General features: G+C 42.6%; 2 protein-coding genes across 4 annotated transcripts; both read right to left on the bottom strand.

Annotated features, from left to right (window-relative positions):
- Positions 1–109,263: 109,263 nt before the first annotated feature.
- On the bottom strand, positions 109,264–132,773 carry LOC132395065 (achaete-scute homolog 5-like). Of its 3 annotated transcripts, none has more exons than XM_059971379.1 (2): positions 132,696–132,773; positions 109,264–110,248 (listed from the first exon to the last, which is right to left on the bottom strand). In XM_059971379.1, the coding sequence occupies exon 2, from the start codon at positions 109,883–109,885 to the stop codon at positions 109,283–109,285; it is 603 nt and encodes a 200-aa protein (XP_059827362.1). In that variant the 5' UTR covers positions 109,886–110,248; positions 132,696–132,773; the 3' UTR covers positions 109,264–109,282. The 3 variants fall into 3 exon arrangements, with proteins under 3 accessions (XP_059827362.1, XP_059827361.1, XP_059827363.1); XM_059971378.1 differs by lacking the exon at positions 132,696–132,773 and adding an exon at positions 131,170–131,282; XM_059971380.1 differs by lacking the exon at positions 132,696–132,773 and adding an exon at positions 118,162–118,191.
- A 24,930-nt stretch (positions 132,774–157,703) lies between these two features.
- Positions 157,704–286,012, bottom strand: tmem9 (transmembrane protein 9). The gene is made up of 5 exons (XM_059972772.1): positions 285,870–286,012; positions 262,419–262,510; positions 213,411–213,519; positions 204,966–205,097; positions 157,704–158,149 (listed from the first exon to the last, which is right to left on the bottom strand). The coding sequence occupies exons 1-5, from the start codon at positions 285,936–285,938 to the stop codon at positions 158,006–158,008; spliced, it is 546 nt and encodes a 181-aa protein (XP_059828755.1). The 5' UTR covers positions 285,939–286,012; the 3' UTR covers positions 157,704–158,005.
- Positions 286,013–288,358: the final 2,346 nt, after the last annotated feature.

The raw sequence follows: 288,358 nt of genomic DNA, 5'->3' as shown, positions 1-288,358 counted from the left end.
GTAGACATGGGATCAGTTGTAACGTTTAATAGTGATGCAGGTGTTGATTGGAAGTGGTGGACATGCGTTCAGTTGTAACGTTTAATAGTGATGCAGATGTTGATGGAAAGTGGTAGACATGGGTTCAGTTGTAACCTTTAATAGTGATGCAGGTGTTGATTGAAAGTCGTTGATATAGGTTCAGTTGTAACGTTTAACAGTGATGCAGGTGTTGATTGAAAGTGGTGTCCATGTGTTCAGTTGTAACGTTTAATAGTGATGCAGGTGTTGATTGAAAGTGGTGTCTATGTGTTCAGTTGTAACGTTTAATAGTGATGCAGGTGTTGATTGAAAGTGGTGGACATGGGTTCAGTTGTAACATTTAATAGTGATGCATGTGTTGATTGAACGTGGTGTCTATGTGTTCAGTTGTAACGTTTAATAGTGATGCAGGTGTTGATTGAAAGTGGTGGACATGCGTTCAGTTGTAATGTTTGTTAGTTTAGCAGGTGTTGATTGAAAGTGGTGGATATGGGTTCAGATGTAACGTTTAATGGTGATGCAGGTGTTGATTTAAATTGGTGGACATGGGTTCAGTTGTAACATTTAATAGTGGTGCAGGTGTTGATTGGATGTGGTGGACATGGGTTCAGTTGTAACGTTTAATAGTGATGCAGGTGTTGACTTAAAGTGGTGGGCATGGGTTCATTTGTAACGTTTAATAGTGGTGCAGGTGTTGATTGAAAGTGGTGGACATGGGTTCAGTTGTAACATTTGATAGTGTAGCAGGTGTTGATTGAAAGTGGTGGACATAGGTTCAGTTGTAATGTTTATTAGTGATGTAGGTGTTGATTGAAAGTGGTGGACATGGGTTCAGTTGTAACGTTTAATAGTGATGCAGGAGTTGATTGAAAATGGTGGACATGAGTTCAGTTGTAACGTTTGATTGTGTTGCAGGTGTTGATTGATAGTGGTGGACATGGGTTCTGATGTAAAGTTAAATCGTGATGCAGGTGTTGATTTAAAGCGGTGGACGGGTTTAGTTATAGCATTTAATAGTGCTGCAGGTGTTGACTTAAAGTGGTGGACATGGGTTCAGTTGTAACTGTTAATAGTGATGCAGGTGTTGATTGAAAATGGTAGACATGGGTTCAGTTGTAATGTTTAATAGTGATACAGGTGTTGATTGAATGTCGTGGACATAGGTTCAGTTGTAACGTTTAATAGTGTAGCAGGTGTTGATTGAAAGTGGTGGACATAGGTTCAGTTGTAACGTTTAATAGTGATGCAGGTGTTGATTGAACGTGGCGTCCATGTGTTCAGTTGTAACGTTTAATAGTGATGCAGATGTTGATAGAGCGTTGTAGACATGGGATCAGTTGTAACGTTTAATAGTGATGCAGGTGTTGATTGAAAGTCGTTGACATAGGTTCAGTTGTAACGTTTAATAGTGATGCAGGTGTTGATTGAAAGTGGTGTCCATGTGTTCAGTTGTAACATTTAATAGTGATGCAGGAGTTGATTGAAAATGGTGGACATGAGTTCAGTTGTAACGTTTGATTGTGTAGCAGGTGTTGATTGATAGTGGTGGACATGGGTTCAGATGTAAAGTTTAATCGTGATGCAGGTGTTGATTTAAAGCGGTGGACGGGTTTAGTTATAGCATTTGATAGTGCTGCAGGTGTTGACTTAAAGTGGTGGACATGGGTTCAGTTGTAACTGTTAATAGTGATGCAGGTATTGATTGAAAATGGTAGACATGTGTTCAGTTGTAACGTTTGATAGTGTAGCAGGTGTTGATTGAAAGTGGTGTCCATGTGTTCAGTTGTAACATTTAATAGTGATGCAGGTGTTGATTGAAAGTGGTGGACATGGGTTCAGTTGTAACATTTAATAGTGATGCATGTGTTGATTGAACGTGGTGTCTATGTGTTCAGTTGTAACGTTTAATAGTGATGCAGATGTTGATTGAAAGTGGTGGACATGCGTTCAGTTGTAATGTTTAATGGTGATGCAGGTGTTGATTTAAAGTGGTGGACATGGGTTCAGTTATAACATTTAATAGTGATGCAGGTGTTGATTGAAAGTGGTGGACATGGGTTCAGTTGTAACGTTTAATAGTGATGCAGGTGTTGACTTAAAGTGGTGGACATGGGTTCAGTTGTAACATTTAATAGTGATGCAGGTGTTGATTGAATGTGGTAGAAATAGGTTCAGTTGTAACGTTTAATAGTGATACAGGTGTTGATTGAATGTGGTAGAAATAGGTTCAGTTGTAACGTTTAATAGTGATGCAGGTGTTGATTGAAAGTGGTGGACATGCGTTCAGTTGTAATGTTTAATGGTGATGCAGGTGTTGATTTAAAGTGGTGGACATGGGTTCAGTTATAACATTTAATAGTGATGCAGGTGTTGATTGAAAGTGGTGGACATGGGTTCAGTTGTAACGTTTAATAGTGATGCAGGTGTTGACTTAAAGTGGTGGACATGGGTTCAGTTGTAACGTTTAATAGTGGTGCAGGTGTTGATTGAAAGTGGTGGACATGGGTTCAGTTGTAACATTTGATAGTGTGGCCGGTGTTGATTGAAAGTGGTGGACATGGGTTCAGATGTAACGTTTAATAGTGATGCAGGTGTTGATTTAAAGTGGTGGACATGGGTTCAGGTGTAACTGTTAATAGTGATACAGGTGTTGATTGAAAATGGTAGACATGTGTTCAGTTGTGACGTTTGATAGTGTAGCAGGTGTTGATTGAAAGTGGTGGACATGGGTTCAGTTGTAATGTTGAATAGTGATGCAAGTATTGATTTAAAGTGTTCTACATGGGTTCAGTTCTAACGTTTAATAGTGATACTGGTGTTGATTGAAAGTGGTAGACATGGGTTCAGTTGTAACGTTTAATAGTGATACAGGTGTTGATTGAATGTGGTAGAAATAGGTTCAGTTGTAACGTTTAATAGTGATGCAGGTGTTGATTGAAAGTGGTGGACGTAGGTTCAGTTGTAACGTTTAATAGTGATGCAGGTGTTGATTGAACGTGGTGTCCATGTGTTCAGTTGTAACTTTTAATAGTGATGCAGATGTTGATTGAAAGTCGTGTACATAGGTTCAGTTGTAACGTTTAATAGTGATGCAGATGTTGATTGAAAGTCGTGTACATAGGTTCAGTTGTAACGTTTAATAGTGATGCAGATGTTGATAGAAAGTGGTGGACATGGGTTCAGTTGTACCGTTTAATAGTGATGCAGGTGTTGATTGAAAGTCGTGGACATGGGTTCAGTTGTAACATTTAATAGTGATGCAGGTGTTGATTGAAAGTCGTTGACATAGGTTCAGTTGTAATGTTTAATAATGATGCAGGTGTTGATTGAAAGTGGTGTCCATGTGTTCAGTTGTAACGATTAATAGTGATGCAGGTGTTGACTTAAAGTGGTGGACATAGGTTCAGTTGTAACGTTTAATAGTGGTGCAGGTGTTGATTGAAAGTGGTGGACATGGGTTCAGTTGTAACGTTTAATAGTGATGCAGGTGTTGATTGAAAGTGGTGGACATGGGTTCAATTGTAACGTTTCATAGTGATGCAGGTGCTGTCTTCAAGTGGTGGAGATATGTTCAAGTGTAACGTTTAATAGTGATGCAGGTGTTGATTGAAAGTGGTAGACATGGGTTCAGTTGTAACGTTTAATAGTGGAGCAGGTGTTGATTGAAAGTGGTGGAGATAGGTTCAGTTGTAATGTTTATTAGTGATGCAGGTGTTGATTGAAAGTGGTGGACATGGGTTCAATTGTAACGTTTAATAGTGATGCAGGTGTTGACTTTAAGTGGTGGACATAGGTTCTGTTGTAACGTTTAATAGTGATGCAGGTGTTGATTGAAAGTGGTAGACATGGGTTCAGTTGTAACGTTTAATAGTGATGCAGGTGTTGATTGAAAGTCGTGGACATAGGTTCAGTTGGAACGTTTAATAGTGATGCAGGTGTTGATTGAATGTGGTGGACATAGGTTCAGTTGTAACGTTTAATAGTGATGTAGGTGTTGATTGCACGTGGTGTCCATCTGTTCAGTTGTAACGTTTAATAGTGATGCAGATGTTGATAGAAAGTGGTAGACATAGGATCAGTTGTAACGTTTATTAGTGATGCAAGTGTTGATTGAAAGTGGTGGACATGGGTTCAGTTGTAACATTTGATAGTGTAGCAGGTGTTGATTGAAAGTGGTGTCTATGTGTTCAGTTGTAACGTTTAATAGTGATGCAGGTGTTGACTTAAAGTGGTGGACATGGTTTCAGATGTAACGTTTAATAGTGAAGCAGGTGTTGATTGAACGTAGTGGGGATGGGTTCAGTTGTAACATTTAATAGTGGAGCAGGTGTTGACTTAAAGTGGTGGACATGGGTTCAGTTGTAATGTTTAATAGTGATGCAGGTATTGATTTAAAGTGTTCTACATGGGTTCAGTTGTAACTTTTAATAGTGATGCAGGTGTTGACTTTAAGTTGTGGACATAGGTTCTGTTGTAACGTTTAATAGTGATGCAGGTGTTGATTGAAAGTGGTAGACATGGGTTCAGTTGTAACGTTTAATAGTGATGCAGGTGTTGATTGAAAGTCGTGGACATAGGTTCAGTTGGAACGTTTAATAGTGATGCAGGTGTTGATTGAAAGTGGTGGACATAGGTTCAGTTGTAATGTTTAATAGTGATGCAGGTATTGATTTAACGTGGTGGACATGGGTTCAGTTGTAACGTTTGATAGTGTAGTAGGTGTTGATTGAAAGTGATGGACATACGTTCAGTTTTAATGTTTATTAGTGATGCAGGTGTTGATTGAAAGTGGTGGACATGGGTTCAGTTGTAACGTTTAATAGTGATGCAGGTGTTGACTTAAAGTGGTGGACATAGGTTCATTTGTAACGTTTAATAGTGGTGCAGGTGTTGATTGAAAGTGGTGGACATGGGTTCAGTTGTAACATTTGATAGTGTAGCAGGTGTTGATTGAAAGTGGTGGACATGGGTTCAGATGTAACGTTTAATGTTGATGCAGGTGTTGATTTAAAGTGGTGGACATGGGTTTAGTTATAACATTTAATAGTGATGCAGGTGTTGACTTAAAGTGGTGGACATGGTTTCAGATGTAACGTTTAATAGTGAAGATGGTGTTGATTGAACGTAGTGGGGATGGGTTCAGTTGTAACAGTTAATAGTGATGCAGGTGTTGACTTAAAGTGGTGGACATGGGTTCAGTTGTAATGTTTAATAGTGATGCAGGTATTGATTTAAAGTGTTCTACATGGGTTCAGTTGCAACGTTTAATAGTGATACAGGTGTTGATTGAAAGTGGTAGACATGGGTTCAGTTGTAATGTTTAATAGTGATACAGGTGTTGATTGAAAGTGGTGGACATGGGTTCAGTTGTAACGTTTAATAGTGATGCAGGTGTTGATTGAACGTGGCGTCCATGTGTTCAGTTGTAACGTTTAATAGTGATGCAGATGTTGATAGAACGTTGTAGACATGGGATCAGTTGTAACGTTTAATAGTGATGCAGGTGTTGATTGAAAGTCGTTGACATAGGTTCAGTTGTAACGTTTAATAGTGATGCAGGTGTTGATTGAAAGTGGTGTCCATGTGTTCAGTTGTAACATTTAATAGTGATGCAGGTGTTGATTGAAAGTGGTGTCTATGTGTTCAGTTGTAACGTTTAATAGTGATGCAGGTGTTGATTGAAAGTGGTGGACATGGGTTCAGTTGTAACATTTAATTGTGATGCATGTGTTGATTGAACGTGGTGTCTATGTGTTCAGTTGTAACGTTTAATAGTGATGCAGGTGTTGATTGAAAGTGGTGGACATGCGTTCAGTTGTAATGTTTGTTAGTTTAGCAGGTGTTGATTGAAAGTGGTGGACATGGGTTCAGATGTAACGTTTAATGGTGATGCAGGTGTTGATTTAAAGTGGTGGACATGGGTTCAGTTGTAACTATTAATAGTGATGCAGGTGTTGATTGAAAATGGTAGATATGTGTTCAGTTGTAACGTTTGATAGTGTAGCAGGTGTTGATTGAAAGTGGTGGACATGGGTTCAGTTGTAATGTTGAATAGTGATGCAGGTATTGATTTAAAGTGTTCTACATGGGTTCAGTTGTAACGTTTAATAGTGATACAGGTGTTGATTGAAAGTGGTAGACATGGGTTCAGTTCTAACGTTTAATAGTGATACTGGTGTTGATTGAACGTTGTGGACATAGGTTCAGTTGTAACGTTTAATAGTGATGCAGGTGTTGATTGAAAGTGGTGGACATAGGTTCAGTTGTAACGTTTAATAGTGATGCAGGTGTTGATTGAACGTGGTGTCCATGTGTTCAGTTGTAACTTTTAATAGTGATGCAGATGTTGATAGAAAGTGGTAGACATGGGATCAGTTGTAACGTTTATTAGGGATGCAAGTGTTGATTGAAAGTGGTGGACATGGGTTCAGTTATAACATTTAATAGTGATGCATGTGTTGATTGAAAGTGGTGGACATGCGTTCAGATGTAACGTTTAATAGTGATGCAGGTGTTGATTTAAAGTGGTGGACATGGGTTCAGTTATAACATTTAATAGTGATGCATGTGTTGATTGAAAGTGGTGGACATGCGTTCAGATGTAACGTTTAATAGTGATGCAGGTGTTGATTGAAAGTCGTGGACATAGGTTCAGTTGTAACGTTTAATAGTGGTGCAGGTGTTGATTGAAAGTGGTGGACATGGGTTCAGTTGTAACGTTTAATAGTGATGCAGGTGTTGATTGAAAGTGGTGGACATGGGTTCAATTGTAACGTTTCATAGTGATGCAGGTGCTGTCTTCAAGTGGTGGAGATATGTTCAAGTGTAACGTTTAATAGTGATGCAGGTGTTGATTGAAAGTGGTGGACATGGGTTCAGTTGTAACGTTTGATAGTGATGCAGATGTTGATTGAAGGTGGTAGACATGGGTTCAGTTGTAACGTTTAATAGTGGAGCAGGTGTTGATTGAAAGTGGTGGAGATAGGTTCAGTTGTAATGTTTATTAGTGATGCAGGTGTTGATTGAAAGTGGTGGACATGGGTTCAATTGTAACGTTTAATAGTGATGCAGGTGTTGACTTTAAGTGGTGGACCTAGGTTCTGTTGTAACGTTTAATAGTGATGCAGGTGTTGATTGAAAGTGGTAGACATGGGTTCAGTTGTAACGTTTAATAGTGATGCAGGTGTTGATTGTACGTGGTGTCCATGTGTTCAGTTGTAACGTTTATTAGTGATGCAAGTGTTGATTGAAAGTGGTGGAGATAGGTTCAGTTGTAATGTTTATTAGTGTAGCAGGTGTTGATTGAAAGTGGTGGACATGGGTTCAGATGTAACGTTTAATGTTGATGCAGGTGTTGATTTAAAGTGGTGGACATGGGTTTAGTTATAACATTTAATATGATGCAGGTGTTGACTTAAAGTGGTGGACATGGTTTCAGATGGAACGTTTAATAGTGAAGCAGGTGTTGATTGAACGTAGTGGGGATGGGTTCAGTTGTAACATTTAATAGTGATGCAGGTGTTGACTTAAAGTGGTGGACATGGGTTCAGTTGTAATGTTTAATAGTGATGCAGGTATTGATTTAAAGTGTTCTACATGGGTTCAGTTGTAATGTTTAATAGTGATACAGGTGTTGATTGAAAGTGGTAGACATGGGTTCAGTTGTAATGTTTAATAGTGATACAGGTGTTGATTGAAAGTCGTGGACATAGGTTCAGTTGTAACGTTTAATAGTGATGCAGGTGTTGATTGAACGTGGCGTCCATGTGTTCAGTTGTAACGTTTAATAGTGATGCAGATATTGATAGAACGTTGTAGACATGGGTTCAGTTGTAACGTTTAATAGTGATGCAGGTGTTGATAGAAAGTCGTTGACATAGGTTCAGTTGTAACGTTTAATAGTGATGCAGGTGTTGACTTAAAGTGGTGGACATGTGTTCAGTTGTAACATTTAATAGTGATGCAGGTGATGATTGAAAGTGGTGTCTATGTGTTCAGTTGTAACGTTTAATAGTGATGCAGGTGTTGATTGAAAGTGGTGGACATGGGTTCAGTTGTAACATTTAATAGTGATGCATGTGTTGATTGAACGTGGTGTCCATGTGTTCAGTTGTAACGTTTAATAGTGATGCAGGTGTTGATTGAAAGTGGTGGACATGGGTTCAGTTGTAACATTTAATAGTGATGCATGTGTTGATTGAACGTGGTGTCTATGTGTTCAGTTGTAACGTTTAATAGTGATGCAGGTGTTGATTGAAAGTGGTGGACATGGGTTCAGTTGTAACGTTTGATAGTGATGCAGATGTTGATTGAAGGTGGTAGACATGGGTTCAGTTGTAACGTTTAATAGTGGAGCAGGTGTTGATTGAAAGTGGTGGAGATAGGTTCAGTTGTAATGTTTATTAGTGATGCAGGTGTTGATTGAAAGTGGTGGACATGGGTTCAATTGTAACGTTTAATAGTGATGCAGGTGTTGACTTTAAGTGGTGGACATAGGTTCTGTTGTAACGTTTAATAGTGATGCAGGTGTTGATTGAAAGTGGTAGACATGGGTTCAGTTGTAACGTTTAATAGTGATGCAGGTGTTGATTGTACGTGGTGTCCATGTGTTCAGTTGTAACGTTTATTAGTGATGCAAGTGTTGATTGAAAGTGGTGGAGATAGGTTCAGTTGTAATGTTTATTAGTGTAGCAGGTGTTGATTGAAAGTGGTGGACATGGGTTCAGATGTAACGTTTAATGTTGATGCAGGTGTTGATTTAAAGTGGTGGACATGGGTTTAGTTATAACATTTAATATGATGCAGGTGTTGACTTAAAGTGGTGGACATGGTTTCAGATGTAACGTTTAATAGTGAAGCAGGTGTTGATTGAACGTAGTGGGGATGGGTTCAGTTGTAACATTTAATAGTGATGCAGGTGTTGACTTAAAGTGGTGGACATGGGTTCAGTTGTAATGTTTAATAGTGATGCAGGTATTGATTTAAAGTGTTCTACATGGGTTCAGTTGTAATGTTTAATAGTGATACAGGTGTTGATTGAAAGTGGTAGACATGGGTTCAGTTGTAATGTTTAATAGTGATACAGGTGTTGATTGAAAGTCGTGGACATAGGTTCAGTTGTAACGTTTAATAGTGATGCAGGTGTTGATTGAACGTGGCGTCCATGTGTTCAGTTGTAACGTTTAATAGTGATGCAGATGTTGATAGAACGTTGTAGACATGGGTTCAGTTGTAACATTTGATAGTGTAGCAGGTGTTGATTGAAAGTGGTGTCTATGTGTTCAGTTGTAACGTTTAATAGTGATGCAGGTGTTGACTTAAAGTGGTGGACATGGTTTCAGATGTAACGTTTAATAGTGAAGCAGGTGTTGATTGAACGTAGTGGGGATGGGTTCAGTTGTAACATTTAATAGTGATGCAGGTGTTGACTTAAAGTGGTGGACATGGGTTCAGTTGTAATGTTTAATAGTGATGCAGGTATTGATTTAAAGTGTTCTACATGGGTTCAGTTGTAACGTTTAATAGTGATACAGGTGTTGATTGAAAGTGGTGGACATGGGTTCAGTTGTAAAGTTTGATAGTGATGCAGATGTTGATTGAACGTGGTAGACATGGGTTCAGTTGTAACGTTTAATAGTGGAGCAGGTGTTGATTGAAAGTGGTGGAGATGGGTTCAGTTGTAATGTTTATTAGTGATGCAGGTGTTGATTGAAAGTGGTGGACATGGGTTCAATTGTAACTTTTAATAGTGATGCAGGTGTTGACTTTAAGTTGTGGACATAGGTTCTGTTGTAACGTTTAATAGTGATGCAGGTGTTGATTGAAAGTGGTAGACATGGGTTCAGTTGTAACGTTTAATAGTGATGCAGGTGTTGATTGAAAGTCGTGGACATAGGTTCAGTTGGAACGTTTAATAGTGATGCAGGTGTTGATTGAAAGTGGTGGACATAGGTTCAGTTGTAATGTTTAATAGTGATGCAGGTATTGATTTAACGTGGTGGACATGGGTTCAGTTGTAACGTTTGATAGTGTAGTAGGTGTTGATTGAAAGTGATGGACATACGTTCAGTTTTAATGTTTATTAGTGATGCAGGTGTTGATTGAAAGTGGTGGACATGGGTTCAGTTGTAACGTTTAATAGTGATGCAGGTGTTGACTTAAAGTGGTGGACATAGGTTCATTTGTAACGTTTAATAGTGGTGCAGGTGTTGATTGAAAGTGGTGGACATGGGTTCAGTTGTAACATTTGATAGTGTAGCAGGTGTTGATTGAAAGTGGTGGACATGGGTTCAGATGTAACGTTTAATGTTGATGCAGGTGTTGATTTAAAGTGGTGGACATGGGTTTAGTTATAACATTTAATAGTGATGCAGGTGTTGACTTAAAGTGGTGGACATGGTTTCAGATGTAACGTTTAATAGTGAAGATGGTGTTGATTGAACGTAGTGGGGATGGGTTCAGTTGTAACAGTTAATAGTGATGCAGGTGTTGACTTAAAGTGGTGGACATGGGTTCAGTTGTAATGTTTAATAGTGATGCAGGTATTGATTTAAAGTGTTCTACATGGGTTCAGTTGCAACGTTTAATAGTGATACAGGTGTTGATTGAAAGTGGTAGACATGGGTTCAGTTGTAATGTTTAATAGTGATACAGGTGTTGATTGAAAGTGGTGGACATGGGTTCAGTTGTAACGTTTAATAGTGATGCAGGTGTTGATTGAAAGTGGTGGACATAGGTTCAGTTGTAACGTTTAATAGTGATGCAGGTGTTGATTGAACGTGGTGTCCATGTGTTCAGTTGTAACTTTTAATAGTGATGCAGATGTTGATAGAAAGTGGTAGACATGGGATCAGTTGTAACGTTTATTAGGGATGCAAGTGTTGATTGAAAGTGGTGGACATGGGTTCAGTTATAACATTTAATAGTGATGCATGTGTTGATTGAAAGTGGTGGACATGGGTTCAGTTGTAACATTTAATAGTGATGCAGGTGTTGATTGAAAGTGGTGGACATGCGTTCAGATGTAACGTTTAATAGTGATGCAGGTGTTGATTTAAAGTGGTGGACATGGGTTCAGTTATAACATTTAATAGTGATGCATGTGTTGATTGAAAGTGGTGGACATGCGTTCAGATGTAACGTTTAATAGTGATGCAGGTGTTGATTGAAAGTCGTGGACATAGGTTCAGTTGTAACGTTTAATAGTGGTGCAGGTGTTGATTGAAAGTGGTGGACATGGTTTCAGATGTAACGTTTAATAGTGAAGCAGGTGTTGATTGAACGTAGTGGGGATGGGTTCAGTTGTAACATTTAATAGTGATGCAGGTGTTGACTTAAAGTGGTGGACATGGGTTCAGTTGTAATGTTTAATAGTGATGCAGGTATTGATTTAAAGTGTTCTACATGGGTTCAGTTGTAATGTTTAATAGTGATACAGGTGTTGATTGAAAGTGGTAGACATGGGTTCAGTTGTAATGTTTAATAGTGATACAGGTGTTGATTGAAAGTCGTGGACATAGGTTCAGTTGTAACGTTTAATAGTGATGCAGGTGTTGATTGAACGTGGCGTCCATGTGTTCAGTTGTAACGTTTAATAGTGATGCAGATGTTGATAGAACGTTGTAGACATGGGTTCAGTTGTAACGTTTAATAGTGATGCAGGTGTTGATTGCACGTGGTGTCCATCTGTTCAGTTGTAACGTTTAATAGTGATGCAGATGTTGATAGAAAGTGGTAGACATAGGATCAGTTGTAACGTTTATTAGTGATGCAAGTGTTGATTGAAAGTGGTGGACATGGGTTCAGTTGTAACATTTGATAGTGTAGCAGGTGTTGATTGAAAGTGGTGTCTATGTGTTCAGTTGTAACGTTTAATAGTGATGCAGGTGTTGACTTAAAGTGGTGGACATGGTTTCAGATGTAACGTTTAATAGTGAAGCAGGTGTTGATTGAACGTAGTGGGGATGGGTTCAGTTGTAACATTTAATAGTGATGCAGGTGTTGACTTAAAGTGGTGGACATGGGTTCAGTTGTAATGTTTAATAGTGATGCAGGTATTGATTTAAAGTGTTCTACATGGGTTCAGTTGTAACGTTTAATAGTGATACAGGTGTTGATTGAAAGTGGTGGACATGGGTTCAGTTGTAAAGTTTGATAGTGATGCAGATGTTGATTGAACGTGGTAGACATGGGTTCAGTTGTAACGTTTAATAGTGGAGCAGGTGTTGATTGAAAGTGGTGGAGATGGGTTCAGTTGTAATGTTTATTAGTGATGCAGGTGTTGATTGAAAGTGGTGGACATGGGTTCAATTGTAACTTTTAATAGTGATGCAGGTGTTGACTTTAAGTTGTGGACATAGGTTCTGTTGTAACGTTTAATAGTGATGCAGGTGTTGATTGAAAGTGGTAGACATGGGTTCAGTTGTAACGTTTAATAGTGATGCAGGTGTTGATTGAAAGTCGTGGACATAGGTTCAGTTGGAACGTTTAATAGTGATGCAGGTGTTGATTGAAAGTGGTGGACATAGGTTCAGTTGTAATGTTTAATAGTGATGCAGGTATTGATTTAACGTGGTGGACATGGGTTCAGTTGTAACGTTTGATAGTGTAGTAGGTGTTGATTGAAAGTGATGGACATACGTTCAGTTTTAATGTTTATTAGTGATGCAGGTGTTGATTGAAAGTGGTGGACATGGGTTCAGTTGTAACGTTTAATAGTGATGCAGGTGTTGACTTAAAGTGGTGGACATAGGTTCATTTGTAACGTTTAATAGTGGTGCAGGTGTTGATTGAAAGTGGTGGACATGGGTTCAGTTGTAACATTTGATAGTGTAGCAGGTGTTGATTGAAAGTGGTGGACATGGGTTCAGATGTAACGTTTAATGTTGATGCAGGTGTTGATTTAAAGTGGTGGACATGGGTTTAGTTATAACATTTAATAGTGATGCAGGTGTTGACTTAAAGTGGTGGACATGGTTTCAGATGTAACGTTTAATAGTGAAGATGGTGTTGATTGAACGTAGTGGGGATGGGTTCAGTTGTAACAGTTAATAGTGATGCAGGTGTTGACTTAAAGTGGTGGACATGGGTTCAGTTGTAATGTTTAATAGTGATGCAGGTATTGATTTAAAGTGTTCTACATGGGTTCAGTTGCAACGTTTAATAGTGATACAGGTGTTGATTGAAAGTGGTAGACATGGGTTCAGTTGTAATGTTTAATAGTGATACAGGTGTTGATTGAAAGTGGTGGACATGGGTTCAGTTGTAACGTTTAATAGTGATGCAGGTGTTGATTGAACGTGGCGTCCATGTGTTCAGTTGTAACGTTTAATAGTGATGCAGATGTTGATAGAACGTTGTAGACATGGGATCAGTTGTAACGTTTAATAGTGATGCAGGTGTTGATTGAAAGTCGTTGACATAGGTTCAGTTGTAACGTTTAATAGTGATGCAGGTGTTGATTGAAAGTGGTGTCCATGTGTTCAGTTGTAACATTTAATAGTGATGCAGGTGTTGATTGAAAGTGGTGTCTATGTGTTCAGTTGTAACGTGTAATAGTGATGCAGGTGTTGATTGAAAGTGGTGGACATGGGTTCAGTTGTAACATTTAATTGTGATGCATGTGTTGATTGAACGTGGTGTCTATGTGTTCAGTTGTAACGTTTAATAGTGATGCAGGTGTTGATTGAAAGTGGTGGACATGCGTTCAGTTGTAATGTTTGTTAGTTTAGCAGGTGTTGATTGAAAGTGGTGGACATGGGTTCAGATGTAACGTTTAATGGTGATGCAGGTGTTGATTTAAAGTGGTGGACATGGGTTCAGTTGTAACTATTAATAGTGATGCAGGTGTTGATTGAAAATGGTAGACATGTGTTCAGTTGTAACGTTTGATAGTGTAGCAGGTGTTGATTGAAAGTGGTGGACATGGGTTCAGTTGTAATGTTGAATAGTGATGCAGGTATTGATTTAAAGTGTTCTACATGGGTTCAGTTGTAACGTTTAATAGTGATACAGGTGTTGATTGAAAGTGGTAGACATTGGTTCAGTTCTAACGTTTAATAGTGATACTGGTGTTGATTGAACGTTGTGGACATAGGTTCAGTTGTAACGTTTAATAGTGATGCAGGTGTTGATTGAAAGTGGTGGACATAGGTTCAGTTGTAACGTTTAATAGTGATGCAGGTGTTGATTGAACGTGGTGTCCATGTGTTCAGTTGTAACTTTTAATAGTGATGCAGATGTTGATAGAAAGTGGTAGACATGGGATCAGTTGTAACGTTTATTAGGGATGCAAGTGTTGATTGAAAGTGGTGGACATGGGTTCAGTTATAACATTTAATAGTGATGCATGTGTTGATTGAAAGTGGTGGACATGGGTTCAGTTGTAACATTTAATAGTGATGCAGGTGTTGATTGAAAGTGGTGGACATGCGTTCAGATGTAACGTTTAATAGTGATGCAGGTGTTGATTTAAAGTGGTGGACATGGGTTCAGTTATAACATTTAATAGTGATGCATGTGTTGATTGAAAGTGGTGGACATGCGTTCAGATGTAACGTTTAATAGTGATGCAGGTGTTGATTGAAAGTCGTGGACATAGGTTCAGTTGTAACGTTTAATAGTGGTGCAGGTGTTGATTGAAAGTGGTGGACATGGGTTCAGTTGTAACGTTTAATAGTGATGCAGGTGTTGATTGAAAGTGGTGGACATGGGTTCAATTGTAACGTTTCATAGTGATGCAGGTGCTGTCTTCAAGTGGTGGAGATATGTTCAAGTGTAACGTTTAATAGTGATGCAGGTGTTGATTGAAAGTGGTGGACATGGGTTCAGTTGTAACGTTTGATAGTGATGCAGATGTTGATTGAAGGTGGTAGACATGGGTTCAGTTGTAACGTTTAATAGTGGAGCAGGTGTTGATTGAAAGTGGTGGAGATAGGTTCAGTTGTAATGTTTATTAGTGATGCAGGTGTTGATTGAAAGTGGTGGACATGGGTTCAATTGTAACGTTTAATAGTGATGCAGGTGTTGACTTTAAGTGGTAGACCTAGGTTCTGTTGTAACGTTTAATAGTGATGCAGGTGTTGATTGAAAGTGGTAGACATGGGTTCAGTTGTAACGTTTAATAGTGATGCAGGTGTTGATTGTACGTGGTGTCCATGTGTTCAGTTGTAACGTTTATTAGTGATGCAAGTGTTGATTGAAAGTGGTGGAGATAGGTTCAGTTGTAATGTTTATTAGTGTAGCAGGTGTTGATTGAAAGTGGTGGACATGGGTTCAGATGTAACGTTTAATGTTGATGCAGGTGTTGATTTAAAGTGGTGGACATGGGTTTAGTTATAACATTTAATATGATGCAGGTGTTGACTTAAAGTGGTGGACATGGTTTCAGATGGAACGTTTAATAGTGAAGCAGGTGTTGATTGAACGTAGTGGGGATGGGTTCAGTTGTAACATTTAATAGTGATGCAGGTGTTGACTTAAAGTGGTGGACATGGGTTCAGTTGTAATGTTTAATAGTGATGCAGGTATTGATTTAAAGTGTTCTACATGGGTTCAGTTGTAATGTTTAATAGTGATACAGGTGTTGATTGAAAGTGGTAGACATGGGTTCAGTTGTAATGTTTAATAGTGATACAGGTGTTGATTGAAAGTCGTGGACATAGGTTCAGTTGTAACGTTTAATAGTGATGCAGGTGTTGATTGAACGTGGCGTCCATGTGTTCAGTTGTAACGTTTAATAGTGATGCAGGTGTTGACTTAAAGTGGTGGACATGTGTTCAGTTGTAACATTTAATAGTGATGCAGGTGATGATTGAAAGTGGTGTCTATGTGTTCAGTTGTAACGTTTAATAGTGATGCAGGTGTTGATTGAAAGTGGTGGACATGGGTTCAGTTGTAACATTTAATAGTGATGCATGTGTTGATTGAACGTGGTGTCCATGTGTTCAGTTGTAACGTTTAATAGTGATGCAGGTGTTGATTGAAAGTGGTGGACATGGGTTCAGTTGTAACATTTAATAGTGATGCATGTGTTGATTGAACGTGGTGTCTATGTGTTCAGTTGTAACGTTTAATAGTGATGCAGGTGTTGATTGAAAGTGGTGGACATGGGTTCAGTTGTAACGTTTGATAGTGATGCAGATGTTGATTGAAGGTGGTAGACATGGGTTCAGTTGTAACGTTTAATAGTGGAGCAGGTGTTGATTGAAAGTGGTGGAGATAGGTTCAGTTGTAATGTTTATTAGTGATGCAGGTGTTGATTGAAAGTGGTGGACATGGGTTCAATTGTAACGTTTAATAGTGATGCAGGTGTTGACTTTAAGTGGTGGACATAGGTTCTGTTGTAACGTTTAATAGTGATGCAGGTGTTGATTGAAAGTGGTAGACATGGGTTCAGTTGTAACGTTTAATAGTGATGCAGGTGTTGATTGTACGTGGTGTCCATGTGTTCAGTTGTAACGTTTATTAGTGATGCAAGTGTTGATTGAAAGTGGTGGAGATAGGTTCAGTTGTAATGTTTATTAGTGTAGCAGGTGTTGATTGAAAGTGGTGGACATGGGTTCAGATGTAACGTTTAATGTTGATGCAGGTGTTGATTTAAAGTGGTGGACATGGGTTTAGTTATAACATTTAATATGATGCAGGTGTTGACTTAAAGTGGTGGACATGGTTTCAGATGTAACGTTTAATAGTGAAGCAGGTGTTGATTGAACGTAGTGGGGATGGGTTCAGTTGTAACATTTAATAGTGATGCAGGTGTTGACTTAAAGTGGTGGACATGGGTTCAGTTGTAATGTTTAATAGTGATGCAGGTATTGATTTAAAGTGTTCTACATGGGTTCAGTTGTAATGTTTAATAGTGATACAGGTGTTGATTGAAAGTGGTAGACATGGGTTCAGTTGTAATGTTTAATAGTGATACAGGTGTTGATTGAAAGTCGTGGACATAGGTTCAGTTGTAACGTTTAATAGTGATGCAGGTGTTGATTGAACGTGGCGTCCATGTGTTCAGTTGTAACGTTTAATAGTGATGCAGATGTTGATAGAACGTTGTAGACATGGGTTCAGTTGTAACGTTTAATAGTGATGCAGGTGTTGATTGAAAGTCGTTGACATAGGTTCAGTTGTAACGTTTAATAGTGATGCAGGTGTTGATTGAAAGTGGTGTCCATGTGTTCAGTTGTAACATTTAATAGTGATGCAGGTGATGATTGAAAGTGGTGTCTATGTGTTCAGTTGTAACGTTTAATAGTGATGCAGGTGTTGATTGAAAGTGGTGGACATGGGTTCAGTTGTAACATTTAATAGTGATGCATGTGTTGATTGAACGTGGTGTCCATGTGTTCAGTTGTAACGTTTAATAGTGATGCAGGTGTTGATTGAAAGTGGTGGACATGGGTTCAGTTGTAACATTTAATAGTGATGCATGTGTTGATTGAACGTGGTGTCTATGTGTTCAGTTGTAACGTTTAATAGTGATACAGGTGTTGATTGAAAGTGGTAGACATGGGTTCAGTTGTAATGTTTAATAGTGATACAGGTGTTGATTGAAAGTCGTGGACATAGGTTCAGTTGTAACGTTTAATAGTGTAGCAGGTGTTGACTTTAAGTGGTGGACATAGGTTCTGTTGTAACGTTTAATAGTGATGCAGGTGTTGATTGAAAGTGGTAGACATGGGTTCAGTTGTAACGTTTAATAGTGATGCAGGTGTTGATTGAAAGTCGTGGACATAGGTTCAGTTGGGACGTTTAATAGTGATGCAGGTGTTGATTGAAAGTGGTGGACATAGGTTCAGTTGTAACGTTTAATAGTGATGCAGGTGTTGATTGTACGTGGTGTCCATGTGTTCAGTTATAACGTTTAATAGTGATGCAGATGTTGATAGAAAGTGGTAGACATGGGATCAGTTGTAACGTTTATTAGTGATGCAAGTGTTGATTGAAAGTGGTGGACATGGGTTCTGTTGTAACATTTGATAGTGTAGCAGGTGTTGATTGAAAGTGGTGTCCATGTGTTCAGTTGTAACATTTAATAGTGATGCAGGTGTTGATTGAAAGTGGTGTCTATGTGTTCAGTTGTAACGTTTAATAGTGATGCAGGTGTTGATTGAAAGTGGTGGACATGGGTTCAGTTGTAACGTTTGATAGTGATGCAGATGTTGATTGAAGGTGGTAGACATGGGTTCAGTTGTAACGTTTAATAGTGGAGCAGGTGTTGATTGAAAGTGGTGGAGATAGGTTCAGTTGTAATGTTTATTAGTGATGCAGGTGTTGATTGAAAGTGGTGGACATGGGTTCAATTGTAACGTTTAATAGTGATGCAGGTGTTGACTTTAAGTGGTGGACATAGGTTCTGTTGTAACGTTTAATAGTGATGCAGGTGTTGATTGAAAGTGGTAGACATGGGTTCAGTTGTAACGTTTAATAGTGATGCAGGTGTTGATTGTACGTGGTGTCCATGTGTTCAGTTGTAACGTTTATTAGTGATGCAAGTGTTGATTGAAAGTGGTGGAGATAGGTTCAGTTGTAATGTTTATTAGTGTAGCAGGTGTTGATTGAAAGTGGTGGACATGGGTTCAGATGTAACGTTTAATGTTGATGCAGGTGTTGATTTAAAGTGGTGGACATGGGTTTAGTTATAACATTTAATATGATGCAGGTGTTGACTTAAAGTGGTGGACATGGTTTCAGATGTAACGTTTAATAGTGAAGCAGGTGTTGATTGAACGTAGTGGGGATGGGTTCAGTTGTAACATTTAATAGTGATGCAGGTGTTGACTTAAAGTGGTGGACATGGGTTCAGTTGTAATGTTTAATAGTGATGCAGGTATTGATTTAAAGTGTTCTACATGGGTTCAGTTGTAATGTTTAATAGTGATACAGGTGTTGATTGAAAGTGGTAGACATGGGTTCAGTTGTAATGTTTAATAGTGATACAGGTGTTGATTGAAAGTCGTGGACATAGGTTCAGTTGTAACGTTTAATAGTGATGCAGGTGTTGATTGAACGTGGCGTCCATGTGTTCAGTTGTAACGTTTAATAGTGATGCAGATGTTGATAGAACGTTGTAGACATGGGTTCAGTTGTAACGTTTAATAGTGATGCAGGTGTTGATTGAAAGTCGTTGACATAGGTTCAGTTGTAACGTTTAATAGTGATGCAGGTGTTGATTGAAAGTGGTGTCCATGTGTTCAGTTGTAACATTTAATAGTGATGCAGGTGATGATTGAAAGTGGTGTCTATGTGTTCAGTTGTAACGTTTAATAGTGATGCAGGTGTTGATTGAAAGTGGTGGACATGGGTTCAGTTGTAACATTTAATAGTGATGCATGTGTTGATTGAACGTGGTGTCCATGTGTTCAGTTGTAACGTTTAATAGTGATGCAGGTGTTGATTGAAAGTGGTGGACATGGGTTCAGTTGTAACATTTAATAGTGATGCATGTGTTGATTGAACGTGGTGTCTATGTGTTCAGTTGTAACGTTTAATAGTGATACAGGTGTTGATTGAAAGTGGTAGACATGGGTTCAGTTGTAATGTTTAATAGTGATACAGGTGTTGATTGAAAGTCGTGGACATAGGTTCAGTTGTAACGTTTAATAGTGTAGCAGGTGTTGACTTTAAGTGGTGGACATAGGTTCTGTTGTAACGTTTAATAGTGATGCAGGTGTTGATTGAAAGTGGTAGACATGGGTTCAGTTGTAACGTTTAATAGTGATGCAGGTGTTGATTGAAAGTCGTGGACATAGGTTCAGTTGGGACGTTTAATAGTGATGCAGGTGTTGATTGAAAGTGGTGGACATAGGTTCAGTTGTAACGTTTAATAGTGATGCAGGTGTTGATTGTACGTGGTGTCCATGTGTTCAGTTATAACGTTTAATAGTGATGCAGATGTTGATAGAAAGTGGTAGACATGGGATCAGTTGTAACGTTTATTAGTGATGCAAGTGTTGATTGAAAGTGGTGGACATGGGTTCTGTTGTAACATTTGATAGTGTAGCAGGTGTTGATTGAAAGTGGTGTCCATGTGTTCAGTTGTAACATTTAATAGTGATGCAGGTGTTGATTGAAAGTGGTGTCTATGTGTTCAGTTGTAACGTTTAATAGTGATGCAGGTGTTGATTGAAAGTGGTGGACATGGGTTCAGTTGTAACATTTAATAGTGATGCATGTGTTGATTGAACGTGGTGTCTATGTGTTCAGTTGTAACGTTTAATAGTGATGCAGGTGTTGATTGAAAGTCGTGGACATAGGTTCAGTTGGGACGTTTAATAGTGATGCAGGTGTTGATTGAAAGTGGTGGACATAGGTTCAGTTGTAACGTTTAATAGTGATGCAGGTGTTGATTGTACGTGGTGTCCATGTGTTCAGTTATAACGTTTAATAGTGATGCAGATGTTGATAGAAAGTGGTAGACATGGGATCAGTTGTAACGTTTATTAGTGATGCATGTGTTGATTGAAAGTGGTGGACATGCGTTCAGATGTAACGTTTAATAGTGATGCAGGTGTTGATTGAAAGTCGTGGACATAGGTTCAGTTGTAACGTTTAATAGTGGTGCAGGTGTTGATTGAAAGTGGTGGACATGGGTTCAGTTGTAACGTTTAATAGTGATGCAGGTGTTGATTGAAAGTGGTGGACATGGGTTCAATTGTAACGTTTCATAGTGATGCAGGTGCTGTCTTCAAGTGGTGGAGATATGTACAAGTGTAACGTTTAATAGTGATGCAGGTGTTGATTGAAAGTGGTGGACATGGGTTCAGTTGTAACGTTTGATAGTGATGCAGATGTTGATTGAAGGTGGTAGACATGGGTTCAGTTGTAACGTTTAATTGTGGAGCAGGTGTTGATTGAAAGTGGTGGAGATAGGTTCAGTTGTAATGTTTATTAGTGATGCAGGTGTTGATTGAAAGTGGTGGACATGGGTTCAATTGTAACGTTTAATAGTGATGCAGGTGTTGACTTTAAGTGGTGGACCTAGGTTCTGTTGTAACGTTTAATAGTGATGCAGGTGTTGATTGAAAGTGGTAGACATGGGTTCAGTTGTAACGTTTAATAGTGATGCAGGTGTTGATTGTACGTGGTGTCCATGTGTTCAGTTGTAACGTTTATTAGTGATGCAAGTGTTGATTGAAAGTGGTGGAGATAGGTTCAGTTGTAATGTTTATTAGTGTAGCAGGTGTTGATTGAAAGTGGTGGACATGGGTTCAGATGTAACGTTTAATGTTGATGCAGGTGTTGATTTAAAGTGGTGGACATGGGTTTAGTTATAACATTTAATATGATGCAGGTGTTGACTTAAAGTGGTGGACATGGTTTCAGATGGAACGTTTAATAGTGAAGCAGGTGTTGATTGAACGTAGTGGGGATGGGTTCAGTTGTAACATTTAATAGTGATGCAGGTGTTGACTTAAAGTGGTGGACATGGGTTCAGTTGTAATGTTTAATAGTGATGCAGGTATTGATTTAAAGTGTTCTACATGGGTTCAGTTGTAATGTTTAATAGTGATACAGGTGTTGATTGAAAGTGGTAGACATGGGTTCAGTTGTAATGTTTAATAGTGATACAGGTGTTGATTGAAAGTCGTGGACATAGGTTCAGTTGTAACGTTTAATAGTGATGCAGGTGTTGATTGAACGTGGCGTCCATGTGTTCAGTTGTAACGTTTAATAGTGATGCAGATATTGATAGAACGTTGTAGACATGGGTTCAGTTGTAACGTTTAATAGTGATGCAGGTGTTGATAGAAAGTCGTTGACATAGGTTCAGTTGTAACGTTTAATAGTGTAGCAGGTGTTGACTTTAAGTGGTGGACATAGGTTCTGTTGTAACGTTTAATAGTGATGCAGGTGTTGATTGAAAGTGGTAGACATGGGTTCAGTTGTAACGTTTAATAGTGATGCAGGTGTTGATTGAAAGTCGTGGACATAGGTTCAGTTGGGACGTTTAATAGTGATGCAGGTGTTGATTGAAAGTGGTGGACATAGGTTCAGTTGTAACGTTTAATAGTGATGCAGGTGTTGATTGTACGTGGTGTCCATGTGTTCAGTTATAACGTTTAATAGTGATGCAGATGTTGATAGAAAGTGGTAGACATGGGATCAGTTGTAACGTTTATTAGTGATGCAAGTGTTGATTGAAAGTGGTGGACATGGGTTCTGTTGTAACATTTGATAGTGTAGCAGGTGTTGATTGAAAGTGGTGTCCATGTGTTCAGTTGTAACATTTAATAGTGATGCAGGTGTTGATTGAAAGTGGTGTCTATGTGTTCAGTTGTAACGTTTAATAGTGATGCAGGTGTTGATTGAAAGTGGTGGACATGGGTTCAGTTGTAACATTTAATAGTGATGCATGTGTTGATTGAACGTGGTGTCTATGTGTTCAGTTGTAACGTTTAATAGTGATGCAGGTGTTGATTGAAAGTCGTGGACATAGGTTCAGTTGGGACGTTTAATAGTGATGCAGGTGTTGATTGAAAGTGGTGGACATAGGTTCAGTTGTAACGTTTAATAGTGATGCAGGTGTTGATTGTACGTGGTGTCCATGTGTTCAGTTATAACGTTTAATAGTGATGCAGATGTTGATAGAAAGTGGTAGACATGGGATCAGTTGTAACGTTTATTAGTGATGCATGTGTTGATTGAAAGTGGTGGACATGCGTTCAGATGTAACGTTTAATAGTGATGCAGGTGTTGATTGAAAGTCGTGGACATAGGTTCAGTTGTAACGTTTAATAGTGGTGCAGGTGTTGATTGAAAGTGGTGGACATGGGTTCAGTTGTAACGTTTAATAGTGATGCAGGTGTTGATTGAAAGTGGTGGACATGGGTTCAATTGTAACGTTTCATAGTGATGCAGGTGCTGTCTTCAAGTGGTGGAGATATGTTCAAGTGTAACGTTTAATAGTGATGCAGGTGTTGATTGAAAGTGGTGGACATGGGTTCAGTTGTAACGTTTGATAGTGATGCAGATGTTGATTGAAGGTGGTAGACATGGGTTCAGTTGTAACGTTTAATAGTGGAGCAGGTGTTGATTGAAAGTGGTGGAGATAGGTTCAGTTGTAATGTTTATTAGTGATGCAGGTGTTGATTGAAAGTGGTGGACATGGGTTCAATTGTAACGTTTAATAGTGATGCAGGTGTTGACTTTAAGTGGTGGACCTAGGTTCTGTTGTAACGTTTAATAGTGATGCAGGTGTTGATTGAAAGTGGTAGACATGGGTTCAGTTGTAACGTTTAATAGTGATGCAGGTGTTGATTGTACGTGGTGTCCATGTGTTCAGTTGTAACGTTTATTAGTGATGCAAGTGTTGATTGAAAGTGGTGGAGATAGGTTCAGTTGTAATGTTTATTAGTGTAGCAGGTGTTGATTGAAAGTGGTGGACATGGGTTCAGATGTAACGTTTAATGTTGATGCAGGTGTTGATTTAAAGTGGTGGACATGGGTTTAGTTATAACATTTAATATGATGCAGGTGTTGACTTAAAGTGGTGGACATGGTTTCAGATGGAACGTTTAATAGTGAAGCAGGTGTTGATTGAACGTAGTGGGGATGGGTTCAGTTGTAACATTTAATAGTGATGCAGGTGTTGACTTAAAGTAGTGGACATGGGTTCAGTTGTAATGTTTAATAGTGATGCAGGTATTGATTTAAAGTGTTCTACATGGGTTCAGTTGTAATGTTTAATAGTGATACAGGTGTTGATTGAAAGTGGTAGACATGGGTTCAGTTGTAATGTTTAATAGTGATACAGGTGTTGATTGAAAGTCGTGGACATAGGTTCAGTTGTAACGTTTAATAGTGATGCAGGTGTTGATTGAACGTGGCGTCCATGTGTTCAGTTGTAACGTTTAATAGTGATGCAGATATTGATAGAACGTTGTAGACATGGGTTCAGTTGTAACGTTTAATAGTGATGCAGGTGTTGATAGAAAGTCGTTGACATAGGTTCAGTTGTAACGTTTAATAGTGATGCAGGTGTTGACTTAAAGTGGTGGACATGTGTTCAGTTGTAACATTTAATAGTGATGCAGGTGATGATTGAAAGTGGTGTCTATGTGTTCAGTTGTAACGTTTAATAGTGATGCAGGTGTTGATTGAAAGTGGTGGACATGGGTTCAGTTGTAACATTTAATAGTGATGCATGTGTTGATTGAACGTGGTGTCCATGTGTTCAGTTGTAACGTTTAATAGTGATGCAGGTGTTGATTGAAAGTGGTGGACATGGGTTCAGTTGTAACATTTAATAGTGATGCATGTGTTGATTGAACGTGGTGTCTATGTGTTCAGTTGTAACGTTTAATAGTGATGCAGGTGTTGATTGAAAGTGGTGGACATGGGTTCAGTTGTAACGTTTGATAGTGATGCAGATGTTGATTGAAGGTGGTAGACATGGGTTCAGTTGTAACGTTTAATAGTGGAGCAGGTGTTGATTGAAAGTGGTGGAGATAGGTTCAGTTGTAATGTTTATTAGTGATGCAGGTGTTGATTGAAAGTGGTGGACATGGGTTCAATTGTAACGTTTAATAGTGATGCAGGTGTTGACTTTAAGTGGTGGACATAGGTTCTGTTGTAACGTTTAATAGTGATGCAGGTGTTGATTGAAAGTGGTAGACATGGGTTCAGTTGTAACGTTTAATAGTGATGCAGGTGTTGATTGTACGTGGTGTCCATGTGTTCAGTTGTAACGTTTATTAGTGATGCAAGTGTTGATTGAAAGTGGTGGAGATAGGTTCAGTTGTAATGTTTATTAGTGTAGCAGGTGTTGATTGAAAGTGGTGGACATGGGTTCAGATGTAACGTTTAATGTTGATGCAGGTGTTGATTTAAAGTGGTGGACATGGGTTTAGTTATAACATTTAATATGATGCAGGTGTTGACTTAAAGTGGTGGACATGGTTTCAGATGTAACGTTTAATAGTGAAGCAGGTGTTGATTGAACGTAGTGGGGATGGGTTCAGTTGTAACATTTAATAGTGATGCAGGTGTTGACTTAAAGTGGTGGACATGGGTTCAGTTGTAATGTTTAATAGTGATGCAGGTATTGATTTAAAGTGTTCTACATGGGTTCAGTTGTAATGTTTAATAGTGATACAGGTGTTGATTGAAAGTGGTAGACATGGGTTCAGTTGTACTGTTTAATAGTGATACAGGTGTTGATTGAAAGTCGTGGACATAGGTTCAGTTGTAACGTTTAATAGTGATGCAGGTGTTGATTGAACGTGGCGTCCATGTGTTCAGTTGTAACGTTTAATAGTGATGCAGATGTTGATAGAACGTTGTAGACATGGGTTCAGTTGTAACGTTTAATAGTGATGCAGGTGTTGATTGAAAGTCGTTGACATAGGTTCAGTTGTAACGTTTAATAGTGATGCAGGTGTTGATTGAAAGTGGTGTCCATGTGTTCAGTTGTAACATTTAATAGTGATGCAGGTGATGATTGAAAGTGGTGTCTATGTGTTCAGTTGTAACGTTTAATAGTGATGCAGGTGTTGATTGAAAGTGGTGGACATGGGTTCAGTTGTAACATTTAATAGTGATGCATGTGTTGATTGAACGTGGTGTCCATGTGTTCAGTTGTAACGTTTAATAGTGATGCAGGTGTTGATTGAAAGTGGTGGACATGGGTTCAGTTGTAACATTTAATAGTGATGCATGTGTTGATTGAACGTGGTGTCTATGTGTTCAGTTGTAACGTTTAATAGTGATACAGGTGTTGATTGAAAGTCGTGGACATAGGTTCAGTTGTAACGTTTAATAGTGTAGCAGGTGTTGACTTTAAGTGGTGGACATAGGTTCTGTTGTAACGTTTAATAGTGATGCAGGTGTTGATTGAAAGTGGTAGACATGGGTTCAGTTGTAACGTTTAATAGTGATGCAGGTGTTGATTGAAAGTCGTGGACATAGGTTCAGTTGGGACGTTTAATAGTGATGCAGGTGTTGATTGAAAGTGGTGGACATAGGTTCAGTTGTAACGTTTAATAGTGATGCAGGTGTTGATTGTACGTGGTGTCCATGTGTTCAGTTATAACGTTTAATAGTGATGCAGATGTTGATAGAAAGTGGTAGACATGGGATCAGTTGTAACGTTTATTAGTGATGCAAGTGTTGATTGAAAGTGGTGGACATGGGTTCTGTTGTAACATTTGATAGTGTAGCAGGTGTTGATTGAAAGTGGTGTCCATGTGTTCAGTTGTAACATTTAATAGTGATGCAGGTGTTGATTGAAAGTGGTGTCTATGTGTTCAGTTGTAACGTTTAATAGTGATGCAGGTGTTGATTGAAAGTGGTGGACATGGGTTCAGTTGTAACATTTAATAGTGATGCATGTGTTGATTGAACGTGGTGTCTATGTGTTCAGTTGTAACGTTTAATAGTGATGCAGGTGTTGATTGAAAGTGGTGGACATGGGTTCAGTTGTAACATTTAATAGTGATGCATGTGTTGATTGAACGTGGTGTCTATGTGTTCAGTTGTAACGTTTAATAGTGATGCAGGTGTTGATTGAAAGTGGTGGACATGCGTTCAGTTGTAATGTTTGTTAGTTTAGCAGGTGTTGATTGAAAGTGGTGGACATGGGTTCAGATGTAACGTTTAATGGTGATGCAGGTGTTGACTTAAAGTGGTGGACATGGGTTCAGATGTAACGTTTAATAGTGATGCAGGTGTTGACTTAAAGTGGTGGACATGGGTTCAGATGTAACATTTAATGGTGATGCAGGTGTTGACTTAAAGTGGTGGACATGGGTTCAGATGTAACGTTTAATAGTGATGCAGGTGTTGACTTAAAGTGGTGGACATAGGTTCATTTGTAACGTTTAATAGTGGTGCAGGTGTTGATTGAAAGTGTTGGACATAGGTTCATTTGTAACGTTTAATAGTGATGCAGGTGTTGATTGAACGTGGCGTCCATGTGTTCAGTTGTAACGTTTAATAGTGATGCAGATGTTGATAGAACGTTGTAGACATGGGTTCAGTTGTAACGTTTAATAGTGATGCAGGTGTTGATTGAAAGTCGTTGACATAGGTTCAGTTGTAACGTTTAATAGTGATGCAGGTGTTGATTGAAAGTGGTGTCCATGTGTTCAGTTGTAACATTTAATAGTGATGCAGGTGATGATTGAAAGTGGTGTCTATGTGTTCAGTTGTAACGTTTAATAGTGATGCAGGTGTTGATTGAAAGTGGTGGACATGGGTTCAGTTGTAACATTTAATAGTGATGCATGTGTTGATTGAACGTGGTGTCCATGTGTTCAGTTGTAACGTTTAATAGTGATGCAGGTGTTGATTGAAAGTGGTGGACATGGGTTCAGTTGTAACATTTAATAGTGATGCATGTGTTGATTGAACGTGGTGTCTATGTGTTCAGTTGTAACGTTTAATAGTGATACAGGTGTTGATTGAAAGTCGTGGACATAGGTTCAGTTGTAACGTTTAATAGTGTAGCAGGTGTTGACTTTAAGTGGTGGACATAGGTTCTGTTGTAACGTTTAATAGTGATGCAGGTGTTGATTGAAAGTGGTAGACATGGGTTCAGTTGTAACGTTTAATAGTGATGCAGGTGTTGATTGAAAGTCGTGGACATAGGTTCAGTTGGGACGTTTAATAGTGATGCAGGTGTTGATTGAAAGTGGTGGACATAGGTTCAGTTGTAACGTTTAATAGTGATGCAGGTGTTGATTGTACGTGGTGTCCATGTGTTCAGTTATAACGTTTAATAGTGATGCAGATGTTGATAGAAAGTGGTAGACATGGGATCAGTTGTAACGTTTATTAGTGATGCAAGTGTTGATTGAAAGTGGTGGACATGGGTTCTGTTGTAACATTTGATAGTGTAGCAGGTGTTGATTGAAAGTGGTGTCCATGTGTTCAGTTGTAACATTTAATAGTGATGCAGGTGTTGATTGAAAGTGGTGTCTATGTGTTCAGTTGTAACGTTTAATAGTGATGCAGGTGTTGATTGAAAGTGGTGGACATGGGTTCAGTTGTAACATTTAATAGTGATGCATGTGTTGATTGAACGTGGTGTCTATGTGTTCAGTTGTAACGTTTAATAGTGATGCAGGTGTTGATTGAAAGTGGTGGACATGGGTTCAGTTGTAACATTTAATAGTGATGCATGTGTTGATTGAACGTGGTGTCTATGTGTTCAGTTGTAACGTTTAATAGTGATGCAGGTGTTGATTGAAAGTGGTGGACATGCGTTCAGTTGTAATGTTTGTTAGTTTAGCAGGTGTTGATTGAAAGTGGTGGACATGGGTTCAGATGTAACGTTTAATGGTGATGCAGGTGTTGACTTAAAGTGGTGGACATGGGTTCAGATGTAACGTTTAATAGTGATGCAGGTGTTGACTTAAAGTGGTGGACATGGGTTCAGATGTAACATTTAATGGTGATGCAGGTGTTGACTTAAAGTGGTGGACATGGGTTCAGATGTAACGTTTAATAGTGATGCAGGTGTTGACTTAAAGTGGTGGACATAGGTTCATTTGTAACGTTTAATAGTGGTGCAGGTGTTGATTGAAAGTGTTGGACATAGGTTCAGTTGTAACGTTTAATAGTGATGCAGGTGTTGATTGAACGTGGTAGACATGGGATCAGTTGTAACGTTTATTAGGGATGCAAGTGTTGATTGAGAGTGGTGGACATGGGTTCAGTTGTAACGTTTAATAGTGATGCAGGTGTTGATTGAAAGTCGTTGACATAGGTTCAGTTGTAACGTTTAATAGTGATGCAGGTGTTGATTGAAAGTCGTTGACATAGGTTCAGTTGTAACGTTTAATAGTGATGCAGGTGTTGATTGAAAGTGGTGTCCACGTGTTCAGTTGTAACATTTAATAGTGATGCAGGTGTTGATTGAAAGTGGTGTCCATGTGTTCAGTTTTAACGTTTATTAGTGATGCAAGTGTTCATTGAAAGTGGTGGACATGGGTTCAGTTGTAACATTTAATAGTGATGCAGGTGTTGATTGAAAGTGGTGGACATGGGATCAGTTGTAACGTTTATTAGTGATGCAGGTGTTGATTGAAAGTGGCGGACATAGGTTCAGTTGTAACGTTTAATGGTGATGCAGGTGTTGATTGAACATGGTGTCCAGGTGTTCAGTTGTAACATTTAATAGTGATGCAGGTGTTGATTGAAAGTCGGGAATTGTCATTTTTGCTGTTTTTTCCTGTGGGGGCACGGTGATTGTCATTGTTGCTGTTTTTTTCATGGGGGACGTGGATTGTCATTGTTGCCTTTTTTTTTCTGTGAGGGCACGGGGATTGTCATTGTTGCTGTTTTTTCCTGTGGGGGTCAGAAATTGTCATTGTTGCTGTTTTTTCCTGTGGGGGCACGGGGATTGTAATACTTGCTGTATTCTCCTGTGGGGGCACAGGGATTGTAATTGCTGCTGTTTTATCCTGTGGGGGTCGGCAATTGTCATTGTTGCTCTTTTTTCCTGTGGGGGTCGGGGATTGTAATTGTTGCTGTTTTTTCCTGTGGGGGAACGAGGATTGTAATTGTTGCTGTTGTTTCCTGTGGGGGTAGGGAATTGTCATTGTTGCTGTTTTATCCTGTGGGGGTCGGGAATTGTAATTGATGCTGTTTTTTCCTGTGGGGGTCGGGAATTGCCATTGTTGTTGTTTTTTCCTGTGGGGGCACGGGGATTGTAATTGTTGCTGTTTTCTCCAGTGGGGGCACAGCGATTGTAATTGTTGTTGCTTTTTCCTGTGCGGGTCGGGGATTGTAATTGTTGCTGTTTTCTCCTATTGGTGACGGGAATTGTCATTGTTGCTGATTTTTACTGTGGGGGTCGGGAATTGTCATTGTTGCTGTTGTTTTCTGTGGGGTTCGGGAATTGTCATTGTTGCTGTTTTTTCCTGTGTGGGACAGGGATTGTCATTGTTGCTGTTTATTCCTGTTGGGGTCGGGAATTGTAATTGTTGCTGTTTTTTCCTGTGGGGGACGGGGATTGTAATTGTTGCTGTTTTTTCCTGTGGGGGGCACGGGGATTGTAATTGTTGCTGTTTTTTCCTGTGGGGGGCACGGGGATTGTAATTGTTGCTGTTTTTTCCTGTGGGGGCACGGTGATTGTAATTGTTGCTGTTGTTTTCTGTGGTGTTCGGGAATTGTCATTGTTGCTGTTGTTTTCTGTGGGGGGATGGAGAATGTAATTGTTGCTGTTTTTTTCCTGTGGGGGTCAGGAATTGTCATTGCTGCTGTTTTTTCCTGTGGGGGTCAGGAATTGTCATTGTTGCTGCTTTTTTCCTGTGGGGGACGGGGATTGTAATTGTTGATGTTTCTTCCTGTGGGGGCACAGGGATTGTAATTGTTGCTGTTTTTTTCTTGTGGGGGTCGGGGATTGTAATTGTTGCTGTTTTTTCCTGTGGGGATCGGGGATTGTGATTGTTGTTGTTTTTTCCTGTGGGGGGCACGGGGATTGTAATAATTGCTGTTTTTGCCTGTTGGGGTCGGGAATTGTCATTGTTGCTGTTGTTTTCTGTGGGGGGCACGGGGATTGTAATTGTTGCTGTTTTTTCCTGTGGTGGTCGGGAATTGTCATTGTTGCTGTTTTTTCCTGAGGGGGTCGGGAATTGTAATTGTTGCTGTTTTTTCCTCTGGGGGTCGGGAATTGACATTATTGCTGTTGTTTTCTGTGGGGTTCGGAAATTGTAATTCTTGCTGTTTTTTCCTGTGGGGGCATGGCAATTTTCATTGTTGCTGTTTTTTTCTGTGGGGGACGGGGATTTTCATTGTTGCTGTTTTTTCCTGAGGGGGACGGGGATTGTAATTGTTGCTGTTTTTTCCTGTGGGGGTCACGGGGATTGTAATTGCTGCTGTTTTTTCCTGTGGGGGGCACGGGGATTGTAATTGTTGCTGTTTTTTCCTGTGGGGGGCACGGTGATTGTCATTGTTGCTGTTATTTGCTGTGGGGGTACGGGAATTGTAATTGTCGCTGATTTTTACTGTAGGGGTCGGGAATTGTCATTGTTGCTGTTGTTTTCTGTGGGGTTCGGGAATTGTCATTGTTGCTGTTTTTTCCTGTGGGGGCACGGGGATTGTAATAATTGCTGTTTTTGCCTGTGGGGGTCGGGAATTGTCATTGTTGCTGTTGTTTTCTGTGGGGGGCACGGGGATTGTATTTGTTGCTGTTTTTTCCTGTGGTGGTCGGGAATTGTCATTGTTGCTGTTTTTTCCTGAGGGGGTCGGGAATTGTAATTGTTGCTGTTTTTTCCTCTGGGGGTCGGGAATTGACATTATTGCTGTTGTTTTCTGTGGGGTTCGGAAATTGTAATTCTTGCTGTTTTTTCCTGTGGGGGCATGGCAATTCTCATTGTTGCTGTTTTTTTCTGTGGGGGACGGGGATTTTCATTGTTGCTGTTTTTTCCTGAGGGGGACGGGGATTGTAATTTTGCTGTTTTTTCCTGTGGGGGTCGGGAATTGACATTATTGCTGTTGTTTTCTGTGGGGTTTGGAAATTGTAATTCTTGCTGTTTTTTCCTGTGGGGGTCGGGAATTGTGATCGTTGCTGTTTTTTCCTTTGGGGGGCACGGGGTTTGTAATTGTTGCTGTTTTTTCCTGTAGGGGTTGGGAATTGTCATTGTTGCAGTTTTTTCCTGTGGGTGTCGGGAATTGTAATTCTTGCTGTTTTTTCCTGTGGGGGCATGGCAATTCTCATTGTTGCTGTTTTTTTCTGTGGGGGACGGGGATTTTCATTGTTGCTGTTTTTTCCTGAGGGGGACGGGGATTGTAATTGTTGCTGTTTTTTCCTGTGGGGGTCACGGGGATTGTAATTGCTGCTGTTTTTTCCTGTGGTGGGCACGGGGATTGTAATTGTTGCTGTTTTTTCCTGTGGGGGCACGGTGATTGTCATTGTTGCTGTTATTTGCTGTGGGGGTACGGGAATTGTAATTGTCGCTGATTTTTACTGTAGGGGTCGGGAATTGTCATTGTTGCTGTTGTTTTCTGTGGGGTTCGGGAATTGTCATTGTTGCTGTTTTTTCCTGAGGGGGACGGGGATTGTAATTGTTGCTGTTTTTTCCTGTGGGGGTCACGGGGATTGTAATTGCTGCTGTTTTTTCCTGTGGGGGGCACGGGGATTGTAATTGTTGCTGTTTTTTCCTGTGGGGGCACGGTGATTGTCATTGTTGCTGTTATTTGCTGTGGGGGTACGGGAATTGTCATTGTTGCTGTTATTTGCTGTGGGGGTACGGGAATTGTAATTGTCGCTGATTTTTACTGTAGGGGTCGGGAATTGTCATTGTTGCTGTTGTTTTCTGTGGGGTTCGGGAATTGTCATTGTTGCTGTTTTTTCCTGTGGGGGCACGGGGATTGTAATTGTTGTTGTTTTTTCCTGTGGGGGTCGGGGATTCTAATTGTTGCTGTTATTACCTGTGGGGGACGGGGATTGTAATTCTTGCTGTTTTTTCCTGTGCGGGCATGGCAATTCTCATTGTTGCTGTTTTTTTTCTGTGGGGGACGGGGATTTTCATTGATGCTGTTTTTTCCTGTGGGGGCACGGGAATTGTAATTGCTGCTGCTTTTTCCTGTGGGGGTCGGGAATTGTCATTGTTGCTGTTGTTTTCTGTGGGGGGATGGAGAATGTAATTGTTGCTGTTTTTTTCCTGTGGGGGTCAGGAATTGTCATTGCTGCTGTTTTTTACTGTGGGGGCACGGTGATTGTCATTGTTGCTGTTTTTTTTCTGTGGGGGACGGGGATTTTCATTGATGCTGTTTTTTCCTGTGGGGGCACGGGAATTGTAATTGCTGCTGCTTTTTCCTGTGGGGGTCGGGAATTGTCATTGTTGCTGTTGTTTTCTGTGGGGGGATGGAGAATGTAATTGTTGCTGTTTTTTTCCTGTGGGGGTCAGGAATTGTCATTGCTGCTGTTTTTTACTGTGGGGGCACGGTGATTGTCATTGTTGCTGTTTTTTCCTGTGGGGGTCGGGAATTGTAATTGTTGCTGTTTTTTCCTGAGGGGGACGGGGATTGTAATTGTTCCTGTTGTTTTCTGTGGGGGCACGGGGATTGTAATTGTTGCTGTTTTTTCCTATTGGGGTCTGGAATTGTCATTGTTGCTGTCTTTTCCTGTGGGGGTCGGGAATTGTCATTTTTGCTGATTTTTTCCTGTGGGGGCACGGGGAATGTAATTGTTGCTCTTTTTTCCTGTGGGGGCACGAGGATTGTAATTGTTGCTGTTTAATCCTCTGGGGCACAGGGATTGTCATTGTTGCTGTTTTTTCCAGTGGGGGCACGGGGATTGTCATTGTTGCTTTTTTTTCTGTGGGGGCACGGGGATTGTCATTGTTGCTGTTTTTTCCTGTGGGGGTCAGAAATTGTCATTGTTGCTGTTTTTTCCTGTGGGGTTCGGGAATTGTCATTGTTGCTGTTTTTTCCTGTGGGTGCACGGGGATTGTAATTGTTGCTGTTTTTTCCTGTGTGGGACAGGGATTGTCATTGTTGCTGTTTTTTCCTGTGGTGGACGGGGATTGTCATTGTTGCTTTTTTTTCTGTGGGGGGGCACGGGGATTGTAATTGTTGTTGTTTTTTCCTGTGGGGGTCGGGGATTCTAATTGTTGCTGTTATTACCTGTGGGGGTACGGGGATTGTAATTGTTGCTGTTATTTGCTGTGGGGGTACGGGAATTGTAACTGTCGCTGATTTTTACTGTAGGGGTCGGGAATTGTCATTGTTGCTGTTGTTTTCTGTGGGGTTCGGGAATTGTCATTGTTGCTGTTTTTTCCTGTGGGGGCACGGGGATTGCAATTGCTGCTGTTTTTTCCTGTGGTGGGCACGGGGATTGTAATTGTTGCTGTTTTTTCCTGTGGGGCACAGCGATTGTCATTGTTGCTGTTTTTTCCTGGCGGGGCACGGTGATTGTCATTGTTGCTGTTTTTTCCTGTGGGGGTCAGGAATTGTCATTGCTGCTGTTTTTTACTGTGGGGGCACGGTGATTGTCATTGTTGCTGTTTTTTCCTGTGGGGGTCGGGAATTGTAATTGTTGCTGTTTTTTCCTGAGGGGGACGGGGATTGTAATTGTTCCTGTTGTTTTCTGTGGGGGCACGGGGATTGTAATTGTTGCTGTTTTTTCCTATTGGGGTCTGGAATTGTCATTGTTGCTGTCTTTTCCTGTGGGGGTCGGGAATTGTAATTTTTGCTGATTTTTTCCTGTGGGGGCACGGGGATTGTAATTGTTGCTCTTTTTTCCTGTGGGGGCACGAGGATTGTAATTGTTGCTGTTTAATCCTCTGGGGCACAGGGATTGTCATTGTTGCTGTTTTTTCCAGTGGGGGCACGGGGATTGTCATTGTTGCTTTTTTTTTCTGTGGGGGCACGGGGATTGTCATTGTTGCTGTTTTTTCCTGTGGGGGTCAGAAATTGTCATTGTTGCTGTTTTTTCCTGTGGGGTTCGGGAATTGTCATTGTTGCTGTTTTTTCCTGTGGGTGCACGGGGATTGTCATTGTTGCTGTTTTTTCCTGTGGTGGACGGGGATTGTCATTGTTGCTTTTTTTTCTGTGGGGGGGCACGGGGATTGTAATTGTTGTTGTTTTTTCCTGTGGGGGTCGGGGATTCTAATTGTTGCTGTTATTACCTGTGGGGGTACGGGGATTGTAATTGTTGCTGTTATTTGCTGTGGGGGTACGGGAATTGTAACTGTCGCTGATTTTTACTGTAGGGGTCGGGAATTGTCATTGTTGCTGTTGTTTTCTGTGGGGTTCGGGAATTGTCATTGTTGCTGTTTTTTCCTGTGGGGGCACGGGGATTGCAATTGCTGCTGTTTTTTCCTGTGGTGGGCACGGGGATTGTAATTGTTGCTGTTTTTTCCTGTGGGGCACAGCGATTGTCATTGTTGCTGTTTTTTCCTGGCGGGGCACGGTGATTGTCATTGTTGCTGTTTTTTCCTGTGGGGGTCAGGAATTGTCATTGCTGCTGTTTTTTACTGTGGGGGCACGGTGATTGTCATTGTTGCTGTTTTTTCCTGTGGGGGTCGGGAATTGTAATTGTTGCTGTTTTTTCCTGAGGGGGACAGGGATTGTAATTGTTCCTGTTGTTTTCTGTGGGGGCACGGGGATTGTAATTATTGCTGTTTTTTCCTGTGGGGGGCACGGGGATTGTAATTGCTGCTGTTTTATCCTGTGGGGTTCGGCAATTGTCATTGTTGTTGTTTTTTCCTGTGGTGGCACGGGAATTGTCATTGTTGCTTTTTTTTCTGTGGGGGGGGCACGGGGATTGTAATTGTTGTTGTTTTTTGCTGTGGGGGTCGGGGATTCTAATTGTTGCTGTAATTACCTGTGGGGGTACGGGGATTGTAATTGTTGCTGTTATTTGCTGTGGGGGTACGGGAATTGTAATTGTCGCTGATTTTTACTGTAGGGGTCGGGAATTGTCATTGTTGCTGTTGTTTTCTGTGGGGTTCGGGAATTGTCATTGTTGCTGTTTTTTCCTGTGGGGGCACGGGGATTGTAATTGTTGTTGTTTTTTCCTGTGGGGGTCAGGGATTCTAATTGTTGCTGTTATTACCTGTGGGGGTACGGGGATTGTAATTGTTGCTGTTATTTGCTGTGGGGGTACGGGAATTTTAATTGTCGCTGATTTTTTACTGTAGGGGTCGCGAATTGTCATTGTTGCTGTTGTTTTCTGTGGGGTTCGGAAATTGTAATTGTTGCTGTTTTTTCCTGTGGGGGTCGGGAATTGTGATCGTTGCTGTTTTTTCCTTTGGGGGGCATGGGGTTTGTAATTGTTGCTGTTTTTTCCTGTAGGGGTTGGGAATTGTCATTGTTGCAGTTTTTTCCTGTGGATGTCGGGAATTGTAATTCTTGCTGTTTTTTCCTGTGCGGGCATGGCAATTCTCATTGTTGCTGTTTTTTTTCTGTGGGGGACGGGGATTTTCATTGATGCTGTTTTTTCCTGTGGGGGCACGGGAATTGTAATTGCTGCTGCTTTTTCCTGTGGGGGTCGGGAATTGTCATTGTTGCTGTTGTTTTCTGTGGGGGGATGGAGAATGTAATTGTTGCTGTTTTTTTCCTGTGGGGGTCAGGAATTGTCATTGCTGCTGTTTTTTACTGTGGGGGCACGGTGATTGTCATTGTTGCTGTTTTTTCCTGTGGGGGTCGGGAATTGTAATTGTTGCTGTTTTTTCCTGAGGGGGACGGGGATTGTAATTGTTCCTGTTGTTTTCTGTGGGGGCACGGGGATTGTAATTGTTGCTGTTTTTTCCTATTGGGGTCTGGAATTGTCATTGTTGCTGTCTTTTCCTGTGGGGGTCGGGAATTGTCATTTTTGCTGATTTTTTCCTGTGGGGGCACGGGGATTGTAATTGTTGCTCTTTTTTCCTGTGGGGGCACGAGGATTGTAATTGTTGCTGTTTAATCCTCTGGGGCACAGGGATTGTCATTGTTGCTGTTTTTTCCAGTGGGGGCACGGGGATTGTCATTGTTGCTGTTTTTTCCTGTGGGGGTCAGAAATTGTCATTGTTGCTGTTTTTTCCTGTGGGGTTCGGGAATTGTCATTGTTGCTGTTTTTTCCTGTGGGGGCACGGGGATTGTAATTGTTGCTGTTTTTTCCTGTGGGGGTCAGAAATTGTCATTGTTGCTGTTTTTTCCTGTGTGGGACAGGGATTGTCATTGTTGCTGTTTTTTCCTGTGGTGGACGGGGATTGTCATTGTTGCTTTTTTTTCTGTGGGGGGGGCACGGGGATTGTAATTGTTGTTGTTTTTTGCTGTGGGGGTCGGGGATTCTAATTGTTGCTGTAATTACCTGTGGGGGTACGGGGATTGTAATTGTTGCTGTTATTTGCTGTGGGGGTACGGGAATTGTAATTGTCGCTGATTTTTACTGTAGGGGTCGGGAATTGTCATTGTTGCTGTTGTTTTCTGTGGTGTTCGGGAATTGTCATTGTTGCTGTTTTTTCCTGTGGGGGCACGGGGATTGTAATTGTTGTTGTTTTTTCCTGTGGGGGTCAGGGATTCTAATTGTTGCTGTTATTACCTGTGGGGGTACGGGGATTGTAATTGTTGCTGTTATTTGCTGTGGGGGTACGGGAATTTTAATTGTCGCTGATTTTTTACTGTAGGGGTCGCGAATTGTCATTGTTGCTGTTGTTTTCTGTGGGGTTCGGAAATTGTAATTGTTGCTGTTTTTTCCTGTGGGGGTCGGGAATTGTGATCGTTGCTGTTTTTTCCTTTGGGGGGCATGGGGTTTGTAATTGTTGCTGTTTTTTCCTGTAGGGGTTGGGAATTGTCATTGTTGCAGTTTTTTCCTGTGGATGTCGGGAATTGTAATTCTTGCTGTTTTTTCCTGTGCGGGCATGGCAATTCTCATTGTTGCTGTTTTTTTTCTGTGGGGGACGGGGATTTTCATTGATGCTGTTTTTTCCTGTGGGGGCACGGGAATTGTAATTGCTGCTGCTTTTTCCTGTGGGGGTCGGGAATTGTCATTGTTGCTGTTGTTTTCTGTGGGGGGATGGAGAATGTAATTGTTGCTGTTTTTTTCCTGTGGGGGTCAGGAATTGTCATTGCTGCTGTTTTTTACTGTGGGGGCACGGTGATTGTCATTGTTGCTGTTTTTTCCTGTGGGGGTCGGGAATTGTAATTGTTGCTGTTTTTTCCTGAGGGGGACGGGGATTGTAATTGTTCCTGTTGTTTTCTGTGGGGGCACGGGGATTGTAATTGTTGCTGTTTTTTCCTATTGGGGTCTGGAATTGTCATTGTTGCTGTCTTTTCCTGTGGGGGTCGGGAATTGTCATTTTTGCTGATTTTTTCCTGTGGGGGCACGGGGATTGTAATTGTTGCTCTTTTTTCCTGTGGGGGCACGAGGATTGTAATTGTTGCTGTTTAATCCTCTGGGGCACAGGGATTGTCATTGTTGCTGTTTTTTCCAGTGGGGGCACGGGGATTGTCATTGTTGCTGTTTTTTCCTGTGGGGGTCAGAAATTGTCATTGTTGCTGTTTTTTCCTGTGGGGTTCGGGAATTGTCATTGTTGCTGTTTTTTCCTGTGGGGGCACGGGGATTGTAATTGTTGCTGTTTTTTCCTGTGGGGGTCAGAAATTGTCATTGTTGCTGTTTTTTCCTGTGTGGGACAGGGATTGTCATTGTTGCTGTTTTTTCCTGTGGTGGACGGGGATTGTCATTGTTGCTTTTTTTTCTGTGGGGGGGCACGGGGATTGTAATTGTTGTTGTTTTTTCCTGTGGGGGTCGGGGATTCTAATTGTTGCTGTTATTACCTGTGGGGGTACGGGGATTGTAATTGTTGCTGTTATTTGCTGTGGGGGTACGGGAATTGTAATTGTCGCTGATTTTTACTGTAGGGGTCGGGAATTGTCATTGTTGCTGTTGTTTTCTGTGGGGTTCGGGAATTGTCATTGTTGCTGTTTTTTCCTGTGGGGGCACGGGGATTGCAATTGCTGCTGTTTTTTCCTGTGGGGCACAGCGATTGTCATTGTTGCTGTTTTTTCCTGGCGGGGCACGGTGATTGTCATTGTTGCTGTTTTTTCCTGTGGGTGTCGGGAAATGTAATTGTTGCTGTTTTTTCCTGAGGGGGACAGGGATTGTAATTGTTCCTGTTGTTTTCTGTGGGGGCACGGGGATTGTAATTATTGCTGTTTTTTCCTGTGGGGGGCACGGGGATTGTAATTGCTGCTGTTTTATCCTGTGGGGGTCGGCAATTGTCATTGTTGTTGTTTTTTCCTGTGGTGGCACGGGAATTGTCATTGTTGCTTTTTTTTCTGTGGGGGGGGGCACGGGGATTGTAATTGTTGTTGTTTTTTGCTGTGGGGGTCAGGGATTGTCATTGTTGCTGTTGTTTTCTGTGGGGATCGGGAATTGTCATTGTTGCTGTTTTTTCCTGTGGGGGCACGGGGATTGTAATTGTTGTTGTTTTTTCCTGTGGGGGTCAGGGATTCTAATTGTTGCTGTTATTACCTGTGGGGGTACGGGGATTGTAATTGTTGCTGTTATTTGCTGTGGGGGTACGGGAATTTTAATTGTCGCTGATTTTTTACTGTAGGGGTCGGGAATTGTCATTGTTGCTGTTGTTTTCTGTGGGGTTCGGAAATTGTAATTGTTGCTGTTTTTTCCTGTGGGGGTCGGGAATTGTGATCGTTGCGGTTTTTTCCTTTGGGGGGCATGGGGTTTGTAATTGTTGCTGTTTTTTCCTGTAGGGGTTGGGAATTGTCATTGTTGCAGTTTTTTCCTGTGGGTGTCGGGAATTGTAATTCTTGCTGTTTTTTCCTGTGGGGGCATGGCAATTCTCATTGTTGCTGTTTTTTTTTCTGTGGGGGACGGGGATTTTCATTGATGCTGTTTTTTCCTGTGGGGGCACGGGAATTGTAATTGCTGCTGCTTTTTCCTGTGGGGGTCGGGAATTGTCATTGTTGCTGTTGTTTTCTGTGGGGGGATGGAGAATGTAATTGTTGCTGTTTTTTTCCTGTGGGGGTCAGGAATTGTCATTGCTGCTGTTTTTTCCTGTGGGGGTCAGGAATTGTCATTGTTGCTGCTTTTTTCCTGTGCGGGACGGGGATTGTAATTGTTGATGTTTTTTCCTGTGGGGTTCGGAAATTGTAATTGTTGCTGTTTTTTCCTGTGGGGGTCGGGAATTGTAATTCTTGCTGTTTTTTCCTGTGGGGGCATGGCAATTCTCATTGTTGCTGTTTTTTTCTGTGGGGGACGGGGATTTTCATTGATGCTGTTTTTTCCTGTGGGGGCCCGGGAATTGTAATTGCTGCTGTTTTTTCCTGTGGGGGTCGGGAATTGTCATTGTTGCTGTTGTTTTCTGTGGGGGGATGGAGAATGTAATTGTTGCTGTTTTTTTCCTGTGGGGGGCACGGGGATTGTAATTGCTGCTGTTTTATCCTGTGGGGGTCGGCAATTGTCATTGTTGTTGTTTTTTCCTGTGGTGGCACGGGAATTGTCATTGTTGCTTTTTTTTCTGTGGGGGGGGGGCACGGGGATTGTAATTGTTGTTGTTTTTTGCTGTGGGGGTCGGGGATTCTAATTGTTGCTGTAATTACCTGTGGTGGTACGGGGATTGTAATTGTTGCTGTTATTTGCTGTGGGGGTACGGGAATTGTAATTGTCGCTGATTTTTACTGTAGGGGTCGGGAATTGTCATTGTTGCTGTTGTTTTCTGTGGGGTTCGGGAATTGTCATTGTTGCTGTTTTTTCCTGTGGGGGCACGGGGATTGTAATTGTTGTTGTTTTTTCCTGTGGGGGTCAGGGATTCTAATTGTTGCTGTTATTACCTGTGGGGGTACGGGGATTGTAATTGTTGCTGTTATTTGCTGTGGGGGTACGGGAATTTTAATTGTCGCTGATTTTTTACTGTAGGGGTCGGGAATTGTCATTGTTGCTGTTGTTTTCTGTGGGGTTCGGAAATTGTAATTGTTGCTGTTTTTTCCTGTGGGGGTCGGGAATTGTGATCGTTGCGGTTTTTTCCTTTGGGGGGCATGGGGTTTGTAATTGTTGCTGTTTTTTCCTGTAGGGGTTGGGAATTGTCATTGTTGCAGTTTTTTCCTGTGGGTGTCGGGAATTGTAATTCTTGCTGTTTTTTCCTGTGGGGGCATGGCAATTCTCATTGTTGCTGTTTTTTTTTCTGTGGGGGACGGGGATTTTCATTGATGCTGTTTTTTCCTGTGGGGGCACGGGAATTGTAATTGCTGCTGCTTTTTCCTGTGGGGGTCGGGAATTGTCATTGTTGCTGTTGTTTTCTGTGGGGGGATGGAGAATGTAATTGTTGCTGTTTTTTTCCTGTGGGGGTCAGGAATTGTCATTGCTGCTGTTTTTTCCTGTGGGGGTCAGGAATTGTCATTGTTGCTGCTTTTTTCCTGTGCGGGACGGGGATTGTAATTGTTGATGTTTTTTCCTGTGGGGTTCGGAAATTGTAATTGTTGCTGTTTTTTCCTGTGGGGGTCGGGAATTGTAATTCTTGCTGTTTTTTCCTGTGGGGGCATGGCAATTCTCATTGTTGCTGTTTTTTTCTGTGGGGGACGGGGATTTTCATTGATGCTGTTTTTTCCTGTGGGGGCCCGGGAATTGTAATTGCTGCTGTTTTTTCCTGTGGGGGTCGGGAATTGTCATTGTTGCTGTTGTTTTCTGTGGGGGGATGGAGAATGTAATTGTTGCTGTTTTTTTCCTGTGGGGGGCACGGGGATTGTAATTGCTGCTGTTTTATCCTGTGGGGGTCGGCAATTGTCATTGTTGTTGTTTTTTCCTGTGGTGGCACGGGAATTGTCATTGTTGCTTTTTTTTCTGTGGGGGGGGGCACGGGGATTGTAATTGTTGTTGTTTTTTGCTGTGGGGGTCGGGGATTCTAATTGTTGCTGTAATTACCTGTGGTGGTACGGGGATTGTAATTGTTGCTGTTATTTGCTGTGGGGGTACGGGAATTGTAATTGTCGCTGATTTTTACTGTAGGGGTCGGGAATTGTCATTGTTGCTGTTGTTTTCTGTGGGGTTCGGGAATTGTCATTGTTGCTGTTTTTTCCTGTGGGGGCACGGGGATTGTAATTGTTGTTGTTTTTTCCTGTGGGGGTCAGGGATTCTAATTGTTGCTGTTATTACCTGTGGGGGTACGGGGATTGTAATTGTTGCTGTTATTTGCTGTGGGGGTACGGGAATTTTAATTGTCGCTGATTTTTTACTGTAGGGGTCGGGAATTGTCATTGTTGCTGTTGTTTTCTGTGGGGTTCGGAAATTGTAATTGTTGCTGTTTTTTCCTGTGGGGGTCGGGAATTGTGATCGTTGCGGTTTTTTCCTTTGGGGGGCATGGGGTTTGTAATTGTTGCTGTTTTTTCCTGTAGGGGTTGGGAATTGTCATTGTTGCAGTTTTTTCCTGTGGGTGTCGGGAATTGTAATTCTTGCTGTTTTTTCCTGTGGGGGCATGGCAATTCTCATTGTTGCTGTTTTTTTTTCTGTGGGGGACGGGGATTTTCATTGATGCTGTTTTTTCCTGTGGGGGCACGGGAATTGTAATTGCTGCTGCTTTTTCCTGTGGGGGTCGGGAATTGTCATTGTTGCTGTTGTTTTCTGTGGGGGGATGGAGAATGTAATTGTTGCTGTTTTTTTCCTGTGGGGGTCAGGAATTGTCATTGCTGCTGTTTTTTCCTGTGGGGGTCAGGAATTGTCATTGTTGCTGCTTTTCTCCTGTGCGGGACGGGGATTGTAATTGTTGATGTTTTTTCCTGTGGGGTTCGGAAATTGTAATTGTTGCTGTTTTTTCCTGTGGGGGTCGGGAATTGTGATCGTTGCTGTTTTTTCCTTTGGGGGGCATGGGGTTTGTAATTGTTGCTGTTTTTTCCTGTAGGGGTTGGGAATTGTCATTGTTGCAGTTTTTTCCTGTGGGTGTCGGGAATTGTAATTCTTGCTGTTTTTTCCTGTGGGGGCATGGCAATTCTCATTGTTGCTGTTTTTTTCTGTGGGGGACGGGGATTTTCATTGATGCTGTTTTTTCCTGTGGGGGCCCGGGAATTGTAATTGCTGCTGTTTTTTCCTGTGGGGGTCGGGAATTGTCATTGTTGCTGTTGTTTTCTGTGGGGGGATGGAGAATGTAATTGTTGCTGTTTTTTTCCTGTGGGGGTCAGGAATTGTCATTGCTGCTGTTTTTTCCTGTGGGGGTCAGGAATTGTCATTGTTGCTGCTTTTTTCCTGTGGGGGACGGGGATTGTAATTGTTGATGTTTCTTCCTGTGGGGGCACAGGGATTGTAATTGTTGCTGTTTTTTTCTTGTGGGGGTCGGGGATTGTAATTGTTGCTGGTTTTTCCTGTGGGAGACGGGAATTTTCATTGTTGCTGTTTTTTCCTGTGGGGGCCCGGGAATAGTAATTGTTGCTGTTTTTTTCATGTGGGGGTCGGGAATTGTCATTGTTGCTGTTGTTTTCTGTGGGGGGATGGAGAATGTAATTGTTGCTGTTTTTTTCCTGTGGGGGTCAGGAATTGTCATTGCTGCTGTTTTTTCCTGTGGGGGTCAGGAATTGTCATTGTTGCTGCTTTTTTCCTGTGGGGGACGGGGATTGTAATTGTTGATGTTTTTTCCTGTGGGATACGGGAATTGTCATTGTTGCTGTTTTTTCCTGTGGGGGTCGGGGATTGTAATTGTTGCTGTTTTTTCCTGTGGGGACACGGGGATTGTAATTGTTGCTGTTTTCTCCTATTGGTGACGGGAATTGTCATTGTTGCTGTTTTTTCCTGTGGGGCGGCACGGGGATTGTAATTGTTGCTGTTTTTTACTGTGGGGGTTGGGGTTTGTAATTGTTGCTGTTATTTGCGGTGGGGGCACGGGAATTGTAATTGTCGCTGATTTTTACTGTGGGGGTCGGGAATTGTCATTGTTGCTGTTGTTTCCTGTGGGGTTCGGGAATTGTCATTGCTGCTGTTTTTTTCCTGTGGGGCGGCACGGGGATTGTAATTGTTGCTGTTTTTTCCTGTGTGGGACAGGGATTGTCATTGTTGTCTTTTTTTCCTGTGGGCGTCGGGAATTGTCATTGTTGCTGTTTTTTCCTGTGGGGGCTCGGGGATTGTAACTGTTGCTGTTTTTTCCTGTGTGGGACAGGGGTTGTCATTGTTGCCTTTTTTTCCTGTGGGGGACGGGGATTGTAATTGTTGCTGTTTTTTCCTGTGGGGCACAGGGATTGTCATTGTTGCTGTTTTTTCCTGTGGGGGCACGGTGATTGTCATTGTTGCTGTTTTTTCCTGTGGGGGTCGGGAATTGTAATTGTTGCTGTTTTTTCCTGAGGGGGACGGGGATTGTAATTGTTCCTGTTGTTTTCTGTGGGGGCACGGGGATTGTAATTGTTGCTGTTTTTTCCTGTGGGGGTCTGGAATTGTCATTGTTGCTGTCTTTTCCTGTGGGGGTCGGGAATTGTCATTTTTGCTGTTATTTCCTGTGTGGGACAGGGGTTGTCATTGTTGCCTTTTTTTCCTGTGGGGGACGGGGATTGTAATTGTTGCTGTTTTTTCCTGTGGGGCACAGGGATTGTCATTGTTGCTGTTTTTTCCTGTGGGGGCACGGTGATTGTCATTGTTGCTGTTTTTTCCTGTGGGGGTCGGGAATTGTCATTGTTGCTGTTTTTTCCAGTGGGGGCACGGGGATTGTCATTGTTGCTGTTTTTTCCTGTGGGGGTAGGGAATTGTCATTGTTGTTGTTGTTTCCTGTGGGGGTCGTGGATTGTAATTGTTGCTGTTTTTTCCTGTGGGGGACGGGGATTGTAATTGTTGATGTTTCTTCCTGTGGGGGCACAGGGATTGTAATTGTTGCTGTTTTTTTCTTGTGGGGGTCGGGGATTGTAATTGTTGCTGTTATTTGCTGTGGGGGTACGGGAATTTTAATTGTCGCTGATTTTTTACTGTAGGGGTCGGGAATTGTCATTGTTGCTGTTGTTTTCTGTGGGGTTCGGAAATTGTAATTGTTGCTGTTTTTTCCTGTGGGGGTCGGGAATTGTGATCGTTGCGGTTTTTTCCTTTGGGGGGCATGGGGTTTGTAATTGTTGCTGTTTTTTCCTGTAGGGGTTGGGAATTGTCATTGTTGCAGTTTTTTCCTGTGGGTGTCGGGAATTGTAATTCTTGCTGTTTTTTCCTGTGGGGGCATGGCAATTCTCATTGTTGCTGTTTTTTTTTCTGTGGGGGACGGGGATTTTCATTGATGCTGTTTTTTCCTGTGGGGGCACGGGAATTGTAATTGCTGCTGCTTTTTCCTGTGGGGGTCGGGAATTGTCATTGTTGCTGTTGTTTTCTGTGGGGGGATGGAGAATGTAATTGTTGCCGTTTTTTTCCTGTGGGGGTCAGGAATTGTCATTGCTGCTGTTTTTTCCTGTGGGGGTCAGGAATTGTCATTGTTGCTGCTTTTTTCCTGTGCGGGACGGGGATTGTAATTGTTGATGTTTTTTCCTGTGGGGTTCGGAAATTGTAATTGTTGCTGTTTTTTCCTGTGGGGGTCGGGAATTGTGATCGTTGCTGTTTTTTCCTTTGGGGGGCATGGGGTTTGTAATTGTTGCTGTTTTTTCCTGTAGGGGTTGGGAATTGTCATTGTTGCAGTTTTTTCCTGTGGGTGTCGGGAATTGTAATTCTTGCTGTTTTTTCCTGTGGGGGCATGGCAATTCTCATTGTTGCTGTTTTTTTCTGTGGGGGACGGGGATTTTCATTGATGCTGTTTTTTCCTGTGGGGGCCCGGGAATTGTAATTGCTGCTGTTTTTTCCTGTGGGGGTCGGGAATTGTCATTGTTGCTGTTGTTTTCTGTGGGGGGATGGAGAATGTAATTGTTGCTGTTTTTTTCCTGTGGGGGTCAGGAATTGTCATTGCTGCTGTTTTTTCCTGTGGGGGTCAGGAATTGTCATTGTTGCTGCTTTTTTCCTGTGGGGGACGGGGATTGTAATTGTTGATGTTTCTTCCTGTGGGGGCACAGGGATTGTAATTGTTGCTGTTTTTTTTTTGTGGGGGTCGGGGATTGTAATTGTTGCTGGTTTTTCCTGTGGGAGACGGGAATTTTCATTGTTGCTGTTTTTTCCTGTGGGGGCCCGGGAATAGTAATTGTTGCTGTTTTTTTCATGTGGGGGTCGGGAATTGTCATTGTTGCTGTTGTTTTCTGTGGGGGGATGGAGAATGTAATTGTTGCTGTTTTTTTCCTGTGGGGGTCAGGAATTGTCATTGCTGCTGTTTTTTCCTGTGGGGGTCAGGAATTGTCATTGTTGCTGCTTTTTTCCTGTGGGGGACGGGGATTGTAATTGTTGATGTTTTTTCCTGTGGGATACGGGAATTGTCATTGTTGCTGTTTTTTCCTGTGGGGGTCGGGTATTGTAATTGTTGCTGTTTTTTCCTGTGGGGACACGGGGATTGTAATTGTTGCTGTTTTCTCCTATTGGTGACGGGAATTGTCATTGTTGCTGTTTTTTCCTGTGGGGCGGCACGGGGATTGTAATTGTTGCTGTTTTTTACTGTGGGGGTTGGGGTTTGTAATTGTTGCTGTTATTTGCGGTGGGGGCACGGGAATTGTAATTGTCGCTGATTTTTACTGTGGGGGTCGAGAATTGTCATTGTTGCTGTTGTTTCCTGTGGGGTTCGGGAATTGTCATTGCTGCTGTTTTTTTCCTGTGGGGCGGCACGGGGATTGTAATTGTTGCTGTTTTTTCCTGTGTGGGACAGGGATTGTCATTGTTGTCTTTTTTTCCTGTGGGCGTCGGGAATTGTCATTGTTGCTGTTTTTTCCTGTGGGGGCTCGGGGATTGTAACTGTTGCTGTTTTTTCCTGTGTGGGACAGGGGTTGTCATTGTTGCCTTTTTTTCCTGTGGGGGACGGGGATTGTAATTGTTGCTGTTTTTTCCTGTGGGGCACAGGGATTGTCATTGTTGCTGTTTTTTCCTGTGGGGGCACGGTGATTGTCATTGTTGCTGTTTTTTCCTGTGGGGGTCGGGAATTGTAATTGTTGCTGTTTTTTCCTGAGGGGGACGGGGATTGTAATTGTTCCTGTTGTTTTCTGTGGGGGCACGGGGATTGTAATTGTTGCTGTTTTTTCCTGTGGGGGTCTGGAATTGTCATTGTTGCTGTCTTTTCCTGTGGGGGTCGGGAATTGTCATTTTTGCTGTTTTTTCCTGTGTGGGACAGGGGTTGTCATTGTTGCCTTTTTTTCCTGTGGGGGACGGGGATTGTAATTGTTGCTGTTTTTTCCTGTGGGGCACAGGGATTGTCATTGTTGCTGTTTTTTCCTGTGGGGGCACGGTGATTGTCATTGTTGCTGTTTTTTCCTGTGGGGGTCGGGAATTGTCATTGTTGCTGTTTTTTCCAGTGGGGGCACGGGGATTGTCATTGTTGCTTTTTTTTTCTGTGGGGGCACGGGGATTGTCATTGTTGCTGTTTTTTTCCTGTGGGGGACGGGGATTGTAATTGTTGCTGTTTTTTCCTGTGGGGGTCGGGGATTGTAATTGTTGCTGTTTTTTCCTGTGGGGACACGGGGATTGTAATTGTTGCTGTTTTCTCCTATTGGTGACGGGAATTGTCATTGTTGCTGTTTTTTCCTGTTGGGCGGCACGGGGATTGTAATTGTTGCTGTTTTTTACTGTGGGGGTTGGGGTTTGTAATTGTTGCTGTTATTTGCGGTGGGGGCACGGGAATTGTAATTGTCGCTGATTTTTACTGTGGGGGTCGGGAATTGTAATTGTTGCTGTTGTTTCCTGTGGGGTTCGGGAATTGTCATTGCTGCTGTTTTTTTCCTGTGGGGCGGCACGGGGATTGTAATTGTTGCTGTTTTTTCCTGTGTGGGACAGGGATTGTCATTGTTGTCTTTGTTTCCTGTGGGCGTCGGGAATTGTAATTGTTGCTGTTTTTTCCTGTGGGGACACGGGGATTGTAATTGTTGCTGTTTTCTCCTATTGGTGACGGGAATTGTCATTGTTGCTGTTTTTTCCTGTGGGGCGGCACGGGGATTGTAATTGTTGCTGTTTTTTACTGTGGGGGTTGGGGTTTGTAATTGTTGCTGTTATTTGCGGTGGGGGCACGGGAATTGTAATTGTCGCTGATTTTTACTGTGGGGGTCGAGAATTGTCATTGTTGCTGTTGTTTCCTGTGGGGTTCGGGAATTGTCATTGCTGCTGCTTTTTTCCTGTGGGGCGGCACGGGGATTGTAATTGTTGCTGTTTTTTCCTGTGTGGGACAGGGATTGTCATTGTTGTCTTTTTTTCCTGTGGGCGTCGGGAATTGTCATTGTTGCTGTTTTTTCCTGTGGGGGCTCGGGGATTGTAACTGTTGCTGTTTTTTCCTGTGTGGGACAGGGGTTGTCATTGTTGCCTTTTTTTCCTGTGGGGGACGGGGATTGTAATTGTTGCTGTTTTTTCCTGTGGGGCACAGGGATTGTCATTGTTGCTGTTTTTTCCTGTGGGGGCACGGTGATTGTCATTGTTGCTGTTTTTTCCTGTGGGGGTCGGGAATTGTAATTGTTGCTGTTTTTTCCTGAGGGGGACGGGGATTGTAATTGTTCCTGTTGTTTTCTGTGGGGGCACGGGGATTGTAATTGTTGCTGTTTTTTCCTGTGGGGGTCTGGAATTGTCATTGTTGCTGTCTTTTCCTGTGGGGGTCGGGAATTGTCATTTTTGCTGTTTTTTCCTGTGTGAGACAGGGGTTGTCATTGTTGCCTTTTTTTCCTGTGGGGGACGGGGATTGTAATTGTTGCTGTTTTTTCCTGTGGGGCACAGGGATTGTCATTGTTGCTGTTTTTTCCTGTGGGGGCACGGTGATTGTCATTGTTGCTGTTTTTTCCTGTGGGGGTCGGGAATTGTCATTGTTGCTGTTTTTTCCAGTGGGGGCACGGGGATTGTCATTGTTGCTGTTTTTTTCTGTGGGGGTAGGGAATTGTCATTGTTGTTGTTGTTTCCTGTGGGGGTCGTGGATTGTAATTGTTGCTGTTTTTTCCTGTGGGGGACGGGGATTGTAATTGTTGATGTTTCTTCCTGTGGGGGCACAGGGATTGTAATTGTTGCTGTTTTTTTCTTGTGGGGGTCGGGGATTGTAATTGTCGCTGTTTTTTCCTGTGGGAGACGGGAAATTTCATTGTTGCTGTTTTTTCCTGTGGGGGCCCGGGAATAGTAATTGTTGCTGTTTTTTCCTGTGGGGGTCGGGAATTGTCATTGTAGCTCTTTTTTCCTGTGGGGGTCAGTGATTGTAATTGTTGCTGTTTTTTCCTGTGGGGGCACGAGGATTGTAATTGTTGCTGTTTTTTCCTGTGGGGGTAGGGAATTGTCATTGTTGCTGTTGTTTCCTGCGGGGGTCGGGAATTGTCATTGTTGCTGTTTTTTCCTGTGGGGGAACGTGGATTGTAATTGTTGCTCTATTTTCCTGTGGGGGCACGGGGATTGTAATTGTTGCTGTTTTTTCCTGTGGGGGCACGGGGATTGTAATTGTTGCTGTATTTTCCTGTGGGGCACAGGGATTGTCATTGTTGCTGTTTTTTCCTGTGGGGACACGGGGATTGTAATTGTTGCTGTTTTCTCCTATTGGTGACGGGAATTGTCATTGTTGCTGTTTTTTCCTGTGGGGCGGCACGGGAATTGTAATTGTCGCTGATTTTTACTGTGGGGGTCGGGAATTGTCATTGTTGCTGTTGTTTCCTGTGGGGTTCGGGAATTGTCATTGCTGCTGTTTTTTCCCTGTGGGGCGGCACGGGGATTGTAATTGTTGCTGTTTTTTCCTGTGTGGGACAGGGATTGTCATTGTTGTCTTTTTTTCCTGTGGGCGTCGGGAATTGTCATTGTTGCTGTTTTTTCCTGTGGGGGCTCGGGGATTGTAACTGTTGCTGTTTTTTCCTGTGTGGGACAGGGGTTGTCATTGTTGCCTTTTTTTCCTGTGGGGGACGGGGATTGTAATTGTTTCTGTTTTTTCCTGTGGGGCACAGGGATTGTCATTGTTGCTGTTTTTTCCTGTGGGGGCACGGTGATTGTCATTGTTGCTGTTTTTTCCTGTGGGGGTCGGGAATTGTAATTGTTGCTGTTTTTTCCTGAGGGGGACGGGGATTGTAATTGTTCCTGTTGTTTTCTGTGGGGGCACGGGGATTGTAATTGTTGCTGTTTTTTCCTGTGGGGGTCTGGAATTGTCATTGTTGCTGTCTTTTCCTGTGGGGGTCGGGAATTGTCATTTTTGCTGTTTTTTCCTGTGTGGGACAGGGGTTGTCATTGTTGCCTTTTTTTCCTGTGGGGGACGGGGATTGTAATTGTTGCTGTTTTTTCCTGTGGGGCACAGGGATTGTCATTGTTGCTGTTTTTTCCTGTGGGGGCACGGTGATTGTCATTGTTGCTGTTTTTTCCTGTGGGGGTCGGGAATTGTCATTGTTGCTGTTTTTTCCAGTGGGGGCACGGGGATTGTCATTGTTGCTTTTTTTTTCTGTGGGGGCACGGGGATTGTCATTGTTGCTGTTTTTTTCCTGTGGGGGACGGGGATTGTAATTGTTGATGTTTTTTCCTGTGGGATACGGGAATTGTCATTGTTGCTGTTTTTTCCTGTGGGGGTCGGGGATTGTAATTGTTGCTGATTTTTCCTGTGGGGACACGGGGATTGTAATTGTTGCTGTTTTCTCCTATTGGTGACGGGAATTGTCATTGTTGCTGTTTTTTCCTGTGGGGCGGCACGGGGATTGTAATTGTTGCTGTTTTTTACTGTGGGGGTTGGGGTTTGTAATTGTTGCTGTTATTTGCGGTGGGGGCACGGGAATTGTAATTGTCGCTGATTTTTACTGTGGGGGTCGGGAATTGTAATTGTTGCTGTTGTTTCCTGTGGGGTTCGGGAATTGTCATTGCTGCTGTTTTTTTCCTGTGGGGCGGCACGGGGATTGTAATTGTTGCTGTTTTTTCCTGTGTGGGACAGGGATTGTCATTGTTGTCTTTTTTTCCTGTGGGCGTCGGGAATTGTCATTGTTGCTGTTTTTTCCTGTGGGGGCTCGGGGATTGTAACTGTTGCTGTTTTTTCCTGTGTGGGACAGGGGTTGTCATTGTTGCCTTTTTTTCCTGTGGGGGACGGGGATTGTAATTGTTGCTGTTTTTTCCTGTGGGGCACAGGGATTGTCATTGTTGCTGTTTTTTCCTCTGGGGGCACGGTGATTGTCATTGTTGCTGTTTTTTCCTGTGGGGGTCGGGAATTGTAATTGTTGCTGTTTTTTCCTGAGGGGGACGGGGATTGTAATTGTTCCTGTTGTTTTCTGTGGGGGCACGGGGATTGTAATTGTTGCTGTTTTTTCCTGTGGGGGTCTGGAATTGTCATTGTTGCTGTCTTTTCCTGTGGGGGTCGGGAATTGTCATTTTTGCTGTTTTTTCCTGTGTGGGACAGGGGTTGTCATTGTTGCCTTTTTTTCCTGTGGGGGACGGGGATTGTAATTGTTGCTGTTTTTTCCTGTGGGGCACAGGGATTGTCATTGTTGCTGTTTTTTCCTGTGGGGGCACGGTGATTGTCATTGTTGCTGTTTTTTCCTGTGGGGGTCGGGAATTGTCATTGTTGCTGTTTTTTCCAGTGGGGGCACGGGGATTGTCATTGTTGCTGTTTTTTTCTGTGGGGGTAGGGAATTGTCATTGTTGTTGTTGTTTCCTGTGGGGGTCGTGGATTGTAATTGTTGCTGTTTTTTCCTGTGGGGGACGGGGATTGTAATTGTTGATGTTTCTTCCTGTGGGGGCACAGGGATTGTAATTGTTGCTGTTTTTTTCTTGTGGGGGTCGGGGATTGTAATTGTCGCTGTTTTTTCCTGTGGGAGACGGGAAATTTCATTGTTGCTGTTTTTTCCTGTGGGGGCCCGGGAATAGTAATTGTTGCTGTTTTTTCCTGTGGGGGTCGGGAATTGTCATTGTAGCTCTTTTTTCCTGTGGGGGTCAGTGATTGTAATTGTTGCTGTTTTTTCCTGTGGGGGCACGAGGATTGTAATTGTTGCTGTTTTTTCCTGTGGGGGTGGGGAATTGTCATTGTTGCTGTTGTTTCCTGCGGGGGTCGGGAATTGTCATTGTTGCTGTTTTTTCCTGTGGGGGAACGTGGATTGTAATTGTTGCTGTATTTTCCTGTGGGGGCACGGGGATTGTAATTGTTGCTGTTTTTTCCTGTGGGGGCACGGGGATTGTAATTGTTGCTGTATTTTCCTGTGGGGGACGGGGATTGTCATTCTTGCTGTTTTTTCCTGTGGGGCACGGGGATTGCTATTGTTGCTGTTTTTTCCTGTGGGGGCCCGGGAATAGTAATTGTTGCTGTTTTTTCCTGTGGGGGTCGGGAATTGTCATTGTAGCTCTTTTTTCCTTTGGGGGTCAGTGATTGTAATTGTTGCTGTTTTTTCCTGTGGGGGTAGGGAATTGTCATTGTTGTTGTTGTTTCCTGTGGGGGTTGTGGATTGTAATTGTTGCTGTTTTTTCCTGTGGGGTACGGGAATTGTCATTGTTGCTGTTTTTTCCTGTGGGGGTCGGGGATTGTAATTGTTGCTGTTTTTTCCTGTGGGTGGCACGGGGATTGTAATTGTTGCTGTTTTTTCCTGCGGGGGCACGGGGATTGTAATTGTTGCTGTTTTTTCCTGTGGGGTCACGGGGATTGTAATTGTTGCTGTTTTTTCCTGTGGGGGACGGGGATTGTAATTGTTGATGTTTCTTCCTGTGGGGGCACAGGGATTGTAATTGTTGCTGTTTTTTTCTTGTGGGGGTCGGGGATTGTAATTGTTGCTGTTTTTTCCTGTGGGGGTCGGGAATTGTCATTGTTGCTGTTTTTTCCTGTGGGGGAACGCGGATTGTAATTGTTGCTGTTTTTTCCTGTGGGGGCACGGGGATTGTCATTGTTGCTGGTTTTTTCCTGTGGGGGTCGGGAATTGTCATTGTTGCTGTTTTTTCCTGTGAGGGACGGGAATAGTAATTGTTGGTGTTTTATCCTGTGGGGGACGGGATTGTCATTGTTGCTGTTTTTCCCTGTAGGGGTCGGAGATTGTAATTGTTGCTGTTTTTCCCTGTGGGGTCGGGGATTGTAATTGTTGCTGTTTTTTCCTGTGGGGTCACGGGGATTGTAATTGTTGCTGTTTTTTGCTGAGGGTGTTGTGAATTGTCATTGCTGCTGTTTTTTCCTGTGGGGGTCAGGAATTGTCATTGTTGCTGATTTTCTCCTGTGGGGGACGGGGATTGTAATTGTTGCTGTTTTTTCCTGTGGGTGATGGGGATTGTCATTGTTGCTGTTTTTTCCTGTTGGTGACGGGAAATGTAATTGTTGCTGTTTTTTCCTGTGGGGGGCACGGGGATTGTAATAGTTGCTGTTTATTCCAGTGGGGGCACAAGGATTGTAATTGCTGCTGTTTTATCCTGTGGGGGTCGGGAATTGTCATTGTAGCTCTTTTTTCCTGTGGGGGTCAGTGATTGTAATTGTTGCTGTTTTTTCCTGTGGGGGCACGAGGATTGTAATTGTTGCTGTTTTTTCCTGTGGGGGTAGGGAATTGTCATTGTTGTTGTTGTTTCCTGTGGGGGTCGTGGATTGTAATTGTTGCTGTTTTTTCCTGTGGGGGTAGGGAATTGTCATTGTTGTTGTTGTTTCCTGTGGGGGTTGTGGATTGTAATTGTTGCTGTTTTTTCCTGTGGGGTACGGGAATTGTCATTGTTGCTGTTTTTTCCTGTGGGGGTCGGGGATTGTAATTGTTGCTGTTTTTTCCTGTGGGTGGCACGGGGATTGTAATTGTTGCTGTTTTTTCCTGCGGGGGCACGGGGATTGTAATTGTTGCTGTTTTTTCCTGTGGGGTCACGGGGATTGTAATTGTTGCTGTTTTTTCCTGTGGGAGACGGGAAATTTCATTGTTGCTGTTTTTTCCTGTGGGGGCCCGGGAATAGTAATTGTTGCTGTTTTTTCCTGTGGGGGTCGGGAATTGTCATTGTAGCTCTTTTTTCCTGTGGGGGTCAGGGATTGTAATTGTTGCTGTTTTTTCCTGTGGGGGTCGGGAATTGTCATTGTTGCTGTTTTTTCCTGTGGGTGGCACGGGGATTGTAATTGTTACTGTTTTTTCCTGCGGGGGCACGGGGATTGTAATTGTTGCTGTTTTTTCCTGTGGGGTCACGGGGATTGTAATTGTTGCTGTTTTTTCCTGTGGGAGACGGGAAATTTCATTGTTGTTGTTTTTTCCTGTGGGGGCCCGGGAATAGTAATTGTTGCTGTTTTTTCCTGTGGGGGTCGGGAATTGTCATTGTAGCTCTTTTTTCCTGTGGGGGTCAGTGATTGTAATTGTTGCTGTTTTTTCCTGTGGGGGCACGAGGATTGTAATTGTTGCTGTTTTTTCCTGTGGGGGTGGGGAATTGTCATTGTTGCTGTTGTTTCCTGCGGGGGTCGGGAATTGTCATTGTTGCTGTTTTTTCCTGTGGGGGAACGTGGATTGTAATTGTTGCTGTATTTTCCTGTGGGGGCACGGGGATTGTAATTGTTGCTGTTTTTTCCTGTGGGGGCACGGGGATTGTAATTGTTGCTGTATTTTCCTGTGGGGGACGGGGATTGTCATTCTTGCTGTTTTTTCCTGTGGGGCACGGGGATTGCTATTGTTGCTGTTTTTTCCTGTGGGGGCCCGGGAATAGTAATTGTTGCTGTTTTTTCCTGTGGGGGTCGGGAATTGTCATTGTAGCTCTTTTTTCCTTTGGGGGTCAGTGATTGTAATTGTTGCTGTTTTTTCCTGTGGGGGTAGGGAATTGTCATTGTTGTTGTTGTTTCCTGTGGGGGTTGTGGATTGTAATTGTTGCTGTTTTTTCCTGTGGGGTACGGGAATTGTCATTGTTGCTGTTTTTTCCTGTGGGGGTCGGGGATTGTAATTGTTGCTGTTTTTTCCTGTGGGTGGCACGGGGATTGTAATTGTTGCTGTTTTTTCCTGCGGGGGCACGGGGATTGTAATTGTTGCTGTTTTTTCCTGTGGGGTCACGGGGATTGTAATTGTTGCTGTTTTTTCCTGTGGGGGACGGGGATTGTAATTGTTGATGTTTCTTCCTGTGGGGGCACAGGGATTGTAATTGTTGCTGTTTTTTTCTTGTGGGGGTCGGGGATTGTAATTGTTGCTGTTTTTTCCTGTGGGGGTCGGGAATTGTCATTGTTGCTGTTTTTTCCTGTGGGGAACGCGGATTGTAATTGTTGCTGTTTTTTCCTGTGGGGGCACGGGGATTGTCATTGTTGCTGGTTTTTTCCTGTGGGGGTCGGGAATTGTCATTGTTGCTGTTTTTTCCTGTGAGGGACGGGAATAGTAATTGTTGGTGTTTTATCCTGTGGGGGACGGGATTGTCATTGTTGCTGTTTTTCCCTGTAGGGGTCGGAGATTGTAATTGTTGCTGTTTTTCCCTGTGGGGTCGGGGATTGTAATTGTTGCTGTTTTTTCCTGTGGGGTCACGGGGATTGTAATTGTTGCTGTTTTTTGCTGAGGGTGTTGTGAATTGTCATTGCTGCTGTTTTTTCCTGTGGGGGTCAGGAATTGTCATTGTTGCTGATTTTCTCCTGTGGGGGACGGGGATTGTAATTGTTGCTGTTTTTTCCTGTGGGTGATGGGGATTGTCATTGTTGCTGTTTTTTCCTGTTGGTGACGGGAAATGTAATTGTTGCTGTTTTTTCCTGTGGGGGGCACGGGGATTGTAATAGTTGCTGTTTATTCCAGTGGGGGCACAAGGATTGTAATTGCTGCTGTTTTATCCTGTGGGGGTCGGGAATTGTCATTGTAGCTCTTTTTTCCTGTGGGGGTCAGTGATTGTAATTGTTGCTGTTTTTTCCTGTGGGGGCACGAGGATTGTAATTGTTGCTGTTTTTTCCTGTGGGGGTAGGGAATTGTCATTGTTGTTGTTGTTTCCTGTGGGGGTCGTGGATTGTAATTGTTGCTGTTTTTTCCTGTGGGGGTAGGGAATTGTCATTGTTGTTGTTGTTTCCTGTGGGGGTTGTGGATTGTAATTGTTGCTGTTTTTTCCTGTGGGGTACGGGAATTGTCATTGTTGCTGTTTTTTCCTGTGGGGGTCGGGGATTGTAATTGTTGCTGTTTTTTCCTGTGGGTGGCACGGGGATTGTAATTGTTGCTGTTTTTTCCTGCGGGGGCACGGGGATTGTAATTGTTGCTGTTTTTTCCTGTGGGGTCACGGGGATTGTAATTGTTGCTGTTTTTTCCTGTGGGAGACGGGAAATTTCATTGTTGCTGTTTTTTCCTGTGGGGGCCCGGGAATAGTAATTGTTGCTGTTTTTTCCTGTGGGGGTCGGGAATTGTCATTGTAGCTCTTTTTTCCTGTGGGGGTCAGGGATTGTAATTGTTGCTGTTTTTTCCTGTGGGGGTCGGGAATTGTCATTGTTGCTGTTTTTTCCTGTGGGTGGCACGGGGATTGTAATTGTTACTGTTTTTTCCTGCGGGGGCACGGGGATTGTAATTGTTGCTGTTTTTTCCTGTGGGGTCACGGGGATTGTAATTGTTGCTGTTTTTTCCTGTGGGAGACGGGAAATTTCATTGTTGTTGTTTTTTCCTGTGGGGGCCCGGGAATAGTAATTGTTGCTGTTTTTTCCTGTGGGGGTCGGGAATTGTCATTGTAGCTCTTTTTTCCTGTGGGGGTCAGGGATTGTAATTGTTGCTGTTTTTTCCTGTGGGGGTCGGGAATTGTCATTGTTGCTGTTTTTTCCTGTGGGGGAACGCGGATTGTAATTGTTGCTGTTTTTTCCTGTGGGGGCACGGGGATTGTCATTGTTGCTGGTTTTTTCCTGTGGGGGTCGGGAATTGTCATTGTTGCTGTTTTTTCCTGTGAGGGACGGGAATAGTAATTGTTGGTGTTTTATCCTGTGGGGGACGGGATTGTCATTGTTGCTGTTTTTCCCTGTAGGGGTCGGAGATTGTAATTGTTGCTGCTTTTCCCTGTGGGGTCGGGGATTGTAATTGTTGCTGTTTTTTCCTGTGGGGTCACGGGGATTGTAATTGTTGCTGTTTTTTCCTGAGGGTGTTGTGAATTGTCATTGCTGCTGTTTTTTCCTGTGGGGGTCAGGAATTGTCATTGTTGCTGATTTTCTCCTGTGGGGGACGGGGATTGTAATTGTTGCTGTTTTTTCCTGTGGGTGATGGGGATTGTCATTGTTGCTGTTTTTTCCTGTTGGTGACGGGAAATGTAATTGTTGCTGTTTTTTCCTGTGGGGGGCACGGGGATTGTAATAGTTGCTGTTTATTCCAGTGGGGGCACAAGGATTATAATTGCTGCTGTTTTATCCTGTGGGGGTCGGGAATTGTCATTGTAGCTCTTTTTTCCTGTGGGGGTCAGTGATTGTAATTGTTGCTGTTTTTTCCTGTGGGGGATGGGGATTGTAATTGTTGCTGTTTTTTCCTGTGGGGGTCGGGAATTGTCATTGTTGCTGTTTTTTCCTGTGGGGGAATGCGGATTGTAATTGTTGCTGTTTTTTCCTGTGGGGGCACGGGGATTGTCATTGTTGCTGGTTTTTTCCTGTGGGGGTCGGGAATTGTCATTGTTGCTGTTTTTTCCTGTGAGGGACGGGAATAGTAATTGTTGGTGTTTTATCCTGTGGGGGACGGGATTGTCATTGTTGCTGTTTTTCCCTGTAGGGGTCGGAGATTGTAATTGTTGCTGTTTTTCCCTGTGGGGTCGGGGATTGTAATTGTTGCTGTTTTTTCCTGTGGGGTCACGGGGATTGTAATTGTTGCTGTTTTTTCCTGAGGGTGTCGTGAATTGTCATTGCTGCTGTTTTTTCCTGTGGGGGTAGGGAATTGTCATTGTTGTTGTTGTTTCCTGTGGGGGTCGTGGATTGTAATTGTTGCTGTTTTTTCCTGTGGGGGTCGGGAATTGAAATGTTTCCTGTTGTTTCCTGCGGGGGTCGGGAATTGTAATTGTTGCTGTTTTTTCCTGTGGGGGGCACGGAGATTGTAATAGTTGCTGTTTTTTCCAGTGGGGGCACAAGGATTGTAATTGCAGCTGTTTTATCCTGTGAGGGACGGGAATAGTAATTGTTGCTGTTTTATCCTGTGGGGGACGGGGATTGTCATTGATGCTGTTTTTTCCTGTGGGGGCACGGGAATAGTAATTGTTGCTGTTTTTTACTGTGGGGTTCGGGAATTGTCATTGTTGCTGTTTTTTCCTGTGGGGGCACAGGGATTGTAATTGTTGCTTTTTTTTCCCTGGGGGGCACGAGGAGTAATTGTTGCTGTTTTTTCCTGTGGGGGTCAGGAATTGTAATTGTTGCTGTTTTTTCCTGTGGGGGGCGGGGATTGTAATTGTTGCTGTTTTTTCCTGTGTTGGTCGGGAATTGTCATTGTAGCTCTTTTTTCCTGTGGGGCACAGGGATTGTCATTGTTGCTGTTTTTTCCTGTGGGGGCACGGTGATTGTCATTGTTGCTGTTTTTTCCTGTGGGGGTCGGGAATTGTAATTGTTGCTGTTTTTTCCTGAGGGGGACGGGGATTGTAATTGTTCCTGTTGTTTTCTGTGGGGGCACGGGGATTGTAATTGTTGCTGTTTTTTCCTGTGGGGGTCTGGAATTGTCATTGTTGCTGTCTTTTCCTGTGGGGGTCGGGAATTGTCATTTTTGCTGTTTTTTCCTGTGTGAGACAGGGGTTGTCATTGTTGCCTTTTTTTCCTGTGGGGGACGGGGATTGTAATTGTTGCTGTTTTTTCCTGTGGGGCACAGGGATTGTAATTGTTGCTGTTTTTTTCTTGTGGGGGTCGGGGATTGTAATTGTCGCTGTTTTTTCCTGTGGGAGACGGGAAATTTCATTGTTGCTGTTTTTTCCTGTGGGGGCCCGGGAATAGTAATTGTTGCTGTTTTTTCCTGTGGGGGTCGGGAATTGTCATTGTAGCTCTTTTTTCCTGTGGGGGTCAGTGATTGTAATTGTTGCTGTTTTTTCCTGTGGGGGCACGAGGATTGTAATTGTTGCTGTTTTTTCCTGTGGGGGTAGGGAATTGTCATTGTTGCTGTTGTTTCCTGCGGGGGTCGGGAATTGTCATTGTTGCTGTTTTTTCCTGTGGGGGAACGTGGATTGTAATTGTTGCTGTATTTTCCTGTGGGGGCACGGGGATTGTAATTGTTGCTGTTTTTTCCTGTGGGGGCACGGGGATTGTAATTGTTGCTGTATTTTCCTGTGGGGCACAGGGATTGTCATTGTTGCTGTTTTTTCCTGTGGGGGCACGGTGATTGTCATTGTTGCTGTTTTTTCCTGTGGGGGTCGGGAATTGTCATTGTTGCTGTTTTTTCCAGTGGGGGCACGGGGATTGTCATTGTTGCTTTTTTTTTCTGTGGGGGCACGGGGATTGTCATTGTTGCTGTTTTTTTCCTGTGGGGGACGGGGATTGTAATTGTTGATGTTTTTTCCTGTGGGATACGGGAATTGTCATTGTTGCTGTTTTTTCCTGTGGGGGTCGGGTATTGTAATTGTTGCTGTTTTTTCCTGTGGGGACACGGGGATTGTAATTGTTGCTGTTTTCTCCTATTGGTGACGGGAATTGTCATTGTTGCTGTTTTTTCCTGTGGGGCGGCACGGGAATTGTAATTGTCGCTGATTTTTACTGTGGGGGTCGGGAATTGTCATTGTTGCTGTTGTTTCCTGTGGGGTTCGGGAATTGTCATTGCTGCTGTTTTTTTCCTGTGGGGCGGCACGGGGATTGTAATTGTTGCTGTTTTTTCCTGTGTGGGACAGGGATTGTCATTGTTGTCTTTTTTTCCTGTGGGCGTCGGGAATTGTCATTGTTGCTGTTTTTTCCTGTGGGGGCTCGGGGATTGTAACTGTTGCTGTTTTTTCCTGTGTGGGACAGGGGTTGTCATTGTTGCCTTTTTTTCCTGTGGGGGACGGGGATTGTAATTGTTGCTGTTTTTTCCTGTGGGGCACAGGGATTGTCATTGTTGCTGTTTTTTCCTGTGGGGGCACGGTGATTGTCATTGTTGCTGTTTTTTCCTGTGGGGGTCGGGAATTGTAATTGTTGCTGTTTTTTCCTGAGGGGGACGGGGATTGTAATTGTTCCTGTTGTTTTCTGTGGGGGCACGGGGATTGTAATTGTTGCTGTTTTTTCCTGTGGGGGTCTGGAATTGTCATTGTTGCTGTCTTTTCCTGTGGGGGTCGGGAATTGTCATTTTTGCTGTTTTTTCCTGTGTGGGACAGGGGTTGTCATTGTTGCCTTTTTTTCCTGTGGGGGACGGGGATTGTAATTGTTGCTGTTTTTTCCTGTGGGGCACAGGGATTGTCATTGTTGCTGTTTTTTCCTGTGGGGGCACGGTGATTGTCATTGTTGCTGTTTTTTCCTGTGGGGGTCGGGAATTGTCATTGTTGCTGTTTTTTCCAGTGGGGGCACGGGGATTGTCATTGTTGCTTTTTTTTTCTGTGGGGGCACGGGGATTGTCATTGTTGCTGTTTTTTTCCTGTGGGGGACGGGGATTGTAATTGTTGATGTTTTTTCCTGTGGGATACGGGAATTGTCATTGTTGCTGTTTTTTCCTGTGGGGGTCGGGGATTGTAATTGTTGCTGATTTTTCCTGTGGGGACACGGGGATTGTAATTGTTGCTGTTTTCTCCTATTGGTGACGGGAATTGTCATTGTTGCTGTTTTTTCCTGTGGGGCGGCACGGGGATTGTAATTGTTGCTGTTTTTTACTGTGGGGGTTGGGGTTTGTAATTGTTGCTGTTATTTGCGGTGGGGGCACGGGAATTGTAATTGTCGCTGATTTTTACTGTGGGGGTCGGGAATTGTAATTGTTGCTGTTGTTTCCTGTGGGGTTCGGGAATTGTCATTGCTGCTGTTTTTTTCCTGTGGGGCGGCACGGGGATTGTAATTGTTGCTGTTTTTTCCTGTGTGGGACAGGGATTGTCATTGTTGTCTTTTTTTCCTGTGGGCGTCGGGAATTGTCATTGTTGCTGTTTTTTCCTGTGGGGGCTCGGGGATTGTAACTGTTGCTGTTTTTTCCTGTGTGGGACAGGGGTTGTCATTGTTGCCTTTTTTTCCTGTGGGGGACGGGGATTGTAATTGTTGCTGTTTTTTCCTGTGGGGCACAGGGATTGTCATTGTTGCTGTTTTTTCCTCTGGGGGCACGGTGATTGTCATTGTTGCTGTTTTTTCCTGTGGGGGTCGGGAATTGTAATTGTTGCTGTTTTTTCCTGAGGGGGACGGGGATTGTAATTGTTCCTGTTGTTTTCTGTGGGGGCACGGGGATTGTAATTGTTGCTGTTTTTTCCTGTGGGGGTCTGGAATTGTCATTGTTGCTGTCTTTTCCTGTGGGGGTCGGGAATTGTCATTTTTGCTGTTTTTTCCTGTGTGGGACAGGGGTTGTCATTGTTGCCTTTTTTTCCTGTGGGGGACGGGGATTGTAATTGTTGCTGTTTTTTCCTGTGGGGCACAGGGATTGTCATTGTTGCTGTTTTTTCCTGTGGGGGCACGGTGATTGTCATTGTTGCTGTTTTTTCCTGTGGGGGTCGGGAATTGTCATTGTTGCTGTTTTTTCCAGTGGGGGCACGGGGATTGTCATTGTTGCTGTTTTTTTCTGTGGGGGTAGGGAATTGTCATTGTTGTTGTTGTTTCCTGTGGGGGTCGTGGATTGTAATTGTTGCTGTTTTTTCCTGTGGGGGACGGGGATTGTAATTGTTGATGTTTCTTCCTGTGGGGGCACAGGGATTGTAATTGTTGCTGTTTTTTTCTTGTGGGGGTCGGGGATTGTAATTGTCGCTGTTTTTTCCTGTGGGAGACGGGAAATTTCATTGTTGCTGTTTTTTCCTGTGGGGGCCCGGGAATAGTAATTGTTGCTGTTTTTTCCTGTGGGGGTCGGGAATTGTCATTGTTGCTGTTTTTTCCTGTGGGGGAACGCGGATTGTAATTGTTGCTGTTTTTTCCTGTGGGGGCACGGGGATTGTCATTGTTGCTGGTTTTTTCCTGTGGGGGTCGGGAATTGTCATTGTTGCTGTTTTTTCCTGTGAGGGACGGGAATAGTAATTGTTGGTGTTTTATCCTGTGGGGGACGGGATTGTCATTGTTGCTGTTTTTCCCTGTAGGGGTCGGAGATTGTAATTGTTGCTGTTTTTTCCTGTGGGGGCACGGGGATTGTCATTGTTGCTGGTTTTTTCCTGTGGGGGTCGGGAATTGTAATTGTTGCTGTTTTTTCCTGTGGGGGTCGGGAATTGTCATTGTTGCTGTTTTTTCCTGTGGGGGAACGCGGATTGTAATTGTTGCTGTTTTTTCCTGTGGGGGCACGGGGATTGTCATTGTTGCTGGTTTTTTCCTGTGGGGGTCGGGAATTGTAATTGTTGCTGTTTTTTCCTGTGGGGGTCGGGAATTGTCATTGTTGCTGTTTTTTCCTGTGGGGGAATGCGGATTGTAATTGTTGCTGTTTTTTCCTGTGGGGGCACGGGGATTGTCATTGTTGCTGGTTTTTTCCTGTGGGGGTCGGGAATTGTCATTGTTGCTGTTTTTTCCTGTGAGGGACGGGAATAGTAATTGTTGGTGTTTTATCCTGTGGGGGACGGGATTGTCATTGTTGCTGTTTTTCCCTGTAGGGGTCGGAGATTGTAATTGTTGCTGTTTTTCCCTGTGGGGTCGGGGATTGTAATTGTTGCTGTTTTTTCCTGTGGGGTCACGGGGATTGTAATTGTTGCTGTTTTTTGCTGAGGGTGTTGTGAATTGTCATTGCTGCTGTTTTTTCCTGTGGGGGTCGGGAATTGTCATTGTAGCTCTTTTTTCCTGTGGGGGTCAGTGATTGTAATTGTTGCTGTTTTTTCCTGTGGGGGCACGAGGATTGTAATTGTTGCTGTTTTTTCCTGTGGGGGTGGGGAATTGTCATTGTTGCTGTTGTTTCCTGCGGGGGTCGGGAATTGTCATTGTTGCTGTTTTTTCCTGTGGGGGAACGTGGATTGTAATTGTTGCTGTATTTTCCTGTGGGGGCACGGGGATTGTAATTGTTGCTGTTTTTTCCTGTGGGGGCACGGGGATTGTAATTGTTGCTGTATTTTCCTGTGGGGGACGGGGATTGTCATTCTTGCTGTTTTTTCCTGTGGGGCACGGGGATTGCTATTGTTGCTGTTTTTTCCTGTGGGGGCCCGGGAATAGTAATTGTTGCTGTTTTTTCCTGTGGGGGTCGGGAATTGTCATTGTAGCTCTTTTTTCCTTTGGGGGTCAGTGATTGTAATTGTTGCTGTTTTTTCCTGTGGGGGTAGGGAATTGTCATTGTTGTTGTTGTTTCCTGTGGGGGTTGTGGATTGTAATTGTTGCTGTTTTTTCCTGTGGGGTACGGGAATTGTCATTGTTGCTGTTTTTTCCTGTGGGGGTCGGGGATTGTAATTGTTGCTGTTTTTTCCTGTGGGTGGCACGGGGATTGTAATTGTTGCTGTTTTTTCCTGCGGGGGCACGGGGATTGTAATTGTTGCTGTTTTTTCCTGTGGGGTCACGGGGATTGTAATTGTTGCTGTTTTTTCCTGTGGGGGACGGGGATTGTAATTGTTGATGTTTCTTCCTGTGGGGGCACAGGGATTGTAATTGTTGCTGTTTTTTTCTTGTGGGGGTCGGGGATTGTAATTGTTGCTGTTTTTTCCTGTGGGAGACGGGAAATTTCATTGTTGCTGTTTTTTCCTGTGGGGGCCCGGGAATAGTAATTGTTGCTGTTTTTTCCTGTGGGGGTCGGGAATTGTCATTGTTGCTGTTTTTTCCTGTGGGGGAACGCGGATTGTAATTGTTGCTGTTTTTTCCTGTGGGGGCACGGGGATTGTCATTGTTGCTGGTTTTTTCCTGTGGGGGTCGGGAATTGTCATTGTTGCTGTTTTTTCCTGTGAGGGACGGGAATAGTAATTGTTGGTGTTTTATCCTGTGGGGGACGGGATTGTCATTGTTGCTGTTTTTCCCTGTAGGGGTCGGAGATTGTAATTGTTGCTGTTTTTTCCTGTGGGGGCACGGGGATTGTCATTGTTGCTGGTTTTTTCCTGTGGGGGTCGGGAATTGTAATTGTTGCTGTTTTTTCCTGTGGGGGTCGGGAATTGTCATTGTTGCTGTTTTTTCCTGTGGGGGAACGCGGATTGTAATTGTTGCTGTTTTTTCCTGTGGGGGCACGGGGATTGTCATTGTTGCTGGTTTTTTCCTGTGGGGGTCGGGAATTGTCATTGTTGCTGTTTTTTCCTGTGAGGGACGGGAATAGTAATTGTTGGTGTTTTATCCTGTGGGGGACGGGATTGTCATTGTTGCTGTTTTTCCCTGTAGGGGTCGGAGATTGTAATTGTTGCTGTTTTTCCCTGTGGGGTCGGGGATTGTAATTGTTGCTGTTTTTTCCTGTGGGGTCACGGGGATTGTAATTGTTGCTGTTTTTTGCTGAGGGTGTTGTGAATTGTCATTGCTGCTGTTTTTTCCTGTGGGGGTCAGGAATTGTCATTGTTGCTGATTTTCTCCTGTGGGGGACGGGGATTGTAATTGTTGCTGTTTTTTCCTGTGGGTGATGGGGATTGTCATTGTTGCTGTTTTTTCCTGTTGGTGACGGGAAATGTAATTGTTGCTGTTTTTTCCTGTGGGGGGCACGGGGATTGTAATAGTTGCTGTTTATTCCAGTGGGGGCACAAGGATTGTAATTGCTGCTGTTTTATCCTGTGGGGGTCGGGAATTGTCATTGTAGCTCTTTTTTCCTGTGGGGGTCAGTGATTGTAATTGTTGCTGTTTTTTCCTGTGGGGGCACGAGGATTGTAATTGTTGCTGTTTTTTCCTGTGGGGGTAGGGAATTGTCATTGTTGTTGTTGTTTCCTGTGGGGGTCGTGGATTGTAATTGTTGCTGTTTTTTCCTGTGGGGGTAGGGAATTGTCATTGTTGTTGTTGTTTCCTGTGGGGGTTGTGGATTGTAATTGTTGCTGTTTTTTCCTGTGGGGTACGGGAATTGTCATTGTTGCTGTTTTTTCCTGTGGGGGTCGGGGATTGTAATTGTTGCTGTTTTTTCCTGTGGGTGGCACGGGGATTGTAATTGTTGCTGTTTTTTCCTGCGGGGGCACGGGGATTGTAATTGTTGCTGTTTTTTCCTGTGGGGTCACGGGGATTGTAATTGTTGCTGTTTTTTCCTGTGGGAGACGGGAAATTTCATTGTTGCTGTTTTTTCCTGTGGGGGCCCGGGAATAGTAATTGTTGCTGTTTTTTCCTGTGGGGGTCGGGAATTGTCATTGTAGCTCTTTTTTCCTGTGGGGGTCAGGGATTGTAATTGTTGCTGTTTTTTCCTGTGGGGGTCGGGAATTGTCATTGTTGCTGTTTTTTCCTGTGGGTGGCACGGGGATTGTAATTGTTGCTGTTTTTTCCTGCGGGGGCACGGGGATTGTAATTGTTGCTGTTTTTTCCTGTGGGGTCACGGGGATTGTAATTGTTGCTGTTTTTTCCTGTGGGAGACGGGAAATTTCATTGTTGCTGTTTTTTCCTGTGGGGGCCCGGGAATAGTAATTGTTGCTGTTTTTTCCTGTGGGGGTCGGGAATTGTCATTGTAGCTCTTTTTTCCTGTGGGGGTCAGGGATTGTAATTGTTGCTGTTTTTTCCTGTGGGGGTCGGGAATTGTCATTGTTGCTGTTTTTTCCTGTGGGGGAACGCGGATTGTAATTGTTGCTGTTTTTTCCTGTGGGGGCACGGGGATTGTCATTGTTGCTGGTTTTTTCCTGTGGGGGTCGGGAATTGTCATTGTTGCTGTTTTTTCCTGTGAGGGACGGGAATAGTAATTGTTGGTGTTTTATCCTGTGGGGGACGGGATTGTCATTGTTGCTGTTTTTCCCTGTAGGGGTCGGAGATTGTAATTGTTGCTGCTTTTCCCTGTGGGGTCGGGGATTGTAATTGTTGCTGTTTTTTCCTGTGGGGTCACGGGGATTGTAATTGTTGCTGTTTTTTCCTGAGGGTGTTGTGAATTGTCATTGCTGCTGTTTTTTCCTGTGGGGGTCAGGAATTGTCATTGTTGCTGATTTTCTCCTGTGGGGGACGGGGATTGTAATTGTTGCTGTTTTTTCCTGTGGGTGATGGGGATTGTCATTGTTGCTGTTTTTTCCTGTTGGTGACGGGAAATGTAATTGTTGCTGTTTTTTCCTGTGGGGGGCACGGGGATTGTAATAGTTGCTGTTTATTCCAGTGGGGGCACAAGGATTATAATTGCTGCTGTTTTATCCTGTGGGGGTCGGGAATTGTCATTGTAGCTCTTTTTTCCTGTGGGGGTCAGTGATTGTAATTGTTGCTGTTTTTTCCTGTGGGGGATGGGGATTGTAATTGTTGCTGTTTTTTCCTGTGGGGGTCGGGAATTGTCATTGTTGCTGTTTTTTCCTGTGGGGGAATGCGGATTGTAATTGTTGCTGTTTTTTCCTGTGGGGGCACGGGGATTGTCATTGTTGCTGGTTTTTTCCTGTGGGGGTCGGGAATTGTCATTGTTGCTGTTTTTTCCTGTGAGGGACGGGAATAGTAATTGTTGGTGTTTTATCCTGTGGGGGACGGGATTGTCATTGTTGCTGTTTTTCCCTGTAGGGGTCGGAGATTGTAATTGTTGCTGTTTTTCCCTGTGGGGTCGGGGATTGTAATTGTTGCTGTTTTTTCCTGTGGGGTCACGGGGATTGTAATTGTTGCTGTTTTTTCCTGAGGGTGTCGTGAATTGTCATTGCTGCTGTTTTTTCCTGTGGGGGTAGGGAATTGTCATTGTTGTTGTTGTTTCCTGTGGGGGTCGTGGATTGTAATTGTTGCTGTTTTTTCCTGTGGGGGTCGGGAATTGAAATGTTTCCTGTTGTTTCCTGCGGGGGTCGGGAATTGTAATTGTTGCTGTTTTTTCCTGTGGGGGGCACGGAGATTGTAATAGTTGCTGTTTTTTCCAGTGGGGGCACAAGGATTGTAATTGCAGCTGTTTTATCCTGTGAGGGACGGGAATAGTAATTGTTGCTGTTTTATCCTGTGGGGGACGGGGATTGTCATTGATGCTGTTTTTTCCTGTGGGGGCACGGGAATAGTAATTGTTGCTGTTTTTTACTGTGGGGTTCGGGAATTGTCATTGTTGCTGTTTTTTCCTGTGGGGGCACAGGGATTGTAATTGTTGCTTTTTTTTCCCTGGGGGGCACGAGGAGTAATTGTTGCTGTTTTTTCCTGTGGGGGTCAGGAATTGTAATTGTTGCTGTTTTTTCCTGTGGGGGACGGGAATTGTTATTGTTGCTGTTTTTTCCTGTGGCGGTCGGGGATTGTAATTGTTGCTGTTTTTTCCTGTGGGGGGCACGGGGATTGTAATTATTGCTGCTTTTTCCTGTGGGGGGTACGGGGATTGTAATTATTGCTGTTTTTTCCTGTGGGGGCACGGGGATTGTAATTATTGCTTTTTTTTCCTGTGGGGGCACGGGGATTATAATGGTTGCTGTTTTTTCCCGTGGGGTTCGGGAATTGTCATTGTTCCTGTTTTTTCCTGTGGGGGTCGGGGATTGAAATTTTTCCTGTTGTTTCTTGCGGGGGTCGGGAATTGTAATTGTTTGTGTTTTTTCCTGTGGGGGCACAGGGATTGTAATTATTGATGTTTTCTCTTGTGGGGGTCAGGAATTGTCAGTGTTGCTGTTTTTTCCTGTGGGTGGCGGGGATTGTAATTGTTGCTGTTTTTTCCTGTGTTGGTCGGGAATTGTCACTGTTGCTGTTTTTTCCTGTGGGAGACGGGAATTGTCATTGTTGCTGTTTTTTCCTGTGGGGGACGGGATTGTCGTTGTTGCTGTTTTTCCCTGTAGGGGTCGGAGATTGTAATTGTTGCTGTTTTTCCCTGTGGGGGTCGCAGAATGTAATTCTTGCTGTTTTTTCCTGTTGGGTGACGGGGATTGTAATTGTTGCTGTTTTTTACTGTGGGGGTCGGGAATTGTCATTGTTGCTGTTTTTTCCTGTGGGGGCACAGGGATGGTAATTGTTGCAGTTGTTTCCTATGGAGGCACGGGGATTGTAATTGATGCTGTTTTTTCCTGTGGGGCACGGGAATTGTCATTGTCGCTGTTGTTTTCTCTGGGGTTCGGGCATTGAGATTGTTGCTGTTTTTTCCTGTGGGGGCACGGGGATTGTAATTGTTGCTGTTTTTTCTTGTGGGGTACTGGAATTGTAATTGTTGCTGTTTTTTCCTGTGGGGTCACGGCTATTGTAATTGCTGCTGTTGTTTTCTGTGGGGGTCGGGGATTGTAATTGTTGCCGTTTTTTCCTGTGGGGGTTGGGAATTTTCATTGTTGCTGTTTTTTCCTGTGGGGGTCGGGGATTGTAATTGGTGCTGTTGTTCTCTGTGGGGGCACGGGGATTGTAATTGTTGCTGTTTTTTCCTGTGGGGATCGGGGATTGTAATTGTTGCTGTTTTTTCCTGTGGGGGCACGGGGATTGTAATTGTTGCTGTTTTTTCCTGTGGTGGTCGGGAATTGTCATTGTTGCTGTTTTTTCCTGAGGGGGTCGGGAATTGTAATTGTTGCTGTTTTTTCCTGTGGGGGTCGGGAATTGACACTGTTGCTGTTGTTTTCTGTGGGGTTCGGAAATTGTAATTATTGCTGTTTTTTCCTGTGCGGGTCGGGAATTGTGATCATTGCTGTTTTTTCCTGTGGGGGCACGGGGATTGTAATTGTTGCTGTTTTTTCCTGTGTGGGACAGGGATTATCATTGTTGCCTTTTTTTCCTGTGGGCCTCGGGAATTGTCACTGTTGCTGTTTTTTCCTGTGGGAGACGGGAATTGTAATTGTTGCTGTTTTTTCCTGTGGGGGGCACGGAGATTGTAATAGTTGCTGTTTTTTCCAGTGGGGGCACAAGGATTGTAATTGCAGCTGTTTTATCCTGTGAGGGACGGGAATAGTAATTGTTGCTGTTTTATCCTGTGGGGGAAGGGGATTGTAATTGTTGCTGTTTTTTACTGTTTTTTACTGGTTTTTTTACTGGTTTTTTCTGTTGTAACATTTAATAGTGGTGCAGGTGTTGATTGGAAGTGGTGGACATGGGTTCATTTGTAACGTTTAATAGTGGTGCAGGTGTTGATTGAAAGTGGTGGACATGGGTTCAGTTGTAACATTTGATAGTGTAGCAGGTGTTGATTGAAAGTGGTGGACATAGGTTCAGTTGTAATGTTTATTAGTGATGTAGGTGTTGATTGAAAGTGGTGGACATGGGTTCAGTTGTAACGTTTAATAGTGATGCAGGAGTTGATTGAAAATGGTGGACATGAGTTCAGTTGTAACGTTTGATTGTGTTGCAGGTGTTGATTGATAGTGGTGGACATGGGTTCTGATGTAAAGTTTAATCGTGATGCAGGTGTTGATTTAAAGCGGTGGACGGGTTTAGTTATAGCATTTAATAGTGATGCAGGTGTTGACTTAAAGTGGTGGACATGGGTTCAGTTGTAACTGTTAATAGTGATGCAGGTGTTGATTGAAAATGGTAGACATGGGTTCAGTTGTAATGTTTAATAGTGATACAGGTGTTGATTGAATGTCGTGGACATAGGTTCAGTTGTAACGTTTAATAGTGTAGCAGGTGTTGATTGAAAGTGGTGGACATAGGTTCAGTTGTAACGTTTAATAGTGATGCAGGTGTTGATTGAACGTGGCGTCCATGTGTTCAGTTGTAACGTTTAACAGTGATGCAGATGTTGATAGAGCGTTGTAGACATGGGATCAGTTGTAACGTTTAATAGTGATGCAGGTGTTGATTGAAAGTCGTTGACATAGGTTCAGTTGTAACGTTTAATAGTGATGCAGGTGTTGATTGAAAGTGGTGTCCATGTGTTCAGTTGTAACATTTAATAGTGATGCAGGAGTTGATTGAAAATGGTGGACATGAGTTCAGTTGTAACGTTTGATTGTGTAGCAGTTGTTGATTGATAGTGGTGGACATGGGTTCAGATGTAAAGTTTAATCGTGATGCAGGTGTTGATTTAAAGTGGTGGACGGGTTTAGTTATAGCATTTAATAGTGCTGCAGGTGTTGACAAAGTGGTGGACATGGGTTCAGTTGTAACTGTTAATAGTGATGCAGGTATTGATTGAAAATGGTAGACATGTGTTCAGTTGTAACGTTTGATAGTGTAGCAGGTGTTGATTGAAAGTGGTGTCCATGAGTTCAGTTGTAACATTTAATAGTGATGCAGGTGTTGATTGAAAGTGGTGTCTATGTGTTCAGTAGTAACGTTTAATAGTGATGCAGGTGTTGATTGAAAGTGGTGGACATGGGTTCAGTTGTAACATTTAATAGTGATGCATGTGTTGATTGAACGTGGTGTCTATGTGTTCAGTTGTAACGTTTAATAGTGATGCAGGTGTTGATTGAAAGTGGTGGACATGGGTTCAGTTATAACATTTAATAGTGATGCAGGTGTTGATTGAAAGTGGTGGACATGGGTTCAGTTGTAACGTTTAATAGTGATGCAGGTGTTGACTTAAAGTGGTGGACATGGGTTCAGTTGTAACGTTTAATAGTGGTGCAGGTGTTGATTGAAAGTGGTGGACATGGGTTCAGTTGTAACATTTGATAGTGTGGCCGGTGTTGATTGAAAGTGGTGGACATGGGTTCAGATGTAACGTTTAATAGTGATGCAGGTGTTGATTTAAAGTGGTGGACATGGGTTCAGGTGTAACTGTTAATAGTGATACAGGTGTTGATTGAAAATGGTAGACATGTGTTCAGTTGTAACGTTTGATAGTGTAGCAGGTGTTGATTGAAAGTGGTGGACATGGGTTCAGTTGTAATGTTGAATAGTGATGCAAGTATTGATTTAAAGTGTTCTACATGGGTTCAGTTCTAACGTTTAATAGTGATACTGGTGTTGATTGAAAGTGGTAGACATGGGTTCAGTTGTAACGTTTAATAGTGATACAGGTGTTGATTGAATGTGGTAGAAATAGGTTCAGTTGTAACGTTTAATAGTGATGCAGGTGTTGATTGAAAGTGGTGGACGTAGGTTCAGTTGTAACGTTTAATAGTGATGCAGGTGTTGATTGAACGTGGTGTCCATGTGTTCAGTTGTAACTTTTAATAGTGATGCAGATGTTGATTGAAAGTCGTGTACATAGGTTCAGTTGTAACGTTTAATAGTGATGCAGATGTTGATTGAAAGTCGTGTACATAGGTTCAGTTGTAACGTTTAATAGTGATGCAGATGTTGATAGAAAGTGGTGGACATGGGTTCAGTTGTACCGTTTAATAGTGATGCAGGTGTTGATTGAAAGTCGTGGACATGGGTTCAGTTGTAACATTTAATAGTGATGCAGGTGTTGATTGAAAGTAGTTGACATAGGTTCAGTTGTAATGTTTAATAATGATGCAGGTGTTGATTGAAAGTGGTGTCCATGTGTTCAGTTGTAACGATTAATAGTGATGCAGGTGTTGACTTAAAGTGGTGGACATAGGTTCAGTTGTAACGTTTAATAATGATGCAGGTGTTGATTGAAAGTGGTGTCCATGTGTTCAGTTGTAACGATTAATAGTGATGCAGGTGTTGACTTAAAGTGGTGGACATAGGTTCAGTTGTAACGATTAATAGTGATGCAGGTGTTGACTTAAAGTGGTGGACATAGGTTCAGTTGTAACGTTTAATAGTGGTGCAGGTGTTGATTGAAAGTGGTAGACATGGGTTCAGTTGTAACGTTTAATAGTGATGCAGGTGTTGATTGAAAGTGGTGGACATGGGTTCAGTTGTAACATTTAATAGTGATGCAGGTGTTGATTGAAAGTAGTTGACATAGGTTCAGTTGTAACATTTAATAGTGATGCATGTGTTGATTGAAAGTGGTGGACATGGGTTCAGTTGTAACGTTTAATAGTGATGCAGGTGTTGACTTAAAGTGGTGGACATGGGTTCAGTTGTAACGTTTAATAGTGGTGCAGGTGTTGATTGAAAGTGGTGGACATGGGTTCAGTTGTAACGTTTAATAGTGATGCAGGTGTTGATTTAAAGTGGTGGACATGGGTTCAGGTGTAACTGTTAATAGTGATACAGGTGTTGATTGAAAATGGTAGACATGTGTTCAGTTGTAACGTTTAATAGTGATGCAGATGTTGATAGAAAGTGGTGGACATGGGTTCAGTTGTACCGTTTAATAGTGATGCAGGTGTTGATTGAAAGTCGTGGACATGGGTTCAGTTGTAACATTTAATAGTGATGCAGGTGTTGATTGAAAGTAGTTGACATAGGTTCAGTTGTAATGTTTAATAATGATGCAGGTGTTGATTGAAAGCGGTGTCCATGTGTTCAGTTGTAACGTTTAATAGTGGTGCAGGTGTTGATTGAAAGTGGTGGACATGGGTTCAGTTGTAACGTTTAATAGTGATGCAGGTGTTGATTGAAAGTCGTGGACATAGGTTCAGTTGGAACGTTTAATAGTGATGCAGGTGTTGATTGAATGTGGTGGACATAGGTTCAGTTGGAACGTTTAATAGTGATGCAGGTGTTGATTGAATGTGGTGGACATAGGTTCAGTTGTAACAATTAATAGTGATGCAGGTGTTGATTGAAAGTGGTGTCTATGTGTTCAGTTGTAACGTTTAATAGTGATGCAGGTGTTGATTGAAAGTGGTGGACATGGGTTCAGTTGTAACATTTAATAGTGATGCATGTGTTGATTGAACGTGGTGTCTATGTGTTCAGTTGTAACGTTTAATAGTGATGCAGGTGTTGATTGAAAGTGGTGGACATGGGTTCAGTTATAACATTTAATAGTGATGCAGGTGTTGATTGAAAGTGGTGGACATGGGTTCAGTTGTAACGTTTAATAGTGATGCAGGTGTTGACTTAAAGTGGTGGACATGGGTTCAGTTGTAACGTTTAATAGTGGTGCAGGTGTTGATTGAAAGTGGTGGACATGGGTTCAGTTGTAACATTTGATAGTGTGGCCGGTGTTGATTGAAAGTGGTGGACATGGGTTCAGATGTAACGTTTAATAGTGATGCAGGTGTTGATTTAAAGTGGTGGACATGGGTTCAGGTGTAACTGTTAATAGTGATACAGGTGTTGATTGAAAATGGTAGACATGTGTTCAGTTGTAACGTTTGATAGTGTAGCAGGTGTTGATTGAAAGTGGTGGACATGGGTTCAGTTGTAATGTTGAATAGTGATGCAAGTATTGATTTAAAGTGTTCTACATGGGTTCAGTTCTAACGTTTAATAGTGATACTGGTGTTGATTGAAAGTGGTAGACATGGGTTCAGTTGTAACGTTTAATAGTGATACATGTGTTGATTGAATGTGGTAGAAATAGGTTCAGTTGTAACGTTTAATAGTGATGCATGTGTTGATTGAAAGTGGTGGACGTAGGTTCAGTTGTAACGTTTAATAGTGATGCAGGTGTTGATTGAACGTGGTGTCCATGTGTTCAGTTGTAACGATTAATAGTGATGCAGATGTTGATAGAAAGTGGTGGACATGGGTTCAGTTGTACCGTTTAATAGTGATGCAGGTGTTGATTGAAAGTCGTGGACATGGGTTCAGTTGTAACATTTAATAGTGATGCAGGAGTTGATTGAAAGTAGTTGACATAGGTTCAGTTGTAATGTTTAATAATGATGCAGGTGTTGATTGAAAGTGGTGTCCATGTGTTCAGTTGTAACGATTAATAGTGATGCAGGTGTTGACTTAAAGTGGTGGACATATGTTCAGTTGTAACGTTTAATAGTGGTGCAGGTGTTGATTGAAATTGGTGGACATGGGTTCAGTTGTAACGTTTAATAGTGATGCAGGTGTTGATTGAAAGTGGTGGACATGGGTTCAATTGTAACGTTTCATAGTGATGCAGGTGCTGTCTTCAAGTGGTGGAGATATGTTCAAGTGTAACGTTTAATAGTGATGCAGGTGTTGATTGAAAGTGGTGGACATGGGTTCAGTTGTAACGTTTGATAGTGATGCAGATGTTGATTGAAGGTGGTAGACATGGGTTCAGTTGTAACGTTTAATAGTGGAGCAGGTGTTGATTGAAAGTGGTGGAGATAGGTTCAGTTGTAATGTTTATTAGTGATGCAGGTGTTGATTGAAAGTGGTGGACATGGGTTCAATTGTAACGTTTAATAGTGATGCAGGTGTTGACTTTAAGTGGTGGACATAGGTTCTGTTGTAACGTTTAATAGTGATGCAGGTGTTGATTGAAAGTGGTAGACATGGGTTCAGTTGTAACGTTTAATAGTGATGCAGGTGTTGATTGAAAGTCGTGGACATAGGTTCAGTTGGAACATTTAATAGTGATGCAGGTGTTGATTGAATGTGGTGGACATAGGTTCAGTTGTAACGTTTAATAGTGATGCAGGTGTTGATTGCACGTGGTGTCCATGTGTTCAGTTGTAACGTTTAATAGTGATGCAGATGTTGATAGAAAGTGGTAGACATAGGATCAGTTGTAACGTTTATTAGTGATGCAAGTGTTGATTGAAAGTGGTGGACATGGGTTCAGTTGTAACATTTGATAGTGTAGCAGGTGTTGATTGAAAGTGGTGGACATGGGTTCAGATGTAACGTTTAATGTTGATGCACGTGTTGATTTAACGTGGTGGACATGGGTTTAGTTATAACATTTAATAGTGATGCAGGTGTTGACTTAAAGTGGTGGACATGGTTTCAGATGTAACGTTTAATAGTGAAGCAGGTGTTGATTGAACGTAGTGGGGATGGGTTCAGTTGTAACATTTAATAGTGATGCAGGTGTTGACTTAAAGTGGTGGACATGGGTTCAGTTGTAATGTTTAATAGTGATGCAGGTATTGATTTAAAGTGTTCTACATGGGTTCAGTTGTAACGTTTAATAGTGATACAGGTGTTGATTGAAAGTGGTAGACATGGGTTCAGTTGTAATGTTTAATAGTGATACAGGTGTTGATTGAAAGTCGTGGACATAGGTTCAGTTGTAATGTTTAATAGTGTAGCAGGTGTTGATTGAAAGTGGTGGACATAGGTTCAGTTGTAACGTTTAATAGTGATGCAGGTGTTGATTGAACGTGGCGTCCATGTGTTCAGTTGTAACGTTTAATAGTGATGCAGATGTTGATAGAACGTTGTAGACATGGGATCAGTTGTAACGTTTAATAGTGATGCAGGTGTTGATTGAAAGTCGTTGACATAGGTTCAGTTGTAACGTTTAATAGTGATGCAGGTGTTGATTGAAAATGGTGTCCATGTGTTCAGTTGTAACATTTAATAGTGATGCAGGAGTTGATTGAAAATGGTGGACATGAGTTCAGTTGTAATGTTTGATTGTGTAGCAGGTGTTGATTGATATTGGTGGACATGGGTTCAGATGTAAAGTTTAATCGTGATGCAGGTGTTGATTTAAAGCGGTGGACGGGTTTAGTTATAGCATTTAATAGTGATGCAGGTGTTGACTTAAAGTGGTGGACATGGGTTCAGTTGTAACTGTTAATAGTGATGCAGGTGTTGATTGAAAATGGTAGACATGTGTTCAGTTGTAATGTTTGATAGTGTAGCAGGTGTTGATTGAAAGTGGTGGACATGGGTTCAGTTGTAATGTTGAATAGTGATGCAGGTATTGATTTAAAGTGTTCTACATGGGTTCAGTTGTAACGTTTAATAGTGATACAGGTGTTGATTGAAAGTGGTAGACATGGGTTCAGTTGTAACGTTTAATAGTGATGCAGGTGTTGATTGAAAATGGTGTCCATGTGTTCAGTTGTAACATTTAATAGTGATGCAGGAGTTGATTGAAAATGGTGGACATGAGTTCAGTTGTAATGTTTGATTGTGTAGCAGGTGTTGATTGATATTGGTGGACATGGGTTCAGATGTAAAGTTTAATCGTGATGCAGGTGTTGATTTAAAGCGGTGGACGGGTTTAGTTATAGCATTTAATAGTGATGCAGGTGTTGACTTAAAGTGGTGGACATGGGTTCAGTTGTAACTGTTAATAGTGATGCAGGTGTTGATTGAAAATGGTAGACATGTGTTCAGTTGTAATGTTTGATAGTGTAGCAGGTGTTGATTGAAAGTGGTGGACATGGGTTCAGTTGTAATGTTGAATAGTGATGCAGGTATTGATTTAAAGTGTTCTACATGGGTTCAGTTGTAACGTTTAATAGTGATACAGGTGTTGATTGAAAGTGGTAGACATGGGTTCAGTTGTAATGTTTAATAGTGATACAGGTGTTGATTGAAAGTCGTGGACATAGGTTCAGTTGTAACGTTTAATAGTGGTGCAGGTGTTGATTGAAAGTGGTGGACATGGGTTCAGTTGTAACGTTTAATAGTGATGCATGTGTTGATTGAAAGTGGTGGACATGGGTTCAATTGTAACGTTTCATAGTGATGCAGGTGCTGTCTTCAAGTGGTGGAGATATGTTCAAGTGTAACGTTTAATAGTGATGCAGGTGTTGATTGAAAGTGGTGGACATGGGTTCAGTTGTAACGTTTGATAGTGATGCAGATGTTGATTGAAGGTGGTAGACATGGGTTCAGTTGTAACGTTTAATAGTGGAGCAGGTGTTGATTGAAAGTGGTGGAGATAGGTTCAGTTGTAATGTTTATTAGTGATGCAGGTGTTGATTGAAAGTGGTGGACATGGGTTCAATTGTAACGTTTAATAGTGATGCAGGTGTTGATTGAAAGTGGTGGACATGGGTTCAGTTGTAACGTTTAATAGTGATGCAGGTGTTGACTTAAAGTGGTGGACATGGGTTCAGTTGTAACGTTTAATAGTGGTGCAGGTGTTGACTTAAAGTGGTGGACATGGGTTCAGTTGTAACGTTTAATAGTGGTGCAGGTGTTGATTTAAAGTGGTGGACATGGGTTCAGGTGTAACTGTTAATAGTGATGCAGGTGTTGATTGAAAATGGTGTCCATGTGTTCAGTTGTAACATTTAATAGTGATGCAGGAGTTGATTGAAAATGGTGGACATGAGTTCAGTTGTAATGTTTGATTGTGTAGCAGGTGTTGATTGATATTGGTGGACATGGGTTCAGATGTAAAGTTTAATCGTGATGCAGGTGTTGATTTAAAGCGGTGGACGGGTTTAGTTATAGCATTTAATAGTGATGCAGGTGTTGACTTAAAGTGGTGGACATGGGTTCAGTTGTAACTGTTAATAGTGATGCAGGTGTTGATTGAAAATGGTAGACATGTGTTCAGTTGTAATGTTTGATAGTGTAGCAGGTGTTGATTGAAAGTGGTGGACATGGGTTCAGTTGTAATGTTGAATAGTGATGCAGGTATTGATTTAAAGTGTTCTACATGGGTTCAGTTGTAACGTTTAATAGTGATACAGGTGTTGATTGAAAGTGGTAGACATGGGTTCAGTTGTAACGTTTAATAGTGATGCAGGTGTTGATTGAAAATGGTGTCCATGTGTTCAGTTGTAACATTTAATAGTGATGCAGGAGTTGATTGAAAATGGTGGACATGAGTTCAGTTGTAATGTTTGATTGTGTAGCAGGTGTTGATTGATATTGGTGGACATGGGTTCAGATGTAAAGTTTAATCGTGATGCAGGTGTTGATTTAAAGCGGTGGACGGGTTTAGTTATAGCATTTAATAGTGATGCAGGTGTTGACTTAAAGTGGTGGACATGGGTTCAGTTGTAACTGTTAATAGTGATGCAGGTGTTGATTGAAAATGGTAGACATGTGTTCAGTTGTAATGTTTGATAGTGTAGCAGGTGTTGATTGAAAGTGGTGGACATGGGTTCAGTTGTAATGTTGAATAGTGATGCAGGTATTGATTTAAAGTGTTCTACATGGGTTCAGTTGTAACGTTTAATAGTGATACAGGTGTTGATTGAAAGTGGTAGACATGGGTTCAGTTGTAATGTTTAATAGTGATACAGGTGTTGATTGAAAGTCGTGGACATAGGTTCAGTTGTAACGTTTAATAGTGGTGCAGGTGTTGATTGAAAGTGGTGGACATGGGTTCAGTTGTAACGTTTAATAGTGATGCATGTGTTGATTGAAAGTGGTGGACATGGGTTCAATTGTAACGTTTCATAGTGATGCAGGTGCTGTCTTCAAGTGGTGGAGATATGTTCAAGTGTAACGTTTAATAGTGATGCAGGTGTTGATTGAAAGTGGTGGACATGGGTTCAGTTGTAACGTTTGATAGTGATGCAGATGTTGATTGAAGGTGGTAGACATGGGTTCAGTTGTAACGTTTAATAGTGGAGCAGGTGTTGATTGAAAGTGGTGGAGATAGGTTCAGTTGTAATGTTTATTAGTGATGCAGGTGTTGATTGAAAGTGGTGGACATGGGTTCAATTGTAACGTTTAATAGTGATGCAGGTGTTGATTGAAAGTGGTGGACATGGGTTCAGTTGTAACGTTTAATAGTGATGCAGGTGTTGACTTAAAGTGGTGGACATGGGTTCAGTTGTAACGTTTAATAGTGGTGCAGGTGTTGACTTAAAGTGGTGGACATGGGTTCAGTTGTAACGTTTAATAGTGGTGCAGGTGTTGATTTAAAGTGGTGGACATGGGTTCAGGTGTAACTGTTAATAGTGATACAGGTGTTGATTGAAAATGGTAGACATGTGTTCAGTTGTAACGTTTGATAGTGTAGCAGGTGTTGATTGAAAGTGGTGGACATGGGTTCAGTTGTAATGTTGAATAGTGATGCAAGTATTGATTTAAAGTGTTCTACATGGGTTCAGTTCTAACGTTTAATAGTGATACTGGTGTTGATTGAAAGTGGTAGACATGGGTTCAGTTGTAACGTTTAATAGTGATACAGGTGTTGATTGAATGTGGTAGAAATAGGTTCAGTTGTAACGTTTAATAGTGATGCATGTGTTGATTGAAAGTGGTGGACGTAGGTTCAGTTGTAACGTTTAATAGTGATGCAGGTGTTGATTGAACGTGGTGTCCATGTGTTCAGTTGTAACGATTAATAGTGATGCAGGTGTTGACTTAAAGTGGTGGACATAGGTTCAGTTGTAACGTTTAATAGTGGTGCAGGTGTTGATTGAAAGTGGTGGACATGGGTTCAGTTGTAACGTTTAATAGTGATGCAGGTGTTGATTGAAAGTGGTGGACATGGGTTCAATTGTAACGTTTCATAGTGTTGCAGGTGCTGTCTTCAAGTGGTGGAGATATGTTCAAGTGTAACGTTTAATAGTGATGCAGGTGTTGATTGAAAGTGGTGGACATGGGTTCAGTTGTAACGTTTGATAGTGATGCAGATGTTGATTGAAGGTGGTAGACATGGGTTCAGTTGTAACGTTTAATAGTGGAGCAGGTGTTGATTGAAAGTGGTGGAGATAGGTTCAGTTGTAATGTTTATTAGTGATGCAGGTGTTGATTGAAAGTGGTGGACATGGGTTCAATTGTAACGTTTAATAGTGATGCAGGTGTTGACTTTAAGTGGTGGACATAGGTTCTGTTGTAACGTTTAATAGTGATGCAGGTGTTGATTGAAAGTGGTAGACATGGGTTCAGTTGTAACGTTTAATAGTGATGCAGGTGTTGATTGAAAGTCGTGGACATAGGTTCAGTTGGAACATTTAATAGTGATGCAGGTGTTGATTGAATGTGGTGGACATAGGTTCAGTTGTAACGTTTAATAGTGATGCAGGTGTTGATTGCACGTGGTGTCCATGTGTTCAGTTGTAACGTTTAATAGTGATGCAGATGTTGATAGAAAGTGGTAGACATAGGATCAGTTGTAACGTTTATTAGTGATGCAAGTGTTGATTGAAAGTGGTGGACATGGGTTCAGTTGTAACATTTGATAGTGTAGCAGGTGTTGATTGAAAGTGGTGGACATGGGTTCAGATGTAACGTTTAATGTTGATGCACGTGTTGATTTAAAGTGGTGGACATGGGTTTAGTTATAACATTTAATAGTGATGCAGGTGTTGACTTAAAGTGGTGGACATGGTTTCAGATGTAACGTTTAATAGTGAAGCAGGTGTTGATTGAACGTAGTGGGGATGGGTTCAGTTGTAACATTTAATAGTGATGCAGGTGTTGACTTAAAGTGGTGGACATGGGTTCAGTTGTAATGTTTAATAGTGATGCAGGTATTGATTTAAAGTGTTCTACATGGGTTCAGTTGTAACGTTTAATAGTGATACAGGTGTTGATTGAAAGTGGTAGACATGGGTTCAGTTGTAATGTTTAATAGTGATACAGGTGTTGATTGAAAGTCGTGGACATAGGTTCAGTTGTAATGTTTAATAGTGTAGCAGGTGTTGATTGAAAGTGGTGGACATAGGTTCAGTTGTAACGTTTAATAGTGATGCAGGTGTTGATTGAACGTGGCGTCCATGTGTTCAGTTGTAACGTTTAATAGTGATGCAGATGTTGATAGAACGTTGTAGACATGGGATCAGTTGTAACGTTTAATAGTGATGCAGGTGTTGATTGAAAGTCGTTGACATAGGTTCAGTTGTAACGTTTAATAGTGATGCAGGTGTTGATTGAAAATGGTGTCCATGTGTTCAGTTGTAACATTTAATAGTGATGCAGGAGTTGATTGAAAATGGTGGACATGAGTTCAGTTGTAATGTTTGATTGTGTAGCAGGTGTTGATTGATATTGGTGGACATGGGTTCAGATGTAAAGTTTAATCGTGATGCAGGTGTTGATTTAAAGCGGTGGACGGGTTTAGTTATAGCATTTAATAGTGATGCAGGTGTTGACTTAAAGTGGTGGACATGGGTTCAGTTGTAACTGTTAATAGTGATGCAGGTGTTGATTGAAAATGGTAGACATGTGTTCAGTTGTAACGTTTGATAGTGTAGCAGGTGATGATTGAAAGTGGTGGACATGGGTTCAGTTGTAATGTTGAATAGTGATGCAGGTATTGATTTAAAGTGTTCTACATGGGTTCAGTTGTAACGTTTAATAGTGATACAGGTGTTGATTGAAAGTGGTAGACATGGGTTCAGTTGTAATGTTTAATAGTGATACAGGTGTTGATTGAAAGTCGTGGACATAGGTTCAGTTGTAACGTTTAATAGTGGTGCAGGTGTTGATTGAAAGTGGTGGACATGGGTTCAGTTGTAACGTTTAATAGTGATGCAGGTGTTGATTGAAAGTGGTGGACATGGGTTCAATTGTAACGTTTCATAGTGATGCAGGTGCTGTCTTCAAGTGGTGGAGATATGTTCAAGTGTAACGTTTAATAGTGATGCAGGTGTTGATTGAAAGTGGTGGACATGGGTTCAGTTGTAACGTTTGATAGTGATGCAGATGTTGATTGAAGGTGGTAGACATGGGTTCAGTTGTAACGTTTAATAGTGGAGCAGGTGTTGATTGAAAGTGGTGGAGATAGGTTCAGTTGTAATGTTTATTAGTGATGCAGGTGTTGATTGAAAGTGGTGGACATGGGTTCAATTGTAACGTTTAATAGTGATGCAGGTGTTGACTTTAAGTGGTGGACATAGGTTCTGTTGTAACGTTTAATAGTGATGCAGGTGTTGATTGAAAGTGGTAGACATGGGTTCAGTTGTAACGTTTAATAGTGTAGCAGGTGTTGATTGAAAGTGGTGGACATGGGTTCAGTTGTAATGTTGAATAGTGATGCAAGTATTGATTTAAAGTGTTCTACATGGGTTCAGTTCTAACGTTTAATAGTGATACTGGTGTTGATTGAAAGTGGTAGACATGGGTTCAGTTGTAACGTTTAATAGTGATACAGGTGTTGATTGAATGTGGTAGAAATAGGTTCAGTTGTAACGTTTAATAGTGATGCATGTGTTGATTGAAAGTGGTGGACGTAGGTTCAGTTGTAACGTTTAATAGTGATGCAGGTGTTGATTGAACGTGGTGTCCATGTGTTCAGTTGTAACTTTTAATAGTGATGCAGATGTTGATTGAAAGTCGTGTACATAGGTTCAGTTGTAACGTTTAATAGTGATGCAGATGTTGATTGAAAGTCGTGTACATAGGTTCAGTTGTAACGTTTAATAGTGATGCAGATGTTGATAGAAAGTGGTGGACATGGGTTCAGTTGTACCGTTTAATAGTGATGCAGGTGTTGATTGAAAGTCGTGGACATGGGTTCAGTTGTAACATTTAATAGTGATGCAGGTGTTGATTGAAAGTAGTTGACATAGGTTCAGTTGTAATGTTTAATAATGATGCAGGTGTTGATTGAAAGTGGTGTCCATGTGTTCAGTTGTAACGATTAATAGTGATGCAGGTGTTGACTTAAAGTGGTGGACATAGGTTCAGTTGTAACGTTTAATAGTGGTGCAGGTGTTGATTGAAAGTGGTGGACATGGGTTCAGTTGTAACGTTTAATATTGATGCAGGTGTTGATTGAAAGTGGTGGACATGGGTTCAATTGTAACGTTTCATAGTGATGCAGGTGCTGTCTTCAAGTGGTGGAGATATGTTCAAGTGTAACGTTTAATAGTGATGCAGGTGTTGATTGAAAGTGGTGGACATGGGTTCAGTTGTAACGTTTGATAGTGATGCAGATGTTGATTGAAGGTGGTAGACATGGGTTCAGTTGTAACGTTTAATAGTGGAGCAGGTGTTGATTGAAAGTGGTGGAGATAGGTTCAGTTGTAATGTTTATTAGTGATGCAGGTGTTGATTGAAAGTGGTGGACATGGGTTCAATTGTAACGTTTAATAGTGATGCAGGTGTTGACTTTAAGTGGTGGACATAGGTTCTGTTGTAACGTTTAATAGTGATGCAGGTGTTGATTGAAAGTGGTAGACATGGGTTCAGTTGTAACGTTTAATAGTGATGCAGGTGTTGATTGAAAGTCGTGGACATAGGTTCAGTTGGAACATTTAATAGTGATGCAGGTGTTGATTGAATGTGGTGGACATAGGTTCAGTTGTAACGTTTAATAGTGATGCAGGTGTTGATTGCACGTGGTGTCCATGTGTTCAGTTGTAACGTTTAATAGTGATGCAGATGTTGATAGAAAGTGGTAGACATAGGATCAGTTGTAACGTTTATTAGTGATGCAAGTGTTGATTGAAAGTGGTGGACATGGGTTCAGTTGTAACATTTGATAGTGTAGCAGGTGTTGATTGAAAGTGGTGGACATGGGTTCAGATGTAACGTTTAATGTTGATGCACGTGTTGATTTAAAGTGGTGGACATGGGTTTAGTTATAACATTTAATAGTGATGCAGGTGTTGAATTAAAGTGGTGGACATGGTTTCAGATGTAACGTTTAATAGTGAAGCAGGTGTTGATTGAACGTAGTGGGGATGGGTTCAGTTGTAACATTTAATAGTGATGCAGGTGTTGACTTAAAGTGGTGGACATGGGTTCAGTTGTAATGTTTAATAGTGATGCAGGTATTGATTTAAAGTGTTCTACATGGGTTCAGTTGTAACGTTTAATAGTGATACAGGTGTTGATTGAAAGTGGTAGACATGGGTTCAGTTGTAATGTTTAATAGTGATACAGGTGTTGATTGAAAGTCGTGGACATAGGTTCAGTTGTAATGTTTAATAGTGTAGCAGGTGTTGATTGAAAGTGGTGGACATAGGTTCAGTTGTAACGTTTAATAGTGATGCAGGTGTTGATTGAACGTTGTAGACATGGGATCAGTTGTAACGTTTAATAGTGATGCAGGTGTTGATTGAAAGTCGTTGACATAGGTTCAGTTGTAACGTTTAATAGTGATGCAGGTGTTGATTGAAAATGGTGTCCATGTGTTCAGTTGTAACATTTAATAGTGATGCAGGAGTTGATTGCAAATGGTGGACATGAGTTCAGTTGTAATGTTTGATTGTGTAGCAGGTGTTGATTGATATTGGTGGACATGGGTTCAGATGTAAAGTTTAATCGTGATGCAGGTGTTGATTTAAAGCGGTGGACGGGTTTAGTTATAGCATTTAATAGTGATGCAGGTGTTGACTTAAAGTGGTGGACATGGGTTCAGTTGTAACTGTTAATAGTGATGCAGGTGTTGATTGAAAATGGTAGACATGTGTTCAGTTGTAACGTTTGATAGTGTAGCAGGTGTTGATTGAAAGTGGTGGACATGGGTTCAGTTGTAATGTTGAATAGTGATGTAGGTATTGATTTAAAGTGTTCTACATGGGTTCAGTTGTAACGTTTAATAGTGATACAGGTGTTGATTGAAAGTGGTAGACATGGGTTCAGTTGTAATGTTTAATAGTGATACAGGTGTTGATTGAAAGTCGTGGACATAGGTTCAGTTGTAACGTTTAATAGTGGTGCAGGTGTTGATTGAAAGTGGTGGACATGGGTTCAGTTGTAACGTTTAATAGTGATGCAGGTGTTGATTGAAAGTGGTGGACATGGGTTCAATTGTAACGTTTCATAGTGATGCAGGTGCTGTCTTCAAGTGGTGGAGATATGTTCAAGTGTAACGTTTAATAGTGATGCTGGTGTTGATTGAAAGTGGTGGACATGGGTTCAGTTGTAACGTTTGATAGTGATGCAGATGTTGATTGAAGGTGGTAGACATGGGTTCAGTTGTAACGTTTAATAGTGGAGCAGGTGTTGATTGAAAGTGGTGGAGATAGGTTCAGTTGTAATGTTTATTAGTGATGCAGGTGTTGATTGAAAGTGGTGGACATGGGTTCAATTGTAACGTTTAATAGTGATGCAGGTGTTGACTTTAAGTGGTGGACATAGGTTCTGTTGTAACGTTTAATAGTGATGCAGGTGTTGATTGAAAGTGGTAGACATGGGTTCAGTTGTAACGTTTAATAGTGATGCAGGTGTTGATTGAAAGTCGTGGACATAGGTTCAGTTGGAACGTTTAATAGTGATGCAGGTGTTGATTGAATGTGGTGGACATAGGTTCAGTTGTAACGTTTAATAGTGATGCAGGTGTTGATTGCACGTGGTGTCCATGTGTTCAGTTGTAACGTTTAATAGTGATGCAGATGTTGATAGAAAGTGGTAGACATAGGATCAGTTGTAACGTTTATTAGTGATGCAAGTGTTGATTGAAAGTGGTGGACATGGGTTCAGTTGTAACATTTGATAGTGTAGCAGGTGTTGATTGAAAGTGGTGGACATGGGTTCAGATGTAACGTTTAATGTTGATGCACGTGTTGATTTAAAGTGGTGGACATGGGTTTAGTTATAACATTTAATAGTGATGCAGGTGTTGACTTAAAGTGGTGGACATGGTTTCAGATGTAACGTTTAATAGTGAAGCAGGTGTTGATTGAACGTAGTGGGGATGGGTTCAGTTGTAACATTTAATAGTGATGCAGGTGTTGACTTAAAGTGGTGGACATGGGTTCAGTTGTAATGTTTAATAGTGATGCAGGTATTGATTTAAAGTGTTCTACATGGGTTCAGTTGTAACGTTTAATAGTGATACAGGTGTTGATTGAAAGTGGTAGACATGGGTTCAGTTGTAATGTTTAATAGTGATACAGGTGTTGATTGAAAGTCGTGGACATAGGTTCAGTTGTAATGTTTAATAGTGTAGCAGGTGTTGATTGAAAGTGGTGGACATAGGTTCAGTTGTAACGTTTAATAGTGATGCAGGTGTTGATTGAACGTGGCGTCCATGTGTTCAGTTGTAACGTTTAATAGTGATGCAGATGTTGATAGAACGTTGTAGACATGGGATCAGTTGTAACGTTTAATAGTGATGCAGGTGTTGATTGAAAGTCGTTGACATAGGTTCAGTTGTAACGTTTAATAGTGATGCAGGTGTTGATTGAAAATGGTGTCCATGTGTTCAGTTGTAACATTTAATAGTGATGCAGGAGTTGATTGAAAATGGTGGACATGAGTTCAGTTGTAATGTTTGATTGTGTAGCAGGTGTTGATTGATATTGGTGGACATGGGTTCAGATGTAAAGTTTAATCGTGATGCAGGTGTTGATTTAAAGCGGTGGACGGGTTTAGTTATAGCATTTAATAGTGATGCAGGTGTTGACTTAAAGTGGTGGACATGGGTTCAGTTGTAACTGTTAATAGTGATGCAGGTGTTGATTGAAAATGGTAGACATGTGTTCAGTTGTAACGTTTGATAGTGTAGCAGGTGTTGATTGAAAGTGGTGGACATGGGTTCAGTTGTAATGTTGAATAGTGATGCAGGTATTGATTTAAAGTGTTCTACATGGGTTCAGTTGTAACGTTTAATAGTGATACAGGTGTTGATTGAAAGTGGTAGACATGGGTTCAGTTGTAATGTTTAATAGTGATACAGGTGTTGATTGAAAGTCGTGGACATAGGTTCAGTTGTAACGTTTAATAGTGTAGCAGGTGTTGATTGAAAGTGGTGGACATAGGTTCAGTTGTAACGTTTAATAGTGATGCAGGTGTTGATTGCACGTGGTGTCCATGTGTTCAGTTGTAACTTTTAATAGTGATGCAGATGTTGATAGAAAGTGGTAGACATGGGATCAGTTGTAACGTTTATTAGTGATGCAAGTGTTGATTGAGAGTGGTGGAGATGGGTTCAGTTATAAAATTTAATAGTGATGCAGGTGTTGATTGAAAGTGGTGGACATGCGTTCAGTTGTAACGTTTAATAGTGATGCAGGTGTTGATTGAAAGTCGTGGACATAGGTTCAGTTGTAACGTTTAATAGTGATGCAGGTGTTGATTGAAAGTCGTTGACATAGGTTCAGTTGTAACGTTTAATAGTGATGCAGGTGTTGATTGAAAGTGGTGTCCATGTGTTCAGTTGTAACGATTAATAGTGATGCAGGTTTTGACTTAAAGTGGTGGACATAGGTTCAGTTGTAACGTTTAATAGTGATGCAGGTGTTGATTGAAAGTGGTGGACATGGGTTCAATTGTAACGTTTCATAGTGATGCAGGTGCTGTCTTCAAATGGTGGAGATATGTTCAAGTGTAACGTTTAATAGTGATGCAGGTGTTGATTGAAAGTGGTGGACATGGGTTCAGTTGTAAAGTTTGATAGTGATGCAGATGTTGATTGAAGGTGGTAGACATGGGTTCAGTTGTAACGTTTAATAGTGGAGCAGGTGTTGATTGAAAGTGGTGGAGATGGGTTCAGTTGTAATGTTTATTAGTGATGCAGGTGTTGATTGAAAGTGGTGGACATGGGTTCAATTGTAACTTTTAATAGTGATGCAGGTGTTGACTTTAAGTGGTGGACATAGGTTCTGTTGTAACGTTTAATAGTGATGCAGGTGTTGATTGAAAGTGGTAGACATGGGTTCAGTTGTAACGTTTAATAGTGATGCAGGTGTTGATTGAAAGTCGTGGACATAGGTTCAGTTGGAACGTTTAATAGTGATGCAGGTGTTGATTGAAAGTGGTGGACATAGGTTCAGTTGTAATGTTTAATAGTGATGCAGGTATTGATTTAACGTGGTGGACATGGGTTCAGTTGTAATGTTTGATAGTGTAGTAGGTGTTGATTGAAAGTGATGGACATACGTTCAGTTTTAATGTTTATTAGTGATGCAGGTGTTGATTGAAAGTGGTGGACATGGGTTCAGTTGTAACGTTTAATAGTGATGCAGGTGTTGACTTAAAGTGGTGGACATAGGTTCATTTGTAACGTTTAATAGTGGTGCAGGTGTTGATTGAAAGTGGTGGACATGGGTTCAGTTGTAACATTTAATAGTGATGCAGGTGTTGACTTAAAGTGGTGGACATGGGTTCAGTTGTAATGTTTAATAGTGATGCAGGTATTGATTTAAAGTGTTCTACATGGGTTCAGTTGTAACGTTTAATAGTGATACAGGTGTTGATTGAAAGTGGTGGACATGGGTTCAGTTGTAAAGTTTGATAGTGATGCAGATGTTGATTGAACGTGGTAGACATGGGTTCAGTTGTAACGTTTAATAGTGTAGCAGGTGTTGATTGAAAGTGGTGGACATAGGTTCAGTTGTAACGTTTAATAGTGATGCAGGTGTTGATTGCACGTGGTGTCCATGTGTTCAGTTGTAACTTTTAATTGTGATGCAGATGTTGATAGAAAGTGGTAGACATGGGATCAGTTGTAACGTTTATTAGTGATGCAAGTGTTGACTTTAAGTGGTGGACATAGGTTCTGTTGTAACGTTTAATAGTGATGCAGGTGTTGATTGAACGTGGTAGACATGGGTTCAGTTGTAACGTTTAATAGTGTAGCAGGTGTTGATTGAAAGTGGTGGAGATGGGTTCAGTTATAACATTTAATAGTGATGCAGGTGTTGATTGAAAGTGGTGGAGATGGGTTCAGTTGTAATGTTTATTAGTGATGCAGGTGTTGATTGAAAGTGGTGGACATGGGTTCAATTGTAACTTTTAATAGTGATGCAGGTGTTGACTTTAAGTGGTGGACATAGGTTCTGTTGTAACGTTTAATAGTGATGCAGGTGTTGATTGAAAGTGGTAGACATGGGTTCAGTTGTAACGTTTAATAGTGATGCAGGTGTTGATTGAAAGTCGTGGACATAGGTTCAGTTGGAACGTTTAATAGTGATGCAGGTGTTGATTGAAAGTGGTGGACATAGGTTCAGTTGTAATGTTTAATAGTGATGCAGGTATTGATTTAACGTGGTGGACATGGGTTCAGTTGTAACGTTTGATAGTGTAGTAGGTGTTGATTGAAAGTGATGGACATACGTTCAGTTTTAATGTTTATTAGTGATGCAGGTGTTGATTGAAAGTGGTGGACATGGGTTCAGTTGTAACGTTTAATAGTGATGCAGGTGTTGACTTAAAGTGGTGGACATAGGTTCATTTGTAACGTTTAATAGTGTAGCAGGTGTTGATTGAAAGTGGTGGACATGGGTTCAGTTGTAACGTTTAATAGTGATGCAGGTGTTGATTGAACGTGGCGTCCATGTGTTCAGTTGTAACGTTTAATAGTGATGCAGATGTTGATAGAACGTTGTAGACATGGGATCAGTTGTAACGTTTAATAGTGATGCAGGTGTTGATTGAAAGTCGTTGACATAGGTTCAGTTGTAACGTTTAATAGTGATGCAGGTGTTGATTGAAAGTGGTGTCCATGTGTTCAGTTGTAACATTTAATAGTGATGCAGGTGTTGATTGAAAGTGGTGTCTATGTGTTCAGTTGTAACGTTTAATAGTGGTGCAGGTGTTGATTGAAAGTGGTGGACATGGGTTCAGTTGTAACATTTAATAGTGATGCAGGTGTTGACTTAAAGTGGTGGACATGGGTTCAGTTGTAATGTTTAATAGTGATGCAGGTATTGATTTAAAGTGTTCTACATGGGTTCAGTTGTAACGTTTAATAGTGATACAGGTGTTGATTGAAAGTGGTGGACATGGGTTCAGTTGTAAAGTTTGATAGTGATGCAGATGTTGATTGAACGTGGTAGACATGGGTTCAGTTGTAACGTTTAATAGTGTAGCAGGTGTTGATTGAAAGTGGTGGACATAGGTTCAGTTGTAACGTTTAATAGTGATGCAGGTGTTGATTGCACGTGGTGTCCATGTGTTCAGTTGTAACTTTTAATTGTGATGCAGATGTTGATAGAAAGTGGTAGACATGGGATCAGTTGTAACGTTTATTAGTGATGCAAGTGTTGATTGAGAGTGGTGGAGATGGGTTCAGTTATAACATTTAATAGTGATGCAGGTGTTGATTGAAAGTGGTGGAGATGGGTTCAGTTGTAATGTTTATTAGTGATGCAGGTGTTGATTGAAAGTGGTGGACATGGGTTCAATTGTAACTTTTAATAGTGATGCAGGTGTTGACTTTAAGTGGTGGACATAGGTTCTGTTGTAACGTTTAATAGTGATGCAGGTGTTGATTGAAAGTGGTAGACATGGGTTCAGTTGTAACGTTTAATAGTGATGCAGGTGTTGATTGAAAGTCGTGGACATAGGTTCAGTTGGAACGTTTAATAGTGATGCAGGTGTTGATTGAAAGTGGTGGACATAGGTTCAGTTGTAATGTTTAATAGTGATGCAGGTATTGATTTAACGTGGTGGACATGGGTTCAGTTGTAACGTTTGATAGTGTAGTAGGTGTTGATTGAAAGTGATGGACATACGTTCAGTTTTAATGTTTATTAGTGATGCAGGTGTTGATTGAAAGTGGTGGACATGGGTTCAGTTGTAACGTTTAATAGTGATGCAGGTGTTGACTTAAAGTGGTGGACATAGGTTCATTTGTAACGTTTAATAGTGGTGCAGGTGTTGATTGAAAGTGGTGGACATGGGTTCAGTTGTAACATTTGATAGTGTAGCAGGTGTTGATTGAAAGTGGTGGACATGGGTTCAGATGTAACGTTTAATGTTGATGCAGGTGTTGATTTAAAGTGGTGGACATGGGTTTAGTTATAACATTTAATAGTGATGCAGGTGTTGACTTAAAGTGGTGGACATGGTTTCAGATGTAACGTTTAATAGTGAAGCAGGTGTTGATTGAACGTAGTGGGGATGGGTTCAGTTGTAACATTTAATAGTGATGCAGGTGTTGACTTAAAGTGGTGGACATGGGTTCAGTTGTAATGTTTAATAGTGATACAGGTGTTGATTGAAAGTCGTGGACATAGGTTCAGTTGTAACGTTTAATAGTGTAGCAGGTGTTGATTGAAAGTGGTGGACATGGGTTCAGTTGTAACGTTTAATAGTGATGCAGGTGTTGATTGAACGTGGCGTCCATGTGTTCAGTTGTAACGTTTAATAGTGATGCAGATGTTGATAGAACGTTGTAGACATGGGATCAGTTGTAACGTTTAATAGTGATGCAGGTGTTGATTGAAAGTCGTTGACATAGGTTCAGTTGTAACGTTTAATAGTGATGCAGGTGTTGATTGAAAGTGGTGTCCATGTGTTCAGTTGTAACATTTAATAGTGATGCAGGTGTTGATTGAAAGTGGTGTCTATGTGTTCAGTTGTAACGTTTAATAGTGATGCAGGTGTTGATTGAAAGTGGTGGACATGCGTTCAGTTGTAATGTTTGTTAGTTTAGCAGGTGTTGATTGAAAGTGGTGGACATGGGTTCAGATGTAACGTTTAATGGTGATGCAGGTGTTGATTTAAAGTGGTGGACATGGGTTCAGTTGTAACTATTAATAGTGATGCAGGTGTTGATTGAAAATGGTAGACATGTGTTCAGTTGTAACGTTTGATAGTGTAGCAGGTGTTGATTGAAAGTGGTGGACATGGGTTCAGTTGTAATGTTGAATAGTGATGCAGGTATTGATTTAAAGTGTTCTACATGGGTTCAGTTGTAACGTTTAATAGTGATACAGGTGTTGATTGAAAGTGGTAGACATGGGTTCAGTTCTAACGTTTAATAGTGATACTGGTGTTGATTGAACGTTGTGGACATAGGTTCAGTTGTAACGTTTAATAGTGATGCAGGTGTTGATTGAAAGTGGTGGACATAGGTTCAGTTGTAACGTTTAATAGTGATGCAGGTGTTGATTGAACGTGGTGTCCATGTGTTCAGTTGTAACTTTTAATAGTGATGCAGATGTTGATAGAAAGTAGTAGACATGGGATCAGTTGTAACGTTTATTAGGGATGCAAGTGTTGATTGAAAGTGGTGGACATGGGTTCAGTTATAACATTTAATAGTGATGCATGTGTTGATTGAAAGTGGTGGACATGCGTTCAGATGTAACGTTTAATAGTGATGCAGGTGCTGATTTAAAGTGGTGGACATGGGTTCAGTTATAATATTTAATAGTGATGCATGTGTTGATTGAAAGTGGTGGACATAGGTTCAGTTGTAACGTTTAATAGTGATGCAGGTGTTGATTGAAAGTGGTGTCCATGTGTTCAGTTGTAACGATTAATAGTGATGCAGGTGTTGACTTAAAGTGGTGGACATAGGTTCAGTTGTAACGTTTAATAGTGGTGCAGGTGTTGATTGAAAGTGGTGGACATGGGTTCAGTTGTAACGTTTAATAGTGATGCAGGTGTTGATTGAAAGTGGTGGACATGGGTTCAATTGTAACGTTTCATAGTGATGCAGGTGCTGTCTTCAAGTGGTGGAGATATGTTCAAGTGTAACGTTTAATAGTGATGCAGGTGTTGATTGAAAGTGGTGGACATGGGTTCAGTTGTAACGTTTGATAGTGATGCAGATGTTGATTGAAGGTGGTAGACATGGGTTCAGTTGTAACGTTTAATAGTGGAGCAGGTGTTGATTGAAAGTGGTGGAGATAGGTTCAGTTGTAATGTTTATTAGTGATGCAGGTGTTGATTGAAAGTGGTGGACATGGGTTCAATTGTAACGTTTAATAGTGATGCAGGTGTTGACTTTAAGTGGTGGACATAGGTTCTGTTGTAACGTTTAATAGTGATGCAGGTGTTGATTGAAAGTGGTAGACATGGGTTCAGTTGTAACGTTTAATAGTGATGCAGGTGTTGATTGTACGTGGTGTCCATGTGTTCAGTTGTAACGTTTATTAGTGATGCAAGTGTTGATTGAAAGTGGTGGAGATAGGTTCAGTTGTAATGTTTATTAGTGTAGCAGGTGTTGATTGAAAGTGGTGGACATGGGTTCAGATGTAACGTTTAATGTTGATGCAGGTGTTGATTTAAAGTGGTGGACATGGGTTTAGTTATAACATTTAATATGATGCAGGTGTTGACTTAAAGTGGTGGACATGGTTTCAGATGGAACGTTTAATAGTGAAGCAGGTGTTGATTGAACGTAGTGGGGATGGGTTCAGTTGTAACATTTAATAGTGATGCAGGTGTTGACTTAAAGTGGTGGACATGGGTTCAGTTGTAATGTTTAATAGTGATGCAGGTATTGATTTAAAGTGTTCTACATGGGTTCAGTTGTAATGTTTAATAGTGATACAGGTGTTGATTGAAAGTGGTAGACATGGGTTCAGTTGTAATGTTTAATAGTGATACAGGTGTTGATTGAAAGTCGTGGACATAGGTTCAGTTGTAACGTTTAATAGTGATGCAGGTGTTGATTGAACGTGGCGTCCATGTGTTCAGTTGTAACGTTTAATAGTGATGCAGATGTTGATAGAACGTTGTAGACATGGGTTCAGTTGTAACGTTTAATAGTGATGCAGGTGTTGATTGAAAGTCGTTGACATAGGTTCAGTTGTAACGTTTAATAGTGATGCAGGTGTTGATTGAAAGTGGTGTCCATGTGTTCAGTTGTAACATTTAATAGTGATGCAGGTGATGATTGAAAGTGGTGTCTATGTGTTCAGTTGTAACGTTTAATAGTGATGCAGGTGTTGATTGAAAGTGGTGGACATGGGTTCAGTTGTAACATTTAATAGTGATGCATGTGTTGATTGAACGTGGTGTCCATGTGTTCAGTTGTAACGTTTAATAGTGATGCAGGTGTTGATTGAAAGTGGTGGACATGGGTTCAGTTGTAACATTTAATAGTGATGCATGTGTTGATTGAACGTGGTGTCTATGTGTTCAGTTGTAACGTTTAATAGTGATGCAGGTGTTGATTGAAAGTGGTGGACATGGGTTCAGTTGTAACGTTTGATAGTGATGCAGATGTTGATTGAAGGTGGTAGACATGGGTTCAGTTGTAACGTTTAATAGTGGAGCAGGTGTTGATTGAAAGTGGTGGAGATAGGTTCAGTTGTAATGTTTATTAGTGATGCAGGTGTTGATTGAAAGTGGTGGACATGGGTTCAATTGTAACGTTTAATAGTGATGCAGGTGTTGACTTTAAGTGGTGGACATAGGTTCTGTTGTAACGTTTAATAGTGATGCAGGTGTTGATTGAAAGTGGTAGACATGGGTTCAGTTGTAACGTTTAATAGTGATGCAGGTGTTGATTGTACGTGGTGTCCATGTGTTCAGTTGTAACGTTTATTAGTGATGCAAGTGTTGATTGAAAGTGGTGGAGATAGGTTCAGTTGTAATGTTTATTAGTGTAGCAGGTGTTGATTGAAAGTGGTGGACATGGGTTCAGATGTAACGTTTAATGTTGATGCAGGTGTTGATTTAAAGTGGTGGACATGGGTTTAGTTATAACATTTAATATGATGCAGGTGTTGACTTAAAGTGGTGGACATGGTTTCAGATGTAACGTTTAATTGTGAAGCAGGTGTTGATTGAACGTAGTGGGGATGGGTTCAGTTGTAACATTTAATAGTGATGCAGGTGTTGACTTAAAGTGGTGGACATGGGTTCAGTTGTAATGTTTAATAGTGATGCAGGTATTGATTTAAAGAGTTCTACATGGGTTCAGTTGTAATGTTTAATAGTGATACAGGTGTTGATTGAAAGTGGTAGACATGGGTTCAGTTGTAATGTTTAATAGTGATACAGGTGTTGATTGAAAGTCGTGGACATAGGTTCAGTTGTAACGTTTAATAGTGATGCAGGTGTTGATTGAACGTGGCGTCCATGTGTTCAGTTGTAACGTTTAATAGTGATGCAGATGTTGATAGAACGTTGTAGACATGGGTTCAGTTGTAACATTTAATAGTGATGCAGGTGTTGATTGAAAGTCGTTGACATAGGTTCAGTTGTAACGTTTAATAGTGATGCAGGTGTTGATTGAAAGTGGTGTCCATGTGTTCAGTTGTAACATTTAATAGTGATGCAGGTGATGATTGAAAGTGGTGTCTATGTGTTCAGTTGTAACGTTTAATAGTGATGCAGGTGTTGATTGAAAGTGGTGGACATGGGTTCAGTTGTAACATTTAATAGTGATGCATGTGTTGATTGAACGTGGTGTCCATGTGTTCAGTTGTAACGTTTAATAGTGATGCAGGTGTTGATTGAAAGTGGTGGACTTGGGTTCAGTTGTAACATTTAATAGTGATGCATTTGTTGATTGAACGTGGTGTCTATGTGTTCAGTTGTAACGTTTAATAGTGATGCAGGTGTTGATTGAAAGTGGTGGACATGGGTTCAGTTGTAACGTTTGATAGTGATGCAGATGTTGATTGAAGGTGGTAGACATGGGTTCAGTTGTAACGTTTAATAGTGGAGCAGGTGTTGATTGAAAGTGGTGGAGATAGGTTCAGTTGTAATGTTTATTAGTGATGCAGGTGTTGATTGAAAGTGGTGGACATGGGTTCAATTGTAACGTTTAATAGTGATGCAGGTGTTGACTTTAAGTGGTGGACATAGGTTCTGTTGTAACGTTTAATAGTGATGCAGGTGTTGATTGAAAGTGGTAGACATGGGTTCAGTTGTAATGTTTAATAGTGATACAGGTGTTGATTGAAAGTCGTGGACATAGGTTCTGTTGTAACGTTTAATAGTGTAGCAGGTGTTGACTTTAAGTGGTGGACATAGGTTCTGTTGTAACGTTTAATAGTGATGCAGGTGTTGATTGAAAGTGGTAGACATGGGTTCAGTTGTAACGTTTAATAGTGATGCAGGTGTTGATTGAAAGTCGTGGACATAGGTTCAGTTGGGACGTTTAATAGTGATGCAGGTGTTGATTGAAAGTGGTGGACATAGGTTCAGTTGTAACGTTTAATAGTGATGCAGGTGTTGATTGTACGTGGTGTCCATGTGTTCAGTTATAACGTTTAATAGTGATGCAGATGTTGATAGAAAGTGGTAGACATGGGATCAGTTGTAACGTTTATTAGTGATGCAAGTGTTGATTGAAAGTGGTGGACATGGGTTCTGTTGTAACATTTGATAGTGTAGCAGGTGTTGATTGAAAGTGGTGTCCATGTGTTCAGTTGTAACATTTAATAGTGATGCAGGTGTTGATTGAAAGTGGTGTCTATGTGTTCAGTTGTAACGTTTAATAGTGATGCAGGTGTTGATTGAAAGTGGTGGACATGGGTTCAGTTGTAACATTTAATAGTGATGCATGTGTTGATTGAACGTGGTGTCTATGTGTTCAGTTGTAACGTTTAATAGTGATGCAGGTGTTGATTGAAAGTGGTGGACATGGGTTCAGTTGTAACATTTAATAGTGATGCATGTGTTGATTGAACGTGGTGTCTATGTGTTCAGTTGTAACGTTTAATAGTGATGCAGGTGTTGATTGAAAGTGGTGGACATGCGTTCAGTTGTAATGTTTGTTAGTTTAGCAGGTGTTGATTGAAAGTGGTGGACATGGGTTCAGTTGTAACATTTGATAGTGTAGCAGGTGTTGATTGAAAGTGGTGGACATGGGTTCAGATGTAACGTTTAATAGTGATGCAGGTGTTGACTTAAAGTGGTGGACATGGGTTCAGATGTAACATTTAATGGTGATGCAGGTGTTGACTTAAAGTGGTGGACATGGGTTCCGATGTAACGTTTAATAGTGATGCAGGTGTTGACTTAAAGTGGTGGACATAGGTTCATTTGTAACGTTTTATAGTGGTGCAGGTGTTGATTGAAAGTGTTGGACATAGGTTCAGTTGTAACGTTTAATAGTGATGCAGGTGTTGATTGAACGTGGTAGACATGGGATCAGTTGTAACGTTTATTAGGGATGCAAGTGTTGATTGAGAGTGGTGGACATGCGTTCAGTTGTAACATTTGATAGTGTAGCAGGTGTTGACTTAAAGTGGTGGACATGGGTTCAGTTGTAATGTTGAATAGTGATGCAGGTATTGATTTAAAGTGTTCTACATGGGTTCAGTTGTAACGTTTAATAGTGATACAGGTGTTGATTGAAGTGGTAGACATGGGTTCAGTTCTAACGTTTAATAGTGATACTGGTGTTGATTGAAAGTTGTGGACATAGGTTCAGTTGTAACGTTTAATAGTGATGCAGGTGTTGATTGAAAGTGGTGGACATAGGTTCAGTTGTAACGTTTAATAGTGATGCAGGTGTTGATTGAACGTGGTGTCCATGTGTTCAGTTGTAACTTTTAATATTGATGCAGATGTTGATAGAAAGTGGTAGACATGGGATCAGTTGTAACGTTTATTAGGGATGCAAGTGTTGATTGAGAGTGGTGGACATGGGTTCAGTTGTAACGTTTAATAGTGATGCAGGTGTTGATTGAAAGTCGTTGACATAGGTTCAGTTGTAACGTTTAATAGTGATGCAGGTGTTGATTGAAAGTCGTTGACATAGGTTCAGTTGTAACGTTTAATAGTGATGCAGGTGTTGATTGAAAGTGGTGTCCATGTGTTCAGTTGTAACATTTAATAGTGATGCAGGTGTTGATTGAAAGTGGTGTCCATGTGTTCAGTTGTAACGTTTATTAGTGATGCAAGTGTTCATTGAAAGTGGTGGACATGGGTTCAGTTGTAACATTTAATAGTGATGCAGGTGTTGATTGAAAGTGGTGGACATGGGTTCAGTTGTAACGTTTATTAGTGATGCAGGTGTTGATTGAAAGTGGCGGACATAGGTTCAGTTGTAACGTTTAATGGTGATGCAGGTGTTGATTGAACATGGTGTCCAGGTGTTCAGTTGTAACATTTAATAGTGATGCAGGTGTTGATTGAAAGTCGTGGACATGGGTTCAGTTGTAACGTTTAATAGTGATGCAGGTGTTGATTGAAAGTGGTGGACATGGGTTCAGTTGTAACGTTTAATAGTGATGCAGGTGTTGATTGAAATTGGTGGACATGGGTTCAGTTGTAATGTTTAATAGTGATGCAGGTGTTGATTGAAAGTCGTGGACATGGGTTCAGTTGTAACATTTAATAGTGATGCAGGTGTTGATTGAAAGTGGTGGACATGGGTTCAGTTGTAATGTTTAATAGTGATGCAGATGTTGATTTAAAGTGGTAGACATGGGTTCAGGTGTAACTGTTAATAGTGATGCAGGTGTTGATTGAAAGTGGTGGACATGGGTTCAGTTGAACATTTAATAGTGATGCAGGTATTGATTGAAAGTGGTAGACATGGGTTCAGTTGTAACGTTTATTAGTGAAGCAGGTATGGATTGAAAGTGGTGGACATGTGTTCAGTTGTAATGTTTAATTGTGATGCAGGTGTTGATTGAAGGTGGTGGAGATGGGTTCAGTTGTAACGTTTAATAGTGATGCAGGTGTAGATTGTAAATGGCAGGACATGGATTCTGGGTTGATCTGGAGTCTGTCTCCGGTGTCTGTAAAGCGTTTGTACATACTCGATGTGGGTTTCCTCCAGCTGCTCCTATTTCCTTCTTCACTCCAATGACGCGTGGGTTAGTAGGGTAATTGGTCACATGGGTGTAACTGGGTGGCTTATGTTTGTTAGGCCAGAAGGGCCTCTAAATAAAACAAATTGAATTATAGTCGGGTTGGCATGGGCTGGATGACTGAAGGGCCTGTCTCTGTGCAGTAGTACCCTATGATTCTGTAAGATCTAATGGCCACAGTATAGATCTGTGCCTTCAAGCAAATGTGCCCTGGAAGAGCAGGTATCGGAAAATGTGATGGCATCACGTAGCCAGAGCAGATATCTCTTGTGGATGCTGCTTTCTCTGTGGTACAGGGGTTCCCGACCCTGTCTCTGCCATGGACCAACTCCATTTTGCAAGTTATGCGTGGACCCCTGCTCCAGTCACTCCCTGTCTATAATCATTCAGCGATTCAGGAGCATTTCTCCAGAACTCAAAACCTCTCTGATGATCTTGGCAGCATTGATTTTCCCCGCACTGTTTTCAGGCCCTGGGATGGGAGGAGCTGGATTCATTTAACACGGTTGTGCTGTTCCCCCCTGGAAATAGGCCATTTGGCCCTTCCAGACTGCCCCATCATTCACCAAAACCTTCACTGGCATTCTACCTCAATGTCATTCACTGCTATAATCTCCGTTTCCATCAATGCCCTGCACGTCCAGAAATTCACCTATCTCTGTTCTGCATGGTCAGAGACAAAGACGAGCACCAATCCAGGGCCCCTGATTCCAAAAGGTCCTGTGTGCTCTGAGTGGGAAGGAAATCTGCTCATCTCAGTTGTCAGTTCTCAGGCCTCCACAAGCACATAAGCAGATAGGGAATTGGTGGGTGCAATCCACATGCAGATTAGTTTGGACTGCCATCATGGTCAGTACAGATGACGTGGACTGAAGGTCATGATAGTGTTCTATGTTCTGTATTCTAAACAGCCTCCCTCTTACTCTGAGACTTGGGCCCCTGGTTCCAGACCCTCAACCTCCTACTTCTTGCTGTGGAGCCCTGTAAGAACTTCAATGAGATCTCCTTTCATTCTTACAGACTGTGAGAATACAGGTCCAGTCTTTGCAAACTTTCCTCAACTCTAAACTCATCATGTTGGAACCAGTCCCATGAAACCTCCCTCCGTGGCACTACCTTAGATAGGGAGATCAACACAATAGGTGTGATCTAACCAAGCGTCGTCCCTCCTATAATTACTCACTTCTGCCCATGTGGTTCTTCAGTTGGCCCAGTGAGCTGCCGGAGTTCAGTGGAGACCCTTCCCCCTGACACCCTTACCTGATGATCCTAATAAAATAGGTGAGGGAAGGAGGTGATATCGAGTCATATTGTAATGAGTTCTCTGGGCCTCTGCTGGAGAGCATTCTCATCTGCAGTTTTTAGAGCACCTGAGTTGGTTAATTGTTGCTTAAAGACAGTTGTTAATCACTTACAATGCCTTGTGTTTTTCCTTGAACAACTCGCTCTTTGTAATGTGGTTCTGTTTAAGCATGCTAAGTTTATTTCGATTGGCTTGGGAATTCCATGTTACTTGTTTTATTTAAGTGGATGCCTGATTAGTGCTAATTGTTGGGTCCTAGATTTGAGAATGTTAGTACTTGTGGTGTCGCTCGGCCAAGGCGCCGATGTCCTTTTGAAATGATTATGAATAAACTCATCTCTGTGTGGGAGCCTGTCTTTCCTCCGCACTTGGTTCCGACATTGCCAGTGCACACAATGACACATATGCTCATTGTTGTGGTGTCACAGAGACATAAAGTTATACAGTACAGAAATAGGCTAACCGTCAGGTATTCACCTACACTAATCGTGGCAGGGTGGAGAAACGTACACCTCTACAAAGGAGGTGTCAGGTACTGCTTCCCTCTGCTAGCCTGCAGGTCACCCTTGGGCAAGATGCAGCCCCTACTTAGCCCGCCGCCCCCCGAATAGGAAATCGGCTCTTGTCCATGCTGTCCAGCAGGTATTCACCTACATTAATCCTATTTACCAACACTGGGTCTTGACTATCTTGATGATTCAAGTGCTCATCCTGCTACATATTCAATGTTGTGAGAACCTCTGCCTCGATCTTCCTCTGAAGCAGTGTGCTCCTGGTTCGACAACATTCTGGGTGTAACAATTCTTCCTTAAATCCCCTCCAAACCTTCTACCCCTTACTTCAAACCGATGCGATCTGTTACAGACACTCTGCTATAGGGGAAAGTTTACTACTGTATATCCTCATAACTTTGTACACTTCTATCATGTGCCCCCCCCCCCAACCTTCTCTGCTCACAGGAAAACGAGTACATGGCCCTCATAATGGAGAACAGCAACCCGGGTAACTGGTCCTGGTGTATCTCCTCTGTACTTGCTGCAGGACTACATAACGAGAGGTGCCATTCTACACCTCTTCTTCTCTCCAGATCTTTAATCCCTGTCCCGTGTTTAGCCCTAGTATCGAGTAGTTCTCACGTGCATTCTGCTAATTTTACAGTCTAATCATTGGGTGAGGGTCATGCACATATTGTCACAAGGGTGCAAGACACAGACACTGAAGTAGTCTGAACAGGACAACGTTTATTAAGAATACTAGGGAAAAAAATGGACAACCTGGACTTGGACATGGGACTTGACTGAGAACTCGGGCTTGCCTTGACCAGGAACTTGGACTGAAGCCCAGACACCGAATTGACTAGACTTGGACTCTCCCTGGACACAGGACACAGAGCCAGGACACTTCCTTGGACACAGGACGCAGAGACGGAACCCCCCCCTGGACACAGGACACAGAGCCGGGACTCTTCATGGACACAGGAAATTGAGCCGGGACTCTGCTTGGACACAGGACACAGAGCCAGGACTCTGCTTGGACACAGGACACAGAGCCGGGAATCTGCTTGGACACAGGACACAGAGCCAGGACTCTGCTTGGACACAGGACACAGAGCCAGGACACTTCTTGCACACAGGACACAGAGCCAGGACTCTGCTTGGACACAGGACACAGAGCCGGGACTCTGCTTGGACACAGGACACAGAGCCAGGACTCTGCTTGGACACAGGACACAGAGCCGGGAATCTGCTTGGACACAGGACACAGAGCCAGGACTCTGCTTGGACACAGGACACAGAGCCGGGAATCTGCTTGGACACAGGACACAGAGCCAGGACTCTGCTTGGACACAGGACACAGAGCCAGGACACTTCTTGCACACAGGACACAGAGCCAGGACTCTGCTTGGACACAGGACACAGAGCCGGGACTCTGCTTGGACACAGGACACAGAGCCAGGACTCTGCTTGGACACAGGACACAGAGCCGGGAATCTGCTTGGACACAGGACACAGAGCCAGGACTCTGCTTGGACACAGGACACAGAGCCAGGACACTTCTTGCACACAGGACACAGAGCCAGGACTCTGCTTGGACACAGGACACGGAGCCGGGACACTTCTTGCACACAGGATTCAGGGCTGGGACTCTTCCTGGTTTGAGTTTCTGATGCTGAGTTTCGGATGTGGTTTTTGGATGCTGGGCTTCTTGATGCGGGTTTCTTTAAGGGGTTTCTCATTGGGACGGTCTTGCAAGTGAATGGCTGGAACTCTGAGGTATTTACGTTGCAAGCCTGAAATGAAGATCAGCTCCTCAATTATGGCACCCAATGGAACAAGGGTAAACAGAAACAACCGGAATATGGAATCCACGGACCGGATAGTGAACCGGAGTGTGGAATCCACAGACTGGACCGTGACACATACCTGGCCTGTAACCTTCAAGTCAGGACGATGGGCTAATTTCCTCTGTATCCCATGGAATCTGACCATGTTCAGTGCTGACTGGTTTAGGCCATCGTTGCCTCTCGATACCTTCCATGACACAGAACCAAGAGCTGATCAGAGGAGAGACTGTATGTTTATGCTTTCCATCCTTTTGTAAGTTTATTTGTAGTTTAATTATTAATAGCAAACTAACTGGGGTTGTTAGTTCAGGTTGATCTCTTTTGAGAAAGTGTAATTTTGAACTTTACTAATATGGTACATGTTTAGTTTGAAAATATGTAACAATGTATAGAATAATAGAACTGTACAGCAAAAGAGCCCTTTTGGCCCAAGGACCCTAACTATCTGGGACATTCCCCCTTCTCAGTACTATCATCAGGAGCCTGAAGGCACACACTCAATGATTCAGAAGTCTGGAAGGTCCATGAATCAATGAACACTACCTCACCTCCTTTGCATTATTTATTTATTTCACTTACAATAGCTTTTTATGCCTTGCTCTGTACTGCTGACAGAAAACGCCAAATTTCACGATGTATATCACTGATAACAAACCAGATTCAGCTTCACCTTCTGATTTTCGTTCCGTTCAATCAAGATGTCTATCGATACTAATCCCATTTGCCTGTCAGTCCCATATCCTCTGTGGTTTTCCCATCTAAACATGTGTATGTACTTCTAGACGTTACAATCAAAACTGCCTCTGTTACTTCTTATTCCAAATAATGACCACACTCTGAGTGAAAATTAACAATTCAGATCTCCTTTATAATTCTCTCTTCTCACCTTAAACTTGTGTCTTTTAAATATAGACTCCCCTCCTCTTGAAAGAGGGCCCAGACACATATCCTATCTAAAACAAGAGAAAATCTGCAGATGCTGGAAATCCGAGCCACACACACACAGAATGCTGGACGATCTCAGCAGGCCAGGCAGCATCTATGGAAAAGAGTAAACAGGTGATGTTTTGGGCCAAGACCCTTCATCAGGGCTGAAGAAATATAGATGAGAAGTCAGAGGAAGAGGGTGGTGGGTGGGGTGGAAGAAGTACAAGGTAGTAGGTGATGTGTGAAACAGAGAGAGAGGGAGGGGTGAAATAAAGAGCTGGGAAGACAGTTAGTGAAAGAGGTAAAGGCCTGGACAAGGGGGAATCTGATGGGAGAGGACAGGAGGCCATGGAAGAAAGGGAAGGAGAGGAGAACAAAAGGGAGGTAAAGAGATAAGGTGAGAGAGGGAAATCAGAATGGGGAATGGGGAATGTTGAAGTGGGGGGGAATTTACTGAAAGTTCAAGAAATCAATGGTCATGCCATCAGGTTGGGGGCTACCCAGATGAAATATGAGGTGTTGCTCCTCCAACCTGAGTGTGGTCTCATTGCAGCGGGAGTTGAAACCATAGACTGATGTGCTGGAATGGGAATGGAAAGTAGAATTGAAGTGGGCGGTCACTGCATCTTCTAGTGGACAGAGCATAGGTGCTCGTGAAGTGGTCTCCCAATCTATGTCGTGTCTCACTGATACACAGGAGGCCACACCGGGAGCACTGGACCCCAACAGACTCACAGGCGAAGTGTAGCCTCACCTGGAAGGACTGTTTGGGACCCAAAATGGTTGTGAGGGAGGAGGTGCAGGGGCAGGTGTACCAGGAGGGAGATCAGTGGGGAGGGACAAATGGACTAGGGAATCCATGCGTATAGCCGGAAGTAGGGAGAGGGTAAGATGTGCTTGTTGGTGGGATCCCATTGGAGATGGGGGAAAGGAATCCTACCTATAAGCTTTATAATTTTCATTCACACCACAAGGTCACTCCTCATTCTCTCGTGTCAATAAAACCAGCCTATTCAATCTGCCCAATTTCGTGTTCACCTATTCTAACTTCAATAAAATTGCAGAGTTCTCCATGATGAAAAAGTCTCCTTGCAGACAGAGTGTTCAGATGAAAACTCCCAGCCCAGGCCTATCCATCTGGAGTGTCACCTCACTACAGTTCTGCTAATGTTTCTGGATTTGCACCTGGTCCCTGGGGTTACAAAACATGGTTCCAGCAGGGAGGTGTGAGGTGAACGCAGTGGTTGGAATGCCCACCACAGGTCTGACCTGGAGGTGGAGTTAGCTGGTTGTGGGAAAACCATGGGATCGGAGCAGAGCCTGGAATCTGCAGCTGTGAATGGAAATATGGAGGAGTTCCATAGGATGTCACCATGACACCCCCAATTAAATTACTCAACACGGGACAGCTCTGTCCTCCACAGGTCCCACCCCCAGGTTACAAACACCAAACCTAAAGACATATGCCCAAGCATTTGGGAGACGAGTGGAATGGATTTATCAGCTGCAGGGTACTGCAGGCATTTCCTGCTGTGTGGGGGCTCGGTTTGTGATACTGTCTGATTGTTTGATTAAATGTTCTGGTGCCCTTGGATGGCCTATGTTTTTGTCTAAATATGTGACCAGCGGCTTGGACTTCTGAATTGTTCGGGTTATAAGCTGTTCTCAGGGGCCGACCCCTACGGTAACCCCGGGGAGGACCTGAGCACCACAAGACATGGGAGCAGTATTAGGCCATTCGGCCTATGAGTCTGCTCACCCACTCCACCATGGCTGATTTATTATCCCTCTCATCTCCATTCTTTTCCCTTCTCCCCGTAATCTTTGACAGCCTGACTGATCAAGAACATATCAACCTCCACTTTAAACATACCCAGTGACGGCCTCCACAGTTTTCTGTGGCAATGAATTTCACATATTCACCTACCTCTGGCTAAAGGAATTGCTTCTTGTTTCTGTTCTAAATGGACGTCCCTCTACTTTGAGGATGTGCCCGCTGGTCCTAGACTCCCTCATTATCCTCTCCATGTCCACTCCATCTAAGCCTTTCAATATTCAATAGGTTTCAATTTAATCCCCCTTCATTCTTATTAACTCCAGCAAGTACAGATGCAGAGCCATCAAACAGTCCACATACATTAACCTTTTCATGCCTGGGATCATTTTCGTGACCCTCCTCTGGACCCTCTCCAATGCCAGCACATCCCTTTTTTGATAAGAGGTCCCAAAGTACTCACAATACTCCATGTGCAGTCTGACCATTGCCTTACCATCCCTCAGCATTACATCTTTGCTTTCATATTCTAGTCCTCTTGAAATGAGTGCTAATGTTGCATTTGCCTTCGTTACCAGACACAACGTCCAAGTTAACCTACAGAGCATCCTGCACAAGCACTCACAAGCACCTTTGCATCTCTGATTTCTTAATTTTCTCTGCATTTAGAAAATAGTCTATGCCTTTACTCCTTAGAAGCGTAGAAACATAGAAAACCTACAGGACAATACAGGCCCTTCGGCCCACAAAGCTGTGCCAAACATGTCCTTACCTTAGAAATTAACTAGGGTTACCCATAGCCCCCTATTTTTCTACGCTTCATGTACCTATCCAAGATTCTATTAAAAGACCCTATCATATCCACCTCCACCATCATCACCGGCAGCCCATTTCACGCACTCACTGCTCTCTGCGTAAAAAACTTACCCCTGACATCTCCTCTGTACCTGCTTCCAAGCATCTTAAAACTGTGTCCTCTCGAGTTAGCCATTTCAACCCTGGGAAAAAAGCCTCTGACTATCCACATGATCAATGCCTCTCATCATCTTATAATAGACAATAGACAATAGGTGCAGAAGTAGACCATTCGGCCCCTCGAGTCTGCACCGCTATTCTGAGATCATGGCTGATCATTCACTATCAATACCCAGTCCCTGCCTTGTCCCCATATCCCTTGATTCCCCTATCCATCAGATATCTATCTAGCTCCTTCTTGAAAGCATCCAGAGAATTGGCCTCCACCGTCTTCCGAGGCAGTGCATTCCACACCTCCACAGCTCTCTGGGAGAAGAAGCTCTTCCTCAACTCTGTTTTAAATAACTGACCTCTTATTCTCAATCCATGCCCTCTGGTACTGGACTCTCCCAACATCTGGAACATATTTCCTGCCTCAATCCTATCAAATCCTTTAATTATCTTAAATGTTTCAATCAGATCCCCTCTCAATCTCCTCAATTCCAGCGTGTACAAGCCCAATCTCTCCAATCTCTCTGCGTAAGACAGCCCTGCCATCCCAGGAATCAACCTAGTGAATCTACGCTGCACTTCCTCAATTGCCAGAATGTCCTTCCTTAAACCTGGAGACCAAAACTGTACACAATATTCCAGGTGTGGTCTCACCAGGGCCCTGTACAAATGCAAAAGGACATCCTTGCTCTTGTACTCAATTCCCCTTGTAACAAAGGCCAACATTCCATTTGCCCTCTTCACTGCCTGTTGCACTTGCTCATTCACCTTCATTGACTGGTGAACTAGGACTCCGAGGTCTCTTTGCATTTCTCCCTTACCTAACTCGACACCGTTCAGACAATACTCTGCCCTCTTGTTCCTGCTTCCAAAGTGGATAACTTCACATTTATTCACATTGAATGACATCTGCCAAGTATCTGCCCACTCACTCAGCCTATCCAAGTCTCCCTGTATTCTCCTAATGTCCTCTTCGCATGTCACACTGCCACCCAGTTTAGTATCGTCAGCAAACTTGCTGATATAGTTTTCAATACCCTCATCTAAATCATTGACATAAATCGTAAAGAGCTGTGGTCCCAATACAGAGCCCTGTGGTACCCCACTAGTCACCTCCAGCCAGTCCGAGAAACACCCATTTACTGCTACCCTTTGCTTTCTATCTGCCAACCAGTTTTCTATCCATGTTGAAACCCTGCCCCCAATGCCATGAGCTCTGATTTTACTCACCAGTCTCCTATGTGGCACCTTATCGAATGCCTTCTGAAAATCTAGGTACACAACATCCACTGGCTTACCCTCATCTAACATCCTTGTTACACCCTCAAAAAACTCCAACAGATTAGTCAAGCATGATTTGCCCTTGGTAAATCATACACCTCCATCAGGTCACCTCTCATCCTCTGTCACTCCAAGGAGAAAAAGCTGTTCACTCAACCTATTCTCATAAGGCATGCTCCCCAATCCAGGCAACATCCTTGTAAATCTCCTCTGCTCTCTTTATATGGCTTCCACATCCTTCCTGTAGTGAGGCAACCAGAACTGAGCACAGTACTCTAAGTGGGGTCTTAGCAGGGTCCTATATAGCTGCAACATTACTTCTCGGCTCCTAAATTCAATTCCACGATTGATGAAGGACAGTACACCGTACACCTTCTTAACCACAGAGTCAACCTCCACAGCTGCTTAGAGTGTCCTATGGACTCAGACCCCAAGATCCCTCTGATCCTCCACACTGCCAAGAGTCTTACCATTAATACTATATCCTGCCATCATATTTGACCCACCAAAATGAACCACCTCACACTTATCTGGGTTGAACTCCACCTACCACTTCTCAGTTTTGCATCACATCAATGTCCTGCTTTAACCTCTGACAGCGCTCCACACTATCCACAACACCTCCAACCTTTGTGTTATCAGTAAATTTACTAACCCATCTCTCTACTTCCTCATCCAGGTCTTTTATAAAAATCACAAAGAGTAGGAGTCCCAGAACAGATCCCTGAGGCACGCCACTGGTCACCGACCTCCATGCAGAATATGACCCATCTGCAACCACCCTTTGCCTTCTGTGGGCAAGCCAGTTCTGGATCCACAAAGCAATGTCCCCTTGGATCCCATGCCTCCTTACTTTCTCAATAAGCCTTGCATGGGGTACCTTATCAAATGCCTTGCTGAATCCATATACACTACATCTACCGCCCTACCTTCATCAATGTGTTTAGTCAGATTCTCAAAAAATTCAGTTATGGCCTTTGACAAAGCCATGCTGACTATTCCTAATTATAGTATGCCTCTCCAAATGTTCATAAATCCTGCCTTTCAGGATCTTCTCCATCAACTTACCAACCACTGAAGTAAGACTCACTGGTCTATAATTTCCCGGACTATCTCTACTCCCTTTCTTGAATAAGTGAACAACATCCACAACCCTCCAATCCTCTGGAACCTCTCCCATCCCCATTGATGATGCAAAGATCATCACCAGAGGCTCAACAATTTCCTTCCTTGCTTCCCACAGTAGCCCGGGGTACATCCCATACGGTCCCGGTGACTTATCCAACTTGATGCTTTTCCAAAAGCTCCTGCACATCCTTTTTCTCAATGTCTATATGCTCAAGTTTTTTAATCCATTGTAAGTCATCCCTACAATCACCAAGAAGGTTTTTCATAGTGAATACTGAAGAAAAGTACTCATTAAGTACCTCTGCTATCTCCTCCGGTTTGATACACACTTCTCCGCTGTCACACTTGATTGGTCCTATTCTCTCACATCTTATCCTCTTGCTCTTCACGTACTTGTAGAATGCCTTGGGGTTTTCCTTAATCCTGTCCACTAAGGCCTTCTTGTGGCCCCTTCTGTTTCTCGTAATTTCTTTCTTAAGCTCCTTCCTGTTGGCCTTATAATCTTCTAGATCTTTATCATTATGTAGTTTTTTTGACCTTTTGTAAGCTTTTCTTTTCTTTACAACAGCCTTTGTAAACCACGGTTCCTGTACCCTACCATCCTTTCCCTGTCTCATTGAAACATACCTATGCAGAACTCCATGCAAATATCCCCTGAACATTTGCCACATTTCTTCTGTACATTTCCCTGAGAACATCTGTTCCCAATTTATACTTCCAAGTTCCTGCCTGATTGCCTCCTTTTAATGCTTTCCTAACTTGTCTGTTCCTATCCCTCTCCAAGGAGATAGAATTGTGATCACTGTCTCCAAAATGCTCTCCCACTGAGAAATCTGACACCTGACCAGGTTCATTTCCCAATACCAGATCAAGTACAGCCTCTCCTCTTGTAGGCTTATCTACATACTGTGTCAAGAAACCTTTCTGAACACACCTAACTAACTCCACCCCATCTAAACCCCTCACTCTAGGCAGATGCCAATCAATATTTGGGAAATCAAAATCTCCCACCACAACAACCCTGTTATTATTACACTTTTCCAGAACCTGTCTCTCTATCTGCACTTTGATGTTCCTGGTACTCCTGGGAGGTCTGTAAAAAAACACCCAGTAGAGTTATTGACCCCTTCCTTCTACCGACATGCATGACCATATACTTCCCTATACTGTCGTCCACCTGCCAGTTCTTTGCCAGTTGTTTTAAGTCCTTCTGCAGACTCCCTGCTGCCTCTACGTTACCTGCCCCTCAACTTACCTTTGTATTGTCAACAAACTTGCCTATAAAGCCATTTCTTTGTCGCCGATTATTACCTCTTTGGCTCATTTTCCGGCAGTTTGATATACACTGTCATCTCACTCTTACACTTTATATAACTGAAAGAAACTTTTACATTACTGGCTAGCTTACCCTCATATTTAATCTTTTCTCTCGTTAGGAAATTTTTCCAATCCTCCAGTTTTCCACTAATTTTTGTTTCATATGCCTTCGTTGAAGGAAGAATCCTATTCTGAGTGTATTCCAGCAAACCCATTCCTGTACTTTCCACTCACACTACTGCTCTTAGAGAGATTCACTTCCTATTCCACTGTATTTTACGTTAATTGCATATTATCTTAATAAGTATTCTGGTCACTTTAGAGTTGTGAAGTACTTGGTATTTATTCTGCTGTCCAATGTATTCCATTTACTGCACAATTTCATTAACCCTACAATGAAATCCCAATGTCCCCATTATATATAAGACTTTGGTTGGGCTGCATATTATGTGTAACTGTCCATTCCAAGGACATGGAGTTTGGGAAAAGTTGCAGAAGGTGTTTACTAGGATGCTACCTGGATTAGAGGGAATGAGCCATAAGAAGAGGACGGATTGTTTTCTGTGGAGTGCTGAAGGCTGAGGGGAGACTTGGTAAGACTCTATAAAATTATGAGGGCCATAGAGGGAGTAGACAGTCAGAATATTTCCCCAGGTTCGAAATGTCAAGTACTGGATAGTTTAAAGATGCTTGGGACAGGTTTTCAAATCAGAAAGTGGTAGGTGCTTGGAGCAGATCTCCAGTGAGAGTGGAACAAGCAAACACTGCGGAGGTGCTTAAGAGTGTGGATAATGTTGAGCCTTTTTGATACCATGGATCTCTGCCATTGACCAAGGCTTGGGAACCCTAATGTAGAAGCAAGGGAAATTGAGTTTAATTCAGCGTGTGGTTGAGACCTGTTACTGCGGTGTACTGTTCAATGCTCTGTGTGTGATTGCTCAATTAAACTCTGGCACACCATGAGTATTTTTTATTTATTAAAATTACTGTCTTCAGTAATAAAACAGCTGGCTTTGGAAACTGGTTACACCATCAGCTGTGATCAGAGCTGGAAGTGTTCCTCCCCTCTGACTCACAATAGGGAGAGGAGTGTTTCGATTCCCCATCACTGTTAGGGTCCTGCTTGGCGATGGGAGACTTGTGAGACCTCCTGTCCTGCTGAGGCTCCTTGGTTAACTGAGGGGGGCTCTCTGGGTTGTGGCTGAGTAAGTCCTGAAGGTACTTGATGTATCTGACCGCAGCCCGCAGGGTCTCCACTTTGCTCAGGCGCTTCTCCGACAGTGGCCCCGGAAGGTGGTCGCGCAGCCTGGCGTAGCCCTCGTTCACACACTTAACCCTCTGCCTCTCCCTCTCATTCCTCTTTTGAATGAAGGCGGGCTCAAAAGGACAGTCGTAAACACCAAAGTGTCCATGGAAAGGCACGTAGGGGAACATGCTGCCGTAAGTATCATAGTAGGTTGACTCCAGGCTGGTTGGGTAGACCAGCAACGGGACATGTGCCAAACTGTCACTGTGGGGAAGGTGCTGACTGTGATGTGTGGATGGGTCAGCCACTAGTGGTACGCCCAGCTGCATGTAGTTAGATGCACCCACTGCCCTGCTGTCGATCAGTGACCTGGGATAGTTACTGTTCATCCTGAATCTTCGAGTAGAAGGCAAAGAAGCAATCTTACTCTTATAAAAGGCATTAAACTGATTGCTGGGTCACCTGATAGCACTGGCCCATTTGGGACAGGAGGTGGGATCGGCACTTCTCAGTTGTTCCCCAGTCCTGGGACATCAACACACAAATGACACATATCGCAGTCTCCTTCAGGCAAGTCCAGGCAGGGAGCTCCCTTCTAACTTCTCCACCCCCTCCCCCCACTCTATCTGAGCCTTGAACTTCACACTGTAAATGAGTGGGTGGTGAAACCATGGGGGCCTCCTGTGCACCTGACGGAGAGAGCAGAAAGCCTGCTGAGGAAGGTCACTCTGTTCAGGCGTCCTTTACCAACCCTAGAATGGAAAGGAACATGTTACTGATTGTCAATAACTGTATAATTATTGTCAGTCATAATGGAGAAATAGCACTGAAACAGACTCACTAATCCCACCCAAAACCATCGTTATCTCCCCACTACCTCATCAAGCAGTTACAGGAGCCTTAGGACCCACCTCACCAGGTTCAGGAACAGTTACTGCCCTTCACCCATCAGGTTCCTGAACAGCATGGGTAAGTTCACTCACCTCACCCCACAGGAAATGAATCTCAGGGTTGTATGTGGTGACATGTATGTACTCTGATAAAAAATTTTACTTTGAACTTTCAACTTATTCCATAACCTGTGGATTCACTTTCAAGGACTCTACAACTCGTTCCACAGTATTATTTATTTATTTATTTATAACCACCCATCTATCTAGTTATTTTTGTATTTGCATTCTTTTGATGATTGGTTGTTTGTGAGTAGTTATTCATTTTTTCTGTTGTATTTCTTTGTTCCTGTGAATGCCTGCAAGAAAATGAATCCTGGGTGAATTATACACACTTTGATAATAAATTTACTTTGAACTCTCAGCAGAACCTGCCTCTCATATGGGATTGACAGTGGCTAATTTGTACACGTTTGGAGCGTGGGAGGAACTGGAGCACCCAGGGGAAGCTCATGCAGTCACAGGGAAAACATGCGAACTCCACACGGACAGCATCGAGGTCAGGATTGAACCCGCGTCTCTGGTGCTGTGAGTCAGCGGCTCTGTCAGCTGTACCTCTGTGCCACCCAAGGATGTTTCATCCCCTTGATAGTAAATTTCGGACCAGACCACAGAGTGAGTTCAAATTACATCACAGAATGAGGATGCTTTATTTTAAGTGTGCTATCAGTAAAAGTGACAACAAAGAGTTAGATTGCCATCAGACACCCAGCCTGGGTTAAATAGAACATCACGTCCACAGCAACGTGCCTGACTTTCAACTAGCCATCAGGCATGCTTTCCAAGTTGCACCTCCTGAAGTAAGAGCAACATTTTGCTAATCAACATGAAAACGCTCTTCCCCTTACTCAGAGTCAGTCTAAAGACTCTGTAATGGAAGAGCATTGCATAATGTTCCCACGCTGGGAAACCTTAGGAAATGTGAGTTACTGCGCTTGTCCACTTTTAACCTCCTTACAAACTGGTTTGCAGAAGTGGTCCAGTGCTCTGTTTCTCGGAGTTCCTAACACATCCATTTGGACCAGTGAGTCTATGCCGATTTGCAGAGCAACCCCATTAGTTCCAATCCACCCCACAATTTTTTCCCCCTGTACTCTCTTTTCTCACATCTCCATCAACGCCTCTGAATGTCTGATTACTTACCGATGCACCGCAGGAGCTCAATAACTTTAACAGTATGTTTCTGGAGTGCTGGGGAGACTTGGTACCCACAGGAAGCCCATGGCGTCTCGAGAGAAAGTACCAGCTTCACATACAGGATTGAACCCAGGCACGGGTTCCAACTGACATTATGCGTATGATGTGTGGGTGTATACCCATTCCCCTACAAAAGTGAATGGCCCAATGGCCCAGGAACGGTTCTTAAAGTGGGTTCTTAATTGAAGGAGGGCCAGGGTTAAACTAAGTTCCTCATTGACAGAGAGGAAGGAGAAGGAAATCCCTGACAGGAGATATCTCTACCCTATCTACCTTTATATCCTGTGATATATCACCCAATTGAATGACATTTGGTTAGGAAGTGTCAGCTCCTGATCTCCCTGACTGAGATGTAAATTAATGAGAATAGGTTTGTGCTCTTGTGTCAGAACAGGGAATTGAGGAAGAAAAATTGCCTGCCAATTATTGGTAAGGCTTTATTTGACTTAGTGGATTCATTTCTGACCACTCTAGATTCTAAAGCTGTTGGCCAAGGCTCAGTGGTGGCTGTCATAACTTATACTTCAGATTCCATCCCAGAGACTGATGCACAGTCCAGGGGCCCCAGGAATAATGGAATGGTACACCGAGAGTGCAGTCCAGGGGCCCCAGGAGTAATGGAATGGTACACCGAGAGTGCAGTCCAGGGGCTCCAGGAATATTGGAATGGTACACCGAGAGTGCAGTCCAGGGGCCCCAGGAGTAATGGAATGGTACACCGAGAGTGCAGTCCAGGGGCTCCAGGAATAATGGAATGGTACACCGAGAGTGCAGTCCAGGGGCTCCAGGAGTAATGGAATGGTACACCGAGAGTGCAGTCCAGAGGCCCCAGGAGTAATGGAATGGTACACCGAGAGTGCAGTCCAGGGGCTCCAGGAATAATGGAATGGTACACTGAGAGTGCAGTCCAGGGGCTCCAGGAGTAATGGAATGGTACAGTGAGAGTGCAGTCCAGGGGCTCCAGGAATAATGGAATGGTACACTGGGAGTGCAGTCCAGGGGCTCCAGGAATAATAGAATGGTACACTGGGAGTGCAGTCCAGGGGCTCCAGGAGTAATGGAATGGTACACCGAGAGTGCAGTCCAGGGGCCCCAGGAGTAATGGAATGGTACACCGAGAGTGCAGTCCAGGGGCCCCAGGAGTAATGGAATGGTACACTGAGAGTGCAGTCCAGGGGCTCCAGGAGTAATGGAATGGTACACTGGGAGTGCAGTCCAGGGGCTCCAGGAGTAATGGAATGCTACACCGAGAGTGCAGTCCAGGGGCCCAAGGAGTAATGGAATGGTACACTGAGAGTGCAGTCCAGGGGCTCCAGGAATAATGGAATGGTACACCGAGAGTGCAGTCCAGGGGCCCCAGGAGTAGTGGAATGGTACACTGGGAGTGCAGTCCAGGGGCCCCAGGAGTAATGGAATGGTACACTGAGAGTGCAGTCCAGGGGCTCCAGGAGTAATGGAATGGTACACTGGGAGTGCAGTCCAGGGGCTCCAGGAATAATGGAATGGTACACCGAGAGTGCAGTCCAGGGGCCCCAGGAATAATGGAATGGTACACTGAGAGTGCAGTCCAGGGGCTCCAGGAATAATGGAATGGTACACCGAGAGTGCAGTCCAGGGGCCCCAGGAGTAATGGAATGGTACACTGAGAGTGCAGTCCAGGGGCTCCAGGAGTAATGGAATGGTACACTGGGAGTGCAGTCCAGGGGCTCCAGGAGTAATGGAATGGTACACCGAGAGTGCAGTCCAGGGGCCCCAGGAGTAATGGAATGGTACACTGAGAGTGCAGTCCAGGGGCTCCAGGAGTAATGGAATGGTACACTGGGAGTGCAGTCCAGGGGCTCCAGGAGTAATGGAATGCTACACCGAGAGTGCAGTCCAGGGGCCCTAGGAGTAATGGAATGGTACACTGAGAGTGCAGTCCAGGGGCTCCAGGAATAATGGAATGGTACACCGAGAGTGCAGTCCAGGGGCCCCAGGAGTAGTGGAATGGTACACTGGGAGTGCAGTCCAGGGGCCCCAGGAGTAATGGAATGGTACACTGAGAGTGCAGTCCAGGGGCTCTAGGAGTAATGGAATGGTACACTGGGAGTGCAGTCCAGGGGCTCCAGGAGTAATGGAATGATACACCGAGAGTGCAGTCCAGGGGCCCCAGGAATAATGGAATGGTACACCGAGAGTGCAGTCCAGGGGCCCCAGGAGTAATGGAATGGTACACCGAGAGTGCAGTCCAGGGGCTCCAGGAGTAATGGAATGGTACACCGAGAGTGCAGTCCAGGGGCTCCAGGAGTAATGGAATGGTACACCGAGAGTGCAGTCCAGGGGCTCCAGGAATAATGGAATGGTACACCGAGAGTGCAGTCCAGGGGCCCCAGGAGTAATGGAATGGTACACGGAGAGTGCAGTCCAGGGGCCCCAGGAGTAATGGAATGGTACACTGAGAGTGCAGTCCAAGGGCCCCAGGAGTAATGGAATGGTACACCGAGAGTGCTGTCCAGGGGCTCCAGGAATAATGGAATGGTACACTGAGAGTGCAGTCCAGGGTCCCCAGGAATAATGGAATGGTACACCAAGAGTGCAGTCCAGGGGCTCCAGGAATAATGGAATGGTACACCGAGAGTGCAGTCCAGGGGCCCCAGGAGTAATGGAATGGCACACCGAGAGTGCAGTCCAGGGGCCCCAGGAGTAATGGAATGGTACACCGAGAGTGCAGTCCAGGGGCCCCAGGAATAATGGAATGGTACACTGGGAGTGCAGTCCAGGGGCCCCAGGAGTAATGGAATGGTACACTGAGAGTGCAGTCCAGGGGCTCCAGGAATAATGGAATGGTACACTGGGAGTGCAGTCCAGGGGCTCCAGGAGTAATGGAATGGTACACCGAGAGTGCAGTCCAGGGGCCCCAGGAGTAATGGAATGGTACACCGAGAGTGCAGTCCAGGGGCTCCAGGAGTAATGGAATGGTACACTGAGAGTGCAGTCCAGGGGCCCCAGGAGTAATGGAATGGTACACCGAGAGTGCACTCCAGGGGCCCCAGGAGTAATGGAATGGTACACTGAGAGTGCAGTCCAGGGGCTCCAGGAGTAATGGAATGGTACACTGGGAGTGCAGTCCAGGGGATCCAGGAGTAATGGAATGGTACACCGAGAGTGCAGTCCAGGGGCCCCAGGAGTAATGGAATGGTACACTGAGAGTGCAGTCCAGGGGCTCCAGGAATAATGGAATGGTACACCGAGAGTGCAGTCCAGGGGCCCCAGGAGTAGTGGAATGGTACACTGGGAGTGCAGTCCAGGGGCCCCAGGAGTAATGGAATGGTACACTGAGAGTGCAGTCCAGGGGCTCCAGGAGTAATGGAATGGTACACTGGGAGTGCAGTCCAGGGGCTCCAGGAGTAATGGAATGGTACACCGAGAGTGCAGTCCAGGGGCCCCAGGAATAATGGAATGGTACACCGAGAGTGCAGTCCAGGGGCCCCAGGAGTAATGGAATGGTACACTGAGATTGCAGTCCAGGGGCCCCAGGAGTAATGGAATGGTACACTGGGAGTGCAGTCCAGGGGCCCCAGGAGTAATGGAATGTTACACTGGGAGTGCAGTCCAGGGGCTCCAGGAATAATGGAATGGTACACCGAGAGTGCAGTCCAGGGGCCCCAGGAGTAATGGAATGGTACACTGGGAGTGCAGTCCAGGGGCTCCAGGAATAATGGAATGGTACACCGAGAGTGCAGTCCAGGGGCCCCAGGAGTAGTGGAATGGTACACTGGGAGTGCAGTCCAGGGGCCCCAGGAGTAATGGAATGGTACACTGAGAGTGCAGTCCAGGGGCTCCAGGAGTAATGGAATGGTACACTGGGAGTGCAGTCCAGGGGCTCCAGGAATAATGGAATGGTACACCGAGAGTGCAGTCCAGGGGCCCCAGGAATAATGGAATGGTACACTGAGAGTGCAGTCCAGGGGCTCCAGGAATAATGGAATGGTACACCGAGAGTGCAGTCCAGGGGCCCCAGGAGTAATGGAATGGTACACTGAGAGTGCAGTCCAGGGGCTCCAGGAGTAATGGAATGGTACACTGGGAGTGCAGTCCAGGGGCTCCAGGAGTAATGGAATGGTACACCGAGAGTGCAGTCCAGGGGCCCCAGGAGTAATGGAATGGTACACTGAGAGTGCAGTCCAGGGGCTCCAGGAGTAATGGAATGGTACACTGGGAGTGCAGTCCAGGGGCTCCAGGAGTAATGGAATGCTACACCGAGAGTGCAGTCCAGGGGCCCTAGGAGTAATGGAATGGTACACTGAGAGTGCAGTCCAGGGGCTCCAGGAATAATGGAATGGTACACCGAGAGTGCAGTCCAGGGGCCCCAGGAGTAGTGGAATGGTACACTGGGAGTGCAGTCCAGGGGCCCCAGGAGTAATGGAATGGTACACTGAGAGTGCAGTCCAGGGGCTCTAGGAGTAATGGAATGGTACACTGGGAGTGCAGTCCAGGGGCTCCAGGAGTAATGGAATGATACACCGAGAGTGCAGTCCAGGGGCCCCAGGAATAATGGAATGGTACACCGAGAGTGCAGTCCAGGGGCCCCAGGAGTAATGGAATGGTACACCGAGAGTGCAGTCCAGGGGCTCCAGGAGTAATGGAATGGTACACCGAGAGTGCAGTCCAGGGGCTCCAGGAGTAATGGAATGGTACACCGAGAGTGCAGTCCAGGGGCTCCAGGAATAATGGAATGGTACACCGAGAGTGCAGTCCAGGGGCCCCAGGAGTAATGGAATGGTACACGGAGAGTGCAGTCCAGGGGCCCCAGGAGTAATGGAATGGTACACTGAGAGTGCAGTCCAAGGGCCCCAGGAGTAATGGAATGGTACACCGAGAGTGCTGTCCAGGGGCTCCAGGAATAATGGAATGGTACACTGAGAGTGCAGTCCAGGGTCCCCAGGAATAATGGAATGGTACACCAAGAGTGCAGTCCAGGGGCTCCAGGAATAATGGAATGGTACACCGAGAGTGCAGTCCAGGGGCCCCAGGAGTAATGGAATGGCACACCGAGAGTGCAGTCCAGGGGCCCCAGGAGTAATGGAATGGTACACCGAGAGTGCAGTCCAGGGGCCCCAGGAATAATGGAATGGTACACTGGGAGTGCAGTCCAGGGGCCCCAGGAGTAATGGAATGGTACACTGAGAGTGCAGTCCAGGGGCTCCAGGAATAATGGAATGGTACACTGGGAGTGCAGTCCAGGGGCTCCAGGAGTAATGGAATGGTACACCGAGAGTGCAGTCCAGGGGCCCCAGGAGTAATGGAATGGTACACCGAGAGTGCAGTCCAGGGGCTCCAGGAGTAATGGAATGGTACACTGAGAGTGCAGTCCAGGGGCCCCAGGAGTAATGGAATGGTACACCGAGAGTGCACTCCAGGGGCCCCAGGAGTAATGGAATGGTACACTGAGAGTGCAGTCCAGGGGCTCCAGGAGTAATGGAATGGTACACTGGGAGTGCAGTCCAGGGGATCCAGGAGTAATGGAATGGTACACCGAGAGTGCAGTCCAGGGGCCCCAGGAGTAATGGAATGGTACACTGAGAGTGCAGTCCAGGGGCTCCAGGAATAATGGAATGGTACACCGAGAGTGCAGTCCAGGGGCCCCAGGAGTAGTGGAATGGTACACTGGGAGTGCAGTCCAGGGGCCCCAGGAGTAATGGAATGGTACACTGAGAGTGCAGTCCAGGGGCTCCAGGAGTAATGGAATGGTACACTGGGAGTGCAGTCCAGGGGCTCCAGGAGTAATGGAATGGTACACCGAGAGTGCAGTCCAGGGGCCCCAGGAATAATGGAATGGTACACCGAGAGTGCAGTCCAGGGGCCCCAGGAGTAATGGAATGGTACACTGAGATTGCAGTCCAGGGGCCCCAGGAGTAATGGAATGGTACACTGGGAGTGCAGTCCAGGGGCCCCAGGAGTAATGGAATGTTACACTGGGAGTGCAGTCCAGGGGCTCCAGGAATAATGGAATGGTACACCGAGAGTGCAGTCCAGGGGCCCCAGGAGTAATGGAATGGTACACTGGGAGTGCAGTCCAGGGGCTCCAGTATTGACGAAATGGTAAATCAGTGGTACTACTTTTGGTGGTACCTTAAACCAAGATGCTTTAGCCGTCTCAGTTAACAAAATATTTCAAGTTCCACAGTGCATTTATCCACATGTTGCATTCTGCTCCTGCCTCATCATGCATTTCTTTGATTTCAAGCTCTAGTTTCATTCAGAAGTTCACCAGGACCAGAACATGGAGTGAGATATTGGTGCTTGAAACAAAGCTGAAGATTGGTACAAAGTATATATCTTCACTGAGACACTGACATCTGTTACAGCAGAGGATGGAGTCAGATCTTCCCGGATTGCTCAGAATTACAGCACAATAGGCAGTGGTTTGCCCATCTCGCAGTAACAGTTGGTCTGCAATATTTTTGAAAGCCAAGCAGGGTTTGAAAGACACAACTTTACTTATAATATTCCACTGCTTCTTCTCTGAGGATTGTCACCTTGTCGTGGTGGAGAGGCTTGTGAGCTCCTGAGATCCTGAGAGCAATGCCGTCTGGAGCTTGGCCCCTGGTAGGGTCATGCGTGGAAGTAACGTCAAAAGAGGAGCCTCCAAACAAAGAACGATCCAACCAAAACCTCAGTGGTAGAGGTGGTGAAAGATGATGATACACCAGAACAGCAGCGAAGATGGAGGAAACTGCTGCAGTGAAGAGTCGTTATCATCTTGTGTTCCCTGACCCTGATCTGTCAGGGACCATGTGGTGGCTGCCCACACTTCAGCTTCCCCGAAGTGACACACAGATGTTCTTCATTAACTCCTGAGGAGAACGTCATACTCGACTTAAGCGATTGAACTACGACTAATGTAATAACTGAATAGAGCAAAGTTAAAGAATGTTTTTTTGATGAAGTATCTGTATCCAAAGCATTAACTGATAAATCATCTGAACCTTTCCAACAACTGTTTCATTAAAAATATGCTACGTGTAACAAACAAAACTATTAAAGAAAGAATAGAAACATTACATCATTATCATTCCCACAGTACACTGTCTAGCCTGGCTTAATGTAGGCTGTGTTTTTAATGGATTATTGATTAAGGATGTAATGGATATGTGAAAACCACGTCAGAGATTGAAATCATTATTCTTTAACGTGCCAATGTGATGAGCCAGTGCCTCCGATATAAACCTACAGTGAATAATTGCAGTCCATTTTAAACACATGCTTAAGATGTGTTGACTGGGTCAAGATTACTTTACGTTTATGAAGTGCAGATCGATGGAAGCAATGTTTTGAAGTTTGAAGTTTGCTGAAACCTTTGCTTTGGAAAGGAGACCATGTCTACCTGAACTGTTCCTATGAAGTGGATAACTCCTGGAAGTGGCTACAGGAATTATGTAGGTATTTAGTGGGTGTCTGGCCATTATGATATGAGCAGCATGTTAAATTTGTCCAGGGTGTTATTGTACAAGATACCACACTGCACCAACAGGGGACTCACTATCACCTGCCTCGTGCCACTTTGAAACAGCCTGCACTGCATAAAGCAAGGTGCATCGTGACTGTGGAGGTGAATCTGCGTATGAGACATTGAGGAATGAGCAAACATGAGACACAGCTTTTTTTTTTTGACAAACACTGAGAGTTTTGGTGCAAGTTGTGAGGAAAAGGAGACACATCCTGTGTGAAGTGTAAGCTGCACACTGGGAGATAGTGGTGACTCATTGAGGGATGTAGCTCCATCAACATCAATGCAACTTGGGAAGAAATTCAGTGATCAGAAACGAGTGGTCAAAGGAAGTGAGTCATCTTCAATTGTATCAACAGTATCACTTACCTTGTTCATTGCTTCATTGGATCCATCCTCCTCATCAATCAGACAACTATTTCTGCCCAGTCAGTATTCCATCCTTCACTTCAAACGGTAGACTCCACCCCTCATGAACTTCAGCCAGCTCACTGCTCACACAGTGTATAGCTACATATCTCTAACAGCCCCATTCACCAAGCCCATTAACAGACACACTTCTCTCTTTCATCCAGGATGAGGTAACAGGGAAGTTTATACATTCGTTATGTGCCATGTCGTATGACGTGGGCAATCATGATAGTTCTTGGCAAATTTTTCTACAGAAGTGGTTTCTCATTGCCTTCTTCAGGACAATGACTTTACAAGATGGGAGACCCCATTATCAATACTCTTCTGAGATTGTCTGGTGTCAGTGTCGCATAACCAGGACTTGTGATAAGCACCAGCTGCTCATACGACCATCCAGCACTTGCTCCCATGGCTTCAGGTGACCCTGATGGGGGGCTAATCAAGTGCTACACCTTGCCCAAGGGTGACCTGTAGGCTGGCAGAGGGAGGAAGTGGCTTCCACCTCCGTTGGTAGAGACATAGCTCCACCCTGCCACCTAAATGAATTTCCATCCTACGTTATTTAAGTGCAGACTTCCAGGACTTGTCTAAACACTCCACATTTACAAACAGGTTTGATATGTGATCATTGTTGTAATGTATGGCACCAGCCTGTGCAGGGTCCAGTTCCACAAACAACAGCAATTGATGCTGGTCTATTTTATAGTGATGCTGGTGTAAGAATGAATATCGGCTCCGCTCCAAATTCAGAGTCATTCATTTATCACAATGTACTTTTTCCAAGATTGTGACAGCATTATGAGTAGTTATGACACAGATTATGACAGCTCTACCAATCTCCGCCCCATGCAATCTGTAACTTATTCTATTGCACACATCCTTCAGTTCCTAACACCCACCCGCATTAGGCGATAATTTACAGTGCTCAATCATTTCCTCGCCATCTTTGGGGTGTGGGAGGTTTGGGGAAAAACTGCAGCCTCTGGAGGAGTCCAACAGTCACAGGAAGGACATGCAAACATCACGCAGATGGCACTGGAGGCCAGCATTAAGCTGGAGTTGTAAGCTCTACATACGGTTTCATTGCTGGTTACAATGCAACACTGTGTTGCTGAAGAGATAAAACCTCTGTTTAACATCTTGACCTGAAATCAACACCCTCAGGCTCTCTTAACAATGCAGTGCGGTGCAGCCTAAATCGTAATTTCAAACATCAGTGCTCTGACTTGAGCCTTTGACAGCTACTGCTGAATCAAAGTGCAATTTACTTTGAGAGGCAGAAGGAATTCAATACTCAAGTCAACAAAAGAGAGCAGGATGGTCAACTACATATTCTTGGTCAGGATCAGTAAAGGATCAAAAATTGGGGATATTGCACAATTGATGAAGGAGAACATTGAGGTGCTGGAGATAGTCAGGCTATATCCTAAAGGCTCAAGGACAGAGAACTGATTTAAGAACAATTGTAGTAGACTGACACTGTATGAAATCAATAAGCCTGGAACTATGTTTGATGGATATTGTTGTCTAAGTTATGGATGGCCTGCAACACCCTATTAATTATATAGTTCAATCTGAGATTTGGATGATCTGCAGTTGTTGCAGTGAGCAGCTTGAAGTGGATCCAAGTGCAGGACACAAGCATGGAGACTTGACACAGAGACGGACTCGGACACGACTTGGACGCGGAGCCTGAACTTGGACTTGACTTGGATGCGGAGCCTTGACTTGACACGAAGCCTTGACTGGGAGTGGGACACAAAGCCTTGACGGACTGGGACTGGGACTCAACAAAACAAAACAATGACAGACCACTCGCATCCTGGCTTGGAGCAGCGGCAAATGGCTGGCAATACTCAGCCGGACACAAGACGACAAAAACAAACAATGACAATTTGTATTGCTACCCAGAGCAGCGGCAAACAGCCAGCCAGACACAAGACAACAAAAACAAACAGGAGGGATCTTGACACGGAGAAGCTCGTGAAGACAGTCCCTTATTCTTGGCAGCTCAGAAGGAGCATAGCCACGCTGCTGAGGTGATGCATCAGCAGCAAGTAGATGTAAGCTGGAGTTTTTATGCTGCTGGTTCGAATGAGGATCAGGAGCCCAATGGAACATGGGGAAAAGGAAATTAACTGAAATGAGTAGTTAACGAACTGGACCATGACAACAGTATTAGCTGCAATAATACGTGATTTTGTTGGCAATTCAGAAATGTTTCATTCCTCTTCAAGCATGTCCTGCCCTGAACCTTAATTGCCTGCTGTGACCATAATGCAGCTTACTCTCACTTACCAGGGATTTCCAAGAGTTAGGGTCAATTCCAAAAGCCATCATGGGTTGCAAGTGTGCATCTTCATAGAGAAATTGGTGGCATACCCAGTTCTGTTGTTCACTCTCAATGTTACCCGCAAAGCATGTCCTTAGTTGGATAATTCTTGCCAATCTGCTCTGATTGGTAAATTTTGCTTTTGAAGAACATTTACAATGATGACCCTATTTTGTCACTCGATATGTGGGTAAGCAATTTTGATGGATAATGTTCACCTATTCCACGGTGTGCTTGAATTATCTGTGTCCCCCCTCCCACAACTGCACGAGAGTGGTTTGTACAACAGCATTTCAGTCTTAATGGTGAGCTCACACTTGTTCTGTGATCTTTTATTTAATCTGTTTAAGGTGAAAACAGCTCTCTCTGGTGTGAGCATTCAGATCTTCATTGGGAGAAAAGTAGGTGACCCTGATAGCTAAACTTTGTTTCTGTATAGAATTCACTGTGTCCTCGTGGTGATAACAAATGTCTGAAGCACGGGTCCCCAACCTGGGCTCCACAGATTTAATGGTAGGGGTCCATGACACAAAAAAGGTTGGAAACCCCTGATCTAAAGCTTTTGAGAAGTGACCCATTAGATCCTGCCACAGACTTTCATCGTAGCTGAAAAGGGCAGAATCATCAACAAGTGATCGCTCTCTGATGAGTACCTTTCTGACTCCCGTCTTTACTTTGAGCTCTCTATCCAAATTTTGCATGTAGGTACACCTTCTCCACATCTTTAGTCATACAGTTAAAAAAGTACCAAAGAGTGAGTTAGAACACATCCTTGCTAAACCAAATTGGTCATTCTGATGGTGGTCCACTAAATAGAACAGTGGCTTCAGGTTATCGTAGAGTAAGCTCACAGTGTAGGGTTCAATGGGATTGCTGGGCATTCTGCCTCATCCTGGTCCACAAATAAATCTGCTCTGCTGACTATGTGGAATGTTTGACTTTATCTACAGAGTTCAAAGTTCAAAGTAAATGCATTATCAAAGTACATAAATGTCACCATATACAACCCCAAGATTCATTTTCTTGTGGGCATTACACAATAATGACTATAACAGAATCAATGAAAGAATCAATGAGCGTTCAACCCAAGAAAGAAATAATAATAACTAAATAGACGATAAATAGTGAGAACATGAGATGAAGAGTCTTTGAACATGAGTCCGTTGGGTGTGTGAACATTTCAATGATGGAGCAAATGAAGTTCAGGAAAGTTATCCTATTGGTCAAGAGCCTGCTGACTGAGAGGTAATAACTGTTCCTGAAACTGGTGGTGAGAGTCCTGAGGTTCTCGTATTGTCTTCCTGATGGCAGTAGCAAGAAGAGAACATGGCCTGGTGTAGGGGTCCCTGGTGATGGATGCTGCTTTCCTGTGACAACACTCCGTGTGGAGGTGCTCGATTGTGGGGGGAGAGGGACTGCGCCATCCACCGCCACCAACCTCATAGTTCCCGCACCCTGGACCTCCCATTTCTACCTCCTACCCAAGATCCACAAACCTGCTTGTCCAAATACCTTTCTGACTCCAGTCTTTTCTTTGAGTTTTCTGTCTAAATCTTGCATGTAGGTGCAAACATGAGGAAGTCTGCAGATGCTGTAAATTCAAACAACACACACAAAATGCTGGTGGAACACAGCAGGTCAGCAGATGAAGGCTCTCAGCCCGAAACATCGACAGTGCTTCTCCTTATAGATGCTGCCTGGCCTGCTGTGTTCCACCAGCATTTTGTGTGTGTTGTCTTGCATGTAGGGGTACTTTCTCCACGTCTTTGGTCATACAGTATAAGGCCCAGATAGGCAAAGATCCACAAACCCGATTTGTTTCAGCTTGTACCTTCCCCACTGATCTCATACCAGCATACCTGGACCCTATACCCCACCGTCCCCACTAGGAAGGCCTGAAAGCTTTCCATTTCTTCTGGACACCAGACCTAACCACCACCACTCTCCTCCGCCCAGCAGAACTTGTTCTCGCTCTCAATAATTTCTACTTTGGCTCCTCCCACTTCCTTCAAACAAAAGGGGTAGCCATGGGCACTTGCATGTGTCCCAGCTATGGCTGCCTATTTGTTGGCTACGTGGAACAGTCTATGTCCCAAACCTACACTTGTGACCCTCTCCCACTTTTCCTATGTTACATCGACGACTGCATTGGTGCTGCTTCCTGCACCCATGCTGAACTCATCAACTTCATCCACTTTGCCTCCATTTTCCTCAAATCCACCTGGTCCATTTCCAACACCACTCTATCCTTTCTCACTCTCACTGTCTCTATCTCCGGAGACAGCTTATCCACCGATGTCTATTACAAACGCACAGACTCTCACAGCTACCTTGTTACGGTCCGGTCTGTGAAGTCTGGGTTCCGGTCCATTGGCTCTGGACTCCAGGTCTTGCGGCTGTCCCTTGTTTCAGTTGGGTTTAATCATGTGCACCTGATCCTCTTCTTGGGGCTGGGAATATAAGTGGCCCTGGGGTTGAGTGTGGGTGCTGGTTTGTCTTGTCAATATCCCTTTGGAGCAACCTGCTGGTCGAAGGCCAGAGTAGCTATTCGTGATCTCTAGGCCTGGTTGGAGGACCCCTGCTTCATGGATCCTTGTTGTCTCTAGTCGGAGCAGTCATTGGGGTATGGATTCGGCCGTTTCCGGGACCAGCTGAGTGGCCATCTGCCACTCCGAGCTAGACATGGATTCGGCCGTTTCCGGGACCAGCTGAGTGGCCGTCTGCCACTCCGAGCTAGACATGGATTCGGCCGTTTCCGGGACCAGCTGAGTGGCCGTCTGCCACTCCGAGCTAGACATGGATTCGGCCGTTTCCGGGACCAGCTGAGTGGCCGTCTGCCACTCCGAGCTAGACATGGATTCGGCCGTTTCCGGGACCAGCTGAGTGGCCGTCTGCCACTCCGAGCTAGACATGAATTCGGCCATTTCCGGGGCCAGCCAAGGTTGCTGGCCGCCCCGAGACTCGGAGCCACCCCGGATTTAGCTCCCTTCCTGTCCTCGCCTCCGTTGGGTAAGTCAGGCTGTCTTTGCTGTTACCCTGCAGTTGGATCTGTCTCTTCCTGTCATTGCCTCCGTTGGGTAAGCCAGGCTGTCTTTGCTGTTACCCTGCAGTTGGATCTGTCTCTTCCTGTTGTTGCCTCCGTTGGGTAAGCCAGGCTGTCTTTGCTGTTACCCTGAGGCTGGTCTGTTCCTTTCCCCTCTCCATCTGAATCCCTGACAGTTTCCTCCCTGGTTTACCTCGGCAGTCATCCCAGCCCTGCATCCTAGGAAGGGTCCCGGCCCTGTGTTCCAAGAAGGAGTACCTCGTCCTGCCCAGGAAAGCCTCAAAGAATCTAAGCCTCATCCAGTCCTGTAACCACGTCATGTCCTCACCTAGTTCCGGGGTCCGAGCCCGAGTCAAGACCCAGGTTCTGGGTCCTTGTCCAGTCTCTGGCTCGGAGTCCAAGCCCAGGCTCCTAGTTCCCAGTTCTCTGTCCCGGTCCTGCCCTCCTAGCCATAGTCCTAGCCCAAAGTCTGTGTACCCATCCCAGCTCCTAGTCTGTGTCCTGTCCCGTCCCTAAGCCTAGTCCAGTCCAATTCCTAGTACTTCAGTGTCTTGCATTCGGGTCTGCTCCCAGCACCCACCCTTATATGACACACCTAGACTACACCTCTTTCCATCCTGTTACTTGTAAAAACACCATACCTTTTTCTCAATTCCTCTCTCTCCGCCACATCTGCTCTCAGGATGAGTCTTTTCATTCTAGGATGAAGGAGATAACCTCTTTTTTTCAAAGATATGGGCTTCCCTTTCTCCACCATCGACACTGCCCTCATCCGCATCTCTACCATTTCACTCAGGTCTGCTCTTACCACATCCTCGTGCCACCCCACCAGGGATAGGTTTCTCTTGTCCTCAACTACCACCCCACCAGCCTCCGCGTCCAGTGCATAATTCTCCGAAACTTCCACCATCTCCAATGGGATCCCACTACCAAACACATCTTTCCCTCCCCCCCCACTCTTCTGCTTTCCGCTGGAATTACTTACTAAGTAACTCACTTGTCTATTTGCACCCCTCCCCACTGATCTCCCTCCTGGCACTTACCCTTGCAAGCAGAACAAGTGCTACACCTGCACCTACATCTCCTCCCTCCGCAGCATTCGTGGCCCTAAACAGTCCTTCCAGGAGAGGAGACACTTCACCTGTGAGTCGGCTGGTGTGGTATACTGTGTCCGGTGCTCCCGGTGTGGCCTTTTATATATTGGTGAGACCCAACGCAGACTGGGAGACCATTTCACGGAACACTTATTCTCTGTCCACCAGAGAAAGCAGGATCTCCCATTGGCCACACATGTTAATTCCACGTCCCATTCCCATTCTGATATGTCTATCCATGGCCTCCTCTACTGTCAAAATGAATCCAAACTCAGGTTGGAGAAACAACACCTTATATACCGGCTGGGTAGCCTCCAACCTGATGGCATGAACATTGACTTCTCTAACTTCCGTTAATGCCCCTCCTCCCCTTCTTACCCCATCCCTGACATATTTAATTGTTTGCCTGTTCTCCACCTCCCTCTGGTGGGTGTTCTCCCCCCCCCCCTTTCTCCCTAGGCCTCCCGTCCCATGATCCTTTCCCTTCTCCAGCTCTGTATCACTTTCGCCAATCACCTTTCCAGCTCTTAGCTTCCTCCCACCCCCTCCGGTCTTCTCCTATCATTTTGCATTTCCCCCTCCCCCCACTACTTTCAAATCTCTTACTATCTTTCCTGTCAGTTAGCCCTGACGAAGGGTCCAGCAGCATTTTGTGTGTGTTGCCTGGCATTTTAAATCGTAATGAACCTAGCCTTACCAAGTGTTATCAGCACACACACACACACACACACACACCACACCCTGGTGTGATACTGGGAACCGGTGTTTCGGGTCGAAATACTTGATGTGGATAGCGACATGACAATCTGTTTCACATTTTTCAAAGTTGTTTTCACTCAAGATATTGCTGGAAATGTTAATCAACTTATTTGCTCTTTTTCGTTTGACACTGTTGTCCAAACTGAAATGTCTACCAAGGAGCCGTAGTTCATGTTGCAGAATCGGTACAGCACGGGACCCGGCCCTTCGGCCCATTCAGCCTGTGCCAACGCCAATTCTAACTTATTCTTCCTATATTGCCATCAACTTTTCCCATCCACCCGCACAATTTGCACTGAACAAATTACCGACCTGTTTTGTGCATTTACACACGCGGCTGTGATTATTGGGAAGAGTGTTCAGAGGATTCAATAGGACGCCTTTGAACATGTTCCCTTCAGATGTCCCTTCTAACAAGTCGTTGCATTTTAAAGCCTAAACATCACAATATCAAATAATTAATTTCCGATGCCTCTTACATTATTCGCTGCTGTTTCACGCTGGCTTTCGACAACTCTCACGCCGTCTTCGCAATAGGAACGCCTCAACAATAAATACAGGCCAATTCTGTTTGGGACAGATCCCTCTGCTGAATATATAGTGGGTCTTTCATCAATGGTACAATAAATACAGGCCAATTCTGTTTGGGACGAATCCCTCTGCTGAATATATAGTGGGTCTTTCATCAATGGTACAATAAATACAGGCCAATTCTGTTTGGGACGAATCCCTCTGCTGAATATATGGTGGGTCTTTCATCAACGGTACAATAAATACAGGCCAATTCTGTTTGGGACAGATCCCTCTGCTGAATATATAGTGGGTCTTTCATTAACAGTACAATACAACACACCACTGTGGGATCAGCTATTAAATCAGTCCGGGATAGGGCAATTCTATTGATCTAATCTTACAGAGGAGATCACCAGGATGCTGCCTGGTTTAGAGAGTATGGATTATGATCAGAGATTAAGGGAGCTAGGGTTTTACTCTCTGGAGAGAAGGAGGATGAGAGGAGACATGATAGAGGAATAGATAGAGTGGACAGCCAGCACCTCTTCCCCAGGGCACCACTGCTCAGTACAAGAGGACATGGCTTTAAGATAAGGGGAGGGAAGTTCAAGGGGGATATTAGAGGAAGGTTTGTCACTCAGAGAGTGGTTGGTGCGTGGAATGCACTGCCCGAGTCAGTGGTGGAGGCAGATACACTAGTGAAACTTAAGAGACTACTGGACAGGTATATGGAGAAATTTAAGGTAGGGGGTTATATGGGGGGCAGGGTTTAAGGGTCGGCACAACATTGTGGGTTGAAGGGCATGTACTGTGCTGTTATTGTTCTATGTTCTAAGCTAGTTGGTCCAAAAGCACTTTGCAATTAATTAGATTGTCAAAACGTCTACATCTCTGCCTCTTCATATGGTTTGATGTGAACATGGCCTCAGCCAACTCTCATTCCATTGACCCACCTAACGCTGTAGTTCCAAGAACTAGCCTGGGCTGATTCCAGAGGACATCGGTTTTAGGTGAGAAGTCCAGGGGCGATGTCAGTGCTAGGAGTTTTACACAGTGGCTGGACGCACTGCCGGGGGTGGTGGTAGAGGCTGATACATGAGGGACAGTTTAAAGATTCTTAGGCACATAAATGAGAGGAGACGGAGTGTTCATTTGTTTGTTTATTTAGTTATAGCCAGAATGGGCCCTCTGGGCTCTTCAAGCCTGCAGCCCAGCAACTAATAACAGGACAATTTACAATGACCAATTAACCTACTAACCGGTACGTCTTGGACTGTGCGAGGAAACCGGAGCACCCGGAGGAAACCCACGCGTCACGGAGAGGACGCACAAACTCCTTGCAGACAGGTTTAAGGGTCGGCACGACATCGTGGGCTGAAGGGCCTGCACTGTGCCGTACTGCCCTGTGGTCTGTGAGGTTCCCTGGCTCCACTGAATAGCAGAGGGACGACAAGAGCAGGTGAGGCGGACAACAGCCTCGGCTCGGACAGTATGGGGAGCAGGGGTAGCGGGGCACTACCCCAATGCATTCAGTCACTTCAGGAGGGCAACGGGAGTGAAAAACGACACAGGCACAAAACAATGTATGTAACAGAGATTTTAAGCATTAATGAAAAAGCTACACCCCACTGAATCAGCTGGCCCAGCACAGGTGAGAGAACAGACAAGATTCCTCCACGCTAGATATTCCTGACTCTGTATTTTCGGGTTTAGAAATGTCTAATAATTGCTACCGATTATAATTCTACATTCCCGATTTGCCGAGGCATTGTTGCGACGAGCTACCAATTACTCTGCGCGCAAGAGATCTCGGTGAGACCGGGATCCATCACACCACAGCTACCGTGCATTTGGATCTAGTCACTAGTCTGAGAGTAGGATTCGGTTTGATCCCAAGGCTTTCCCTGAGCAGAAGCGGCAGAGAACGAACGCTCTTACTATCACTGCCATATTTGTTCAGCACAAAACACCCTACAAACTGATGCCGCTTGATCTTCCAGTCGTTACATCACTGCAGACCTGGTAGGCCCACAACGAACGCCACAATAAATCAATGGATGAAATAATTCCAATCGTGTTAGACTACTGCATTCAAATATGGAAACGGAGATGTCTTTAGCATTGCGGATTCAATTGTTTTCAATAATTTTTTCAACTAACATTAGCCCCAAATTGGTGCAGATTGTTTCCAATACCCAGCTCATCACGGCGCGGTTTATTTAGCCGGTTGGAGTCCAGGCTCCGTACACTCGTAGGAGAGTGGCGGAACAGGAATCTCGCAGCCCGGAGACGTGGGAGGCGGCAGATGCTGCAATCTCAGACAACGACAATCTGCTGGGGGAACTCGGCAAGTCAAGATGCATCTGATGGGCGCAAACGATCGTCGACGTTTCGGATCAAAATACTGCGCAGGACTGAGATTGGAGAGGGGTGTCGAAAATAAACTGGCTGTCGCCTCTCTCCACGGTTCAGCACAGAAGGTCGCCAATTCCTTGTCCCACACAGATGCTGCTTGGATCCGTTGAGTTCCTCCAGCAGAAGTCAAAGAGTTTACATTGCAATGTCCTCTTTCATCCTCCGAGAGGTGAAGCGGAACGCAAACAATGGTGTTATTAATCTGTCTTGAGGTGAAAACTGTTGTGTCTTCCTGGAGATTTTGACGTGAGAGAGATCCAGACAAGGACCTCCAGCTACCGTTCGACACTACGCCATTTGTAGAGATCAGAACACAACCAGTTTTGAAATGATGTTTCTGTCACGTTAGTCATAAACGGTAGAGTCAAAGAGAGTTATGGCACGAAAACATGGCGTCTGCGCCACGCCGACACCGATTCTATATTAATCAATTTTCCCGGATTGATTTCCGACAGGAATAGATAATACTTGCTCCTCCATCACAAGAGGTACATAGCACACGCGACGACCAAACGCTGGAGGAACTTGGGAACCGCCGAGAGAAATGGACAGGCCACGCTTCGGGCCGGGGCCCCTCATGTGGTCTGGATCCCTCAGCGCAACATTTGCCTGGCCCTTCCTCAGAGATCACTATCCAGCCCCCGTCTCTAATCTAGCTGGCGGCGCTGCCTGCTCTTTACTAAATCTACTGTTTGAAGAGCTGTCTGTACAGAACAAGATGGTTAGAGACCGCTGACCACAACTAAACTGATTTTTATACCTACCAATGGCTTATCAAAGAAAGGAATGGGAGCTGGAGACCGGCCCGTCAGGCAGAAGTGGCTAAACACCTAGTAATTACATCGAGTGAACCGGGCTTCAGACCAACAGACCGCATCGAACGAGGGTATACGGACTGGCCAATTATTATTGAACCAGCGATACAGACAGACTTAACTCAGAGATTGTCTATTGACAAAGAATGCGCGAGCTCTTTGCCTTAGTCAACCTACCCACTTTACACTAATTAATTACCCGAATCTACACCAATTATATAGCGAAGAAGTAGCATCACAGAGTAAGAAATCGGTATTTAACCGCTTGTTAGCAGCTTTTTAAATAAAGTAACAGAAACAAGATGTTAGTTCAGTGCAGGCTGTCTACGTTTCCCGCAGATAGTTGGGTCCCAGCCCGGGATCCACGGACCCCTTGCTTCCTGGTATTGGACAATGGCATGAATAAGGTTGGGAAGCCTGGGCTTCCATCAAATAGCATCTTCCGGGCCTGCTTAGATCTCAGCCGGGACAAAAAGTAGTCTTGGCTTCACAATAAAAGGACCGCCATTTCTCATCAATCTTCAGATTACCTCGTCTGAGATTATTCTAAAATAACATTAATGAACTACTTTTTTTTAAACCCAAGTTCTTCTGTAAATGGACAAGACAATCATCTTAATTATTTTCCTCCTTGTATTAAAATACCATAACTTACCTCGGAGACTTTTTTTCCCGTGTGAAAGATGTATTATTCTGCCATGCTTTCAGTGAAGGCGGGTAAATCTGATATTCCAGTTGTGGCCGGACGGCAGAAGTGGGAGCTGAACGTGATGGTACCAGTTTGTCAGTGTGGGCGTGTGTGTGTTTGGAGTGCACGTTGTAGAGTACTAACGATGGATCTCTTTAACATCCTGTTAGCTGGGAGTCCTGCCAGACAACAATCACATACCTGATCCCACTTCAAACACTCACACAGCCCCAGGGCGCTGCTCCCGACTAGTCATCCTGGAGCGGGAGAGAGAACCCGAACTTGCAAAGTGCAGCCCAGGACAGGGAGACAACTGGCAGACCAGCAACCGAAGGCGGTTGAACAAAGGGGCAGATAATGACATATCCAGCACAACAAAGTCAGCTGGATATCCGAGTAAACCGCGTCAGAGGGTGGCTGATTAAAACGTGGATACGGTGGGTGGATAAACAATTCGGAATGAACATGGAAGTCCGCCGCGTCTGGGCGGATCGACGGCGAGAGGACAGATTGGCAGGTTATCCGGTCTGTCACTGTCACCCGAGCTGGACCAACAAGCTGCGGTGGACGGCGCTTTTGCCCTCTCTTCAGCTCTGAGCCCGGAGGTGGGGCACTTCGCACCCGCACCTCGAAGCTTCACAAGAGGTCCCCATGGATCGGGTGCCTGACATTGTACATTAGTTCTGTTTACACTTAAATTAGATTATAATTCTTAAATATGATTTAAGCAAAGGCATTCTCATTTTAAAATATAATTATTTCAATCCTCGAGCTGAGAAGTCTTTACGAGTGGCGAAGAGACTCTCAAGGTCTCTGATACAATTGAAACCGGGAGAAAGCGAAGCGAAGTTGCTGGGCAGTGGGGCAGCTGGTCAGAGACGAACTCTGCAAGCAAACGGGAGAAAATCTGCCGATGCTGGAAACCCGAGCAACGCGCACAAAATGCTGGAGGAATTCAGCAGGCCAGGAAGCATCCATGGAGGAAGAGTACAGTCGAGGTTTCGGCCCGAAACGTGGACTGTTCTCTTTTCCTAGATACTCCCTGGTCTGCTGAGTTCCTCCAGCATTTTGTGTATGAACTTTGGAGAGTCGCTGTGAATCAACGCTTCCACCAATGCCACTACAGCCTCTTGTTCCCTTACGTATCTGACTTCAGTACGTTAGTTAAATATTGACTGACTTTATCTGTGCGCTTGTTCTGGACATAGCACGAATAGTTTTTCAGACACATTTTGGAGTACTCTGCCAATTGGCACTTTCAAGGACTGAGACGGGATGAAGAAACAAGCAGCTTTACCATTCTCAGATACTTTCGCAGTCACATTGACAATACATACTCATATTCCACGAAACTTCAAGTTCAAGTTTGATTATCTTTCAGCCATACACGATTATAGCCAAATGAAACAGCGTTTCACTAGGGCTAAAGTGCAAAACAAGTTAGCCAGAGCACACAGTGCATATAGTTATGATTGCAGAAAACACGCACTCACAAAACAGTACATAGCCCAAATCGCTGAATAACAGAGCCTGTAGAATGACGGTGCGTGGGACGCTGTCCTGGTCCAGACTGTTCTTCCAGCAAGCGAACACCGGAGGACAGCACGACTCCAGTGCACTCGCAGAAGTATCTTCTGTCTCCTATCCTGCCTCGGCATCTCCTCTACTGGGCGACAGCAACAGGTGACCCTGCGGCACGAGGGTCAAGTCCTTGCCGCAAATGAGGCAATGCAGACCGCCCGCTGTAGGGTCTCGCCAATAAACCAGTGAACCGGACTTGCAATACTTTACATGATCAATAGCTTTATTTTTACAATATTTTAATAAGTTTCATATACACAAATACAGAATTCATAAGGATACCTATTATAAATCAAAATCAAATAGCACAAAATGCACTGTATACAAACCACACTGATACAATCACGGTATCCCATAATGATGATCAATCAAAAAAAATAAATTGAATGATGAAATACAACAGTATGGTTAATTATATTATAAAAAATCTATACTCACTACCAAGACAAAGCTGGTTGGTAAAAAAAAAACAAGAGAAAAAAGATAGTGTTTTATAATAATAGCCCAGATCTATATTTTGATAAAAATTCAAAGATTTTAAAATAGTTCATGAAGGGTCCCCATAACGTTTGAAAATCTTGGTTAGAATCAGAAATCGAACAATGAATATTCTCTAGATTTAAACATCACATAACCATTGAGCATGTGTTGGGGGGCGACCTCCTTCCATTTAAGCAAGATCACCCTCCTAGCCATAAGAGAAATAAAAGCCAGTATCCACGAATGAGAGGGCTCCAAAACTATAACTCTTTCCTCAACAATACCAAATAAGCCGGCCAAAGGATTGGGTTTATACATGATCAATATCCAACAAAGTCTTGCGATCACAAGATAAAAAAAGGTCCAAGACAATCATTCGCATCTGTTTTTGGACTGTGCACGGTCGCGGTACAACAACGTACGCAACAAGTGCAGGCGACAACACAACAGCGGTACGCATTGAGCCCAGCTGAGCACCAGTCCTGTAGTGCTTAATGCTCTCGTTTACCAACAGATTGGAAAAGACGCAAAGGATGAACAATTACATCTTTGGTTGGACTCGGAAAGGCCACTTTGCGTCTGAGTGCTCCGCCATCTCACTGCGCTTGCATGGAATTTGCTCTCGGGCACACTTTCGGTACAGTGCTCGTATTGTGACTGGTACCAGGCGTTCCATGGTTCCACAACGACACACACAAAATGCTACAGACACTCAGCTGGTCAGGCAGCACGTATGGGAGTGAATAGAGAGTCGCCATTTTGGGCCGAGACCCTTCTTCAGGACTGAAAAAGAAGGGGAAGCTGCCAGAATAAAAAGGTGGGGAAGGGGAAAGAGGCTGGCAGGAAGGTGACAGGTGAAAGGTCAAGGGCTGGAGAAGAAGGAATTTGATAGGAGAGGAGAGCGGACCCTAGGAGAAAGGGGAGGAGGAGGGGACCCAGGGGGAGTAATAGGCAGGTGAGAAGAGGTTAAAAACTCAGTGGAAATGGGGGGGGGGAAGGGGAGTTATTTACCATGTGGAGAAATCGATGTTCATTGCGTCAGGTTGCAGGCTACCCTGATGGAATATAAGGTGTTGTTCCTCCACCCTGAAGGTGCCCTTATTTTGGCACAAGAGGCCATGGACCGACACATTGGAACAGGAATGGGAATTTTGCCACCAGGAAGTCCTGCTTGTGGTGTATGGTGTGGAGGTGGTCGATGAGGAGGTCCTCTTATTTATGACGGGTCACACCAATGTAAAGGAGGCTGCATTGAGAGCACTAGACACAATAGACGACACCAACAGATTCACAAGTGAAGTGCTGCCTCACCTGGAAGGGCTATCTGCAACCGTAAGTGGAGGTGAGGGAAAAGGTTTATGGGCAGGTGTAGCACTTAGGCCACTTGCAGGGATAAGTGCTGGGAGGGAGATTAGTGGGAAGGAAGTGACAAGGGAATCGCAGAGGGAGTGATCCCTGTGGAAAGTGGAGGGGGAGGAGGAGGTATAGATATGTTTGGTGGTAGGATCACTTTGGAGATGGTGGAGGATGATGTGTTGGATGTGGAGACTCACGGGGTGGTAGGTATGGACAAGAGGTACTCTAGCCCTGTTAAGGTGGTGGGAAGATGGGAGTGTGGATTATGGGAAATGGAGGAGATGTGGGTGAGGACAGCATGAATAGTTGAGGGAGGGAAACACTGTTCTTTGAAGAAGGATGACATCTCTGATATCCTGGAATAGAAAGCCTGATCCCGGGAACAGAGGCGGTGGAGGCGAAGAAACTGAGAAAAGGGAATAGCATTTTTATGGGAGATGAGGTGGGAAGAGGTATAGTTGAGATCACCACGGGAGTCAGTAGGTTTATAAAAGATGTCGGTTGACAGTTTGTCTGCAAAGATGGAGACAGAGAGATCAAGAAAGGGGAGGGAGGTGTCAGAGATAGACCGAGTGAATTTAAGGGCAGGGTGGAAGTTAGAGGCAAAGTTATTAAAATTGAGGAGTTTGCTGCTCCTGATTCTTCAAAGTTCAAAGTAAATTAATTATCAAAGTACATATCTGTCACCATATACTACTTGAGATTCATTTCCTTGCAGCATTTACAATAGAACAAAGAAATACAGTAGGATCAATGAAAACTACACACAAATAAAGACTGACAAACAACCAATGTGCAAAACAAGACAAACTGTGCAAAAATTTTAAAAAATCTACCTCAGCCTATCACCCGTACTGCCGTATAGGCCACCAACAGCAGCTCACCAGCGTTCTCTGTCCTGGGCCAATAGAAGGTTGATTGGCTTCCGCTTTCACCATACTACTTCATACGTCTTCTAGGCAAAGATCCTTCCTCTCTCAGAAATGAGATCTTGGCAGCTTCTGTTGCTCAGGGTTTTTATGGGATGGTATTACTAGCCCCAATCCTCCTTCAGCAGCTGGGCTTGGGGACTGTCCATGGCAGAGTTACAAAAATAAATAAGTATTTGTAGATCTACCTGGAGCTGACCAGCAGGCACATGGAATACTCCTTTCTCTGTGCAAGCTGTGCCCACCTTTCCAATGCATATTTCAACATCTACTTCATGCTCTAAAGCAATGATTCCCAATGGTGGCGGTTATGTTTCCTAAGGGACCATCAGGGGAAATAGTAGTTGTATAACCTTATACCATATATAACAGGTTGCCATGCTGGTTTAGTGGCATTTATGAAAAAACAATTCCAAGTCTGTTCCTTGTGGGGGAGGAGTGGAAATAGCAGCCTTACTTGAGGCACAAGACCTGACCAACTGTTAGTAGAGCAGACACTTCCAAAAAAGAAAGGATGAGGCACTGGAACACAGGAAGAAGCAGAGCACTGCAGGCAGAGAGCACTCATCGTCATGTGTCTGAAACTCGGCAGTCATCTGACCTTACCAACCAAGCAGATACTATTGGGGATGCATAACTTAGCAAACAGGGTGAACAACAGTTCCCTTGACTTACGGCACAGAATGAGTTCGTGCAATTTAACAGTTGGTAAGTCAAGTACACCCTCTCAACTTTCTACTACAGATCTATAGAAAACAAGTTGTGCAATGATATAGCACTGGCAGGAACCAAATGGTGAAATGGAGCCAATCAATGTATCTGCTGACCCTGAGGATTCCTCTCGAGGTGTTCAATGTGACCTCCGCTTCATATGCGTGGTCAAGAACCATCTTCGGGGATTATGACACCTTACGTGATTGGTCAGTTGTGCTAACTGGAATAGTATAGAGGTAGCTTGTCGAGCACCAGCTCTATCCTGACTAACATTCAGATTTCAATCTGAATCCTTGTCAACGTAATTTTTGCTGTTGTCATCGTCCTCATCTTTGCCTCTTCCGTCCATGTCAATTCATTGTCTTCATCAACATCCTGATAGGCGTTCCCAGTTTGTGTTAATTTTTCATTTTAATTTAGACCTGTTAATGATGGATAAATATGCATGGCATGATCTCTATGAGTCTGAAGGTGATGAAGCTTAGAATTCTAATCCTGCAAAGGAACAGAAACTACAGAAAGTGCATGTTACGTACCTGGAATATGATTTTATTCCAATGCCATCAGATCAGTGATGCTTCATGTGTCTTATTTGTAATTCCTTACTGTCTAATGAAGTCATGAAATCATCAAGATTGCAGGAACGCTTCCACAAAAGACACCCTGGTATTACTCAGTTCCAGAAAATGAAAGCAGCAAAGTTGTACACTCGAGTCATTTGCCAAGAAAGCTAAAAATGACTTTGATAGTGGTCTCATTGCTTTTTATAACATTTCCAAAATGACAGCAAAGTGTGGAAAATCTCATACAATTGGTGTATCAGAAGTACTCACCACAGTTCTCAAAATGGATACTAGTATTTTAAAATCAATTCCGCTGAGTTTAGCTCATCATATTGACGAAATTGAGTATCAAATATGCAGAGAGCTACAAAAAACAGAATTTGGGATACAACTGGATGAGTCAACTGTGCGAGACAAGACAGTGCTAATAGCATATGTACGGTTTATCAAAAATGGAAAAGTTTATGAAGAGATTCTCTTTTGTAAAAAGCTAAAAACAAACATCAATGGAGAATCATTCTATGATGAGCTCAAATGCATATTGAGGATAAAGTATTCTGACTAGGAACATGACTTCTTGTGCAACAGATGGAGTACCATATATAACAGGTTGCCATGCTGGTTTAGTGGCATTTATGAAAAAACAGTTCCAAGTCTGTTCATAATCCATTGTCAACATCTCACAGCCAAAAACCTCAGCCAGTGACATTTTTCAACCATGATTCTTGTAATATCTGCTATCAACAAAATTAAAGCTTATCTATTAAATAGCAGAATATTTTGCCAGTTATTCCAAGATACGATGAAGAGTTTGAATGCTTGCTTCTTCACACTGAAGCATATTGGCTTTCAAACGGCTGCTGCTTAAAACATTCTTTTTCTGTGTTTTTGACACTATAGTTAAATTTTTGCTCAAAATTGACAACAGATTGGGAAACAAGACTGAATTTCTACATGGAGCTGTGGCATGCCTAGCCGATCTGTATGAGAAAAAGAACATTCTAAATCTGAAACTGCAAGATGAGAATTTCAATTTAATCCAAGTAAAAAATGCAGTGTCTGCTTTTATCAGAAAATTGGAAATATATAAGCAAAACATTGGGGGAAGAATGTTCTCACAGTTTTCCTGCATGGAAAGTATGGCACTCTGTTTCACAGCCAGGATTTGCAAGAATACTGTTTACACCTGCAGTCACTGAAGAAGGATTTTCAGAATCAATTCAAGGATTTGAATGATCTGGAAATTCCGCACTGGGTAATTAACCCATTTCTTTGTAAGGTGGTAGACAGGAAGAGAGATTTCAAAAAGAAATTATCAAAATTCAGAATGATGAAGAAGCAAAAGTGCTTTTCAAAGCTGTCGGCTTTTGTGGTTTGTGGCTACAATGTCATACAAAATTTCCTGGCCTTTGGCTAAGTGCAAAAGTGCTCTTCACTGCATTTCCATCCTCCTACCTTATTGGAAGAGGGTTCAGTGCAGTGAACCACGTACTCACACAAACAGAAACTGCTTGGACATTGTTACATGTGAGGAATTAAAGCTTTTGCTGTCACAACTTGAACCAGATATTTCAACTCTTGCTAAAAACCATCAGGCTCAGGGATCACATTGATATCGAAGCTGCTGCACAGTGCACAGGTACCGTGTAAGCTGGCTTTAATGACAAATAAAAATTTAAAGCAGAATCCTTTTTCTCATGTTAACGTGTGGTAGACGTGTTTTTACACTATGGGGTGCCCGAAATATATTGTGCCTAAGAAGGGTGTTGCCAAGTATGAAGGTACTTTAGGAGGGCATTAGGCTAAAAAGGTTGGAAACACTGCTCTAAAGGAAGTGCATTGCCATTGATCAAAGGAGAAGGAGTAATGCTGATAAATAAATCCTTCTAATGGCTCACTGTTCTCTGGTGAAAGATTGTGAAAGAGCTCAAACACATGGCACATCCACATCTAGGAAATCTGTGATCCCACCTGCCCCAGCTACCCCTCTCCACCAAAGAGGAATCATAGCAGAGGAGGGGGATGCCCTTTGGTCACGTGTATCCCAGTACAGTACTGTGCAGAGATCTTAGCACATGTTCGGCATATAGCTAGGGAGCCTTTTGCACAGTACTGTAGTAATTTTATGTACTGCCGCCACTAAAAAAGCAAGTTTCAGGACATATGTGAGTGATGATAAATCTGAATCTGGTATGGGTCTCTGCTGTAGAGTGGGAGAGGGAAGGGGGCAGAGAGAGTGGAGGGAGTGGAAAGCACTAGAACAGTGGTTCCCAACCTTTTTTTGGCCATGCCCCACCTAATCACCTCTAAAATCCTGATGCCCCCTGTGGTGATATATAATTCTTATTATTCAAAAAGTGAACTCCTATTCACCTGGAGGAAGCCTAAAAGACCATTAACTTGGTTTAAAAAAGCTTCCAAAGAACATGGTATTCATGAAAGAGAAAAATAAAAGAACCAAAGGACTGTTAAAGTTCTGAGGAAGAAATTACTAAGAAATTGTAAAAAAAAGAACATTAAGTGATATTAAAATAACAATAATAATAAATAAATAAAACAATGCCGATTCGTTTCTACAGCATACAAAGACAGATACACCGTTTAAAAGAGATGACGCAATGTACACACCTTCACACCACCAAGAACCGAAAGCTACTGCAAAAAGCAGCATTGGCGCGACCTTGTACGAGTTTCTTACCCAAGATGAAGCTGAGTAGATTTACAACCTTCTGCAGCTTCTTCAGTCCTGTGCAATAGCCCCTCCATACCAGACAGTGATGTAGCCTGTCAGAATGCTCTCCACGGTACAACTATAGAAGTTTTTGAGTGTATTTGTTCACATACCAAATATCTTCAAACTCCTAATGAACTATAGCTGCTGTCTTGCCTTCTTTATAACTGCATCAATATGTTGGGACCAGGTTAGATCCTCAGAGATCTTGACACCCAGGAACTTGAAGCTGCTCACTTCTGATTCCTCTATGAGGATTAGTGTGTGTTCTTTCGTCTTACCCTTCCTAAAGTCCACAATCAGCTCTTTTGGCTTACTGACATTGAGTGCAAAGTCATTGCTATGACACCACTCAACGAGCTGGTATATCTCACTCCTGTACGCCCCCTCATCTCCATCTGAGGTTCTACCAACAATGGTTGTATCATCAGCAATTTATAGATGGTATTTGAGCTGTACCTAGCCACACAGTCATGGGTAGAGAGAGAGTAGAACAGTGGGCAAAGCACACACCCCTGAGGTGTACCAGTGCAGATAACCTGATCTACTGCTGCTCCCCATGGTTTTACTCTACCAAAGACACTTACCCTCCCCTACGCTCCATGCAACTTTACAAGCTTAAAGTTCTTCGACCTAACACAGTGGTTAGCATGACTATTACATCTCGGGAGTTCAATTCTGGCATCCTCTATAAGGAGTTTGTACATCCTCCCCATGGAATGCTCTGATTTTCCCCGACAGTCCAGAGCTGTACTGGGTAGTTGTAAAACTTCCTGTGATTGGGTTAGGTTAAATTGAGGTTGCCGGGGGGTTGCTAGGTGGTGTGGCTTGAAGGGCCAGAAAGGCCTAGTCCACACTGCATCTTCTAAATAACACAAAGTCAACTCTTACTCTGTCCATAGATGCAGCCTGGCTTGCTGAGTATTTCCAGTATCTACAGATTTAATTAAAAATTATTGGCTCAGTTAATCCTTCATGAGCCAGTTAAATTTCCAGCTCATTTAAACAATCAGAGTTCCTGTAACTGCAGAGAGTTTGGGTGGAGAAGAATGCCTGATCTATTATAGAATCATTGAGTCAAAGAGAACCACAGTGCAGAAACAGGTCCTTCAGCCCATCTAGTCTTTGCCAACATGGTCCTCTGCCTAGTACCACTTCCCTGCACATGCATCACATCCCTCCATATGTCGCTCATCCATGTACCTACTTGTTCTCTTTCAAAGTCAAGCTTTAGGATAAAGGTAACACACACACAATGCTGGAGGAACTCAGCAGGTTAGGCAGCATCTATGGAAGTGAATAAACAGTTGACAATTCAGGCTGAGATCCTTCTTCAGGACTGAGTCCTTCTATTTCTCCTATTGTCCACTTCCCTCTCCCATCAGATTCTTTCTTTGCCAGGCTTCGACCTTTCCCAACCACCTGACTTCACCTATCTCCTTCCAGCTGGCTTCCTTCCCCTCCTCCACTTCTTTATTCTGTCATCTTCCCCCATCTTTCTCAGTCCTGATGAAAGGTCTCGGCCCGAAACGTTGACTGTTGACTCTTTTCCACAGATGCTGCCTGACCCACTGAGCACCTCCAGCATTTTGTGTGTGTTACCCTGGATTTCCAGCATCTGCAGAATTTTTCATATGTAGGATAAAAGTAGCAACTATGCCAAATACCGGAAGAAGAGCAGGCCATTCAGCCTCTCATGTCTGTTCCGTAAATCTGTGCCTGTGCACAGAATGTTTGCAGGGCATGGTAGCTGTACTATACATACGTTTCTGTCCTTTGCATGCTGAATGACTTTTGGGGTGGAGCATGTCCTTGCTGTCATTTGATGAGACTCTGCCAGGTCTCCAGTCTCGTTCCATTAACCCGTATACAAAGTAAAGCAAGCCTCACCTATATCATTATATTGCCAATAAGCTAATCCTTGGTGTTTGATTACATTATGAAAAATATGTGCTGTATGTCTCCTTTCCAAGGTGCAGTGAGCCAAGCCATGTACAGTGTTAGACAGAAACTGTAGGTCCAGACAGAGCTTTAATAGTTGTACACAGATGTAGCCATTGATATCACCAATGCAGTGTTGAATATATTAGTTTTACTGTAGGGAAAAAACTCTACTGATAAGCAGGATCAAGCCCTCATAAATTTCCTTCCCGTGAATGCCCATTGTGCCCAGATGTTTGATGGGAATCGATATCATACATACAAGGTCTCAGAAGAAGACCTGCACCTCCAGCTTTGATTACTCCACGTGGTTTCTCAAATCACTGTTCTGATTCACATTCAAAGCCAAGCACAAACACATGCATGCTCTTGACTTCTCTCTCAAGAGTTGTCTTGGTCCTTACAGTTGCTTCATTGAAGGTAATGACATAACTCTTGCTTCTTTTCATTGCCAAGGATCACAAGCTCCAACAGCAAATTCTCCTTGGGATTGATTTTCCTCATCAAGTTTCTCCGCGTCCATCCCTCATTTCAGTCCAAAACATCACTGTGTTTCTACAATTCCTTTGGATTGTCCTCTCCTGCAGAAACCTTGGCTCCATGTTTCCTCAACTCTGCAAGTTTCAAGCCCTTATAGTTTGTTGAGTTATTTGTCTTTTCCTTTATATCCTTTCCTCCGGCCAGGGTCCTTCATCCCATAGCTTGTTCTTCCATATTCAGAATTCCTGACACATTTGGACCCCCACTCTGCACCTTGCCTCTTGTCCACTCTAGGTTTGTTCCAATGAGACTCAGATTGTCTACATGGACAGGGTGGCAGGGTAACATAGTAGCACAACATTTTACAGTGCACCAGCTACAAGAATGGGGTTCAATTCCCGTCGCTGTCTTGTACGTTTTCCTCATGACCGCATAGGTTTCCTCCAGGTGCTCTGGGTTCCTCCCACATTTCAAAGACGTATAGATTTGGGTTAGTGAGTTGAGGGCATGCTACGTTGATGCGGTAATGCATGCAATACTTGTGGGCTGCCCAGCACCATCCTCTCTGATTTGATTTGACACAAATGACCCATTTCACTGTTTGTTTCAATGTACACATGACAAATAAAGCTTATCTTTTACACTTCTCTATTCTACTTACTTACCCCAAGCTGAGGAACCCCACCCCCGGATCTGCAGCAAAATGTCCACCAAACACCAGCCCCAACATCGTCATCAGATCTGCCAACAAGACTGGTGCAATTTTTCTTGAAAAATGTCTGTCTTCCTCAGCCCTCTTTCTGAACCCTGACCCCATCACCAAGTATTAGGTTGTGGTTAACCAGGTTGACTTCATCTGCACTGGATATCTTCTTGGCATAGCCTCCAGCCTCACAATCCACCCCCACCTCAGCTCCTCAACCATGCAGTGTGACATCTTTCTCACTGTGACTGTTCCTATCGACCCATTGTTTCCATCAATTTATATATAAAAAAACAAAATTCTTTCTGTTTTGGCATTTCCTGTCTCCCCTATGTAGTCACTTTCCCCTTACATATGCAAAATTTCTGTTTCTCTCTGCCACTTGCCACTTTTCCTTCCAGGACCCTAAATGGCTCATCTCCACAATGGATGCCCAGTCTTCTACATTTCAATTGCACAGTGGATATCTCGAGGGATCGAGGAAAGTACACTTTCCCTTGAATAGTGGTCTAACCAGTCTTCCCCTCCAACAAACCTCCCACCTGATTGAACTATTTATACCACCTTCCTTTAACTCCATTTATTTCTGACATAAATAGATACTGCTATGGGGGTAACTTAAGTTTATCTCTTTGTAGGATACATGGGACCCATTTTTTCTCATCATTGGAGAAACCCTTCTTGACAATCGAGCAGGTTTTAGACTGAACTGCAGTTGCTGTGACCTGGTTCCAATTCTCAAGACCTCCATCAGCATTTCCAGTGCCAGACGATTGACATTGTTTTCATTCCAGCATGGCTATAGGGAAAGGTCTCACCTCAGTAAAGATTTTTGATGTTGATTCCACCTGTGCCTTGGAAATAGGAAAACTGCATCCATTTGTTTCAAGGTGGAACCCCACAGTCATAGCCCTGTCACTCTTTGACATCTGTGTAAGTGCATCTCCAACATACCTCAACAATAGACATTGTGTTAACACAGCCATCTACCACCACCTTGGTTAATGCTGTTGTACATTGAACAAAATTGTAGTTGTTTCACTTCTGGGAAATATGTCCTAAACCATTCACAGTCATAGCAACAATGCTCCATCTTGACAATAAAGATAAGATGCTGGATATCATCTTCTGTGGAACATGTAAACGCTACAGAGTACTTACAAAGAAACACTATTATTTCTGCAAGTCTTCCCGACTTTCATATCTCATCTAGCATTGGTGTGACATTGGACAAACTGGAGGTCAGCCAAATGGAAGACTGTTCTCTTACCTTCAAGCATCATTTACAGAAGATGAGGGAAAGGGGCTGATGTGAATAGGCCATTCAAGCATCTACTGCAATATTAGTGTGCTCAGACTTAGAGTTTGGTACTCTTATATGGACAGACAGTCCATCTGGCTAACTAATGGCTTTCAGGGAAGAAAATCTGACTGTGTCTCCAAGCCATCCAATATAATTTTCCCTCAACTACCTCCTCACTTCTGATGATAACATCTTGGCATTGTCAGCAACGTTAATGATTGGAGTGTTCAAAAGAATGCGAGGTGACGTTCTTTTGAATGGGATTGACATGCTGAGACATTGGGGGGACTGACCAAACGGACATTGCCTTTGGATAAGGAGTTGGCCACTTAGTATAAGACAAGGACTTTTTTACTAGTTGGAGGGTTTCAGATTTGGGTAGTTAATGATCTTAGAAGGTTGTGGACCTTCATCAATAGACTTCTGGTTATTAAGAGAATAAAGAAAAATGGCGATGAGACGGGCAGAGACAGCGATTGGTCATCATCTTTATAAATGGCAAAGTAAGCTCAAGAGGATGCACTTGCTATTTCTGCTTGTTTCCCTATTTTCTTACCTCATCTGGCATTGGTGTGACATTGGGCAACTGGACAGCAGCCAATTAAGAGCTGATATGTTTAGGACAGGAAATCAGGACAGCATAAACACATCACATTTCGCACCCACAAAGCTGCAATTGTTTTGCATACCAAGGTTTCAATATTAAAGATGTTAAGTCTGGTGTTACCAAACCTGCCTTGAAATCAGCCTTACAGGGCGGTAACCCACTGATTAATCTTCTTTTTCAATTATGTTAATTATATGATTTCAATGTGATAATAAACATTATAATTACCATTTAATGTTAATTATATTTTACCTGTGTGACAACAGATCATTGCTTATAATTATGTGAATACAAAGTCCATAAAAAGTACAGATCAAAGTTAAAGGAGAATCTAGTTCACAGCCAGGTTCTCCTTTCCGCAGTGCATACACAGAAATCTTGTGGTACGCTGTTTACATTCATCGTTTGTGCCCCTGCCTAGTGACTAGATTAGATTAGATTCAACTTTGTACAGAGACAAAGCCAAATGAAATGCAGTTAGTATCTAACCAGAAATGCAAAGAATAGTGCAATTTACAAAATAACTGTGAATAAAAAGTAAGTGCTACAGCACACAAATATAAAAGTACTGAGACAGTACAATATGGGTGCAATACTGCTTAGCGCTGTGATGTGAGATTCAGCAGGGTCACAGCCTCAGGGAAGAAGCTCTTCCTGTGCCTGCTGATGTGGGAGCGGAGGCTCCTGTAGCGCCTACCAGATGGGAGGAGAGCAGAAAGTCCATGGTTAGGGTGAGATGCATCCTTGATAATGCTTTTTACCCTGCCCAGGCAGCATTTATGGTAGATATTCTCAAGGGTGGATAATTGGGTGCCGATAATCTGCTGGGCAGTTTTCACCACCCGCTGGAGTGCATTGCAGTCTGATACGGGACAATTGCCATACCGCACTGAGATGCAGTTGGTGAGTATGCTCTCAATGGTACAGTGGTAAAAGTCCGTCAGTATCCTGGGACACAGGTGAGCTTCCTTGATGTTGTGCAGGAAATAAAGGCGCTGTTGCGTCTTTTTGATCAGGATGGAGGAGACCAGGGACCAGGTGGGATCCTCGGAAGTGTGGACACCGAGGGATTTGAAGCTCAGTACATGCTCCACTACAGCTCCATTGATGTAGATGGGGACGTGAGTGTGGCTCCGAGCATGCCTGAAGTCCACAATGATCTCCTTGGTCTTCTGGGTGATAAGGGCCAGGTTGTTGTCGGCACACCACGCGGCCAGGTGCTGGACCTCGTCCCTGTAGGCTGTCTCGTCATCCCCTCTGATCAGGCCAACCACCATGGTGTCGTCTGCAAACTTGATTATGGAGTTAGAACCATGTTCAGGAACGCAGTCATAGGTGAAAAGGGAGTACAGAAGAGGGCTCAGCACACAGCCTTGAGGCACACCGGTGCACTGAGATGAGCACCGAAGATTACGATGGTGAGGAACATGGTCATGATTCTCATTCTGCACAGTTCATTTTAAAGAACAGTTGTGCAGGCTGCAGTTATAATCACAGGGAGTTGGAAAGTCTTGGTTGGAAAACCTATTGAACATATAACTTTTTGACACTTGTTATTTGTATTTTTAAATTGATATTGGACATCACTTGCAATATAGATATTCATACAGTTAAGAAAACAAAGTAAAACAGACTTATTCTTTAGGAACTATTCTTTTAAACATTAAATAGACCGTAAGGGTTTCCATTCTAAAGTAAAAATTCAGCAATGAAGTGTGAGATATTAAGATTGTAAATAGAAATTACAATGGACATTTACAAAATGGAGAAGATAACAGCATCTGTTAATCATAAGCTGGAACAATTTGATTCATACTGGGAAAAATAGCTTAACTACATAATGCCTCATACGCCTGATTTTATTCTCACAAATCAATGAATCTGTTGTAAAAAAAAAGATTGTACATAGTTCTTTCCTTTTGCTTGTTTTTTCTTTCCACTCTTTTTTCTAAGTGTATACCCCAGATAAATACTTTGTGGAGATTTTGTGATATATATGTTTATATGATATATATGTACAATGTCTGAAATACATCTTACGGAAATGTTTGTTTGATGAACTTCAATAAAAAAATAAATTACAAAAAAAAAGAAGAGCAACTATTATGTTCTACAACGTTTTTGAAAGCAGATTTTGGGGATAATTTGATGTCAATTTTAGAAATGCCAGATATGCATTGACCCTGGAATAAATGTACTTTTGTCCACATTGGGAAGGCTGGATCTAGATATAAGTAGTTCAGCCTATAAGACATGGTATTTTCCCTAGTATGTGGGGTACCACTTACACCATTCATGGGTTAATAATTAAAATAAAGTGCTTCTCCATTTGTCATTTCAATAAACATATAGATTAAAAAATTTAGAGACTGTGTTAATCTCATTGACATAAACAACATCTCTTCAAGAATATATTCTTTTATCAGCTCTTGTATCAAGATGATTGAATACAAATCAAACGTTCCATTCTGAGACTGAATTACAATCCAAATGTAAGGCTTGACAGAAGAATATGATACTTATGTGCTCTATATTACTACTTCAACAAATTAACACTACAGAGGGTCCATAGACATTCTCATCAACAACTAGCTTTCCAACTTCGTGATCTTTCTCCCAACAAATTTCATAGGTAACAGTGCACAAACGATGCTGTAAGTTAATACTTTAACATATACAGCACTATCACATTGAAACATCACAAAGCAATTGCTTTGTAAATGTGGTGATTATACAGGCAATAATTAACTGTCACTGTATGAAGTAATCTAATTACTAATAAAAACTAACAAAGCCTAGTAAATCCTCATACTTTCTTTACAATTTGTGTCATTAAACCACCATTGAGTTTGAGTTAGCAAAGAAGTGCTGTTTAATCCTGCACCAGGTTTACTGAATACATTGTGTAGATAATGGATAATTTGATTTTCAAAAGAAAAAGAGCAAGAAGAATTAAAACTGAGCTTGCAAACACTGGTATTGAACAAACGATGTGAGTAGAGCCACAAATGAAAAGGCTCTCAATACCTGAACTAGTTCCTGCTTGGTGTTAAATTTCATTACCGACATTTGTGAATGATGATTCGGTAGGTAATGTCAGAGACACCAAGATGTCTGCGTGGTTAAGTATGCAATATTAGTAGTCTCCATTTGATCTTAAAATGTACAGTTCTCGATAATGGAAAAGCAGATGTTGGTTAAAGTTGTCGCGCTAACTCTTGCTCACCCCAATCTTCTATTTTAGCAAGGAAATTACGGCTACAGTTTATCACAAAAGGCAGCAAAGTCTGTATTCCAGAATCCAGAGAACAATGTGTGAACTACTTTTGTGTGTTTGTAGAAATAAACGGAAGACAGAAACCTCTAGCAGTCGTGGTACACAACCTGGACTGACTGCTTACTGATCTTTATAAACGAGGAACAATCAAGGCACTACAGCGGTGGAAGAAGCACATCTACTTTTTAAACTGGATTAATGCTCCTTCTACGTTTCAGCAGCCATTCGTCTGCAAAGGGCTCACCAGACTCTTTTGGAAAGGTTAGGGGTGGAATGCACTTCAACATCTTGCAGAGTTTATGTGAGACTGCACTGGAGAGTGATAGAAAAGAGTGATTTCTACCTCCTTTTACTTCCCTCACCTCAATATGGTGGAAATATCAGGCACTGTAAATAGATAGAAAAACTCTCTGATTGCATGATTTTGAATAGTGACAAGATATGATCAAAGAGCTGGAGGATTTGATGGAAATTACAATGCCAAATGGAGACTATACTGAAAGGTTTAACACATCAAAGTTCCTGTATTCCCCATGCCAACCACCTCAGGGAAATCACTGAAAAGCTCACCAGATTGCTGTCATTCTCACCTCTTCTCCACCTCTCATCTCTACAGTAGACAGCTTCACCTTTCACTGAATCACACTGCAGGTCATTCATTCCAACCAATCCAAGCCAGTGTTTATACTCCCCTCAAGCTCTGCCTCCAGTCTTTTCTCATCAACATGAACTTCATTTATATAAAATCAAACACAAATGTGTATCTGATGAATTTCAGCTAGGCCCTCACCAAGAGCTGATGGACCCACTGAAGCTCCTTGCAACACACCAGCATTTTTGCCTCAGAAAAGCTGATACAATATTTGACACGGGTCAGAAGTTTCTCTTCTGTCCATCTGGATGATCTGACTGTGGTCTGGTTCAATATAAATATAATCTGTCAGAATTGTTAGACTAGCTCGTTAAAGTATATTTGTTTAGCTATTTTCTGCACAAATCCAAATAAAAAGACTTTAATGGGAGTGTAATTGAAAGTCAGTAATATGTGGGCTAATGATTTTTTTTTTGCTTTATCTTGTCTATTGCATAGTATGTGATTTGCCAACTAGTGGGAGATACTTAACTTACCGTAGTCCTCGAAGTTTAACCAGTCTTGCTCTATTCCAAATAAACTATCGGTGCTGAGGATTTACTATGCAGAAATAAACTATGCGCTGCCATTTAATTGTGCAATAAATCTGTATTTCATAGTGCAGTGGCATCTGCCACAGTCATCCAGGTTCGTGCACACTCAAAGTTCTGCAGAGCAAAAGAACGATTGCTGTCGGTTTGACTATAAGCACGGAATAGGCCCTTCTGGCACTTTGAGCCATACCTCCCAGCAATCCCCTGATTTAACTCTAGCCTTTACAATGACCCATTAACTTATCAGTCTTTGGAATGTGGGAGGGATCCCATGCAGACATGAGGAGAACGTACAAACTCCTCACATGCAGCAGCAGGTATTGAACAGGTTGCCTATACTGTAAAGCTTGTGCTAATCACTACACTACCGTGCTGTCCCATTCTTTGGTTAAAATTAACTACATCCTAGGTTTCTCTGACTGCTTGCCAGGAGGCATATTAAAACACTTCAATATAAACCCAACAGTGCAAGGTTATCTAAAAGTACTCAACCTGTCATTCAAGCAATTATACAGATGAAATTCCAACTATCTTTGGTGAGTCATCACTTGTACAAAGGGACACAGTACAATATTATCATGAGGCTGTTGCATAAGTGTTTTAATGCTGGGAGTTTAATTGTTACCTATGAATAAGAATGTTACCCTCAACCCCATTGCCACAGCCAACTGCTTTACATAAACATGAAGGAAACTACTGGATAAAATTAATTTATAGCAAGAAAAGTCTTCAAAGACATCATCTATCGTCAAAGATCCCCACCATCTGGGCTATGCTTTTCACGCTGTTACCACCAGGGCACAAAATCCTGAAGTCTCACACCACCAGTTTCAAGCACAGCTACTTCCTTTCAACCATTCAGCCTGCATAATCCCAACCAGCACCTCACTTTAGCAACACCTTGCAGTACAATGGGCTTCATTTCTTTGTACTAATTGTGCACTTCCTGGTAAGAAGTGTATACTTATGTTTTTCTTGTATACTTATGTAATTCCTGTGATGAATTAGAATCAGAATCATAATCATGTTTATTATCACCGGCATGTGACATGAAATTTGTTAATTTAGCAGCAGCAGTTCAATGCAATACATAATCTAGCAGAGAGAGAAAAAATAATAAATAAAATAAAACATAATAATAAACAAACAGGTACATCAATTATGTATATTGCATAGATTATTAAAAATGTGCAAAAACATAAATACTGTACATTAAAAAAAGTGAGGTAGTGTCTAAAGTTTCAATGTCCATTCAGGAATTGGATGGCAGAGGGGAAGAAGCTGTTCCTGAATCACTGAGTGTGTGTCTTCAGGCTTCTGTATCTCCTACCTGATGGTAACAGTGAGAAAAAGGCATGCCCTGGGTGCTGGAGGTCTTTAATAATGGACGCTGCCTTTCTGAGACACCACTCCCGAAAGATGTCCTGGGTACTTTGTAGGCTAGTGCCCAAGATAGAGCTGACTAGATTTACAACCCTCTGCAGCTTCTTTTGGTCCTGTGCAGTAGCCCCTCCATACCAGACAGTGATGCAGCCTGTCAGAATGCTCTCCACGGTACAAATTTTTCATTGGACATCTACATAAGTGCACATAAGACAATAAACTTGACTTTAACTATCTCAGGATTCAACAATGGATATGTTCTCATGTAGAGATGCTCAGTAAAATGGTCAACTTCAAAGTCCTTGGCTAATAGTTCCTGATTACTGCTCTGCCAACACAGCTCTAGACAAAAATACAGGATAAACAGTTGACTTTTTTTTGTTTGGGAAATATATGTCCAGGTAAGTAGAAATTCCACTGGGTCAGTAGTAAGATCATAAGATTCAGGAGCAGAATTAGGCCACACAGCCCATCGAGTCTGCTCCACCATTTCAACATTTTCCTTTCAACCGCATTCTCCTGCTTTCTCCCCATAATCTTTCACGCCCTGGCTAATCAAGAACTTATCAACTTCCGCCCTAAACACACCCAATGATCTGGCTGCCACAGTTGCCTGAGGAAATAAATTCCACAGGTTCACCATCCTCTGATTAAAGACAGTCCTCCTCATCTCCATTCTAAATGTATGTCCCTCTATTCTGAGGCTGTGCCCTCTGGTTGCAGACTCCCCCACCATAGGAACATCTTCTCCACATCTACTCTATCTAGACCTTTCAATAAGATCCTCCCTTATTCTTCTAAACTCCAGTGAATAAAGGCCCATATCATCAATCGCTCCTCATACAAATATGCCTTTCATCCCAGGGATCAGTCTTACGAACCTCCTCGGAGCCCTCTCCAATGTCAACAAATCCTTTCTTAAATAGGACCCCAAAGTTCCTCACAATACTCCAACTGCTACCTCACCGATGCTAACATTGCATTTGCCTTCCTCATCACCAACTTAACCTGCAAATTAACCTTTAGTAAATTATGCACAAGGACTCCCAAGTCCCTTTGCTTCTCGGATTTTTGAATTTTCTTCATTTAGAAAATTTCCTTCTACCAAAATGCATGACCATGAATTTCCTGACACCATATTCCATCTGCCACTCTTTGCCCAGTCTCCTAATCTGTTTACGTACAACACAGCCTCCCTACTTTCTCAACACTCCTTGTCCCTCCACCAGTCATCACATCTTCTGCAAACATGGCCACAAAGCCATCAATTCTGACATCCAAATCATTGACATACAATGTAAAAAGAAGTGGTCCCCACACAGACCCCTGTGGAACACTCTTTTCTCCTGCCAATCAGCCGATGCGCTATCCATGCTAGTATCGTTCCTCTAATATCAGGGGCTCTTATCTTGTTTAGCAGCTTTATGTGTGGCATCTTGTCAAAGGTAAATCCAAGAGCACAACATCCACCGATTCTCCTTTGTCTATCCTGTTTGTTATTTCCTCAAAGAATTCCAACAGATTAGTTAGGTAAGATTTTACCTTAAGGAACCTATACTGATTTTGGCCTGTTTTATTGTGAGCCTCCAAGTACCCAGAAATCACATCCTTAGGAATCAATTCCAACATCTCCCCAACCACAGAAATCCGGCCTAACTGGCCTATAGTTTCCTTTCTTCTTCTTCCTCCTACTTCTTGAAAAGTGGCGTGATATTTGCAATTTTCCAGTCCTCTGGAACCATGTCAGAATCTACTGATTCTTGAAAGATCATTACTAATGCTTGCACTTTCTCTTCAGCCACCTCTTTCAGAACCCTGGGGTGTAGTCCATCTGGCCCAGGTATCTTATCTACCTTCAATCCTTTCAGTTTCCCAAGCACCTGCTCTCTAATAATAGCAACTACACAAACTTCTCCCCCTCTGACACTCTCAAACTGCTGGCATGCTACTAGTGTATTCCATAGTGAAGACCGATGTAAAATACTTATTCAATTCATCTGCCATTTCCTTGTTCTCCTATTACTACCTCTTCAGCATCATTTTCCAGCTGTCTGATATCTACTCTTGCCTCTCTTTTACTCTTCACAAGTCTGAAAAAACTTTTGGTATCGTCTCTGATATTATTGGCTAGTTTATCTACAGATTTCATCTTTTCTCCCTCGGGACTTTTTTAGTTGTCTTCTGTTGGTTTTCAATCGTTTCCTAACCCTCTTCCTTCTCACAATACTTTGCTCTATTATATGGCCTCTCTTTTGATTTTATGTTGGCTTTGACTTCCCTTGTCAGCCACAGTTGTGTCATCCTGCCATTAGAATATTGCCACTTCTTCTTGGGGGTGTACCTATCCTGTGCCTTCTGAATTGCTCCCAGAAACTCCATTCATTGCTATTCTACCATCATCCCTGCTAGTGTCCCCTTCCAATCAACTTTGGCAAGCTCCTCTCTCATCCCTCTATGATTCTTTTTACTCAATAGGTTTATTTAATATCAGAGACCTGTATACAATATATATCCTAAAATTCTTTCTTTTTGTAAACATCCACAAAAACAGAGGAGTGTCCCAAAGAATGAATGACAGTTAAACATTAGAACCCCAAAGCACCCCCAGCTCCTCCCTCCCACCCCCCACCAGCTAAAAAGCATTGATGCGCTCCACCGAGCACTTAAGTGTGCAGCAAAGTATCAATAAAGACACAGAATTGCAGTACCCCAAAGACTATTCTTTCATCCGATAATTCAACATACCATAGGCTCTCTCTCTCTCTCCCTGATACGCGAAAATGAGATGTCTCCGTTTCACAGCGAGAGAGGAAACATAACAAACTCATTGTTGCGTTGCTTCTGAGGTCTGTGCCCAGAGAGTTGGGTCTCCAGACACACAGCCCCCAGCAGCTAACTCGCTGCTCCCAATATTCTGTGTTCTCCCAAGATGCTTCAGTCAGGGGCACCAGCCTAGAATCAGCTTGTCTCCAGAACCATGCAAATCCGACACCCTGAAGGCACTAACTCCAGGTCAGGGTCTTCAAAAGAACCTTGAAAAGCTTTTACTCCACTAAACATTGATACATCTGACTTTAGCTTCTCCCTCTTAAACTGCGGGTGAATTCTTTCATATTATGATCACCGACCTCCAAGGGTTTCTTTACCTTAAACTCCCTAATCAAATCCGGCTCATTAAACAACACCCAATCCTGATTAGCTACTTCCCTAGTGGGCTCAACCAAAACCTGCTCTAAAAGCTATCTTGTGGGCATTCCACAAATTCTCTCTCCGGATCCAGTTCCAACCTGATTTTCCCCATCGACCTGCATATTGAAATCCCTCATGACTATCGTAACATTGTCCTTTTGACATGCCTTTACTATCTCCGATTGTAATTTGTACCCATATCCTGGCTACCGTTCGGAGGCCTGTATGTAACTCCCATCACGGTCTTTTTGCCCTGAGAGTTTCTTATCTCTACCCACGAATAGTCTACATCTTCCAATCCTATGTCACCTATATCTAAAGATTTGATTTCACTTTTTATGAACAGAGCCATGCTAACCTCTTTCCAAAACTGCCTGCCCTATGTATACTTCATGTATGGCATACTTTATACATTTTATCTGGAAATGCACAGAGGACTGTGTGTCCTGCAAGACGATCCGGGTATTGCCTAACCGGAAACCTTGGACGAATTATGAGGTCCAGTCCCTTTTGAAGGCTAGAGCTGCGACCTTTAGGACTGGGGATAACAGTCGCTACATGGAATCCAGGCGTGAACTCTGGAAAGCCATTAAGAGCGCCAAGAGACAATATCGAGCCAAGTTGGAAGCCCAGGCTAACTAGAGGGATGCCAGTAGACTATGGCAGGGTCTAAATGAGATCACTGGGCGCAAAGAAAAGGCTGGGACTATCGATAACAGTATCGCTTCTCTTCCTGACGAACTTAACGTATTCTACGCAAGATTCGAACAGAAGAGGAGCGTCCCGCCCCCTCTGGATAAACCAGACCTGGTGGCATTTAGATTCATCGTCACTGAGGAAGACGTTAGAACAGCCTTCCTGAAGATAAATCCAAGGAAGGTGACAGGCCCAGATGACGTCCCGGGATGGGTTCTCCGGGCCTGTGCAAGCGAGCCAGCTGGAGTGTTTGCTGACATCTTCAACCGCGACCTGCTTCAGTCTAAGATCCCCTCATGTTTTAAGAAGGCAATGATAAACCCAGTGCCGAAGAAAAGCAAGATGACATGCCTGAATGACTACCGGCCTGTTGCTCTGACATCAATTGCTATGAAGTGCTTCAAGTGATTGGTTATGGCACACATCAACCATAACCTACCGGTCAATCTCGACGCTTTGCAATTCACCTATCGGAGCAACAGGTCAACGGCAGATGCCATCTCTCTGGCACTACATTCCTCCTTAGAACACCTGGAGAATAAAGACACATATGTAAGGCTCCTTTTCATCAACTACAGCTCTGCCTTTAATACCATCATTCCAAATAAACTGATTCCTAAGCTCCGGAACCTGGGTCTCAGCACTCAGATCTGCAGCTGGATCTTCAACTTCCTCACAGACGGGACCCAGGCTGTAAAGATAGGGGACAATCTCTCCTCTACAATCACTCTGAGCACCGGTGCCCCACAGGGCTGTGTACTCAGCCCCCTGCTGTACTCCCTGTACACACATGATTGTGTAGCCAAGTTTCCATTGAACTCAATATATATGTTTGCTGATAACACCACAACAGTAGGCCATATCTTGGGTAATGATGAGTCTGAGTACAGAGAGGAAATTAAGAACCTGGTGGCATGGTGCGAAGACAATAACTTATCCCTCAACGTCAGCAAGACGAAGGAATTGGTTGTTGACTTCAGAAGGAGTAGCGGACCGCATGACCCCCATCTGCATCGGTGGTGCGCAGGTGGAACAGGTCAAAAACTTTAAGTTCCTCGGAGTGAATATCACAAATGACCTGACTTGGTCTAACCAAGCAGAGTCCACTGCCAAGAAGGCCCACCAGTGCCTTTACTTCCTGAGAAAGCTGAAGAAATTTGGTCTGTCCCCTAAAACCCTCACTAATTTTTATAGGTGCACCGTAGAAAGCATTCTTCTAGGGTGCATCACAACCTGGTATGGAAGTTGTCCTGTCCAAGACTGGAAGAAGCTGCAGAAGATCGTGAACCTAGCCCAGCACATCACACAAACCAATCTTCCATCCTTGGACTCACTATACACCGCACGCTGTCGGAGCAGTGCTGCCAGGATAATCAAGGACACGACCCACCCAACCAACACACTTTTTGTCCCTCTTCCCTCCGGGAGAAGGTTCAGGAGCTTGAAGATTTGTACAGCCAGATTTGGGAACAGCTTCTTTCCAACTGTGATAAGACTACTGAATGGATCCTGACCTGGATCTGGGCCGTACCTTCCAAATATCCGGACCTGACTTGCACTACCTTACTTTCCCTTTTCTATTTTCTAATTTTGATTTATAATTTAAATTTTTATTATATTTACTTCGATTTCTACTTCAGGGAGTGTGAAGCGCAGAATCAAATATCGCTGTGATGATCGTACACTCTAGTATCAATTGTTTGGTGTCAATAAAGTAAAGTATACTTTGATGTCTAGCTCCCAACTATAACCTTCTTTCAGCCACGACTCAGCGATGCCCACAATGATGACATTGTGGGAATGGAACCTATGTTACAAGATCATCTACATTAAACCCTATACTGTGTGCTTCCAAATATAATACCTTCAGTCCTTTATCTGCAACTCTTCTCAATTTTGTCCTCCTATTACACTGCAGCTCATTTCACTGACTGCAATTCTGCCCTATCATCTACCTGTCCTTTCTACACACTACACACTGCCTCTGCTTGTAAACCACCAGCCCTATCACTCCAGTACCCACCCCCCTGCAAAATTAGTTTTAACCCTCTCCAACATTTTTAGCAAACTGGCCTGCAAGGATATTGGTCCCCCTTGGGTTCGGGTGTAACCTGTCCCTTTTGTACAGGTCATACCACCCCCCCAGAAGAGATCCCAATGATCCAGAAATCTGAAACCCTCCCCACTGTACCAGTTTCTCAGCCATGCATTCATTTGCCAAATCATCGTATTCTTACCCTCACTGGCATGTGGCACAGACAGCAATCCAGAAATTGTGACCCTGGATGTCCTGCTTTTCAGATTTCCACCTAGTTCTCTATGTTCTCTCTTCAGGACCTCCTCACTTTTCCTACCTCTGTCACTGATGCCATTATACACCACGACTTTTGGCTGCTCACCCTCCCCCTTCAGAATGCCGTGGACCCAATCCGAGACATCCCTGACCCTGGCATACCATCCAGGCGTCTCTATCGGATCCACAGAATCTTGTGTCTACTACTTGAGCTATGGGATCCCGTAACACTACTGAAGTTCTCTTCTCTCAAATTTCCTTCTGAGCCACAGCGTCCAAGTAGTGTTTACGTACCTGACTGTGACATCTCATAGACTGCACCTCAACACATTCAGCACAAGACAGTGCTTTAAAGCTAACTCCCAAAGAAGCAAGCGCTCATTATTTTTGAAATGTGATGAATCAAAGATGAAACAAAAGGTTCAAGAGCTAAAAATTTCTACTTCACATTATTAGAAAGAAAATGAAAGGGTAACCAGAAAAACATGATACAACCCGTAGTTTTCAGTGTTGGGACACCACAACCTCGTTAGTTAACGATGGGATTATAAAACCTTGCATCACTGAGACACTTGCATCACCTGAGTAAACAGCAACATCTAGAATAAATGTAAACTAGATATCCTTTTTTAAATAGAGATTTAACTTAGTTCCCATTTCTGATATAACATCCTTAAATTTCCTTCATTTAAGACACTTTCAGTGGAAACCCCAGACATTTTACTGTGACCAAGATATGGAAGAGAAAGAAGTTACAGTGATTATTGAACTACTTAACTAGGAATTAAATGATATTTATTTAACATATTATTAGGTAAATGAGAGAGAGAAATAAATAGAGCGATCGGTACACTTACTGGTGTATCGTGGGCTTTCCTCTTCCTGGTGTTTGATTAGTTTGTGCTGTAAGAGGAGACACCTTGAGAGGCAAGATTAAGAAGCTCTTTTCTGGTTACAATATGTATGAGGTGATGGGTGTGGCTACCACTCTCCATTCATATTATCAGTGGAGAGGGATTGCGTATAATAATTCAAGCCTTATGAGAGAAAAAAACACACAAGGGAGAATTTGGACTGTTTTGTCACTGAAGCTTTATTATATACTTTGTTGCCAAAGCCTTCTTATTTGTGCAAAACTTTTAACCTTTTGAAAATTTAATTAGGGAGCCACATTTAAAAGGGTCATTAGGGGAATGATTTTACAGACACATCCTCAAAGGGAATACTATGCAAATTATTTAATGCTTGACTTTGATGTTTGATACATATAAGTGGACTAGTTAAAATAAAGCTGAGAGACAGCATTAAGTTTTCAGAATTAACACCAACTTTCATGCTTCAAAGTGGAAACATGACTAGGCCTGAATCACGGTGAGTTGAAAGAGGACCCACTTAACTAAGCATCTTATGCCGGTCAAAGACCGTCTTTCGCTGCTCCTGCACCTGACGCTTCCATCGCTGCTGCGCTCCCTCCACCCTCTCGAGGACAGTGTTGGCCCGGGCTTGTGCGTGAGATGGAGTGAATGGGCGTGTGTCCTGGAAGAAAGACACAAATATTAACTCATTCAGCCATATCAACACTTCCATTTTCAATTTGTCCAGAATACTATGGTCAATACTCCTCTGAACTTTTCTCTTCTGTCTCAGATAAGAATGACAAACTTTTGCACTCTTCCTGGTGAATACTAAGTTCCCTATTCTGAAGTTATTCTTCCCCAACACTACAACCATGACACAGCAGATCTCCCTTCAATTTTTTTATTCTTCTTACAATGATGAAGCTTTTACATTTTCAACTTGCTTCTGCAAATTAAATACATATTTTGAAGATGAAGGATATAATTGCAACAGTTAGAACAATTTTCATTCGGTTGGTTGGCATCCGTCCATCTCGAAGGACAATGGGTGATGAGCATCATCGTCACAAGCCTGGGCAGAAGGTATGGAGATCCTGAGATGCCCAGTCGTCAAGATCCCCCTCTCGGCCTCACCAGTGTAGTCCAACGGAAAGCTTATGAAGCAATACGTTTGACACCAGGACCGCTGCAGGAATTGCAGGAAGGAAGTTCAATAATGTCCAACTGCCTTAGGGGCTCAATTTCGGATTTGCTGCCTGGGTTTACTCCCATAGCCTTCATCCCTCCTGAGGCTATTTACCCATAGCTGGGGATCAGGTTCACGAGCACCAGGGCGTGTCTACACACCGGTGGGCCTGCGTGCTATTTGTGCAGGGGCCAGACCTCCTCCCTGTCCTCAGTAGTTCAGCCCGAGTCCGGTTTCCGTATGTTGCCAGCGAGGAGGCACTACATGAGGTTTGGTGTTGGAGAGACTGTGTAAGACCAGTGGAAGCTGAAAGTGAGAGCAACAAGCACTACCTGCTACAATACCACTCTAGATGCATCACAACAACCATTCCTCACACTCCCTAAGGCACTTTGCATTACAAAAACTCAGGCCACATAAGGAAATGACTTATGGGCAAACATTTATCAAAGCAACAGGGTTCAAGCAAATGAAAACTTAAAAAAAATGTGGAGAGCTTTGAGAGGGGAAGCAGATGTGATTTGTGGTGCCTTGGGTATGTATATACACTAGGGAGCCTAAGACTTTTGCACAGCACTGTATTTGTAAACATTGAGTGGGGAGCCAGTTTGTAAATCTGGCAGGACCAAAGGATGTTGGGAATGGCAAAGAGGGTGCACCATGGGAGGGAGTGGGACAAGTGGCAGAGAAGGAATGCTAGGGCAGGGTACTGTGGGTTCTGCCAAACCCAGCTCTGAGACACCAGGCAAGGTCATTTGATTCCAAATAATTGTTTTATTGATCACTACAGAATATCTCTCCCTGCCCCTTTTCTCAACCATTGTTCCCTTCTCTCTACCCACTTCCCATTCTCAATCCACATTAAAGACCCATATCAGAATAACGTTTATCATCACTCACACGTCATGAAATATGTTTTTTTTGCAGCAGCAGTACAGTGCAATAAATAAATTACTAAAGTACTGTGCAAATGTATTAGGCTCCCTAGTTGGTCCTAAGACTTTTTGCAAAATTTGTTCATTTATTATATGCTGTGGCATTTGACGTAGGCAACCATGGTCCTTCTATGATCACAACTGTTCCTGGCCAATTTTTCTACAGAAGTGGTTTGCCATTACCTTCTTCTTGACAGTATCTTTACAAGACAGTAACACCCGCCATTATTAATAGCCTTCCGAGATTGTCTGCGTGGTGTCAGTGGTCATGTAATCGGGACTTGTGATCTGCACCGGCTGCTCATATGACCCTCCACCAGCTGCTCCCGTGGCTTCATGTGACCATCAGGGGGCTAAGCAGGTGCCACACCTTGCCCAAGGGTGACCTGCAGGCTAGTGTTGGGAAAGAGTGCATGACGATTCTTTTGGTAGAGATGTATCTCCACCCCAGCACCCTTTATGCACAGTGCTGTATGAAAATGCAGGCAATAGATGGATATGGATCCTGTACGGGTAGAAGAGATTAGTTCAATCGACGTTGGGTTTGGTCTAGACATGGTGGTCTGAAAGGTCCATTCCTGTGCTGCATTGCTGTATCTTCTATGGTCTAGTTCAAGAGTTTTAGACCTAAAGGCACAGCCACCAATAGCAGAGTGATGGGAAATTGGCGCATGTCAAAGACCCAAAGTACAAATAATACCTAAGAAAATAAATATTTAGTTGTAAGGACAGATAAAGATAACACCTTCCATGAAAGCTCAAAACGTCATTGGGTGCAAGCATGGGGAGTGGAGAACACAGAGACAGTGAAAACCCCAGCCAAGTACGCAAGTCACTGAACATCCTGTGTAGTGTTTCCTGACACGTGTAGGTGGCTTAATAATGCTTATGATGAATCAGCTGTGCAAGCTTCTCCATTTTAGGGTCATTTTCACTTATTCTATTCACTGGCATTTAAGATTCTGATGAACTGCTCCAGCAATTTACTTTTAGTGCTTTTCCCATTCTATCTACTTGAGCCCTTGACATTATGAATTGGCCGTTACATCCTGTGCCTTTAGGACTATACCATTCCCCACTCTCATTCCTGGGAGATCTCTGCATTTGCCCTGGAGTTCTTGGGTAACTCATGAAAGTTACAGGAACTCTGCGAATTGGACATGCATTCCAGATTATATTAAAATATTCAACATTTGCTTTTGTGAAAATCAAACAATTGTAGGTGCTGGAAACCTAAACTTAAAACATAAATGTGCTGGAGACTATCAGCAAATAAGGATGCATCTGAGAAGGAGAAATGGAGATGCCTCAGGCTGAAGACCCTTCATTAAATCCGGGAAGGGAGAATACAGATAGGTATCACACAGCACAGAAGATTTCCGACAGTTTTATTTAGGTTTCGTGAGTCAGCAAATCTAAGTAGGAATGTGTTTGTGGTAGATTTCTCTCAGTAATACCTTGAAAATAAAATACACATTTTACTAAGTACACCCACACACCTGCACATTAATGCAAATATCCAATTAGCCAATCATGTGGCAGCAACTCAATGCAGAAAAGGAGAATGGTCAGGCTGCTTCCAACTGACAGGAAGGAGACAGTAACTCAAGTAACCACACATTACAACAGTGGTGTGCAGGAGGGCATCTCTGAACGCACAACACGTCAAACCTTGAAGTGGATGGGCTACAGCAGCAGAAGACCACAAACGTGCACTCAGTGGCCACTTTATTAGGAACTGGAGATACCCCACTGCAGGTATATTCCCCGTACCCAGAGGAACTGTTATGGTGCAGTTTTGAAATTAAACTGATGGCCAAACCTTGGTTATCATCACCTGCTTTGCCTTAAAACAATCCTCAGAGAATCACTCCCTCGTGTTTTTACTTGTGAAACTCTACTTGTCCATTGTTAAAACTGTAGCCCTCCCCTCCCTTCCCTTTGCCATCCCTCTGGATTTGCCTGCCAATGGCTTTTTATAGCACATTTAACAGAATGCCTCTTCCTCTTGACTTCATCTCATGTAGGGATCCCAGTTAACGACAGTGGTTAAATCACCGCAATAAAGCAAATCAGAAAAAATAATTTTAAAATATAGCTTTGCTTTTACTTCAAATACTATTGTCTGTGGCTTCTTCTGAAAATAGCATCAGGTGGAGGTTGGGTCCTGTATAAACTCGATTGACAAGGAACGGAGATGTTATATTGACTTGGATGAACAAACATTGCTACTTGCAAAGTTACTCAGCATCAAAGACAGGCAGGACATCATTTTGTTTCATTTAAAAACATGACCTGAATGGCACCTTGTGGGATTGCGTTCTCATGTTTACCTTACAATGCCTCCTCTGAAACCACAGCCAGGCTCGTTGACACATGCCCTTAGAGATCACGTTTCCCCTGTGCACGACGTCTGCAGCCACCTCCACAGCACAATAATTGCTCGTCTGTTCGCTGAAGCATACTGCAGAATGGCCTTTACATTAAACGTCTGAAAGATCTTCTTCCAACCTGCACAATCTTGCCTCCTCACAAAGGAGATCCAGGAGATTCCGGGATACTCTCCATTACTCTGTGGAGACTAATGAGACTTACCATGGACCCCAGCAAAACCTTTGGGAATTTGAGGGTTGTGGGATTGAAACCCTTCCCATCTACTTGTAGGATAAGTGAACCAATGCCAGCGTCCTTGTACAGCACCTAGAATATTGAGCCTCCAATGGATAGGTTATGCTGTTTGGGCTCCCAACACAAGATTCCTAAGACAGGCAATCTGGTCCAAGTGATTAACTGAAGGGTAGCGTCAAGAATATTCCCGGAAAAATAATATAGCATTCCCACTGACTCTTGACAGCCTGTGGCCTGTGGCTGATCGTAGAGGAGAAAGTATCCAGGAGACATTGACCATCTTGCATCTCCTCATCAGCAAAAGCAGCAGGAGAGCGCCATCTCTCAAACTACCCACCGACCTGCCCCAAGTCTTTCCCGTTCCCATGCCGGCAGAACCTGCAGCTCTCACCCACCCAGAATACATCACAGAACCCATGCAAGACAGAGAAACAATCACAATCCAACTTTCCACCCATAAATTTGCAAAACTCTTTATACAAGTACACATTCTCCCCAGGTTACGGTACTGAGAACCGTCGGTAACTTGAACAGTTCCCAGGTTGGAAGTGCAGCGACAATCAGAGCTCCCAGCTGACAGAAGCCCACAGACAGGAACTCCATCTTGCTGATCCCCGAAACGTTCGCTTGCATTGGCTGCACTTCAGTTGGGCTGGCTGCCTGAACAAGTGCCACAGGGAAATGGGGAAATTTTCATAACCTCAGCTTCAGATAATTCCCATTACTGCTCATATTCCCCTCCATATTTAACCATATTAGGTAAAATGCACAGTAGGAACCTGCTTTGCCGCGACGGTAGGGAAAAACTGCTGAACTCTACATGACCTCCAGTGACCCAGATTCAACCCTGATCTTCATTACTGTCCATGAAGTTTCCAGCCCCCCCTCCCCACATTGCAAGGCTCAGCTGGCTAGCTGTCCACTGTAAATACTCCATTCTATGTAAATTTGAGGGGATTTGATGGGAATGTGGAGATAATAAGAAGGTTTAGGATAGGATAAGTTTAAAAATGATTAGCTGGTAGTCAGTACCGACTCAGGGCCTGTCTCATCATTATATGATTCTATGAACTGCCAGTGGATATGCCCATTCCAGACTGGAGACCACGTTCAGCTATCTTTGGTTGTGAGACTTCTACAGAAGTCTGCTCGACAGTTAGTATATGAGTTCCCCACATTTCAGGCTGGAATACCTGGCCTGTGAACTACGTTCTCCCAACTGCACAGCAGAAATCAGCCTCCAGGAAAAATATAAAGCAGTAAAGCCTTTGAACTAGTTCAATCAGGCTAACTTTTTAATAGTTTTTAAGTTCATCTCCATATATGACTTTTTGTCATTCAAATTATAAACACTTAATTTCTTCAATATTTTTCATTGTATTCTACAAAGTTTTAAATTCTCTTTGAATGGTGAGAGATATTCACAAACATGCTGTTTCAGCTGGTGGAAATCTGAAACAAAAACAGAAGATGCCCAAAATATGCAACTGGTCAAGTAGTGTCTGTGGAAGGAGAAAGAGCATTAACGTTTCAGGTTGAAGTCTGAATGGTCTCCCTCTCTGCTGGATCGCTCTATGACATATTCAGAACACGGTATAAAATGTTGCAACCACCTTGCTCTACTGACTCTATATTGACAATAGAAATCCATATTGGATGATCGAGTTTCAATATATTAGAACTATAAATGTACAAACTGATGTTTAACTTGGATTACTGGCAAATGGGTTTAAGATCTTCAAGAACAAATGTTTTTAAAAGCAATTTTTAATCTTTCAACAAAGGGTGAGGCCAGCTGGCATTGGAGTGTTTTGATCTTTCTGTATTTTTGTTCACTCGGGTTTCGACGGTTTGATATTGCAGTTCTCAAATTTCAACACGCTTACAAAAAAGAGCAACAGTATTGTTCTTGGTCAGTTGTACTTGTGAAAGCTTGCAAACTTTAGGAACAAAAATCATTGAAACAACCCAGTGTTGTCACTAAGAAAAGTTTCTGACAAATGTATGGATATGTTTCAGTCCGTGAATGGATATTAACAACATGTACAAATACAGTGGATTCAATTAATTTGGTCATCGGGTTAGCTGCTTATTTGGGACAACTCTTAAAAAGCAAAAACTAATTGAGAAACAGCAGAACTCACTTCATTTATTTGGGACACAATCGCACTTATTTGGGACAGGAGACTATTGCCGAAGAGTTTCTAACTAGTGCCAGTTGCATGCACATTATGTGACCATTGGACACTACACCGTGCTTAGAGCAATCAGCTTTTAAATAGCGTCAGTTGTGTGTGTTTGTGTCCAAAATGTGATGATAGCTGGCAAGAAATAAGCAGCAAGTCAATTCAGAACTGTTTTGCTCACCGTGGTTTCAAGTAAATGTCAGAAACGGCTGGGAGCGAAAATAAAACAATTTCACTACTTCATCGATTTAGGCACTATGAAGAATTTGAAGGCATCAACAATCATCTTGAACGTTACCTTCAGTTTCCATTGGACACTCAGCTCTCACCTGTGGCTCCAAGTAGCTGTTTGCATGCGACAGCGGCCACACCCCCTGACACCGCTTCGACAAGTGGCTCAACCAGGTGAGGTTAGCTGCCGAGTCTCTTACCCCAGTGAGATAGGGAGATGCGAAGTCAGCTCTGGCTGTCTAGGCCAAATGAGATCTGCAGTGCGATCCAAAGGCCTGGTAGGGTGTTTTGCAATGCTACGCGGAGAATGAACGGCATGGTAGGCACAGAAGATGTCATGGTCGTCCACTGTAACCAGTTGTGGCACCTACTCATATCACTGGACCTGGGCTTCCAAGGTTGACAGAATCAGAATCAGAATCCTTCACTATCGCCAAGTATGAGGACACACACATTCAGGGAATTTGATGTCGGTTTCCCTGATCTCTCTCTGTACAGAATTAAAAGCAAACAAACAAAAGTGCAAATAATCATAAACTACATACAATGAGGTCCACCTCACTGAATGTACAGGTGGACTTGATTTATAATAGACTAAAATTCAAGTGTTCAGAAGACTGATGGCATACGGAAAGAAATTGTTCTTGTACCTATTTGTCCTGGCATACAGTGATCTAAAGCGCGGAATTGCCCAGTGCAATGGTTTTTCCACTTTAAAACACTCCTGTACAGGTTTCTCCAATTTCCGGTAATTCCCTCCCCCTCACCCTTCCCCTATCCCAGGTCCCTCTCTGCCTCTCTCCCCTTTCAACTTTCTGCTTCTTTATCTCTACAGTACTTTCAAGCTTATCCCCTCCCCCTCCCCCTTTATCTTTCCTCTGATTGGTTTTCCACCTAGCACCTCTAGGCCCTACCCCCTCCCCTATCTCTATTACTGGGCTTCAGCCCTCTCTTCCCCCCCATTCCTGATGAAGGGTCTCGGCCCGAAACGTTGGCTACTCTTTTCTCACGGATGCTGCCTGGCCTGCTGAGTTCTTCCAGCGTTGTGTACGTATTCCTGCACAGGTTTCCTGTCAACGTCGGATACAACAAACAACCACCAGTAGTATTGGTAGTGTTCCAACTTGTTCTGTATTTTATTTAAGTACATAATTTGTTACTTGGCTAAATGGTAGCTCATCTTTTTAATTTTTTTTTTAACTATTTCCATGAAACTTCAGCTAATTGGGGCTGCCGTTCAATTGGGCCAAAATGTACTGGTCTCGATGTGTCCCAATTAGCCAGAATGCACTGTACTGACTTGTGACAATCTGGAAGATTAAGTTACACTCCGTAACACAGGGGTTCCCAACCCTTTTTATGTCATGGAGCCTTATCACTAACCGAAGCGTTACAGAGTACAGATATTAGACTCTAATGACAAACTGTAAGGTATTAGACTGTGACAATTCATCAACAAATATGCTTGGACAAGTATTGGCCTCTGATGGCATTTGGTCATAACTGCAGTCAATGTTAATTCACAACACCTGATTAAAATGGACCAGTTTTTCACAAAATGTGGGTGGAAGTTAGAAACAGGAAGGGGTCAATAACTCTACTGGGTGTTTTTTTATAGACCACCCAATAGTAACAGGGACATCGAGGAGCAGATAGGGAGACAGATTCTGAAATGGTGCAATAATAACAGGGTTGTCATGATGAGGGATTTCAATTTCCCAAATAGTGACTGGCATCTCCCTAGAGCAAGGGGTTTGGATGGGGTGGAGTTTGTTAGGTGTGTTCAGGAAGGTTTCCTGACACAGTATGTAGATAAGCCTACAAGAAGAGAGGCTGTACTTGATCTGGCTCTGGGAAATGAACCTGGTCAGGTGTCAGGTCTCTTAGTGGGAGGGTATTTTGGAGATAGTGATAACAATTTTATTTCCTTTACCATAGCATTGGAGAAGGATACAAACAGACAAGTTAGGAAAGGATTTAATTGGAGTAAGGGGAAATCTGAAGATATCAAGCAGGATAGGGAAATTGGGAACAGACGTTCTCAAGGAAATGTATGGCAGAAATGTGGCAAATGTTCAGGGGATATTTACGTGGAGTTCTGCACAGGTACGTTCCAATGAGACAGGAAAAGCATGGAACCGTGGTGTACAAAGGGTGTTGAAAATCTAGTCAAGAAGAAAAGCTTACGAAAGGTTCAAAAAACTAGGCAATGATAGAGATCTAGAAAATTATAAGGCTAGCAGGAAGGAGCTTAAGAATGAAATTAGGAGAGCCAGAAGGCCTTAGTGAGCAGGATTATGGAAAACCCCAAGGCACTCTAGAAGTATGTGAAGAGCAAGAGGATAAGACGTGAGAGAATAGAACCAATCAAGTGTGACAGTGGAAAAGTGTGTATGGAACCAGAGGAGGTAGCGGAGGTACTTAATGAATACTTCAGTATTCACTATGGGAAAGGACTTCGGCGATTGTAGGGATGATTTACAGCAGACTGAAAAGCTTGAGCATTAAGAAATTAAGAGAGAGGATGTGCTGGAGCTCTTGGAAAGCATGAAGTTGGATAAGTCACAGGGACCAGACGAGATGTACCCCAGGCTACTGCGGGAGGCAAGGGATGAGATTGCTGAGCCTCTGGCAATGATCTTTGCATCATCAGTGGGGTTGGGAGAGGTTCCGGAGGATTGGAGGGTTGCAGATGTTGTTCCCTTATTCAAGAAAGGGAGTAGCGATAGCCCAGTGAAGTGAGTCTTACTTCAGTGGTTGGTAAGTTGATGGAGAAGATCCTGAGAGGCAGGATTTATGAACATTTGAAGAGGCATGCTATGATTAGGAATAATCAGAATGGCTTTGTCAAAGGCAGGTCGTGCCTGACTGAATTTTTTGGGGATGTGACTAAACACATTGATGAAGGTAGAGCAGTAGATGTAGTGTATATGGATTTCAGCAGGCATTTGATAAGGTACCCCATTCATGGCTTATTGAGAAAGTAAGGAGGCATGGGACTCAAGGGAACATTGTTTTGTGGATCCAGAATTGGCTTGCTTACAGAAGGCAAAGAGTGGTTGTAGATGGGTCATATTCTACATGGAGGTTGGTAACCAGTGGTGTGCCTCAGGGATCTGTTCTGGGACCCCTTCTCTTCATGATTTTTATAAATGACCTGGATGAGAAAGTGGCGGGCTGGTTTAGTAAATTTGCTAATGACACAAATGTTGGGGGTTGTGGATAGTGTGGAGGGCTGTCAGTGGTTACAGCAGGAAATTGACAGCAAAACTGGGCTGAGAAGAAGCAGATGGAGTTCAAACCAGTTAAGTGTGAGGTGGTTCAAATATGATGGCAGAATGGTAAGACTCCTGGCAATGTGGAGGATCAGAGGGATCTTGGGGTCCGAGTACACAGGACACTCAAAGCTGCTGTGCAGGTTGACTCTGTGGTTAAGAAGGCATACGGTGCATTGGTCTTCATCAACCATGGGATTGAGTTTAAGAGCCAGGAGGTAATGTTGCTGCTCTATAGGACCCTGGTCAGACCCCACTTGGAGTACTGTGCTCAGTTCTGGTCACCTCACTACAGGAAGGATGTGGAAACCATAGAAGTGATGCAGAGGAGATTTACAAAGACGTTGCCTGGATTGGGGAGCATGCCTTATGAAAATAGGTTGAGTGAACTCGGCCTTTTCTCCTGAAAGCGACGGAGGATGAGAGGTGACCTGATAGAGGTGTTCAAGATGATGAGACACATTGATTATGTGGATAGTCAGAGGCTTTTTCCCAGGGCTGAAATAGTTAGCACGAGAAGGCATAGTTTCAAGGTGCTGGGAAGTAGGTACAGAGGAGATGTCAGGGGTAAGTTTTTTACTCAGAGAGCAGTGAGTGCGTGGAATGGTCTGCCGGTGATGGTGGTGGAGGCGGATACGATAGAGTCTTTTAAGAGACTTCTGGATAGGTACATGGAGCTCAGAAATATTGGCTATTGGTAACCCTAGGTAATTTCTCAGGTAAGGACATGTTTGGCACAGCTTTGTGGGCTGAAGGGCCTGTATTGTGCTGTAGGTTTTCTATGTTCTATGTTTCTATATTGCTGTTTGCATGCACAGATTTACTATTGGAAATTTACTCTTTATATCTGTCCCGATGACGAGTCTTGGCTCAAAATGTTGACAGTTTACTCTTTTCCACAGATGATGCCTGCTCTGCTGAGTTCCTCCAGCATTCTGTGCGTGTTGCTTTAATATTTGCTTCCCACATTACAGCAGCTCTTGGACTTTGAGTGTTCTTAAATAGCAATGGGACATTCATTGTGGAAGGCATTAACAGTAACAGACATGCACTTATGTTAGTTGTATGTAAATAACTTGGAAAGGTTACACATATGTATATACATTCAGAAGCATTTCAGTGCTTCTGAATCCATGCTGCATTATACTGGAACCAAAACATATCATAAGGGATTGGCAAAACCATTCAATGTTCTGATAGGTCCTCCTGTTGGAATAGCAAGTCTTCTACTGATAATACTGTGCTTGTCCTTTCAGGCTCTGTCAGCCAAGCACATTACAGCCACAGAATGGCTGTAAGTATTTAATCTAAAGCACCAAAGTGAATGTGTCATTCATCTCAGTAGCATTTCCTCAGGCATGGGTGTATGAAGAAAATAACACATTGCATTAGCTTTCTACGCTAATATCTTATTATCCATGGGCATCCTACACAAGTCATCTGGTTCTCTTAGCCTATTTTATTATATGTACATAACACAAACATTTAACACTCTGCAATTAATCCACTAGTTTTTAGAGTGATGCGACTCCTAAGATCTGAGGGTATTGGACAACGAAAAAAGATACACAAGTTGTATAACACATCTTTCAGGAAGGGCTTTTAATGCTTGCATAATAATTAATGAATACCCATGGATTTGCATTCCTGATGGTAAAATCATCTTACATGGGAAATTCCCATTTGAATTTTTCCTTTCAGTTGCACCTGAAGATAAAAAAGCATGACGGTAGCATAAAATATGCTTGTGCAGTTAAACTACAAAACCTTCTCAAATGCAAAATGTGTCCATCCAAAACTATACAACCACACAATGAAACACTGGTTACCAAGAGGAATATTATGACAACAACACTTCTAAGCATTTTGACTGAGGTATACACTGTTGGCACTTTATTTTACCTGTTCATTAATGTGAATATCTAATTAGCCAATCATGTACCAGCAACTCAATGCACAAATGGCATACAGAGAAGCCCAAGAGGTTCAGTTGTTGCTTTGACCAAACATTGGAATGGGGAAGAAATGCAATCTAAGTGACTTTGACAAAGAAATGATTGTTGGTGACAGATGGGGTAGTTTGAGTAGCTTAGAAACTGCTGGTCTCCTGGGATTGGCACGCACTGTAGTCTCCAGAACTTATAGAGAATGGCGCGAGAAACAAAAAAAAATCCAGTGAACGAGGTTAGAACACCCTTTTCCCAGGTGCGGATAATGAGACTATAGATCTGTGACAAAAGCTGTTCACCACTTAGTTCTAGAACTTCGGTAAGGATATCATCTGCTCACGAGGCTTTGTTATTTGGTTTGAATTTGGTCAGGAATGCAGGCAAGGCCATTGATCTTTGGGATCTGGGTTACCGGCAAGACAACACTTGAGGAGGCAGTGGTGAGCTGGCTTCTTGAGGCTTGCAATTTTTCTAAAAGGAGAAGTGGTCTTCTCCAGCTTGCAAACACCTGATTTATGTATAATCTGTAGGTGTGAAGAAATGTTTGGGAGACTAGCAGCATGCATTATTTGCCAGTCACTGTGGTGCTGAAGGCATCTTCTGCCGTGTGGGAGCTCAGTTTGTGGCCACAGATTTGATTTGTGAACCATCCAGGCTCTAAACAGTTCTTGGGAATGAAAGCCTGTCTTAACCTGAGGGGGACCTGGAAGTGATGAGGGTCAATGTGGAAACAGTCCACAAGGAATTGACCCCGCTCTCTTCTCCACCCACACAGGGAGAAGCCAGACATCATATTGTCAGAAACCAGACATCATATTGTATCCAGTTTGTTTGATGACTCAAAAAGAAGAGATTTTTTTTAATGAGGCCATCATTCTTTTAAAGCACTTTCTGTTTTACTTCATCTAAATGATCCCCTGTTCTGCCCCAATCCTGTCAGTGATCGTTACCCGTCATCAGACCTGTGAAAGGGAGCATTACAATTACAACAGTTGCATTCTGCGCTGCTGTGTCTCCAAAAGTCACAAGACAGACATGAGATTCATTAGAGCAAATGCTGCTGATGGATGGGTATTCTCACGCCTTGGCAGTCTGTTCTACTCAGCACAGGGTATAGCATTTAATTTTTACAGCTTTAAGCCAACGTTTCTCATGCAGCTAACGTGCAAGAAAAACGCAGCAAAACAACTTGTTGGTGTCTGTTCTGATCCTGAAGCTCCTTCCCCAGCTTTTGGTCGCAGATCATAAAGAAAGATCAACAGCAACTTCCTGAGGCAGTTGGGGATGGGCAAAAATTGTTGTCCTTCCCAGTGCAACACACACACAACTCTGGAGAAACTCAGCAGGCCAGGCAGCATCTACGGAAAAGAGTAAACAGTCAACATTTCGGGCTGAGACCCTTCTTCAAGACTGAGACCTTCCATTTCTCCTACCATCCACTCTCCCTTCCTGTCAGATCTTTTCTTCTGCAGCCCTTAACCTTTCCCAGCCACCTGGCTTCACCTGTCACCTTCCAGCTAGCCTTTTCCCCACTTCCCCACCTTTTTATTCTGGCATTTCCCCCTTCATTCTCAGTTCTGAAGAAGCATTGGATTTCCAGCATCTGCAGACTGTCTCATGTTAGGACCAGCGATGCCCAGATCGTAAGAATTAACAAAAAATTAATTGCATGTCCAAGTTACCCATTTCCAGCTTCCCAAATTTCCAAGCACACTCACTTCCCTTCTGGCTTTGGTCAGAGCATATCATAGATACTGTTTATTTCATCATTAATTGTGCAGTTCACATTCATGTTAGCCTCGATACAATGAATCCTTCTCAGTAACAAGTAGCAAAGTCCCTTCATTTTATCTCTTGCATTGCTTCTGCTCGGCATCTCTTGTACTCCTCCGAAAGACCTTGAGAAAATTTCTACATATAACATTGCAAACAGTTCCAAACTAACTGGGAGATTTTCTTCTGTATTTCCTGCTTAAGTTAATTTTTAGGCGGTAAAGAAACTTTGCAGTATGCTTGTCTTTAATAGTAGAGGCAGAGCTCAAGAGTTGGGAGGTTACGTTGTAGCTTTATAAAACTAGTTAGGTCACATCTGAAGTATTGCAATCAATTCCGGTGGCCCCACCATAGGAAGGAAGTGGAGACATTGCAAAGAGTAATGGAGAGGTTTACCAGTTTACTGCTTGGAGCGGAGGAGGCTGCGGGCAGGCGTCATAGATGCTTATAAGATTATGAGAGGCATAGCCAGGGTAGACAGCCAATAACATTTTCCAGGGGATGAAATGTCTAAATCTAGAAGACGTGCATTTAAGGTGAGAATGGGTTAAGTTCAAAGAAGGTGTGTGGCTCTGCCAGGGATGGTAGTGGAGGTAAATACAGTAAAAACATTTAAGAGGCTCTCAGATGGGCACATGAATGTGCAGAGAATATAGACATTCTGTAGGCAGAGTGATTAGTTTCGTTAATAGATTGGTGCAACATCGAGGGCTGAAAGAGCTGCTCCTGTGCTGTTCTATGTAAGATGACAGTGTCAGATACTGAGGGGTACAGGGAACCATTTCAGAAGGGGAGATGAAACTTGGTGCAAATCAGACATGAACGTGTTGAATGGTGGGATAGGGTTATGGGCTGAGTGGCCTACTGCTGCTTCTACCTTCTTATTTCTTAAAAAAGATCTGAACAGTCACCATGCAAATGCTATCAAAAGGCTCCTTCTCTCTTGGCTTATAAAGTCAAGTCAAGTCACTTTTTATTGTCATTTCGACCATAATTGCTGGTACAGAACACAGCAAAAATGAGACAACGTTTTTCAGGATCATGGTGCTACATGAAACAGTACAAAAACTAGACTGAACTACGTAAAAACAACACAGAAAAAAAACTACACTAGACTACAGACCTATCCAGGACTACATAAAGTACACAAAAGTCACCGCATCCTCACACCGAGACAGAAAAAATATAATTACAAAATTAAGGTAGACGTCAAGGAGGTGATCAAGACAACTATGCAATAACGAAAAATGTCAACTCCTCATTTAGCTCTGTCTCTGCATTGTTCTTCCTGTACGATAGTGACTAATGCAAAACAGTGATTTGTGAGCAGCAGGGTCAAAGATTTGTGGAGCAGCAAAAGTCATGAGGGATTCAGAGATCTCAACACCTTGCAAAGATCAGAGGCATGTCCATCATTGGGAAGTATTGCATGCCAAAAGTGTATGAGGTACGATTGAGAAAAATATCTGTCAAAAGTACCAGGAAACACGAAGCAGAGAGTGCTCGCCTCTGTCAACAGAAACATTTGATGGGAAGTGAGCAACAAATATCAAAGGCTAGATTTGAACACAGCTTTCAACAATGATCTTCCTACATATTTTGCACCAATCAATCTAGAGCACTGCAGCTTGAAGCTTAAGAAAATAGTCATTAAGTCTGAGCCCTGTCATCCAATTTCACAGACAGACAAACAGAATTCATGAGTCAACATCATTTCTGAATGGGAATATTAATGGTACCTTTCCTCCCCTTTCATACACGAGTACACAGAGACTGACTCCTCATGTTCCCTCCCAAAACACTGCGTTACTTGGCATCTTGGGAAGTTAAAACGATTGTACTAACTCATCTGGTAGTTCAGTGGGCTCAAGGGTTATCCAGTGAGTTGTTACGACCTCCAAGATCAATGATATCCAGGTTCAAGATATTTCTATCAATTAACTCCACTTGCTGTGTGTAGGAATGTGTCTACTGGCTTCAAAAACCTGACTCATGGAATAGTCAGAATTTTTATTCCTGGCAGCTGTTTAGTCTTTTACACTGGACCATCCCCTTGACCAGACTTAACTGAATTATTAAATAGTCAGCTACCCACGCTAACAATGACCAAAGAGTAAAATAATTGAAAATGCCGAGAGTCGGTTGATCTGCTTCCAAAGGCAATCGCCACTGACAGAAGATGAGAGAGAGCATCGGCTAGAGGAAGCCAGTGAAATGTGGAAATAGTATCTCTAAATTTGTAGAGACATGTTTTTTTTTAATACAGTCAAAAGAGTGATTAGAACTGGAGGCATGCAATCAGAAGTGGAGCTGTAGATCTGAAGGGAGTTGAAGGTTAGTGAAGTCTTGATGAAACTTGAAGATGCAAATTATAAGTTAAGATTGGCTTGCTCAAGCAGATGCCAAAAGAATCCTGACACATAACATATAGCTGCTACCCCTGCACCAGCAACTTAGCATTGGCCTTGACCTCCAGCTGCATACGGCCTCTGTGAGAGGATGGATTCCCTCAGGTTTCCTCCTGCCACATCTGACACTGGGTTGGTAAATCATATTCCCACAGTGAACTTCTGCAAGTGTAATGGTGGAATCCATGGGAAGTTAATGGGAATGTTGGGAGAATAGATTACAAAATGGGTTGGGCTGAAATGGCATAGTTCCAGTGGCCCAAATGGCCATCATCTATTTTGCAAGGAAATATGGAACAATATTCATATAAATGCTCTTCTTATATTCTGATGCTGAATGTTACAAAGAAGGAAGCAGTCTGATATTCTCTGGGAAATAAATTTAAGGAGATGCAAAGTAAAAGAACAACATCAGGCACCAGTGCATTAGAGAGGATATCCCAGCTCTTTACTCGAGGAGAGTGGCCTCCTGGCAAAAAACCATATATCCTTTAGACACTTCTTCATCTGTCTGCCCAGATCTCACTGATCCCCTGAGGACAGGGGTTCCCAATCTTCATTACTGGTGTTTCCATTGGCAAATGGATTCGGCCCAGTACATCAAGAGCAACGCCCTCCTATTCATTGAGCACATCTACGTGAAATGCTGTCATAGGAAATCAGCATTCAATATCAGAAATCCTCACCAACCAGGTCATGTTCCTTTCTCACTGTTGCCATCAGGTAGAGTTCAAGAGTCTCAGGACTTACACCACCAGGTTCAAGAACAGATACTACCCCATAATCATCAGGTTCCTAAACAAAAGCAGGTAACTACACTCACTTGCCCATTCACTGAGATGCTCCAACGACCAATGATCTCACTTTAAGGGTTCTTTATCTTGTCATTTCAGGTTCTCATTATCCATTGCTATTTATTTATATTTGTGCTGCATAGTTTGTTATCTTCTGCATGCTGGTTACTCTTTCACTGATCTTGTTAAAGCTATTATTCTATAGATTTGCTGAGTATGTCTGCAGGAAAATGAATCTCAGGGTGGTATATGGTGATATATATGTACTCTAATCATAAAATTTACTTTGAACTTTATGCCATGGAGCCTTACCATTGACTGAGAGGTCTGTGGTTCCCAGGCTGGGAACCCCTGCCTTGGGGTCTCTTCCAACCCATGCTGTCATGCCCCTTCACTCTTTAAGCACCGCTTGTCCAGTTGTATGCTTCTCTAAGGACTACAGCTGCAAGATACTGCAACGGGCCAACAGAATTTACATGATGGTACGCCACAAAACCTGACAAAGCTATTCCAGGAGCTTTGCAATGGAACACTGTGATGCTTATGAGATCTTTCAGAAACTCGTTTGGACACATATCCTTTCTTAACAGCATTAAAACATGATCAAGCAATGCCTAAGCTAATGTGCTTCTAACATGCAGACCTGACGTGTGGGAATACTTCCCTTTCACACAAGACTCCTTTATGACCTCTCTACGTTGGCAGAGTATTTCTTACCGAATCACCTATTAGGAAGATTGAGGATTGTTTTTAAGATTAATTAAGGATTTAATTTTAAGATTAAAGATTGAGATTACTGCCTTTCCATCATCTACAGGAGTATGATGTAGTGCTTTCTTCTTGCTTGGATGAGTGCAGGTCCAATATTCAAGCAATTCAACAGTGACCCAGCAAAAAAGCTGACTGTTTGATTGGTACCTCAGTTGCTAAGCATTCAGGTCCTCCAAGACTTGCCACTGAAAATGGGGTAAATAATTAGAAAAAAAACTAGAACTAGAATCCAGTCTTTAAGGAGATGGTTAAAGCTGGGAAATCAAAACATGATTAGATAGACGAAGTACATCTTTATGAAGGGAAGTGATGTTTCACAAATGTAGCTTTTCATGTGAATGTAAACTAGCAGGCTAGATAAAGGGGAACTATTGAGGGCAGTTTATTTGGATTTTCAAAGAACTTTCAACAAAGTACCACATAATAGATTGCTACGTGAAATAAAGACCCAAGGGGTTCAGGTTTACGTAACAGAACCGATAGAGGATTGATTAAAGAGTAGAACACAGAATGACCTTTTTTTCTGGCAGACTATTCTTGAGATGTTGAAGAAATCAATGTTGGCCTCTCTGTTATAAACATTTATATGTAATGTGCATGAAAACTGAGTTGTGAGATGGACGCAGAGTCTGCAATAGGTAATGAATGGGTTAAGCATGTGGGCCAGATGAACACTATGTGGAAAAATGTGAGGCTGTGCTCCGTGAAGAGCACAAAAGCATTTTTTTTCCAAAATAAAGGTATGCGAGACTGATAAGCATTAAGAGGGAATAAAATAAAAATACTCAACAGGTCAGTTGGTGTTGTGGAGAGATGAAACAGTTAATGAAATTTAATCAGGGTTAGAACATTTTAAATGTCCTTTCATCAGAATTATTCTGATTAAATTCTGACAGAAGATCATACAGCTGGAAATATCAAACTCCAATTCTTTCTTAAAAGGCACCGTCTGACTGGCTGAGTACACCCAGCATTTTCTACTTTGTTTCATATTTTCAGCTTCTGCAGCATTTATGTGTGCGTGCGTGCATGTGTGTGTGTGTGCGTATGTGCGCGTGTGTGTGTGTGTGTGTGTGTGTGCGTATGTGCGCGTGTGCGTGTGTGTGTGTGTGTGTGTGTGTGTGTGCACGTGTGCACGCACGCGCGCAAAGGGATTTGGATGTGCTGTTTCAGGACCTGAACAATGTAAATGTGCAGGCACAGCTGGAAATTAAAAAAGCCAAATGGTTCACTGGGATTTATTCATGGAGAGGGTAGCACAAAGGGGGATGACGCGGTGTTTTGCTGAGATCTTGTTTGAGTACTGTGCGCAGTCTGGTCTATGTATCTGGTGAATCATGAACTGGCCTTGGAGTCAGTACAGCTTAAATTTGAAAGGCTGAACTCTGAGGAGGGATAAGACTGTGCTCACTGCAGTTTGGAAAAATTACAGATGATCACATTCACACAGGGACCAACAAAGTAGATACTGAAAGAGGCTATTTTCATTGGTGGTGACACTAAAGCTAGGGGCAAAACTCAGGATAAGAGGTTGCCCTCACAAGACTGACAAGATGAAAACTCTCGATGTAAGCAGTTGAAGATTTTCAGAATTCTCTACCTTGGTAGTCAGCAGTTGTTGAGTATATGCAAGATTGAGATTAGCAGATTTGTGAGTAGTAAAGAATATGGGGACTGGCTGGGAACCTGGCACCATGATCGTACTGATCGGCAGAACAGGTTTGATCTACGTTCTGATTCTGGTTCTCCTGTACTTACCAAAGACCGTCATTCCAAGAAGTACAAAACATACCTATAAAGTTAATCTAAAAGAGTTAGGGAAGTTTGGATTTTATAATTAGGAGTACATATTATAAATGTACAAAAGTAATGATGGCTTCATTACTGTCCAGCAATTTATGGGTTTTAAACAGTTTAAGGCATCCGCCAGGGAAGGATGTTACAACAAAAGAGACTGCTCTATCGGGATGATTTCAAATTCTCATCAGAGCAAAGATATCTAAGAGATGTTTTATGAGGTTTTAAAAATTATGACTTTTTATTTGGAGAGAGTCCTTTCATCTGGCGGGGAGTAACCACCAAGCCACCTGTTAACTGCTTCCATACAAGTTTAGTTAAATATATGTTTTTATCAGCTTCAAGCATAATTTGCCATATTCATTTTAGACATATAAAAGGGGATAACAAAGGAGGAATAAATAAAAAGGTATATGTTTATTTCTCAAGTTCTTTTGAATACTGCTTGGATTAAAACAAAAGCACTGATGTGAGGCTTGGGTAGTACTAAACGTTAAGTCCATCACTAAACTAATAAAGCCACATGCCTTCTTTACCATGACGGTAATATAAAACTCCAATTAGACTGCATCTGGAGTATTACATACAGTTCTGGTTGCCCTGTTATTGGAAGAAAGTCGAGGCTTTGAAAACGTTTACCGGGATGCTACCTGGATTAGAGAGTGTGTGTTATAAGGAGAGGGTGGATAACTAGAGTTGTTTGTTCTGGAACAGCAGAGGCTGAGAGATTGGATAGAGATTTATATGAATTATGAGAGGCATAGATAGACAGTCAGTATCTTTGCCCCAGGGTTGAAATGTCTAATATCAGAGGGCATGCATTTAAGGTGAGCGATGTGTGGAGCAAGTTTTCCTCTACATAGGGAGTGGTGAGTGCCTGAAATCTGCTGCCTGAGTAAACACATTAGAAACCTTTGGAAGGATCTTAGAACGCACATCAACGTGCAGGGAATGGAGGGATATGGATATTGCGTCGGCAGGAAGGATCAGTCTAGTTGGGCATTTAATTAGCTTGGTAAGCACTGAGGGCCAAGGAGTCAGTTGCTGTGCTGTACTGTTCTATGTAAACTTCTCATGAATTAAATGAATAAGATCTTAGTTACAGACAAATAAAATAAAATAAATAGATAATCAAATAGATATTTGGAAGTTTGTTTGATTGCCGAGCTTGGCAAAATATTTGCAGACATTTTGGCTCCAGTTGAGAAGCCACCGTCAGTGCACAGGTTGAGGGAGTCATCTCCTCAGAATGCCAGCTTATATTCCGCAATATTTTAACCAGATAATTTAAAGATATAAAATATTGCTAACTGCAAACATTGAAGTAAATAAATAACACAATAATACATCAAAATCAGAATGAGAATTAATATCTTACTCACAGACACTGACTAGAACCAACAACAGGGAACAAATAGGCTGCTCCCCCTCAAAGTCCTACACTGGAGTTCTTCAGGAGTGTGGCTTTGCTTTGAAGTTTGTTTTACTGCTAAAATTTTGCTCTAAAGCTCAATGTTAATAATAAAAGCTTCCATACTTAACAGGCAGAAGCATTACTCTGATCAGAGATTTTGAATCAATGACTGCATTATTAGGTACCTCCTGATTGTACGGTACTGTGCAAAGAAAGCCTTAGGCACATACTAAATATCAATAAATTTACCATGAAGAGCAGTAAACAGTAAAAAACAAAATCAAATGCATATCCGGTGTGGCCACCCTTTGCCTTTAAAACTGCATCAACTCTCTTAGGTACACTGCTGTGCAGTTTTGTAAGAAAATCAACTGGTAGCTTGTTCCAAGCATCTTGGAGAACTTGCCACAGTCCTTCTGCCTCTCCAGGTGACCCCAGACAACCCTGATGGTGTTGTGATCAGGGCTCGGTGGAGGCCATTGCATCTTAAACCATATAAAAAATCTAGGGTGCCTGAGACTTTTGCGCAGAACTGTATGTTGGCCTTCTGCTGCTGTAGCCCGTCCACTTCAAGGTTCGCCCAGTTGTGTGTTCAGAGATGCTGTTCAGCACACCACTGTTGTAACACGGGGTTGTTTGAGTTACTGTCACCTTCCTGTCAGCCTGAACCAGTTTGGCCATTTTCCTTTGGCTTCTCTCATTTAAAAGGCATTTTTGCACACAATTGGCTGATGAGACAGTTGCATTAATGAGCAGGTGTACAAAAGTACCTAGTGGCTGGCTACTGAGTGTATATTACCATATTCTACTTTGAGATTGATTGTCTTCCAGGCATTTATGGAAAAATAAAGAAATGCAATAGAATTTATGAAAAAACTACACATAAGCAAAGACAGACAAACAACCAATGTGCAAGAAAACACATAAAAATAAAAAATACCGAGAACATGAATTGTAGACTCCTTGAAACCGAGTCTGCCAGTTGTAGAATCTGTTCAGTTGTGGTGAGTGAAGTTATCCATGAGGGGAGTGAGGAGAGTTGGTGCTTTGTTGCTGCTTGTGTGAGTGTGTGGGGGGCTTTGGGGTTTTAACATTTTCCTATTGTTGATTCTCAGGGGTTTTTCTTCTGTTTCGTGGATGTCTGTGATGAGTAAGAACATCGGGTTGTATACTGTATACACTCTCTGATATTAAATGGAACCATTGGTTCGGGAGCCTGGTGATTGCAGGGTAACAACTGTTCCTGAATCTGGTGGTGTGAGAAATATTGCTTCTCTACATACTGCCCCATGATAGTAGTGAGAAGAGGGCATGGCCTGGATAGTGGGGGGCCTTGGTGATGGAAGCAGCTTTCTTGTGTAGCGCTCTTTGCAAATGTACTCAGTGACGGGCAGGGCTGCATCCACCATTTTCTGTTTCTGGGCATTGGTGCTTTAGTACCAGGCCATGATGCAATCAGTTAGGATACTTACTGTGCATCTACAGAAGATTGTCAAAGTTTTCAGTGATGTATCGAATTGACACAAACTTCTAAGAAAGCAGAGGCACTGTTGTCCCTTCTGTGTGATGGTACTTACGTGTTGGCCTCAAGACAGGTCCTCTGTTATGATAACACCAGGGAATTTAAAGCGACTGACCCTCTCTCCACCTCCAATCCCCAAAAGAGGACTGGCTCTTGGACCTTCAGCTTTTACTCCCTGCAATTGATAATCAGTGATGTATCGAATTGACACAAACTTCTAAGAAAGCAGAGGCACTGTTGTCCCTTCTGTGTGATGGTACTTACGTGTTGGCCTCAAGACAGGTCCTCTGTTATGATAACACCAGGGAATTTAAAGCGACTGACCCTCTCTCCACCTCCAATCCCCAAAAGAGGACTGGCTCTTGGACCTTCAGCTTTTACTCCCTGCAATTGATAATCAGCTCCTTTGTCTTGCTGACATTGAGTGAGAGGTTGTTGTTCTGTCACCAATCAGCCAGATATTCAATCTCCCTCCTATATGCTGATTCATCACCACCTTTGATTCGGCCAACAACAGTGGTGTCATCAGCAAACCTGAACATGGCATTGGAGCTGTGCTAAGCTCACAGTTACTTCAGCAAGAAGCATTGAAGCCTGGTTCCTGGAGTGATGGGTATGGATTTAGGAGCTGACTGCAGGTTTGAAAGAACGTCCAGATAGCAAGCTAGCAAGGACAGAGATGTCAAGAGAATGTTTCTCCAGACAGCATGGGCACAACCCTATTGACACATCAAGTCTAAGCTGACGAGCAAGCACTCATTTACAGTAATCCTTCACATGCCCTGCTGTACTCTGGCTAACTCCCTCCAGACTCTACCACTCCTCTCCATGCCATGGAGAACTTACAGTGGACAATTAACCTACCGACCTGCGTGCTTTTAGCACGTGGGAGAAAATCAGAGCACCTGGGGGGGGGGGGGGGATACAACACAGTACCAAGGTCTGTGACAGCTGCCCCATCAGGTATATCAGCCATGGAAGATTTGCTGCACCCGCTTCTTTCAGCTCTTTATTTGATCACATGTCATAATGATTCTGCTTCTGCGAAGGTGGGGTCCTCAGGATAGAGCTGAGGTGGATCATTCCACCTGGCACTTCCAATTGTTTTTTTTTGTTCAAAAATAAATTTTATTCCTAAAAACTGAACACAAAATATAGAAAACAGGGCTTTGTTTTCTTCACATTCATACTGTTCAGTGTTGTTTTGATACACAGTGAGAATGGATTGGCAACAACATCTCCGCCACGATCACCTCAAGGCTGTGTGTTTCGACCCTGCTTTACCCACTTGATACCTGTAACTGTGAGCTTAGCACAGCTCCAATGCCATGTTCAGGTTTGCTGATGACACCACTGTTGTTGGCCGAATCAAAGGTGGTGATGAATCAGCATATAGGAGGGAGATTGAATATCTGGCTGATTGGTGACAGAACAACAACCTCTCACTCAATGTCAGCAAGACAAAGGAGTTTTATAAACAGGAAGTGTGAGCGGATATTATTTTCCTCAGATTTAATTATTTTTGTACACAATTCCTTTTGAAAACTATGACATAAATATTTCTTAAGAGTATCCCATTCAGACAGTCCACAATGACCTGTTTTGGTTTGGTGGGTCTCTGGGAGATGGCTGCTCAGTATTTCCATGCAATGCCCTCTCAGCAAGGAACATACTTCTTGTAACGTTTCATCTTGTTGAAAATAAACTCAATATTAAATAAAACTACATTCTTTGACTAATTGTAAGCAACACCATAGACAGAAGTGATATGTCAATACACTAGAGAGTTAAGCTTCATTACCTAGTGCCTGTTCCAGATTGGAATCTATTGAATCCAATCAATCATTATTCAGTCATAATAAATTAGCTGGTGCAGCTCAGGAATACAGTTGCTTGTGTTTGTGGTTGGTTCACACACGTTTGATGTTAACTGCCAAAGTAAGCACAGCAGGGCAGATGTAACATGTCCACTTCTGAACAGTTGGGATAATTAAACCACATCAACTCGGCACTTTAGTCTAAAATCTTCGTTAGCAGCACCCAATCTTCTCAGCACAAATGGAATTTTATTCTACCGTGAACTTACAGCTCACAGTGTAACAGAGAATTGGCGTCCAGGTGCACTGCCTCAATCAAAGCACATTGTTCATAATCGTGGAATCATCTTCTCAACTTGCAAACCACTCATTCATAACTTTTGTCTACCTGTGCAGGCTCAAAGGCATGTTTACTATACACGAGTTCTATAGTGCTCTGGAGGCTAGCAGAGCTGCTGCCTCCATCTCCAGTGTTTGACCCTGACCTTTGATGCCACTGAAACCCCCTTTTACTGGGCATCTCTGGAAATGTGGCCCGTTAGCCTCTCGCTAGCAGCCACTGGATTCAGCGGCGAGAAACCCATCTTTCTTAGGCTTTATACGTCTAGGGTGTACACAACTTTGGTCCCACCAGATCCCTGAGGTTGGGATGTCGCGCCCACCCAAACCCTGCTTTGTGTGAATGCTGTATCATTTACTGCCCTCAGCAAGAAATAACAGATTGTACACTGCATACAATTAATAAGCATATTTAAGAACATTAACCTAAGCAACCAATTATTGAAGGGAGGAAAGAGTAAAGCCAAAAAGAGCCTATTATATTTAAACAGTCACATGGGCCTCTTAATCTCAGCTTAAACCCAAACAGGCTGAAAGCAGAACAGACTGCTCTTAAAGAACTGCTAAATGAAATATCTACAGCTTAGCTATAAAAATCTTAACTGGGGTGTTACACCATCTTTGTAGTGTTTGCTTATTGTCCCTACGATGAAGTATATTTCTTAATTTTTCAACCACATCCCAAAGACATGAAGGTCCACATTCAGTTACTGTAAATTGTGCCTAGTGTGTTGAGGTGTGATGGAATATGGTGCCAGGAATGCAGGAATATTAGAATGGGATTGGTATACAGTAGATGTTTGTATTTTTGCTGGGCTGGAGAGACTCTTTCTGTGCTGTAAGACTATATACTTTTAATTCAGGGTTTCTCTGCCAAATTCATGAAGAAAATAACCAGATCCTTTATAAATAAAATTCCAAGAAAACAAAATAGATATCAGCATACTAGTGGGTCTCTGGTCACTTCACAAACAAGAGGAAATCTACAGATGCTGGAAATCTGAGCAACACACACAAAATGCTGGAGGAGCTCAGCAGGCCAGGCAGCATCAATGGAAGAGAGTACGGTCGATGTTTCAGGCCGAGACCTTTCTCCAGAATTTTGTGTGTGTTGCTCTAGCCACCTTAGATGGCTTACTTCAGTAATTTTGGTACAAGTACACTGCACAAGCACTCTGTACACTATGTGGACATACAGGTGGAATAATTTTACATTGATTTCCAAGTGATAAATACAACACGTTTCACCTTTCTTTGGCAACTGAAACTTCAGCGAGCTTTACATTCACTGACAAATAAGGCTAAGAGCATATGACTTGATACGATGTATCTTCAATTCACTGGTATGCTACTGATGTGGAAGTCAAAACTCAACCAGTTTGTACTTTTCTATTATTACTTTGCACATTTGTCTATAGTCAAATTTAATATCCTATTTGTGAGCAATTGCCTACTAATAGATATAACAAATTACTTGATCGATAAAGGCTGGCTCACTGTTAGTATTTATTAATTCATTCATTATGTGCTGTGTTGTATGACATGGGCGATCATGGTCTTTCCATAACCATGATTGTTCCCGGCAATTTTTCTACAGAAATGGTTTGCCATTGAACTTCTTCTGGACAGTGTCTTTACAAGATGGTGACCTCAGCCATTATCAATACTCTTCAGAGATTGTCTGCCTGGTGTCAGTGGTTGCATAACCAGGACGTGTGATCTGCACCGGCTGCTCATACAAGCATCTACCACCTGCTCCCATGGCTTCACATCACCCCGACTGGGGGTCTAAGCAGGTGCTACACCTTGCCCAAGGGTGACCTGTAGGCCAGCAGAGGGAAGGAACACCTCACACCTCCTCTGGTAGAGACCTATGTCCACCCCGTCACACAACTGGCATAGATAGTACATCTACCCCATAAAATATCTTCCTTTTAGACAAATTTGTCACATCTCCTGTTCCCTCCATTCTTTCAGTTCTCCACGCAAGATGAATCCTTGAGGTACAGCTTCACATTTTCCTCTGAGTTTCTCCATTGAAAAATCCATGAAACACGAACAGTTTTTATAGGTAAGCTCACTTTTCTTCAATATTTAAATGCTCATAGTGGCTTTGAGTTTAAACACTTTTGCATTTTACTTTGTGTCTGTTTAGTGTTTTGTTTTAGACTGCAGCTTAATTCCTGAGGCATTCACAACCTCCACAACAAGAGAAAAACTGATAAAAGGACAAGCAAAGATCAAAGAGTCTCTGCAACAAGAAGCACCAACTACAAAGAAAAACTGACCTTGAAGATATTAAAGTCATGCTGTAAGGCTGAGTCAAGTCGCCAATGACAAAGACAAACTGTCAAGACACATTCAGATCTCCACCCAGCACTCAACGGATTAATCACATCTCATGGTAGGAATGCAATTGTATGATGGAAAACAAACATCCCCTCCCCCATCTGACAGCCCGACTTTTCCTCAAGTAAACATAGTCCCAAAAAATAGCAGAGGAAAAACACACAAGTAACTAAACCTCAAAAATACTAAGGGGACACAAACTGTTAAAATACTCGACACTTGTTTATAACATGCTGGAAAAAACATACAGAGCCACAAAATTTCTGCCTTGAGACTCATTCTGCAACATTATCTACTTAATATGCCGCAAGTCTGTCAAACTCCGGCAGTGATGGGAAGAGAAAGCACTTTAATACCAGCAGCCTGCTGTCAACCTCTGTTGGAACATGACTGTAAACTGAGCAAGGGGGAAGGAGGTACTTAGGAAAACAGCGTACCTGTCACAGACCACCCGTGTACTGGACTGCTCCGAGGCAATATTGCACATGGAACCCTGGAAGGACAAGAATGGGTAGGCCATTTGGCCCCTCAAGCCTGCTCTGTCATTCAAGATGACCTGGTTGATCTGCCCTAGGTCTCATTTCCTCTTCTGTGCCAGTTCCTCAGCCTCAATCCTTGATCTTTCAAAAATGTAATAAGTTCTCTTTAAATATCCCCAAATTATATTGGTTCCAGATGCCCAAAGTAGGAAATTTGAAAAGTTCACCAAAGTCAAAGTCAATTTATTATCAAAGTACTTATATGCTACCTGATCACAAACAAGAGAAAACCTGCAGATGCTGGAAATCTGAGCCCCACACACAAAATGTTGGAGGAACTCAGCAGGCCCAGCAGCATCTATGGAAAGGAGTACAGTCGATGTTTCCAGCCGAGTACTGTTCCCTAGATGCTGTGTCTGACCCACTGAGTTCCTCCAGCATTCTCTGTGTGTTATATGTTACCTGAGATGCGTTTCCTTGCAGGCATTTCCAAAATAAATACAATAGAATTAACGAAAAACTATACATAAATAAAGACTGATGAACAACCAATGTGCAAAAGAAGACAAATTGTGCAAATAAAACATAAATAATATTCAGAATATAAATTGCAAAGAACTTGAAATTGAATACACAAGCTGTGAAATGAGTTCACGGCTGTGGTGAGTGAAGTTATCTACACTGGTTCAGAAACCTGATAGTTATAAGGCAATAACTGTTCCTAAACCTGGCTGTGTGAGACTCAAGGCTCCTCCTCCTCATGCCTGATAGTAACAGTGAAAAGAAAGCACGGTCTGGATGGTGGAGGTCCTTGGTGATGGATGTTGCATGTAGCAATAGCACGCTATTCAAATGTGCTCAATTGTGGGGGAAGGGTTTTGCCTGTGATGGACTGGACTATGTCCAGCACTTCCTGTAGTCATGCCATTCCTGCTCAATGATGCAACCAGTTAGGATACTCTCCACTACTGGTCGCCAATCCATTGATCGCAATTGACTGGTCGATCTTTGAGACTTTCCCAGTAGATCCCAAAAAAAAAATAAAAACAAAAACACAAACACTGTTGAGAGATTGTTTCTGGGTTGCGGGGTTTTAGTTCCATTCTTTCTGCCCAGTGCGCATGCGTTTAGCTCCCCCGCCACGCACTGGTCCCCAACCACCGGGCTGTGAGGAAACGATGAGTCAGCTGCACCTTTCCTCATTCCCTATCGCGCTCTCTGTTGAACTTAAACCCACGCGAGGTCATTACCCACGCACGTCAGGGACCACTGGTTGGCCTCGGGTAACCGGCCACCTCACGCGGCTGGTGGGAAGTGTCATTGGTACTGGCCTGGAGCGTGGACAGATGGGTGCCGCCTCTAAACCTGTTCAGCACACAGGGGGAAACCCGGTGATAAAATATTCACAGACGACCTAATACAAGCTCAGGGTTTTGTAAGTAGCAGAGCAGCTACCGCACCGCGATCTACTGAAATAAACTTTTCTCGGCCGATAGATCCTACAAGAGGGGTGGACGTGGCCTGTCGCTCTCTCTCCGGACTGTGATCGCCGTGGCCCTGGTACGGGAACAGACGCACCTGGACAAGGTGTCTGGCAGTTGTCTAATGAGGCAATGAAGCCCTCAAACCTGCTTCAGTACCTTGTGTCCAAGGACCCTGCACTTAGAGACAAACCCGCTGAGTTTTTTTCCTGTGTTAAAAAAGTGAGCAAGCGGGACAGCAGGTAAGTGCTGACAGCCACGTAAACTAAATTGCAGAATAGACTGGACATAAGGAACCTGCTTTGAGTATCGTTGCATTCCCGTCATGTTTAACACCCCTCCCCCGACCCGTCGGCCGGTCCGCAAGAATATTGTCAATTTAAACCGGTCCGCGGTGCTAAAAAAGGATGGTGACCCCTGGTATTTATACATTATTTCTGCTTCCGGGTTGTGGGGTTTTACTTTCGGTCTTTTCTGAATGTAACTAATCGATTTGGAGTTGATCTTGCCTTTCACTAAGGCCGAAGTAGGGGATCTCGGGCTTCAAATGGTTGGTGACCACTACACTCCACTATGCATCCATAGAAGTTTAGCAAATCTTTAGGTAACATGCCAAATCTACACAAAGTTTTAAGCAAGTAGAGACACTGTCACCAAGAAACTTAAGTACGCCATTGTAGCTCTGCTTAGTTTGTGGAGATGTTGTAGTCAATCAGGACTGACTGGGGTCAACAAGTGAGGAAAACGAGGATCCAGTTCGATAGGTAGGCATCGAAGTCCAGTTCTTGGAGCTTAGTACTGAGTTCTCAGGGGATAATAGCATCCAATGCACTGTCCTCTACATCAATTTGAAATTGTCATAAACTGCTTCAATGCTGGATTTGGTCTCCCTCAGGCTTTTCCCCTCCACCTCCTCTAGTTCCCTGGTATTTTCCCCACCACTGAATGCCCAACCTGCCATTTCAACTAGCCCCCCACACCCCCACCAAACAATCCATCTATTGGATAATAGAGATCCCAAGATCCTCATTACATTTGCTGCTATGACTGCACGCACTGGGGGTGAAGCTGGAGGATTGTGATACACCTTGTCCATTTTGAACTTACAGCACAATGGCACTATGTTGTGGTGAACTAATTAAGCTACTGACACATGATTAAACTAAGCCCTTCTGCTTACACATGGTGCATATCCCTCCCTTTCTCTGCATATTCAAGTGCCTATCTAACAGCTTTTTAAATGCCTCTAGTAAATCCACCACCGTCCCTGGCAGTGCATTGCAGCCATCCACCACTCTCTGTGTAAGAGAAACTTGCCCTGCCCATCTCCTTTGAACTTCTCTCCTCTCACGTCAAATGCACATCTTTTAGTGTGAGACAGTTTGACCCTGTGGAAAACAGATACCAGCTGTCTATTAACGTCTCTGGTAATTTTATATACCGTATTCACATGGAGAAAACAAACCTAGTTTTGCAAGCTCTCCTCATAGTACACGTCCTCTAGTCCGGACAGCAATGTAACTCAAGGACGTGTACTATGAGGAGAGCTTGCAAAACTAATCGGTCCTATAATGGGGCAACCGGAATTAGGTGGCACGCTCACGATGCTACCTAGGTAGAATTTCATAAAGCTGCAACGTAACCTCCTATCCCTCAATCGCAATGACTCGACTACTAAAGGCAAGCAGCCACACACCTTCTTTACCACCCTATTACCTTGCATGGCACTCTCAGGGAACTTTGGACCTAGATCCCTTTCTACCTCAATGCTGTCATTAACTGTGTACTTTCCCTTTACATTTGACCTCTCAAAGTGCAGCACCTCAAACTCATCTGGATCAGTCTCCACCTGCCCTATATCTACACAACATTGGCAGGGATTTGAAAGTTAAAATACAAATGTATAATCACCTTTGACACTACAGTGTCAGGTTTAAACCTCAGCCTTGGGTCAGGTTGAGCCAGACAGCTGTTTATCAGCGTGCCGAGGCTTAGTAGCATGGAACAGGGTGGGGCAGTCGGCCTGCAAATGATGGTGCTGGTAGTATAGCAAGTGGGTACTATTTCTCAATGTTGAGGTAGACTATCTGATTCAGGCCAAGAGGATGGACTATGTGTGCATGTCAGTTCAGTCTGCGTTATGTACTGCACAGGACTGAAAGAAGCTGCAGAAGGTTGTAAATCTAGTCAGCTTCATCTTGGGCGCTCGTCTACAAGGTACCCAGGACATCTTTAGGCAGCGGTGTCTCAGAAAGGCAGTGTCCTTATTAAGGGCCTCCAGCACCCAGGACATGCCCCTTTCTCACTGTTACCATCAGGTAGGAGGTACAGAAGCCTGAAGGCACATACTCAGCGATTCAGAAACAGCTTCTTCCCATCTGCCATCCGATTCCTGAATGGACATTGAAGCTTTGGACATTACCTCATTTTTTAAATAAATATACAGTATTTCTGCTTTTGCACATTATTAAAATCTATTTAATATATGTAATTGATTTACTTATTCATTATTATGTTTTATTTTATTTATTATTATTTTTTCCTCTCTCTCTGATAGATTATGTATTGCATTGAACTGCTGCTGCTACGTTAACAAATTTCAAGTCACATGCCGGTGATAGTAAACCTGATTCTGAACAAAGTTCTTAGTTTTATACTTGAGAAGATTGCCAGCGCAAAGACTAACCTCAAATTTCAAAGTACATTTATTAACAAAGTATGCAGTATACTATATACAACATTGATAGTATTCATTCTATTTTATTGAGATACAATGTGGAACAGGCCCTGCTGGCCTTTCGAGCCGTGCTGCCCAGCAACCCCTGTTTTAACCCCAGCCTAATCACAGGACAATTTCCAATGACCAATTAACTTATCAACAGGTAGGTGTTTGGACTGGGAGAGGAAACCGGAGCCGGAAGTACATCTCCTTTAAAAATGTGCATTTTTATTATCTCAGCATTGGGGTTTTAAACTGTAAGATGTCTGTTTTAAATGTAACATCTAGTTCATTATTTCCAGTCATGTGTAATTTGCTCAATTGTGACATCTGTCAGTCATTTTCCTTATGTCTTCTGAATGTTTCCTCTGAAAAGCTGGTTCACATTCAACTTGGAGGTGAGCACATATCAGCGTGGGTCTCACCCGAAGCAGAATTGCCCATCCACCTGCAGAGTTCATTCTTACAACTGATGACCGAGTTTTACCAGCAGACGTGAGGAGGACTCTGCAGAGTCAACCCCCCATGAGGGGCCAGGCCAGACAACATCCCAGGCCGAGCACTCGGGTAGTGCGCACACCAGCTCACCTACCTCTTCATGGGCATCTTCAACACTTCACTCATCCAGGCTGTTGTCACCACAGGCTTCAAATCAGCCACCATCATCCCTGCACCGAAGAACTCGACACCTACACAACTAAATGACGACTGCCCGGTGGCCCTGACACCAAACATCCTGAAGTGCTTTAAACTGCTGGTAATCGTACACATCGAAAACTCCATTCCTGCCACCCTGGACACTCACCAAGATGCTCACTGACAGAACTGCTCCACCACAGAGGCCATAGCACCGGTCGTGCACCTGGCCCTGACAGAACTGCTCCACCACAGAGGCCATAGCACCGGTCGTGCACCTGGCCCTGACAGAACTGCTCCACCACAGAGGCCATAGCACCGGTCGTGCACCTGGCCCAGACAGAACTGCTCTAAGACAGAGGCCATAGCACCGGTCGTGCACCTGGCCCTGACAGAACTGCTCTAAGACAGAGGCCATAGCACCGGTCATGCACCTGGCCCTGACAGAACTGCTCCACCACAGAGGCCATAGCACCGGTCGTGCACCTGGCCCAGACAGAACTGCTCCACCACAGAGGCCATAGCACCGGTCGTGCACCTGGCCCAGACAGAACTGCTCTAAGACAGAGGCCATAGCACCGGTCGTGCACCTGTGAGTGCCCATCACTCACAACCTCTCATGGTCCTGGAACATAACTACACAATCAGAAAATCTCACCAATGCCTCTAGTTTGTGAGGAGGCTGAAGAGAGCTGAACTATGCGCATCCAAACTCACGATCTTCTAGATGCGCAGTAGAGAACATCTTAACGAGCTGCAGCACTGCATGGTACATAAACTGCATTCCAGCTAGTATACCCCATGGATGTAGTTGAATACTAGCTGGGTGCCAACCAAACAATACATCTGCATTTTAAACAGAGTAAAGGTATTTAGTAAAGATGCAAAATACTGCGTAAATACCGTATTATCTATTTTCTTTATTTATTCCTAAGTAGTGGGTGTTACCAGCAAACCTTGTATCTATAACCTGTTAACATTTACATCCCTAAACCGATAAAGCGAAGTTGTTTTCTTTAACTTTCTTAGTTCTTGTAGAAGCAGCTCCTCTGTCAGTGCTGCTAGACAGATTTCCAAGATTCTGAAAGAGATGCACGTGCTTGAGCATCCTGAGGCTTGTTGGAGTTCACTTCAGTCCTGAATTATTCAGTGCTGGTAGCGGAGAGCTTGCAGGTTCAGGTCAGGATGTGGAATACCACTTTCCAACCTGTGCTGGTAACCACAGCATCTGCGTGGCTGGTCTAGTCAAGTTTCCAGTCAAAGCCCCATGTGTTGACAGACAACTCAGCAATGATAAAGAAAGCTTATATTTCTCTCTCCGTTGGGCAGCTGCCTGCTCAGAGCTACATGACCCAGTTTTGATTCGGAGCTCCAGTGTTGGCTGTGTAGAGTTTGCACCTTGCCCCTGTGAGCATGTGGATCTCTTCCAGTTGCTCCAGTTTCCTCTTAGAGTACTGTACAGAAGTCTGAGACACATGTATATAGCTAGGGTGTCTATGACTTTTGCACAGAACCACACTTGTCAATGCAGAGCTGGGAGCGAGTTTGTAAATCTGGTGGGAGCAAAGGATGTTGGGAACAGTGAGGATGGAGTATCGCGGGAGAGGTGTGGGACAGGAGTTGGGGGCTGGCACAGAGCAGACACACCAAGCCCTGAGGCACCAGACAAGGTCATCAGATTGCGGACAATGGGTCTACTGATCATTACAGAATGTTTCTCGGGTTCGTCCTGCTCCCTCCCCTTTTCCCAAACATGATTCTCCTCATCCTGTTCCTGTTCCCACTCTCAGTCCACAACAGAAACCCATATTAGAATCACATTTATCATCACTTACATATGTGACGAATTGTGTTTCTTCTTGCAGCAGTACAGTGCAATACATAAAATTACCACAGTATTGTGCAAGTCATAAGCACCTCAGCTATATGTATATGCAAAAGACTTTTGCACAGGACTGTTCATCCCAGGATGAGCTGGTAGGCTAATTGGCCACTCTAAACTACCATATTTGTGGGATGGGTGGGAGGAGAATCTGGGATGTGATAATGAGCATTAAAATGGGAAATAATTGAAGGAACAACACACACAAAATGCTGGTGGAACACAGCAGGCCAGCGTCAAGTCAGGACGAAGGGTCTTGGCCCGAAACGTCGACAGTGCTTCTCCTTACAGATGCTGCCTGGCCTGCTGTGTTCCACCAGCATTTTGTGTGTGTTGTTTGAATTTCCAGCCTCTGCAGATTTCCTCCTGTTTGCTCTTTAAATAATTGAGGGAATGGGATTGATGGGAATGATTTTAAAGCCAGGCTGAATAGCTTCCTCCTAAATCATAAATAAAATAAGCAACAGTTATTGTCGTACACTTACACAGTGCAACTAGTCCTTGTAACTTCCATGGCCTGACCTTGCTTTAAGTCAGGCCAAGTCAAGCCAGTAGAGGCTGAAAACAGAGCAACACACACACAATACTGGAGGAACAGCAGGCCAGGCAGCATCTATTGAGAAGAGTAAACAGTCGACATTTCGGGCCGAGACCCTTCACCAGGGCAGGGGAGAAAGACGAGGTTAGAGCAAGAGTGTGTGGAGGGGAGGAAGAAGTACAAGAGGGTAGGTGATAGGTGACACCGGGAAGGGGAGGGGCGAAGAGCTGGGAAGTTAATAGGTGAAAGAGGTAAGGGGCTGGAGAAGGGGGGATCTGATAGGTGAGGCTAGGAAACCATGGAAGAAAGTGAAGAGGTGGGGAACCAGAGGGAGCTGATGGGCAGGAAAGGAGGTTAGGTGAGAGAGGGAAATGGAATGGGGGGTTCCTCCAGCCCTTTATCTCTTTCACCAACTTCCCAGTTCTTTACTTCAACCCCCTCCCCTTCCGGTTTCACCTATCACCCTCACCTTCCTCCCCTCCCCCCACCTTCTTGCTCTGACTTCCCATTTTGTTTTCTCATTCCTGATGAAGGGTCTCGGCTCAAAATGTCGACTGTTTACTCTTTTCCATAGATGCTGCCTGGCCTGCTGAGCTCCTCCAGCATTTTGTGTGTGTTGCCAAGACGTAAAGTTTATTGTCATTTAACTATATACACGTATAATGTTGAGACTTTATGAAGCACTGACGAGGCCTCACTTGGAATATTGTGAGCAGTTTTGGGTCTCTTATCTTAGAAAGGATGTGCTGAAACTGGAGAGGATTCAAAGGAGGTTCACGAAAATGATTCCAGCATTGAATGGCCTGTCATGTGAAGAGTGTTTGATGGCTCTGGGCCTGTATTCACTGGAATTCAGAAACCTATTGAATGGTGAATGGCCTTGATAGAGTGGATATAGAGAGGATGTTTCCTATGGTGGGAGAGTCTACGACCAGAGGACACAGCCTCAGAATAGAGGGCCTCCTTTTAGAATGGAGATACAGGATGAATTTCTTTAGCTACGGAGTGGTGAATCTGTGGAATTATTTGCCATTGGCAGCTGTGGAAGACAAGTTTTATGTATATTTAAGGCAGAGGTTGTTGCATATTCTTGATTGGTCAGGGCATGAATGGATATGGAGTAAAGGCAGGAGATTGGGATTGAGAGGAAAATTGGATCAGCCAAGATGAAATGGCAAATCAGACTCCTAGGGCCATGGTATTATTATGGAGAAAAGGTCTTTGTTGAACAGAGATTTTCAGGACTGTGTTGATCGGCTTCCAACAACAGTGCCACACGACACCAGCCTGTGCAGGAGTTCCCTCCTGTTAACTAATTTTACCAGGGTTTCATCACGCTGTACTTGATCAATTGCTTCTTTGATGCCAGTGGTATTCAATCACACATTAACTCTGGATTTCAGCTTTTTTCCCCCCACAATTTTGAATGTATAAAATCAGGATTCAAATAGTTCTGGCAAGGGGATCTAGATGAGCAAATTATTGCAAGGAAGTGCTACGCAATGTCTTCACTCAAATGAATGCCAGTATACTGACATCATGAAATTGGCAGTTTAGGATTTATTGGGCTTCTTCTGGACAATGCACAGTGACGTAATTTCATACTTTGTACAGCGTTTGCGGGTGATGTAGCAGAACAACATTGATTCAAATGTGGCTATATCTACAGCATTAGACCCATGGCTTTATCATGCCTGTAGCCTTTGCTATAACTAGTACATTCAACAACTTCTTGTTATCAAGTTAAATGAACTGAATTGGCTGAAGATTTTGTGTCTTGGGAAATGGCCTAAAATGATCAACCTTCTGGCACCATTGAGAACACTGAGAATGCCCCAGTCTTATCCTGTTGATTTGCAGTTCAGAATCCTTCATAAGCTGTGATCCTTCACCCAAGTGAGATCCTTTGACTCAGAGGCTGTGATGTCCACTGCTGAAGTTTTTTCTCTACCTCCCTAGACTTCAATAGGTTGATTACATTCTCTTCCTCCCACTTCCTGTATTATTCTTACGTTATCAGCAAGTAGTGCACAAAGGCCAGTTTTCATTGTAAGTGGGAGAGTTTCACTACTGTGTAGCTAGAGATACTCAGCTGATCAGGCAGCAACTATGGAGTGTGAGTTTCAATTAATGTTTTAGGCTGATGACCTTTCTCTACAAACGCTGAGTACCTCCGACCTGTTCAATCATTGATTTAGATTTCTAGCATCTGTAGCTGTTTGCAACACACACAAAGTTCTGGAAGAACTCAGCAGGTCAGGCAGCACCTGTGAAAATGAATAAACAGTCAACTTTTCAGGCTGAGACTCTGCTTCGGGACCGGAGAAGATTTAGTTACTCATCAAAAGATAATGTGGGAGCAGGAAAACTGGGCACTCCCTCTAAGCCAGAGAGCACTGGAAGATTTTGGAGAAGGAATTGGAATTTTTTTTACATGAACCGAGATACATACTGAGGGCATTGAATTAGAACAAGGAGGAACAATAACAGCGCAGATTAAAGTGTAACAAGTACAGGGAAACTGCAGTGGAAATAAACAAAAAGGTGAAGGATCTTAGGTCAAGAGTCCAATTTTTCTCACTAGGGAACTATTTAATAGTCTTATATCAGAGGGGTAGTCGTAAGTGCATTGCATCTACTGGGAGAAGAGAGAACTGGCTTTATAGTGCATATCTCCCACCAGCTGATCAGGCCAGCTATGGAGTTCTTTATAATCAGACAGATCCGTCACAGTTTAGTCTAAATTGCTCTGGAACATTCACTTCAAAAAACATTTGTGTACTATCAATAGTGTACAGTTACAGATTTCAAATGCTATCCAAAGCCAGCTTAGCCATAGGAACTATATGTTTTGACAGCCTGATGGTTTCTGATCATCTTTAAACACAGAGCTATAAAGGTTTTTGTTGCTGGTAACGATATCCTGATGTGTCTGACCAGGCATTGCTCACCGACAGCCGACTGGCCTCACATTGTCATTTCTTACCCCATAATAAGCACACACTATTTTTCATTTCCTCTGAATATCATTGGACCACCTACATTGGCTCTCATCAGCCCTCACACAGACTGGCAGGAATTATTTCACTCAACCTAGTGTTAGAAACATCACTACAATGTAACAAAGTAGGAAATAACTGCAATAAATCTATTATAACAGGAGTGGCAGGAAGTGCAGTAAGCTTTTTAGAGTTGTTTGATCTTAAGTATACGTTTTTTTATTTTTAGATTACACAGGGAGTTAACTTGAAGGGATCATTTTAAAAGCTCAAAGCTTAATCATCAATAAAACTCTCAAAGTAAAATTAAAAGACCATCCCATAAGCACAGGTGAGTTTTTGGGAAAATAAGCAAATATTACTCAGTGGCTGAAAACTAACCCCCCGACCCCCCAACCCCTGCAAATTAAGAAAAATCCCTGAACTTTGTTCTGCAGGCTATCAGTTGATTAAAATATCTTACCATACTTTGTCTGATCATTTATGCTTTGTAAGTAAGGATGGAGGCAGAAATCCTGTCCCTCCAAAAAATTAAAAAACTATTAAGCAGATATTGATCAAACTATCTATGCACAGTATTGGTAGATAGATGAATGCTGGCTGGGCCATGGAAATACTCAAATCTCATGGTGGTTTTCTCAAAACTGCCACAGATCCACTGTGATGGTTATGTCCTTTAGGACAGGGCTTCCCAAGCAGGTGTCCTTGGACCCCCTTGGTTAATAATGATAGGGAGTTCATGGCATAAAAATGGCTGGAACCCCTGCCTGAGGGTGTGGCTGCTAGGACAGTGGTCACTACTAGTGACTGGACTTGGAGTGTCCCAGCACAGAGCATGTACTGTGCTTTGCTGCTTCCAAGGTTTCTGCCAAACGCTGCTCAAACCTTGGAGCATAGTTTCATCAGTTCAGGGGGGTTTCCACTTCATGGGATCTGGAACCGGTGGTGGGATAGAGTAGAGCTGGAACAGCAGCTACTTGACTAACCTGTGGGACCGTGGCTCCACTGTAGTCACCAGTTCCCAGGGGTCTATGAGGAGGAATTTAACGACTGACTGGGCTGGAAACGGCTATGTCGTCTCTGAATTCTGTGCAGAGGTCGACAGAGAGTTAATGCTCCAGTTTTATTCTTTTCTGTTTTAAAATGCCAATAGTGACGTTCAAAGTTTAAAATTCAATGAAAATTTACTATCAAAGTACATATGTATCAGCACACACAACCCTGAGATTCGTTTTCTTGCAGGCATACTCAATAAATTCACAATAGAATAATAATCATACTAGAGTCAATGAAAGACTTCCATCAACTTGGGTATTTAACCAGGGTACAAAAGAAAATACACTGTGCAATTACAAAAAGAATGGTACAACAATAATAAATAAATAAGCAATAAATATTGAGCACCTGAGATGAAGTGAGTCCAGAGGTTGCGGGAACAGTTCAGCAGCGGGGCAGGAGAAGCTGAGTTAAGTAGTTCAAGATCCTGGTGACTGAGGGGTAGTAACTCATGAACACTATCACATTATTCTCATTTTTGCATTATTTATTATGTAATTCATGATAATTTTTATGTCTTGGCACAGTACTGCTGCCTCAGAACACTAAATTTCATATCGCAAGTCAGTGACAATAAGCATAATTCCGAATTGCTATAAGCAATACCCCTCCAACTGCTTCCCCGGCCAACTAAGCACTGACCATGAACTGTTGGATTCTGCAAAGCCTATGTAACCATCGGCTTGCTAACGTTCAGCACACATAAATATCAGTTCTAATGTGCATCTGTTGCCACAAGTGGAATAACAGCTGCTGAGGGAAAGTGTTCCCTTTGGCCATAAAACTGAAGTTTCCTTGAACATCTGCTAATAAGCTTGTAATTGTAACTTCCACTAGTCCAGCTGATTCACATTGGCTTCTGATGTACTCTACCATCTCCTGAAGCTTGATCCCGACTCACCAGTGCTTCTCCAGGATCTCCTTCTGATCCCAGAATGATACCTTGACCCCTTGGTTGAAAACAGGTCAGGCAAAATCTTCTCAATCCCAGCATTCAATGATTTAGTACCGAAAGTATTTGTTACCAAAAATGACACAGATCTTCACTGCATGTTCTGCATGTTGACGGCCTTCCAAGAGTCTCCACCATTTTTGTTTCCGGTACCTCCATGGCAGGATGGTACAATGTCACAGCAAGTGGTGTGCTGTCTTGTAGTTCTAGCTAATAGGAGAATCAGGGTGTAATTTCTGGGCACATGAGACAGAATATATTACATGGAAATAGGTGGGGCAAAGGGGTAAGTGGGGAAAATGGAATTAATGGGAGTGTTATGAGAATCAGACTTGATCAATGGTAAATGTTATTTTTGTACTCGGTTTAGTTCGTACAAGAATCCTAGAATCATACCTAAATCATGTTAATATGCCAAGAGAATTATATTGGGTTTCCAGCTGTATAAGTGTTTTGGACAAAATGAGTAATAATTATACACATGTGAATTATTCTGTCAAACTGAGAAAGAGAAATGACACAAACTGAATAAAAATTTGAAAATAAAAAAACCACGAGTGCTAGAAATCTGTAAACAAAAATATGCTGGAAACACGAGGTCAGGTGGGATCTGTGGAAAGGAAACAATTACTCTTTGTTGGAACCCTTCGTCAAAGTAACATTTTAAAGCCAATAGTTTTTCACTTTCCATTCTGATTTGAGCTTTGCTCATACTGGACCATCAAAGCAGCAAATTAAATCGATAGGCAGGCTTTAAAGTAATCAGGAAAAAGGCAGAAAGCTGGCACCAAACACAAAGGGAAAAATTAGTCACAGAGCAAGAGAAAAGGTAAAATTCAGGAAGGTTTGCCAGCTACCGGTCATGGAGAATTTATCCTGATTGTTTGAAAATAAACAAATTAATGCCTGTCACAAGTAGACTTGCAAAAAGCATTCTTAAAAATAGCACGTAAAGAGTCCTTCAGCTGCAGTGTCTTGAAAAATTATTCAGCCCCTAACCCTTTGTTCGTATAAATGAGAATTACAACCAGGGGATTTGATGAATTTAACTGAAATTTTTTTATTTGCTTCTTTATTTTCCACAGTAGAGCCCAAAAAAACCAAGGGAAATTGTAAAGCATGAAAAACTAAAAATTCAAAACCTGATATGTCAGTGGTTCTTAAGTATTCATCCCCCTTTGCTCAGTACTTAGCAGAACCATCTTTCATGGCTATTACAGCCTGTAGTCTTTTTGGATAAGACTCTATTATCTTCGCACAATGTGATGGAGCAAGATTTGCCCATTCCTCCTTGCAAAATTGCTCAAAACTGTGCCAGGTTAGTTGGGGAGCAGTGGTGGTCAGCAATTGTGAGGTCTTGCCAGAGACGTTTGATTGGGCCACTCAAGGACATCAATTTTATTCATTTGTAGCCATGTTTGCTCGGGCAGAGTGCTTCGGGCCGTTGTCCTGCTGAAAGACTAACTTCCTCTCCAGTTTAAGTTTTTTGGCAGACTCTAGCAGGTTTTATCCAGGATCCAAATTTAAATCGAAGCAAGAGGCAGAAAGGGAAGAGGTAAAAGAAGCTTGGAGAGAAGTAGTTTTTAAAAAAAACTGATCGGGGAAAAGAGGCCAGACTGCGCAGGCGTGTGACGTAATGCGCCAAAGGTTTGTAAGAAAGACTGCCATATACAGCGGCCATCATCGTAGCGACCATCATCGGAGTGGACTGAGGCAGAGTGGGACGGCTTTGGCTCAACAGACCAGCGAAAACAGGCAGAGGCGAAGTTGAACGGGGCACGACTGCGCAAGTGCGTGAAAGTTGGCCTGTGGGATCAGCGGGGGAATTTAAAAGTGAGCAGAGGCTGAGTACAAGCTTCACTCCAGGTGAGGTAAGGCCGGGTAAGCTCCTTTAATTAATCTAATTAGCTTAGGAGTAGGTAATGGAGGCAGCAGTTAAGGTAATTGAGTGCTCCGTTTGCAGTATGTGGGAAGCCAGGGTGAACACAGCTGTCCCTGATGACTACACCTGCAAAAGGTGCATCCAGCTGCAGCTCCTGACAAACCACGTTAGGGAACGGGAGCTGGAGCTGGATGAACTTTGGATTATTTGGGAGGCAGAGGCAGAAATAAACAGAAGTTTCAGGGAGATGGTCACCCCTAGGAGTCAGGAGACAGGTAGTTGGGTGACTGTCAGGAGAGGGAAGGGGAATATATGGGAAGAGCAGAGCACCCCTGTGGCTGTTCCCATGAACAATAAGTATACTGTTTTGGATACTGTTGGTGGGGATGACCTACCAGGGACAAGTTGCAGTGGTTGCGTCTCTGGCACCGAGACTGGACCCTCAGCTCAGAAGGGAAGGAGGGAAAAGAGGAGAGCAGTAGTGATAGGGGATTCGATAGTTAGGGGGACAGATAGGAGGTTCTGTGGAAGTGATCGAGAATCCCGGATGGTCTGTTGCCTCCTTGGTGCCAGGGTCCGCGATATCTCGAATCCAGTTCTCAGTATTCTCAAGAGGGAGGGTGAGCAGCCGGATATCGCGGTCCATGTAGGGAGCAATGACGTGGGTAGGAAGAGTGAGGAGGTGCTGAAAGGTGAGTTTAGGGAGCTAGGTACCAAGTTAAAGGACAGGACCTCCAGGATAGCAATCTCAGGATTGCTACCAGTGTCACGAGCAGGTGGGTTTAGAAATAGTAAGATAGTGCAGATCAACACGTGGCTGAAGACATGGTGCAAGAGGGAGGGCTTCAGATTTATAGATAATTGGGCAGTTTTCCAGGGAAGGTGGGACCCCGGTGGGGTGGTTTACATCTGAACTGGAGGGGGACAAGTATTCTTGCAGGTAGGTTTGCTAGAGAGGCTCCAGAGTATAGGAACAGATGTATGGGAAAAGGAAGAAAAAGACAGTAAAGTTCTTTGTATTGTTAGAGATAAACAGACAGGAAGAGGTGGAATTTCTTAAATGCATTTATTTTAATGCTAGGAGCATTGTAAGAAAGGTGGATGAGCTTAGAGCATGGATTGATACCTGGAAATATGATGTTGTAGCTATTAGTGAAATATGGTTGCAGGAGAGGTGTGATTGGCAACTAAATATTCCTGGATTTCATTGCTTCAGGTGTGATAGAATTGGAGGGACAAGAGGGGGAGGTGTTGCATTGCTTGTCAGAGAAAATATTACAGCGGTGCTCTGGCAGGATAGATTAGGGGGCTCATCTAGGGATGCTTTTTGGGTGGAATTGAGGAACGGGAAAGGTGTAGTAACACTTATAGGGGTGTATTATAGACCACCTAATGGGGAGCGAGAATTGGAGGAGCAAATTTGCAAGGAGATAGCAGATATTTGGAGTAAGCACAGGGTTGTGATTGCGGGAGATTTTAATTTTCCATACATAGACTGGGAAGTCCATACTGTAAAAGGGATGGATGGTTTGGAGTTTGTAAAATGTGTGCAGGATAGTTTTTTGCAGCAATACATAGAGGTACTGACTAGAGAAAGGGCAGTGTTGGATCTTCTGTTAGGGAATGAGATAGGTCAGGTGACAGAGGTATGTGTTGGGGAGCACTTCGGATCCAGTGATCACAATGCCATTAGTTTCAATATAATTATGGAGAAAGATAGGACTGGACCCAGGGTTGAGATTTTTGATTGGAGAAAGGCTAACTTTGAGGAGATGCAAAAGGATTTAGAAGGAGTGGATTGGGACAGTTTGTTTTATGGGAAGGATGTAATAGAGAAATGGAGGTCATTTAAAGGTGAAATTTTGAAGGTAGAGAATCTTTATGTTCCTGTTAGGTTGAAAGGAAAGGTTAAAAGTTTGAGACAGCCATGGTTTTCAAGGGATATTGGAAACTTGGTTAGGAACAAGAGAGATATCTACAATAAATATAGGCAGCATGGAGTAAATGAGGTACTCGAGGAATATAAATAATGTAAGAAGAATCTTAAGAAAGAAATTAGAAAAGCTAAAAGAAGATACGAGGTTGCTTTGGCAAGTAAGGTGAAAATAAATCCGAAGGGTTTCTACAGTTATATAATAGCAAAAGGATAGTGAGGGATAAAATAGGTCCATTAGAGAATCGGAGTGGACAGCTATGTGTGGAGCTGAAAGAGATGGGGGAGATTTTGAACAATTTCTTTTCTTCGGTATTCACTAAGGAGGAGGATATTGAATTGTAAGGGAAACAAGTAGGGAAGTTATAGAAACTATGACGATTAAAGAGGAGGAAGTACTGGCACTTTTAAGGAATATAAAAGTGGATAAATCTCCGGGTCCTGACAGGATATTCCCTGGGACCTTGAGGGAAGTTAGTGTAGAAATAGCAGGGGCTCTGACAGAAATATTTCAAATGTCATTAGAAACGGGGATGGTGCCAGAGAATTGGTGGATTGTTCATGTGGTTCCATTGTTTAAAATGGGTTCTAAGAGTAAACCTAGCAATTATAGGCCTGTCAGTTTGACGTCAATGGCGGGTAAATTGATGGAAAGTATTCTTAGAAATGGTATATATAATTATCTGGATAGACAGGGTCTGATTAGGAATAGTCAGTATTTTGGTAGGAATAATCCAAATAGGACATACATGGTAAATGGTAGGGCATTGAAGAATGCAGTAGAACAGAGTGATCTAGGAATAATGGTGCATAGTTCCCTGAAGGTGGAATCTCATGTGGATAGGGTGGTGAAGAAAGCTTTTGGTATGTTGGCCTTTATAAATCAGAGCATTGAGTATAGGAGTTGGGATGTAATGTTAAAATTGTACAAGGCATTGGTAAGGCCGAATTTGGAGTATTGTGTACAGTTCTGGTCACCGAATTATAGGAAAGATGTCAACAAAATAGAGAGAGTACAGAGAAGATTTACTAGAATGTTACCTGGGTTTCAGCACCTAAGTTACAGGGAAAGTTTGAACAAGTTAGGTCTTTATTCTGTGGAACATAGAAGGTTGAGGGGGGGCTTGACAGAGGTATTTAAAATTATGAGGGGGATAGATAGAGTTGACGTGGATAGATTTTTTCCATTGAGAGTAGGGGAGATTCAAACAAGAGGACATGAGTTGAGAGTTAAGGGGCAAAATTTTAAGGGTAACACAAGGGGGAATTTCTTTACTCAGAGAGTGCTAGCTGTGTGGAACGAGCTTCCAGTAGAAGTGGTAGAGGCAGATTCAGTATTGTCATTTAAAGTAAAATTGGATAGGTATATGGACAGGGGGGTGAAATAAGAAATGAGGGTTATGGGCTGAGTGCGGGTCAGTGGGACGAGGTGAGAGTAAGCGTTCGGCATGGACTAGAAGGGCCGAGATGGCCTGTTTCCGTGCTGTAGTTGTTATATGGTTATTTCTCCGTATATAGGAACATTCATCTTTCCATCAATTCTGACCAGATTTCCAGTCCCTGCTGCTGACAAGCATCCCCATATCATTTCACAAGGCACAGTGAGTGAAAGCTCTATGAATGTAGAGGCTGTAATTGCTATTGTCAAATGAAATATGACCCAAGTAATGGAAAAGATATAGTGAACATTGATCATTTCACGTTGGAGAGTGAAATGGTGACGATTGATAATATTGATAGTGGATTAGCACTGTGGCATGGTTTGTAGAGCCGCTGCCTCTCAGCTGCAATGATCCAGATTCAATTCTGACCCCAGTATAGCCTGGGTGGAATTTGTATATTACCCCTGTGACCACCTAGGTTTCTTTCAGTTTCCTATCTCGTCTAAAAGATACATGGATTGAGAGACTAATTGGTCGCTGTAAATTGGAGAGTGGTAGAATCGATGGGAACACTGATGAGAACACAAAAAGAATAAAGATAGTTTATGGGTGTTGACTTGAGGTGACCAAGGACCTGTTTCTGTATTCAATGTACCCCTTTTATTAGAAAGGGGTATTGTATTTAATGATACAATAATATTAAATGGTGGCATATTGAATGATAATTGCTATATTCACCCAGGACATGCCCTGTTCCCATTGCTACCATCAGGGTGGAGGTATGGGAGCCTGAAGGCACACTACACACTCAACGATTCAGCAACAGCTTCTTTCCCACTGACATCTGATTTCTGAATGGACATTGAACCCATGAACATTACCTCACCACATTTTAAAAATTTTTTGCACTACTTATTTAACTATTTAATATACGTGCATTGCTTACATGTTGGCGCATGGTCAAGTTGTTAAGGCGTTGGTCTAGTGATCTGAAGGTTGTAGTTTGAGCCTTGGCTGAGGCTGTGTGTGTGTGTGTGTGTGTGTGTGTGTGTGTGTGTGTGTGTGTGTGTGTGTGTGTGTGTGTGTGTGTGTGTGTGTGTGTGTGTGTGTGTGTGTGTGTGTGTGTGTGTGTGTGTGTGTGTGTGTGTGTGTGTGTATCCTTGAGCAAGGCACTTAACCACACTTTGCTCTGCGATGACACCGGTGCCAAGCTGTATGAGTCCTAATGCCCTTCACTTGGACAACATCGGTGGCGTGGAGAGGGGAGACTTGCAGCTTAGGCAACTACCAGTCTTCCATTAAAAAAAAACCTTGCCCAGGCTTGTGCCCTGGAAACTTTCCAAGGCGCAAATCCATGGTCTATCGGAGGCCTACACATACATATTGCTTACTGTAATTCAGTTTTTTATATGTAATACTCTATTACGTATTGTATTGTACTGCTGCCACAAAGACACCAAATTTCATGACATATGCCACTGATATTAAACTTGATTCCGATTAATAGTTTTGGAAATTGTGATGTAAAATAACAAATGATAATCTGTGTATGATGGTAGTTAATACTAGAGTGAGGAACTGAGTAATGATCCCATCACACAAGATGATGATAAATTGAACAATTACACTTGGAAGTGATCAATACATTGATTTTAAAGTCAGAGTGAAACACTCGAGACTTCTGTTGTATTACATGATTTATAACCCAATGATATCACCAGTTTGTCAAGTCCTTTTCCTAGGTGTTCATGAACAGCTGTGTTTATTGAACCCTCACCTGTAATGGATATCCATCTCACCAACCTACTTCTCAACGTTACTTTGTTCACTGTTTCTCAGAAGGATTGTTGACTTCTCAGGTGGGCTTAAACTTTGTCGCTGGCAGCTGATCTACTGGTTTTATCTTTTTATATATAGGTTTTACCTATAATCCAACCGGCAGTTTAGAAAAGACAACTGGCGATAACTCCAAATAAAGAACAAAATAAATCTTTTGTATGTTATGTTAAGAAGATTACCATATTGATAATAAAATAATGTTATTAATAACCAACACAAAGTGTATTAATAAACCATAGCTACAAATTGAAAATATATGCTCATTTGGAATAAATACATTGATATTCATTCCTACAGTTATCTTGCATAAAGCCCACCCAAAGTCACCATTCGCTTTCCATACCTCAGTGTCTTCTTCATTGTGCAGTGGCTGAATATACGAGTCAGGTTTACGTATTAATGGATCCACTATCATCAGGAATGCCATGTACACAAGGAGAGCTCCAACAACAGTCAGGTAAATGATGATTGTCACCTGTCAAATGAAATTCAGAGAGTAAGCTCCACAGTCACTTGCAACTCTCTGTTCAGCGCGTGCTGAACTCTGTTCTCTTGATCGGTGCTCTCTAATTTACAAAAATAAACTTCTTTATATCAGAGTTTTTCAGTTTATCTGTAGACAATAGACAATAGGTGCAGAAGTAGACCATTTGGCTCTTTGAGCCTGCACCACCATTTTGAGATCATGGCTGATCATCTACTATCAATACCCGGTTCCTGCCTTGTCCCCATATCCCTTGATTCCCCTATCCATAAGATACCTATCTAGCTCCTTCTTGAAAGCATCCAGAGAATTGGCCTCCACTGCCTTCCGAGGCAGTGCATTCCAGACCCCCACAACTCTCTGGGAGAAGAAGTTTTTCCTTACCTCTGTCCTAAATGACCTACCCCTTATTCTCAAACCATGCTCTCTGGTACTGGACTCTCCCACCATCTGGGACATATTTCCTGCCTCTATCTTGTCCAATCCCTTAATAATCTTATATGTTGCAATCAGATCCCCTCTCAATCTCCTTAATTCCAGCGTGTACAAGCCCAGTCTCTCTAACCTCTCTGCGTAAGACAGTCCGGACATCCCAGGAATTAACCTTGTGAATCTAATCTAATCTAATTTGTAGAATTAACTCCAAAAGCAGGGAAAATACACAGGTGTCCAGAATGAGCAAGAATAGGTTATTTAACTGCAGAAGTCTTCCAGATCATTCCACTTCTCAGCTGATGTCCACATCAGCTTAGCCACTTGGAGCAGAAACTCCTGGGTCTATCGATTCTCCCCAACAGGGTGAACTGTAAAATTACACCCAATGCTTTAGTTGTAATCAGAAAAACTCCAGTTGAAAAATAACCTTCCTGCCATCACTGAACGTGAGAACTCTCATAAAAGGATAGGAACAGACAATATCTGCCAAGATGGCATCCGTTATGTGGTGAAACCAAACGCACCTTGGATTGTTCCCAGTACAGGCCAATATGAAGAAACACACCAAATACTGGAGGAGCTCAGCAGGTCGGCAGCATCCATGGAAATAAACAAACATTTACCTTTTCCACCCTCGCCTTCCCAGCTTCTTATTTCACCCCCATCCTCTACTCACCTATCTTCTTCTTCACTTGGCTTCACCTACCACCTGCCCCCTTATAACTCCTCTCCACTCTCCACCCCCCACCCATCATCTTATTTTGGCTTCTGCTACCTTCCTCTCTGGTCCTAAAGAATGATCTCAGCCTGAAATGCTGTCTGTTTATTCACATCCATTGAAGCTGCCTGACCTGCTGAGTTCCTCCAGCACTCTGTATGTGCTTCTCAAAATTTTCAGCATTCTCTTGTGTAAATACACCATATCTACAGGCTATCTACTCTGCTATCTCTCTATTTTACAGCTTCAAAGAGTTTGAGGAGGAGCAATTTCCATGATGATAGATCAGCTGATGTGCCCAGAATTTCTGGCGGTGTCTCTGTTATATTTCAGAATTCTAGAAATAGAAGTACCTTGCTGTTGTTTTATTCTCTGTGATTTTATGAATCTTGATTTTGAGAGACAGTAAGTGTATATGTGTAACAGCAAATAGGCAGAAAAGTTTAAGACAGCCAGCCAAAGAAAAAGATGATGGAGATCTTTATGCATTGAATTTTTGTGGAAAAATGGTGCAAACAAATTGAAAGGTTCCGCTTTAGAGCAGGGGCTCCCAACGTTTTTATGTCATGGATCCCTAGCATTAAGTGAGGGGTCCGTGGACCTCAGATTGAGAACCCTTGCTTTAGAAGGAACTGGCCAAGTACATAAAACTGGAGCAAGATTCATCCTTGTGTGGATAAAGGCAAGCTTCACCCAGTCAGCAAAGGTTTGGATGGGCTGAATAGATCCACCTGTTCCGAATGACTTTTTTTCTTTTTCAATCTTTTTATTAAATTTCATATATAAAAAAAAAACAACACAAAATAATGAATAGATTACAGATTCAATAAACTTGAGATTACATTAGTAATAGGATAATAATATCCTATTAAAACATCCATCAACAAAAGGTGCATAAATCAATCAAGTCTATGTAAATATATATGAAAAACAAAAATAATCGTCGAAAAAAGAGAAAAAAAAAAATTGAAATTATATATGAGAAAAAATATATAATGAAAAAAAAATACTAAACTAACACTAACATGGGCAATAATAACACTTTATAAATATATAAAGGTGTCAAGAAAAGAACTCCAGAACTCCATACCTGAACAAGTATAAGTAGAGAAAAGGATCTGAAATAAGCCAAATTAATTCATATGAAAATGTCGAATAAATGGTCCCCAGGTTTCTTCAAATTTAATTGAAGAATCAAAGATAGTGCTTCTGATTTTTTCCAAACTCAAATAAGAAATAGTTTGGGAGAACCACTGAAATGTAGTAGGAGGATTTACTTCTTTCCAGTTTTGTAATATAGACCTTCTGGCAATTAATGTTACAAAGGCAATCATTCGTCTGATTGAAGGGGAAAGTTGATTGCCATCTTCATTTGGTATACCGAAAATTGCAGTAATAAAATGGGGTTGTAAATCGATATTCCATACTGAGGAAATGACATCAAAAATGTCCTTCCAATAGTTATGTAAAGTGGGACATGTCCAAAACATGTGAGTCAATGAAGCCACTTCTAAGTGACATCTGTCACATTGAGGATTGATATGCGAATAAAATCGGGCAAGTTTATCTTTAGACATATAAGCTCTATGTACAATTTTAAATTGTATTAAAGCATGTTTAGCACAAATAGAGGAGGAATTAACCATTTGTAAAATTTTTTCCCATTTATCTGTTGATATATTACATCGAAGTTCTTTTTCCCATTCTTGTCTAATTCTATCCGATATTTCTGGCTGTATCTTCATAATCATGTTATAAATAAAAGCTACTAATCCCTTCTGACAAGGATTAAAAGTAAAAATCAAATCTGAAAAATCCGATGGAGTTGAATTAGGAAAAGATGGAAGAATTTTATGTAAGAAATTTCTAATTTGTAAGTATCTAAAAAAATTAGATTTAGGTAATTCAAATTTGTTGGATAGTTGATCAAAGGACATCAAAGTACCTTCAAAAAAAAGATCACGAAAACATTTTATACCTTTCCTTTTCCATATACTAAAAGCTTGATCTGTCAATGAAGGTTTAAAAAAAAAATTACATAAAATAGGGCTGTCCAAAGCAAAGTTTTTCAGATTAAAGAATTTGCGAAATTGAAACCAAATTCGTAGTGTATGTTTAACAACAGGGTTAGATATCTGTTTATTGAATTTGGCTAAATCAATAGGAAGAAAAGAACCAAGAACGGAAAATATAGAATATCCCTTAACCTCACTACATTCCAAATTTACCCACTGTGGGCACACAGGTGAATCCAAATCTAGTTTCCAGTACATTAGGTTACGAATATTATTCGCCCAATAATAAAATCTAAAGTTAGGTAAAGCTAGACCACCATCTTTTTTAGACTTTTGTAATTGCCTTTTGCTTAACCTAGGATTTTTATTTTGCCAAACAAATGAGGAAATCTTTGAATCAATATTATCAAAAAAAGATTTAGGAATAAAAATTGGTAAAGCTTGGAATAAATATAAAAATTTCGGTAAAATCATCATTTTAATAGCATTAATCCGACCAACTAATGATAAAAATAAGGGAGACCATCTAGTAGTAAGTTGCTGAATTTGATGAAGCATAGGTAAAAAATTCAGTCCAAATAAATCTTTATATTTCTTGGTGATTTTTATACCTAAATAGATAAAGTTATCAGTAACAACTTTAAATGGCATCCTATCACTCAATAAAGTTTGCGCGTTTAAAGGGAATAACTCACTCTTATCTAAGTTTAACTTATAACCAGAAAAACTACCAAATTGAGCCAACAAGGATAAAATAGCAGGAATAGACCTACTAGGATTAGAAATATATAACAACAAATCATCAGCATAAAGCGATAATTTGTATAACTTCTCATTACGGGTAATACCAAAAATATTAGGAGACTCACGAATAGCAATAGCTAAAGGTTCTAATGCAATATTAAATAATAAAGGACTTAAAGGACAACCTTGTCTCGTACCACGAGATAATTGAAAAAAAGAGGATCTATAATTATTTGTAAGAACAGAAGCAACAGGTTTATAATATATTAATTTAATCCATGATATAAAATTAGGACTAAAATTAAAGTTTCTCAATGCATTAAATAAATATGTCCATTCAACTCTATCAAAGGCTTTTTCAGCATCTAATGAGATAACACATTCTGGGGTTGTAGGTGATGAAGTATAAATTATGTTAATCAATTTTCTAATATTAAAGAAAGAATATCGATTCCTAATAAAACCAGTTTGATCTTCTGAAATAATCTGTGGTAATACCTTTTCTAATCTAATGGCTAAAATTTTTGTAAGAATCTTAGAGTCTACATTTAATAATGATATAGGGCGATAAGATGCACATAAGGTAGGATCTTTATCTTTTTTAAGAATTAGAGAGATAGTAGCTTCATAAAACGATTGAGGTAATCTCTTCTTAACAAACGCATCATTAAAAATTTCACATAGCCAAGGAGAAAGCAATAAAGAAAAAGTTTTAAAAAATTCTGCAATAAAACCATCAGGACCAGGAGCTTTCCCTGAATTCATTGATGAGATAGCCTCTCTTATTTCATCCATAGAAATAGGAGCATCAAGCAAGCTACAATCTTCATCTATCAGTTTAGGAATATTCAAATTATTAAAAAAATTATCCATCGTAAACCGGTCACCGTCAAATTCTGATTGATATAAAGATTTATAAAAATCTTGAAAAGTGTTATTGATTTCTTTATAATCAGTAGTTAAATTACCGTCTTGTTTACGAATTTTAATAATTTGTCGCTTAGTCGAAATAGCTTTTAATTGATTAGCTAACAATTTACCAGTTCGATCACTATGAATATAAAATTGAGCCCTAGTCTTAATTAATTGATTCTCAATTGAAGAAGATAATAATAAACTATGTTCCATTTGAAGCTCAACTCTCTTCTTATAAAGTTCTTTGGTAGGAGTAACAGAATAAATCTTATCAATTTCTTTAATTTTATCCACCAATAAAGCTATATCTGAATATCTTTGTTTTCTTTTACCAGCGGAATATGAAATAATTTGTCCACGAATAAAAGCCTTGAAAGAGTCCCAAAGTATTCCTTTATCAATCTCTTCATTATAGTTTGTTGAAAAAAATAAGTCAATTTGTTGTTTTATGAAGGTAATAAATTCTGGATCTTGAAGTAAAGTAGCATTAAGTCTCCAAGATCTAGTATTGATAGAAGAATCCGAAATCTTGATAGATAACTTCAGAGGTGCATGATCCGAAATAGCAATAGAATCGTATTTACAATCAATAACATCTGTTAATAAACGATGATCAATAAGAAAGTAATCAATTCTAGAATAACTATGATATACATGTGAAAAAAAAGAAAATTCTTTACCTTTAGGGTTCAAAAACCGCCATATTTCAGTAATTCCAGAATCAACCATAAAAGAATTAATAAGTAAAGCTGATCTATTCGGAAGAGTTCGAATAGGTTTAGATCTATCCATCGAAGGATTCAAACAACAATTAAAGTCTCCACCCATAATCAACATATATTCATTCAAATTAGGAAGAGAAGTAAATAACCGTTTAAAAAATTCAGGACAATCAAAGTTTGGAGCATAAATATTAACTAAAACAACTTTCCGATTAAAAAGTGAACCAGTTATCAACAAAAATCTACCCTGTGGATCAGAAATAATTTCATAATGTGTAAACGAAATTGAGGCGTCTATAAAAATAGACACACCCCTAATTTTAGCGGTACAATTTGAGTGAAATTGTTGACCTTTCCAGAACCTAAAAAAACGTTGATTATCCTCCCTCCTAATGTGGGTCTCCTGTGCAAAAATAATATTAGCGTTCAATCTATGGAATACTTTAAATATTTTTTTACGTTTAATCGGATGATTTAAACCATTAGTATTCCACGAGATAAAGTTAATAGATTTATCCATCATACCAATATTAATTGTGTGTATCATAAAAGGTTAAAAAAACACATAACCCACAATTTAGGAAGAAGGAAAATTGATTCAGGAGCAACCGGAGATCCTGACACCTCAACAATATTAACAATTTAAAGTCAGCCCATAAACTAAAAGCAAAAAAATAAAAAGCAAAAGCATGAAAAAAGATCCCTCCCCCCTCCCCCCACCCTTTGAAAGAAAGCCAAGCGGCAGGCGCATAAACTAATACTAATATTACCCCCATTTCAAGATGGCAGCTCCATAAGAAAATTTTTTAAGAAAAAACTATATAACACCCCAATTAAAATATAGAGTTGCAAAAAAAAATATATATATATATATATACCTACATATATATATATATATATATATACATACACATACACATACACACCCATATCAGACAAATCAAAAAAAAAACTAAAATAGTAAAACCAGAAAGATCATTAATAAAAAAAAAATGCACATTAAAGTTTAAAAATGTGATACACCTTTAAAAAAGAATTTCCATATTCAGATACAAAGATGACGTTTCACAAGCCAAGACTTATGGGAAGAAGAAACGACATTTTGAGAAAGCCATATTACAAAATATGAATATAAATTCAGCAATCTAATGAGAAAATATAGTAAAAAAAGTTATCAAAATAGAATATTTTTATATAAAAAAAAGATTTAACAGACACTACAACATATTTAAAAAAAAAACTAAAGAAAAAGAATTCAAAACCTTTGTTCCATTTCTAAATACAGGCAAGCAAATAAACGCTTATAAAAAGTAAAGACTTATGGGAAGAAGAAACGACATTTTGAAAAAAATAATTCATTATTACAAAATACAAACGTATATAAAAAAAGGATATTATAAAGATTAAAACAGCATCTATAAGCGATAATAATAGTAAAAAAAAAAGACCCAGACCCATAGTTCAAAATAAGAAGTTATAACCCAACTTCCAGGGTTAAAACTTAAAATGAAATAACATCCTCTCTCCAAAAAAAAAATCTTCAATGTAACTCATAGTTCAAGTTGCACTAGAGGATCGATATTCTTCAACAAATTTCTTCGCTTCTTCAGGAGTGATAAAAAAGTGTAGACTGTTGTCGGGCAGCACCATTCTAAGTTTCGCTGGATACATTAAAGCTTGTTTAAAACCAAGCGAATGAATCTCTGCCATCACTGGTTTAAAAGCGATCCTGGCTTTCATAACTTCATACGAATAGTCTTCAACTATTCCAAATGAATAATTTCTGTAGGAGATCATACCTTTTTTACGAGCTAATCGAATTAGAAGCTCTTTCTCACGAGGATAATGAAGGCGAACAATCACCGCTCGTGGTTTATCAGACACAGACGAAAGCCTCGCAACTCTATGAGCGCGGTCAATAACAGGTTCATTTTTCAAACCTTCACCACCGAAAATTTCCCACAGTAATTTAGAGAAAAATTCAGTTAAATCACCGGACTCAACTTTTTCGGGAATTCCGATGATGCGCAAATTCTGTCTGCGAGAACGATTTTCAAGATCAGTAATTTTAAACTTGTACTGATCTAAAGTTTTAGCAGTCGACTCTATCTTCTTCTCTAACACTTCAATTGTACGTGCTTTTTCACAAATTGATTGTTCAAGAGTCGCGATCTTATTTCCATGCTGTTGAACCTCTAACGCCTGCGACTGAAACTTAGTTTCAAGCGATTTAACAACTCCTTCAAGATCGGATATTTTCGAAGTAATCCTCCTTTCCAAACTTAACAGTTTACTGTCCAATTTACCTTCTAGTCTGCCTTCCAGAGCCGCAAATTTAGCATCCAGTTTATTGTCCAATTTACTTTCCATAGCCGCAAATCTAACATCCAGTTTAGTGTCCAAAAGACCAACAATTGCGTCGATGGATAAAGGATCCTTAGCCGATTTACTTGTAGCCATTTTAGGTTTGACAAGATTAGATCAACTATTATTTTAGGAAAAAAGGGTCAATCAAAGGTAGCAACTCATATGATTAAGTTCGAAAAGGTCTAATTAAAGGGTGATTATAGTTAAAAAAATAAAGAGCGCCTAAAAGGCAGATGCTTACGTCGCCATCTTGAAACTCCACCCCCCTGTTCCGAATGACTGAAAGCACAAAATATACTTTCTCATAACTAGCCACCAACCACCCAGAATACTACAGATGCTTTGACCGGTGGACATTGCTGGAGCGGAAACAGAGGATCAGATGTACCTTGATCGTGGTCGTACTTCTTTCTTCGTATTTACACTCACACAGCAAACAGTAAGCCTCCACATCTCGGCCTGGTACCGGCATAGGCTCCACCACATGCAGACAGTTACTGAAAAGAAACAACGTTCTACATGAGTGAGTGAGCATGGCTCGCAATATAACATACACCTTTTTTAATGTAGTCAGTGACTGAAGGGGAACCCCTAAATGGTAATATTCCTTTAAACATGGGTAGTGTTAACTGCAAACACTCTATTGACTGCAGCAGCAGATTCCACACTTTGTTGTGATAAGTGGAGGAGGATGTGTATTGCGGGGGGGGGGGGGGAAGGATAGGTATGGGGGAATCAGTATGTGGAAGGGTAGATATGGGGGTCAGTAGAGGGAAGGGTAGATATTGGGAAAACAGAAGAAACATTTTGCACCAACACACATTTTACTCACCTGCACACATATCTAAGTGCAAGTGTTTTGGACAAGGTGATAACGTTAGTTTGATGGATCTCATTCTCACCCACTGCGGTTGGGAGTGAAAATCAAGCTTCATGAGAAAGCCAGATTTTAGTTCTGGACCTGACCCTTGAGGATACCAACTGAGGTTAACAAGTCAAGGTCCGAGTTGAGTTTATTATCATCTGCACAAGTCCATGTTTGCACAGATACAATGAAAAGCTTACTTGCAGCTACATCACAATCACACACACTATATCATATAAGCAGCATTCACGACAGCATACATTAAACAGACATTACACCTAATTTTTACAAGATAGAACACAATTAGAACAGTTCTTTAGCATCAAAGATGACTTGTTTCCAGGGCTGATGTGGGACCTGCAATTGTCTCTGTCATGTTTGAAGGGTGGGTAATTTGGGGGCTGTGTGCTCTTTTCATTATTTACTCTGGCCTGGCCTGGCCTTTAGTGTGCTGTCACCGGATAGACCCAAGATTCCCGATGCCAACCTGATTGATTCTCATTCACCTTGGATCAGCACTGGCCAGCAGAGGCATTATTTGAAGAAGATTTTGAGATTATTTCCTCCTAGAATTTCTTGTTGTAACAGAGCTGGGATATTGCCTGCTTCAGGAACCTGGTATCAGGTGTGTGAACAATATGGCCCATCCAATGGAGCCAAAGGGGAGCAACTGGGCTGAAAATGCTGGGATATTGGCCTGGGAAAGAAAGCTGTGACTGGTTCTGCAAAGGCAGCAGAGGTAACTTGCCAGCAGTTCATATCTCAGAGGGCAGTGAGCACTGCTGTCCAGTAGACCCTGCATTTTGTAGCAGGTTTGAGACCTTGACTTTCAAACACCCTCATTGTCAGAAGGCTGAGTGCTGTGCTAGTGCACTGCTAAGTATGGTGAACGTCCCCATGGATCACTCCCTTGCTGAGACCTGGTCCATACTTTTCCACGTCCCATGGAATATCTCTATTTAGAGCCAACAATATTATATAGAGGGAGCGGGCCTAGGCCTTGTGCACATTGACTGTCGGACCCATCCAATCGTCTGTTTTAGTGATTTGTGATGACTTGGAGCTTACGTAAATTCCATGACCTCCACGCACACACGCTGCCTGCAAACAGGAATTCAGCTGAAGCTGGGGTGGACTTGGTTCTGGAGTGAAATGTAGGTTAAACAATTTTCCATCAGTCTGTAGATTAGCTTCACATGTGTGGAAACTTGTGGGAGGTTCGATGCTGCAGTGCATGGAGAAAGATTGAAGTGTCAAGAGCTTTACTGTCCCGAGATTGGATCTGTTATGGACTCATTGATCAGGACTACAACTGACTTGCTATCGTGAAGCAAACAAGACGGAAACCAATTTCTGCAGGCAGCCAGTTTTGAGGTGAGCTCCCCATGGCAAGTCAATTTGTACAAGTTCAGTAAGCAGCATTGTTTTAAGGAACCTATTGATACCCAAAATGGATGAACCTTGGACAGCAGACTCCAGTTGCGAGTGCAGTTCCCCTTTAAGAAATCAGAAGCAGGGACACCGCGCAGGTCTACAGGCACCATTGAGGTTCAAAGTTCAAAGTGCATTTATTATTGAAGTATATATACTACATACAACTTTCAGATTCGTCTTCTCGTAGGCAGCCACAGAACAAAGAAACACAGTAGAACCCATTAAAAAAGCCCCTCATAACAAACACACAATGTGTGAAAAGAAGAATGAATGGTGCTATGGTAAAAAAGTAAACAACACATAGAACATTGTCAAAGTCTCTGAAAGTGAGTCCAGAGCCATGGAGCTAGTTCAGCGGTGAAGCCGGTCCAGAAGCCCGATGGTGACAGGGCAACAACTGTTCCAGAACCCAGCTGTGTGGGACCCAAAGCTCCTGTATCCCCCTCCCAATGACAGCAATGAGAAGAGAGGTAGACCAGTCGAACGCAGGTAGGTGACACTGAACCCCTGATCATTTTCCGCTCTTGTCCTTGACAATTCTAATCGTGCTTGACACCTTTCGGCATGGAGTAATAATCATGGGTTTGTGTTCCGTCATCAGGAATTGGGACAGTCATTGCTGTGGATGGCTGCACCTACATTCTCTGCTCTCATCTGCAAAAGCATCACGGGATTGCAAAAGCACCAGATCATGTAGTCAGCTCAAAAGTTCATTCTTAAAAGGGAAATTACAGGCTTCAAGCAATTGCAGTTCAGAAGTATATCTCGAAGAAGAGTATCTAATTGTTTTGTGAACTGTCTGCAACATGTCGCCATTGGTTGCTGGTACCATCTTGCCTTATGAGACACAGAGGCCTTTAATCCCAACTATCCTGCTGGTGAACGTAGTCTCTGAAGACCTCAGGGCAAGACAGCTGTACCAGAGGGATATCAGAGACTGGAGTGTACTTTGTTTCATGGAAACCTGACTATTCCCCTGCTATTTTGAACAGCGCTGCAGCCCAATGGCTTCACTATTCTCCACAAAGACAGGATAACTCAGACTTTTAAAGGCAGAGGAGGTGGAGTAAGCTTTATGATTAACTCATTGTGGTGCACAAACATGGCAGTAATGTCTTCGTCCTGCTCACCAACCTGGAACAGCTAGTGATCAAATGTTGTCCATGTTATCCACCAAGGGAGTTTTCCACCATCATCTTGGTAGTGGTGTGCACTTCCCCTCAGACTAACATCAGGCTGGCACTAGAGGAGCTGAGCAACGTAATCACCAGGCACGAAACTGCACACCCTGATGCCTTCTGTATCATTGTGTGAGATGTCAACCAGGCCAGCTTGAATAAATCTTGGAACAACTACCACCCGTGGAACTAGAGGAGCCAACATACCTGACCATTGTTACACCACCATCAAGAATGCTTACCATGTCATCCCATGCCCACACTTTGGAAAGTCCGATCACCTGGCTGTAATTCCACAATTGAAGATGGAGATAGAATCAGTTGCACATTGGCTCTGGCAGGGTTTGCAGGGCTATTACTTCCTACATCATGAATGGCTGTGATGTTTCACTGCCAGATGAGCTCAATGTCTTTTATACACACTTTGAAAGGGAGAATAAAACGACACCTGTGCATGATCTGCAGCAACTGGTGTCCCTGTGATCTCTGTCTCGCAGGCCAACCTGGTCAGAACATCTTTCAGGACGGTTAACCCTTGCAAGGTGTCAGGCCCTGATGGTGTACCAGCTAGAGCTCTGAAAACCCTATGCCAACCAACTGGCTGGAGTGTTCAAAGACATCTTCAGTCTTTCACTGCTAAAGCTGGATGTTCCTACCTACTTCAACAGGGTGACAATCTTACCAGTGTCCAAGAAGAGCAGAAGTGCCTCAATAATTATCACCCAGTGGCATTCATTTCTACTGTGATGAAGTGCTTTGAGAGGTCAGTCATGGCTAGAATCAACTCCTGCCTAAGGATCTGGACCCTCTGCAACTTGCCTATTGCCACCTGTCTGCAGTCTACAGTGGATGTAATCTCACTGCCTCTCCTCTCACTGCCTTGGAACACCTGGACAATAGTAATACCTACGTCAGGTTGCCCTTTATTGACTACGGCTCAGTGTTCAACACCATCATATCCTCAGTTTTAATCAACAGGCACCAAAACCTTCCCTCTGTAACTGGATCCTTGACTTACTCACTGGGAGACCATAGTCTGTGCATATTGGAAACAACATCTCCTTGCTGATGATCAACACTGGCACACCACAAGGAATTGTGTTTCGCCCACTGCTCTACTTATTCTACACCCATGATTGTATGGTTAGGCACAGATAAAACAGCATCTATAAATTTGCCGATGACACAACTATTGTTAGCAGAATTCCAAATGGTGACCAGGAGGTGTGCAAGAGTGAGATCGGCTGGTTGAGTGGTGTCACAGCAACAATCTTGCTCTCACTGTCAGTAAGACCAAGGAATTGATTGTGGACTTCAGGAAGGGGAAGTCAAGGGAACGTACACCAGTTCTTATCGAGAGATCAGCAGTGGAAAGGGTGAGTAGTTTCAAGTTCCTGGGTGCCAACACCTCTGAGGTGTTTCTGGCCCAATATATTCATGCAAAACAAAGAAGACACACCAGTAGCTATACTTCATAAGGAGTTTGATGAGTCACCAAAGACAGTTGCAAATTTCTACAGGTGTACTGTGGAGAGCATTCTAACTGGCTGCACCACCTTATGGTGTGGAAAGGCCGCTGCACAGGATCAGAAAAGGTTACACAGAGCTGTAAGCTCAGCCATCTCCATCATGGGAACTAGCCTCCTCAGCATTTAGGAAACCTTCAAAAGGCGATGCCTCAAAAAGGTAGCATTCATCATGAAAGACCCCCATTACCCAGGACATGCCCTCTTCTCATTGCGATCATCAAGGTGGTGGTCCAGGAGCCTAAAGACACACACTCAACATTTCAGGAACAGCTTCTTCCCCTCTGCCATCAATGGATAATGAACCCATGAACACTACCTCAGTATTTTCCAGCAAACACGAGGAAATCTGCAGATGCTGGAAATTCAAGCAACACACACAAAATGCTGGTGGAACGCAGCAGGCCAGGCAGCATCTATAGGGAGAAGCATTGTTGATGTTTCGGGTTTCAACTGTACTTCTCCCTATAGATGCTGCCTGGCCTGCTGCGTTCCACCAGCATTTTGTGTGTGTTGCTCAGTATTTTCCCTCTTTTCTTTTGCACTGCTCTTCTAATTTAGTTCTTTTTATACATACTTCTTATTGTAATTTATAGTTTTTGTAACTATGCATTGCAATATACTGCTGCTGCAAAGGAACAAATTTCATGACAGACACCAATGATATTAAACCTGATTCTGATCCTGCAGAAATGACTGAGCTAATTTGTATATTTTAGCATAGATACGGACTCGATGGTTGGCAATGGACAAGGTTATAGGGCCCATTTTTGTGCTTTGTAAGCTATGACTCTAACTAGCATTGTTTAAACTCGGTCACTAAAATGTGGCATAGTGAGTCCCACTGTCTGCTCCTGATTGTATCAATGCTGTGGGGAAAGGTCTGTAAAGAATTCACAGATTGTTCTTCTGCACCACCTACTGTTTGGTGAGAGAATAACATATGCACTGTCCTGGAGAAGTCATCTCTGATTTAAAAAAATAATGTATGTAATAAACTTCTCACAGGACCATAGCTGAGATTTCAGCCACATAGTGATGTCTAACCAAGAGCTGGGGCTGAAAGCATCAGAGATGAAAGCTCGAGAAGCATTTATTCATGAAAACAAACATTTGGCCTTTGAACGGAAAATCCTACAAAAGCTAGTGGATTCAGCCCAGTACATCACGGATAAAACCCTCCCAACCATTCAGCGCTTCTAAATGAAATGCTATCGTAGAAAAGCAGCATCCATCATCAGAGATCCTCACCACCCAGGCCATGCTCTTTTCTCACTGCTGCCATCAGGTAGAAGGTACAAGAGCCTCAGGACTCACACCACCAGGTTTAAGAACAATTACTACCCCTCAACTATAAGGCTCCTAAACAAAAGGGGACAACCGCACTCACATGTCGATCCATTGTGATGTTCCCTGAACAAATGAGCTCACTTTAAGACTCTTTATCTTGGTATCTCATGTTCTCGTTATATATTGCTATTTATTTATATTTGCATTTGCTCAGTTTGTTGTCTTCTGCACTCTGGTTGATCTTTCACTGATCCTGTTATAGTTACTATTCTACAGATTTGCTGAGTATGCCCACAGAAAAATGAAATCACGGTTGTATGTGGTGACATATATGTACACTGCTAACAACATCTGTTTTGAACTTTAATTTTATTCCAACTTGCATTTTTGACACATGTGCATGGGATGTGGTTTTTGTACCGGGGGACAGAGGTTGCAATATGGATGGTCTTCTGGGAGCACAACACTACCATTCACCCCCTCACACCCCACCCCAACACTACGGTTGCTGACTGTTAATGTAGCAATAATGACTCAGAGGTAATAATCAGCTGCCTTTAGGAAGTTCAGAATAAATTCAGCTTACTGTCAACTTCCTCCTTAACAACATGCAAAACTTAAATATAGCTGGCAATAATGTACTTCTCTGAAATTCACTAATGGTTCTTGCAAGCAGTCAACTTTGCAAGAACCCCATCGATCGATCCACTGTTACCTCTGAAGAGCTTAAGTGCTCATGGCTTGAGTTCAGTCCAACAAGTAGGCATTATTTTCAAACTTCACCTGACGTAAGTGCACCCACATTCCAACAAGAAGTATGGAATGGCAGTCAGCACCTTACTTGGCTAGCTGAGGGATGCTGAGCTAAAGTGTGGTGCTCATTGGCTAAGATCAGTTGACTGCCAAAGAAAGCTGATGTGAACTGGCCATTGGAGAGCTTCATTGTAACTTCTCAACCAAATGGTACTTCCATGAGCAGATAATAATTGGGCCCTACTGAGGAACATTGGCAGCTTGCTAACAGCCCCTTGTTAAGGTACAGAGAACCAAAGAGGCGTGTGATTGGATAAGAGGATTTTGATGAAGTGAAACAACTGTTGGTAATTTTGCTTCTTATGTTAATGTTTTCTCTTTCAGTTACTTATTCTTTTTGTATTGCTGGCTTGTATCATGCACATGGAACAGCACAGGAAAAGGCCCTTTGGCCCATCATGTCTGTGCTATGATGCCAATCCTATCTGCTCCCATCTGCCTGCCCATGGTTTGTACCCCCCGATTTCCTGCCTGTCCATCTGTCTGTGAATTCCGCCTAAACGTTCTACCATCTCTCCCGGCAGTGCAATCCCTAAGCCTACCACTCTCTGTGTAAAAGCCTGCCTCTCTAATCTCCTTTAAACTTTCCCTCTCTCATCTTAAGCCCAGGTCCACTAGCATTTGGAACTTACACGCTGAGAAAAAGACACCAGCCCTCCGTTCTGTCTGTCGCTCTTCTGTGCTTCTGTCAGGTTGCTCCTTGGCCTCCAATGCTCCAGAGAAAACTACGTTTGTTCAACGTCTTGTTACACTCTCATCTGGACAACATGCTAGTGAGCCTCTTCTGCACCCTCTCCAAGTCTCCACATCCTTCCTGTCGAGAGGCAAGCAGAACTGCACACAATAGTTTAAATGTGACCTACTGCAACACGACTTTCCAGCTTTCATACTCCATGCCAGAGCAGCAAGAGCAAGCATGCCATATGCATTCTTTACCACCTGTTCCACTTGTGTGTCCACTTATAGGAACCTATGCATTTGTACCCTACGATCACTCTGTACGTTAATGCTCCCAAGGGACTTGCATTCACGGTACAGTTTCCTCTAGCATCTGACCACCAAAATGCATCACTTCACCCTTGTACCATGAGGCATATGTTTAAATGCATGTTTGCTGGCCCCATTTGCTCTCTCATTCTCCATTTGAGACACCACAAAGTCACCTTTATATGGATGTGTTGCAGCTAGGGAAGATCTGGTTCCCATCTGAAACCCCCAGGTGCTCACTCTACTTTAGCCAAGGTTGTTAGCGTGATCAGAGGTGGGTCTCTGGTTGATTCTCACTTCTTCCCAGTCTGAGGACACAAGGCCCACTCCCACAGTCCCACTTCCCGACTGTCAGCTTGAAAATGATGGTTAACCTGGTATAGTACGATGGCAGAAAGATCACAGCTCTGTTATTACATGGTCATGTTGTCATGATGAAGAGGTTGCATGAGGAGGCTTGAGAAGAGGCTTAAGCGGAGTGTAGTTTATAGATAACTGAGTAAGAAATGCACAATTAGTTTCTGTACCAGTTGCATCAGCTGACTAGAGCTTTTACACAAGGGTCTTAGGGAGTGCTGAAGAACAGAAGAACTTCAGGGTACAACTCCAGCAATCCCTAAAGATGACAATACATGTCGATAAGGTGGTGAAATAGGCCTAGAATATATAACCCTATCGCATACCAGTTTCTTCAGCTCGTGATTTTGCGCTGACTTGTTAACCTACTCGAAAATCAAGCTAACCCATCCCTCCATTTTTATATCATCCATGTGCCATGTAAGAGATCCTTAAATGTCCCTAATGTATCTGCCTCTATCATCATCCCTGACACCGTGTTCTATGTACCCATCGCTCCCTGTGTAAAAAAATTGCCTCCATATCTCCCCCATATCTTCCTGCAATCACATTAAAATGATGCTCCCTCATATCAGCCATTTCCACCATGGAAAAAAGGTCTCTGACTATCTACAGTACATGATCTGTGCCTCTTATCAGCTTGTTCAAAGGTTCATTTGTTACATAACTCTGAGATTTGTCCTCTCCAGGTAGCCAGGAGACAAAGAAAACAGTGGAGGCTGTTCATATCGACCCCTCCCACCTGTGCAAAACAAATCATGTAAATGGCAAGACGACCATCCAGCCCCCACACAAAAAAATGTGCAAACGGCGACAAGAACATCAAACCCCCCACCCCATGCAGAAAAACAAATCCAGCAAATGGCAAAATCATAAAACCCCAAATCCTGAACCCTCACCCCCAAAACAAATCTAACAAATCACACCAAACGGCAACAAGAAAGAACAGGCAAAATCACAGAACATAAAAAACAAAACTGAAAGGCCCATTTTGAACAACTTTTTCAAGTCATCCTTCCTCACATAGCTCTTTGCTAAAAAGAGAACAGACGTCGCTTGCCCAACCTATTCACATACAACATGCTCTCTAGTCCAGACAGCTTCTTGGTAAATCTTTTCTTCGGCCTCTCTAAAGCTTCCACACACAAAGACTTACACAATATAAGAGCAGGAGGTTATAACACAGATTTAGAAAGCATTGGTGAGGAGTTAAGATGGTCCCTGATTGGCAACGGCACTCAAAACTGTTTTTTTTACGCCAGATGAGTTCCTGCCCCTGAAGCTCACCGGCCAACATTCTCCAGGCACGGCCTGCCCGATGGTGCCTCTGGAGTGCGGTCCTGTGTGGCCCTATGACAACCAACTCCAGGCTGGTGTTGCCGACTGAGGCATCACTGGAGAAGGAATAACAGGATTTTGCTGCATTAGATGTGCAGATGGAGGTGTCTTTACTTGAGCGTTCGTGCTTGCTCTCTCTCTCGTGATGCTGCAGTGAGTTGCTGCTGATTCTCATGTCAGAGAATCTTGGAATAACAAAAGCAACTCAGAAGACTGTAACACTGTAACAACAACTATTTGTTGGTCTCCCCTCACTGTGGAATGGGTGACACCGTGTGAGTGAGAGAGGGGGAGAGGGGGAGAGAGAGGGGGAGGGGGAGAGAGAGATGGGGAGAGGAAGGGGAGAGAGGGGGACGGGAGAGAGAGAGGGGGAGGGGAGAGGGGGAGGGGAAGGGGAGAGAGGGGAGGGGAAGGGGAGAGAGGGGAGGGGAGAGAGAGAGGGGGAGAGAGAGAGGGGAGGGGAGAGAGAGAGGGGGAGAGAGAGAGGGGGGGAGAGAGAGGTGGAGACAGAGAGAGGGAGAGGGGAAGGGGAGAGAGAGGGGGGGAAGGGGAGAGAGAGAGAGCACATGCCTGTGGCATGTCAAATTGGCAGGTAAACAATGGTTTCTGTTGGACTGCAGATCATGGTCACACTTCGGGGGCTTTGCTATTGTTTGGTGAGTGATGGGTGCTGATGCTTCTTTGGTGGGAGAGAGGGAGGTCGATGCACTGGTGCTTTGCTGCTGCTTGTGTAGGGGAGGGGGCTTTGGGGTTCTAATGTTTTTCTGCTATTCATTCTTTTGGGGTTTTTCTGTTTTTGTGTATATCTGCGAAGACTAGGTTCTTCAGGTTGTACACTGATAATGAACCATTTGATCTGTGCACACTATAGAAAGGGCAGGAATTCTCTGGACAGGCTGCAAGAGAGACTCACTGGGACAGAGTGTTTCAGTTATGAGAAAAGGCTGGTTTGTTTTCTTTTGAGTGGTGGAGGTTGAGAGGGGAACTTCATTGAGAAATATGAGAGGCACTGATAAGGTAGATAGCAGGAAACCTTTCCACCCCATAACAGAGTTAACAGAAACTAGCAGGCAAAGACTTAGGGGAGGACTAAGTGCTTTTAAGAGTTTTATTTTCTCACCTAGAGAGTGACTGGAATATGGAATGCACAGCTTGTGAGGGAGCTCATCTCATTTAAATATCTAGTCAAGCATTTAAATATCCAAGGTATAGAATGTTACAGATTAAGTACTGATAAAAGGATTATTGTAGGGAGGTAACTGATGGTCAGTAAAGACATGGTGGACTGAAGGGACTACTTCTTCTTGTATGACTATGACCCTCAATGATTCTACTCCATTGGAGTCTATTCTGAACTATTGCTTAATTTCAAGACCCGAGTCTCTGTGGGTTCAACAACATTATGCAGCTGTAACAGTCTGGTAAAGATTTTACTGCCGATGTGGCAAGGTACTTCATGTAATGGCTTCCTGTAGAAGCAGTGTGGTTAGGTTACCATTAAAGATAAAGGATGCTTAGGAACGTTGTGTTATCCAATCAGGATGGTGGAACTGGGAGAAGATTCCTAGAGAGTGCTGGGGTAGAGGTTTTATGACGGACATTGAGGTGGGTCGAGGTCTTCTTCGGCTGGAGATGAAGAGAGAAGAAAAGAGAACTGGCCGAAGATTCAATCCAGTGGGAACTCTTGGTCTGTTGGAGCCCGAGGGGGAATTCTACCAGGGATCAGTGAGTAGGAGCTGGCACCATGATTATATCGGACACAACAGCTTTTAGAAGATTTGAACTCCGACCTGTGCACATTTGACTGTTTAATTATGATGGGCCCTTTTGTTTGATTATTTTCATTAATAACTGTTTGGTTAAGTTAACATTCATAAACATACTTCCATGATAATTGTATGCAGTGTACGGTCTGTTATTTCTTGCTGACGGACAACTGCATGGGGGCAGTAATGTACACAGTTTTCACACAAACCAGGGTTTGGGTGGGTTGGACATCCCAACCTCACAGGACCTAAGTCGTACCGACCCTAGATGTACGGAGTCCGAGAATGGTGGTTTTCTCACAGTCTGGTGGCTGTTAGCAAGGGCTAACGAGACGCATTTCCAGAGATGCCCAGTAAAAACAGGTTTTACAACATTGTCATCCAAAATTGTAGTCACCTTCTCCTTGTGTCCTGGTGCAGATTTCTTATTTAATAATGGCCCAGGGAAGCCTGGGGGGGGGGGCAGGGGCTTTCACTGAGCTAAAGTACCATGTTATGGAATCTTCTGGTACAATGTCAATCAAAGCAGCTTCTACAGGGTCAACCAAAACTGTTATTGTCCTTTTTAAACAATTTTGTTTTACGATCACAAGACCCTGATGGACATTAAGAACTTAAAGGACTGCAGGTCTCCCTCATCAGCGAGTTGCTTGTTAGTGGAGAAACTGAAGGAGCGGGACCTGGAGCGGACCCTGCCAGCGTGGGAGAGGCGCTGCTGTATGGAGATGTGCAGTCTAACAACGAGTGGTTGGCTTAGCTGCTTTTCTTCTGACCACATGACCCTGTTGGACACTGTTAATGTGGAATGGTGCAGGTCCGATTCACTGATTTACTGGCAGGCAGCAGGGACAGACCACAGGGGATCTGCGTGGCCTCAGTCATAGCAAGGACTAAGCCTCAAGCCGCAGTGTTGCCTGTTTACAGCTACCCAGGGGAGAGGCACCAGAGTCCATGCACTCCAAAGGAGGTGGTGTAGCGTGGCATCCTCTCTGAAGTTGGTGCTGCCCCCCAGTGTTTACTCAACAGAAGACAGGCCGTATTGTGTTCAACCGCAGAATTCAGCAACATTCATGAGCTCAGGGTCTTGGTCTATATTTTCTGTACGGTGCCTATTAAAAGTATTCAACCCCCCACCCCATGAATTCAGGAAACTGGACTGTATTTTTTGTTTGACTGTACAGTGCCTATAATAAGTATTCAGCCTCCCCACCCCTTGGAAGTTTTCATGTTTGATTGAATCACAGTGGATTTAATTTAGCTTTTCTGCCACTGATCAACAGAAAAAGGCTCTTTTGTGTCAAAGTGAAAACAGATTTCTACAAAGTGATCTAAATTTATTACATATATAAAACACAAAACAATTGATTACTGAAGTATTCACCCCCTTCAAGTCAGTATTTAGTAGATGCATCATTGGTAGCAATTACAGCCTTGAGTCTGTGTGGACAGGTCTCTTTCAGCTTTGCACATCTGGACACTGCAATTTTTCACCATTCTTCTTTACAAAACTGCTTAAGTTCAGTCAGATTGCATGGGGATCATGAGTGAACAGCCCTTTTCAAATCCAGCCACAAACTCTCAATTGGATTGAGGTCTGGACTCTGACTTGGCCACTCCAGGACATTAACTTTGTTGTTTTTAAGCCATTCCTGTGTAGCTCTGGCTTTATGCCTGGGGTCATTATCTTGCTGAAAAACAAATCTTCTCCCAAGTCACAGTTCTCTTGCAGATTGCATCAGATTTTCCCTGTATTTTCATGCAATCATTTCTGCCTTCAATGAGCCTTCCAGGGCCTGCTGCAGTGAAGCATCCCCACAGCCTGATGCAGCCACCACCACACTTCCCAAAAGGGATGGTGTGTTTTTGATGATGTGTGGTGTTGGGCTTACACCAAAAATAGTGCTTAGTCTGATGACCAAGATGCTCAATTTTGGTTTCAACAGACCATACAACCTTCTTCCAGCTAACTTCAGAGTCTCCCACATGCCTTCTGATAAACTCTAGCCGAGATTTGATGTGAGTATTTTTCAACAATGGCTTTCTCTTTGCCACTCTCCCATAAAGCTGCAACTGGTGAAGCACCCGGGCAACAGTCTCTCCCATCTCAGACACTGAGACTTGTAACTCCTCCAGAGTTGTCATAGGTCTCTTGGTGGCCTCCCTCACTAGTCCGCTTCTTGCACGGTCACTCAGTTTTTGAGTTTGGCCTGCTCTAGGCAGACTTACAGCTGTGCCGTATTCTTTCCATTTCTTAACTGTACGCCAAAAGATATTCAATGACTTGGAAATTTTTTTGTATGCATCTCCTGACTTGTGCTTTTCAATAACCTTTTTGCAGAGTTGCTTGGAGTGTTCTCATGTTGTCATGGTGTAGTTTTTGTCAGGATACTGTCTCACCAGAAGTTGGACCTTCCAAACAGAGGTGTATTTTTACCACAAGTAATTGAAATACTTCCAAAGGTTTATATATAGCTAGGAAACCTTAATTAATTATGTAACTTTCAAAACCAATTGGCTGCAGCAGTGATGTTTTGGTGAGTCATATCAAAGGGGGGTAAGTTGAATACTTATGCAATCAATTATTTGGTGTTTTATATTTGTAATTGATTTAGATCACTTTGTAGAGATCTGTTTTCACTTTTGACACGAAAGAGTCATTTTCTGTTGATCAGTGTCATAAAAGCCAAATTAAATCCATTGTGATTCAATGTTGTAAAGCAATAAAACATGAAAACTTCCAGTGGGGGGGAGGTGACTAGTTTTTATAGGCGCTGTATTTTACTGCTGTCTTATATGTGCTATATGTGTCTTCTGCTGTGTATGAATGCTGGTACTCTATTTTGCATCTTGACTCTGTAGGAACGCTGTTTAGTTCGGCTGTATTCATGGGTATCTATGTATGGTTGAATGACAATTAACCTTGAACTGTGAACTATGAACTATTGTTGAAATGGCTTGTGTGGGAAGTTTTAGGAGGGGCTTTAAAGAAGGAAGGAATTTCATTGCTTAGAGCCCTGCATGTGAAGGTACAGCTTTCATTGATAGAGTAATGAAAATAATTGACTGAGAGTAGAGTTCACAAAATACTGTAGGATTTAAGGAGATTGCAAGTGAGGGGAAGATCACAGAAGCACTTGAAAACAAGAATGAAATTTAAATCCTCTTTGCTGAATTGGGAGGTAGTGTGGATGAGCAAGTACTCATGTGCTAAGCAAGCAAAGGAGAATTTCACTGTGAATTATATAAATCATCACCATGGGTCACACCTATGTACAGTGGCATGCAAAAGTTTGGGCACCCCTGGTCAAAATTTCTGTTTCTGTGAAAAGCTAAGTGAGTAAAAGATGACCTGATTTCCAAAAGGTATAAAGTTAAAGATGACACATTTCTTTAATATTTTAAGCAAGATTACTTTTTTTATTTCCATCTTTTCTAGTTTCAAAATAACGAAAAAGGAAAAGGGCCCGAAGCAGAAGTTTGGGCACCCTGCATGGTCAGTACTTAGTAACACCCCTTTGGCAAGTATCACAGCTTGTAAACGCTTTCTGTAGCCAGCTAAGAGTTTTTCAATTCTTGTTTGGGGGATTTTCACCCATTCTTCCTTCCAAAAGGCGTCTAGTTCTGTGAGATTCTTGGGCCGTCTTGCATGCACTGCTCTTTTGAGGTCTATCCACAGATTTTCGATGATGTTTAGGTCAGGGACTGTGAGGGCAATGGCAAAACCTTCAGCTTGCACCTCTTGAGGTAGTCTATTGTGGATTTCGAGGTGTGTTTAGGATCATTATCCTGTTGTAGAAGCCATCCTCTTTTCATCTTCAGCTTTTTTACAGATGGTGTGATGATTGCTTCCAGAATTTGCTGGTATTTAATTGAATTAATTCTTCCCTCTACCTGTGAAATGTTCCCCGTGCCATTGTCTGCAACACAAGCCCAAAGCATGATCGATCCACCCCTGTGTTTAACAGTCGGAGAGGTGTTCTTTTCATGAAATTCTGCACCCTTTTTTCTCCAAACATACCCTTGTTCATTGCAGCCAAAAAGTTCCATTTTAACTTCATCAGTCCACAGGACTTGTATCCAAAATGCATCAGGCTTGTTTAGATGTTCCTTTGCAAATTTCTGATGCTGAATTTTGTGGTGAGGATGCTGGAAAGGTTTTCTTCTGATGTCTATTCCATGGCGGTCGTATTTGTGCAGGTGTCACTGCACAGTAGAACAGTGCACCATCACTCCAGAGTCTCTAAATCTTCCTGAAGATCTGTTGCAGTCAAACGGAGGTCTTGATTTGCCTTTCTAGCAATCCTACAAGCAGTTCTCTCGGAAAGTTTTCTTGGTCTTCCAGACCTCACCTTGACCTCCATCGTTCTTGTTAACTGCCATTTCTTAATTACTGTACATTACAAACTGAGGAAACAGCTACCTGAAAACACTTTGCTATCTTCTTATAGCCTTCTCCTGCTTTGTGGGCGTCATTTACTTTAATTTTCAGAGTGCTAGGCAGCAGTTTAGATGAGCCCATGGCTGCTGATTGTTGGGACAAGGTTTGGGGAGTCAGGGGATTTATAAAACTTTGAAATTTGCATCACCTGGCCTTTTCTAATGATGATTGTGAACAAGCCATAGCCCTAACAAGCTAATTAAGGTCTCAGATCTTGGTAAAAGTTATCTGAGAGCTCAAATCTCTTGGGGTGCCCAAACTTTTGCATGGTGCTGCTTTCCTTTTTATCCACTCTAAAATTGTACGAAACAAAAATAATACACTAATCTTGCTTAAAATGTTGAAAAGAATGTTTCACCTTTAACTTTATGACTTTTGAAAATCAGTTCATCTTCTACTCACTGTAACAGAAATGTTGATCAGGGGTGCCTAAACCTTTGCATGCCCCTGCATGTGGGAAATATCAGCATGGGGAGTGTGCAACTGATCCCCAGCATCAACAGGAAGTTAAGTTGTAAATGGTTTCTTTACACTGTTAAAATATGTGTAACTCCCTGGGTCGCCTCAGGCTCGCTCAGCTCGTTCTTGTCTAGGGGGAGCAGCCTTCGGCCCCGCCAAACTGGGTAATCAGCTGGTGTGGATGCTGTGTGATGTCCCCGCCTCGCCCAAAAACAGACAGTACACCATATGCGATTAAATGAGTACAATTTATAAAGGTTACTATAACTAAATGATTAATAACGATACAGTATATATGAAGAGAAAATTAAAGAAAAGGCGCCAAACTTATCAAAGTCCAAACCACTTCGTGCACAACCGTTGGAGCTCAATTACTGAAGTCTTCTGGCCACCATTCGATCCCCTCCGAACTCCTCGACTCGCAGCTCAGGACCCTCCAAACTCCTCGACTCTCCAAACAGCTCAGGACCCTCCGAGTGGTCAACCAAGCACATCTAGCTTCATCCCCCCCCACTCCTCGGAAAATCTCCCGGCCTCGGACCCCTCTTTGGGGTCCGATCCTCGCCCAGCTTAGAGCATTGTGTCCTCTCTCTCGACCCCCTCGCGCCGATCTGCCCAAAAGCCCGTCAACAAAAGCTTACAGACTCAGAAGAAAGAACATTAATCCCCATTTGGTTTACAAAGGAATACCATTCTCGTTATCAGTAAATTAGCATTCCTGCTAGTTAACAAAAGGAAACCCTTTCCCAACAGTAACAAAGAAAAAAAAAGAAACCCCCTTTACACATGTTGAGCATGAATAGACTCCCAGACATATATAAATCCTTACTTCAAGAAAGGGCATTAAATCAGTGAGTCATCATTTGATCCAACAGGGAAAGAATGAGGCTTATTAGTCATTATGGTTGATACAAACACATAAATTATGATAGCATATTTAAGACAGAGCTACTCAGTGGCTTACTCTAAGAAATGATTTCCCAACCTTTTTTATGCCATGGATTCCAAGCTAGCCAGGAATATAAAGGAAGATAGCGAAAGCTTTTTTAGGTATGTGAAGAGAAAGATGATAGTTAAGAACAATGTTGGGCCCTTGAAGAATGAATTGGGTGAAATTGTTATGGGAAACAGAGTAATGACAGAAGAATTTAATGAGTACTTTAGATCTGTTTTCACTGAGGAAGACACAAGCAATCTTCCAGATGTGTGGATGGACCAAGGACATAGGATAACAGAGGAAATGAAACAGATTAACATCAGGAAGGAAACAGTGATGAGAAGACTGATGGGACCGAAGGCTGACAAATCCCCAGGTCCAGATGGTCTGCATCCTAGGGTACTAAAGGAGGTGGCCCTGGAAATTGCGGATGCATGGTATTCATTTTCCAATGTTCCTTAGATTCAGGATCAGTTCCTGAGGATTGGAGAATGGCTAATGTTATCCCACTTTTTAAGAAAGGAGGGAGGGAGAAAACAGAGAACTATCGACCTGTCAGCCTGACATCTGTGGTGGGGAAGATGCTAGAGTCCATTATTAAGGATGAAATAGTGGCATATCTAGATAGCAGAGATAGGATTGGGCCGAGCCAGCATGGATTTACCAAGGGTAAACCATGCTTGACTAATCTGTTGGAGTTTTTTGGGGATGTAACCAGGAAGTTAGACGGGGGAGATCCAGTGGATGTAGTGTACCTCGATTTTCAGATGGCATTTGATAAGGTCACACATAGGAGATTGGTGGGTAAAATCAAAGCTCAGGGCATTGAGGGGAAGACATTGACACGGATAGAAAACTGGTTGGCAGATAGAAAGCAAAGGGTAGCGGTGAATGGGTGTTTCTTGGAATGGCAGGTGGTGACTAGTGGGGTGCCACAGGGCTCGGTATTGGGACCACAGCTGTTTACAATTTACGTCAACGATTTAGATGAAGGCATTGAGAATAACATCAGCAAATTTGCTGATGATACTAAGCTGGGTGGCAGTGTGACATGTGATGAGGATGTTAGGAGAATTCAGGGTGACTTGGATAGGCTGGGTGAGTGGGCAGATACTTGGCAGATAACATTTAATGTGAATAAGTGTGAGGTTATCTATTTTGGGAGTAAGAACAGGAAAGCAGATTATTATCTGAACGGTGTAGAGTTAGGCAAGGGAGAAATACAAAGAGATCTTGGAGTCCTTGTTCATCAGTCACTGAAGGTGAATGAGCAAGTGCAGCAGGCAGTGAAGAAGGCTAATGGAACGTTGGCCTTTATTACAAAGGGAATTGAGTACAAGAGCAAGGAAATCCTCTTGCATTTGTACAGGGCCCTGGTGAGACTGTATTGTGTACAGTTTTGGTCTCCAGGTTTAAGGAAGGACATCCTGGCTGTAGAGGAACTGCAGCATAGATTCACGAGGTTAATTCCTGGGATGTCTGGACTGTCTTACGCAGAGAGGTTAGAGAGACTGGGCTTGTACACGCTGGAATTAAGGAGATTGAGAGGGGATCTGATTGAAACATATAAGATTATTAAGGGATTGGACAAGATAGAGGCAGGAAATATGTTCCAGATGCTGGGAGAGTCCAGTACCAGAGAACATGGTTTGAGAATAAGGGGTAGGTCATTTAGGACAGAGTTAAGGAAAAACTACTTCTCCCAGAGAGTTGTGGGGGTCTGGAATGCACTGCCTCGGAAGGCAGTGGAGGCCAATTCTCTGGATGCTTTCAAGAAGGAGCTAGATAGGTATCTTATGGATAGGGGAATCAAGGGATATGGGGACAAGGCAAGAACTGGGTATTGATAGTAGATGATCAGCCATGATCTCAAAATGGCGGTGCAGGCTCGAAGGGCTGAATGGTCTACTTCTGCACCTATTGTCTATTGTCTATTGACCGAGGGATCTGAGGACACCAGGTTGGAAACCCCTGCTCTAAGAGATTCCATTTACCTTACGCTGAACAAACACCCTCTTTTAAGGTATAGACATGGAATGACAGGGCTATCTCCAGACTAAGCAGAGTAGGTCTGCACTCTCCAGCTTCGAATGAGAGATGTTATCACTGAAAGATATAACATTCTGTTGATGTTTCCTGCAGCTGGAGTGACTCTCAATATAAGGAACTGGTTGTTCACGATAGATACGGGATAAAGTATTTTCATCCATGGTGAATCTTCAGAGGTCACCATCGAAGAGGTTTGTGAAAGCCGGATAATTAGATTTTCAGAATTTAAGGGAAGCAAGAGATAGTGTAGGTAAGTGGTGCTGAGACATGAGAGGGTAAGCAGGCATGAGGGCTGAATGACCAGCCCTTGTTTCGATTTCATAATATAAAAGTGCTGACTGTGTATGAATCGAGAAGAGGGATGGCATAGTAGTCTTGTGGTTCGTGTAATGCTATTACAGTACCACCACTGCCTGTGCGGAGTTTGTATAATCTCCCTGTGACTGTGTTACCCCCATATTCCCAAGGTCACAATGGTGTACCTGAGCAGCTCGCTGGGGCTGAAACGGTCTGTTACTCTGCTGTATCCCTAAATAAATAACAAATAAAATTCTGACATTTAGTTAGATAAGAGGTGATCAATATACCATCTCCAGGTACTAATACCAACTGCTTTGAAATTTTAACTAACTCCCACTTTAGCTTGTTTTTCAGATATAGATAGACAGATCTTGAATTTCACTGGTTCCTTATGTAACTTCTGAACAGTCCAGTGCTATTTTTTCTAATTTTTTTTATTGCCCCTCCATCCTTGGCACTACCCTGTTAGAGGAAATAGTAGTGATTATAGTGAATATTAGTAATAAATAGTAGTATTTATTTTATCAAATATTTCAATCATCGAGGACCACTGTCTCTGTGCTGCAGTGCTCTGACTTGATGACATGTTGCACAAACTTGGTAATAATGAGGTGATCTAGATGACTGGAATATTGAAGGTTTAACCCACATATCATTCTTATACATTTGAAATGCACCATCTTTAAAGCCAAATTATCATTCCCAAGGAATGGTGCCCAACTTGAAAGCATTACTCCATACAGGCTCTGTCAAAGCACTCCAGTTAACTGAAACATCACTTGTTAGCCCGTGAATTTCAAATCTTTGAACATAAGGACCATCCTGTGAACTACATCTCCCCCAGATCTTAATATTTTTTATAGTAGGATCTCCAAGCTTATATCCCCCTTCACTGTTTCTATCTTCTTATAATTTAGAAAGAACTCTGTTCTCATTTTGCTTGTTCCAAAGTGAATGACTTGACATTTCCATCATATTGAACTCCATCTGTTAGTTTTGCCCACTCATTCAACTTAATTTATTATTTTCTGTTCCTACCCATACAGTCAACTCCATCACCGGAGTCTCTACATTTGGTTATTTCCTGCAAAAAGTACAACCTGTACAAAATGTACAAAAGTACATTTGGAAATGATCTATTCTACTAATACATACTGTTTGTCTGAACAGAATCATTATTAGGTTTATATCTGAATGGAAGAAGCTGTTCCTGAATCACTGAGTGTGTGCCTTCAGGCTCCTGTACCTCCTCCCTGACAGTAGCAACAAGAAGAGGGCATGTCTTGGGTGATGGGATTCCTTAGTGATGGACGATAAAGTTCAAATCTGCACTATTACTACGTAATGCTGCCCTAATAATATATTTTATTAACTTTCCTGGAAAGGCAGCAGATCAAAAAACCTATAATTTCCTGGCTTATTGCTCTTTATCATCATTATGTGCCGTGTCGTATGACGTGGGCGATCATGGTCTTATATATGACCATGATTGTTCTTGGCAAATTTTCCTACAGAAGTGGTTTGTCATTACCTTCTTCTGGACAGTGTCTTTACAAGACAGGTGATTCCAGCCATTATCAATACTCTTCAGAGATTGTCTGCCTGGTGTCAGCTGTTGCATAACCAGGACTTGTGATCTGCACCGGCTGCACATACAACCATCTCCCATGACCCTGATCAGGGGGGTTAAGCAGGTGCTACATCCTGCCCAAGGGTGACCTGCAGGCCAGCAGAGGAAAGGAGCGCCTTGCATCTCCTTTATCTCCTCCACCCCGTCACCCGTTATTGCTCATGCCTTTCTTAAATAACACCATGATACTGGTAATTTTCCATCTCTAAGTAACTGACTGCAATATTGAGAGAATTTTGTAAGAATATGAATAGTCTACAATTTCCTCACCTACTATTTTAACAGCAAGAATTTAGATATTAATCCACATTTAGTCTGTTTTGTGTGCTTTTTACTTATACTTGACTACATTTAGCAAGTTCCTCTCCCTGCTCCATGTTTTTGACAACTTTTGCTTGAATCTGTCACTTTAAACTCCCCCTGCTGTGCAGATTGATTCACAGCAGGTATGCTACAAATCACAGTCAATTGCAAACACAGAACTTGTCTCAGTTTATAAAACACGGGGAGTAGCTACCTTAAACAAAATAGAAGTTTAAATATCTTCAGTTTTAATGATTACGCTTTGTTGTGTTGTCTTGCTATGATGGACAGACATTCTGTAAATATCACTTCATATAATGTATGAGGTGGAAGAACAATCAGACTTAGACATCCACAGATTTCACAGCGACTATTTTGAACTGGTTTTCTTACAGCACCATTTATAATTATGTTGTATATGTGGTGACACAGCCCAGCGTGTACACATTGAACAAGTATAAGCATTCCTGTGGCTGAGGAAATGGACAGAATTTGAAGTCAAGGTTAGCAATTCAATCAACAGCTGCAGACGAAGTCGTGTGAATGACTGTGGATGGATCTGAATGACTGTGGATGGATCTGAATGACTGGGGATGGATCTGAATGACTGGGGATGGATCTGAATGACTGGGGATGGATCTGAATGACTGTGCAGGTCTTGGGGAACAGTGTCTCTCAGGTGGACAGTGTCACAATTTGGATTGTTCCACTTGTGGATCAGGTGGCCATTTCTGTATCAAGTTCCTGAGGTTTTCTCTAGTGTTAAAAATGGGTGTTTTAGAACCACAATCTGCAGTCTACATACAGCAATACCAAAAGACAAATGATTAAGGACTTGGAGTGTCAATATTAGGTACAATGTAAGCTTTTATATGCTTTAAATTGTATTTTGAAAAAAAAACTCATAAGAGTTGCTGAACATTATAGCAGAGAAACAGACCTACTTGGCCCATCTCGCCCATGCTGAACTATTATTCTGCCTAGTACCTCAGACGGACAGGCAGGCAGACATAGGTAGGTAGGTGGTCAGGCAGGCAGATAGACAGATGGATAGATAGCACAGACCAAGCAAGGTCCTCAGATAACTCTGATATGCATGCAAGTCCTGAAAATCTGACATATATTACATTACTTATATGCTACAAAGGAGTCCATCTATTATTCCAAACTTCAGAAAGGTCATCAGCCTGAACCACTGTGGTTCTCTCAGTATGGATGCTGCCTGATCTGCTGAGGTTTCCAGCCTGCTTTGGGAGCGGGCACACCAGCTCACTGATGTCTTCTTGGGCATCTTCAACACTTCACTCACCAAGGCTGCTGTACACATGTGCTTCAAATCAGCCACCATCATCTATGTACCAAAGAACTCTACACCTTCAGAGCTAAATGACCACACCAATCATCATGAAAGGCTTTGAACGGCTGGTAATGGTATATATCCAAAATACCAGGACGTGACACACCTTGAAAACAAGGACACTTACGTCAGAATGGTGATTCTGGATTTCAGTTTGGCATTCAACACTGTTATCCCACAATTTCCTAACCACTAAGTAACTGGATGTTGAACATTCTAACCAACAGACATCAGATAGTTAGGATGCACAACCACTCCTCCCTCCCCATCATCCTCAACATAGGTGCTGTGTGCTGAGCCCACTGCTGCTCACAGATGGCTGCTCTGCCTAACACCTGAGCAATCACATTGTCAAATTCGCCAACAGCGATGGGGTTCATCACCAACAACGATGAGGGAGGAGTGGATGAGCTCAAAGCCTGGCACCTGGCAAATCAACTCTTCCTCAGTGCCAAGCAGACAAAGGAGATGGTTATAGACTCCAGGAAAACTTGCACCAACCACAGCTCTCTTTACATTGGAAAACTGCGCAGAGTTTCAAACTCCTGTATGCACATCACACACAACCTCTCACAGTCCCAGAACACATCGTACAGAGTCAGGGAAGCTCACCAACACTCACAACCTTCTAATGGGAGAGCAGCATAACGCCTGCTTCACTGTGTGGAACAGAAAATGTACTGAGGTCTCCACAACAGATGCCTAAAACAGCCCAATGCATCTCTGGCACCAGCCTACCCTGCCGTCAAGGACATATATACAGAGAGGTGTCAAAAATACCAGCAATGAAGGATTCCTCCCACCCTACTCATGGACTGTTTGTCCCATCAGGGAAAAGACTACATAGCACTCATGCTAAGATCACCTGACTCAAAAGCAGTTTCTTACCCAAGCAGTCAGCTTCCAGCGATTAACCCACCACCACTACTTCATCATTTCCCATCAAAGTCACCTTACTTACAGATACAGTAACTTCGAATTCATGGGTGTCACTACCTCAGAAGACCTGGCCTGGACACATCAAATAAATGTAATTGCAAAGAAACTACCACAGCACCTCTATTTCTGTTGGAGTCTGCGGAGATTTGGCATTTCATCAAAAACATCCACAAATTTCTATAGGTGTGTGGTGCATTGACTGGATGCACTACGTCTTAGTGCGGGAACACCAAAACTTTTGAGCGGAAGATCCTATAAAAGGTAGTGGCACACCGAACAACTGTATATATATACTGTTACCAGTAGGAAACGTACTGAGAAATTTCACGTATATAGGTAATTATATAAAATGCAAGCAGGCATAAACTGTTAAACTGCGAAGAAAGTAACAATTACACAATCTAATCCCCCCTTTGATTCCAAATCACGCATTTAGAATTATCCCATTGGAAAATTCAGAGGGAGAAAAACATGGCATCTGTGTTAAATATAAAATAATCAAAAGCTATGTAAGTTACAGAAATATCAAAGGGGATTCATAGGATTATGTCATTGTAAGGTAGATTGCCTTTGTTTCTAGGCACACTTATGTGAGTTTGAACTGCTCAATCTCCCTTATACAAGTAAAAAAGATGTAAATTATGTAAAGCATATTAGGTTAAATAAAATGACTTATAATATTAAGTAACCCCAGCCTCCTTGACTTAAATGAATAATGAATCCAATCTAAGAAATGGCATCCATCATATTGAAGTATTTTAGCAGCCTCTTTACAAATATGATCAGTCAAATCAGTTATGTCTTCAAACTCATTTCGGATGTAAGTACAAAACTCCTTGCCTATAACTGCACATTCCCTCCTTAACAGCTAAGGTAAAATGTAATGCCTTATGATTTTGAAGAACAATTTTACGCGTGGTGACTATTTTTCTGTTGTATTTCCCAAGGCATTAGCAGTGTCATTGCTTATCCTTTCTAAAGCTGCACCAGCTTTTAAAATCTCTCTTGTACTCCTTGCACCACCATACAAAGGGAATAAAATCTATGCAAAATGAGCTCCACCTGAAATGTCTCGTTTACTTCTTGACTCGGGAGGCAAACTCTCACTGTTATGGTTGGAAGTTCCCACCTACTTCAAAAGGGCAATAAATACAACAGTGCCTAAGAAGAGTAGTGTGAGTTGCCTTAATGACCATCGTCCTGAAGCACTTATACCTACGGTGATGAAATGCTTTATGAGATTGGTAATGGCTAGAGTCAACTCCTGCCTCAGCAAATACCTAGACTTACTGCAATTTGCCTATCACCACAATAGGTCAACGGCAGACACAACCTCAATAGCTTTTCACCAGCCTTAGATAACATGGACATCTATGTCAGGATGCTGTTCGTTGACTACATCTCAGTGGTTAACACCATCATTCCTACATTCCTAATTGATAAGCTACAGAACCTGGACCTTTGTACCTCCCTCTGCAAGTGGATCCTCGACTTCCTAACCAGAAGGCCACAATTTGTGCAGATTGGTAATAATATCTCCTCTTTACTAACGATTAACACTAGCATAGCTCTACTCTCTCTATACCCATGACTTTGTGGCTAGGCATAGCTCAAACGTCATCTATCAACTTGATGACAGAATCTATCAGCAGAATCTCAGATGGAAATGAGAGGGCAAGATATACCAGCTAGCTGAGTGGTGTCGCAACAACAATCTTACACTCAACGTCAGTAAGATCAAAGAGCTGATTGTGAACTTCAGAAAGGATAGGATGAGAGAACACACACCAATCCTCATAGAGGCATCAGAAGTGAGCAGTTTCAAGTTCCTGTGTGTCAAGATCTCTGAGGATCTAACCTGGTCCCAATACAGCAATGCAGCTATAAACAAGGCTAGACAGAGGTGATATTTCATTAGGAGTTTAAGAAGATTTGGTTTTACACCTAAACACTCAAAAACTTCTACAGATGTACCTTGGACAGCATTCTGACAGGCTGTTTGGTATGAGGGGCTACTGCACAGGATTGAAAAAAGCTGCAGAAAGTTGTAAAATTAGTCTGCCCCATCTTGGGTATGAGCCTCAATAGTATTCCAGTCATCTTCAAGGAGCAGTGCTTCAGAAAGGCAGTATCCAGTATTAAAGACCCTCTTCGCACAGGTCATGCCTTTTTCTCACTGTTACCATCAGGTAGGAGGTACAGAAGCCTGAAGGCACCCACTCAGTGACTCAGGAACAGCTTCTTCCCTTCTGCCATTTGATTCCTAAATGGACATTGAACCCATGAACACTACCTCACTTATTTCTGCTTTTGCACTATTTTTAGCTATTTCATAAATATATTTATATACACACACATATTTACTGTAATTGATTTACTTATTTTTTCTCTATATTATCATGTATTGCACTGTACTGCTGCCACTAAGTTAATAAACTTCACAACAGATGCTAATGATATTAAACCTGATTCTGATTCTAAAGGTAAAGTCTGAGTATGTCTCATAACAGGAAAGAAATATCCCAAATAATAAGATTCTAACCAATTACGTGGAAGAGAGGTGTCGGCTTCATTTCTGCACATAAAGTACATATTGTTCCATGAAATTAGACCACTTCTTATTACTCAACAGGAACTTTGTAGAATTGCAATATTTTTCTGATGGGCATTGTCAATGAAAACTGTAGTCATTACCACATTCAGGACAATGTAAAGTATAATTGCATAAACTGTGCTCAACTGGAATGGTACCTCCTGAACTCAAGCAAAAGGTAGCTTTGATAGTGAACACAAGAAAGATTTCATAGCATTGTCATTTATCTATTGATTGGAAGAGATGCAGCTCTGTCATTTATATATTGACTAGAAGAGATACAGCTCAGAAAAGGCCTTTCTAGCCCTTTCAATGACCAATAAACCCATGTGGTCACAGGAAGAAAATACAAACTCCTTATAGGCAGTGAGGGGAATAGAACCCTGGTCGCTGGTACCGTAAGGTGTTGTGCTAACCATTATGCTACCATGCTGCATGAGATATAGAGATATCCAAGGCTAAGACATGAGCAGGGTCAGATATGATATGATTCCCTAAATCATGTTGATTATATTTCCATAAACGATCGAGTTCAAGACAATATGTCGGGGGCGTGATCATCGTATATCTAAGTCTCCCTTAAGAATAATGAATCATGAACATAATGTTAATATCGCCTTTGCTGGATTGTTTAAGAAAGAAGGCACACATTTGTTCTGGGTCTGCAGGAATGTGTAGCATTGGTGAAGCGTGCAGTATATACTGACACACCCAATAGCTAAAGGCATGAACAGCATCAGCAAATTCATGTGATATTCACAACTGAAAGGACTATTCAATGTTCTCATTCCTGACAAACACTCTAGTGAAATGTTCATCTGAGTATCGTTGACACATTAGTGGAGAAATATTGTCCATTTGATATACAAATGGACCAGATGGAGCAGAAGCACTTTGTGGTAGCTTTTCCGCTGCTCCAGGATTTGTTTTTTAGCATGCCATGTATCTTTCAATCGTTTGTCTAGCTTGTGCCTTGAACTTTGGATTCCCCCACCACTGTGAGAATCTGCTGATCATCTTTTGCACTCCAATGTGTCCTTGAGAGTGTGTCTGCTGCGCCAGATAAAGAAACAACTTAGAGCTACCAGTCTATGACTAGTGCCATATCTCCATGCTCCATCGCTGTGTAACCACCCCCCACCATTCTCCATCCAGAACCAATTTTCCTGGTTAGAGTGTTAGAATCTCTTGTACGTTCATGTGTGATACAAAGTCCAAATTTATTTCCATGAATTCAGTCTTTGGGTTCACTGCATATGTTCTCAGCAATTCCTTGGCCTTTTTAAATTCTTTAATTCCCTTTATTTCATCCCATGCTGCACTTTCACAACTGCATCTGCGAATGCATTTCCATGGTAATCATTCTGGAATGCCGTTTACATGTTAATACAGCCACCTCTGATGGTAGTTGTATGACATCCGTGAGTTCTCGTACATCTTGATCGGGGTTCCTACAGTTGTAAGAAAACCTGTTTGTCTCTATAAGTCTCCAAACTCATGATCAACTCCAAAGGCGTTATCAAGAATCAGTTAGTCATTAGCTGATCTTCCTTCTGCCAACTTACTGGCTTCAATCAAGGCTTTCGTTTCTGCCTGTTGCACAGAGGTACCAGAAACAATGCTTCCTGATGCCGGCATTTCAGTTTCAGCAGCAACAGCCCATCCAGCCATTGGAATATCTCTCAATCAACTGAGGACCTATCAATGTACAGAATCAGATTTTTGGCAGAGGATGCTTTCCATCTCCATGCTCTTGGGCTAAGATTGTCATCACGTGTTTCCCACTGACATAGAAATATTTTACCTGCGTCAGGGATTCCTAATGCAAGTGCAGTACACAACATTGCCTTTAAAGTTTGAATGGACCCATGCTCTATCATAGTTACACAAACACAGAAATTTTCAAAGTTATTAGACTGCTGCAAGTGGCTTTGCTGACTTAATGGCTTTTGTATGATCCTCAGTGATTTCCTGCTTACCTTGGGAAATTTTCACTCCCAAGTAAATTTTCTGTGAGGAGATTGCACATTCTCTCTGTGGGTTTCCTCCCAGTTTCCTTGCACAGTCCAAAGACATACAAGTTGGCAGGCTAATTGGTCATTATAAATTGCCCCCGTGATTAAGTTAAATGGGGGAATTGCTGTATGACTCAGCTTGAAGGGCCTATTCCACGCTCTATCCCAATAAATAAATTAAACACATATATGTTACCATGTACAACCCTGAAGACAAAACCAACAAGATGGACAATCAGTGTGCAAAAGACAACAAACTGCAAATACAAAGAAAAAATGAAATAATAATAATAAACAAATAAGCAATAAATATCGAGAACATGAGATGAAGAGACCTTGAAAGTGAGTCCATAGGTTGTGGTAACATTTCAATGATAGAGCAAGTGAAGTTGGTTCAAGAGCCTAGTGGTTGAGGGGGTAGTAACTGTTCCTGAACATGGCGGCGTGAGCCCTGAGGCTCCTGTACTTTCTTCCTGATAGCAACAGTGAGAAGAGGGCATGACCTTGGTGTTGCAATTGTGCCTTGTCTAGGTTTGTTTTGCAACCCTTGGAGGATAGGCAATTGAGCAAATAAAACACATCATGCCAGTCTACAGCATCTGATGTAATCAGAACATCCTCCACATATTGTCCGATAGTCAAATCAATGGTTGCTAAGTCCCTCAGATGCTCTCTCAAGGCCATGTGATAGACAGTGAGATTGTGGAGCCCTTGTGGTAGCCTCAACTATCGATATAGTTGACCATCAACTGTGAAAGCCAACCACGGCTGACATTAAGACATCAGTGATCCACTGGACATATCAATAACTGTAAACTACCTGTGTGCTGGCTTCAGGGCATTGAAAATAGTAGATGAATTTGCTAACTAGAGGGGTTAGCTTGTCAATACATTGATTAGCAATGGTTTCATCCTCAGTCCTGTGTGTCTTTCCTGCCTTCCTTTTCATTGGAGCAAGCCAATCCTTTTGCTTCGTCACTGTCATCCCCACTTGAGTTGTGAGAAGTTGTAGAGGCCACATCACGTCCGTCCTGTATTTCCCCAGAGTTCAGATGGAGTGAATGTCTCAGTGGACCGTCCGATGGAGGGGATGTTTTCCAAAGGGAAGTGTCAGAGGCAGGACTGCCCACTTGAGGACCCTTCTCAGCTTTCTGACATTGCTCCAGCTTGCTTCTGAGCTCCGTGCACTGCACTTCAATCCAATTACACATATCATGTTGTTCTTTCCCTCAACTCAGTTAATGTAGAAATTTGCTCTTTAGGCAAATTATTGTCTCCATCTTGCTGTTTTTGTAGTTTATTGCATGCTTCATCTTTCTTTCCCAATCGGTTAGTATAGTCCTTTACTCGCACCATTAACTTTTTTTTAAGAATGGTCACATATTCGATCAAGGTGACTATGTGCTCATATCCTTAACTCACATATTCCAGTTTTCCCCTTTCCCTCAGGAACTCTCTGGATCTTATCACGTGCTGTCTTAATAAACTTAACACTGGTGGTATTTTTCATTCAGATTTTTTTCATAAGACCATAAGATAGAGGAGCAGAATTAGGCCATCCAGCCCATCGAGTCTGCTCTGCCATTTTATCATGGCTGATGCAATTTTCCTCTCAGTCTCAATCTCCTGCCTCTTCCTCAAATCCCTTCATGCCACGACCAATTGAGAATCTATCAAATTCTGCCTTAAATATACATAAGACTCGGCCTCTACAACTGCCTGTTGCAAAGAATTCCACAGATTCACCACCCTCTGGCTAGAGAAATTCCTCATCTCTGTTCTAAAAAACACCCCTCTATTCTGAGGCTGTGTCCTCTGGTCTTCCACTCACCCAGCATGGGAGCCATCCTCTCCACATCCACTCTAACATGGCCTTGCACCATTTCACAGGTTTCAATAAGGTCACCCCTCATTCTTCTGAATTCTAGTGAATACGGGCCCAGAACCATCAGCCATCCAATCCTGGAATCATTTTTGTGAACCTCCTTTGAATCCTCTCCAGTTTCAGCACATCCTTTCTAAGATAAGTGACCCAAACTTGCTCACAATACTCCAAGTGAAGCCTCATTAGTGTTTTATAGAGTCGTGACATTACATTCCTGCTTTCATACTCTACTCCTTCTGAAATGAATGATAACATTGCATTTGCCTTCCTCACCACAGACTCATCCTGCAAATTAATCTTTAGGGAATCCTGCATAAGGACCCTCAAGACCCTTTGCACCTCAGATTGTTTTATTTTCTCTTCATTTAAAAAATAGTCAACCCTTTAATTTATTCTACCAAAGTGCATGACCATACACTTCCCGACACTGTATTCCATCTGCAATCTCTTTGTCATTCTTCTAATCTGTCTACACCCTTCTGTAGCCTCTCTACTTCTCAAACACTACCTGCCCCTCCATCTATCTTCATATCATCTGCAACAAAGCCATAATGTAAGAAGAATCGGTCCCAACACAGCCCCTGTGGAACACCACTAGTCACTGGCAGCCAGTCAGAAAAGGCTCCCTTTATTCCCACTCTTTTCCTCCTGTCAATCAGCCATTGCTTTATCCATGCTAGAATCTTTCCTGTAATACAATGGGCTTGTAGCTCGTAAGCAGCCTTGTATATGGCACCCTGTCAAAGGCCTTCTGAAAATCCAAGTATACAACATCAACTGATTTTCTTTTGTCTATCCTGTTACTTCTTCAAAAAATTCCAACAAATATGTCAGCCAAGATTTTCCATTGAGGAAACCATGCTATGGCCTATTTTATCATGTGCCTGATACCTCATCCTTAATAACTGACTTCAACATCTTCCCAAGCACTATGGTCAGACTAACTGGCGATACTTTCTTCTTCCTCTCTCTCTCCCCTTGAAGAGTGAAGAGACATTTGCAATTTTCCAGTCTTCCAGAACCATTCCAGAATCTAATGAGTCTTGAAACACTATTACTAGTTCCTCCACAATCTCTTCAGCCACCTCTTTCAGAACTCTGGGGTGTACACCATCTGGTCCAGGTGACATCTGCCTTCAGCCCTTTCAGTTTCTTAAGAACCTTCTCTCTAGTTACGGTAACTTCACACACTTCATGACTCCTGACATCTGCAACTTCCACCACACTGCTAGTGTCTTCCACAATGAAGACTGATGCAAAATACTCATTCTGTTTGTATGCTATTTCATTGTCTCCCATTATCACCCCTGCAGCATCATTTTCCAGTGGTCAAATATCAACTTTTGCCTCATTTACACTTGATGTATCTGAAGAAACTTCTAACATCCTCTATAATATTATTGGCTAGCTTATTTTCGTACTCCATCCTTACCTTCTTAATGACTTTTTAGTTGCCTTCTGTTGGTTTTTGAAAGCTTCCCAATCCTCTCATCTTTGCTCTATTATATGCCCTCTGTTTGTTCTTTATATTGGCTTTGACTTCTCTTGTTAGGCCCAGTTGGGTCACCTTTCCTTTAGAATACTTCTTCCTCTTTGGGATGTGCCTTCCAAATTGCTTCCAGAAATTCCAGCCATTGCTACTCTGCCATCATCCCTGCCAGTGTCCTTTCCGAATCAATTCTGGCCTCGTGCCTCTGTAATTCCCTTTACTCCACTGTAATACTGATACATCTTGAGTTTAGCTTTTCCTTCTCAAATTTCAGGGTGTATTTGATCATATTATGAGCACTTCCCTTAAAGGTTATTTTGCCTTAAGTTCTCTAATCAATTTTGGTTATTTACACATTAATCTTATGAAACCGAGATGTTTTACTCAGGTTAAGAGCTTGGTTTCACAACTTTAGCCATTGTCTTAATTTAATTTTATGGAACAATTTGTACATTTTTATTACTTTGAGAACAATTCTGAAATATTATTAGATAGCAACCAAAGTTTTCTCTATACCCCACCAGCTTGTATGACCGAATGTGATTTCAATTTCAGTGCTCGTCTGTTTTTACAGTTTTTTTTCCAAAATTGCAACCAGTAGTAGTTTCCTCACTCCTACAGTCAGACCAGATGGTGTATTAAACCGGAACTAAATTTTTCTCAGATGACCTGGATCTCGAGGAAGCTTTTACCTCTTTTTAATTGCGTGCTAAAAACTTCCACTTCATCTGGGAATCTTAAGATTCCTTAAATTTTCACAACCATCCTTGCCAACTATGCCAAACTGTTGGAATCTCAAATTCGGATCCAAGGTTCTTTCTGAAGTCACGAAAGAGACATAAAACTTGTTGCTTCATGATCACTTTATTATGCTCTAATAGAAGAAAGTAGTAAGCAGAGTAGTGGGTCTGGTGGGGAAAGGAAGAGAAAAAACAACAACTAAAGAAAAAGGTGGCAAGCCTACATATTCAGCCCTTCTTAGACCCTATAAGTAAAAGACATTTCAAATATCTAGATAAGCATTAATCAATCAGAAAGCCCTTAATCAAATAATGTAATACCCGAGAGGCTTCCCAAATGATACAAAGGACTGCAACCACTAGAGGGCACTCTGAACAATTGCAAATGCAAGCAACACACACAAAATGCTGGAAGAACTCAGCAGGCCAGGCAGCATCTATGGAAAAAAAGTACAGTTGATGTTTCAGGCCGAGACCCTTCGGCAGGACTGGAGAAAAGAAAAGCTGAGAAGTAGATTTGAAAGGTGGAGGGAGGAGAGAGAGAAGCTCAGGCAATTGGTGAAACTTGGAGAGGGAGGGATGAAGTGAAGAACTAGGAAGTTGATTGGTGAAAAAGACAGAAGGCCATGGAAGAAAGAAAAAAAGGAGGGGGGAGAAGCACCAGAGGGAGGTGATGGGCAGGCAAGGAGATGAGAGAGGGACAAAGGGATGGGAAATAGTGAGGGGGGTGGGCGGAGGCATTACTGGAAGTTTAAGAAATTGGTGTTCATGCCATCGGTTGGAGCCTACCCAAACAGAATATGTGTTGTTCCTCCAACCCAAATGTGGCCTTATCCTGACAGTGGAGAAGACCATGGATGGACATATTGGAATGGGAATGGGAAGTGGAATTAAAATGGGTGGCCACTGGAAGATTCCACTTGTTCTGGCAGATGGAGCATAGATGCTCAGCGAAGTGGTCTCCCAATCTATCTCAGGTCTCATCGATATACAAGAGGCCACACTGGGAGCACGGAACACAGTATATGACCCCAATAGACTCACAGGTGAAGTGTCGCTTCACCTGGAAGGATTGTTTGGGGCCCCGAATGGTAGTGAGGGAGGTGGTATAGGGGCAGGTGTAGCACTTGATAAGTGCCAGGGGAGGGACGAATCAACAAGTGAGTCACGTAGGGAGTGATCCCTGCAGAAAGCAGAAAGTGGGGGGGGGGGGGGGGGGGAAGAGGAAAAGATGTGTTTGGTGGTGGGATCCAGTTGGAGCTGGGAGAAGTTTCGGAGAATTGCAAATATATACTGTGACCACGAGGAAACATACCAAACAATTCAATTCAACTTTATCATTCAACCATACATGAATACTCATGAGTATAGCCAAAAGAGACAGCGTTCTTCGGGGTCAAAATGCTAAACAGAGAACCAACAGTCACACACAGCACAAAGCACATATAAGATAGAAAGAAACAAAATTGTTAATGTAGAGCAGAATCTTACATTTAAATACAATGGTAGCACCTTTTGTTGACCCTGTACAAGCTGTTGCAACCAAACATGTTGCCATCTTACTGGAAATCTTACTTTACATGTATATAGATAATTATATAAAATACAAGCAGGCATAAACTGTTAAACTGCAAAGGAAGTAAAAATTATACAATCTAATTACATATGATTATCTTAACTATTTTATATTTATTGCGTTTTTTATGCTTATGTGCTTTTTGACTATGTCAGGTCCAGAGTAATAATAATTTTGTTCTATGTTATACTTATGAAAAATGACAATAAGCAATCTTGAATCTTTAACTGTATGCATCTTACAAAGGCATGCTAATTAGGAAACAGGCAGTGGTGAGAACAGAACCTTCTTATAGCACCTTTGATGTACGTGACCGCCCAGGAGCTGACATTCATTGATGTGCTAGCTTTAAAGTGTAAGGTAGATCTTTTTTGGCTTTTCGTCTAAGATATTTAAAAATTGCATTAAGATCCCAGGTAAAACTAGGTAAAACTAGCATTACAACCTCAGCAAATAGATTTGATATGATGCCAACACTGCACTTCTGTGTGCGTGTGTATGCCTGGTGGAGTCGTCAGGAGACAAGATTTTTGCACCGATCTTTTTGGTGATTGCTCATGCCTTGGGCATCTGAAACCTGGTGGAGCCCTTCTCTCTCCAGGTTATTATTTTTTTTTATGAGTTGCTAGCTCAACACTCTACCAGGACGGAGAGCATCCAAGGGATCCGGCCGGATTCGAACTTGGAACCTCTCACCCCGAAGTCCAGCACCGATGTCACTCCATCACCAGCCGGCCTATTGATGTACATGTGACAAATAAAGCTATCGTTTCATTTTTAGATTATGGAGAAGCAAAAATATAAACCAATCAGCAGATTTTGTATTTTGTATGGTTATTGTTACATGCACCGAGGTGCAACAAGAAGGTAGTCTTGCATACTGCTCATACAGAGAGAATCAGAGCACTAGAGCACAGAAATAGGTCCTTCGACCCACGTAGAACATGTCAAACTTTCACTTTTTACCATTAACCTATGACCTTCAGTTCCAGTTTCACCCAAACATACTGGAAAAGCCTGGTTGTATTACCCCTATCTATACCCCTCATAATTTTGTATCCGTCTATCAAATCTCCCCTCACTCTCATACACTCCAGGAATAAAGTCCTAACCTATTCAACCTTTCCCTGTAACTAAGATCCTCAAGTCCTGGGAACATCCTTGTAAATTTTCTTTCTACTCTTTCAATCTTATTGATACCTTTATGCATCCCAACAGAATGCTTACTATGGTGCATCAATAAAAATTATTAAGGGTCAAAGGGGACATGCAAAATTTTGAGGAAGTAGAGGTGCTGGTGAACTTTCTTAGCCCTGACATCAGTCCAGACTACTGGTGATATTCACTCCTCTCAACCTCAATACCACTGACAGTAAGGTGCACCAGCCTCTTCCTGAAGTCAATGACCAGCTATTTTGTTGACATTGACATCATTGACGTGTGTTGGGTGAGAGTACTTTTGGACTCAGGCATTTCAAAAGGGTAGAATCATACATGGTTGAGTGGTTATTTAAATGAAGGACATTGCATATCCAAGTAACAAACAGGAGAAACTGAAAGACAATTTTTCAGTTGTAGGAAAGCCAAGATTTGGGTTGATATATTCAGCACTTTGGATCATCTAGTCCATGCCAACCTATTATTCTGCCTAATCCCATCTACCATACCTGGACCATAGCCATCCAAACTCCTCTTATCCAAATTTCTCTTAAATGTTGCAATCAAAACCACATCCAACACTTCCACTGCCAACTTGATACACACTTGCACCATACATAGGTAACTTGCTGATCTTCAACTAGACCAATTTTGACCCTTGTATGAAGAGCAAAATATTAACATCTGTAGAAGCCATTAGGATTCTCCTCCACCGTATCTACCAGAGCAACCTCACACCTTCTTTTAGCCCTCCTGATTTCCTTCACCTTCTCTTATATTTCTTAAGCTCAAATATCCCATTTGTTTCTTGCTGACTATAATTGCTATGCATCTCCTTCTTCTTCTTCTTAAGCAGGGCCTCAGTATTCCTCAAAAAGCAGAGTTCCCCACACCTGCTAGCTTTGCGTTTTATTCTAACAGACCCTGCACTCTCAGTATTTCACTTTTGAAGGTCTCCCACTTAGCAAGTATTTCTTTGCTGGAAAACACCCACACTTGCCAGATCCTTTCGGATGCCATCAAAATCAGCCTTTAGTCTCAACCCAAGGGCCAGTCCTACCCTCCTCCGTAATTTTCTAGAAACTAAAGAAATTATGATCACTAGATCCAAAGAGCTTGCAAGAAATACTTCTGTCATCTACTCTGTCTTATTCATTGATAGGAGATCCAGTATCACTCTCTCTCTTGTTGGCACCTCTATATATTCAGTAAAGAAACCTTCCTGAACGGAGTCATAAAACACAGAAACAGGCTCTTCAGCCCAACTAGTCCATGTCCCATTGACCCACCCGCACCTGGCCCATAGCCCTCCCATTGATGTACTCTTAAAGTCTGCAATTGAACCCATATCTACCATTTCCACTGGCAGCTCGTTCTGCCCTCACATCACCCGCTGAGTGAAGAAGTTCCTCTCAGATTCCCAGTATTTCACCTTTCACCCTTAACCTATGACCTTTAGTTCTAGTTTCTCAGTTGAAAAAATTTATACCCTTCATAATTTTGGATACTTCTATCAGATCCTCCTTCATTCTTCATGGCTTCAGAGGAGAAAAATGTCCTAACCTTTCCCTCTAAGTCAGGTCCTCAATTCCTGGCACCATCCTTGCAAATTTTCTCTGCATTCTTTCAATCTTTTTGATATAATTCTTGTAGGTAGGTGACCAGAACTGCACACAATGTGCCAAATTTCACCTCACCAACCTCCTATACAACTTCAACATAACATCTCAATACTCTGACATATGAAAAACAATGTTTCAAAATTTCTCTTTCTAATATTCAAGGACTTATGTATCTGCATACCAAATCCTTCTGTTCTATAACGCTCTTCAATGCCCTTCCATTCACTGTACAGTTCCTATCCCAGACTGCCCTCCCAAAGTGCAACATCTCAAACTCAATCTTTTCAACGGATGCTGCCCGACTTGCTGAGTTCATCCAGCTTGTTTGTATGTGTTGATAACACCTCAAACTTATCAGCCATAAATTCCATCTGCCATTTTTCTGCTGGTTCATATTCCCCTGCAAGCTTTGATAGCCTTCCTCACTGGCGTCTTCTGCAAATTTGCTGATCTGATTTAGCACATTATCACTCAGATCATTGACACATATGACAGATACCAACAGACCCAGCACCGATTCCTGTGGCACTCCACTAGTCACAGGCTTCCAGTCAGAGTCAACCAACTCAGACCAATCTTTGGCTTCTCCACAAAGCCAATGTGAACATAATTTACTACTTCATCCTGAATGCCAAGCGACTTAATCATGAACAGTCTCCCATGCAAAAGACTTGCCACAGTCCATGTGACTTTATCCAGATTTGACAAGTTCTGTCAAATCCAATCCTTTCACCATATTGGAGTCCTAGTCAATATGTGGATTTTTAAAATTACCTACAATCACAACCTGATTTTTTCTTGCAAATGTCTGCTATCTCTCTACAACGATGCTCCTCTAAATCCCACAGACTGCTGGGTGGTCTATAATATAATAGACAATAGGTGCAGAAGTAGACCATTCGGCCCCTCGAGTCTGCACCACCATTCTGAGATCATGGCTGATCATTCACTATCAATACCCAGTCCCTGCCTTGTCCCCATATCCCTTGATTCCCCTATCCATGAGATAGCTATCCAGCTCCTTCTTGAAAGCATCCAGAGAATTGGCCTCCACCATCTTCTGAGGCAGTGCATTCCACACCTCCACAACTCTCTGGGAGAAGAAGCTCTTCCTCAACTCTGGTTAAATAACTGACCTCTTATTCTCAATCCATGCCCTCTGGTACTGGACTCTCCCAAAATCTGGAACATATTTCCTGCATCAATCCTATCAAATCCTTTAATTATCTTAAACGTTTCAATCAGATCCCCTCTCAATCTCCTCAATTCCAGCGTGTACAAGCCCAATCTCTCCAATCTCTCTGAGTAAGACAGCCCTGCCTTCCCAGGAATCAACCTAGTGAATCTACGCTGCATCTACATGGTCGTACACTTCTTATTTCTCAGCTCCACATGTAGCCTCAGTAGATGAGCCCTCCAGTCTGTCCCAACTGCGTACTACTGTGACATTTTCTCTGATCAGTAATGCTTCCTCTCCTCTTTTAATCCTGCCCTGTCCATCATGTCTAAAACAACTGAACCATGCAACACAAAGTGGAGAGTGCTGCCCCTCCTGTTTCACTAATGGCTCTAATGTCATAATTACCGATCCACGGTCTATCATACTTACAAGATTCATTTCACTCAAACAGGTGCAACTCAGAACGTTAGTCCCACTATGCTCAACCTTTTGTTTACTGTCTTTGTATGTCGGGTGAAAATCTACTTTCCTCACAACCACTCCATTGGCTGCTCTGGCTCTCCAGTTCCCAACCCTCTTGTCATTCTAGTTTAAACCCCAACCCCCCCACACCCCCCTGGAGCAGCACTAGCAAACCTTTCTGTAAGGATACTGTTCTCCCTCTGGTTCAGGTGCAAACAGTCCTATTTCTACAGGTCTTGCCTCCCCTGAAAGAGCCCAATGATGCAAAAATCTGAAGTGCTCCTTCCTGCACCATCTCCTGAGCCACTTGTTAAACTGCATTGTCTTCCTACTAGCACATTGCGTGGGTGGCAGACCTAAGATCAACACCCTGTAGGTTCTGTCCCTTAACTTATTCCCTAACCTGACTTTGCAGGAACTTGTCACTTCAAGCCCATGTTATTGTTACTGCTTTGGACCTTGATCTCCGGCTGCTAACACTACAACTTAAGAAAGTTATGGACTCAGTCTGAGGTATCCCTGACCCTGGCACCAGGGTGGCAATGTATCATCTGGGCATCTCGTTCTTGTCCACAGAGCCTCCTGTCCATTCCGCTAACCAATGAATCACATCTCATTACTGCTCGTCTTTTCTCCCTTGGGTGCACTGCCTGTTGGACCACACGCAAGGAACTTTATTTTTAAAAAAGTGAAAACATCAATTAAATGCAAACATATACAAAACTGTAAAAGATCCTTTTAATTTGTTTTTCAAAAACGTTTCCATGTCTGATGTAACATAAACACTATGTCTGATTTACTTCAGCAGCCGTCTGAGGTACTTCACTTAAAAAAAGGTCAAGTTACAATAATTTCTGTAGTGCATTTTATGCAGCTTGATTGAATGCTCAGGGTAAACATCTTCATGCCTTGGTTACTTGTCCAAATTAAGGATGAATATAATACACGACCAAGTACTGAAACTGGTATATATGATGATATCAAATGGTCCATACTAGGAAGATGGGCATCACAGTTTTTCTTGGAGACTTGACATGTATTTTGACTTAACTCAATAGTCAGTAAACTGACCATGGATTCATCTGTCTCATGTTATTTCCAGATAGACACAGTAATCAGTAGCTATGTGTAGACAACTTGATTGATTTTCCTTTCCTTAACTCAGAGGTATAGTATCACCTCATCAGCTGACTAGCTACAGAGCAGCGACCGAATCTGTGACCTCCCTGCTATGTATTGGTTGAATACTCACTGAGGAGCAACAGCATCAACAGTGTAAAGGGTGAACAGCTTCAAGCTCCTGTGCTTGAAATCTGAGAGGATCAATCCTGGGCCTTCCACACTGATCCAAATGTAACACCTGCGTGTCCCTCTTTCTGTCCCTGCTGCCTGAGGAAGGTGTCGTGTTTAACTGGTCTCTCTCCCCCTCTCGTTTCACATGGCTGGAGGATGCTGCCGGCTTCGGACAAGGTTTAATCGATGCGGTTTGTGGACTGGACTCTGCAGTTCACGCCATGATGTGTTTCTGCTTTCTCATTACTCCTTTGTTGCTGTTATTTTGTGTGACTTTGATGGGAGTGGACTGCCTCTGTGGCCTGCAGTCAACAAATGACGCAGCATTGAACTGAAATGAACTGAACATTCCTAGACTGTTTTGGTGACTCTGTGGTTTGATGTTTTATATTCAGTGTTTCTCACTCTTTTTTTGCTGCTTTGCGATAATTTGTTTTTTTTTCGTATGTTGGGTATTGATGTTTTCATCAGACTTGTTCTTTGATTCGTGGCCATTGGTGAGAAGATGAGTCTTAGGGTTGTACACTGCATACACACTTTAATAATAAATGTACTTTGACTTTGAAGGCAATACTTCATTAGGAGTTTAAGGATATTTGGTACGTCACCAAAGACTAGTGGATTTCTGAAGCAACACACACAAAACGCTGGAGGAACTCAGCAAATCCGGCAGCATCTTTAGAAATGAATAAAGAGTCGACGTTTCAAGCTGAGATCCTTCAGCAGGACTGGAAAGGAAGTGGGAAAAGCCAGAATAAGGTGGTGGGATGGAGTTGTGGGGGAGGGGGGGGGGGAGTACAAGGTAGAAGGTGATTTGTGAAGCTGGGTGAGGGGAAGGTAGACGTGTGGGAGTGGGGGAGGCCACGGGTGACGTACCGCGGACTACATTCTGACTAGTTGCGTCATCAATTGGCACGAAGGTGCCAATGCGCAGAGGATTGTAGCAGGATCCATTGTGGACACAAGCCTCCTCACTATTGAAGACATCTTCAAAAAGCCTGCTTCAAGAAAGTGGCCTTCACTATTAAGGACCGTCACCATCCAAGACATGCCCTCTTCTCATTAGGAGGTATGAGAGCCTGAAGACCCACACTCTTAGGAACAGATTCTTTCCTGCTGCCATCAGATTTCTGAAGAGTCCATCAAACTTGCTATTCTTCTTTTGCACCATAAATTTATCGTCATAATAATATGAAGCTATAATAAAGAGCAGGCCCTTGCCAGCAGATGGGTTATACTTATACCATTTCTAAAACCCAGCTACTTTTGTTAATGCCAAGTAATGTTCAAGACATTAATGCACAGAAATCATTGATGCATTATGAAGTTACAAACAATGGCTGAATCTGAAGGAAATGACAGAGACAATCTTCAGTCAGATGCTTCTAAGTCTCCATAACCTCTCAAAGCTTAAGGAAGAAAAACAAAATGAAGACTATAGATTTGTAAAAATCACAGATACTGACATATTACAGATTATAGTGGATGAATCAACAGTGGGATAGGAATCAATTTGCAAAAAATGGAAATCTGCATTAGAATTTCTGATACAATTAATGTACATATCTAGCAAGGCAAGGCTGATATCTGCCCATGTTCTCACTGTAAACAATGAACCATTTACTTTAACACCATGGACAAGAACCTCAAAGCAATATCACAAACTGTCATCTTTAGATGCCCAGCACATCTTTAATTCAAAGACTCATCTTTAATCTGATTGTCAACTAATCTTTTAAAAAAACAAATGGGTTCATCTGGCTAACATTGGACAGTCTTTAAATGTATCTTTGCAGACAGTGACATCAATGAATCCAATTCTGGAGATGAATGTGTTTACAAACACAATTAAATCTACAGATCTTGGAAATCCAAGCAACACACAAAATGCTGGAGGAACTCAGCAGGCCAGGCAGCATCTGTGGAAAAGAGTAAACAGTCGATGTTTCAGGCCAAGAACCTTTATTAGGACGGGAGAACAAGATAAGAAGTCAGAGTGAGAGGGTGTGGGGAGGGGGAGGAAGAAGCACTAGGTGATAGGTGAGAGCTGAAACCGGGAAAGGGGAAGGGGTGAAGTGAAGAGCTGGCAAGTTGATTAGTGAAAGAGATAAAGGGCTGGAGAAGGAGGACCACGGAAGGAAGTGAAGGTGGTGATGGGCAGCTAAGAGATAAGGTGAGGGGGGAAACGGGAATGGGGAATGGTGAAGGGGAGAGAGGCAATTACCAGATGTTCAAAAAAATTGCTACTCATGAATCTACTTAGTTCTATCTGTCATGGAGAAGCCTCCACCTGGATAGATATGTATCAGGTTGTTTTTGAAACATGAGATAAATATCAGTAGGCCCATTTTTAAGTCTGCATTTCAACAACAAACTTATACTTAAAGCAACAATCTCTAAAAATTTGTATTTCAGCTTGACAGGTGACATCAACACCTGAAATTCCTTCAATATTCTTGAATTCTCCTGAAACCTGTCAGCACAACCCTTAAGATGTACTGACATTGGAGTGAGTTCAGAGGATTTCCACAAGAATGATTCTGGGAATGAAAGGCTTATCATATCAGGAGTGACTGATGGCTCCAGGCCTTTACTCACTGGAATTTAGAAGAATGAGGGGGAAAATCTCATCAAATGCTGAAAGGCATAGATAGAGTGGATGAAGAGAGAATGTTTCCTTAGTTGAGGAGTCTAGGACCAGAGGGCACAGCCTCAGAATAGAGGGGCATCCATTTAGAATGGAGATGAGGAGGAATTTCTTTAGTCAGAGGCACATCCTCTGACTAAATCCACATGATTGGTGGAATTCATTGTCACAGGTGGCTGTGGAGGCCAGGTCATGGGGGTTGTTTATGGTGGAAGCTGATAGATTCTCAATTAGGCAGGGCATTAAAGTTTACGGGGAGAAGACAGGAGATTGGGGTTGAGAAGGAAATGGATCATCTGTGATGAAATTGCAGAGCAGATTGAATAGGCTGAACGGCCTAATTCTACTCTTATGTGCTATGGAATGTTAGTGCACCACAGGTAAATTTTAAACTATGTTATGTTAGTAGTCAGACTTCCATGGAGCTATACGTGAAGTCCAATCAAGCTCAGAAAGCGTTAGAGGGGAAGAATCAATCAGGTCAGAAAGGAGCAGATAGAATGGATGAAGTGGAGAAGAGGATCAGTACAGCAGTGAGTTATGGAAGAAGTGATGAGATGGGGGGGGGGGGTAATATTACCATAGGAATGTGAGCTGAATGGGAAACAGATGGAAAAATGACAGCAGTGCCCAGTTAATGTTTATAGAAAAACTGCACTTAACCCAATAATTAAAACGCACTACAATTTACAAAATTGTTATTATGCACACATTTGGCTTTTTGGTAAAAGTAAATAAGCATTACCAAAGAGCCTCTTTGGCCATACTGAACCATTAATCTGTCCAGTCCCACTGACCATAACCTCCATTCCCTTCTGCACCTGGACCATAACCCCCATTCCCTTCCCAGCCACGTACTGTACCTATCCAAACTTCTCTTAAAGGTTGAAATCGAACCTGTATCCACTGGCAACTAGTTCCATACTCTCACCACCCTCTGAGTGGTTACCCCTCATGTTCCTGTTAAACATTTAACCTATAACCTCTAGTTCTAGTCTCCCCTAACCTAAGTAGAAAAAAACCTTACATCTACCCTTCAAAATTGAGTGTACCTCTATCACATTTCTTCTCAGATTTCTATGTTCTAAGGAATAAAGTCCTAAACTGTTCAACCTTTCCCCATAACGCAGGTCCTCAAGTCCCAACAACATATATATATTTTTAAATTTGTTCTGTACTCTTCCAATCATATTGATATCTTTCCTGTAGGTAGGAGACCAGAGTAGTCCAATTACTACCACACAATACTCCAAATTAGGCCTCACTGAAGTCTTATACAACTCCAACATAATATCCCAACTTTTGTAATCAACACTCTGATTTATGAAGGCTAATATGATGACCCTATCTAACTGTGACACTATTTTCAACGAGATATGGATCTGTATTCCTAGATCACTGTTGTACTGCACCCCCTTCCCTTCACTGTGCTACCTCTATCCTAGTTTGCCCTTCCAGTCTTGTCTGTTCCATCTGCCATTTTTACACTCATTTTCCCAGCTGGTCCAGATACCACTGCAAGATTTTATAGTCTTCCTTGCTGTCCATTTTGCTCTTAATCTTGGCGTCATCTGCAAATTTGTTAACCCAGTTTACCATAATATCATCCAAATCATTAATATAGATATCAACAACCACTGACCCATCACTGATCCCTGAGGTACACCACAGAACTCCAGTTCGAGTGGCAAACATCTACTTCCACTCCCTGTTTTCCCACGATGCCAATGTCAAATCCAGCTTACTGCCTCATCCTGAATGGCAAGCAACTGAATCTTCTTGACCAACATCCCATGCGGGATCTTGTTAAAAGCTTTGCTGAAGTCTATGTAGGCAACATCCACTGCCTTGCCTTCATTAACTTGCCTGCTAGCCTCTTCAGAAACCTCTATAAGGTTGGTTAGACATGACCAACTACACATAAAGCCATGTTGACTATCCCTAATCAGTCCCTGTGTATCTAATTATTTATATATCCAGTCTCTTGGAATATCTTCCAATAACTTACCCTCTACTGATGTGAGGCTCAGCAGCCTAAAATTTTCCAGCTTATTCTTAGAGCCTTTCTTGAACAACGGAACAACATTAGCTCTCCTCCAATCCTTCAGCCCCTCACCTGTGTCTAAGGATGCTTTGAATATCTCTGCTAGGGCCTCTGCTATTGCTGCGCTAACCTCCCACAAAGTCCAAGGGAACACCTGGTCACGCCCTGGGGATTTATCATCCCAATTTTCCTCAAGACAGCAAGCACCTCCTCCTCTGTAATGTGTGTGCGGTCCATGACATCACTGCAGTTATGCCTCACTGTCTCCATCTTCTCCATCTTCTGAGTAAATCCTCTGTCTCCATCTTCTCCATCTTCTGAGTAAATAGAGTTGCAAAAAATATAAGATCTCCCCCATCCCTTTAGGCTCCACGCACAGATGACCACACTGTTCTTCAAGAGGACCAATTTTGTCGTTTGCTATACTTTTGCTCTTAATATATCTGTAGAAGCCCTGGGAATTCTCCTTCATCTTGTCTGCCAGCGCAACCCCATGCCTCCTTTCAGCCCTCCTGATTTTTCTCTTTGGTGTTCTCTTCTATTTCTTAAACTTCTCAGGTGCCTCATTTGTTCCTTGCTGCTTATAATTGCTCCCCCCCTCCTCTTCCTTAGCCAGGGCCTTCAATATCTCTTGAAAACCAAAGTTCCCTAAGTTTGGTTGGACCTGCCAATTCCAGATGGTCATCTGGCATTGGGTAGCATGAATCTAATCTGCCACTTCTCAAACTGATTCATCTTCATCCAAGGCTCAATGATGTAGATGCTTTATCAACAGAGGACCATTCAATCAGCAGAACATATCCTCTGCTTTAACATCAAGGAGGAAATATCCTTGACAGAGCACCTGAAGATGGTTAGGCCTGGGTAACTAACATTGAGACTACTTGGTTCCAACAACTCTCCTTTGTGTTAAGCATAACCCCATCAAGTGACGTGTATTGCTTTTGATTTCAAATTTACTAGGACTTCTCACATCCAGTCAGCATTGCCTTGTTAACAAGAGCATTGACTCACAACTGAAAGTCAGTCCCGTGACCATCTGAAGCTGAGGGATCAGAGCAGAGCACTAAATGTACTTCTATAGGTGAGTTATTGGAAGCAAGAGCCATTCTTTACTCATTTGTAGACTGAGTGAGAATGGGTGATATGGAGGTAGTTGACGGGTAGCAGGAATTGCCTGGAATAGTTTTATCGTGCTGTTTATGGATAAGTTAAAACTGAACAATATTTTACTTTTCACTGAAAGAAAAGCAGGTCATTGCTACCATCAGGTAGGAGGTACAGGAGCCTGAAAGCACACACTCAACGATTCAGGAACAGCTTCTTCCCCTCTGCCATCCAGTTTCTGAATGGGCATCGAACCCAAGAACACTACCTCACTACCTTCTTATTTTTAAATTTGAACTACTTATTTAATTTAACTATTAAATATATATATATTAATAAACTTACAGCAATTCACAGTTCTTTTCTTTGATATTACAGGTATGCACTGCATTGTACTGCTGCTGCCAAGTCAGCAAACTTCATGACATACTGTATGCCGGTGATATTAAACCTGAGTCTGAAGTTGGGCAACGTGTGAAAAACAAAACAGTTAATGGCTCACATCAAAAACTCTTCATTTATTTATTTTTTGAGATACAGCACAGAATAGACCCTTCCATTTCTTCGAGCTGCACTGCCAAGCAACTCCTGGTTTAACCCTAACCTAGTCAGGGGACAACTTACAGTGATCAATTAACACACCAACCGAGACATGGAAGGAAACCACATGGTCACATGGAGAATGTACAAATTCCTTACAGGCAGTGGTGGGAATTGAACTGGTACTGTAGAGTGTTGTGCTGATCACTACGCTACCATGCCACCACACATCAGAGTATCAGACATGACAAAGAGTTTTAGACTGAAACAGCAACTACTTTTCTCTTTCCACATATTCCGCCTGACCTGTTAAGCACTTTCTGTTTTGGTTCAAATTTGCAGCATCTTTGGATTTACTTGGTTAGACCTGTACTGGAATATTTTGATTAGAAGCATGGCTAAAGCTGAACAGGGACAAGCTGTACCACATTGTGGCCCATGGCCTTTTCTGTATCCAGTGTGCTCAGGCATTCTTCTGAACAGTGAACCTAATTGGCCGAAGGTGATAAGATGTTGAGTGTCAGCCCAAAACATTGACTATTTACTTTTTCCATAGATGCTGCGTCTGGCCTGCTGAGTTCCTCCAGCATTTTGTGTGTGTTGTTTGGATTTCCAGTATCTGTAGATTTTGTGATAAGATTTCAGCACTTGACTGAGGTGTAACACCATTGGTGGCAGGACTGTAGAGCTTTAAATTGATTGGCTGCTTTTCTCAGCACATTGCTCATGCAGGACTGCAGAGCTTTGAATTGATTGGCTGCTTTTCTCAGCACATTGCTCATGCAGGACTGCAGAGCTTTGAATTGATTGGCTGCTTTTCTCAGCACATTGCTCATGCAGGACTGCAGAGCTTTGAATTGATTGGCTGCTTTTCTCAGCACATTGCTCATGCAGGACTGCAGAGCTTTGAATTGATTGGCTGCTTTTCTCAGCACATTGCTCATGCAGGACTGCAGAGCTTTGAATTGATTGGCTGCTTTTCTCAGCACATTGCTCATGCAGGACTGCAGAGCTTTGAATTGATTGGCTGCTTTTCTCAGCACATTGCTCATGCAGGACTGCAGAGCTTTGAATTGATTGGCTGCTTTTCTCAGCACATTGCTCATGCAGGACTGCAGAGCTTTGAATTGATTGGCTGCTTTTCTCAGCACATTGCTCATGCAGGACTGCAGAGCTTTAAATTGATTGGCTGCTTTTCTCAGCACATTGCTGATGCCAAAGACTCTTTAGTCATGGGACAATTTACAATGACAATTAACCTACCGACCAGGAAGTCTTTAGAATGTGGGAGAACAATATGCAATAAGAAGCTCACCATGAAGCCCAACCCACAATGAGCACAACAATCCATATGTTACCACCTTTATGCCACCATTCTCTCATCAGGCTACTCTTCATCATCAAAATGTGAAAAAGGGACTGTTGACCACGGCATAAGGCACTGAAACAATTCAAGGAGGGAGCTCATTGTCATTCGTTGTATATATCCTAATCTTTCTAAAAGACATCCCTTCACATATATCAGGACTAAATTTCATCTGACATTGCTCTGCCCATCTTACCAATTGATCCATTTCCTCCTGTAACCTAAGACCAGCCCCTCGCTATCAACAACACTGCCAGCTTTTGGGTCACGTTCAAACTTACTGATCATACTTCAAATCATTAACATAGATATTAAGTACCTTTCTAAGGTAAGGACATGTTCAGCACAGCTTTGTGGGCCGAAGGGACTGTACTGTTTTCTATGTTTATACCAATCTCTATGGTACACTACTGGTCACAGGCTTCCAGCCAAAAAAAAACAGACCCCCCCCCCCCCCCCCCCATTCACCTCGGCCTTCCATTATAAAGCCAATTTGGGATTCAACTTCCCAAGTTGCCCTGGATCCAGTACAAGTCTGGGTCACAGACCCCAAGTCCATACAGTTGACATCACCAGCACTATTCTCATCAATATGTTTAAAAAATTAAACTAAGCTGGTCAGACAGGATCTCTTTTTAATAAACCCAAGGTGACCATTTTTGACCTTTCTTCTCTGCAGTTATGATAAACTCACTGAACTGTAACCTTCGGGGTTATTTTGCTCACTCATTCATTATGTGCCCTGTCCTGTGACGTGGGCGATCTTGGTCTTTCCATAACCATGATTGTTCTTGCCAATTTTTTCCCTACAGAACTGGTTTTCTATTGCTTTCTTCCAGGTAGTGTCCTTATATGACAGGTGACCCCAGCCATTATCTATACTCTTACAGAGATTTTCTGCCTGGCGTCAGCGCTCGCATAACCAGGACTTGTGATCTGTACCAGCTGCTCATACAACCATGGTGACCCTGATTGGGGGGCTGAGCAGGTGCTACATCTTGCCCAAGCAGGTTAGCAGAGGGAAGGCGTGCCTTACACCTCCTTTGGCCATCCTTATTCTGCTACCTTACATAAATAACCACATTTGCTAACCTCCAGTAATGTGGTACCTCACCTGAGGCCTGTAGAGATTTAAAACTCACTTTCAGGGCCTGTGCAATTTCCCCCCTTGGCCCTTCAAGATACATTTCATCTTACCATGCAGATTTATCCACCTATGTGCCCATTACGACATGAACTATGTCCTCGTTTTTAACAACAGCAAGTTCTAAAATTTCACTTCTACACCCTTCCCCCTTGTTTTCTCTAACTATAATGTCCTGCTCTGAGTAAATAAAGATGAGGAGTATTGATTTATGATCATACCTACATCATTTGGCTCCCAAGCGTAGATTGTTGCTTTGGTCAATGTGGGCCCTGCTCTTTCGCTGGTTTGTCTCCTTCCTTAACATGTCAACAAGGTAACTTTTCTTAATCTTGTCAACTGTTTTTGTGTCCCCTCTTTTTCATTTTGAATTTATTTTTAAGTATCCTCTTTTAATTTCTGGAGAAATTGAATTGCTCAAAGTACACAGAAAATAGTGGAAAGTCTTTGAACAGAACATAACTTAGTTTAATCATTTTCAAAAGCATTGAAAATTTTGAAATTCCACTATGTATAAGCCTGCTAATGTTAGGCATACAATGTTACTGAGATGTTAGGACTAGTCTTACCAATCTTTCTGGGAGATATTCTTGTTGTAAATGTGGCCAGTCAGGTTCCTATATGGAGGACAGATACACTTGCACCTCACATCTTCAGAACTCTACAGAAAAAGATTGAAATAATAAGTACCTTCCAACACTGCTGAAATACAATTAGTATATATTCTTCATTCCTTGTAGTTAATACTCCAGAATAGGACATAATAGTATTAAACAGTAATACGGACAGTAACCATACCACAAAAAATGATGCAGAAGTACAACTATGAAGACCAAAATCAAAGCTTGTAAAAATTTCCAAAATTTAAAAGAATTTGCAAGTTGCTATGCCACACTCTTGGTCACTTCATCATAAAGGGAAAAGTTAGTCTACTGTTGGCCAGGAAGAAAACTATCTGCAAATCAGTGAACAGGAATTCGGCAAAGGCAGTGGAAGCAGACAAACCAAATGTTGTTATTCCTGCCATGTGGACAAAGGAATGGAGGCTGCCATTTTGTGGGCCTGGTCCTGTAGCCATCATTTTGTGAATGATCAGTGAACTGGTTCTCACACAGGGATGGCTTCATAAGAACAACTGAAAGTGGTCACAATGAGACTCCTGCTGATGATCTGTGATACATCGGACCATTTCCAAATAAGAAGCTGTTTAATTATGTAAAAACGGCAGGCTTGTGGAAATAACAGCCTGTGAACTGAAGTGGCCATGCTTGTCTAGTCTTGCTAAACTGGTTTGAAACTGTCTGAGTTGGAAAGAATAAAGAAAAGTTACTTGAGACACAAACATACTGCTTGTTGCCTTGGCCCAGATCCTACGAGAAGCTGACAGACATCAGTCAGATAAGGCTGAACCAATGACACCAAAACGTGACAGATTGATTTGATAAAGGATAAGAATGCAGAATTTTGGGAGGACAGGCAGCAACATCTCTGGAGACCACCCATTGCAGAAGTGGATAAGCCCACATTGGATACAAGGAGATTACATCAGGATCAAGAGGGATTCCTAGCTAGCGCAGACCCATTTTCCTGGGTATTACCTTTTCTATTCCTTGACTGTTCAAGGAGGGTCAGCAAAACCAAGTGGGTGTGCACACAGAAACTTAGTTTTGTAAACTCACATGCTTATTATCAACTGAACCATTAAAGGTACAAGTCAGCTCATACAGATTTGCTCTGTGGTGAATTGATCATTACTGTTGAGGGTTAATACCTGTAACACAGTTGGCATCTACCACAGCACTGAATTTACAGAATGGACAGCAGCTACATTCAAGAACAAACCAATGAGTAATTCCCATTATATATGCATACTGTAGGTCCTTTCCCTGGGCGTGGTGAATGTAACTGGGCATCTTTGAGTAGGTTATTGGACAGCAAGTGGCTCTTGTTGGCATGTTGCCAACACCACCCATCAATGTGCTGATGATTATGAGTAAGCTGATGCCACATTGGATTGAGAACATAGATATTTGAGAACGTAGATGGGCAAGTTCCTACATAGTCAAATAAATGCAAGCATGGCAAATGTGCTCAGGCAGCTTGGGTAAAGGTGAAGCTGGTTCTCAAACACTCCGGCTGATGTCTGGTCCCATAGCCCAAGCTGTTGTCAGTGCTCTCAGTCGCTTCCTAATGTCACACAACATCACTGGAGTCGGTTGAAAACCAGCTTCTATGATGGAGATCATGGGAAGAAGTCTGGGATAATTCCAAAACATGAGAAAAAAATATCTTCTTCTACCTGTGTCTTAGCAAAAAACAGGCTCCAGAAACTGGAAAGTGTGTAGAAGAAAATGTTATCAGTATTAAGTTCTGGAAACTAATCCATGTAACTAAAGACCATAATCACTTCAGGATGGCATTACATAAATAAAGTGTGAAGCACTTTCAGCATTTTCCATTTTTATTACATACATGATTAATTAACTGTTCATTTTATTGAAGTGTGATCTTGGTCTTAAATCTTTGCAGTAAAGGTTCAATCTTTAGCATTGGAGCATAAAAATGCATATATTTTAGCCCATAAGAATATAAGATATAGAAACAGAATTAAGCCATTCAGCCCATCAAGTCTGCTCTGCATCCCATCACGGCTGACTTAATATCCCTCTCAACCCCATTTTCCTGCATTCTCCCCTAACCTTTGATGGCCTGACTAATCAAAAACCTATCAATGACCATTTCAAATATATACAATGACTTTGCCTCCACAACCATTCGTGGCAATGAATTCCATAGATTCACTACCCTCTTCATCTCTGGACTGCCCACTGGTTCTAGACTTTTCCATTAAGAAAACATCCTCTCCACATCTACTGTATCTAGGCCTTTCAACAGTCAGTAGGTTTCAATGAAATTATCCTCATTCTTCTAAACTCCAGCAAGTACAGGCCCAGAGCCATCAAATGCTCCTCATATGTTAACCCTTTCATTCCCGGAATCATTCTCGTGAACCTCCTCTGGGCCTTCCCCAAAGTCAGCACATCTTTTTGTTGATAAGGGGCCCAAGAACTGCCCACAATATTCCAAGTGCCATCTGACCAATCCCTTATGAAGCCTCAGCATTACGTACTTGCTTTTATATTCTAGTCCTCTTGAAAAGCACGTTAACACTGCATTTGCCTGCCTCACCACCAACTCAACCTGCAAGTTCACCTTCAGGGAATCCTGCACAAGGACTCCCAAGTCTCTTTGCAGCTCTGATTTTTCAATTTTCTGCCTGTTTAGAAAATTATCTGCACCTATATTCCTTCTACCAAAGTGCGTGACCACTCACTTCCCTTCACTGTATTCCATCTGCCACTTCTTTGCCAATCTCCCAATCTGTCTAAATCCTTCTGCAGACTCCCCGTTTCCTTTACACCACCTGCTCCTCTACCTATCATCACATCGTCCGCAAACATATCCACAGAACGTAAAAAGTAGTCGTCCCTAATTTGACCCATATGGATCAGAACTAGTCACTGGCAGCCAATCAGAAAAAGCCCCCTTCACTCCCACTCTTTGCCTCTTTCCAGTCAGCTAATAATCTGTCCAAACTGGTATCGTTCCTGTAATACCATGGGCTCTTATCTTGCTAAGCAGCCTCATGTGTGGCATCTTGTCAAAGGCCTTCCGACAATCCGAGTACACAACATCCACCGACTTTCCTTTGTCTATCCTGCTTGTTATTTCCTCAAAGAATTACAACTGATTTGACAGGCAAATTTCCCAATCAGGAAACTGCTGAGTACGTGGCCTGGTTACACAACAATGCTATTAATAAAAACGCTGCAGATGGACGCCATGGTTCTTTACTGGCCGAATCCAAACTCGGCACACACATACAGATCAATACGCACCTAATAACGCATGCTCAATATGCGTCTAATAGCACGTGCAGTGACGACTCCCACAACATAATGTAGGCCCTAATTATACTGTCGGCCAGACAGTTCAGAAACCATGCTGACTTTGGCCTAATTTATCATGTGTCTTCAAGTACCCTGAAAGCTCATCCTTAATACCAAACTCCAACATCTTCCCAATACTGAAGACAGGCTAACTGGCCGATAATTTCCTTCTTCGGCCTCCCTCCCTACTTAATTTTCCAGCCTGCCGGAACCATTCCATAATCTAATGATCACTGATCAATCTAAGGTGTGGAAGTGTGCGGCCACACGGTAACTGAAATGCTTCTGTGTACATAGACCTTGTTGTTGCACAGCTGGTAAATGGAACGTTGCTAGTGATTCTTGAAAAATCGCTACCAATGCCTCTACAACCTCTTCAGCTACCTCGTTCAGAATCCTGGATAGAGTCTGTCTAGTCCAGGAGACATAACCACTTCTTTCAGAATCCTGGATAGAGTCTGTCTAGTCCAGGAGACATAACCACCTCTTTCAGAATCCTGGATAGAGTCTGTCTAGTCCAGGAGACATAACCACCTCTTTCAGAATCCTGGATAGAGTCTGTCTAGTCCAGGAGACATAACCACCTCTTTCAGAATCCTGGATAGAGTCTGTCTAGTCCAGGAGACATAACCACCTCTTTCAGAATCCTGGATAGAGTCTGTCTAGTCCAGGAGACATAACCACCTCTTTCAGAATCCTGGATAGAGTCTGTCTAGTCCAGGAGACATAACCACCTCTTTCAGAATCCTGGATAGAGTCTGTCTAGTCCAGGAGACATAACCACCTCTTTCAGAATCCTGGATAGAGTCTGTCTAGTCCAGGTGACATAACCACCTCTTTCAGAATCCTGGATAGAGTCGTTCTAGTCCAGGAGACATAACCACCTCTTTCAGAATCCTGGATAGAGTCTGTCTAGTCCAGGAGACATAACCACCTCTTTCAGAATCCTGGATAGAGTCTGTCTAGTCCAGGAGACATAACCACCTCTTTCAGAATCCTGGATAGAGTCTGTCTAGTCCAGGAGACATAACCACCTCTTTCAGAATCCTGGATAGAGTCTGTCTAGTCCAGGTGACATAACCACCTCTTTCAGAATCCTGGATAGAGTCGTTCTAGTCCAGGAGACATAACCACCTCTTTCAGAATCCTGGATAGAGTCTGTCTAGTCCAGGTGACATAACCACCTCGTTCAGAATCCTGGATAGAGTCTGTCTAGTCCAGGAGACATAACCACCTCTTTCAGAATCCTGGATAGAGTCTGTCTAGTCCAGGTGACATAACCACCTCTTTCAGAATCCTGGATAGAGTCTGTCTGGTCCAGGTGACATAACTACCTTCTGACTTTTCAGCTTCCCAAGTACCTTCTCCTTGGTAATAGCAACTACACTCACTTCTGCTCCCTTATACCCTGAATTTCTGGCAAATTGCTAATCAAGACTGGCATAAAATATTTATTAAGTTTGTCTGCCATTTCTTTATCCCATTACTACTTCTCCAGTGCCATTTTCTAGTGGTCCAATATCCACTCTCACCTTATGTTTGATTCGGGAATTACAGAAATATGGCGGTTTTTGAACCCTAAAGATAAAGAATTTTCATTTTTTTCACATGTATATCATAGCTATTCTAGAATTGACTATTTTCTTATTGATCATCGGTTATTAACGGATGTTATTGATTGTAAATATGATTCTATTACTATTTCGGATCATGCACCTTTGAAGTTATCTATTAAGATTTCGGACTATTCCAATAATATCAGATCTTGGAGGCTTAACGCTACTTTGCTTCAAGACCCAGAATTTATCACCTATATAAAACAGCAAATTGACTTGTTTTTCTCAACAAACTGTACTGAAGAAATCGACAGAGGAATACTTTGGGACTCTTTTAAGGCTTTTATTCGTGGACAAATTATCTCATATTCTGCTGGTAAAAGAAAACAAAGATATTTAGATATTGCTTTATTAGTGGATAAAATCAAGGAAATTGATAAGATTTATTCCGTGACTCCTACCAAAGAACTTTATAAGAAGAGAGTTGAGCTTCAAATGGAACATAGTTTACTATTATCTTCTTCAATTGAAAATCAATTAATTAGGACCAGGGCTCAATTCTATATTCACAGTGATCGTATTGGTAAACTGTTAGCTAATCAATTAAAAGCTATCTCGACTAAGCGACAAATTATTAAAATTCGCAAACAAGACGGTAATGTAACTACTGATCATAAAGAAATTAATAATACCTTTCAAGATTTTTATATATCTTTATATCAATCAGAATTTGATGGTGACCAGTCCATGATAGATAATTTTTTTAACAATTTGAATATTCCTAAACTGATTGATGAAGACCATAGCCTGTTAGATGCTCCTATCTCTATGGTGGAAATAGGAGAGGCTATCTCATCAATGAATTCAGGGAAAGCTCCTGGTCCTGATGGCTATATAGTAGAATTTTTTAAAACTTTTTCTTCTTTGCTCTCTCCTTGGTTATGTGAAATTTTTAATGATGCGTTTGCTAAGAAGAGATTACCTCAATCTTTTTATGAAGCTAATATCTCTCTAATTCTTAAAAAAGATAAAGATCCTACTTTATGTACATCTTATCGCCCTATATCACTATTAAATGTAGATTCTAAGATTCTTACAAAAATTTTAGCCATTAGATTAGAAAAAGTACTATCACAGATTATTTCAGAAGATCAAACTGGTTTTATGAGGAATCGGTATTCCTTTTTTAATGTTAGAAAATTGATTAATATAATTCATACTTCACCACCCACAATCCCAGAATGTGTTATTTCATTAGATGCTGAAAAAGCTTTTGATAGAGTTGAATGGATATATTTATTTAATACATTGAGAAATTTTAATTTTAGTCCTAACTTTAAATCATGGATTAAATTAATATATCATAAACCCGTTGCTTCTGTTCTTACAAATAACTATAGATCCTCTTTTTTTCAATTATCTCGTGGTACGAGACAAGGCTGTCCCTTAAGTCCTTTATTATTTAATATTGCATTAGAACCTTTAGCTATTGCTATTCGTGAATCTCCTAATATTTTTGGTATTACCCGTAATGAGAAGTTATACAAATTATCACTTTATGCTGATGATTTGCTGTTATATATTTCTGACCCTGATATGTCTATACCCACTATTTTATCCTTGTTGGTTCAATTTGGTACTTTTTCTGGTTATAAACTAAATTTAGATAAGAGTGAATTATTTCCTTTAAATTCACAAACTTTATTGAGTGATAGGATACCATTTAAAGTTGTTACTGATAACTTTACCTATTTAGGTATAAAAATTACCAAGAAATATAAAGATTTATTTAGACTGAATTTTTTACCTATGCTTCATCAAATTCATCAACTTACTACAAGATGGTCTCCTTTGTTTTTATCATTAATCGGTCGGATTAATGCTATTAAAATGATGATTTTACCGAAATTTTTATACTTATTTCAAGCCTTACCAGTTTTTATTTCTAAATCTTTTTTGATAACATTGATTCAAAAATTTCCTCATTTGTGTGGCAAAATAAAAATCCTAGGTTAAGTAAAAAGCAATTACAAAAATCTAAAAAAGATGGTGGTTTAGCTTTACCTAACTTTAGATTTTATTATTGGGCAAATAATATTCGTAATTTAATGTATTGGAAACTAGATTTGGATTCACCACTGTGCCCACAGTGGGTAAATTTGGAATGTAATGAGGTAAAGGGATATTCTCTATTCTCTGTTCTTGGTTCTTGTCTTCCTGCTGATTTAGTTAAATTTAATAAACAAATATCTAATCCTGTTATTAAACATACATTACGAATTTGGTTTCAATTTCGTAAGTTTTTTACTTTGAAAAACTTTGTTCTTGATAGCCCTATCTTACTTAATTTCTTTTTCAAACCCTCTTGGACAGATCAAGCTTTTAACATATGGAAAAGGAAAGGTATAAAATGTTTTCGTGATCTCTTTTCTCAAGATACTTTGATGTCATTTGACCAACTTTCCAACAAATTTGAATTACCTAAATCTAATTTTTTCAGATATTTACAAATTAGAAATTTCTTACATAAAGTTTTACCATCTTTTCCTAATTCAACTTTGGTGGACTTTACAGATTTGATTTTTACCTTAAACCCTTGTCAGAAGGGATTATTAGCTTTTATTTATAATATGATTATGAAGATACAACCAGAAATATCAGTTAGAATTAAACAAGAATGGGAAAAAGAACTTCGATATAATATATCAACAGATAAATGGGAAAAAATTTTGCAAATGGTTAATTCTTCTTCTATAAGTGCTAAACATGCTTTAATACAATTTAAAATTGTACATAGAGCTCATATGTCTAAAGATAAACTTGCTCGATTCTATTCTCATATTAACCCTCAATGTGACAGATGTCATTCAGAAGTGGCCTCATTGACCCATATGTTTTGGTCATGTCCCACTTTACATAATTACTGGAAGGACATATTTACTACTATTTCCTCAATTTGGAATATAGATTTACAACCTCATTTTATTACTGCAATTTTTGGCATACCAAATGAAGATGGTAATCAGTTTTCCCCTTCAATCAGACGAATGATTGCTTTTGTAACATTAATGGCCAGAAGGTCTATATTACAAAATTGGAAAGAATTAAATCCTCCTACCACGTTTCAATGGCTTTCTCAAACTATTTCTTATCTGAGCCTGGAAAAAATTAGAAGCACTATTTTTGACTCATCAATTAAATTTGGCCACAGTTGTCTCATCCCCCTTCATTAAGATACATCTATTCTACTCCTTTCAAGTTGCTCCCAGACACACTAACCATTGTTGTTCCGCCATCATCCTCCAGTAGTGTCCCCTTCCAATCAATTTTGGCTAGCTACTCTCATGTCTCTGTAATTCTCTTTACCACTATAATACTGACAGATCTGACTGTAAAGTTGCAGGATGAATTCTATCATATTATGATTACTGCCTCCTAACGGTTCATTTATCTTAAGAACACCTAATCAAATCTGATTCATTGCACAACACCCGATCCAGAATAGCTGATCCCCGAGTGGGCTCAAGCACAAGCTGCTCTAAAAAGCCGTCTCACAGGCATTTTACAAATTCCATCTCTTGGAATTTCAGCAACAACCTGACATTCCCAATCTACCTGCACATTGAAATCCCCATGAGTATCATAACATTGTCCTTTTGACATGCATTTTCTATCTCCCATTGTCATTTGTACTCCACATCCTGGCTACTGCTTGGAAGTCTGTATATAACTCTCATCAGGGTCTTTTTACCCTTGCAGTTTCATAAATCAGCCCACGAGTATTCTACATCTTATGATCCTACGTCACCTCTTTCTAAAGATTTGATTTCTTTTTCTTACCATCAGAGCCATCCCACCCCTGTACCTACCCACCTGCCCTTTTGATACTATGTGTATCCTCGGATTTAAACTCCCAACTATCATCTTCTTTCAGCTAAGACTGAGCGACGCCCACAACTTCATACCTGACAATTTCTAACTGTGCTCTGTATTCTGTGTGCATTCAAATATAAAACCTGCAGCCCCGTATTCATCACCTTTTGTGATTCTGCCCCCAAGTTACAATTCAACCCAACACAGACTGCAATTTTGCCCCATCATCTGCCTGTCCTTCCTCAGTCTCACTACACAGCGTATCGACTTGTACACCAACGTCTCTATCCTCCGCCCTCTCACTCCAGTTCCCATTTCCCTGTCAAATTAATTTAAATCCTCCCCGACAGCTCTAGCAACCCTGCCCGCGAGGATGTTGCTCCCTCAGGTTCAGGTGGAACCCGCCCCTTTTTGTACAGGTCAGACTTTCCAAAATTCCAGAAACCTGAAACCCTGCCCCTGCACCAATCCCTCCATTATGCATTCACCTGCCAAATCATCCTGTTCTTACCCACACAGTCAGCAATCCGGGGGTTACTACCCTTGTGGGCCGGATTTTCAGCTTTCTACCTAAATCCCCATATTCTCTCTTCAGGACCTCCTCCCTTTTCCTAATTGTGTCATTGGTACAAATATCCGGCTGCCCGGCCTCCTCCTTCAGAATGCCGTGTATCCTTCCCTGACCCTGGCACCAGGGGGGCAATTTCCATCTGGGTGTCTCTTTCACCTCTACAGAATCTTCCATCTACTTCGCTACCTGTGGAATCCCCTGTCACTACTGCATCCCTCCTTTCCCTCCTGAGTCACAGAGCCAGCCTCAGTGCCAACTCATAGATCCCTCTTCCTGCCACACCCACAAACACTCTATGCTGTAACACTGCTCCCGCAAACGCACATGCAGCTCACAAACTTTGCAGCTTGCCCACAGTGTGCCTGTCATCCTGCATTTCCCAGGCAAGTTGGGATTCTGACTGAGAACACATTTCAGTTCATATTTACCATGAAACAAAATCACTGCAGATCTTCTACAACAGAATGTGGTGGAAATGCCTCGCAGGTTTGGAGAGTACTTGTACTGAGGGAAAGAGGACATGTTTTAGGCTGCTCTTTCGTCAGACTTCTTATTTATGGATCTATAAAATATGGGTGTTATGTAGTGAAACACCTTGATTCTATAATTTCCTGGTCTGTTTACTCTTCAGTAATAATAATTTGTTAACTATGTGTCGGCTCCTATTAAACGCTGCACTCTGGTACGAATGTGAGAAATTGAGACGTCTAGCACTATGTTCCAGTTTTATAACTAAGCCCTCTCATGGCTGGCTTAAAACTCCATCTTCCTCATTAGGCTTAATAGACAGGCAAAGACAAATCTATCAGTTTCAGTGCTGAAAAGTTGAAGTGGTCAAATATCTGCAGCTTTTTATAGAAATGGTTTCTGTTTCAGCTATGCTTTGTGTGACGACCAACTTCCTGACATCAAGTCTGAATGCACTGGTTTTAATTTTTAAATTTGCAACTCCTAGACTTTCACCTGAGGAAGTAATTTATCACTGTGTACCCAAACAGATCATTCACTATCTTTTATGTTATTCATTCACTGGATGCGCATCCCTTTGTCTGGAGAAAGCAAGGATACACTGCCTTCCTGCCAACTGCATGAGTTGCCTGGCCAAACATCAAACACATGGGCCAGTCCAGATAAGGACAACAGATTTTCTTTCTCAAAGGATAACTGTAATATTACTAAAAGGCTTTAAAACTAAATTCCACATTGTCTGTGTATTATCTGAATCTACAAACCTGAGCTGCCACTGCAAGTTTTCCTGTGTAGCTGCACCTCGTTGTACTTAGAGCGTCTGACAATAAACTCAAAGTAAAACTTAACTCCCACGTGTATGATGGGATTTGAACTAAAATTCCAGATTTCTCCAGATTCCAAGTCTCTGGCCTAATAGTCTAATAATTTAACTATTAAGCTAACAAACACTTAAGACTACTGAAAGCACTGAGCACCTCAATTTGAGAACCCCTTGATCCAAGAAACAAAACCTTGACTAGACTGTCTATACAATTTAAACTTCTAGCTCGTAGCCCAAGGGCTCCACAGTAGCATAGCAGTGCAAGGCTGTTACAGCCCAGGGCATTCTGGACTTCAGAGTTCAATTCTGACGCTGTCTGTAAGTACGTTCACCCTGTGAGTACTGGGTTTCCTCTGGGTGCTCTGGTTTCCTCCCACAGTCCAAAGTTGTACCGGTTAGTAGATTGATTGGTCATTGTAACTTGTCCTGTGATTAGGCCAGGGTTAAATAGGTGGGCTGCTGGTGGTATGACTCGCTGGACCGGAAAGGGCTGTTCCTCTAAATAAATAAAAGAATTAAAAAATAAAAGAAATAATAAATACACGTCTCTCTGATGTTTCACCCTCGGGCAACCAAGCATAAATCTATCCTAAAACAGATCTATTTAGAGTACAGTGCTTGATACATAGTCTTGGGATTTACAACTTCAGTACTGCCTAAGTCACAGAGTCAACTGCTTGAAGTTGCAAAGAATTTTCGATCGTGCAGGACACAGTGATGTCAGTTTTACAATTAAGGGACGTGGCTCATGAATGCACAGCCAATCACAAAGATCACTGTGTTCTGTGATGTTCATTCATTCCCTTCCAGCATGATTTGAACTCAGTTATTTTCCATATAGCTTCAAACAGTACCCAGCAGTAACAATGTCATCACATTGACTGAGTGTCCTCCAAAAGCATTATTTATTTAATCCACATGAAGATTAAACTACAAACCGAAAAATTGTTGAGGTAAAAAAAATCATAAAATGCTTAAAGTGTTATTGGAGAAAGAACAATTCACACATATAATTATTTAAGGTTAGAGAGGCTGTTCATCAGTAGTTACACCATACCCTATGGTCAGACTTTTCAGAACTGGTAAGGAAGTTCAAAGACAGAGAGATTCCACATTCTAGTAAGATTAAAAATAGAAGAACCAGGCTGATTAATGTGTGGCTAAACATTGTGTTGGAGGGAGGGGTTCAGATTCCTCGGGCCAGTCTACAGGCAGAAGGGAACGGATGGCTTGCTGCTTAACAGGACTTGGAACAATGTCCTAGAGGAAAGGTCCACAAATATGGCCCGAGAGGATTTAAAATGAATTTAGAAGAACTTGGGTACATAGAATCACAGTGTGGTACGGCTTGGAAGGAAGTTATTCGGCCCCTAGAGTTCTTTCAGCTCTATGCAAAAGCAAATCACCAGGACCCATTCACCACCCTTGACTACTTGAATTTAAATTCCCCAATGCTACGACGCAATTTGAATTCATGAATCTGAATCTATGCTTTAGAACTCTGGTGACCACTCTGCTACTCTGACGCTGTCACAGAAACGGAGCAAAGCAAGTGATGAACAGGAATACAAAATGATTCAACTTACAATAGGGCTTAGAATGGACATATACGTGAAGCAGAACATGGTCATCTGCAAGTACAACCTGCCGCGTGAGGTTACACTCAGCGGTCACTTTATTAAGCACAGGAGTGGACCCCGGTGTGGTCTTCTGTTGCTGTAGCTCATCCACTTCAAGGTGCGACGTGTTGTGTGTTCAGAGATGCTCTTCTGCAAACCACTGTTGTAACGTGTGGCTATTGAAGTTACAGGCGTCTTCCCGTCAGCTTGAACCAGCCTGGCCGTTCTCCTCTGACCTCCCTCATCAACGAGGTGCTTCCACCCACAAAGAACGACTGCTCACTGTTCCGTAAACTCATAGGGACTGTCGTGCATGAAAATCCCAGCAGATCAGCAGCTTGTGAGAAACTCAAACCAACAATCATCTCACTGTCAAATCACATTTCTTCTCTATTCTGATGTTTAGTCTGAACAAGAAATGAACCTCTTGATCATGATTGCAGGCACTGAGTTACTATCACATGATGTCTGTATTAGTGAGCTGGTACACAGATGTACCTAATCAAGTAGTCACTGAGCAGACGATGGAACTATGATAACTCAGAGTCATATGATTGTACTGGACATGAACACTCCCTTCAGCCCACCAAGCCATAATGACCAAATCAGGCACCCGTTTACACTAATCCCATGTTATTCTCTCCATATTTCCACCACTTTCCCCAGATGGCAACACTCCCTTACACAATATGGTTAATGGGCCAGTACGTTGCATGTCTTTGAAATGTGGGAGGAGACCAGAGTGCCCAGATGAAGCTCGTGTAGTTGCACTGAGAACACGCAGGCAGCAGCAGAAATTAGGGTTGAGTCCTGGTCACAGAAGCTGTGAGTCAGCAGTCCTACTGACTGAACCACTGTGTCACCCTGGAACCATGGCTCAAAAGAAAGGGCAGAAGTGGGCACTTAATATTCCAGAATACAAGGTTCAATGAAAAAAGGAAGAAAGGAGGTAGGAATGCATAGCATGTGATGATGCTAACAGAGTAGCTCAGAAAAAGGTAGTCCTTTGGAGACCAGCTATCAAAAGAAGAAGTGAGTTATATACCCAGGGAACTGTTTTTACTGCATGTGGTTAGTATCCAAATGACTATGAGAGATGTGAAAGCAGAACTAATCAGAGCCTTCAGAGAAGAAATCAGATACATACTGGGTGAATAATTGATAAAAGAGACATGTTAAAAAGTCAACACCAACTCGACGGGTTGAGTAGCCTCCTGTTGTTCTGTAACAAATCTATAATTCTCAGCATACTATTAAAAACTCAAGTATACTTCATTTGACAAGGCTTAAGATTTTTGGTAATTGTTTTTACAGGTGGATAGAGAACAACAGATTGAAGCTCACATTTGATTCTGTTTGGACTGTTTCTGTTGAAGGCTTCATTACCTAGAGTTGTGAAAGCGGAAGGTATCATCAACACCAACATTTTCAATTGCCATGTTTAAATGCACACATGTTGACAGCAGAGTTTGCTGTCTCTTCTAGGATGAACAGCATTACTGACAAACTTGAATCCATTCAGAATCATGCATCATATTTATTAATCACACGTTCTAACACATCAGACTTTAGCTTCTCCTTCTCAAATTGCAGGATGAATTTGATTACATCATGATCATTGATCCTTACAGCTTCCTTCACCTTAAGCTCTCTAATCAATTTTAGTTCATTACACAACACCCAAATCAGAATAGCTGATCCCCAGTGGGCTCGACCACAAGCTGCTCTAAAAGCCATCTCATAGATGCTCTATAACTTCCCCCTCGTAAGGCCCAACATGAATCTGATTTTCCCAATCTACCTGCATATTAAAACCTTGCATGACCATTGTAACATTGCCCATTTGAGATGCATTTTCTATCTCCCATTATAATTTGTACACCACATCTTTGCTGCTGTTTGGGGGTCTGTATATAACTCCCATCAGGGTCTTCTTACCCTTAAAATTTCTTAGCTCTACCCACAATGATTCTATATCTTCCAATCCTATGTCACTTCTTTCTAATAATTTGGTTTCATTCTTTACCAACAGAGCCATCCTACCCCACTCTGCCTAACAATTTGATACATTCTATATCCTTGGACCTTAAGCTCCCAACTATAATCTTCTTTCAGCCACGATTCAATGAAGCTTACAATGTCATACATGCCAATCTGCAACTGTGCTCCAAGTTCATTTACCTTACTCCGTATACTGCGTGCATTCAAATATAACTCCTTCAGTCCTGTCTTCAGCATCCTTTTCAATTTTGTCCACTTTTTACACTGCATCTCAGCCCCTTGGCTGCAATTTTGCTCTACCATCTGCCTGTCCTTACCAGCAGTCTCACTACACACTGTCTCTGTTTGTAAACCAACTACCCATCCTCACTCCTATCACTTCAGTTCCCAACCTCTGTCAAATTAGTCTAAACCCTCCTGAACAGCTCTGGCAAACCTGCCCACAAGGATATTGTTCCTGCTTGGATACATTTAAAAATTTAATCAAATTAAAACAAAAATAAAAAAGTCATCTGTCCTCTCGATTGGTGTTCGCTCAGCTGTCCATGTGTTCATCAGCTTATAGATAATAGAAATTAGAATTAAGTACAGTCAGACAGAGAGTGACTGGATAGGAAAACTGGATATAAGTAGCACCTCTCACATCAAGCTGCAACATTTTCCAGACATGTTTTTAAAAAAAATGTATAACAGAGGAAAATATGGCAGATAATTTATCTCATAATAACAATGAGATAATTGGATCACACAGAGTGAGAAATGTAAAAAGAAACTGAAGATACTTTAAATCTGAAATTTAAAAAATCCAAAGATACTCGAAATACAGCAGATCAAGCAACATGTAGAGTGAGAAAGAGTTTACATTTCAGGTCAAAGAACCTTGACTGGGAGTATTTCCATTGACTTTTATGAGGAATAAGAATTGAGCAGCACAATGCCTTTTCTGAAATACCATCAGTTACGTTCAATGGAGCGGATGAAAAATTATGTCTGATGTAAAGTTAACAGCTTTGATGAAGAAAGCAGAAGATAGCTATCTTTCAAAGGACAAGAATCATCAAGCATTGGCATTGTAGAATGGAGTTCTTTTACAAAGAGTTAAACAGTTCAAATAGGGTAACAATCGTAAAGTAAATAATAAGTTTCTCTAAATCAGGAGCTCCCAACTGTTTTTTATGCATTATTCCAATTAATCGAGGGGTCCATGGACCCCAGGTTGGGAAACTGATCTAAATGGATTGAAAGAATTTTTGCTGCTTGTAAGTAGGTCATTGATGATCCATGGAAGAAATTAGATGCATTTGAGCTGAGGTTCCCAACCTGGGGTCTACGGGCTCCTTGCTTAATGTCATTGGCCCATGGTGTAAAAAAAGGTTGCAAACCCCTGCCTCAGAGGATTTCAATAAAGCAGGGATGAGTGCATTGTGACATGGGGAGAGCAAGAGGGAGTTTGATGGCTGATGCTGACTAGGTGGGCCGAATGGCTTGCTTCATGCTGTATCTCCCCATACATGAACACAGCCAAATTAAACAGCGTTTCTCTGGGGGCAAGGTACAAAACACAGTATCAACAGTCACACACAACACAAGGCACATACGGCACCCATAAGACAACAGTAAGATACTGTCACACAAAAGATATATAGTTCAAGACACGGAGTCTGTGAATGTTGCCACACTACAGCTTGCCTTACCCAGCAGACGGGGGGTGGGGTAGCAGCACCACACCACCTCTGGTGGAGCACACTGACTGTTGCCTCTCCCCGGATGGCTAGAAACACGGGGCCAAGTCCTCACTACTACTGAGACCACGCAGCTCCACCTCTGTCTGCCAATGAATCAGACTCGCAGCATTCCACATTAACAATGTCCAAGAGCGTCTTATGATCAGAAGGAAAGCAATTAAGATATTCACTCACTGTTGGACTGCACACCGACTCCTCTGATGCCCCGCTGACATAACAGCAGCAGTGTGATCTACACCATGCCCAGCTCCTTCAGATTTTCTGCCAACGACCAACTCATTGATGGAGTTAGGCCTGCAGTACTTTAAGTTCTTAATGCCCAGCAGGGTCTTGCAATCATAAAAACACAAAGTCCAACCCTACGTCCCCATCGTGAGAGCAGGAAATGTGTAAGGCTGGCCGACAGGGCTCTGGTGAAGACGTATAGGTCAGTCCCCTGTACAGTGGGTACAATGATTGCAGGAGCAGCAATGAACTATCAACTTCAAATGACCATGGAGCTGGCAGGTCATGGATGACCTATGCTAAGGGCCCAAGTAAGCAAGTTAAAAAGGACAACAAGAGCTTTGGTTGACCTGTTGAAGCCACTGCGATCTTCCTGGAAGCAGATGCAGAGAGATTCCCCTCCCAGCACCCTGCCATCAGATAGAGAGTCTACAGGTCACAGGGCCAGCTATTTCCAGCAAGCAGTTTGATGATGATTTATAATTTGTAACTTCGTGATTACAAGCGTAACTACACTTCAGAATGAACCAGGCACACGCTGATATAACAAGTGCATGTGAGTCAGAGTCAGAAGCATACATTACAGAAATGTGGCCTGCAGATCATCATATCCATGCTGGCCATTAATCACCTTACAGAGAGACGGAATTCAATCCTGGGTCGTGTGAAATAACACCCTTCTGGAATTCATTCATTCCCTATGTGTGACATGGGTGATCACGGTCATTCCATGACTACGATTGCTCTTGCCAAGCTTCTCTACACAAGTGGTTTGCCATTGCTTTCCTCTGGGCAGTGACTTTACAAGATGGGTGACCCCAGCCATTATTGATACTCTTCAGAGATTGTCTGCCTGGGATCAATGTCACATAACCAGGGCTTGTGATCTGCACCAGCTGCTCATATGACCTTCTACCACATGCTTCCATGGATTCATACAACCCTGACTGGGGGCTAAGCAGATGCTACACCTTGCCCAAGGGTGACCTGCAGGCAAGCGGAGGGAAGGAGCACCTTACACCTCCTCTGCTAGAGACCTATCTCCACCCTGCCACCAACCCTTTTGGAATATCTACAATGCCTACAGAATGTATTCACCTCCCTTGGAAATATTCATGTTTTATAACATTGAATCACAGTGGATTTAATTTGGCTTTTTTGACGTTGATCAACAGAAAAAGACTCTTTCGTGTCAAAGTGAAAACAGATCTCTACAATGTGATCTAAATTAATTACAAATATAAAACACAAGATAATTGATTGCATAAGTATTCATCCCTTTCATCTAAGTATTCAGTAGATGCACCTTTGGCAGCAATACAGCCTTGAGTCTGTGTGGACAGGTCTCTATCAGCTTCGCACATTTGAACTCTGCAAATTTTCTTCTTTACAAAGCTGCTCAAGCTCTGTCAGATTGCACGGGGATAGTGAGTGAACAGCCCTTTTCATGTCCAGCCACAAATTCTCAATTGGATTGAGATCTGGACTCTGACTTGGCCACTCCAGGACATTAACTTGTTGTTTTTAAGCCATTCCTGTGCAGCTTTGAATTTATGCTTGAAGTCTTTGTATTACTGGAAAATAAATCTTCTCCCAAATCACAGTTCTCTTGCAGACTGCATCAGGTTTTCCTCCAGGATTTCCCTGTATTTTGCTCCATTCATTTTACCCTCTACCTTCACAAGCCTTCCAGCAGTGAAGCATCCCCACAGCTTGATGCAGCCACCATCATGCTTCTTGGTAGGAATGGTGTGATTTTGATGATGTGCAATGCTTGGCTTATGCAAACATGATATGATGGCCAAAAAGCCAAAAATGGTTTCATCAGACCATAGAACCTTCTTCCAGCTGACTTCAGAGTCTCCCACATGCCTTCTGGCAAACTCTAGCTAAGATATCATGTAAGTTTTTTTTTCCAAACAGCGGATTTCTCTTTGCCACTCTCCCATAAAACTGCGACAGGTGAAGCACCTGGGCAACAGTTGTTGTATGTGCAATCTCTCCCAACTGAAGCTCGTCCTCCAGAGTCGTCATGGGACTCTGGGTGGACTCCCTCACTAGTCCCGTTCTTGCGTGGCCACTCTTTTTTGAGTTTGGCCTGCCTTAGGCAGATTCACAGCTGTGCCATATTCTTTCCATTTCTTGATGATTGACTTAACTGTACTACAAAGGATATTCAGTGACTTGGAAATTTTCTTGTATCCATCTCCTGACGTGTGCCTTTCAATAATCTTTTCGTGGAGTTGCTTGGGGTGTTCTTTTGTCTTCATGGTGTATTTATTGCCAGGATACTGACTCACCAGCAGTTGGACCTTCCAGATACAGGTGTATTTTTACTACAATCTATTGCAACACCTTGACTGCACACGGGTCTCCAAAAACAGATCCCATTTAACTAATTATGTGACTTCTAAAATCAATTGGCTGCACCAGTGATGACTTAGTGTATCATATTAAAGGGGGTGAATATTTATGCAAGTAATCACCTTCGGAGAGATTTGTTTTTACTTTGACATGAGAGAGTCTTTTTCTGTTGACCACTGTCAAAAAAGCCAAATTAAATCCACTGTGATTCAATGTTGTAAAACGATAAAACATGAAAACTTCCGGGGGGGGGTGGGGTGAATATTTTTTATAGGCACTGTATATATAAAGACAGCACGCAATGGCAACCATTTTAAAAGGTAAGCTGGTTGCATATAATTATAAATGGATCAAATGCCACAGCAAGATGTGAAAGAAGCATAGTGGCTACCCAGATTGCCCTTAGAAAACAAAAACAGAAAAAACTTACTGCAATTTTACATATGCCAACACAAGAAAATCTGCAGATGCTGGAAATTCAAGCAACACACACAAAATGCTGGTGGAACACAGCAGGCCAGGCAGCATCTATAAGGAGAAGCGCTGTCAACGTTTCGGGCCAAGACCCTTCGTCAGGACTGACTGAAAGGAGAGATAGGAACAGATTTGAAAGTGGGAGTGGGAGGGGGAAATCTGAAATAATAGGAAAAGACAGGAGGGGGTGTGATGAAGCTAAGAGCAAGAAAGGTGATTGACAAAAGGGATACAGAGCTGGAGAAGGGAAAGGATCATGGGATGGGAGGCCTCGGGAGAAAGAAAGGGGGAGGGAAGCACCAGAGGAAGATGGAGAACAGGCAAGGAGTGATTGTGAGAGGGACAGAGAGAGAAAAAAAAAGAGAAAAAAGTGGGGGAAATAATATAAATAAATAGATGGGGTAAGAAGGGGAGGAGGGGCATTAACAAAAGTTAAAGAAATCAATGTTCATGCCATCAGGTTGGAGGCTGCCCTGACGGAATATAAGTTGTTGTTCCTCCAACCTGAGTGTGGCTTCATCTTGACAGTGGAGGAGGCCATGGATTGACATATCAGAATGGGAATGGGAAATGGAATTAAAATGTTTGGCACTGGGAGATCCTGCTTAAACCAAAGGTGTAGCCATGGGCACCCGTATGGGTCTGAGCTATGCCTGCCTTTTTGTTGGCTTTGTGGAACAGTCCATGTTCCAAGTCGATACGGGTATCTGTTCCCCACCTCTCCTTCGCTACATCGACAACTGCATTGGCGCTGCCTCCTGCACGCACGCTGAGCTCGTTGACTTCATTAACTTTGCCTCCAACTTTCACCCTGCCCTCAAATTTACCTGGTCCATTTCTGACACCTCCCTCCCCTTTCTTGTCTGTCTCTAACTCTGGAGACGGCTTATCTACTGATATCTACTATAAGCCTACAGACTCTCACAGCTACCTGGACTATTCCTCTTCCCACCCTGTCTCTTGCAAAAATGCTATCCCCTTCTCACAATTCCTCCGTCTCTGCCGCATCTGCTCTCAGGATGAGGCTTTTCTTTCCAGGACGAAGGAGATGTCTTCCTTTTTTAAACAAAGGGGCTTCCCTTCTTCCACCATCAACTCTGCTCTCAAACGCATCTCTCCCATTTTCCGCACATGTGCCCTCACCCCATCCGCCCGCCACCCCATTCGGGATAGGGTTCCCCTTGTCCTTACCTACCACCCCACCAGCCTCCAGGTCCAACATATAATTCTCCGTAACTTCTGCCACCTCCAATGAGATCCCACTACCAAGCACATCTTTCCCTCCCCCCACCCTTTCTGCTTTTCACAGGGATCGCTCCTTACATGACTCCCTTGTCCACTTGTTTCTCCCCCCCCCCCATCCCTTCCCACCGATCTCCCTCCTGGCACTTCTCCATGTAAGCAGAACAAGTGCTACAACTGCCCTTACACTTCCTCCCTCACCACCATTCAGGGCCCCAGACAGTCCTTCCAGGTGAGGCGACACTTCACCTGTGAGTCGGCTGGTGTGGTATACTGCATCCAGTGCTCCCGGTGTGGCCTTTTATATATTGGTGAGACCCGACGCAGACTGGGAGACCGTTTTGCTGAACACCTATGCTCGGTCCGCCAGAAAAAGCAGGATCTCCCAGTGGCCACACATTTTAATTCCACGTCCCATTCCCATTCTGATATGTCTATCCATGGTCTCCTCTACTGTCAAGATGAAGCCACACTCACGTTGGAGGAAAAACACCTTATATGCCGGCTGGGTAGCCTCCAACCTGATGGCATGAAAATTGACTATTCTAACTTCCATTAATGCCCCTCCTCCCTTTTTTACCCCATCCTTTATTTATTTATTACTCCCCACCACTTTTTCCTCTCTTTTTTCTCTCTCTGCCCCTCTCACAATCACTCCTTGCCTGTTCTCCATCTTCCTCTGGTTCTCCCCTCCCCCGTCCTTTCTCCCTAGGCCTCCCATCCCATGATCCTTTCCCTTCTCCAGCTCTGTATCCCTTTTGCCAATCTATCTTCCAGTTCTTAGCTTCACCCCACCCCCTCCTGTCTTCTCCTATCATTTCGGATTTCCCCTCCCCCTCCTACTTTCAAATCTCTTACTATCTCTTCTTTCAGTCAGTCCTGATGAAGGGTCTTGGCCGAAATGTCAACTGTACTTCTCCTTATAGATGCTGCCTGGCCTGCTGTGTTCCACCAGCATTTTGTGTGTGTTGCCTGACATTTTACATGTCATTGCTTAGGTCACAACAGCAGGAATCTGGAAAACGTGTGGCACCAAAATGCAAGAGAAAATACAAATATCTGAGTATAGGATCTTCCCAACATGAGGGTCTTTAGTTCTGATAAAACAACTAATAATGACAGAGTTAGTTGCCTTGGAGCAGAGAAGGTTGATATGATCTGTTAGAGACTTCTTATGGATAATGACAATATTTAACAGAGGAAATTCTCGATCCTTTGGCAAAAGGGTCAACAACCAGAGGTAACAAAAACATCACTAAAGGAAAAGGAATTTCTTTCACACAGTGTTGAATATTCTTCATGAAAAGATGGGGGAAAGTGGATGAATTCAAGATACTTGCACGGATGAGAAATTGTGATGGATATACACTGTCTCAGCCCAATGGGATCTCTTCTTAGTTTTTTATTTTCCCAGGCTCGGCTTTCTAGACACAGGAGCTATGAACTTCTAAAGTTCACTGCATAGTCTTTGAATAAATTGAACTCCCAACCCATTTTCATTGTTCATCTTCTGGTCATAAATGGGAACCAGTCTTCAGTTCTTAAAATGTGAATGGAAAGCAGTAATCAGTTTGAAATGTAAAATTCAGCTTTGCTAACAAGCACTGTCTGCTGAGCAGGCTGCTCGTTACGGCTTCTGGTCCAAGTGCTTATGAGGTGCAGTACAAGACAATGGGTTATTTACTTGGGCTTGTTTTAAAACAGACAATGCAGGGCAAGTTGTTTAGTTTAAGGAAGCTTGCAGATGAGATGGATAATATCACTCAGCATATCAGTATTAATAAGTTGTAAGGTTTGTGTACTATTGGAATCATTCATTGTGGGAACTGCGTCTCCAAGAAGCTTTCAGACCACTTGTGTTAAAAAGTATCTGGAAAAAAATCACATGTGTGTGATAAAAAGACAGTATAAATTTAAAAAGCAACTCAGCCTCATTAGTTCAGGACCATCCAAAAACATGACAGAATTAGAATTAGAATCCATTCCTCTGCCTTCGATTAGAATTAGAATCCATTCCTCTGCCTTCGATTAGAATTAGAATCCATTCCTCTGCCTTCGCTTCTGAGACTGAGAACTGGTTTACCTGTGGTTTATGGAAATATCTTTTTAGCTTATAGGAACTATACCTGTGTTTTGAAAATCCTTCGTTTTTCAGAAATGGTTTGGCATCTAGACGTTTATAAGATAGAAATTCTCTGAGTTTTGAATGTTGTTTAAATTTAAACATGTACCAATGAAAATAAATGAGCTGTGTTTAAATTACTTTGTTAGTTGTAAGCATTTTCTACTTGGTAGGGAGAGGGTACCCACCAATCAAATCGTGGGTATTGGCAGCTAACCTCACCACAGAGGAAGTCCTTGAGGATTAGATAGTCACAGATAGCCTCTTTTTAGTGAAGGTGCTCATGGCTACTTCCATCAGATAGGCTTTCGTTTGAGTTTAGAACTTCGCGGTTAGCAAACCCAATGACATCACAAAATTTAGTGGCTATGAGGATAAAATCTAGGAGACGCCCAGTACCTGCTCTCTCAAAGGGTCAATAGAGAGGAGCCAATGAACTATTTTTTCCTCTGGAGCATAAGGGGCCGAGATGTGGCCTGACCGAGGTGTATACGATCGTGTAGGTTACTGATAGTGTGAACGTGTTCAGTCCTTTTCCCCAGATTGGTGAATCAAACAATCGAGAGCAAAGTTTAAAGGTGAGAGGAGAAACATCTAATAGGAACTTGAGGGACATTCTCCCACCCCCACAAAGGGGAATAAGTATGTGGAACTAGCTGCCAGAGGAAATGACTGAGGCAGGTACAATAATGTATTTTAAAAGATGGTTGTTCAGGTACACGGATAGTAAATGCTCAAGGCCAAATGCTCAAGGACCAGCTCGGATAGACATCCTAGTCGGTGGGGCCAAAGAGCCTGGTGGGTGTCATATAGCACATCTAAAGACTGGCACTCGAGACCATGATCCATGCAAAATAAGCTAGAGCCCTGTAATAATTTCATAACCCGCCCAGCGCTGCTGTTACTGGGAGAGCTTTGCTGATCTCGCTGTATAAATAGCCACAGCACCAATAGGTGACCTGATTCAGGGGATGCGCTCGGCCTTACCTTGGAGGATTCGGTCACCGCCAACACTATCAGCAGGTAGAGCACGGTTAGCGCGCTGCTGACCGCCATGGGCTCGGTCCTGACACGGATCCGGGCGGCAGAAACTCAGACAAACCCCGACCAGCATCGGTCCGCTGCTCCCGCCTCCGTGAAGCCCCATTGGTGCCTTCCGTTCCACCTGTCCTCGGATCCAGCGCCTGATTGGTCCGCGGAGCTGCCCATTGTTCTACGCTAGAGACGGTATCTGTTCTTGGAGAGACGCAGGGAAGGCGCTTTGCGTTCGTGTGTTTGTTCCGTTTTTCTCAGATATTGCAAACTTTAAAAATACAAACCTCTCGCCCATGCTGCACTAAGAGTTCCGTTTGATGGAGGATTGGTTAACCAGTGTGACTTACCGGCCTTTCGGCTTGTATCTGAAAACTTGTTGCAAATGGAAAATACTATTTCATGGATATTGTCATGTCCACTTCAGGTCCGGTATTCCTGATGCCGTTGTGGTCCCTCTGGTGCCGTTCAGGTTGCTGAAGCTCCGTGTCCAAGTCAGTGAATAAGTGACGGTGATAATCAGCCTCCCAAGTCAGTGAATAAGTGACGGTGATAATCAGCCTCCCAAGTCAGTCCAGAACAATATGCCCTCTGCTGCAGAGAGGTAACCCAGTGGGCAGGAAGTTAACAAATGGAATATAAAATATCACAAAGTACACTGCAGATACTGTGGTCTGCAGCGTAAGATAACGTGTGCTACTGCACTGTGGAAGGAAGCACAAAAAAGTGGATAATTTTCAAAGCGCTGGTTGATGGCTTGATTAGGAAGGGAATCAAAGGTTACAGGAACCAAGCATGAGGCTGCTTTAACGAGATAAAATCCTACGGGGTTACAGGAAAGATACTGCCATGGATAGAGGAATGGCTGACAGGTAGGAGGCAGCAAGTGGGAATAAAGGGGCCCTTTTCTGGTTGGCTACCAGCGTCTAATGGTGTTCTTCAGGGGTCAGTATTGGGAGCACTACATTTCACATTGTTTGTCAGTGATTTGGATAATGGAATTGATGGCTCTGTGGCAAAGTTTGCAGATGATACGAAGGTAGGTGGAGGGGTGGGTAGCAATGCGATTGCAGCAGGACTCAGACAAGTTGGAATAATAGGCAAAAAAGTGGTAGATGGAAAACAATGTTGGGAAATGTATGATAATGCATTTTGGTAAAAGGAACAATAGTGCAGACTATTATCTAAATGGGGAAATTCAAACATTAGAGGTACAGAGGAACATAGGAGTCCTTGTGCAAGACGCCCAGAAGGTTAATTTACAGGTGGAGTCTGTGGTAAAGAAGGCAAATGTAATGTTGGCATTCATTGTAAGAGAAGTAGAATATAAAAGCAAGGAGATAATGCTGAGGCTTTATCAGACACCAGTCAGGCTGCACTTGGAGTATCAACAGTTTTGGGCCCCGTATCTCAGAAAGGATGTGTTGTCATTGGAGAGAGTCCAGAGGAGATTCACGTGGATGATTCCAGGAATGAAGGGGTTAACATATGAGGAGCGTTTGGCAGCTTTGGGCCTGGACTCACTGGAATTTCAAAGAATGTGGGGGGATCTCATTGAAACCTACCGAATGTTGAAAGGGTGGATATTGAGAGGATGTTTCCTCTCGTGGGGGTTTCCAGAATTAGAGGGCACAGCCTCAAAACTGAGGGGCAACCTTTTCAAACAGAGGGAAGGAGTATTTTTGTTAGCCAGAGAGTAGTGAATCTGTGGAATGCTCTGCCACAGACTGCAATGGAGGCCAAGTCCGTGGGTATAATTAAGGTGGAAGTTGGTAGGTTCCGGTTCAGTCAGGGCATTAAAGGCAATGGCGAGGTGTATGGGGATGAGTGGGATCCAGGATCAGCTACAATGGAATGGGGGAGCAGACTCAAAGGGCTGAATGGCCTAATTCTGCTCCTATGTCTTATGGTTTTATGATCTTTTTAAATAGTGGGAAACTAGGATTTTTTTTATTCGATGGATATGGGCTTTGCAGGCTGAACCAACATTCAATAGGGCTGCCATTGTTGTCATTAAAATTTTGTTCTGTAGGGAAATTTTACGTGTGTAAGGATTAAAACAGAAGAAGGATGAGGCCATTCAGCCCTTCAAGCCTGTCTTGTCATGCATGAAGATCATCTGGCTTCCCTGGTGATATTTTCCAGGACAAGCCCTATATCCCTGGATTCCCTTCATGCCCAGAAACTTAATAGCCACTATTCCTAGAGGTTGAACATGCAATCAGAGTTATTTTCAGTGTGGCAGATGGTTACCAGTAGATGGGCAAAGGGATTAGGCCATGAAGCTACGCAGCTTAATGGAAAGGTGAAATGTAATGTGCTCAAATTTGCTGAGACAAAGCTAGGCAAGAATAAATTCACTGTTGTGATGAGTTAGCAACAGGAGTGAGATAGAACAGCTAGTTGAGTGTATTTACTGTAAGCTTCACAGATGGATAACAGAG

This window comes from Hypanus sabinus, chromosome 6 (genome assembly GCF_030144855.1).
Source record: "Hypanus sabinus isolate sHypSab1 chromosome 6, sHypSab1.hap1, whole genome shotgun sequence".
Lineage (NCBI taxonomy): Eukaryota > Metazoa > Chordata > Chondrichthyes > Myliobatiformes > Dasyatidae > Hypanus > Hypanus sabinus.
This window is presented reverse-complemented; position numbering and strand designations above follow the sequence as displayed.

What these genes read in the sequence shown, in the direction of transcription:
- LOC132395065 (XM_059971379.1), bottom strand. Translation starts at nt 109,885, where the DNA reads ATGAACAGTAACTATCCCAGGTCACTGATCGACAGCAGGGCAGTGGGT.
- tmem9 (XM_059972772.1), bottom strand. Translation starts at nt 285,938, where the DNA reads ATGGCGGTCAGCAGCGCGCTAACCGTGCTCTACCTGCTGATAGTGTTG. An exon ending in AATATCTCCCAGAAAGATTG is followed by an intron (nt 213,520 to 262,418) that starts GTAAGACTAGTC and finishes GTTTCTTTTCAG; the next exon opens with TAACTGTCTGCATGTGGTGG. An exon ending in ACAATGAAGAAGACACTGAG is followed by an intron (nt 158,150 to 204,965) that starts GTATGGAAAGCG and finishes TCTTTCTTCCAG; the next exon opens with GACACACGCCCATTCACTCC.